The 253,127-nt window shown below is 47.6% G+C and overlaps 19 non-coding genes and 403 pseudogenes across 19 annotated transcripts; 276 read left to right on the top strand and 146 right to left on the bottom strand.

The window, feature by feature from the left end:
* Positions 1-49,734: 49,734 nt before the first annotated feature.
* LOC140299359 (5S ribosomal RNA) lies at positions 49,735-49,853 on the bottom strand (annotated as a pseudogene).
* A 269-nt stretch (positions 49,854-50,122) lies between these two features.
* Positions 50,123-50,241, bottom strand: LOC140291004 (5S ribosomal RNA; annotated as a pseudogene).
* A 269-nt stretch (positions 50,242-50,510) lies between these two features.
* On the bottom strand, positions 50,511-50,629 carry LOC140269383 (5S ribosomal RNA; annotated as a pseudogene).
* Positions 50,630-50,901: 272 nt separating this feature from the next.
* LOC140295119 (5S ribosomal RNA) lies at positions 50,902-51,020 on the bottom strand (annotated as a pseudogene).
* Positions 51,021-51,289: 269 nt separating this feature from the next.
* LOC140294841 (5S ribosomal RNA) lies at positions 51,290-51,408 on the bottom strand (annotated as a pseudogene).
* Positions 51,409-51,677: 269 nt separating this feature from the next.
* Positions 51,678-51,796, bottom strand: LOC140296904 (5S ribosomal RNA; annotated as a pseudogene).
* A 269-nt stretch (positions 51,797-52,065) lies between these two features.
* LOC140316709 (5S ribosomal RNA) lies at positions 52,066-52,184 on the bottom strand (annotated as a pseudogene).
* Positions 52,185-52,453: 269 nt separating this feature from the next.
* Positions 52,454-52,572, bottom strand: LOC140294979 (5S ribosomal RNA; annotated as a pseudogene).
* A 269-nt stretch (positions 52,573-52,841) lies between these two features.
* Positions 52,842-52,960, bottom strand: LOC140309495 (5S ribosomal RNA; annotated as a pseudogene).
* Positions 52,961-53,229: 269 nt separating this feature from the next.
* On the bottom strand, positions 53,230-53,348 carry LOC140291568 (5S ribosomal RNA; annotated as a pseudogene).
* A 269-nt stretch (positions 53,349-53,617) lies between these two features.
* LOC140292456 (5S ribosomal RNA) lies at positions 53,618-53,736 on the bottom strand (annotated as a pseudogene).
* A 269-nt stretch (positions 53,737-54,005) lies between these two features.
* On the bottom strand, positions 54,006-54,124 carry LOC140295684 (5S ribosomal RNA; annotated as a pseudogene).
* Positions 54,125-54,393: 269 nt separating this feature from the next.
* LOC140301128 (5S ribosomal RNA) lies at positions 54,394-54,512 on the bottom strand (annotated as a pseudogene).
* Positions 54,513-55,104: 592 nt separating this feature from the next.
* Positions 55,105-55,223, bottom strand: LOC140289726 (5S ribosomal RNA; annotated as a pseudogene).
* Positions 55,224-55,495: 272 nt separating this feature from the next.
* On the bottom strand, positions 55,496-55,614 carry LOC140292356 (5S ribosomal RNA; annotated as a pseudogene).
* A 269-nt stretch (positions 55,615-55,883) lies between these two features.
* On the bottom strand, positions 55,884-56,002 carry LOC140296382 (5S ribosomal RNA; annotated as a pseudogene).
* A 269-nt stretch (positions 56,003-56,271) lies between these two features.
* Positions 56,272-56,390, bottom strand: LOC140296098 (5S ribosomal RNA; annotated as a pseudogene).
* Positions 56,391-56,659: 269 nt separating this feature from the next.
* Positions 56,660-56,778, bottom strand: LOC140312264 (5S ribosomal RNA; annotated as a pseudogene).
* Positions 56,779-57,047: 269 nt separating this feature from the next.
* On the bottom strand, positions 57,048-57,166 carry LOC140297078 (5S ribosomal RNA; annotated as a pseudogene).
* A 269-nt stretch (positions 57,167-57,435) lies between these two features.
* On the bottom strand, positions 57,436-57,554 carry LOC140295683 (5S ribosomal RNA; annotated as a pseudogene).
* Positions 57,555-57,823: 269 nt separating this feature from the next.
* On the bottom strand, positions 57,824-57,942 carry LOC140297384 (5S ribosomal RNA; annotated as a pseudogene).
* Positions 57,943-58,211: 269 nt separating this feature from the next.
* LOC140295058 (5S ribosomal RNA) lies at positions 58,212-58,330 on the bottom strand (annotated as a pseudogene).
* Positions 58,331-58,602: 272 nt separating this feature from the next.
* LOC140294977 (5S ribosomal RNA) lies at positions 58,603-58,721 on the bottom strand (annotated as a pseudogene).
* Positions 58,722-58,990: 269 nt separating this feature from the next.
* On the bottom strand, positions 58,991-59,109 carry LOC140309487 (5S ribosomal RNA; annotated as a pseudogene).
* A 269-nt stretch (positions 59,110-59,378) lies between these two features.
* Positions 59,379-59,497, bottom strand: LOC140291567 (5S ribosomal RNA; annotated as a pseudogene).
* A 269-nt stretch (positions 59,498-59,766) lies between these two features.
* On the bottom strand, positions 59,767-59,885 carry LOC140282914 (5S ribosomal RNA; annotated as a pseudogene).
* A 269-nt stretch (positions 59,886-60,154) lies between these two features.
* LOC140275564 (5S ribosomal RNA) lies at positions 60,155-60,273 on the bottom strand (annotated as a pseudogene).
* Positions 60,274-60,542: 269 nt separating this feature from the next.
* On the bottom strand, positions 60,543-60,661 carry LOC140289725 (5S ribosomal RNA; annotated as a pseudogene).
* A 272-nt stretch (positions 60,662-60,933) lies between these two features.
* Positions 60,934-61,052, bottom strand: LOC140270428 (5S ribosomal RNA; annotated as a pseudogene).
* Positions 61,053-61,321: 269 nt separating this feature from the next.
* Positions 61,322-61,440, bottom strand: LOC140282909 (5S ribosomal RNA; annotated as a pseudogene).
* Positions 61,441-61,709: 269 nt separating this feature from the next.
* LOC140275558 (5S ribosomal RNA) lies at positions 61,710-61,828 on the bottom strand (annotated as a pseudogene).
* A 269-nt stretch (positions 61,829-62,097) lies between these two features.
* On the bottom strand, positions 62,098-62,216 carry LOC140289724 (5S ribosomal RNA; annotated as a pseudogene).
* Positions 62,217-62,488: 272 nt separating this feature from the next.
* Positions 62,489-62,607, bottom strand: LOC140292355 (5S ribosomal RNA; annotated as a pseudogene).
* Positions 62,608-62,876: 269 nt separating this feature from the next.
* LOC140291835 (5S ribosomal RNA) lies at positions 62,877-62,995 on the bottom strand (annotated as a pseudogene).
* Positions 62,996-63,264: 269 nt separating this feature from the next.
* Positions 63,265-63,383, bottom strand: LOC140296097 (5S ribosomal RNA; annotated as a pseudogene).
* A 269-nt stretch (positions 63,384-63,652) lies between these two features.
* LOC140291535 (5S ribosomal RNA) lies at positions 63,653-63,771 on the bottom strand (annotated as a pseudogene).
* Positions 63,772-64,040: 269 nt separating this feature from the next.
* LOC140297076 (5S ribosomal RNA) lies at positions 64,041-64,159 on the bottom strand (annotated as a pseudogene).
* Positions 64,160-64,428: 269 nt separating this feature from the next.
* Positions 64,429-64,547, bottom strand: LOC140295682 (5S ribosomal RNA; annotated as a pseudogene).
* A 269-nt stretch (positions 64,548-64,816) lies between these two features.
* LOC140301127 (5S ribosomal RNA) lies at positions 64,817-64,935 on the bottom strand (annotated as a pseudogene).
* Positions 64,936-65,204: 269 nt separating this feature from the next.
* LOC140285139 (5S ribosomal RNA) lies at positions 65,205-65,323 on the bottom strand (annotated as a pseudogene).
* A 272-nt stretch (positions 65,324-65,595) lies between these two features.
* On the bottom strand, positions 65,596-65,714 carry LOC140282246 (5S ribosomal RNA; annotated as a pseudogene).
* Positions 65,715-66,111: 397 nt separating this feature from the next.
* On the bottom strand, positions 66,112-66,230 carry LOC140292980 (5S ribosomal RNA; annotated as a pseudogene).
* A 269-nt stretch (positions 66,231-66,499) lies between these two features.
* On the bottom strand, positions 66,500-66,618 carry LOC140312024 (5S ribosomal RNA; annotated as a pseudogene).
* Positions 66,619-66,890: 272 nt separating this feature from the next.
* On the bottom strand, positions 66,891-67,009 carry LOC140266629 (5S ribosomal RNA; annotated as a pseudogene).
* A 269-nt stretch (positions 67,010-67,278) lies between these two features.
* Positions 67,279-67,398, bottom strand: LOC140297285 (5S ribosomal RNA; annotated as a pseudogene).
* A 397-nt stretch (positions 67,399-67,795) lies between these two features.
* Positions 67,796-67,914, bottom strand: LOC140295377 (5S ribosomal RNA; annotated as a pseudogene).
* Positions 67,915-68,959: 1,045 nt separating this feature from the next.
* LOC140291868 (5S ribosomal RNA) lies at positions 68,960-69,078 on the bottom strand (annotated as a pseudogene).
* Positions 69,079-69,347: 269 nt separating this feature from the next.
* LOC140288662 (5S ribosomal RNA) lies at positions 69,348-69,466 on the bottom strand (annotated as a pseudogene).
* A 269-nt stretch (positions 69,467-69,735) lies between these two features.
* LOC140292979 (5S ribosomal RNA) lies at positions 69,736-69,854 on the bottom strand (annotated as a pseudogene).
* A 269-nt stretch (positions 69,855-70,123) lies between these two features.
* LOC140295681 (5S ribosomal RNA) lies at positions 70,124-70,242 on the bottom strand (annotated as a pseudogene).
* A 269-nt stretch (positions 70,243-70,511) lies between these two features.
* Positions 70,512-70,630, bottom strand: LOC140285800 (5S ribosomal RNA; annotated as a pseudogene).
* Positions 70,631-70,899: 269 nt separating this feature from the next.
* Positions 70,900-71,018, bottom strand: LOC140299175 (5S ribosomal RNA; annotated as a pseudogene).
* Positions 71,019-71,287: 269 nt separating this feature from the next.
* On the bottom strand, positions 71,288-71,406 carry LOC140295055 (5S ribosomal RNA; annotated as a pseudogene).
* Positions 71,407-71,678: 272 nt separating this feature from the next.
* Positions 71,679-71,797, bottom strand: LOC140282236 (5S ribosomal RNA; annotated as a pseudogene).
* Positions 71,798-72,194: 397 nt separating this feature from the next.
* LOC140292978 (5S ribosomal RNA) lies at positions 72,195-72,313 on the bottom strand (annotated as a pseudogene).
* Positions 72,314-72,582: 269 nt separating this feature from the next.
* On the bottom strand, positions 72,583-72,701 carry LOC140292977 (5S ribosomal RNA; annotated as a pseudogene).
* A 269-nt stretch (positions 72,702-72,970) lies between these two features.
* On the bottom strand, positions 72,971-73,089 carry LOC140295679 (5S ribosomal RNA; annotated as a pseudogene).
* A 269-nt stretch (positions 73,090-73,358) lies between these two features.
* LOC140285789 (5S ribosomal RNA) lies at positions 73,359-73,477 on the bottom strand (annotated as a pseudogene).
* A 269-nt stretch (positions 73,478-73,746) lies between these two features.
* LOC140266623 (5S ribosomal RNA) lies at positions 73,747-73,865 on the bottom strand (annotated as a pseudogene).
* A 269-nt stretch (positions 73,866-74,134) lies between these two features.
* LOC140292212 (5S ribosomal RNA) lies at positions 74,135-74,253 on the bottom strand (annotated as a pseudogene).
* Positions 74,254-74,522: 269 nt separating this feature from the next.
* LOC140290017 (5S ribosomal RNA) lies at positions 74,523-74,641 on the bottom strand (annotated as a pseudogene).
* A 272-nt stretch (positions 74,642-74,913) lies between these two features.
* On the bottom strand, positions 74,914-75,032 carry LOC140292211 (5S ribosomal RNA; annotated as a pseudogene).
* A 269-nt stretch (positions 75,033-75,301) lies between these two features.
* Positions 75,302-75,420, bottom strand: LOC140291298 (5S ribosomal RNA; annotated as a pseudogene).
* A 272-nt stretch (positions 75,421-75,692) lies between these two features.
* On the bottom strand, positions 75,693-75,811 carry LOC140266614 (5S ribosomal RNA; annotated as a pseudogene).
* Positions 75,812-76,080: 269 nt separating this feature from the next.
* LOC140292210 (5S ribosomal RNA) lies at positions 76,081-76,199 on the bottom strand (annotated as a pseudogene).
* A 269-nt stretch (positions 76,200-76,468) lies between these two features.
* LOC140294456 (5S ribosomal RNA) lies at positions 76,469-76,587 on the bottom strand (annotated as a pseudogene).
* A 272-nt stretch (positions 76,588-76,859) lies between these two features.
* Positions 76,860-76,978, bottom strand: LOC140266603 (5S ribosomal RNA; annotated as a pseudogene).
* Positions 76,979-77,247: 269 nt separating this feature from the next.
* Positions 77,248-77,366, bottom strand: LOC140296887 (5S ribosomal RNA; annotated as a pseudogene).
* Positions 77,367-78,013: 647 nt separating this feature from the next.
* LOC140266592 (5S ribosomal RNA) lies at positions 78,014-78,132 on the bottom strand (annotated as a pseudogene).
* Positions 78,133-78,401: 269 nt separating this feature from the next.
* LOC140291111 (5S ribosomal RNA) lies at positions 78,402-78,520 on the bottom strand (annotated as a pseudogene).
* A 647-nt stretch (positions 78,521-79,167) lies between these two features.
* LOC140266581 (5S ribosomal RNA) lies at positions 79,168-79,286 on the bottom strand (annotated as a pseudogene).
* A 269-nt stretch (positions 79,287-79,555) lies between these two features.
* On the bottom strand, positions 79,556-79,674 carry LOC140274915 (5S ribosomal RNA; annotated as a pseudogene).
* Positions 79,675-79,943: 269 nt separating this feature from the next.
* On the bottom strand, positions 79,944-80,062 carry LOC140290016 (5S ribosomal RNA; annotated as a pseudogene).
* A 272-nt stretch (positions 80,063-80,334) lies between these two features.
* LOC140290264 (5S ribosomal RNA) lies at positions 80,335-80,453 on the bottom strand (annotated as a pseudogene).
* Positions 80,454-80,722: 269 nt separating this feature from the next.
* On the bottom strand, positions 80,723-80,841 carry LOC140292209 (5S ribosomal RNA; annotated as a pseudogene).
* A 269-nt stretch (positions 80,842-81,110) lies between these two features.
* Positions 81,111-81,229, bottom strand: LOC140290014 (5S ribosomal RNA; annotated as a pseudogene).
* Positions 81,230-81,501: 272 nt separating this feature from the next.
* On the bottom strand, positions 81,502-81,620 carry LOC140266570 (5S ribosomal RNA; annotated as a pseudogene).
* A 269-nt stretch (positions 81,621-81,889) lies between these two features.
* On the bottom strand, positions 81,890-82,008 carry LOC140294780 (5S ribosomal RNA; annotated as a pseudogene).
* A 269-nt stretch (positions 82,009-82,277) lies between these two features.
* Positions 82,278-82,396, bottom strand: LOC140290533 (5S ribosomal RNA; annotated as a pseudogene).
* Positions 82,397-82,633: 237 nt separating this feature from the next.
* LOC140293145 (5S ribosomal RNA) lies at positions 82,634-82,752 on the bottom strand (annotated as a pseudogene).
* A 269-nt stretch (positions 82,753-83,021) lies between these two features.
* LOC140296182 (5S ribosomal RNA) lies at positions 83,022-83,139 on the bottom strand (annotated as a pseudogene).
* A 1,045-nt stretch (positions 83,140-84,184) lies between these two features.
* Positions 84,185-84,303, bottom strand: LOC140290319 (5S ribosomal RNA; annotated as a pseudogene).
* A 269-nt stretch (positions 84,304-84,572) lies between these two features.
* Positions 84,573-84,691, bottom strand: LOC140288548 (5S ribosomal RNA; annotated as a pseudogene).
* Positions 84,692-84,960: 269 nt separating this feature from the next.
* On the bottom strand, positions 84,961-85,079 carry LOC140300674 (5S ribosomal RNA; annotated as a pseudogene).
* Positions 85,080-85,348: 269 nt separating this feature from the next.
* LOC140291719 (5S ribosomal RNA) lies at positions 85,349-85,467 on the bottom strand (annotated as a pseudogene).
* Positions 85,468-85,736: 269 nt separating this feature from the next.
* Positions 85,737-85,855, bottom strand: LOC140299101 (5S ribosomal RNA). Its single transcript, XR_011914682.1, has one exon. It is a non-coding gene; the product is annotated as a 5S ribosomal RNA (ribosomal RNA).
* Positions 85,856-86,124: 269 nt separating this feature from the next.
* On the bottom strand, positions 86,125-86,243 carry LOC140292208 (5S ribosomal RNA; annotated as a pseudogene).
* Positions 86,244-86,512: 269 nt separating this feature from the next.
* Positions 86,513-86,631, bottom strand: LOC140290013 (5S ribosomal RNA; annotated as a pseudogene).
* Positions 86,632-86,900: 269 nt separating this feature from the next.
* LOC140291718 (5S ribosomal RNA) lies at positions 86,901-87,019 on the bottom strand (annotated as a pseudogene).
* Positions 87,020-87,288: 269 nt separating this feature from the next.
* On the bottom strand, positions 87,289-87,407 carry LOC140299100 (5S ribosomal RNA). The gene has a single exon (XR_011914681.1). It is a non-coding gene; the product is annotated as a 5S ribosomal RNA (ribosomal RNA).
* Positions 87,408-87,676: 269 nt separating this feature from the next.
* Positions 87,677-87,795, bottom strand: LOC140292206 (5S ribosomal RNA; annotated as a pseudogene).
* A 269-nt stretch (positions 87,796-88,064) lies between these two features.
* On the bottom strand, positions 88,065-88,183 carry LOC140290012 (5S ribosomal RNA; annotated as a pseudogene).
* Positions 88,184-88,455: 272 nt separating this feature from the next.
* LOC140266559 (5S ribosomal RNA) lies at positions 88,456-88,574 on the bottom strand (annotated as a pseudogene).
* A 269-nt stretch (positions 88,575-88,843) lies between these two features.
* Positions 88,844-88,962, bottom strand: LOC140294778 (5S ribosomal RNA; annotated as a pseudogene).
* Positions 88,963-89,231: 269 nt separating this feature from the next.
* On the bottom strand, positions 89,232-89,350 carry LOC140290532 (5S ribosomal RNA; annotated as a pseudogene).
* Positions 89,351-89,587: 237 nt separating this feature from the next.
* Positions 89,588-89,706, bottom strand: LOC140293144 (5S ribosomal RNA; annotated as a pseudogene).
* Positions 89,707-89,975: 269 nt separating this feature from the next.
* LOC140296181 (5S ribosomal RNA) lies at positions 89,976-90,093 on the bottom strand (annotated as a pseudogene).
* A 1,045-nt stretch (positions 90,094-91,138) lies between these two features.
* On the bottom strand, positions 91,139-91,257 carry LOC140290318 (5S ribosomal RNA; annotated as a pseudogene).
* A 269-nt stretch (positions 91,258-91,526) lies between these two features.
* Positions 91,527-91,645, bottom strand: LOC140288547 (5S ribosomal RNA; annotated as a pseudogene).
* Positions 91,646-91,914: 269 nt separating this feature from the next.
* LOC140300673 (5S ribosomal RNA) lies at positions 91,915-92,033 on the bottom strand (annotated as a pseudogene).
* A 269-nt stretch (positions 92,034-92,302) lies between these two features.
* LOC140291717 (5S ribosomal RNA) lies at positions 92,303-92,421 on the bottom strand (annotated as a pseudogene).
* A 269-nt stretch (positions 92,422-92,690) lies between these two features.
* LOC140299098 (5S ribosomal RNA) lies at positions 92,691-92,809 on the bottom strand. Its single transcript, XR_011914680.1, has one exon. It is a non-coding gene; the product is annotated as a 5S ribosomal RNA (ribosomal RNA).
* A 269-nt stretch (positions 92,810-93,078) lies between these two features.
* LOC140292205 (5S ribosomal RNA) lies at positions 93,079-93,197 on the bottom strand (annotated as a pseudogene).
* Positions 93,198-93,466: 269 nt separating this feature from the next.
* Positions 93,467-93,585, bottom strand: LOC140290011 (5S ribosomal RNA; annotated as a pseudogene).
* A 269-nt stretch (positions 93,586-93,854) lies between these two features.
* Positions 93,855-93,973, bottom strand: LOC140291716 (5S ribosomal RNA; annotated as a pseudogene).
* Positions 93,974-94,242: 269 nt separating this feature from the next.
* Positions 94,243-94,361, bottom strand: LOC140299097 (5S ribosomal RNA). The gene has a single exon (XR_011914679.1). It is a non-coding gene; the product is annotated as a 5S ribosomal RNA (ribosomal RNA).
* A 269-nt stretch (positions 94,362-94,630) lies between these two features.
* LOC140292203 (5S ribosomal RNA) lies at positions 94,631-94,749 on the bottom strand (annotated as a pseudogene).
* Positions 94,750-95,018: 269 nt separating this feature from the next.
* Positions 95,019-95,137, bottom strand: LOC140290010 (5S ribosomal RNA; annotated as a pseudogene).
* A 272-nt stretch (positions 95,138-95,409) lies between these two features.
* On the bottom strand, positions 95,410-95,528 carry LOC140266537 (5S ribosomal RNA; annotated as a pseudogene).
* A 272-nt stretch (positions 95,529-95,800) lies between these two features.
* On the bottom strand, positions 95,801-95,919 carry LOC140292202 (5S ribosomal RNA; annotated as a pseudogene).
* Positions 95,920-96,188: 269 nt separating this feature from the next.
* Positions 96,189-96,307, bottom strand: LOC140277564 (5S ribosomal RNA; annotated as a pseudogene).
* A 272-nt stretch (positions 96,308-96,579) lies between these two features.
* Positions 96,580-96,698, bottom strand: LOC140311100 (5S ribosomal RNA; annotated as a pseudogene).
* A 269-nt stretch (positions 96,699-96,967) lies between these two features.
* LOC140293828 (5S ribosomal RNA) lies at positions 96,968-97,086 on the bottom strand (annotated as a pseudogene).
* Positions 97,087-97,355: 269 nt separating this feature from the next.
* Positions 97,356-97,474, bottom strand: LOC140290531 (5S ribosomal RNA; annotated as a pseudogene).
* Positions 97,475-97,743: 269 nt separating this feature from the next.
* On the bottom strand, positions 97,744-97,862 carry LOC140290088 (5S ribosomal RNA; annotated as a pseudogene).
* A 272-nt stretch (positions 97,863-98,134) lies between these two features.
* On the bottom strand, positions 98,135-98,253 carry LOC140266526 (5S ribosomal RNA; annotated as a pseudogene).
* Positions 98,254-98,525: 272 nt separating this feature from the next.
* On the bottom strand, positions 98,526-98,644 carry LOC140292201 (5S ribosomal RNA; annotated as a pseudogene).
* Positions 98,645-98,913: 269 nt separating this feature from the next.
* LOC140277558 (5S ribosomal RNA) lies at positions 98,914-99,032 on the bottom strand (annotated as a pseudogene).
* A 269-nt stretch (positions 99,033-99,301) lies between these two features.
* Positions 99,302-99,420, bottom strand: LOC140311078 (5S ribosomal RNA; annotated as a pseudogene).
* Positions 99,421-99,689: 269 nt separating this feature from the next.
* On the bottom strand, positions 99,690-99,808 carry LOC140293827 (5S ribosomal RNA; annotated as a pseudogene).
* A 269-nt stretch (positions 99,809-100,077) lies between these two features.
* LOC140290530 (5S ribosomal RNA) lies at positions 100,078-100,196 on the bottom strand (annotated as a pseudogene).
* A 269-nt stretch (positions 100,197-100,465) lies between these two features.
* On the bottom strand, positions 100,466-100,584 carry LOC140271418 (5S ribosomal RNA; annotated as a pseudogene).
* Positions 100,585-100,853: 269 nt separating this feature from the next.
* On the bottom strand, positions 100,854-100,971 carry LOC140294428 (5S ribosomal RNA; annotated as a pseudogene).
* Positions 100,972-102,016: 1,045 nt separating this feature from the next.
* Positions 102,017-102,135, bottom strand: LOC140292290 (5S ribosomal RNA; annotated as a pseudogene).
* Positions 102,136-102,404: 269 nt separating this feature from the next.
* Positions 102,405-102,523, bottom strand: LOC140293764 (5S ribosomal RNA; annotated as a pseudogene).
* Positions 102,524-102,792: 269 nt separating this feature from the next.
* Positions 102,793-102,911, bottom strand: LOC140300672 (5S ribosomal RNA; annotated as a pseudogene).
* Positions 102,912-103,558: 647 nt separating this feature from the next.
* Positions 103,559-103,677, bottom strand: LOC140266515 (5S ribosomal RNA; annotated as a pseudogene).
* A 269-nt stretch (positions 103,678-103,946) lies between these two features.
* LOC140274911 (5S ribosomal RNA) lies at positions 103,947-104,065 on the bottom strand (annotated as a pseudogene).
* A 269-nt stretch (positions 104,066-104,334) lies between these two features.
* Positions 104,335-104,453, bottom strand: LOC140288642 (5S ribosomal RNA; annotated as a pseudogene).
* A 647-nt stretch (positions 104,454-105,100) lies between these two features.
* Positions 105,101-105,219, bottom strand: LOC140266504 (5S ribosomal RNA; annotated as a pseudogene).
* A 269-nt stretch (positions 105,220-105,488) lies between these two features.
* Positions 105,489-105,607, bottom strand: LOC140274905 (5S ribosomal RNA; annotated as a pseudogene).
* A 269-nt stretch (positions 105,608-105,876) lies between these two features.
* LOC140291077 (5S ribosomal RNA) lies at positions 105,877-105,995 on the bottom strand (annotated as a pseudogene).
* Positions 105,996-106,264: 269 nt separating this feature from the next.
* On the bottom strand, positions 106,265-106,383 carry LOC140292755 (5S ribosomal RNA; annotated as a pseudogene).
* A 269-nt stretch (positions 106,384-106,652) lies between these two features.
* Positions 106,653-106,771, bottom strand: LOC140290937 (5S ribosomal RNA; annotated as a pseudogene).
* A 269-nt stretch (positions 106,772-107,040) lies between these two features.
* Positions 107,041-107,159, bottom strand: LOC140293762 (5S ribosomal RNA; annotated as a pseudogene).
* Positions 107,160-107,428: 269 nt separating this feature from the next.
* LOC140290284 (5S ribosomal RNA) lies at positions 107,429-107,547 on the bottom strand (annotated as a pseudogene).
* A 269-nt stretch (positions 107,548-107,816) lies between these two features.
* Positions 107,817-107,935, bottom strand: LOC140290529 (5S ribosomal RNA; annotated as a pseudogene).
* Positions 107,936-108,582: 647 nt separating this feature from the next.
* On the bottom strand, positions 108,583-108,701 carry LOC140266493 (5S ribosomal RNA; annotated as a pseudogene).
* A 269-nt stretch (positions 108,702-108,970) lies between these two features.
* On the bottom strand, positions 108,971-109,089 carry LOC140314522 (5S ribosomal RNA; annotated as a pseudogene).
* A 269-nt stretch (positions 109,090-109,358) lies between these two features.
* On the bottom strand, positions 109,359-109,477 carry LOC140280930 (5S ribosomal RNA; annotated as a pseudogene).
* Positions 109,478-109,749: 272 nt separating this feature from the next.
* Positions 109,750-109,868, bottom strand: LOC140289642 (5S ribosomal RNA; annotated as a pseudogene).
* Positions 109,869-110,137: 269 nt separating this feature from the next.
* On the bottom strand, positions 110,138-110,256 carry LOC140299832 (5S ribosomal RNA; annotated as a pseudogene).
* Positions 110,257-110,914: 658 nt separating this feature from the next.
* Positions 110,915-111,033, bottom strand: LOC140267916 (5S ribosomal RNA; annotated as a pseudogene).
* A 657-nt stretch (positions 111,034-111,690) lies between these two features.
* LOC140294395 (5S ribosomal RNA) lies at positions 111,691-111,809 on the bottom strand (annotated as a pseudogene).
* Positions 111,810-112,081: 272 nt separating this feature from the next.
* LOC140301830 (5S ribosomal RNA) lies at positions 112,082-112,200 on the bottom strand (annotated as a pseudogene).
* A 269-nt stretch (positions 112,201-112,469) lies between these two features.
* Positions 112,470-112,588, bottom strand: LOC140296776 (5S ribosomal RNA; annotated as a pseudogene).
* Positions 112,589-120,638: 8,050 nt separating this feature from the next.
* LOC140299611 (5S ribosomal RNA) lies at positions 120,639-120,757 on the top strand (annotated as a pseudogene).
* Positions 120,758-121,416: 659 nt separating this feature from the next.
* Positions 121,417-121,535, top strand: LOC140300369 (5S ribosomal RNA; annotated as a pseudogene).
* Positions 121,536-121,804: 269 nt separating this feature from the next.
* LOC140296492 (5S ribosomal RNA) lies at positions 121,805-121,923 on the top strand (annotated as a pseudogene).
* A 269-nt stretch (positions 121,924-122,192) lies between these two features.
* LOC140302157 (5S ribosomal RNA) lies at positions 122,193-122,311 on the top strand (annotated as a pseudogene).
* Positions 122,312-122,580: 269 nt separating this feature from the next.
* On the top strand, positions 122,581-122,699 carry LOC140270105 (5S ribosomal RNA; annotated as a pseudogene).
* Positions 122,700-122,968: 269 nt separating this feature from the next.
* LOC140306035 (5S ribosomal RNA) lies at positions 122,969-123,087 on the top strand (annotated as a pseudogene).
* A 269-nt stretch (positions 123,088-123,356) lies between these two features.
* LOC140288545 (5S ribosomal RNA) lies at positions 123,357-123,475 on the top strand (annotated as a pseudogene).
* Positions 123,476-123,744: 269 nt separating this feature from the next.
* On the top strand, positions 123,745-123,863 carry LOC140279952 (5S ribosomal RNA; annotated as a pseudogene).
* Positions 123,864-124,519: 656 nt separating this feature from the next.
* On the top strand, positions 124,520-124,638 carry LOC140300368 (5S ribosomal RNA; annotated as a pseudogene).
* A 269-nt stretch (positions 124,639-124,907) lies between these two features.
* Positions 124,908-125,026, top strand: LOC140295521 (5S ribosomal RNA; annotated as a pseudogene).
* Positions 125,027-125,295: 269 nt separating this feature from the next.
* On the top strand, positions 125,296-125,414 carry LOC140302151 (5S ribosomal RNA; annotated as a pseudogene).
* Positions 125,415-125,683: 269 nt separating this feature from the next.
* Positions 125,684-125,802, top strand: LOC140270099 (5S ribosomal RNA; annotated as a pseudogene).
* A 269-nt stretch (positions 125,803-126,071) lies between these two features.
* LOC140306028 (5S ribosomal RNA) lies at positions 126,072-126,190 on the top strand (annotated as a pseudogene).
* A 269-nt stretch (positions 126,191-126,459) lies between these two features.
* On the top strand, positions 126,460-126,578 carry LOC140296940 (5S ribosomal RNA; annotated as a pseudogene).
* A 269-nt stretch (positions 126,579-126,847) lies between these two features.
* LOC140279945 (5S ribosomal RNA) lies at positions 126,848-126,966 on the top strand (annotated as a pseudogene).
* Positions 126,967-127,622: 656 nt separating this feature from the next.
* On the top strand, positions 127,623-127,741 carry LOC140300367 (5S ribosomal RNA; annotated as a pseudogene).
* Positions 127,742-128,010: 269 nt separating this feature from the next.
* Positions 128,011-128,129, top strand: LOC140296491 (5S ribosomal RNA; annotated as a pseudogene).
* A 269-nt stretch (positions 128,130-128,398) lies between these two features.
* Positions 128,399-128,517, top strand: LOC140302145 (5S ribosomal RNA; annotated as a pseudogene).
* Positions 128,518-128,786: 269 nt separating this feature from the next.
* On the top strand, positions 128,787-128,905 carry LOC140270092 (5S ribosomal RNA; annotated as a pseudogene).
* Positions 128,906-129,174: 269 nt separating this feature from the next.
* LOC140306024 (5S ribosomal RNA) lies at positions 129,175-129,293 on the top strand (annotated as a pseudogene).
* A 269-nt stretch (positions 129,294-129,562) lies between these two features.
* On the top strand, positions 129,563-129,681 carry LOC140296939 (5S ribosomal RNA; annotated as a pseudogene).
* A 269-nt stretch (positions 129,682-129,950) lies between these two features.
* LOC140279930 (5S ribosomal RNA) lies at positions 129,951-130,069 on the top strand (annotated as a pseudogene).
* Positions 130,070-130,725: 656 nt separating this feature from the next.
* On the top strand, positions 130,726-130,844 carry LOC140300366 (5S ribosomal RNA; annotated as a pseudogene).
* Positions 130,845-131,113: 269 nt separating this feature from the next.
* LOC140296490 (5S ribosomal RNA) lies at positions 131,114-131,232 on the top strand (annotated as a pseudogene).
* Positions 131,233-131,501: 269 nt separating this feature from the next.
* On the top strand, positions 131,502-131,620 carry LOC140302131 (5S ribosomal RNA; annotated as a pseudogene).
* A 269-nt stretch (positions 131,621-131,889) lies between these two features.
* Positions 131,890-132,008, top strand: LOC140299468 (5S ribosomal RNA; annotated as a pseudogene).
* A 656-nt stretch (positions 132,009-132,664) lies between these two features.
* LOC140291435 (5S ribosomal RNA) lies at positions 132,665-132,783 on the top strand (annotated as a pseudogene).
* A 269-nt stretch (positions 132,784-133,052) lies between these two features.
* Positions 133,053-133,171, top strand: LOC140307041 (5S ribosomal RNA; annotated as a pseudogene).
* Positions 133,172-133,443: 272 nt separating this feature from the next.
* Positions 133,444-133,562, top strand: LOC140275551 (5S ribosomal RNA; annotated as a pseudogene).
* A 269-nt stretch (positions 133,563-133,831) lies between these two features.
* On the top strand, positions 133,832-133,950 carry LOC140299844 (5S ribosomal RNA; annotated as a pseudogene).
* A 269-nt stretch (positions 133,951-134,219) lies between these two features.
* LOC140289293 (5S ribosomal RNA) lies at positions 134,220-134,338 on the top strand. The gene has a single exon (XR_011912242.1). It is a non-coding gene; the product is annotated as a 5S ribosomal RNA (ribosomal RNA).
* Positions 134,339-134,607: 269 nt separating this feature from the next.
* LOC140293307 (5S ribosomal RNA) lies at positions 134,608-134,726 on the top strand (annotated as a pseudogene).
* A 269-nt stretch (positions 134,727-134,995) lies between these two features.
* On the top strand, positions 134,996-135,114 carry LOC140307040 (5S ribosomal RNA; annotated as a pseudogene).
* Positions 135,115-135,386: 272 nt separating this feature from the next.
* Positions 135,387-135,505, top strand: LOC140292084 (5S ribosomal RNA; annotated as a pseudogene).
* A 269-nt stretch (positions 135,506-135,774) lies between these two features.
* On the top strand, positions 135,775-135,893 carry LOC140299842 (5S ribosomal RNA; annotated as a pseudogene).
* Positions 135,894-136,162: 269 nt separating this feature from the next.
* Positions 136,163-136,280, top strand: LOC140278248 (5S ribosomal RNA; annotated as a pseudogene).
* Positions 136,281-136,549: 269 nt separating this feature from the next.
* LOC140293306 (5S ribosomal RNA) lies at positions 136,550-136,668 on the top strand (annotated as a pseudogene).
* A 269-nt stretch (positions 136,669-136,937) lies between these two features.
* Positions 136,938-137,055, top strand: LOC140296272 (5S ribosomal RNA; annotated as a pseudogene).
* Positions 137,056-137,711: 656 nt separating this feature from the next.
* Positions 137,712-137,830, top strand: LOC140291434 (5S ribosomal RNA; annotated as a pseudogene).
* Positions 137,831-138,099: 269 nt separating this feature from the next.
* Positions 138,100-138,218, top strand: LOC140289207 (5S ribosomal RNA; annotated as a pseudogene).
* Positions 138,219-138,487: 269 nt separating this feature from the next.
* LOC140307034 (5S ribosomal RNA) lies at positions 138,488-138,606 on the top strand (annotated as a pseudogene).
* A 272-nt stretch (positions 138,607-138,878) lies between these two features.
* Positions 138,879-138,997, top strand: LOC140275546 (5S ribosomal RNA; annotated as a pseudogene).
* Positions 138,998-139,266: 269 nt separating this feature from the next.
* On the top strand, positions 139,267-139,385 carry LOC140299841 (5S ribosomal RNA; annotated as a pseudogene).
* A 269-nt stretch (positions 139,386-139,654) lies between these two features.
* Positions 139,655-139,773, top strand: LOC140289282 (5S ribosomal RNA). Its single transcript, XR_011912241.1, has one exon. It is a non-coding gene; the product is annotated as a 5S ribosomal RNA (ribosomal RNA).
* A 269-nt stretch (positions 139,774-140,042) lies between these two features.
* LOC140293305 (5S ribosomal RNA) lies at positions 140,043-140,161 on the top strand (annotated as a pseudogene).
* A 269-nt stretch (positions 140,162-140,430) lies between these two features.
* On the top strand, positions 140,431-140,549 carry LOC140307025 (5S ribosomal RNA; annotated as a pseudogene).
* A 272-nt stretch (positions 140,550-140,821) lies between these two features.
* LOC140308998 (5S ribosomal RNA) lies at positions 140,822-140,940 on the top strand (annotated as a pseudogene).
* A 269-nt stretch (positions 140,941-141,209) lies between these two features.
* LOC140278238 (5S ribosomal RNA) lies at positions 141,210-141,327 on the top strand (annotated as a pseudogene).
* Positions 141,328-141,596: 269 nt separating this feature from the next.
* On the top strand, positions 141,597-141,715 carry LOC140296137 (5S ribosomal RNA; annotated as a pseudogene).
* Positions 141,716-141,984: 269 nt separating this feature from the next.
* Positions 141,985-142,102, top strand: LOC140290170 (5S ribosomal RNA; annotated as a pseudogene).
* Positions 142,103-142,371: 269 nt separating this feature from the next.
* Positions 142,372-142,489, top strand: LOC140290169 (5S ribosomal RNA; annotated as a pseudogene).
* Positions 142,490-142,758: 269 nt separating this feature from the next.
* LOC140289818 (5S ribosomal RNA) lies at positions 142,759-142,882 on the top strand (annotated as a pseudogene).
* Positions 142,883-143,151: 269 nt separating this feature from the next.
* LOC140290168 (5S ribosomal RNA) lies at positions 143,152-143,269 on the top strand (annotated as a pseudogene).
* A 269-nt stretch (positions 143,270-143,538) lies between these two features.
* LOC140291447 (5S ribosomal RNA) lies at positions 143,539-143,656 on the top strand (annotated as a pseudogene).
* A 269-nt stretch (positions 143,657-143,925) lies between these two features.
* On the top strand, positions 143,926-144,049 carry LOC140293696 (5S ribosomal RNA; annotated as a pseudogene).
* Positions 144,050-144,318: 269 nt separating this feature from the next.
* Positions 144,319-144,437, top strand: LOC140269728 (5S ribosomal RNA; annotated as a pseudogene).
* Positions 144,438-144,709: 272 nt separating this feature from the next.
* On the top strand, positions 144,710-144,828 carry LOC140280644 (5S ribosomal RNA; annotated as a pseudogene).
* Positions 144,829-145,097: 269 nt separating this feature from the next.
* Positions 145,098-145,206, top strand: LOC140295958 (5S ribosomal RNA; annotated as a pseudogene).
* Positions 145,207-145,478: 272 nt separating this feature from the next.
* LOC140290165 (5S ribosomal RNA) lies at positions 145,479-145,596 on the top strand (annotated as a pseudogene).
* A 269-nt stretch (positions 145,597-145,865) lies between these two features.
* Positions 145,866-145,989, top strand: LOC140289817 (5S ribosomal RNA; annotated as a pseudogene).
* A 269-nt stretch (positions 145,990-146,258) lies between these two features.
* Positions 146,259-146,376, top strand: LOC140290164 (5S ribosomal RNA; annotated as a pseudogene).
* A 269-nt stretch (positions 146,377-146,645) lies between these two features.
* Positions 146,646-146,763, top strand: LOC140291446 (5S ribosomal RNA; annotated as a pseudogene).
* Positions 146,764-147,032: 269 nt separating this feature from the next.
* On the top strand, positions 147,033-147,156 carry LOC140293695 (5S ribosomal RNA; annotated as a pseudogene).
* A 269-nt stretch (positions 147,157-147,425) lies between these two features.
* Positions 147,426-147,544, top strand: LOC140269725 (5S ribosomal RNA; annotated as a pseudogene).
* A 272-nt stretch (positions 147,545-147,816) lies between these two features.
* LOC140280633 (5S ribosomal RNA) lies at positions 147,817-147,935 on the top strand (annotated as a pseudogene).
* A 269-nt stretch (positions 147,936-148,204) lies between these two features.
* LOC140295957 (5S ribosomal RNA) lies at positions 148,205-148,313 on the top strand (annotated as a pseudogene).
* Positions 148,314-148,585: 272 nt separating this feature from the next.
* LOC140296398 (5S ribosomal RNA) lies at positions 148,586-148,704 on the top strand (annotated as a pseudogene).
* Positions 148,705-148,976: 272 nt separating this feature from the next.
* On the top strand, positions 148,977-149,095 carry LOC140288339 (5S ribosomal RNA; annotated as a pseudogene).
* A 269-nt stretch (positions 149,096-149,364) lies between these two features.
* LOC140309723 (5S ribosomal RNA) lies at positions 149,365-149,483 on the top strand (annotated as a pseudogene).
* A 272-nt stretch (positions 149,484-149,755) lies between these two features.
* On the top strand, positions 149,756-149,874 carry LOC140291946 (5S ribosomal RNA; annotated as a pseudogene).
* A 269-nt stretch (positions 149,875-150,143) lies between these two features.
* LOC140290163 (5S ribosomal RNA) lies at positions 150,144-150,261 on the top strand (annotated as a pseudogene).
* Positions 150,262-150,530: 269 nt separating this feature from the next.
* LOC140290162 (5S ribosomal RNA) lies at positions 150,531-150,648 on the top strand (annotated as a pseudogene).
* Positions 150,649-150,917: 269 nt separating this feature from the next.
* Positions 150,918-151,041, top strand: LOC140289816 (5S ribosomal RNA; annotated as a pseudogene).
* A 269-nt stretch (positions 151,042-151,310) lies between these two features.
* On the top strand, positions 151,311-151,428 carry LOC140290161 (5S ribosomal RNA; annotated as a pseudogene).
* Positions 151,429-151,697: 269 nt separating this feature from the next.
* Positions 151,698-151,815, top strand: LOC140290160 (5S ribosomal RNA; annotated as a pseudogene).
* A 269-nt stretch (positions 151,816-152,084) lies between these two features.
* Positions 152,085-152,208, top strand: LOC140289814 (5S ribosomal RNA; annotated as a pseudogene).
* Positions 152,209-152,477: 269 nt separating this feature from the next.
* Positions 152,478-152,596, top strand: LOC140269719 (5S ribosomal RNA; annotated as a pseudogene).
* A 272-nt stretch (positions 152,597-152,868) lies between these two features.
* LOC140280622 (5S ribosomal RNA) lies at positions 152,869-152,987 on the top strand (annotated as a pseudogene).
* Positions 152,988-153,256: 269 nt separating this feature from the next.
* On the top strand, positions 153,257-153,365 carry LOC140295256 (5S ribosomal RNA; annotated as a pseudogene).
* Positions 153,366-153,637: 272 nt separating this feature from the next.
* LOC140295245 (5S ribosomal RNA) lies at positions 153,638-153,756 on the top strand (annotated as a pseudogene).
* A 272-nt stretch (positions 153,757-154,028) lies between these two features.
* LOC140291885 (5S ribosomal RNA) lies at positions 154,029-154,147 on the top strand (annotated as a pseudogene).
* Positions 154,148-154,416: 269 nt separating this feature from the next.
* On the top strand, positions 154,417-154,535 carry LOC140284638 (5S ribosomal RNA; annotated as a pseudogene).
* Positions 154,536-154,804: 269 nt separating this feature from the next.
* Positions 154,805-154,923, top strand: LOC140300778 (5S ribosomal RNA; annotated as a pseudogene).
* A 272-nt stretch (positions 154,924-155,195) lies between these two features.
* LOC140293177 (5S ribosomal RNA) lies at positions 155,196-155,314 on the top strand (annotated as a pseudogene).
* A 657-nt stretch (positions 155,315-155,971) lies between these two features.
* LOC140307630 (5S ribosomal RNA) lies at positions 155,972-156,090 on the top strand (annotated as a pseudogene).
* Positions 156,091-156,359: 269 nt separating this feature from the next.
* On the top strand, positions 156,360-156,478 carry LOC140272128 (5S ribosomal RNA; annotated as a pseudogene).
* A 269-nt stretch (positions 156,479-156,747) lies between these two features.
* Positions 156,748-156,866, top strand: LOC140298987 (5S ribosomal RNA). Its single transcript, XR_011914579.1, has one exon. It is a non-coding gene; the product is annotated as a 5S ribosomal RNA (ribosomal RNA).
* A 269-nt stretch (positions 156,867-157,135) lies between these two features.
* Positions 157,136-157,254, top strand: LOC140273853 (5S ribosomal RNA; annotated as a pseudogene).
* A 269-nt stretch (positions 157,255-157,523) lies between these two features.
* On the top strand, positions 157,524-157,642 carry LOC140288780 (5S ribosomal RNA; annotated as a pseudogene).
* Positions 157,643-157,911: 269 nt separating this feature from the next.
* Positions 157,912-158,030, top strand: LOC140298859 (5S ribosomal RNA). Its single transcript, XR_011914460.1, has one exon. It is a non-coding gene; the product is annotated as a 5S ribosomal RNA (ribosomal RNA).
* A 272-nt stretch (positions 158,031-158,302) lies between these two features.
* LOC140289467 (5S ribosomal RNA) lies at positions 158,303-158,421 on the top strand (annotated as a pseudogene).
* Positions 158,422-158,690: 269 nt separating this feature from the next.
* LOC140276153 (5S ribosomal RNA) lies at positions 158,691-158,809 on the top strand (annotated as a pseudogene).
* A 269-nt stretch (positions 158,810-159,078) lies between these two features.
* Positions 159,079-159,197, top strand: LOC140268254 (5S ribosomal RNA; annotated as a pseudogene).
* Positions 159,198-159,469: 272 nt separating this feature from the next.
* LOC140311679 (5S ribosomal RNA) lies at positions 159,470-159,588 on the top strand (annotated as a pseudogene).
* Positions 159,589-159,857: 269 nt separating this feature from the next.
* LOC140307879 (5S ribosomal RNA) lies at positions 159,858-159,976 on the top strand (annotated as a pseudogene).
* Positions 159,977-160,248: 272 nt separating this feature from the next.
* LOC140295421 (5S ribosomal RNA) lies at positions 160,249-160,367 on the top strand (annotated as a pseudogene).
* Positions 160,368-160,639: 272 nt separating this feature from the next.
* On the top strand, positions 160,640-160,758 carry LOC140277093 (5S ribosomal RNA; annotated as a pseudogene).
* Positions 160,759-161,027: 269 nt separating this feature from the next.
* On the top strand, positions 161,028-161,151 carry LOC140268470 (5S ribosomal RNA; annotated as a pseudogene).
* A 269-nt stretch (positions 161,152-161,420) lies between these two features.
* LOC140313920 (5S ribosomal RNA) lies at positions 161,421-161,539 on the top strand (annotated as a pseudogene).
* A 269-nt stretch (positions 161,540-161,808) lies between these two features.
* Positions 161,809-161,927, top strand: LOC140303493 (5S ribosomal RNA; annotated as a pseudogene).
* A 272-nt stretch (positions 161,928-162,199) lies between these two features.
* LOC140293176 (5S ribosomal RNA) lies at positions 162,200-162,318 on the top strand (annotated as a pseudogene).
* A 657-nt stretch (positions 162,319-162,975) lies between these two features.
* LOC140307625 (5S ribosomal RNA) lies at positions 162,976-163,094 on the top strand (annotated as a pseudogene).
* A 269-nt stretch (positions 163,095-163,363) lies between these two features.
* Positions 163,364-163,482, top strand: LOC140293091 (5S ribosomal RNA; annotated as a pseudogene).
* A 269-nt stretch (positions 163,483-163,751) lies between these two features.
* Positions 163,752-163,870, top strand: LOC140317641 (5S ribosomal RNA; annotated as a pseudogene).
* A 269-nt stretch (positions 163,871-164,139) lies between these two features.
* Positions 164,140-164,258, top strand: LOC140288778 (5S ribosomal RNA; annotated as a pseudogene).
* Positions 164,259-164,527: 269 nt separating this feature from the next.
* LOC140298858 (5S ribosomal RNA) lies at positions 164,528-164,646 on the top strand. The gene has a single exon (XR_011914459.1). It is a non-coding gene; the product is annotated as a 5S ribosomal RNA (ribosomal RNA).
* A 270-nt stretch (positions 164,647-164,916) lies between these two features.
* Positions 164,917-165,035, top strand: LOC140290729 (5S ribosomal RNA; annotated as a pseudogene).
* Positions 165,036-165,304: 269 nt separating this feature from the next.
* LOC140294594 (5S ribosomal RNA) lies at positions 165,305-165,423 on the top strand (annotated as a pseudogene).
* Positions 165,424-165,692: 269 nt separating this feature from the next.
* Positions 165,693-165,811, top strand: LOC140274276 (5S ribosomal RNA; annotated as a pseudogene).
* Positions 165,812-166,080: 269 nt separating this feature from the next.
* Positions 166,081-166,199, top strand: LOC140273846 (5S ribosomal RNA; annotated as a pseudogene).
* A 269-nt stretch (positions 166,200-166,468) lies between these two features.
* Positions 166,469-166,587, top strand: LOC140288777 (5S ribosomal RNA; annotated as a pseudogene).
* A 269-nt stretch (positions 166,588-166,856) lies between these two features.
* On the top strand, positions 166,857-166,975 carry LOC140298857 (5S ribosomal RNA). The gene has a single exon (XR_011914458.1). It is a non-coding gene; the product is annotated as a 5S ribosomal RNA (ribosomal RNA).
* A 270-nt stretch (positions 166,976-167,245) lies between these two features.
* Positions 167,246-167,364, top strand: LOC140288329 (5S ribosomal RNA; annotated as a pseudogene).
* A 272-nt stretch (positions 167,365-167,636) lies between these two features.
* On the top strand, positions 167,637-167,755 carry LOC140289291 (5S ribosomal RNA; annotated as a pseudogene).
* Positions 167,756-168,412: 657 nt separating this feature from the next.
* LOC140272122 (5S ribosomal RNA) lies at positions 168,413-168,531 on the top strand (annotated as a pseudogene).
* A 269-nt stretch (positions 168,532-168,800) lies between these two features.
* LOC140298986 (5S ribosomal RNA) lies at positions 168,801-168,919 on the top strand. Its single transcript, XR_011914578.1, has one exon. It is a non-coding gene; the product is annotated as a 5S ribosomal RNA (ribosomal RNA).
* A 269-nt stretch (positions 168,920-169,188) lies between these two features.
* On the top strand, positions 169,189-169,307 carry LOC140273839 (5S ribosomal RNA; annotated as a pseudogene).
* Positions 169,308-169,576: 269 nt separating this feature from the next.
* On the top strand, positions 169,577-169,695 carry LOC140288775 (5S ribosomal RNA; annotated as a pseudogene).
* Positions 169,696-169,964: 269 nt separating this feature from the next.
* LOC140298855 (5S ribosomal RNA) lies at positions 169,965-170,083 on the top strand. The gene has a single exon (XR_011914457.1). It is a non-coding gene; the product is annotated as a 5S ribosomal RNA (ribosomal RNA).
* Positions 170,084-170,353: 270 nt separating this feature from the next.
* LOC140290728 (5S ribosomal RNA) lies at positions 170,354-170,472 on the top strand (annotated as a pseudogene).
* A 269-nt stretch (positions 170,473-170,741) lies between these two features.
* Positions 170,742-170,860, top strand: LOC140294592 (5S ribosomal RNA; annotated as a pseudogene).
* A 269-nt stretch (positions 170,861-171,129) lies between these two features.
* LOC140274265 (5S ribosomal RNA) lies at positions 171,130-171,248 on the top strand (annotated as a pseudogene).
* A 269-nt stretch (positions 171,249-171,517) lies between these two features.
* On the top strand, positions 171,518-171,636 carry LOC140290965 (5S ribosomal RNA; annotated as a pseudogene).
* A 269-nt stretch (positions 171,637-171,905) lies between these two features.
* On the top strand, positions 171,906-172,024 carry LOC140288774 (5S ribosomal RNA; annotated as a pseudogene).
* Positions 172,025-172,293: 269 nt separating this feature from the next.
* On the top strand, positions 172,294-172,412 carry LOC140298854 (5S ribosomal RNA). The gene has a single exon (XR_011914456.1). It is a non-coding gene; the product is annotated as a 5S ribosomal RNA (ribosomal RNA).
* A 270-nt stretch (positions 172,413-172,682) lies between these two features.
* LOC140290727 (5S ribosomal RNA) lies at positions 172,683-172,801 on the top strand (annotated as a pseudogene).
* A 269-nt stretch (positions 172,802-173,070) lies between these two features.
* LOC140292826 (5S ribosomal RNA) lies at positions 173,071-173,189 on the top strand (annotated as a pseudogene).
* Positions 173,190-173,461: 272 nt separating this feature from the next.
* On the top strand, positions 173,462-173,580 carry LOC140293562 (5S ribosomal RNA; annotated as a pseudogene).
* A 657-nt stretch (positions 173,581-174,237) lies between these two features.
* Positions 174,238-174,356, top strand: LOC140272115 (5S ribosomal RNA; annotated as a pseudogene).
* Positions 174,357-174,625: 269 nt separating this feature from the next.
* LOC140300055 (5S ribosomal RNA) lies at positions 174,626-174,744 on the top strand (annotated as a pseudogene).
* Positions 174,745-175,013: 269 nt separating this feature from the next.
* LOC140273834 (5S ribosomal RNA) lies at positions 175,014-175,132 on the top strand (annotated as a pseudogene).
* A 269-nt stretch (positions 175,133-175,401) lies between these two features.
* On the top strand, positions 175,402-175,520 carry LOC140288773 (5S ribosomal RNA; annotated as a pseudogene).
* A 269-nt stretch (positions 175,521-175,789) lies between these two features.
* LOC140300054 (5S ribosomal RNA) lies at positions 175,790-175,908 on the top strand (annotated as a pseudogene).
* A 269-nt stretch (positions 175,909-176,177) lies between these two features.
* LOC140273822 (5S ribosomal RNA) lies at positions 176,178-176,296 on the top strand (annotated as a pseudogene).
* Positions 176,297-176,565: 269 nt separating this feature from the next.
* Positions 176,566-176,684, top strand: LOC140288772 (5S ribosomal RNA; annotated as a pseudogene).
* A 269-nt stretch (positions 176,685-176,953) lies between these two features.
* Positions 176,954-177,072, top strand: LOC140298853 (5S ribosomal RNA). Its single transcript, XR_011914455.1, has one exon. It is a non-coding gene; the product is annotated as a 5S ribosomal RNA (ribosomal RNA).
* A 270-nt stretch (positions 177,073-177,342) lies between these two features.
* On the top strand, positions 177,343-177,461 carry LOC140290725 (5S ribosomal RNA; annotated as a pseudogene).
* Positions 177,462-177,730: 269 nt separating this feature from the next.
* Positions 177,731-177,849, top strand: LOC140294591 (5S ribosomal RNA; annotated as a pseudogene).
* Positions 177,850-178,118: 269 nt separating this feature from the next.
* LOC140274254 (5S ribosomal RNA) lies at positions 178,119-178,237 on the top strand (annotated as a pseudogene).
* A 269-nt stretch (positions 178,238-178,506) lies between these two features.
* Positions 178,507-178,625, top strand: LOC140311294 (5S ribosomal RNA; annotated as a pseudogene).
* A 269-nt stretch (positions 178,626-178,894) lies between these two features.
* LOC140288771 (5S ribosomal RNA) lies at positions 178,895-179,013 on the top strand (annotated as a pseudogene).
* Positions 179,014-179,282: 269 nt separating this feature from the next.
* Positions 179,283-179,401, top strand: LOC140298852 (5S ribosomal RNA). The gene has a single exon (XR_011914454.1). It is a non-coding gene; the product is annotated as a 5S ribosomal RNA (ribosomal RNA).
* Positions 179,402-179,671: 270 nt separating this feature from the next.
* On the top strand, positions 179,672-179,790 carry LOC140290724 (5S ribosomal RNA; annotated as a pseudogene).
* A 269-nt stretch (positions 179,791-180,059) lies between these two features.
* Positions 180,060-180,178, top strand: LOC140296396 (5S ribosomal RNA; annotated as a pseudogene).
* A 656-nt stretch (positions 180,179-180,834) lies between these two features.
* On the top strand, positions 180,835-180,953 carry LOC140296024 (5S ribosomal RNA; annotated as a pseudogene).
* Positions 180,954-181,222: 269 nt separating this feature from the next.
* Positions 181,223-181,341, top strand: LOC140302697 (5S ribosomal RNA; annotated as a pseudogene).
* A 272-nt stretch (positions 181,342-181,613) lies between these two features.
* LOC140289466 (5S ribosomal RNA) lies at positions 181,614-181,732 on the top strand (annotated as a pseudogene).
* Positions 181,733-182,004: 272 nt separating this feature from the next.
* Positions 182,005-182,123, top strand: LOC140311674 (5S ribosomal RNA; annotated as a pseudogene).
* Positions 182,124-182,392: 269 nt separating this feature from the next.
* Positions 182,393-182,511, top strand: LOC140273008 (5S ribosomal RNA; annotated as a pseudogene).
* Positions 182,512-182,780: 269 nt separating this feature from the next.
* LOC140296662 (5S ribosomal RNA) lies at positions 182,781-182,899 on the top strand (annotated as a pseudogene).
* Positions 182,900-183,171: 272 nt separating this feature from the next.
* On the top strand, positions 183,172-183,290 carry LOC140308177 (5S ribosomal RNA; annotated as a pseudogene).
* Positions 183,291-183,559: 269 nt separating this feature from the next.
* LOC140283685 (5S ribosomal RNA) lies at positions 183,560-183,683 on the top strand (annotated as a pseudogene).
* A 269-nt stretch (positions 183,684-183,952) lies between these two features.
* On the top strand, positions 183,953-184,071 carry LOC140284540 (5S ribosomal RNA; annotated as a pseudogene).
* A 269-nt stretch (positions 184,072-184,340) lies between these two features.
* Positions 184,341-184,449, top strand: LOC140288672 (5S ribosomal RNA; annotated as a pseudogene).
* Positions 184,450-184,721: 272 nt separating this feature from the next.
* LOC140271536 (5S ribosomal RNA) lies at positions 184,722-184,840 on the top strand (annotated as a pseudogene).
* A 269-nt stretch (positions 184,841-185,109) lies between these two features.
* On the top strand, positions 185,110-185,228 carry LOC140276141 (5S ribosomal RNA; annotated as a pseudogene).
* Positions 185,229-185,497: 269 nt separating this feature from the next.
* On the top strand, positions 185,498-185,616 carry LOC140296709 (5S ribosomal RNA; annotated as a pseudogene).
* A 272-nt stretch (positions 185,617-185,888) lies between these two features.
* On the top strand, positions 185,889-186,007 carry LOC140311670 (5S ribosomal RNA; annotated as a pseudogene).
* Positions 186,008-186,276: 269 nt separating this feature from the next.
* On the top strand, positions 186,277-186,395 carry LOC140272404 (5S ribosomal RNA; annotated as a pseudogene).
* Positions 186,396-187,052: 657 nt separating this feature from the next.
* Positions 187,053-187,171, top strand: LOC140307612 (5S ribosomal RNA; annotated as a pseudogene).
* Positions 187,172-187,440: 269 nt separating this feature from the next.
* LOC140298985 (5S ribosomal RNA) lies at positions 187,441-187,559 on the top strand. The gene has a single exon (XR_011914577.1). It is a non-coding gene; the product is annotated as a 5S ribosomal RNA (ribosomal RNA).
* Positions 187,560-187,828: 269 nt separating this feature from the next.
* LOC140299504 (5S ribosomal RNA) lies at positions 187,829-187,947 on the top strand (annotated as a pseudogene).
* A 272-nt stretch (positions 187,948-188,219) lies between these two features.
* On the top strand, positions 188,220-188,338 carry LOC140298059 (5S ribosomal RNA; annotated as a pseudogene).
* A 269-nt stretch (positions 188,339-188,607) lies between these two features.
* On the top strand, positions 188,608-188,726 carry LOC140294653 (5S ribosomal RNA; annotated as a pseudogene).
* Positions 188,727-188,995: 269 nt separating this feature from the next.
* On the top strand, positions 188,996-189,114 carry LOC140294711 (5S ribosomal RNA; annotated as a pseudogene).
* A 655-nt stretch (positions 189,115-189,769) lies between these two features.
* Positions 189,770-189,888, top strand: LOC140297171 (5S ribosomal RNA; annotated as a pseudogene).
* Positions 189,889-190,157: 269 nt separating this feature from the next.
* Positions 190,158-190,276, top strand: LOC140300205 (5S ribosomal RNA; annotated as a pseudogene).
* Positions 190,277-190,548: 272 nt separating this feature from the next.
* Positions 190,549-190,667, top strand: LOC140289465 (5S ribosomal RNA; annotated as a pseudogene).
* Positions 190,668-190,936: 269 nt separating this feature from the next.
* LOC140285047 (5S ribosomal RNA) lies at positions 190,937-191,055 on the top strand (annotated as a pseudogene).
* Positions 191,056-191,324: 269 nt separating this feature from the next.
* LOC140296697 (5S ribosomal RNA) lies at positions 191,325-191,443 on the top strand (annotated as a pseudogene).
* Positions 191,444-191,715: 272 nt separating this feature from the next.
* On the top strand, positions 191,716-191,834 carry LOC140311665 (5S ribosomal RNA; annotated as a pseudogene).
* A 269-nt stretch (positions 191,835-192,103) lies between these two features.
* Positions 192,104-192,222, top strand: LOC140319345 (5S ribosomal RNA; annotated as a pseudogene).
* Positions 192,223-192,491: 269 nt separating this feature from the next.
* Positions 192,492-192,610, top strand: LOC140295420 (5S ribosomal RNA; annotated as a pseudogene).
* A 269-nt stretch (positions 192,611-192,879) lies between these two features.
* Positions 192,880-192,998, top strand: LOC140297170 (5S ribosomal RNA; annotated as a pseudogene).
* A 269-nt stretch (positions 192,999-193,267) lies between these two features.
* On the top strand, positions 193,268-193,386 carry LOC140300194 (5S ribosomal RNA; annotated as a pseudogene).
* Positions 193,387-193,658: 272 nt separating this feature from the next.
* On the top strand, positions 193,659-193,777 carry LOC140289464 (5S ribosomal RNA; annotated as a pseudogene).
* A 269-nt stretch (positions 193,778-194,046) lies between these two features.
* LOC140285036 (5S ribosomal RNA) lies at positions 194,047-194,165 on the top strand (annotated as a pseudogene).
* Positions 194,166-194,434: 269 nt separating this feature from the next.
* LOC140296686 (5S ribosomal RNA) lies at positions 194,435-194,553 on the top strand (annotated as a pseudogene).
* Positions 194,554-194,825: 272 nt separating this feature from the next.
* Positions 194,826-194,944, top strand: LOC140311658 (5S ribosomal RNA; annotated as a pseudogene).
* A 269-nt stretch (positions 194,945-195,213) lies between these two features.
* LOC140312327 (5S ribosomal RNA) lies at positions 195,214-195,332 on the top strand (annotated as a pseudogene).
* Positions 195,333-195,601: 269 nt separating this feature from the next.
* Positions 195,602-195,720, top strand: LOC140296675 (5S ribosomal RNA; annotated as a pseudogene).
* Positions 195,721-195,992: 272 nt separating this feature from the next.
* Positions 195,993-196,111, top strand: LOC140311652 (5S ribosomal RNA; annotated as a pseudogene).
* A 269-nt stretch (positions 196,112-196,380) lies between these two features.
* On the top strand, positions 196,381-196,499 carry LOC140312320 (5S ribosomal RNA; annotated as a pseudogene).
* Positions 196,500-196,768: 269 nt separating this feature from the next.
* Positions 196,769-196,887, top strand: LOC140294635 (5S ribosomal RNA; annotated as a pseudogene).
* Positions 196,888-197,159: 272 nt separating this feature from the next.
* LOC140308166 (5S ribosomal RNA) lies at positions 197,160-197,278 on the top strand (annotated as a pseudogene).
* A 269-nt stretch (positions 197,279-197,547) lies between these two features.
* LOC140291063 (5S ribosomal RNA) lies at positions 197,548-197,671 on the top strand (annotated as a pseudogene).
* Positions 197,672-197,940: 269 nt separating this feature from the next.
* LOC140296627 (5S ribosomal RNA) lies at positions 197,941-198,059 on the top strand (annotated as a pseudogene).
* Positions 198,060-198,325: 266 nt separating this feature from the next.
* Positions 198,326-198,444, top strand: LOC140300738 (5S ribosomal RNA; annotated as a pseudogene).
* Positions 198,445-198,713: 269 nt separating this feature from the next.
* LOC140294082 (5S ribosomal RNA) lies at positions 198,714-198,832 on the top strand (annotated as a pseudogene).
* A 269-nt stretch (positions 198,833-199,101) lies between these two features.
* Positions 199,102-199,220, top strand: LOC140307019 (5S ribosomal RNA; annotated as a pseudogene).
* Positions 199,221-199,492: 272 nt separating this feature from the next.
* Positions 199,493-199,611, top strand: LOC140277367 (5S ribosomal RNA; annotated as a pseudogene).
* Positions 199,612-199,880: 269 nt separating this feature from the next.
* LOC140292421 (5S ribosomal RNA) lies at positions 199,881-199,999 on the top strand (annotated as a pseudogene).
* Positions 200,000-200,265: 266 nt separating this feature from the next.
* Positions 200,266-200,384, top strand: LOC140310111 (5S ribosomal RNA; annotated as a pseudogene).
* Positions 200,385-200,656: 272 nt separating this feature from the next.
* Positions 200,657-200,775, top strand: LOC140296829 (5S ribosomal RNA; annotated as a pseudogene).
* A 269-nt stretch (positions 200,776-201,044) lies between these two features.
* Positions 201,045-201,163, top strand: LOC140294632 (5S ribosomal RNA; annotated as a pseudogene).
* Positions 201,164-201,432: 269 nt separating this feature from the next.
* LOC140284094 (5S ribosomal RNA) lies at positions 201,433-201,551 on the top strand (annotated as a pseudogene).
* Positions 201,552-201,823: 272 nt separating this feature from the next.
* LOC140293265 (5S ribosomal RNA) lies at positions 201,824-201,942 on the top strand (annotated as a pseudogene).
* A 269-nt stretch (positions 201,943-202,211) lies between these two features.
* Positions 202,212-202,330, top strand: LOC140295539 (5S ribosomal RNA; annotated as a pseudogene).
* A 272-nt stretch (positions 202,331-202,602) lies between these two features.
* LOC140286508 (5S ribosomal RNA) lies at positions 202,603-202,721 on the top strand (annotated as a pseudogene).
* Positions 202,722-202,990: 269 nt separating this feature from the next.
* Positions 202,991-203,109, top strand: LOC140295538 (5S ribosomal RNA; annotated as a pseudogene).
* A 272-nt stretch (positions 203,110-203,381) lies between these two features.
* Positions 203,382-203,500, top strand: LOC140286486 (5S ribosomal RNA; annotated as a pseudogene).
* A 269-nt stretch (positions 203,501-203,769) lies between these two features.
* Positions 203,770-203,888, top strand: LOC140307015 (5S ribosomal RNA; annotated as a pseudogene).
* Positions 203,889-204,160: 272 nt separating this feature from the next.
* LOC140290989 (5S ribosomal RNA) lies at positions 204,161-204,279 on the top strand (annotated as a pseudogene).
* A 269-nt stretch (positions 204,280-204,548) lies between these two features.
* On the top strand, positions 204,549-204,667 carry LOC140307009 (5S ribosomal RNA; annotated as a pseudogene).
* Positions 204,668-204,939: 272 nt separating this feature from the next.
* Positions 204,940-205,058, top strand: LOC140277361 (5S ribosomal RNA; annotated as a pseudogene).
* A 269-nt stretch (positions 205,059-205,327) lies between these two features.
* LOC140292420 (5S ribosomal RNA) lies at positions 205,328-205,446 on the top strand (annotated as a pseudogene).
* Positions 205,447-205,712: 266 nt separating this feature from the next.
* Positions 205,713-205,831, top strand: LOC140272270 (5S ribosomal RNA; annotated as a pseudogene).
* A 269-nt stretch (positions 205,832-206,100) lies between these two features.
* On the top strand, positions 206,101-206,219 carry LOC140307006 (5S ribosomal RNA; annotated as a pseudogene).
* A 272-nt stretch (positions 206,220-206,491) lies between these two features.
* LOC140277356 (5S ribosomal RNA) lies at positions 206,492-206,610 on the top strand (annotated as a pseudogene).
* A 269-nt stretch (positions 206,611-206,879) lies between these two features.
* LOC140293304 (5S ribosomal RNA) lies at positions 206,880-206,998 on the top strand (annotated as a pseudogene).
* A 272-nt stretch (positions 206,999-207,270) lies between these two features.
* Positions 207,271-207,389, top strand: LOC140296392 (5S ribosomal RNA; annotated as a pseudogene).
* Positions 207,390-207,658: 269 nt separating this feature from the next.
* On the top strand, positions 207,659-207,777 carry LOC140296313 (5S ribosomal RNA; annotated as a pseudogene).
* Positions 207,778-208,049: 272 nt separating this feature from the next.
* On the top strand, positions 208,050-208,168 carry LOC140296391 (5S ribosomal RNA; annotated as a pseudogene).
* A 269-nt stretch (positions 208,169-208,437) lies between these two features.
* On the top strand, positions 208,438-208,556 carry LOC140318705 (5S ribosomal RNA; annotated as a pseudogene).
* Positions 208,557-208,825: 269 nt separating this feature from the next.
* On the top strand, positions 208,826-208,944 carry LOC140318694 (5S ribosomal RNA; annotated as a pseudogene).
* A 269-nt stretch (positions 208,945-209,213) lies between these two features.
* Positions 209,214-209,332, top strand: LOC140269170 (5S ribosomal RNA; annotated as a pseudogene).
* Positions 209,333-209,601: 269 nt separating this feature from the next.
* On the top strand, positions 209,602-209,720 carry LOC140277351 (5S ribosomal RNA; annotated as a pseudogene).
* A 269-nt stretch (positions 209,721-209,989) lies between these two features.
* LOC140293303 (5S ribosomal RNA) lies at positions 209,990-210,108 on the top strand (annotated as a pseudogene).
* A 272-nt stretch (positions 210,109-210,380) lies between these two features.
* LOC140286475 (5S ribosomal RNA) lies at positions 210,381-210,499 on the top strand (annotated as a pseudogene).
* Positions 210,500-210,768: 269 nt separating this feature from the next.
* On the top strand, positions 210,769-210,887 carry LOC140304890 (5S ribosomal RNA; annotated as a pseudogene).
* A 269-nt stretch (positions 210,888-211,156) lies between these two features.
* Positions 211,157-211,275, top strand: LOC140281969 (5S ribosomal RNA; annotated as a pseudogene).
* A 266-nt stretch (positions 211,276-211,541) lies between these two features.
* Positions 211,542-211,660, top strand: LOC140273969 (5S ribosomal RNA). Its single transcript, XR_011908070.1, has one exon. It is a non-coding gene; the product is annotated as a 5S ribosomal RNA (ribosomal RNA).
* Positions 211,661-211,929: 269 nt separating this feature from the next.
* On the top strand, positions 211,930-212,048 carry LOC140291909 (5S ribosomal RNA; annotated as a pseudogene).
* Positions 212,049-212,317: 269 nt separating this feature from the next.
* Positions 212,318-212,436, top strand: LOC140319523 (5S ribosomal RNA; annotated as a pseudogene).
* A 269-nt stretch (positions 212,437-212,705) lies between these two features.
* On the top strand, positions 212,706-212,824 carry LOC140292816 (5S ribosomal RNA; annotated as a pseudogene).
* Positions 212,825-213,093: 269 nt separating this feature from the next.
* On the top strand, positions 213,094-213,212 carry LOC140291908 (5S ribosomal RNA; annotated as a pseudogene).
* A 269-nt stretch (positions 213,213-213,481) lies between these two features.
* On the top strand, positions 213,482-213,600 carry LOC140318687 (5S ribosomal RNA; annotated as a pseudogene).
* Positions 213,601-213,869: 269 nt separating this feature from the next.
* Positions 213,870-213,988, top strand: LOC140318680 (5S ribosomal RNA; annotated as a pseudogene).
* Positions 213,989-214,257: 269 nt separating this feature from the next.
* LOC140319519 (5S ribosomal RNA) lies at positions 214,258-214,376 on the top strand (annotated as a pseudogene).
* A 269-nt stretch (positions 214,377-214,645) lies between these two features.
* On the top strand, positions 214,646-214,764 carry LOC140295741 (5S ribosomal RNA; annotated as a pseudogene).
* A 269-nt stretch (positions 214,765-215,033) lies between these two features.
* Positions 215,034-215,152, top strand: LOC140281118 (5S ribosomal RNA; annotated as a pseudogene).
* A 269-nt stretch (positions 215,153-215,421) lies between these two features.
* On the top strand, positions 215,422-215,540 carry LOC140300921 (5S ribosomal RNA; annotated as a pseudogene).
* A 269-nt stretch (positions 215,541-215,809) lies between these two features.
* LOC140284264 (5S ribosomal RNA) lies at positions 215,810-215,928 on the top strand (annotated as a pseudogene).
* A 269-nt stretch (positions 215,929-216,197) lies between these two features.
* LOC140312523 (5S ribosomal RNA) lies at positions 216,198-216,316 on the top strand (annotated as a pseudogene).
* A 266-nt stretch (positions 216,317-216,582) lies between these two features.
* On the top strand, positions 216,583-216,701 carry LOC140310704 (5S ribosomal RNA; annotated as a pseudogene).
* Positions 216,702-216,967: 266 nt separating this feature from the next.
* On the top strand, positions 216,968-217,086 carry LOC140297674 (5S ribosomal RNA). The gene has a single exon (XR_011913388.1). It is a non-coding gene; the product is annotated as a 5S ribosomal RNA (ribosomal RNA).
* A 269-nt stretch (positions 217,087-217,355) lies between these two features.
* Positions 217,356-217,474, top strand: LOC140292419 (5S ribosomal RNA; annotated as a pseudogene).
* A 266-nt stretch (positions 217,475-217,740) lies between these two features.
* On the top strand, positions 217,741-217,859 carry LOC140299906 (5S ribosomal RNA; annotated as a pseudogene).
* Positions 217,860-218,128: 269 nt separating this feature from the next.
* Positions 218,129-218,247, top strand: LOC140291517 (5S ribosomal RNA; annotated as a pseudogene).
* Positions 218,248-218,516: 269 nt separating this feature from the next.
* LOC140307000 (5S ribosomal RNA) lies at positions 218,517-218,635 on the top strand (annotated as a pseudogene).
* A 272-nt stretch (positions 218,636-218,907) lies between these two features.
* On the top strand, positions 218,908-219,026 carry LOC140277346 (5S ribosomal RNA; annotated as a pseudogene).
* A 269-nt stretch (positions 219,027-219,295) lies between these two features.
* LOC140296045 (5S ribosomal RNA) lies at positions 219,296-219,414 on the top strand (annotated as a pseudogene).
* Positions 219,415-219,683: 269 nt separating this feature from the next.
* LOC140295908 (5S ribosomal RNA) lies at positions 219,684-219,802 on the top strand (annotated as a pseudogene).
* Positions 219,803-220,071: 269 nt separating this feature from the next.
* On the top strand, positions 220,072-220,190 carry LOC140290527 (5S ribosomal RNA; annotated as a pseudogene).
* A 269-nt stretch (positions 220,191-220,459) lies between these two features.
* Positions 220,460-220,578, top strand: LOC140316276 (5S ribosomal RNA; annotated as a pseudogene).
* Positions 220,579-221,235: 657 nt separating this feature from the next.
* Positions 221,236-221,353, top strand: LOC140293437 (5S ribosomal RNA; annotated as a pseudogene).
* Positions 221,354-221,622: 269 nt separating this feature from the next.
* Positions 221,623-221,731, top strand: LOC140296730 (5S ribosomal RNA; annotated as a pseudogene).
* Positions 221,732-222,000: 269 nt separating this feature from the next.
* LOC140312518 (5S ribosomal RNA) lies at positions 222,001-222,119 on the top strand (annotated as a pseudogene).
* Positions 222,120-222,385: 266 nt separating this feature from the next.
* On the top strand, positions 222,386-222,504 carry LOC140297673 (5S ribosomal RNA). Its single transcript, XR_011913387.1, has one exon. It is a non-coding gene; the product is annotated as a 5S ribosomal RNA (ribosomal RNA).
* A 269-nt stretch (positions 222,505-222,773) lies between these two features.
* LOC140292418 (5S ribosomal RNA) lies at positions 222,774-222,892 on the top strand (annotated as a pseudogene).
* Positions 222,893-223,158: 266 nt separating this feature from the next.
* LOC140302575 (5S ribosomal RNA) lies at positions 223,159-223,277 on the top strand (annotated as a pseudogene).
* Positions 223,278-223,549: 272 nt separating this feature from the next.
* LOC140277339 (5S ribosomal RNA) lies at positions 223,550-223,668 on the top strand (annotated as a pseudogene).
* A 269-nt stretch (positions 223,669-223,937) lies between these two features.
* On the top strand, positions 223,938-224,056 carry LOC140296551 (5S ribosomal RNA; annotated as a pseudogene).
* Positions 224,057-224,325: 269 nt separating this feature from the next.
* Positions 224,326-224,444, top strand: LOC140295907 (5S ribosomal RNA; annotated as a pseudogene).
* Positions 224,445-224,713: 269 nt separating this feature from the next.
* On the top strand, positions 224,714-224,832 carry LOC140294500 (5S ribosomal RNA; annotated as a pseudogene).
* Positions 224,833-225,101: 269 nt separating this feature from the next.
* LOC140286055 (5S ribosomal RNA) lies at positions 225,102-225,220 on the top strand (annotated as a pseudogene).
* Positions 225,221-225,877: 657 nt separating this feature from the next.
* LOC140293436 (5S ribosomal RNA) lies at positions 225,878-225,995 on the top strand (annotated as a pseudogene).
* Positions 225,996-226,264: 269 nt separating this feature from the next.
* On the top strand, positions 226,265-226,382 carry LOC140289566 (5S ribosomal RNA; annotated as a pseudogene).
* A 269-nt stretch (positions 226,383-226,651) lies between these two features.
* On the top strand, positions 226,652-226,775 carry LOC140284742 (5S ribosomal RNA; annotated as a pseudogene).
* A 269-nt stretch (positions 226,776-227,044) lies between these two features.
* On the top strand, positions 227,045-227,153 carry LOC140296729 (5S ribosomal RNA; annotated as a pseudogene).
* Positions 227,154-227,422: 269 nt separating this feature from the next.
* Positions 227,423-227,540, top strand: LOC140293570 (5S ribosomal RNA; annotated as a pseudogene).
* Positions 227,541-227,809: 269 nt separating this feature from the next.
* LOC140300671 (5S ribosomal RNA) lies at positions 227,810-227,928 on the top strand (annotated as a pseudogene).
* Positions 227,929-228,197: 269 nt separating this feature from the next.
* LOC140294790 (5S ribosomal RNA) lies at positions 228,198-228,316 on the top strand (annotated as a pseudogene).
* A 269-nt stretch (positions 228,317-228,585) lies between these two features.
* Positions 228,586-228,704, top strand: LOC140295214 (5S ribosomal RNA; annotated as a pseudogene).
* Positions 228,705-228,973: 269 nt separating this feature from the next.
* Positions 228,974-229,092, top strand: LOC140305532 (5S ribosomal RNA; annotated as a pseudogene).
* A 269-nt stretch (positions 229,093-229,361) lies between these two features.
* LOC140300075 (5S ribosomal RNA) lies at positions 229,362-229,480 on the top strand (annotated as a pseudogene).
* Positions 229,481-229,752: 272 nt separating this feature from the next.
* Positions 229,753-229,871, top strand: LOC140309598 (5S ribosomal RNA; annotated as a pseudogene).
* Positions 229,872-230,140: 269 nt separating this feature from the next.
* LOC140297123 (5S ribosomal RNA) lies at positions 230,141-230,259 on the top strand (annotated as a pseudogene).
* Positions 230,260-230,528: 269 nt separating this feature from the next.
* LOC140312784 (5S ribosomal RNA) lies at positions 230,529-230,647 on the top strand (annotated as a pseudogene).
* Positions 230,648-230,916: 269 nt separating this feature from the next.
* Positions 230,917-231,034, top strand: LOC140296071 (5S ribosomal RNA; annotated as a pseudogene).
* Positions 231,035-231,303: 269 nt separating this feature from the next.
* Positions 231,304-231,421, top strand: LOC140293435 (5S ribosomal RNA; annotated as a pseudogene).
* Positions 231,422-231,690: 269 nt separating this feature from the next.
* On the top strand, positions 231,691-231,814 carry LOC140270999 (5S ribosomal RNA; annotated as a pseudogene).
* A 272-nt stretch (positions 231,815-232,086) lies between these two features.
* Positions 232,087-232,205, top strand: LOC140294135 (5S ribosomal RNA; annotated as a pseudogene).
* A 269-nt stretch (positions 232,206-232,474) lies between these two features.
* LOC140300245 (5S ribosomal RNA) lies at positions 232,475-232,593 on the top strand (annotated as a pseudogene).
* A 568-nt stretch (positions 232,594-233,161) lies between these two features.
* On the top strand, positions 233,162-233,280 carry LOC140292700 (5S ribosomal RNA; annotated as a pseudogene).
* Positions 233,281-233,555: 275 nt separating this feature from the next.
* On the top strand, positions 233,556-233,674 carry LOC140319663 (5S ribosomal RNA; annotated as a pseudogene).
* The last annotated feature ends 19,453 nt before the right edge of the window (positions 233,675-253,127 follow it).

Raw genomic sequence — 253,127 nt, 5'->3', positions numbered from 1 at the left:
CGCCCCAGACAGCCATGCAGTGGGTCAGCGCCTGCCTCAGTGCCCCTGGCCAAGAGCCCTGGCAGTCAAGACGTGCCCACAGGTGGGTGAAGTCGCGAGGAGTGGGGAGAGGCAACGCCGGCCCCCCATTGGGAGAAGCACAGGCAGGCCAGGCGACAGCAAGTCCCAGACCCAGGCCCAATCATCACCACACACACTTTCACGTCCCATACATCCACACGTCATCCCTCCCTTGACTCCGCTGGGGTCTAGCACAGTGGGCACACCATGGGGCCAGCAGCCCCCCAGCCACCACAGACCCTGAACCAGCAGAATAATTAATTCCTCCTGGCCACTCCTTCCCGAGCAGCAACCAGGAAGCAGGGGTGTGAGAAGACCCCTCCCCTCACCCTTCTGGCTCTTCAATATTTTCTAATAGTGAGCGATTAAAATTGAGGGGCAGCCAACCTTGTAGAACTGGGAGCGCGGCCCTCTGGGCAGCCTACATACCCAAAGAGCCCCGTCCACCAGATGCCACTCAGTGCAACCACCCCCCAAGACCTAATGTGTGTGTGTGTGTTTGATAAGTAGTGATGTCTAAGGTGTAATTAAAACAGGGGCGGGGAACTGCAGAGTGCAGCCAAGGGGACCACCTACGTGGCCCCATCCACTACACCCCACAGAACACACACGCCCCCCAAAACCCTTCATGTGTGAGTGTGTGCTGTGTACAGGAGCCAAAAGGGAGAGGGTATGAAGGCAGCCAGGGACTGGCTGCAATAGGCACCCCCGCTACCTGGGACCCAGCACAGGGCAGGAGGGCCTGATGTCCACCAGGCTCGGGGCTTGCAGCGACCATATTCCGGGAGCTACTGTACCCCCAGAAGGTACCCACCCCGCCCAACCCCATCCCACCCCGGAGGACCTCTACAAAAAAACAAACAAACCACCCGGTCACACCAGACGCAGCAGCCCGGGCCTGAGACCCACCATCACCCAGGCACCCCCCTCAACAGGGGAAAAGCACCCCCCCCACCGCACGCCCCAACACCCTAAAGAAAACAACCACCTGCGGACACCCTGGAGGTCCCAGAGCAACAAGCCTGGCACCAGGACCTGCACCAACCCACCCATACTGTGGCATGTCCAGGGCAACCCAGCCCCCCCGGGCGCAAGGCAGCGCCCAGCCACCAGGGCCCAGGCCCAGCACCACCACCCACGCCAGAGCGGCCCAGCCACCCGGTACAGAGCCAGCAGCCACCACCCCAAGGCCCCTAAGGGACCCCGCCCCACACAGCAAGACATCCCCACCCGCAAGCCCCCAAAACTGCCCTCCAAGCCCGACACACAGTCCCCCCCAGCAATGACCAACCCGGTCCCCACGACCCGAGAGACCACCAGACGCCCAAAGCCACACAGCCCCCCCCAGCACACACCCAACCGCCCAGAGCGACGGGACAGCAACCCACCACCACCACTATGTGATAAAGCTAATCAGCGGGGACCAGAGAGAATGAAATTCAGCCAATTGATGTTTTGAGGAGGCAGACATTGTTTCCATGCTAATATAATCTAAAATAACATTTCTAAACTGCTTAATACACAGACTGTTTTTCGCTTTCCAGGTCATGAGAATAGTTTTCTTTGCGATACATAACACTGCGAGGACCATGCAAACAAGCAGAGAAAAAACAAACACACAAACAAACAAAAACAAGCACAAGTAGTGGCAATCGCATACAACACAACTGTGCATATAGATGACCTGAGGCGACATGGTAATACATCAACTGCTACTGGACTAATGAATGTGTATTGTGTGTGTGAGAACATGCAACACCCATGGCACAGGACCTACATGATAACCGTGCTTAGTTATGAGTGTATAAGTGTACACGGCCACAATCCACAGCCCCCCCAAGCAATCAGAAACAGGCAGAGAGGCCCATAAGACCCAGGCCACCAGCAGCCCCCACGGAGCACAGAACCCAGGATGCCCACCGCAGGGACAACCACGCATCCACCCAGAAGACAGCAGTGGAAGCCCCCGGACAGAGCCCCCATAAGCATAGGGCAGAGGCGCCCGGGAGCCAGGGGCAACAGCCCACCGACCCCACCAGGCCCCAGCCGCCCAGACATGGGCCGTGCACCGGACCCGGCCCCAGGAGCCCGAGCGCCCCAAAACCCCCCGGCAGAGGCCCCACCCAATACCCGGGAGGGCCAAGCGCCCCAGACAGCCACGCAGTGGGTCAGCGCCTGCCCCAGTGCCCCTGGCCAAGAGCCCTGGCAGTCAAGACGTGCCCACAGGTGGGTGAAGTCGCGAGGAGTGGGGAGAGGCAACGCCGCCCCCCCATTGGGAGAAGCACAGGCAGGCCAGGCGACAGCAAGTCCCAGACCCAGGCCCAATCATCACCACACACACTTTCACGTCCCATACATCCACACGTCATCCCTCCCTTGACTCCGCTGGGGTCTAGCACAGTGGGCACACCATGGGGCCAGCAGCCCCCCAGCCACCACAGACCCTGAACCAGCAGAATAATTAATTCCTCCTGGCCACTCCTTCCCGAGCAGCAACCAGGAAGCAGGGGTGTGAGAAGACCCCTCCCCTCACCCTTCTGGCTCTTCAATATTTTCTAATAGTGAGCGATTAAAATTGAGGGGCAGCCAACCTTGTAGAACTGGGAGCGCAGCCCTCTGGGCAGCCTACATACCCAAAGAGCCCCGTCCACCAGATGCCACTCAGTGCAACCACCCCCCAAGACCTAATGTGTGTGTGTGTGTGTGTTTGATAAGTAGTGATGTCTAAGGTGTAATTAAAACAGGGGCGGGGAACTGCAGAGTGCAGCCAAGGGGACCACCTACGTGGCCCCATCCACTACACCCCACAGAACACACACGCCCCCCAAAACCCTTCATGTGTGAGTGTGTGCTGTGTACAGGAGCCAAAAGGGAGAGGGGTATGGGGATATACACCGGGAGAGCTAGTCTCCCCCAGAGAGGGCAGCCAGGGACTGGCTGCAATAGGCACCCCCGCTACCTGGGACCCAGCACAGGGCAGGAGGGCCTGATGTCCACCAGGCTCGGGGCTTGCAGCGACCATATTCCGGGAGCTACTGTACCCCCAGAAGGTACCCACCCCGCCCAACCCCACTCAACCCAACCCCATCCCACCCCGGAGGACCTCTACAAAAAAACAAACAAACCACCCGGTCACACCAGACGCAGCAGCCCGGGCCTGAGACCCACCATCACCCAGGCCCCCCCTTCAACAGGGGAAAAGCACCCCCCCCACCGCACGCCCCAACACCCTAAAGAAAACAACCACCTGCGGACACCCTGGAGGTCCCAGAGCAACAAGCCTGGCACCAGGACCTGCACCAACCCAGCCATACTGTGGCATGTCCAGGGCAACCCAGCCCCCCCGGGCGCAAGGCAGCGCCCAGCCACCAGGGCCCAGGCCCAGCACCACCACCCACGCCAGAGCGGCCCAGCCACCCGGTACAGAGCCAGCAGCCACCACCCCAAGGCCCCTAAGGGACCCCGCCCCACACAGCAAGACAGCCCCACCCGCAAGCCCCCAAAACTGCCCTCCAAGCCCGACACACAGTCCCCCCCAGCAATGACCAACCCGGTCCCCACGACCCGAGAGACCACCAGACGCCCAAAGCCACACAGCCCCCCCCCCCAGCACACACCCAACCGCCCAGAGCGATGGGACAGCAACCCACCACCACCACTATGTGATAAAGCTAATCAGCGGGGACCAGAGAGAATGAAATTCAGCCAATTGATGTTTTGAGGAGGCAGACATTGTTTCCATGCTAATATAACTCTCCCAGTGTATATCCCCATACCCCTCTCCCTTTTGGCTCCTGTACACAGCACGCTGTGTGCCCGCTGCGCTACACCCCAGCGGAGTCAAGGGAGGGAGGACGTGTGGATGTGTGGATGTATGGGACGTCAAAGTGTGTGTGGTGATGATTGGGCCTGGGTCTGGGACTTGCCGTCGCCTAGTCTGCCTGTGCTTCTCCCAATAGGGGGGCGGCGTTGCCTCTCCCCACTGCTCGCAACTTCACCCACCTGTGGGCACGTCGTGACTCCCAGTAACTTGGCCAGGGAAGCTGGGGCAGGCGCTTGACCCACTGCGTGGCTGTCTGTGGTGCTTGGCCCTCCCGGGTATTGGGTGGGGCCTCTGCCGGGGGGTTTTGGGGCGTTTTGGGTTCCTGGGGCCCGGGTCCGTGGCCTGGTGGGGTCGGTGGGCTGTTGTCCCTGGCTCCCGGGGGGCCTCTGCCCTATGCTTATGGGGGCTCTGTCCGGGGGCTTCCACTGCTGTCTACTGGGTGGATGCGTGGTTGTCCCTGCGGTGGGCATCCTGGGTTCTGTGCTCCGTGGGGGCTGCTGGTGGCCTGGGTCTTGTGGGCCTCTCTGCCTGCTTCTGATTGCTTGGGGGGGGCTGTGGATTGTGGCACTCATAACTAAGCACGGTTATCATGTAGGTCCTGTGCCATGGGTGTTGCATGTTCCCCCCACACACACACACACAACACACATTCATTAGTCCAGTAGCAGTTGATGTATTACCATGTCGCCTCAGGTCATCTATATCCACAGTTGTGTTGTATGCGATTGCCACTACTTGTGCTTGTTGTTGTTTGTTTGTGTGTTTGTTTGTTCTCTGCTTGTCTGCTTTCAGGTGCTCCTGGTGGCGCAAAGGCTGGATTCGCAACAGAGACCATGGATTATTGTCTGTTTTGTTTTTTTACAGGTGTAGCAGCTGGTTGTCTGGTTTTTGTTTCTTTTTTTGTTCTGTTTCCTCTTCTTTCCTTTTCCCCCGGTCCGGTTCAGTTCCATTACATGTTATATATAACAAGAAATAAATAAATGGGCATCAAGGGGAGCTTTACATTTATAAAACTTCCCTTGGCAAAGCAAATCAGTTTGGCATAAAAGGTATTCACAATTCTGCTGCCATAATGCTGAACAGAACAAGGGAAAAAAGTGAAGGAATTCATTTTACAGCTAAATCCTCATAAAGAGCGTATTGCTCAACCATAAGTGTGGTTCTTTCTCATACAAGGTTATACAAAGAAGTTTATGTTTGAAACCAGCTTAAACATGGACAAATATGAAGGACAAAGCAGTTTTAACTTGGTTTGAGTGAAGCAATTCATTTTATGGCAATATCTGAAATCTTGACTATCTCCTTAAAAGAAAGCGAATTTCGGATTCCAGAAGAACAAGTGTGGTTCTTTTTCATATAAGGTAATATAAAGAAGTTTATACTCGAAACCAGCTTAGACATGGATAAATAAGAAGGACAAAGCCGTTTTAACTTGGTTGAAGTGAAGGATTTCATTTTACAGCAAAATCCTGAAACGTGCATTACTCCTCATAAGGAGTGTATTGCTCAAACATGTGTTGTTTTTTTCTCATACAAGATTATAAAAAGAAATTTATGTTTGAAACCATCTTAGACATGGATAAATAAGAAGGACAAAGCAGTTTTAACTTGGTTGAAGTGAAGGATTTCATTTTACAGCAAAATCCTGAAACGTGCATTACTCCTCATAAGGAGTGTATTGCTCAAACATGTGTTGTTTTTTTCTCATACAAGATTATAAAAAGAAATTTATGTTTGAAACCATCTTAAACATGGATAAATATGAAGGACAAAGCAGTTTTAACTTGGTTTGAGTGAAGCAATTTATTTTATGGCAATATCTGAAATCTTGACTATCTACTTAAAAGAAAGCGAATTTCGGATTCCAGAAGAACAAGTGTGGTTCTTTCTCATATAAGGTAATATAAAGAAGTTTATACTCGAAACCAGCTTAGACATGGATAAATAAGAAGGACAAAGCAGTTTTAACTTGGTTGAAGTGAAGGATTTCATTTTACAGCAAAATCCTGAAACGTGCATTACTCCTCATAAGGAGTGTATTGCTCAAACATGTGTTTTTTTCTCATACAAGATTATAAAAAGAAATTTATGTTTGAAACCATCTTAAACATGGACAAATATGAAGGACAAAGCAGTTTTAACTTGGTTTGAGTGAAGCAATTCATTTTATGGCAATATCTGAAATCTTCACTATCTCCTTGAAAGAAAGCGAATTTCGGATTCTAGAAGAACAAGTGTGGTTCTTTCTCATATAAGGTAATATAAAGAAGTTTATACTCGAAACCAGCTTAGACATGGATAAATAAGAAGGACAAAGCAGTTTTAACTTGGTTGAAGTGAAGGATTTCATTTTACAGCAAAATCCTGAAACGTGCATTACTTCTCATAAGGAGTGTATTGCTCAAACATGTGTTTTTTTCTCATACAAGATTATAAAAAGAAATTTATGTTTGAAACCATCTTAAACATTGACAAATATGAAGGACAAAGCAGTTTTAACTTGGTTTGAGTGAAGCAATTCATTTTATGGCAATATCTGAAATCTTCACTATCTCCTTGAAAGAAAGCGAATTTCGGATTCTAGAAGAACAAGTGTGGTTCTTTCTCATATAAGGTAATATAAAGAAGTTTATACTCGAAACCAGCTTAGACATGGATAAATAAGAAGGACAAAGCAGTTTTAACTTGGTTGAAGTGAAGGATTTCATTTTACAGCAAAATCCTGAAACGTGCATTACTTCTCATAAGGAGTGTATTGCTCAAACATGTGTTTTTTTCTCATACAAGATTATAAAAAGAAATTTATGTTTGAAACCATCTTAAACATTGACAAAAATGAAGGACAAAGCAGTTTTAACTTGGTTTGAGTGAAGCAATTCATTTTATGGCAATATCTGAAATCTTCACTATCTCCTTGAAAGAAAGCGAATTTCGGATTCTAGAAGAACAAGTGTGGTTCTTTCTCATATAAGGTAATATAAAGAAGTTTATACTCGAAACCAGCTTAGACATGGATAAATAAGAAGGACAAACCAGTTTTAACTTGGTTGAAGTAAAGGATTTCATTTTACAGCAAAATCCTGAAACGTGCATTACTCCTCATAAGGAGTGTATTGCTCAAACATGTGTTTTTTTCTCATACAAGATTATAAAAAGAAATTTATGTTTGAAACCATCTTAAACATTGACAAATATGAAGGACAAAGCAGTTTTAACTTGGTTTGAGTGAAGCAATTCATTTTATGGCAATATCTGAAATCTTCACTATCTCCTTGAAAGAAAGCGAATTTCGGATTCTAGAAGAACAAGTGTGGTTCTTTCTCATATAAGGTAATATAAAGAAGTTTATACTCGAAACCAGCTTAGACATGGATAAATAAGAAGGACAAAGCAGTTTTAACTTGGTTGAAGTGAAGGATTTCATTTTACAGCAAAATCCTGAAACGTGCATTACTTCTCATAAGGAGTGTATTGCTCAAACATGTGTTTTTTTCTCATACAAGATTATAAAAAGAAATTTATGTTTGAAACCATCTTAAACATTGACAAATATGAAGGACAAAGCAGTTTTAACTTGGTTTGAGTGAAGCAATTCATTGTATGGCAATATCTGAAATCTTCACTATCTCCTTGAAAGAAAGCGAATTTCGGATTCTAGAAGAACAAGTGTGGTTCTTTCTCATATAAGGTAATATAAAGAAGTTTATACTCGAAACCAGCTTAGACATGGATAAATAAGAAGGACAAAGCAGTTTTAACTTGGTTGAAGTGAAGGATTTCATTTTACAGCAAAATCCTGAAACGTGCATTACTCCTCATAAGGAGTGTATTGCTCATACAAGAGTGTATTTTCTCATACAAGATTATAAAAAGAAATTTATGTTTGAAACCATCTTAAACATTGACAAATATGAAGGACAAAGCAGTTTTAACTTGGTTTGAGTGAAGCAATTCATTTTATGGCAATATCTGAAATCTTCACTATCTCCTTGAAAGAAAGCGAATTTCGGATTCTAGAAGAACAAGTGTGGTTCTTTCTCATATAAGGTAATATAAAGAAGTTTATCATTGAAACCAGCGTAGACGTGGATAAATATGAAGGACAAAGCAGTTTTAACTTGGTTTAAGTGAAGGAATTCATAGTTAGCAGTTCCTTGATGAGGGATATTTCAGATACCAAAATCCATTTTCTAAAGAGAAATAAAGAGAAAACAATCACTTCTGTTAAAGACTGAAAAAGAAATGTCACCCATGAAATCAACAATGCTTTTAGGGACTTCTATAAAACCTTATATTCATCACAAAATGATCCATCAGACAGTAACATAGATCAGTTTCTTAGTAATATCAACCTTCCAAAATTACAAACCGAACAGGCAATGGCTCTGGATTCACCTCTCTCAATAGGAGAACTCCATGAAGCCCTTCAACATATGCCTAGTAACAAAGCCCCGGGTGGCCACCAGATGGTTTTCCAGCAGAGTTCTACAAAGAATTGTGGACTGTTTTGGCACTGCATTTCACAAAATGGTATTACAAGTTAAGCAGAATGGCAGATTATCCCCACACATGAACTCTGCTAACATTATCCTGCTACAGAAACCAGGAAAAGACCCCATACTTCCATCCAGCTACCGCCCAATATCTCTAATAAATGCAGACCTCAAAATAATTTGTAAAGTCCTCGCCAAAAGAATAGAAAAAATAACTCCACTTATAATACATCCTGACCAGACAGGTTTCATAAAGGGTAGACGATCATCCACTAACACTCGCAGGCTAATTAATCTCATAGACTATTCTACCATCGACAACCTGGAAACCACAATAGTCTCTCTAGATGCAGAAAAAGCATTTGATCGAGTGAACTGGAAATTTTTATTCGCAGCATTAAAAAAATTCGGGTTTGGGTCACACTTCATCAACTGGATAAGGATATTATAAAGCTCCCCAAATGCAAGTGTCAGGACAAATGATCAAACTTCTCCAAGCTTCAGTCTGCAGAGAGGTACAAGACAGGGTTGCCCACTTTCTCCATCACTTTTTGCTATTTTCATCGAACCTTTTGCAGCTGCTATCAGACAAGATAGAAATATTAAAGGCATCCAACCCCAAAATATTGAGCATAAAATAAGTCTTTATGCTGATGATGTATTACTTTTCCTCCACAACTCACAGACATCTCTCACTCACACGATCACACTCATAAATAAATTCTCAGCACTTTCTGACTACTCTATCAATTGGTCTAAGACCACAGTTCTGCCCATTAACTGTAGGGTCCAGAATATACCTGCGATCACTTTACAGTCAGGAAATATTAGATATTTAGGCATAAACATTTCCTCCAGGCTCTCAGAGCTAACAAAGCTAAATTATGTGCAATTATTAAAGACAGTAGAGGACGATCTCTCTCGTTGGAAGTCCTTACCTATATCACTTATGGGGAGAGTTACAACCATTAAAATGATGATACTACCAAAAGTTAACTATTTGTTCTCAATGATCCCCATAAAACCATCTGCTATTTGGTTTAAGTCACTAGATTAATGCATCTCCAAATTTCTGTGGAAAAACAAACCACCACGTATTAGTTTAAAAACGCTACAGAAAACCAAGGAAAGTGGTTGATTAGATTTACCTCATTTTCAGCGCTATTCCTTAGCCAATAGGTTACAGTATATATCAAAATGGTTTAAACCTCCCCCCTGAGCTGTCACCTTATCGTGGTGGGGGAGTTTGCGTGCCCCAATGAGTCTGGGAGCTATGTTGCCCGGGGCTTTAAGCCCCTGGTAGGGTCACCCAAGGCAAACAGATCCTAGATGAGGGACCAGACAAAGAACAGCTCAAAAGACTCCTTATGATGAACAAAAAATTTGGACCTCGTGATCCCTTGCCCGGATATGGGACACCGGGGCCTCCCCTTGGAGCCAGGCCCGGGGGTGGGGCCCGGCAGCGGGCGCCTGGTGGCCGGGTCTGTGCCCATGGGGCTCGGTCGGGCATAGCCCGAAATGATTACGTGGGTCCCCCTTCCGACGGGCTCACCACCCGTGGGAGGGGCCAAGGGGGTCGGGTGCGATGTGAGCTGGGTAGCAGCCGAAGGCAGAGGCCTTGGCGGTCTGATCCTCGGCTACTGAAGCTAGCTCTTGGGACGTGGAATGTCACCTCTCTGTTGGGGAAGGAGCCGGAGCTGGTGCGCGAGGCTGAGCGGTTCCGGCTAGATATAGTCGGACTCGCCTCGACGCACGGCTTGGGCTCTGGAACCAGTCCTCTTGAGAGGGGTTGGACTCTCTTCCACTCTGGAGTTGCCCGTGGTGAGAGGCGCAGAGCAGGTGTGGGCATACTTATTGCCCCCCGGCTGTGTGCCAGTACATTGGGGTTTACCCCAGTGAACGAGAGGGTAGCCTCCCTCCGCCTTCGGGTGGGGGGACGAGTCCTGACTGTTGTTTGTGCCTATGCGCCAAACAGCAGTTCAGAGTACCCACCCTTTTTGGAGTCTCTGGGGGAGGCACTGGAGAATGCTCCTACCGGAGACTCCCTCGTTCTGCTGGGGGACTTCAATGCTCACGTGGGCAATGACAGTGAGACCTGGAGGGGTGTGATTGGGAGGAACGGCCCCCCCGATCTGAACCAGAGTGGTGTTATGTTGTTGGACTTCTGTGCTGGTCATGGACTGTCCATAACGAACACCATGTTCAGACATAAGGGTGTCCATATGTGCACTTGGCACCAGGACACCCTTGGCCGCAGTTCGATGATCGACTTTGTGGTTGTATCATCGGACTTGCGGCCGTATGTCCTGGACACTCGGGTGAAGAGAGGGGCGGAGCTGTCAACTGATCACCACCTGGTGGTGAGTTGGCTCCGCTGGTGGGGGAGGATGCCGATCAGACCTGGCAGGCCCAAACGTATTGTGAGGGTCTGCTGGGAGCGTTTGTCAGAATCCCCCGTCAGAAGGAGCTTTAACTCCCACCTCCGGAAGAGCTTCAACCATATCCCGGGGGAGGTGGGGGACATTGAGTCCGAATGGGCCATGTTCCGTGACTCCATTGCCGAGGCAGCTGATCGGAGTTGTGGCCGTAAGGTGGTCGGTGCCTGTCGTGGCGGCAACCCTCGAACCTGCTGGTGGACACCAGTGGTGAGGGAGGCCGTCAAGCTGAAGAAGGAGTCCTATCGGGCCTTTTTGGCCAGTGGGACCCTGGAAGCAGCTGATAGGTACCGACAGGCCAGACGGGCTGCGGCTTCGGCGGTTGCTGAGGCAAAAACTCGGGCCTGGGAGGAGTTCGGTGAGACCATGGAGAACGATTTCCGGACGGCCTCGAAGAGATTCTGGTCCACCATCCGGCGTCTCAGGGGGGGGAAGCGGCTCACAGTCAACACTGTTTACAGTGGGGACGGGGCTTTGCTGACCTCAACTAGGGATGTTGTGAGTCGGTGGGGGGAGTACTTCGAGGAACTCCTCAATCCTACCAACACGTGCTCGGAAGAGGCAGAGTCGGAGAGCTCGGAGACGGGGCCTCCCATTTCTGGGGCTGAGGTTGCCGAGGTGGTCAAAAAGCTCCTCGGTGGCAAGGCCCCGGGGGTGGATGAGGTCCGTCCTGAGTTTCTCAAGGCTCTGGATGTTGTAGGGCTGTCTTGGCTGACACGCCTCTGCAGCATCGCGTGGACATCGGGGACAGTGCCTCTGGACTGGCAGATTGGGGTGGTGGTCCCCCTCTTTAAAAAGGGGGACCGGAGGGTGTGTTCCAACTATAGGGGTATCACACTCCTCAGCCTCCCTGGTAAGGTCTATTCGGGGGTATTGGAGAGGAGGATCCGTCGGATAATCGAGCCTCGGATTCAGGAGATGCAGTGTGGCTTTCGTCCTGGCCGTGGAACAGTGGACCAGCTCTATACCCTCGGCAGGATCCTGGAGGGTGCATGGGAGTTCGCCCAACCAGTCTACATGTGTTTTGTGGACTTGGAGAAAGCGTTCGACCGTGTCCCTCGTGGAGTCCTGTGGGGGGTGCTCCGGGAATATGGAGTGCCGGACCCCTTGATAGGGGCCGTTCGGTCTCTGTATGACCGGTGCCAGAGTTTGGTCCGCATTGCCGGCAGTAAGTCGGATACGTTTCCGGTGAGAGTTGGACTCCGTCAGGGCTGCCCTTTGTCACCGATTCTGTTCCTAACTTTTATGGACAGAATTTCTAGGCGCAGCCAGGGTGTTGAGGGTGTCCGATTTGGCGACCTCAGAATCGGGTCTCTGCTTTTTGCAGATGATGTGGTTCTGTTAGCGTCGTCAGGCCGTGACCTTCAACTCTCACTGGAGCGATTCGCAGCCGAGTGTGAAGCGGCTGGGATGAGAATCAGCACCTCCAAATCCGAGACTATGGTTCTCAGCCGGAAAAGGGTGGAATGCTCTCTCCGGGTCGGGAATGAGATCCTTCCCCAAGTGGAGGAGTTCAAGTATCTCGGGGTCTTGTTCACGAGTGAGGGACGAATGGAGCGGGAGATTGACGGGCGGATCGGTGCGGCGTCTGCAGTGTTGCGGGCTCTGCACCGACCCGTCGTTGTGAAGAGGGAGCTGAGCCAGAAGGCAAAGCTCTCTACTTACTGGTCAATCTACGTTCCCATCCTCACCTATGGTCACGAGTTGTGGGTAGTGACCGAAAGAACAAGATCGCGAATACAAGCGGCCGAAATGGGTTTCCTCCGCAGGGTGTCTGGGCTCTCCCTTAGAGATAGGGTGAGAAGCTCAGTCATCCGGGAGGGGCTCGGAGTAGAACCGCTGCTCCTCCGCATTGAGAGGAGTCAGATGAGGTGGCTCGGGCATCTGGTTAGGATGCCCCCTGGGCGCCTCCCTGGGGAGGTGTTCCGGGCACGTCCCACTGGGAGGAGACCCCGGGGAAGACCCAGGACACGCTGGAGAGACTATGTCTCTCGGCTGGCCTGGGAACGCCTCGGGGTCCCCCCGGAAGAGCTGGAAGAAGTGGCCGGGGACAGAGACGTCTGGGTTTCTCTGCTCAAGCTGCTGCCCCCGCGACCCGACCCCCGGATAAGCGGCAGATGATGGATGGATGGATGGATGGTTTAAACCTAGCCCAATAGATGAACCACACAGCTTCTGGCCACAAATATGTTTGAACACCTTTAGAATGACTCGAAATCCTAATTTACAGCTCATACAATACAAAATTCTTCATAGAACACACTATACAGGACAAAGGATGTTCAGGATGGGTCTAACACACTCTAACATCTGCTCACATTGCACAGATAACACACCTGATGATTATGCACACGCTTTGTGGTTTTGTGCGCCTGTCCAGAAGTTCTGGTTTGAAGTGTGTACGGACCTATCAACATGGCTAAAGTGTAGCATTCCTGCATGCTGGGTGACTTAGACAACATCAACATGGAAATTAACTCAGCACACATGGTCCTCACAGTGTTATGTATCGCAAAGAAAACTATTGTCATGAACTGGAAAGTGAAGAATAATCTGTGTATTAACCTGTTTAGAAATGTTCTTTTAGATTATATTAGCATGGAAACAATGTCTGCCTCCTTAAAACATCAATTGGCTGAATTTCATTCTCTCTGGTCCCCGCTGATTAACTGTGTGGCTTCGGGCGTCTGGTGGTCTCTCGGGTCGTGGGGACCGGGTTGGTCATTGCTGGGGGGGACTGTGTGTCGGGCTTGGAGGGCAGTTTTGGGGGCTTGCGGGTGGGGCTGTCTTGCTGTGTGGGGCGGGGTCCCTTAGGGGCCTTGGGGTGGTGGCTGCTGGCTCTGTACCGGGTGGCCGGGCCGCTCTGGCGTGGGTGGTAGTGCTGGGCCTGGGCCCTGGTGGCTGGGCGCTGCCTTGCGCCCGGGGGGGCTGGGTTGCCCTGGACATGCCACAGTATGGGTGGGTTAGTGCAGGTCCTGGTGCCAGGCTTGTTGCTCTGGGACCTCCAGGGTGTCCGCAGGTGGTTGTTTTCTTTAGGGTGTTGGGGCCTGGGTGATGGTGGATCTCAGGCCCGGGCTGCTGCGTCTGGTGTGACCGGGTGGTTTGTTTGTTGTTGTTTGTTTGTTTTTTTGTAGAGGTCCTCCGGGGTGGGATGGGGTTGGTTGAGTGGGGTTGGACGGGGTGGGTACTTTCTGGGGGTACAGTAGCTCCCGGAATATGGTCGCTGCAAGGCCCGAGCCTGGTGGACATCAGGCCCTCTTGATGTCCTGATGTGTTGGGTCCGAGGTAGCGGGGTGCCTATTGCAGCCAGTCCCTGGCTGCCCTCTCTGGGGGAGACTAGCTCTCCCGGTGTATATCCCCATACCCCTCTCCCTTTTGGCTCCTGTACACAGCACACACTCACACATGAAGAGTTTTGGGGGCGTGTGTGTTCTGTGGGGTGTATTGGATGGGGCCACGTAGGTGGTCCCCTTGGCTGCACTCTGCAGTTCCCCGCCCCTGTTTTAATTACACCTTAGACATCACTACTTATCAAACACACACACACACACACATTAGGTCTTGGGGGGTGGTTGCACTGAGTGGCATCTGGTGGACGGGGCTCTTTGGGTATGTAGGCTGCCCAGAGGGCCGCGCTCCCAGTTCTACAAGGTTGGCTGCCCCTCAATTTTAATCGCTCACTATTAGAAAATATTGAAGAGCCAGAAGGGTGAGGGGAGGGGTCTTCTCACACCCCTGCTTCCTGGTTGCTGCTCGGGAAGGAGTGGCCAGGAGGAATTAATTATTCTGCTCGTTCAGGGTCTGTGGTGGCTGGGGGGCTGCTGGCCCCATGGTGTGCCCACTGTGCTAGACCCCAGCGGAGTCAAGGGAGGGATGACGTGTGGATGTATGGGACGTGAAAGTGTGTGTGGTGATGATTGGGCCTGGGTCTGGGACTTGCTGTCGCCTGGCCTGCCTGTGCTTCTCCCAATGGGGGGGCGGCGTTGCCTCTCCCCACTCCTCGCGACTTCACCCACCTGTGGGCACGTCTTGACTGCCAGGGCTCTTGGCCAGGGGCACTGGGACAGGCGCTGACCCACTGCGTGGCTGTCTGGGGCGCTTGGCCCTCCCGGGTATTGGGTGGGGCCTCTGCCGGGGGGTTTTGGGGCGCTCGGGCTCCTGGGGCCGGGTCCGGTGCACGGCCCATGTCTGGGCGGCTGGGGCCTGGTGGGGTCGGTGGGCTGTTGCCCCTGGCTCCCGGGCGCCTCTGCCCTATGCTTATGGGGGCTCTGTCCGGGGGCTTCCACTGCTGTCTTCTGGGTGGATGCATGGTTGTCCCTGCGGTGGGCATCCTGGGTTCTGTGCTCCGTGGGGGCTGCTGGTGGCCTGGGTCTTGTGGGCCTCTCTGCCTGTTTCTGATTGCTTGGGGGGGCTGTGGATTGTGGCCGTGTACACTTATACACTCATAAGTAAGAACGGTTATCATGTAGGTCCTGTGCCATGGGTGTTGCATGTTCTCACACACACACACACAATACACATTCATTAGTCCAGTAGCAGTTGATGTATTACCATGTCGCCTCAGGTCATCTATATGCACAGTTGTGATGTATGCGATTGCCACTACTTGTGCTTGTTTTTGTTTGTTTGTGTGTTTGTTTTTTCTCTGCTTGTTTGCATGGTCCTCGCAGTGTTATGTATCGCAAAGAAAACTATTCTCATGAACTGGAAAGCGAAAAACAGTCTGTGTATTAAGCAGTTTAGAAATGTTATTTTAGATCATATTAGCATGGAAACAATGTCTGCCTCCTCAAAACATCAATTGGCTGAATTTCATTCTCTCTGGTCCCCGCTGATTAGCTTTATCACATAGTGGTGGTGGTGGGTTGCTGTACCGTCGCTCTGGGCGGTTGGGTGTGTGCTGGGGGGGGGCTGTGTGGCTTTGGGCATCTGGTGGTCTCTCGGGTCGTGGGGACCGGGTTGGTCATTGCTGGGGGGGACTGTGTGTCGGGCTTGGAGGGCAGTTTTGGGGGCTTGCGGGTGGGGCTGTCTTGCTGTGTGGGGCGGGGTCCCTTAGGGGCCTTGGGGTGGTGGCTGCTGGCTCTGTACCGGGTGGCTGGGCCGCTCTGGCGTGGGTGGTGGTGCTGGGCCTGGGCCCTGGTGGCTGGGTTGCCCTGGACATGCCACAGTATGGGTGGGTTGGTGCAGGTCCTGGTGCCAGGCTTGTTGCTCTGGGACCTCCAGGGTGTCCGCAGGTGGTTGTTTTCTTTAGGGTGTTGGGGCGTGCGGTGGGGGGGGTGCTTTTCCCCTGTTGAGGGGGGGGCCTGGGTGATGGTGGGTCTCAGGCCCGGGCTGCTGCGTCTGGTGTGACCGGGTGGTTTGTTTGTTGTTGTTTGTTTGTTTTTTTGTAGAGGTCCTCCGGGCTGGGATGGGGTTGGGTTGAGTGGGGTTGGACGGGGTGGGTACTTTCTGGGGGTACAGTAGCTCCCGGAATATGGTCGCTGCAAGCCCCGAGCCTGGTGGACATCAGGCCCTCTTGATGTCTTGATGTGTTGGGTCCGAGGTAGCGGGTGCCTATTGCAGCCAGTCCCTGGCTGCCCTCTCTGGGGGAGACTAGCTCTCCCAGTGTATATCCCCATACCCCTCTCCCTTTTGGCTCCTGTACACAGCACACACTCACACATGAAGAGTTTTGGGGGCGTGTGTGTTCTGTGGGGTGTATTGGATGGGGCCACGTAGGTGGTCCCCTTGGCTGCACTCTGCAGTTCCCCGCCCCTGTTTTAATTACACCTTAGACATCACTACTTATCAAACACACACACACACACACATTAGGTCTTGGGGGGTGGTTGCACTGAGTGGCATCTGGTGGACGGGGCTCTTTGGGTATGTAGGCTGCCCAGAGGGCCGCGCTCCCAGTTCTACAAGGTTGGCTGCCCCTCAATTTTAATCGCTCACTATTAGAAAATATTGAAGAGCCAGAAGGGTGAGGGGAGGGGTCTTCTCACACCCCTGCTTCCTGGTTGCTGCTCGGGAAGGAGTGGCCAGGAGGAATTAATTATTCTGCTGGTTCAGGGTCTGTGGTGGCTGGGGGGCTGCTGGCCCCATGGTGTGCCCACTGTGCTAGACCCCAGCGGAGTCAAGGGAGGGATGACGTGTGGATGTGTGGATGTATGGGACGTGAAAGTGTGTGTGGTGATGATTGGGCCTGGGTCTGGGACTTGCTGTCGCCTGGCCTGCCTGTGCTTCTCCCAATGGGGGGGCGGCGTTGCCTCTCCCCACTCCTCGCGACTTCACCCACCTGTGGGCACGTCTTGACTGCCAGGGCTCTTGGCCAGGGGCACTGGGGCAGGCGCTGACCCACTGCGTGGCTGTCTGGGGCGCTTGGCCCTCCCGGGTATTGGGTGGGGCCTCTGCCGGGGGGTTTTGGGGCGCTCGGGCTCCTGGGGCCGGGTCCGGTGCACGGCCCATGTCTGGGCGGCTGGGGCCTGGTGGGGTCGGTGGGCTGTTGCCCCTGGCTCCCGGGCGCCTCTGCCCTATGCTTATGGGGGCTCTGTCCGGGGGCTTCCACTGCTGTCTTCTGGGTGGATGCGTGGTTGTCCCTGTGGTGGGCATCCTGGGTTCTGTGCTCCGTGGGGGCTGCTGGTGGCCTGGGTCTTGTGGGCCTCTCTGCCTGTTTCTGATTGCTTGGGGGGGCTGTGGATTGTGGCCGTGTACACTTATACACTCATAAGTAAGAACGGTTATCATGTAGGTCCTGTGCCATGGGTGTTGCATGTTCTCACACACACACACACAATACACATTCATTAGTCCAGTAGCAGTTGATGTATTACCATGTCGCCTCAGGTCATCTATATGCACAGTTGTGATGTATGCGATTGCCACTACTTGTGCTTGTTTTTGTTTGTTTGTGTGTTTGTTTTTTCTCTGCTTGTTTGCATGGTCCTCGCAGTGTTATGTATCGCAAAGAAAACTATTCTCATGAACTGGAAAGCGAAAAACAGTCTGTGTATTAAGCAGTTTAGAAATGTTATTTTAGATCATATTAGCATGGAAACAATGTCTGCCTCCTCAAAACATCAATTGGCTGAATTTCATTCTCTCTGGTCCCCGCTGATTAGCTTTATCACATAGTGGTGGTGGTGGGTTGCTGTCCCGTCGCTCTGGGCGGTTGGGTGTGTGCTGGGGGGGGGCTGTGTGGCTTTGGGCATCTGGTGGTCTCTCGGGTCGTGGGGACCGGGTTGGTCATTGCTGGGGGGGACTGTGTGTCGGGCTTGGAGGGCAGTTTTGGGGGCTTGCGGGTGGGGCTGTCTTGCTGTGTGGGGCGGGGTCCCTTAGGGGCCTTGGGGTGGTGGCTGCTGGCTCTGTACCGGGTGGCTGGGCCGCTCTGGCGTGGGTGGTGGTGCTGGGCCTGGGCCCTGGTGGCTGGGTTGCCCTGGACATGCCACAGTATGGGTGGGTTGGTGCAGGTCCTGGTGCCAGGCTTGTTGCTCTGGGACCTCCAGGGTGTCCGCAGGTGGTTGTTTTCTTTAGGGTGTTGGGGCGTGCGGTGGGGGGGGTGCTTTTCCCCTGTTGAGGGGGGGGCCTGGGTGATGGTGGGTCTCAGGCCCGGGCTGCTGCGTCTGGTGTGACCGGGTGGTTTGTTTGTTGTTGTTTGTTTGTTTTTTTGTAGAGGTCCTCCGGGCTGGGATGGGGTTGGGTTGAGTGGGGTTGGACGGGGTGGGTACTTTCTGGGGGTACAGTAGCTCCCGGAATATGGTCGCTGCAAGCCCCGAGCCTGGTGGACATCAGGCCCTCTTGATGTCTTGATGTGTTGGGTCCGAGGTAGCGGGTGCCTATTGCAGCCAGTCCCTGGCTGCCCTCTCTGGGGGAGACTAGCTCTCCCAGTGTATATCCCCATACCCCTCTCCCTTTTGGCTCCTGTACACAGCACACACTCACACATGAAGAGTTTTGGGGGCGTGTGTGTTCTGTGGGGTGTATTGGATGGGGCCACGTAGGTGGTCCCCTTGGCTGCACTCTGCAGTTCCCCGCCCCTGTTTTAATTACACCTTAGACATCACTACTTATCAAACACACACACACACACACATTAGGTCTTGGGGGGTGGTTGCACTGAGTGGCATCTGGTGGACGGGGCTCTTTGGGTATGTAGGCTGCCCAGAGGGCCGCGCTCCCAGTTCTACAAGGTTGGCTGCCCCTCAATTTTAATCGCTCACTATTAGAAAATATTGAAGAGCCAGAAGGGTGAGGGGAGGGGTCTTCTCACACCCCTGCTTCCTGGTTGCTGCTCGGGAAGGAGTGGCCAGGAGGAATTAATTATTCTGCTGGTTCAGGGTCTGTGGTGGCTGGGGGGCTGCTGGCCCCATGGTGTGCCCACTGTGCTAGACCCCAGCGGAGTCAAGGGAGGGATGACGTGTGGATGTGTGGATGTATGGGACGTGAAAGTGTGTGTGGTGATGATTGGGCCTGGGTCTGGGACTTGCTGTCGCCTGGCCTGCCTGTGCTTCTCCCAATGGGGGGGCGGCGTTGCCTCTCCCCACTCCTCGCGACTTCACCCACCTGTGGGCACGTCTTGACTGCCAGGGCTCTTGGCCGGGGGCACTGGGGCAGGCGCTGACCCACTGCGTGGCTGTCTGGGGCGCTTGGCCCTCCCGGGTATTGGGTGGGGCCTCTGCCGGGGGGTTTTGGGGCGCTCGGGCTCCTGGGGCCGGGTCCGGTGCACGGCCCATGTCTGGGCGGCTGGGGCCTGGTGGGGTCGGTGGGCTGTTGCCCCTGGCTCCCGGGCGCCTCTGCCCTATGCTTATGGGGGCTCTGTCCGGGGGCTTCCACTGCTGTCTTCTGGGTGGATGCGTGGTTGTCCCTGTGGTGGGCATCCTGGGTTCTGTGCTCCGTGGGGGCTGCTGGTGGCCTGGGTCTTGTGGGCCTCTCTGCCTGTTTCTGATTGCTTGGGGGGGCTGTGGATTGTGGCCGTGTACACTTATACACTCATAAGTAAGAACGGTTATCATGTAGGTCCTGTGCCATGGGTGTTGCATGTTCTCACACACACACACACAATACACATTCATTAGTCCAGTAGCAGTTGATGTATTACCATGTCGCCTCAGGTCATCTATATGCACAGTTGTGTTGTATGCGATTGCCACTACTTGTGCTTGTTTTTGTTTGTTTGTGTGTTTGTTTTTTCTCTGCTTGTTTGCATGGTCCTCGCAGTGTTATGTATCGCAAAGAAAACTATTCTCATGAACTGGAAAGCGAAAAACAGTCTGTGTATTAAGCAGTTTAGAAATGTTATTTTAGATTATATTAGCATGGAAACAATGTCTGCCTCCTCAAAACATCAATTGGCTGAATTTCATTCTCTCTGGTCCCCGCTGATTAGCTTTATCACATAGTGGTGGTGGTGGGTTGCTGTCCCGTCGCTCTGGGCGGTTGGGTGTGTGCTGGGGGGGGGGGCTGTGTGGCTTTGGGTGTCTGGTGGTCTCTCGGGTCGTGGGGACCGGGTTGGTCATTGCTGGGGGGGACTGTGTGTCGGGCTTGGAGGGCAGTTTTGGGGGCTTGCGGGTGGGGCTGTCTTGCTGTGTGGGGCGGGGTCCCTTAGGGGCCTTGGGGTGGTGGCTGCTGGCTCTGTACCGGGTGGCTGGGCCGCTCTGGCGTGGGTGGTGGTGCTGGGCCTGGGCCCTGGTGGCTGGGCGCTGCCTTGCGCCCGGGGGGGCTGGGTTGCCCTGGGCATGCCACAGTATGGGTGGGTTGGTGCAGGTCCTGGTGCCAGGCTTGTTGCTCTGGGACCTCCAGGGTATCCGCAGGTGGTTGTTTTCTTTAGGGTGTTGGGGCGTGCGGTGGGGGGGGGGTCCTTTTCCCCTGTTGAGGGGGGGGCCTGGGTGATGGTGGGTCTCAGGCCCGGGCTGCTGCGTCTGGTGTGACCGGGTGGTTTGTTTGTTGTTGTTTGTTTGTTTTTTTGTAAAGGTCCTCCGGGGTGGGATGGTGTTGGGTTGAGTGGGGTTGGACGGGGTGGGTACTTTCTGGGGGTACAGTAGCTCCCGGAATATGGTCGCTGCAAGCCCCGAGCCTGGTGGACATCAGGCCCTCTTGATGTCCTGATGTGTTGGGTCCGAGGTAGCGGGTGCCTATTGCAGCCAGTCCCTGGCTGCCCTCTCTGGGGGAGACTAGCTCTCCCAGTGTATATTCCCATACCCCTCTCCCTTTTGGCTCCTGTACACAGCACACACTCACACATGAAGGGTTTTGGGGGCGTGTGTGTTCTGTGGGGTGTAGTGGATGGGGCCACGTAGGCGGTCCCCTTGGCTGCACTCTGCAGTTCCCCACCCCTGTTTTAATTACACCTTAGACATCACTACTTATCAAACACACACACACATTAGGTCTTGGGGGGTGGTTGCACTGAGTGGCATCTGGTGGACGGGGCTCTTTGGGTATGTAGGCTGCCCAGAGGGCCGCGCTCCCAGTTCTACAAGGTTGGCTGCCCCTCAATTTTAATCGCTCACTATTAGAAAATATTGAAGAGCCAGAAGGGTGAGGGGAGGGGTCTTCTCACACCCCTGCTTCCTGGTTGCTGCTCGGGAAGGAGTGGCCAGGAGGAATTCATTATTCTGCTGGTTCAGGGTCTGTGGTGGCTGGGGGGCTGCTGGCCCCATGGTGTGCCCACTGTGCTAGACCCCAGCGGAGTCAAGGGAGGGATGACGTGTGGATGTGTGGATGTATGGGACGTGAAAGTGTGTGTGGTGATGATTGGGCCTGGGTCTGGGACTTGCTGTCGCCTGGCCTGCCTGTGCTTCTCCCAATGGGGGGGCGGCGTTGCCTCTCCCCACTCCTCGCGACTTCACCCACCTGTGGGCACGTCTTGACTGCCAGGGCTCTTGGCCAGGGGCACTGGGACAGGCGCTGACCCACTGCGTGGCTGTCTGGGGCGCTTGGCCCTCCCGGGTATTGGGTGGGGCCTCTGCCGGGGGGTTTTGGGGCGCTCGGGCTCCTGGGGCCGGGTCCGGTGCACGGCCCATGTCTGGGCGGCTGGGGCCTGGTGGGGTCGGTGGGCTGTTGCCCCTGGCTCCCGGGCGCCTCTGCCCTATGCTTATGGGGGCTCTGTCCGGGGGCTTCCACTGCTGTCTTCTGGGTGGATGCGTGGTTGTCCCTGCGGTGGGTATCCTGGGTTCTGTGCTCCGTGGGGGCTGCTGGTGGCCTGGGTCTTGTGGGCCTCTCTGCCTGTTTCTGATTGCTTGGGGGGGCTGTGGATTGTGGCCGTGTACACTTATACACTCATAAGTAAGAACGGTTATCATGTAGGTCCTGTGCCATGGGTGTTGCATGTTCTCACACACACACACACAATACACATTCATTAGTCCAGTAGCAGTTGATGTATTACCATGTCGCCTCAGGTCATCTATATGCACAGTTGTGATGTATGCGATTGCCACTACTTGTGCTTGTTTTTGTTTGTTTGTGTGTTTGTTTTTTCTCTGCTTGTTTGCATGGTCCTCGCAGTGTTATGTATCGCAAAGAAAACTATTCTCATGAACTGGAAAGCGAAAAACAGTCTGTGTATTAAGCAGTTTAGAAATGTTATTTTAGATCATATTAGCATGGAAACAATGTCTGCCTCCTCAAAACATCAATTGGCTGAATTTCATTCTCTCTGGTCCCCGCTGATTAGCTTTATCACATAGTGGTGGTGGTGGGTTGCTGTCCCGTCGCTCTGGGCGGTTGGGTGTGTGCTGGGGGGGGGCTGTGTGGCTTTGGGCATCTGGTGGTCTCTCGGGTCGTGGGGACCGGGTTGGTCATTGCTGGGGGGGACTGTGTGTCGGGCTTGGAGGGCAGTTTTGGGGGCTTGCGGGTGGGGCTGTCTTGCTGTGTGGGGCGGGGTCCCTTAGGGGCCTTGGGGTGGTGGCTGCTGGCTCTGTACCGGGTGGCTGGGCCGCTCTGGCGTGGGTGGTGGTGCTGGGCCTGGGCCCTGGTGGCTGGGTTGCCCTGGACATGCCACAGTATGGGTGGGTTGGTGCAGGTCCTGGTGCCAGGCTTGTTGCTCTGGGACCTCCAGGGTGTCCGCAGGTGGTTGTTTTCTTTAGGGTGTTGGGGCGTGCGGTGGGGGGGGTGCTTTTCCCCTGTTGAGGGGGGGGGCCTGGGTGATGGTGGGTCTCAGGCCCGGGCTGCTGCGTCTGGTGTGACCGGGTGGTTTGTTTGTTGTTGTTTGTTTGTTTTTTTGTAGAGGTCCTCCGGGCTGGGATGGGGTTGGGTTGAGTGGGGTTGGACGGGGTGGGTACTTTCTGGGGGTACAGTAGCTCCCGGAATATGGTCGCTGCAAGCCCCGAGCCTGGTGGACATCAGGCCCTCTTGATGTCTTGATGTGTTGGGTCCGAGGTAGCGGGTGCCTATTGCAGCCAGTCCCTGGCTGCCCTCTCTGGGGGAGACTAGCTCTCCCAGTGTATATCCCCATACCCCTCTCCCTTTTGGCTCCTGTACACAGCACACACTCACACATGAAGAGTTTTGGGGGCGTGTGTGTTCTGTGGGGTGTATTGGATGGGGCCACGTAGGTGGTCCCCTTGGCTGCACTCTGCAGTTCCCCGCCCCTGTTTTAATTACACCTTAGACATCACTACTTATCAAACACACACACACACACACATTAGGTCTTGGGGGGTGGTTGCACTGAGTGGCATCTGGTGGACGGGGCTCTTTGGGTATGTAGGCTGCCCAGAGGGCCGCGCTCCCAGTTCTACAAGGTTGGCTGCCCCTCAATTTTAATCGCTCACTATTAGAAAATATTGAAGAGCCAGAAGGGTGAGGGGAGGGGTCTTCTCACACCCCTGCTTCCTGGTTGCTGCTCGGGAAGGAGTGGCCAGGAGGAATTCATTATTCTGCTGGTTCAGGGTCTGTGGTGGCTGGGGGGCTGCTGGCCCCATGGTGTGCCCACTGTGCTAGACCCCAGCGGAGTCAAGGGAGGGATGACGTGTGGATGTGTGGATGTATGGGACGTGAAAGTGTGTGTGGTGATGATTGGGCCTGGGTCTGGGACTTGCTGTCGCCTGGCCTGCCTGTGCTTCTCCCAATGGGGGGGCGGCGTTGCCTCTCCCCACTCCTCGCGACTTCACCCACCTGTGGGCACGTCTTGACTGCCAGGGCTCTTGGCCAGGGGCACTGGGACAGGCGCTGACCCACTGCGTGGCTGTCTGGGGCGCTTGGCCCTCCCGGGTATTGGGTGGGGCCTCTGCCGGGGGGTTTTGGGGCGCTCGGGCTCCTGGGGCCGGGTCCGGTGCACGGCCCATGTCTGGGCGGCTGGGGCCTGGTGGGGTCGGTGGGCTGTTGCCCCTGGCTCCCGGGCGCCTCTGCCCTATGCTTATGGGGGCTCTGTCCGGGGGCTTCCACTGCTGTCTTCTGGGTGGATGCGTGGTTGTCCCTGCGGTGGGTATCCTGGGTTCTGTGCTCCGTGGGGGCTGCTGGTGGCCTGGGTCTTGTGGGCCTCTCTGCCTGTTTCTGATTGCTTGGGGGGGCTGTGGATTGTGGCCGTGTACACTTATACACTCATAAGTAAGAACGGTTATCATGTAGGTCCTGTGCCATGGGTGTTGCATGTTCTCACACACACACACACAATACACATTCATTAGTCCAGTAGCAGTTGATGTATTACCATGTCGCCTCAGGTCATCTATATGCACAGTTGTGATGTATGCGATTGCCACTACTTGTGCTTGTTTTTGTTTGTTTGTGTGTTTGTTTTTTCTCTGCTTGTTTGCATGGTCCTCGCAGTGTTATGTATCGCAAAGAAAACTATTCTCATGAACTGGAAAGCGAAAAACAGTCTGTGTATTAAGCAGTTTAGAAATGTTATTTTAGATCATATTAGCATGGAAACAATGTCTGCCTCCTCAAAACATCAATTGGCTGAATTTCATTCTCTCTGGTCCCCGCTGATTAGCTTTATCACATAGTGGTGGTGGTGGGTTGCTGTCCCGTCGCTCTGGGCGGTTGGGTGTGTGCTGGGGGGGGGCTGTGTGGCTTTGGGCATCTGGTGGTCTCTCGGGTCGTGGGGACCGGGTTGGTCATTGCTGGGGGGGACTGTGTGTCGGGCTTGGAGGGCAGTTTTGGGGGCTTGCGGGTGGGGCTGTCTTGCTGTGTGGGGCGGGGTCCCTTAGGGGCCTTGGGGTGGTGGCTGCTGGCTCTGTACCGGGTGGCTGGGCCGCTCTGGCGTGGGTGGTGGTGCTGGGCCTGGGCCCTGGTGGCTGGGTTGCCCTGGACATGCCACAGTATGGGTGGGTTGGTGCAGGTCCTGGTGCCAGGCTTGTTGCTCTGGGACCTCCAGGGTGTCCGCAGGTGGTTGTTTTCTTTAGGGTGTTGGGGCGTGCGGTGGGGGGGGTGCTTTTCCCCTGTTGAGGGGGGGGGCCTGGGTGATGGTGGGTCTCAGGCCCGGGCTGCTGCGTCTGGTGTGACCGGGTGGTTTGTTTGTTGTTGTTTGTTTGTTTTTTTGTAGAGGTCCTCCGGGCTGGGATGGGGTTGGGTTGAGTGGGGTTGGACGGGGTGGGTACTTTCTGGGGGTACAGTAGCTCCCGGAATATGGTCGCTGCAAGCCCCGAGCCTGGTGGACATCAGGCCCTCTTGATGTCTTGATGTGTTGGGTCCGAGGTAGCGGGTGCCTATTGCAGCCAGTCCCTGGCTGCCCTCTCTGGGGGAGACTAGCTCTCCCAGTGTATATCCCCATACCCCTCTCCCTTTTGGCTCCTGTACACAGCACACACTCACACATGAAGAGTTTTGGGGGCGTGTGTGTTCTGTGGGGTGTATTGGATGGGGCCACGTAGGTGGTCCCCTTGGCTGCACTCTGCAGTTCCCCGCCCCTGTTTTAATTACACCTTAGACATCACTACTTATCAAACACACACACACACACACATTAGGTCTTGGGGGGTGGTTGCACTGAGTGGCATCTGGTGGACGGGGCTCTTTGGGTATGTAGGCTGCCCAGAGGGCCGCGCTCCCAGTTCTACAAGGTTGGCTGCCCCTCAATTTTAATCGCTCACTATTAGAAAATATTGAAGAGCCAGAAGGGTGAGGGGAGGGGTCTTCTCACACCCCTGCTTCCTGGTTGCTGCTCGGGAAGGAGTGGCCAGGAGGAATTAATTATTCTGCTGGTTCAGGGTCTGTGGTGGCTGGGGGGCTGCTGGCCCCATGGTGTGCCCACTGTGCTAGACCCCAGCGGAGTCAAGGGAGGGATGACGTGTGGATGTGTGGATGTATGGGACGTGAAAGTGTGTGTGGTGATGATTGGGCCTGGGTCTGGGACTTGCTGTCGCCTGGCCTGCCTGTGCTTCTCCCAATGGGGGGGCGGCGTTGCCTCTCCCCACTCCTCGCGACTTCACCCACCTGTGGGCACGTCTTGACTGCCAGGGCTCTTGGCCAGGGGCACTGGGGCAGGCGCTGACCCACTGCGTGGCTGTCTGGGGCGCTTGGCCCTCCCGGGTATTGGGTGGGGCCTCTGCCGGGGGGTTTTGGGGCGCTCGGGCTCCTGGGGCCGGGTCCGGTGCACGGCCCATGTCTGGGCGGCTGGGGCCTGGTGGGGTCGGTGGGCTGTTGCCCCTGGCTCCCGGGCGCCTCTGCCCTATGCTTATGGGGGCTCTGTCCGGGGGCTTCCACTGCTGTCTTCTGGGTGGATGCGTGGTTGTCCCTGTGGTGGGCATCCTGGGTTCTGTGCTCCGTGGGGGCTGCTGGTGGCCTGGGTCTTGTGGGCCTCTCTGCCTGTTTCTGATTGCTTGGGGGGGCTGTGGATTGTGGCCGTGTACACTTATACACTCATAAGTAAGAACGGTTATCATGTAGGTCCTGTGCCATGGGTGTTGCATGTTCTCACACACACACACACAATACACATTCATTAGTCCAGTAGCAGTTGATGTATTACCATGTCGCCTCAGGTCATCTATATGCACAGTTGTGTTGTATGCGATTGCCACTACTTGTGCTTGTTTTTGTTTGTTTGTGTGTTTGTTTTTTCTCTGCTTGTTTGCATGGTCCTCGCAGTGTTATGTATCGCAAAGAAAACTATTCTCATGAACTGGAAAGCGAAAAACAGTCTGTGTATTAAGCAGTTTAGAAATGTTATTTTAGATTATATTAGCATGGAAACAATGTCTGCCTCCTCAAAACATCAATTGGCTGAATTTCATTCTCTCTGGTCCCCGTTGATTAGCTTTATCACATAGTGGTGGTGGTGGGTTGCTGTACCGTCGCTCTGGGCGGTTGGGTGTGTGCTGGGGGGGGGGGGCTGTGTGGCTTTGGGTGTCTGGTGGTCTCTCGGGTCGTGGGGACCGGGTTGGTCATTGCTGGGGGGGACTGTGTGTCGGGCTTGGAGGGCAGTTTTGGGGGCTTGCGGGTGGGGCTGTCTTGCTGTGTGGGGCGGGGTCCCTTAGGGGCCTTGGGGTGGTGGCTGCTGGCTCTGTACCGGGTGGCTGGGCCGCTCTGGCGTGGGTGGTGGTGCTGGGCCTGGGCCCTGGTGGCTGGGCGCTGCCTTGCGCCCGGGGGGGCTGGGTTGCCCTGGACATGCCACAGTATGGGTGGGTTGGTGCAGGTCCTGGTGCCAGGCTTGTTGCTCTGGGACCTCCAGGGTATCCGCAGGTGGTTGTTTTCTTTAGGGTGTTGGGGCGTGCGGTGGGGGGGGGTGCTTTTCCCCTGTTGAGGGGGGGGCCTGGGTGATGGTGGGTCTCAGGCCCGGGCTGCTGCGTCTGGTGTGACCGGGTGGTTTGTTTGTTGTTGTTTGTTTGTTTTTTTGTAGAGGTCCTCCGGGGTGGGATGGTGTTGGGTTGAGTGGGGTTGGACGGGGTGGGTACTTTCTGGGGGTACAGTAGCTCCCGGAATATGGTCGCTGCAAGCCCCGAGCCTGGTGGACATCAGGCCCTCTTGATGTCCTGATGTGTTGGGTCCGAGGTAGCGGGTGCCTATTGCAGCCAGTCCCTGGCTGCCCTCTCTGGGGGAGACTAGCTGTCCCAGTGTATATCCCCATACCCCTCTCCCTTTTGGCTCCTGTACACAGCACACACTCACACCTGAAGGGTTTTGGGGGCGTGTGTGTTCTGTGGGGTGTAGTGGATGGGGCCACGTAGGCGGTCCCCTTGGCTGCACTCTGCAGTTCCCCACCCCTGTTTTAATTACACCTTAGACATCACTACTTATCAAACACACACATACACATTAGGTCTTGCGGGGTGGTTGCACTGAGTTGCATCTGGTGGGCGGGGCTCTTTGGGTATGTAGGCTGCCCAGAGGGCCGTGCTCCCAGTTCTACCAGTTCGGGTTTGGGTCACACTTCATCAACTGGATAAGGATATTATATAGCTCCCCAAATGCAAGTGTCAGGACAAATGATCAAACTTCTCCAAGCTTCAGTCTGCAGAGAGGTACAAGACCGGGTTGCCCACTTTCTCCCTCACAATACTTTATATATTTTTGATAGTAGTTTTGGGGTGCAGATGCTTAGAAATTCTGCTACCCTAATCGGGAGTTGTAAGTCTGGTTGGTGGAGGATATATTTCTTTCTTATTATAGACTTAAGTTGTTGATATTCTAGGAATTTATTGCTGCCTATCTCATGTTGTGATATGAGCTCATCAAATGAAATAAAATTTCCATTTTGGATTATATGTTCCAGATGTTTGATTCCTTTGATCTTCCACAGAGTAAAGTTTAGCATTTTTTTGTTTTGCAGGATGTCAGGATTGTTCCAGATGGGTGTAAGCTTACACGGGACAAGTGAAGACTTTGTTATTTTTAGAAATTCCCACCAGGCTGTCAGAGAGGTGCTGATGTTAATGCTTTTAAAACATTTGTGATTTTTTTACGTTTTGACTAATAAGTGGCAGGTCAGAGATTTCCAGATTATCACACAATGCTTGTTCTATATTTATCCATGGTTCATCTATTGGGCTAGGTTTAAACCATTTTGATATATACTGTAACCTATTGGCTAAGGAATAGCGCTGAAAATGAGGTAAATCTAATCCACCACTTTCCTTGGTTTTCTGTAGCGTTTTTAAACTAATACGTGGTGGTTTGTTTTTCCACAGAAATTTGGAGATGCATGAATCTAGTGACTTAAACCAAGTAGCAGGTGGTTTTATGGGGATCATTGAGAACAAATAGTTAACTTTTGGTAGTATCATCATTTTAATGGTTGTAACTCTCCCCATAAGTGATATAGCTAAGAACTTCCAACAAGAGAGATCGTCCTCTACTGTCTTTAATAATTGCACATAATTTAGCTTTGTTAGCTCTGAGAGCCTGGAGGAAATGTTTATGCCTAAATATCTAATATTTCCTGACTGTAAAGTGATCGCATGTATATTCTGGACCCTACAGTTAATGGGCAGAACTGTGGTCTTAGACCAATTGATAGAGTAGTCAGAAAGTGCTGAGAATTTATTTATGAGTGTGATCGTGTGAGTGAGAGACGTCTGTGAGTTGTGGAGGAAAAGTAATACATCATCAGCATAAAGACTTATTTTATGCTCAATTATTTTGGGGTTGGATGCCTTTAATATTTCTATCTTGTCTGTTAGCAGCTGCTAAAGGTTCGATGAAAATAGCAAAAAGTGATGGAGAAAGTGGGCAACCCTGTCTTGTACCTCTCTGCAGACTGAAGCTTGGAGAAGTTTGATCATTTGTCCTGACACTTGCATTTGAGGAGCTATATAATATCCTTATCCAGTTGATGAAGTGTGACCCAAACCCGAATTTTTTTAATGCTGCGAATAAAAATTTCCAGTTCACTCGATCAAATGCTTTTTCTGCATCTAGAGAGACTATTGTGGTTTCCAGGTTGTCGATGGTAGAATCGTCTATGAGATTAATTAGCCTGTGAGTGTTAGTGGATGAGTGTCTACCCTTTATGAAACCTGTCTAGTCAGGATGTATTATAAGTGCAGTTATTTTTTCTATTCTTTTGGCGAGGGCTTTACAAATTATTTTGAGGTCTGCATTTATTAGAGTTATTGGGCGGTAGCTGGATGGAAGTATGGGGTCTTTTCCTAGTTTCTGTAGCAGGATAATGTTAGCAGAGTTCATGTGTGGGGATAATCTGCCATTCTGCTTAACTTGTAATACCATTTTGTGAAATGCAGGTGCCAAAACAGTCCAAAATTCTTTGTAGAACTCTGCTGGAAAACCATCTGGTGGCCACCCGGGGCTTTGTTACTAGGCATATGTTGAAGGGCTTCATGGAGTATGGGTGGGTTGGTGCAGGTCCTGGTGCCAGGCTTGTTGCTCTGGGACCTCCAGGGTGTCCGCAGGTGGTTGTTTTCTTTAGGGTGTTGGGGCGTGCGGTGGGCGTTGTGCTTTTCCCCTGTTGGGGGGGTGGCCTGGGTGATGGTGGATCTCAGGCCCGGGCTGCTGCGTCTGGTGTGACCGGGTGGTTTGTTTGTTGTTGTTTGTTTGTTTGTTTGTAGAGGTCCTCCGGAGTGGGGTGGGGTTGGGTTGAGTGGGGTGGGGTTGGGTGCGTACCTTCTGGGGATACAGTCGCTGCAGGCCCCGAGCCTGGTGGACATCAGGCCCTCCTGCCCTGTGTTGGGTCCCAGGTAGTGGGGGTGCATATTGCAGCCAGTCCCCCGGTGTATATCCCCATACCCCTCTCCCTTTTGGCTCCTGTACACAGCACGCTGTGTGCCCGCTGCGCTACACCCCAGCGGAGTCAAGGGAGGGAGGACGTGTGGATGTGTGGATGTATGGGACGTCAAAGTGTGTGTGGTGATGATTGGGCCTGGGTCTGGGACTTGCCATCGCCTAGCCTGCCTGTGCTTCTCCCAATAGGGGGGCGGCGTTGCCTCTCCCCACTGCTCGCAACTTCACCCACCTGTGGGCACGTCGTGACTCCCAGTAACTTGGCCAGGGAAGCTGGGGCAGGCGCTTGACCCACTGCGTGGCTGTCTGTGGTGCTTGGCCCTCCCGGGTATTGGGTGGGGCCTCTGCCGGGGGGTTTTGGGGCGTTTTGGGTTCCTGGGGCCCGGGTCCGTGGCCTGGTGGGGTCGGTGGGCTGTTGTCCCTGGTTCCCGGGGGGCCTCTGCCCTATGCTTATGGGGGCTCTGTCCGGGGGCTTCCACTGCTGTCTACTGGGTGGATCCGTGGTTGTCCCTGCGGTGGGCATCCTGGGTTCTGTGCTCCGTGGGGGCTGCTGGTGGCCTGGGTCTTGTGGGCCTCTCTGCCTGCTTCTGATTGCTTGGGGGGGGCTGTGGATTGTGGCACTCATAACTAAGCACGGTTATCATGTAGGTCCTGTGCCATGGGTGTTGCATGTTCCCCCCACACACACACACACAACACACATTCATTAGTCCAGTAGCAGTTGATGTATTACCATGTCGCCTCAGGTCATCTATATCCACAGTTGTGTTGTATGCGATTGCCACTACTTGTGCTTGTTGTTGTTTGTTCTCTGCTTGTCTGCTTTCAGGTGCTCCTGGTGGCGCAAAGGCTGGATTCGCAACAGAGACCATGGATTATTGTCTGTTTTGTTTTTTTACAGGTGTAGCAGCTGGTTGTCTGGTTTTTGTTTCTTTTTTTGTTCTGTTTCCTCTTCTTTCCTTTTCCCCCGGTCCGGTTCAGTTCCATTACATGTTATATATAACAAGAAATAAATAAATGGGCATCAAGGGGAGCTTTACATTTATAAAACTTCCCTTGGCAAAGCAAATCAGTTTGGCATAAAAGGTATTCACAATTCTGCTGCCATAATGCTGAACAGAACAAGGGAAAAAAGTGAAGGAATTCATTTTACAGCTAAATCCTCATAAAGAGCGTATTGCTCAACCATAAGTGTGGTTCTTTCTCATACAAGGTTATACAAAGAAGTTTATGTTTGAAACCAGCTTAAACATGGACAAATATGAAGGACAAAGCAGTTTTAACTTGGTTTGAGTGAAGCAATTAATTTTATGGCAATATCTGAAATCTTGACTATCTACTTAAAAGAAAGCGAATTTCGGATTCCAGAAGAACAAGTGTGGTTCTTTCTCATATAAGGTAATATAAAGAAGTTTATACTTGAAACCAGCTTAGACATGGATAAATAAGAAGGACAAAGCAGTTTTAACTTGGTTGAAGTGAAGGAATTCATTTTACAGCAAAATCCTGAATCGTGCATAACTCCTCATAAGGAGTGTATTGCTCAAACATGTGTTGTTTTTTTCTCATACAAGATTATAAAAAGAAATTTATGTTTGAAACCATCTTAAACATTGACAAATATGAAGGACAAAGCAGTTTTAACTTGGTTTGAGTGAAGCAATTCATTTTATGGCAATATCTGAAATCTTCACTATCTCCTTGAAAGAAAGCGAATTTCGGATTCTAGAAGAACAAGTGTGGTTCTTTCTCATATAAGGTAATATAAAGAAGTTTATACTCGAAACCAGCTTAGACATGGATAAATAAGAAGGACAAAGCAGTTTTAACTTGGTTGAAGTGAAGGATTTCATTTTACAGCAAAATCCTGAAACGTGCATTACTCCTCATAAGGAGTGTATTGCTCAAACATGTGTTTTTTTCTCATACAAGATTATAAAAAGAAATTTATGTTTGAAACCATCTTAAACATTGACAAATATGAAGGACAAAGCAGTTTTAACTTGGTTTGAGTGAAGCAATTCATTTTATGGCAATATCTGAAATCTTCACTATCTCCTTGAAAGAAAGCGAATTTCGGATTCTAGAAGAACAAGTGTGGTTCTTTCTCATATAAGGTAATATAAAGAAGTTTATCATTGAAACCAGCGTAGACGTGGATAAATATGAAGGACAAAGCAGTTTTAACTTGGTTTAAGTGAAGGAATTCATAGTTAGCAGTTCCTTGATGAGGGATATTTCAGACACCAAAATCCATTTTCTAAAGAGAAATAAAGAGAAAACAACAATCACTTCTGTTAAAGACTGAAAAAGAAATGTCACCCATGAAATCAACAATGCTTTTAGGGACTTCTATAAAACCTTATATTCATCACAAAATGATCCATCAGACAGTAACATAGATCAGTTTCTTAGTAATATCAACCTTCCAAAATTACAAACCGAACAGGCAATGGCTCTGGATTCACCTCTCTCAATAGGAGAACTCCATGAAGCCCTTCAACATATGCCTAGTAACAAAGCCCCGGGTGGCCACCAGATGGTTTTCCAGCAGAGTTCTACAAAGAATTGTGGACTGTTTTGGCACTGCATTTCACAAAATGGTATTACAAGTTAAGCAGAATGGCAGATTATCCCCACACATGAACTCTGCTAACATTATCCTGCTACAGAAACCAGGAAAAGACCCCATACTTCCATCCAGCTACCGCCCAATATCTCTAATAAATGCAGACCTCAAAATAATTTGTAAAGTCCTCGCCAAAAGAATAGAAAAAATAACTCCACTTATAATACATCCTGACCAGACAGGTTTCATAAAGGGTAGACGATCATCCACTAACACTCGCAGGCTAATTAATCTCATAGACTATTCTACCATCGACAACCTGGAAACCACAATAGTCTCTCTAGATGCAGAAAAAGCATTTGATCGAGTGAACTGGAAATTTTTATTCGCAGCATTAAAAAAATTCGGGTTTGGGTCACACTTCATCAACTGGATAAGGATATTATATAGCTCCCCAAATGCAAGTGTCAGGACAAATGATCAAACTTCTCCAAGCTTCAGTCTGCAGAGAGGTACAAGACAGGGTTGCCCACTTTCTCCATCACTTTTTGCTATTTTCATCGAACCTTTTGCAGCTGCTATCAGACAAGATAGAAATATTAAAGGCATCCAACCCCAAAATATTGAGCATAAAATAAGTCTTTATGCTGATGATGTATTACTTTTCCTCCACAACTCACAGACATCTCTCACTCACACGATCACACTCATAAATAAATTCTCAGCACTTTCTGACTACTCTATCAATTGGTCTAAGACCACAGTTCTGCCCATTAACTGTAGGGTCCAGAATATACCTGCGATCACTTTACAGTCAGGAAATATTAGATATTTAGGCATAAACATTTCCTCCAGGCTCTCAGAGCTAACAAAGCTAAATTATGTGCAATTATTAAAGACAGTAGAGGACGATCTCTCTCGTTGGAAGTCCTTACCTATATCACTTATGGGGAGAGTTACAACCATTAAAATGATGATACTACCAAAAGTTAACTATTTGTTCTCAATGATCCCCATAAAACCATCTGCTACTTGGTTTAAGTCACTAGATTAATGCATCTCCAAATTTCTGTGGAAAAACAAACCACCACGTATTAGTTTAAAAACGCTACAGAAAACCAAGGAAAGTGGTTGATTAGATTTACCTCATTTTCAGCGCTATTCCTTAGCCAATAGGTTACAGTATATATCAAAATGGTTTAAACCTAGCCCAATAGATGAACCACACAGCTTCTGGCCACAAATATGTTTGAACACCTTTAGAATGACTCGAAATCCTAATTTACAGCTCATACAATACAAAATTCTTCATAGAACACACTATACAGGACAAAGGATGTTCAGGATGGGTCTAACACACTCTAACATCTGCTCACATTGCACAGATAACACACCTGATGATTATGCACACGCTTTGTGGTTTTGTGCGCCTGTCCAGAAGTTCTGGTTTGAAGTGTGTACGGACCTATCAACGTGGCTAAAGTGTAGCATTCCTGCATGCTGGGTGACTTAGACAACATCAACATGGAAATTAACTCAGCACACATGGTCCTCACAGTGTTATGTATCGCAAAGAAAACTATTCTCATGAACTGGAAAGTGAAGAATAATCTGTGTATTAACCTGTTTAGAAATGTTCTTTTAGATTATATTAGCATGGAAACAATGTCTGCCTCCTTAAAACATCAATTGGCTGAATTTCATTCTCTCTGGTCCCCGCTGATTAACTGTGTGGCTTCGGGCGTCTGGTGGTCTCTCGGGTCGTGGGGACCGGGTTGGTCATTGCTGGGGGGGACTGTGTGTCGGGCTTGGAGGGCAGTTTTGGGGGCTTGCGGGTGGGGCTGTCTTGCTGTGTGGGGCGGGGTCCCTTAGGGGCCTTGGGGTGGTGGCTGCTGGCTCTATACCGGGTGGCTGGGCCGCTCTGGCGTGGGTGGTGGTGCTGGGCCTGGGCCCTGGTGGCTGGGCGCTGCCTTGCGCCCGGGGGGGCTGGGTTGCCCTGGACATGCCACAGTATGGGTGGGTTAGTGCAGGTCCTGGTGCCAGGCTTGTTGCTCTGGGACCTCCAGGGTGTCCGCAGGTGGTTGTTTTCTTTAGGGTGTTGGGGCGTGCGGTGGGGGGGTTGCTTTTCCCCTGATGGGGGGGGGCCAGGGTGATGGTGGGTCTCAGGCCCGGGCTGCTGCGTCTGGTGTGACCGGGTGGTTTGTTTGTTGTTGTTTGTGTGTTTGTTTGTAGAGGTCCTCCGGGGTGGGGTTGGGTTGAGTGGGGTGGGGCGGGGTGGGTACCTTCTGGGGGTACAGTAGCTCCCGGAATATGGTCGCTGCAGGCCCCGAGCCTGGTGGACATCAGGCCCTCCTGCCCTGTGCTGGGTCCCAGGTAGCGGGGGTGCCTATTGCTGCCAGTCCCTGGCTGCCCTCTCCGGGGGAGAGTAGCTCTCCCGGTGTATATCCCCATACCCTCTCCCTTTTGGCTCCTGTACACAGCACACACTCACACATGAAGGGTTTTGGGGGGCGTGTGTGTTCTGTGGGGTGTAGTGGATGGGGCCACGTAGGTGGTCCCCTTGGCTGCACTCTGCAGTTCCCCGCCCCTGTTTTAATTACACCTTAGACATCACTACTTATCAAACACACACACACACACACATTACGTCTTGGGGGGTGGTTGCACTGAGTGGCATCTGGTGGACGGGGCTCTTTGGGTATGTAGGCTGCCCAGAGGGCCGCCCTCCCAGTTCTACAAGGTTGGCTGCCCCTCAATTTTAATCGCTCACTATTAGAAAATATTGAAGAGCCAGAAGGGTGAGGGGAGGGGTCTTCTCACACCCCTGCTTCCTGGTTGCTGCTCGGGAAGGAGTGGCCAGGAGGAATTAATTATTCTGCTGGTTCAGGGTCTGTGGTGGCTGGGGGGCTGCTGGCCCCATGGTGTGCCCACTGTGCTAGACCCCAGCGGAGTCAAGGGAGGGATGACGTGTGGATGTATGGGACGTGAAAGTGTGTGTGGTGATGATTGGGCCTGGGTCTGGGACTTGCTGTCGCCTGGCCTGCCTGTGCTTCTCCCAATGGGGGGGCGGCGTTGCCTCTCCCCACTCCTCGCGACTTCACCCACCTGTGGGCACGTCCTGACTGCCAGGGCTCTTGGCCAGGGGCACTGGGGCAGGCGCTGACCCACTGCGTGGCTGTCTGGGGCGCTTGGCCCTCCCGGGTATTGGGTGGGGCCTCTGCCGGGGGGTTTTGGGGCGCTCGGGCTCCTGGGGCCGGGTCCGGTGCACGGCCCATGTCTGGGCGGCTGGGGCCTGGTGGGGTCGGTGGGCTGTTGCCCCTGGCTCCCGGGCGCCTCTGCCCTATGCTTATGGGGGCTCTGTCCGGGGGCTTCCACTGCTGTCTTCTGGGTGGATGCGTGGTTGTCCCTGCGGTGGGCATCCTGGGTTCTGTGCTCCGTGGGGGCTGCTGGTGGCCTGGGTCTTGTGGGCCTCTCTGCCTGTTTCTGATTGCTTGGGGGGGCTGTGGATTGTGGCCGTGTACACTTATACACTCATAAGTAAGAACGGTTATCATGTAGGTCCTGTGCCATGGGTGTTGCATGTTCTCACACACACACACACACACACACAATACACATTCATTAGTCCAGTAGCAGTTGATGTATTACCATGTCGCCTCAGGTCATCTATATGCACAGTTGTGTTGTATGCGATTGCCACTACTTGTGCTTGTTTTTGTTTGTTTGTGTGTTTGTTTTTTCTCTGCTTGTTTGCATGGTCCTCGCAGTGTTATGTATCGCAAAGAAAACTATTCTCATGAACTGGAAAGCGAAAAACAGTCTGTGTATTAAGCAGTTTAGAAATGTTGTTTTAGATTATATTAGCATGGAAACAATGTCTGCCTCCTCAAAACATCAATTGGCTGAATTTCATTCTCTCTGGTCCCCGCTGATTAGCTTTATCACATAGTGGTGGTGGTGGGTTGCTGTCCCGTCGCTCTGGGCGGTTGGGTGTGTGCTGGGGGGGGGCTGTGTGGCTTTGGGCGTCTGGTGGTCTCACGGGTCGTGGGGACCGGGTTGGTCATTGCTGGGGGGGACTGTGTGTCGGGCTTGGAGGGCAGTTTTGGGGGCTTGCGGGTGGGGCTGTCTTGCTGTGTGGGGCGGGGTCCCTTAGGGGCCTTGGGGTGGTGGCTGCTGGCTCTGTACCGGGTGGCTGGGCCGCTCTGGCATGGGTGGTGGTGCTGGGCCTGGGCCCTGGTGGCTGGGCGCTGCCTTGCGCCCGGGGGGGCTGGGTTGCCCTGGACATGCCACAGTATGGGTGGGTTGGTGCAGGTCCTGGTGCCAGGCTTGTTGCTCTGGGACCTCCAGGGTATCCCCAGGTGGTTGTTTTCTTTAGGGTGTTGGGGCGTGCGGTGGGGGGGGGTGCTTTTCCCCTGTTGAGGGGGGGGCCTGGGTGATGGTGGGTCTCAGGCCCGGGCTGCTGCGTCTGGTGTGACCGGGTGGTTTGTTTGTTGTTGTTTGTTTGTTTTTTTGTAGAGGTCCTCCGGGGTGGGATGGGGTTGGTTGAGTGGGGTTGGACGGGGTGGGTACTTTCTGGGGGTACAGTAGCTCCCGGAATATGGTCGCTGCAAGCCCCGAGCCTGGTGGACATCAGGCCCTCTTGATGTCCTGATGTGTTGGGTCCGAGGTAGCGGGTGCCTATTGCAGCCAGTCCCTGGCTGCCCTCTCTGGGGGAGACTAGCTCTCCCGGTGTATATCCCCATACCCCTCTCCCTTTTGGCTCCTGTACACAGCACACACTCACACATGAAGGGTTTTGGGGGCGTGTGTGTTCTGTGGGGTGTAGTGGATGGGGCCACGTAGGCGGTCCCCTTGGCTGCACTCTGCAGTTCCCCACCCCTTTTTTAATTACACCTTAGACATCACTACTTATCAAACACACACATACACACTAGGTGGTTGCACTGAGTGGCATCTGGTGGGCGGGGCTCTTTGGGTATGTAGGCTGCCCAGAGGGCCGTGCTCCCAGTTCTACCAGTTCGGGTTTGGGTCACACTTCATCAACTGGATAAGGATATTATATAGCTCCCCAAATGCAAGTGTCAGGACAAATGATCAAACTTCTCCAAGCTTCAGTCTGCAGAGAGGTACAAGACCGGGTTGCCCACTTTCTCCCTCACAATACTTTATATATTTTTGATAGTAGTTTTGGGGTGCAGATGCTTAGAAATTCTGCTACCCTAATCGGGAGTTGTAAGTCTGGTTGGTGGAGGATATATTTCTTTCTTATTATAGACTTAAGTTGTTGATATTCTAGGAATTTATTGCTGCCTATCTCATGTTGTGATATGAGCTCATCAAATGAAATAAAATTTCCATTTTGGATTATATGTTCCAGATGTTTGATTCCTTTGATCTTCCACAGAGTAAAGTTTAGCATTTTTTTGTTTTGCAGGATGTCAGGATTGTTCCAGATGGGTGTAAGCTTACACGGGACAAGTGAAGACTTTGTTATTTTTAGAAATTCCCACCAGGCTGTCAGAGAGGTGCTGATGTTAATGCTTTTAAAACATTTGTGATTTTTTTACGTTTTGACTAATAAGTGGCAGGTCAGAGATTTCCAGATTATCACACAATGCTTGTTCTATATTTATCCATGGTTCATCTATTGGGCTAGGTTTAAACCATTTTGATATATACTGTAACCTATTGGCTAAGGAATAGCGCTGAAAATGAGGTAAATCTAATCCACCACTTTCCTTGGTTTTCTGTAGCGTTTTTAAACTAATACGTGGTGGTTTGTTTTTCCACAGAAATTTGGAGATGCATGAATCTAGTGACTTAAACCAAGTAGCAGGTGGTTTTATGGGGATCATTGAGAACAAATAGTTAACTTTTGGTAGTATCATCATTTTAATGGTTGTAACTCTCCCCATAAGTGATATAGCTAAGAACTTCCAACAAGAGAGATCGTCCTCTACTGTCTTTAATAATTGCACATAATTTAGCTTTGTTAGCTCTGAGAGCCTGGAGGAAATGTTTATGCCTAAATATCTAATATTTCCTGACTGTAAAGTGATCGCATGTATATTCTGGACCCTACAGTTAATGGGCAGAACTGTGGTCTTAGACCAATTGATAGAGTAGTCAGAAAGTGCTGAGAATTTATTTATGAGTGTGATCGTGTGAGTGAGAGACGTCTGTGAGTTGTGGAGGAAAAGTAATACATCATCAGCATAAAGACTTATTTTATGCTCAATTATTTTGGGGTTGGATGCCTTTAATATTTCTATCTTGTCTGTTAGCAGCTGCTAAAGGTTCGATGAAAATAGCAAAAAGTGATGGAGAAAGTGGGCAACCCTGTCTTGTACCTCTCTGCAGACTGAAGCTTGGAGAAGTTTGATCATTTGTCCTGACACTTGCATTTGAGGAGCTATATAATATCCTTATCCAGTTGATGAAGTGTGACCCAAACCCGAATTTTTTTAATGCTGCGAATAAAAATTTCCAGTTCACTCGATCAAATGCTTTTTCTGCATCTAGAGAGACTATTGTGGTTTCCAGGTTGTCGATGGTAGAATCGTCTATGAGATTAATTAGCCTGTGAGTGTTAGTGGATGAGTGTCTACCCTTTATGAAACCTGTCTAGTCAGGATGTATTATAAGTGCAGTTATTTTTTCTATTCTTTTGGCGAGGGCTTTACAAATTATTTTGAGGTCTGCATTTATTAGAGTTATTGGGCGGTAGCTGGATGGAAGTATGGGGTCTTTTCCTAGTTTCTGTAGCAGGATAATGTTAGCAGAGTTCATGTGTGGGGATAATCTGCCATTCTGCTTAACTTGTAATACCATTTTGTGAAATGCAGGTGCCAAAACAGTCCAAAATTCTTTGTAGAACTCTGCTGGAAAACCATCTGGTGGCCACCCGGGGCTTTGTTACTAGGCATATGTTGAAGGGCTTCATGGAGTATGGGTGGGTTGGTGCAGGTCCTGGTGCCAGGCTTGTTGCTCTGGGACCTCCAGGGTGTCCGCAGGTGGTTGTTTTCTTTAGGGTGTTGGGGCGTGCGGTGGGCGTTGTGCTTTTCCCCTGTTGGGGGGGTGGCCTGGGTGATGGTGGGTCTCAGGCCCGGGCTGCTGCGACTGGTGTGACCGGGTGGTTTGTTTGTTGTTGTTTGTTTGTTTGTTTGTAGAGGTCCTCCGGAGTGGGGTGGGGTTGGGTTGAGTGGGGTGGGGTTGGGTGCGTACCTTCTGGGGATACAGTCGCTGCAGGCCCCGAGCCTGGTGGACATCAGGCCCTCCTGCCCTGTGTTGGGTCCCAGGTAGTGGGGGTGCATATTGCAGCCAGTCCCCCGGTGTATATCCCCATACCCCTCTCCCTTTTGGCTCCTGTACACAGCACGCTGTGTGCCCGCTGCGCTACACCCCAGCGGAGTCAAGGGAGGGAGGACGTGTGGATGTGTGGATGTATGGGACGTCAAAGTGTGTGTGGTGATGATTGGGCCTGGGTCTGGGACTTGCCATCGCCTAGCCTGCCTGTGCTTCTCCCAATAGGGGGGCGGCGTTGCCTCTCCCCACTGCTCGCAACTTCACCCACCTGTGGGCACGTCGTGACTCCCAGTAACTTGGCCAGGGAAGCTGGGGCAGGCGCTTGACCCACTGCGTGGCTGTCTGTGGTGCTTGGCCCTCCCGGGTATTGGGTGGGGCCTCTGCCGGGGGGTTTTGGGGCGTTTTGGGTTCCTGGGGCCCGGGTCCGTGGCCTGGTGGGGTCGGTGGGCTGTTGTCCCTGGTTCCCGGGGGGCCTCTGCCCTATGCTTATGGGGGCTCTGTCCGGGGGCTTCCACTGCTGTCTACTGGGTGGATCCGTGGTTGTCCCTGCGGTGGGCATCCTGGGTTCTGTGCTCCGTGGGGGCTGCTGGTGGCCTGGGTCTTGTGGGCCTCTCTGCCTGCTTCTGATTGCTTGGGGGGGGCTGTGGATTGTGGCACTCATAACTAAGCACGGTTATCATGTAGGTCCTGTGCCATGGGTGTTGCATGTTCCCCCCACACACACACACACAACACACATTCATTAGTCCAGTAGCAGTTGATGTATTACCATGTCGCCTCAGGTCATCTATATCCACAGTTGTGTTGTATGCGATTGCCACTACTTGTGCTTGTTGTTGTTTGTTCTCTGCTTGTCTGCTTTCAGGTGCTCCTGGTGGCGCAAAGGCTGGATTCGCAACAGAGACCATGGATTATTGTCTGTTTTGTTTTTTTACAGGTGTAGCAGCTGGTTGTCTGGTTTTTGTTTCTTTTTTTGTTCTGTTTCCTCTTCTTTCCTTTTCCCCCGGTCCGGTTCAGTTCCATTACATGTTATATATAACAAGAAATAAATAAATGGGCATCAAGGGGAGCTTTACATTTATAAAACTTCCCTTGGCAAAGCAAATCAGTTTGGCATAAAAGGTATTCACAATTCTGCTGCCATAATGCTGAACAGAACAAGGGAAAAAAGTGAAGGAATTCATTTTACAGCTAAATCCTCATAAAGAGCGTATTGCTCAACCATAAGTGTGGTTCTTTCTCATACAAGGTTATACAAAGAAGTTTATGTTTGAAACCAGCTTAAACATGGACAAATATGAAGGACAAAGCAGTTTTAACTTGGTTTGAGTGAAGCAATTAATTTTATGGCAATATCTGAAATCTTGACTATCTACTTAAAAGAAAGCGAATTTCGGATTCCAGAAGAACAAGTGTGGTTCTTTCTCATATAAGGTAATATAAAGAAGTTTATACTTGAAACCAGCTTAGACATGGATAAATAAGAAGGACAAAGCAGTTTTAACTTGGTTGAAGTGAAGGAATTCATTTTACAGCAAAATCCTGAATCGTGCATAACTCCTCATAAGGAGTGTATTGCTCAAACATGTGTTGTTTTTTTCTCATACAAGATTATAAAAAGAAATTTATGTTTGAAACCATCTTAAACATTGACAAATATGAAGGACAAAGCAGTTTTAACTTGGTTTGAGTGAAGCAATTCATTTTATGGCAATATCTGAAATCTTCACTATCTCCTTGAAAGAAAGCGAATTTCGGATTCTAGAAGAACAAGTGTGGTTCTTTCTCATATAAGGTAATATAAAGAAGTTTATACTCGAAACCAGCTTAGACATGGATAAATAAGAAGGACAAAGCAGTTTTAACTTGGTTGAAGTGAAGGATTTCATTTTACAGCAAAATCCTGAAACGTGCATTACTCCTCATAAGGAGTGTATTGCTCAAACATGTGTTTTTTTCTCATACAAGATTATAAAAAGAAATTTATGTTTGAAACCATCTTAAACATTGACAAATATGAAGGACAAAGCAGTTTTAACTTGGTTTGAGTGAAGCAATTCATTTTATGGCAATATCTGAAATCTTCACTATCTCCTTGAAAGAAAGCGAATTTCGGATTCTAGAAGAACAAGTGTGGTTCTTTCTCATATAAGGTAATATAAAGAAGTTTATCATTGAAACCAGCGTAGACGTGGATAAATATGAAGGACAAAGCAGTTTTAACTTGGTTTAAGTGAAGGAATTCATAGTTAGCAGTTCCTTGATGAGGGATATTTCAGACACCAAAATCCATTTTCTAAAGAGAAATAAAGAGAAAACAACAATCACTTCTGTTAAAGACTGAAAAAGAAATGTCACCCATGAAATCAACAATGCTTTTAGGGACTTCTATAAAACCTTATATTCATCACAAAATGATCCATCAGACAGTAACATAGATCAGTTTCTTAGTAATATCAACCTTCCAAAATTACAAACCGAACAGGCAATGGCTCTGGATTCACCTCTCTCAATAGGAGAACTCCATGAAGCCCTTCAACATATGCCTAGTAACAAAGCCCCGGGTGGCCACCAGATGGTTTTCCAGCAGAGTTCTACAAAGAATTGTGGACTGTTTTGGCACTGCATTTCACAAAATGGTATTACAAGTTAAGCAGAATGGCAGATTATCCCCACACATGAACTCTGCTAACATTATCCTGCTACAGAAACCAGGAAAAGACCCCATACTTCCATCCAGCTACCGCCCAATATCTCTAATAAATGCAGACCTCAAAATAATTTGTAAAGTCCTCGCCAAAAGAATAGAAAAAATAACTCCACTTATAATACATCCTGACCAGACAGGTTTCATAAAGGGTAGACGATCATCCACTAACACTCGCAGGCTAATTAATCTCATAGACTATTCTACCATCGACAACCTGGAAACCACAATAGTCTCTCTAGATGCAGAAAAAGCATTTGATCGAGTGAACTGGAAATTTTTATTCGCAGCATTAAAAAAATTCGGGTTTGGGTCACACTTCATCAACTGGATAAGGATATTATATAGCTCCCCAAATGCAAGTGTCAGGACAAATGATCAAACTTCTCCAAGCTTCAGTCTGCAGAGAGGTACAAGACAGGGTTGCCCACTTTCTCCATCACTTTTTGCTATTTTCATCGAACCTTTTGCAGCTGCTATCAGACAAGATAGAAATATTAAAGGCATCCAACCCCAAAATATTGAGCATAAAATAAGTCTTTATGCTGATGATGTATTACTTTTCCTCCACAACTCACAGACATCTCTCACTCACACGATCACACTCATAAATAAATTCTCAGCACTTTCTGACTACTCTATCAATTGGTCTAAGACCACAGTTCTGCCCATTAACTGTAGGGTCCAGAATATACCTGCGATCACTTTACAGTCAGGAAATATTAGATATTTAGGCATAAACATTTCCTCCAGGCTCTCAGAGCTAACAAAGCTAAATTATGTGCAATTATTAAAGACAGTAGAGGACGATCTCTCTCGTTGGAAGTCCTTACCTATATCACTTATGGGGAGAGTTACAACCATTAAAATGATGATACTACCAAAAGTTAACTATTTGTTCTCAATGATCCCCATAAAACCATCTGCTACTTGGTTTAAGTCACTAGATTAATGCATCTCCAAATTTCTGTGGAAAAACAAACCACCACGTATTAGTTTAAAAACGCTACAGAAAACCAAGGAAAGTGGTTGATTAGATTTACCTCATTTTCAGCGCTATTCCTTAGCCAATAGGTTACAGTATATATCAAAATGGTTTAAACCTAGCCCAATAGATGAACCACACAGCTTCTGGCCACAAATATGTTTGAACACCTTTAGAATGACTCGAAATCCTAATTTACAGCTCATACAATACAAAATTCTTCATAGAACACACTATACAGGACAAAGGATGTTCAGGATGGGTCTAACACACTCTAACATCTGCTCACATTGCACAGATAACACACCTGATGATTATGCACACGCTTTGTGGTTTTGTGCGCCTGTCCAGAAGTTCTGGTTTGAAGTGTGTACGGACCTATCAACGTGGCTAAAGTGTAGCATTCCTGCATGCTGGGTGACTTAGACAACATCAACATGGAAATTAACTCAGCACACATGGTCCTCACAGTGTTATGTATCGCAAAGAAAACTATTCTCATGAACTGGAAAGTGAAGAATAATCTGTGTATTAACCTGTTTAGAAATGTTCTTTTAGATTATATTAGCATGGAAACAATGTCTGCCTCCTTAAAACATCAATTGGCTGAATTTCATTCTCTCTGGTCCCCGCTGATTAACTGTGTGGCTTCGGGCGTCTGGTGGTCTCTCGGGTCGTGGGGACCGGGTTGGTCATTGCTGGGGGGGACTGTGTGTCGGGCTTGGAGGGCAGTTTTGGGGGCTTGCGGGTGGGGCTGTCTTGCTGTGTGGGGCGGGGTCCCTTAGGGGCCTTGGGGTGGTGGCTGCTGGCTCTATACCGGGTGGCTGGGCCGCTCTGGCGTGGGTGGTGGTGCTGGGCCTGGGCCCTGGTGGCTGGGCGCTGCCTTGCGCCCGGGGGGGCTGGGTTGCCCTGGACATGCCACAGTATGGGTGGGTTAGTGCAGGTCCTGGTGCCAGGCTTGTTGCTCTGGGACCTCCAGGGTGTCCGCAGGTGGTTGTTTTCTTTAGGGTGTTGGGGCGTGCGGTGGGGGGGTTGCTTTTCCCCTGATGGGGGGGGGCCAGGGTGATGGTGGGTCTCAGGCCCGGGCTGCTGCGTCTGGTGTGACCGGGTGGTTTGTTTGTTGTTGTTTGTGTGTTTGTTTGTAGAGGTCCTCCGGGGTGGGGTTGGGTTGAGTGGGGTGGGGCGGGGTGGGTACCTTCTGGGGGTACAGTAGCTCCCGGAATATGGTCGCTGCAGGCCCCGAGCCTGGTGGACATCAGGCCCTCCTGCCCTGTGCTGGGTCCCAGGTAGCGGGGGTGCCTATTGCTGCCAGTCCCTGGCTGCCCTCTCCGGGGGAGAGTAGCTCTCCCGGTGTATATCCCCATACCCTCTCCCTTTTGGCTCCTGTACACAGCACACACTCACACATGAAGGGTTTTGGGGGGCGTGTGTGTTCTGTGGGGTGTAGTGGATGGGGCCACGTAGGTGGTCCCCTTGGCTGCACTCTGCAGTTCCCCGCCCCTGTTTTAATTACACCTTAGACATCACTACTTATCAAACACACACACACACACACATTACGTCTTGGGGGGTGGTTGCACTGAGTGGCATCTGGTGGACGGGGCTCTTTGGGTATGTAGGCTGCCCAGAGGGCCGCCCTCCCAGTTCTACAAGGTTGGCTGCCCCTCAATTTTAATCGCTCACTATTAGAAAATATTGAAGAGCCAGAAGGGTGAGGGGAGGGGTCTTCTCACACCCCTGCTTCCTGGTTGCTGCTCGGGAAGGAGTGGCCAGGAGGAATTAATTATTCTGCTGGTTCAGGGTCTGTGGTGGCTGGGGGGCTGCTGGCCCCATGGTGTGCCCACTGTGCTAGACCCCAGCGGAGTCAAGGGAGGGATGACGTGTGGATGTATGGGACGTGAAAGTGTGTGTGGTGATGATTGGGCCTGGGTCTGGGACTTGCTGTCGCCTGGCCTGCCTGTGCTTCTCCCAATGGGGGGGCGGCGTTGCCTCTCCCCACTCCTCGCGACTTCACCCACCTGTGGGCACGTCCTGACTGCCAGGGCTCTTGGCCAGGGGCACTGGGGCAGGCGCTGACCCACTGCGTGGCTGTCTGGGGCGCTTGGCCCTCCCGGGTATTGGGTGGGGCCTCTGCCGGGGGGTTTTGGGGCGCTCGGGCTCCTGGGGCCGGGTCCGGTGCACGGCCCATGTCTGGGCGGCTGGGGCCTGGTGGGGTCGGTGGGCTGTTGCCCCTGGCTCCCGGGCGCCTCTGCCCTATGCTTATGGGGGCTCTGTCCGGGGGCTTCCACTGCTGTCTTCTGGGTGGATGCGTGGTTGTCCCTGCGGTGGGCATCCTGGGTTCTGTGCTCCGTGGGGGCTGCTGGTGGCCTGGGTCTTGTGGGCCTCTCTGCCTGTTTCTGATTGCTTGGGGGGGCTGTGGATTGTGGCCGTGTACACTTATACACTCATAAGTAAGAACGGTTATCATGTAGGTCCTGTGCCATGGGTGTTGCATGTTCTCACACACACACACACACACACACAATACACATTCATTAGTCCAGTAGCAGTTGATGTATTACCATGTCGCCTCAGGTCATCTATATGCACAGTTGTGTTGTATGCGATTGCCACTACTTGTGCTTGTTTTTGTTTGTTTGTGTGTTTGTTTTTTCTCTGCTTGTTTGCATGGTCCTCGCAGTGTTATGTATCGCAAAGAAAACTATTCTCATGAACTGGAAAGCGAAAAACAGTCTGTGTATTAAGCAGTTTAGAAATGTTGTTTTAGATTATATTAGCATGGAAACAATGTCTGCCTCCTCAAAACATCAATTGGCTGAATTTCATTCTCTCTGGTCCCCGCTGATTAGCTTTATCACATAGTGGTGGTGGTGGGTTGCTGTCCCGTCGCTCTGGGCGGTTGGGTGTGTGCTGGGGGGGGGCTGTGTGGCTTTGGGCGTCTGGTGGTCTCACGGGTCGTGGGGACCGGGTTGGTCATTGCTGGGGGGGACTGTGTGTCGGGCTTGGAGGGCAGTTTTGGGGGCTTGCGGGTGGGGCTGTCTTGCTGTGTGGGGCGGGGTCCCTTAGGGGCCTTGGGGTGGTGGCTGCTGGCTCTGTACCGGGTGGCTGGGCCGCTCTGGCATGGGTGGTGGTGCTGGGCCTGGGCCCTGGTGGCTGGGCGCTGCCTTGCGCCCGGGGGGGCTGGGTTGCCCTGGACATGCCACAGTATGGGTGGGTTGGTGCAGGTCCTGGTGCCAGGCTTGTTGCTCTGGGACCTCCAGGGTATCCGCAGGTGGTTGTTTTCTTTAGGGTGTTGGGGCGTGCGGTGGGGGGGGGTGCTTTTCCCCTGTTGAGGGGGGGGCCTGGGTGATGGTGGGTCTCAGGCCCGGGCTGCTGCGTCTGGTGTGACCGGGTGGTTTGTTTGTTGTTGTTTGTTTGTTTTTTTGTAGAGGTCCTCCGGGGTGGGATGGGGTTGGTTGAGTGGGGTTGGACGGGGTGGGTACTTTCTGGGGGTACAGTAGCTCCCGGAATATGGTCGCTGCAAGCCCCGAGCCTGGTGGACATCAGGCCCTCTTGATGTCCTGATGTGTTGGGTCCGAGGTAGCGGGTGCCTATTGCAGCCAGTCCCTGGCTGCCCTCTCTGGGGGAGACTAGCTCTCCCGGTGTATATCCCCATACCCCTCTCCCTTTTGGCTCCTGTACACAGCACACACTCACACATGAAGGGTTTTGGGGGCGTGTGTGTTCTGTGGGGTGTAGTGGATGGGGCCACGTAGGCGGTCCCCTTGGCTGCACTCTGCAGTTCCCCACCCCTTTTTTAATTACACCTTAGACATCACTACTTATCAAACACACACATACACACTAGGTGGTTGCACTGAGTGGCATCTGGTGGGCGGGGCTCTTTGGGTATGTAGGCTGCCCAGAGGGCCGTGCTCCCAGTTCTACCAGTTCGGGTTTGGGTCACACTTCATCAACTGGATAAGGATATTATATAGCTCCCCAAATGCAAGTGTCAGGACAAATGATCAAACTTCTCCAAGCTTCAGTCTGCAGAGAGGTACAAGACCGGGTTGCCCACTTTCTCCCTCACAATACTTTATATATTTTTGATAGTAGTTTTGGGGTGCAGATGCTTAGAAATTCTGCTACCCTAATCGGGAGTTGTAAGTCTGGTTGGTGGAGGATATATTTCTTTCTTATTATAGACTTAAGTTGTTGATATTCTAGGAATTTATTGCTGCCTATCTCATGTTGTGATATGAGCTCATCAAATGAAATAAAATTTCCATTTTGGATTATATGTTCCAGATGTTTGATTCCTTTGATCTTCCACAGAGTAAAGTTTAGCATTTTTTTGTTTTGCAGGATGTCAGGATTGTTCCAGATGGGTGTAAGCTTACACGGGACAAGTGAAGACTTTGTTATTTTTAGAAATTCCCACCAGGCTGTCAGAGAGGTGCTGATGTTAATGCTTTTAAAAAATTTGTGATTTTTTTACGTTTTGACTAATAAGTGGCAGGTCAGAGATTTCCAGATTATCACACAATGCTTGTTCTATATTCATCCATGGTTCATCTATTGGGCTAGGTTTAAACCATTTTGATATATACTGTAACCTATTGGCTTACAACTCCCGATTAGAGTAGCAGAATTTCTAAGCATCTGCATCCCAAAACTACTATCAAAAATACATAAATTATTGTCTAAGATAGATGACACAATGTCTTTACCATCCTAAAAATGGGAGGCAGATTTATCCATCAGTTCTAGTCATAGCTTCTGGCCACAAATATGTTTGAACACCTTCAGAATGACTCGAAATCCTAATTTACAGCTCATACAATACAAAATTCTTCATAGAACACACTATACAGGACAAAGGATGTTAAGGATGGGTCTAACACGCTCAAACATCTGCTCACATTGCACAGATAACACACCTGATGATTATGCACACGCTTTGTGGTTTTGTGCGCCTGTCCAGAAGGTCTGGTTTGAAGTCTGTACGGACCTATCAACATGGCTAAAGTGTAGCATTCCTGCATGCCCCACACTGTGCATACTGGGTGACTTAGACAACATCAACATGGAAATGAACTCAGCACACATGGTCATCACAGTGTTATGTATCGCAAAGAAAACTATTCTCATGAACTGGAAAGCGAAGAACAATCTGTGTATTAACCAGTTTAGAAATGTTCTTTTAGATTACATTAGCATGGAAACAATGTCTGCCTCTTTCAAACATCAATTGGCTGAATTTCATTCTCTCTGGTCCCCGCTGATTAGCTTTATCACATAGTGGTGGTGGTGGGTTGCTGTCCCGTCGCTCTGGGCGGTTGGGTGTGTGCTGGGGGGGGGCTGTGTGGCTTCGGGCATCTGGTGGTCTCTCGGGTCGTGGGGACTGGGTTGGTGATTGCTGGGGGGGACTGTGTGTCGGGCTTGGAGGGCAGTTTTGGGGGCTTGCAGGTGGGGCTGTCTTGCGGTGTGGGGCGGGGTCCCTTAGGGGCCTTGGGGTGGTGGCTGCTAAGTACTGGAATCATACACTTCCTCTATGTAACCAGATAATTGCCGAGAAAGGCTGACTTGTAGTGGGCACATCTTCCTCCCTGATGTGATTATTCTCTGCAGCTGAAACTGAGACTCTCAGATCACTTCGTGTCTGCCAACAAAGAAGCAGCAGCTGCTGAAGATGACCAACTTCCTCATGTGTCACAGGATGATCAGACGTTGCAACAAAAGACATGCAGGTGGTCGAGAGAAGAGAAGAAGCTTACAGCACCTGGTATTCCCAAGAGATCTCCCATCCAAGTACTAACCAGGCCCAACACTGCTTGGCTTCCGAGATCAGACGAGGTCAGGCATGTTCAGGGTGGTGTGGCCGTAAGCAACAATGTCTCTGACAAATGTGCATTATATAGGTACTGGAATCATACGGTTCCTCTATGCAACCAGATAATTGCCGAGAAAGGCTGATGTGTAGCGGGCATATCATCTTCTCTGATGTGGTCATTCTCTGCAACTGAAACTGAGACTCTCAGATCACTTCGTGTCTTCCAACAAAGCAGCAGCAGCTGAAGATGACCAACTTCCTCATGTGTCACAGGGTGATCAGACGTTGCAACAAAAGACATGCAGGTTGTAGAGAGAAGAGAAAACGCTTACAGCACCTGGTATTCCCAAGCAGTCTCCCATTAAAGTACTAACCAGGACCAACCCTCCTTGGCTTCCGAGATCAGACGAGGTCGGGCATATTCAGGGTGGTGTGGCCGTAAGGAACAATTTCTGTGACAAATGTGCATTATATAGGTACTGGAATCATACACTTCCTCTATGTAACCAGATAATTGCAGAGAAAGGCTGACTTGTTATGGGCACATCTTCTTCCCTGATGTGATTATTCTCTGCAGCTGAAACTGAGACTCTCAGATCACTTGGTGTCTGCCAACAAAGCAGCAGCAGCTGAAGATGACCAACTTCCTCATGTGTCACAGGGTGATCAGGCGTTGCAACAAAAGACATGCAGGTTGTAGAGAGAAGAGAAAACGCTTACAGCACCTGGTATTCCCAAGCAGTCTACCATCCAAGTACTAACCAGGCTCAAACCTGCTTGGCTTCCGAGATCAGACGAGGTCGGGTATATTCAGGGTGGTGTGGCCGTAAGCAACAATAACTGTGACAAATGTGCATTATATAAGTACTGGAATCATACACTTCCTCTATGTAACCAGATAATTTCCGAGAAAGGCTCACTTGTTATGGGCACATCTTCTTCCCTGATGTGATCATTCTCTGCAAATGAAACTGAGACTCTCAGATCACTTCGTGTCTGCCAACAAAGCAGCAGCAGCTGCTGAAGATGACCAACTTCCTCATGTGTCACAGGGTGATCAGACGTTGCAACAAAAGACATGCAGGTGGTAGAGAGAAGAGAAAAAGCTTACCATACCTGGCATTCCCAAGAGGTCTTCCATCCAAGTACTAACCAGGCCCAAACCTCCTTGGCTTCCGAGATCAGACGAGGTCGAGCATGTTCAGGGTGGTGTGGCCGTAAGCAACAGTGTCTCTGACAAATGTGCATTATATAGGTACTGGAATCATACGGTTCCTCTATGCAACCAGATCATTTCCGAGAAAGGCTGATGTGTAGTGGGCACATCTTCTTCCCTGACGTGATTATTCTCTGCAGCTGAAACTGAGACTCTCAGATCACTTTGTGTCTGCCAACAAAGCAGCAGCAGCTGAAGATGACCAACTTCCTCATGTGTCACAGGGTGATCAGACGTTGCAACAAAAGACATGCAGGTGGTAGAGAGAAGAGAAAAAGCTTACAGCACCTGGTATTCCCAGAGAGTCTATCATCCAAGTACTAACCAGGCCCAAACCTGCTTGGCTTCCGAGATCAGACGTGGTCAGGCATATTCAGGGTGGTGTGGCGGTAAGCAACCATAACTGTGACAAATGTGCATTATAAAGATATTGGAATCATACAGTTCCTCTATGTAACCAGATAATTGCCAAGAAAAGCTGATAAGTAGTGGGCACATCTTCTTCCCTGACGTGATTATTCTCTCGAGCTGAAACTGAGACTCTCAGATCACTTTGTGTCTGCCAACAAAGCAGCAGAAGCTGAAGATGACCAACTTCCTCATGTGTCACAGGGTGATCAGACGTTGCAACAAAAGACATGCAGGTGGTAGAGAGAAGAGAAAAAGCTTACAGCACCTCGTATTCCCAAGAGGTCTTCCATCCAAGTCCAAACCAGGCCCAACTGTGCTTGGCTTCCGAGATCAGACGAGGTCGGGCATGTTCAGGGTTGTGTGGCCGTAAGCAACAATGTCTCTGACAAATGTGCATTATATAGGTACTGGAATCATATGGTTCCTCTATGCAACCAGATAATTGCCGAGAAAGGCTGATGTGTAGCGGGCATATCATCTTCTCTGATGTGATCATTCTCTTCAGCTGAAACTGAGACTCTCAGATCACTTCGTGTCTGCCAACAAAGCAGCAGCAGCTGAAGATGACCACCTTCCTCATGTGTCACAGGGTGATCAGACGTTGCAACAAAAGACATGCAGGTGGTAGAGAGAAGAAAAAAAGCTTACAGCACCTGGTATTCCCAAGCGGTCTCCCATCAAAGTACTAACCAGGCCCAACCCTCCTTGGCTTCCGAGATCAGACGAGGTTGGACATATTCAGGGTGGTTTGGCCGTAAGCAACAATCTCTGTGACAAATGCGCATTATATAGGCAATCAAATCATATGGTTCCTCTATGTAACCAGATAATTGCAGAGAAAGGCTAACTTGTTGTGGGCACATCTTCTTCCCTGACGTGATAATTCTCTCCAGCTGAAAATGAGACTCTCAGATCACTTCGTGTCTGCCAACAAAGCAGCAGCAGCTGAAGATGACCAACTTCCTCATGTGTCACAGGGTGATCAGACATTGCAACAAAAGACATGCAGGTGGTTGAGAGAAGAGAAAAAGCTTAAAGCACCTGGTATTCCCAAAAGGTCTTCCATCCAAGTACAAACCAGGCCCAACTGTGCTTGGCTTCCGAGATCAGACGAGGGCGGGCATGTTCAGGGTGGTGTGGCCGTAAGCAACAATGTCTCTGAAAAATGTGCATTATATAGGTACTGGAATCATACGGTTCCTCTATGCAACCAGATAATTGCAGAGAAAGACTGATGTGTAGTGGGCACATCTTGTTCCCTGACGTGATCATTCTCTTCAGCTGAAACTGAGACTCTCAGATCACTTCGTGTTTGCCAACAAAGCAGCCGCAGCTGAAGATGACCAAATACCTCATGTGTCACAGGGTGATCAGACGTTGCAACAAAACACATGCAGGTGGTAGAGAGAAGAGAAAAACCTTACAGCACCTGGTATTCCCAAAAGGTCTCCCACCCAAGTACTAACCAGGCCCAACACTGCTTGGCTTCCGAGATCAGACGAGGTCAGGCAAATTCAGGGTGGTGTGGCCGTAAGTAACAATGTCTGTGACAAATGTGCATTATATAGGTACAGGAATCATACGGTTCCTCTATGTAACCAGATAATTGCTGAGAAAGGCTGATGTGTAGTGGGCACATCTTCTTCCCTGACGTGATTATTCTCTTCAGCTGAAACTGAGACTCTCAGATCACTTCGTGTCTTCCAACAAAGCAGCAGCAGCTGAAGATGGCCAACTTCCTCATGTGTCACAGGGTGATCAGACGTTGCAACAAAAGACATGCAGGTTGTAGAGAGAAGAGAAAACGCTTACAGCACCTGGTATTCCCAAGCAGTCTCCCATTAAAGTACTAACCAGGCCCAACCCTCCTTGGCTTCCGAGATCAGACGAGGTCAGGCTTATTCAGGGTGGTGTGGCCGTAAGGAACAATTTCTGTGACACATGTGCATTATATAGGTACTGGAATCATACACTTCCTCTATGAAACCAGATAATTGCCGAGAAAGGCTGACTTGTAGTGGGCACATATTCTTCCCTGATGTGATTATTCTCTGCAACTGAAACTGAGACTCTCAGATCACTCTGTGTCTGCCAACAAAGCAGCAGCAGCTGAAGATGACCAACTTCCTCATGTGTCACAGGGTGATCAGACGTTGCAAAAAAAGACATGCAGGTGGTAGAGAGAAGAGAAAAAGCTTACAGCACCTGGTATGTTCAAGCGGTCTCCCACCAAAGTACTAACCAGGCCCAACTCTTCTTGGCTTCCGAGATCAGACGAGGTCAGGCATATTGAGGGTGGTGTGGCCGTAAGCAACAATGTCTGTGACAAATGTGCATTATATAAGTACAGGAATCATACGGTTCCTCTATGTAACCAGATAATTGCTGAGAAAGGCTGATGTGTAGTGGGCACATCTTGTTCCCTGACGTGATCATTCTCTTCAGCTGAAACTGAGACTCTCAGATCACTTTGTGTTTGCCAACAAAGCAGCCGCAGCTGAAGATGACCAAATACCTCATGTGTCACAGGGTGATCAGACGTTGCAACAAAAGACATGTAGGTTGTAGAGAGAAGAGAAAACGCTTACAGCACCTGGTATTCCCAAGCAGTCTCCCATTAAAGTACTAACCAGGCCCAACCCTCCTCGGCTTCCGAGATCAGACGAGGTCAGGCTTATTCAGGGTGGTGTGGCCGTAAGGAACAATTTCTGTGACAAATGTGCATTATATAGGTACTGGAATCATACACTTCCTCTATGAAACCAGATAATTGCCGAGAAAGGCTGACTTGTAGTGGGCACATATTCTTCCCTGATGTGATTATTCTCTGCAACTGAAACTGAGACTCTCAGATCACTCTGTGTCTGCCAACAAAGCAGCAGCAGCTGAAGATGACCAACTTCCTCATGTGTCACAGGGTGATCAGACGTTGCAAAAAAAGACATGCAGGTGGTAGAGAGAAGAGAAAAAGCTTACAGCACCTGGTATTTTCAAGCGGTCTCCCACCCAAGTACTAACCAGGCCCAACTCTGCTTGGCTTCCGAGATCAGACGAGGTCAGGCATATTCAGGGTGGTGTGGCCGTAAGCAACAATGTCTGTGACAAATGTGCATTATATAAGTACAGGAATCATACGGTTCCTCTATGTAACCAGATAATTGCTGAGAAAGGCTGATGTGTAGTGGGCACATCTTCTTCCCTGACGTGATTATTCTCTTCAGCTGAAACTGAGACTCTCAGATCACTTCGTGTCTTCCAACAAAGCAGCAACAGCTGAAGATGACCAACTTCCTCATGTGTCACAGGGTGATTTTCAAGCGGTCTCCCACCAAAGTACTAACCAGGCCCAACTCTTCTTGGCTTCCGAGATCAGACGAGGTCGGGCATATTCAGGGTGGTGTGGCCGTAAGGAACAATTTCTGTGACAAATGTGCATTATATAGGTACTGGAATCATACACTTCCTCTATGTAACCAGATAATTGCAGAGAAAGGCTGACTTGTTATGGGCACATCTTCTTCCCTGATGTGATTATTCTCTGCAGCTGAAACTGAGACTCTCAGATCACTTGGTGTCTGCCAACAAAGCAGCAGCAGCTGAAGATCACCAACTTCCTCATGTGTCACAGGGTGATCAGACGTTGCAACAAAAGACATGCAGGTTGTAGAGAGAAGAGAAAACGCTTACAGCACCTGGTATTCCCAAGCAGTCTACCATCCAAGTACTAACCAGGCTCAAACGTGCTTGGCTTCCGAGATCAGACGAGGTCGGGTATATTCAGGGTGGTGTGGCCGTAAGCAACAATAACTGTGACAAATGTGCATTATATAAGTACTGGAATCATACACTTCCTCTATGTAACCAGATAATTTCCGAGAAAGGCTCACTTGTTATGGGCATATCTTCTTCCCTGATGTGATCATTCTCTGCAACTTAAACTGAGACTCTCAGATCACTTCGTGTCTGCCAACAAAGCAGCAGCAGCTGCTGAAGATGACCAACTTCCTCATGTGTCACAGGGTGATCAGACGTTGCAACAAAAGACATGCAGGTGGTAGAGAGAAGAGAAAAAGCTTACCACACCTGGTATTCCCAAGAGGTCTCCTATCCAAGTACTAACCAGGCCCAAACCTCCTTGGCTTCCGAGATCAGACGAGGTCGAGCATGTTCAGGGTGGTGTGGCCGTAAGCAACAATGTCTCTGACAAATGTGCATTATATAGGTACTGGAATCATACGGTTCCTCTATGCAACCAGATCATTTCCGAGAAAGGCTGATGTGTAGTGGGCACATCTTCTTCCCTGACGTGATTATTCTCTGCAGCTGAAACTGAGACTCTCAGATCACTTTGTGTCTGCCAACAAAGCAGCAGTAGCTGAAGATGACCAACTTCCTCATGTGTCACAGGGTGATCAGACGTTGCAACAAAAGACATGCAGGTGGTAGAGAGAAGAGAAAAAGCTTACAGCACCTGGCATTCCCAGAGAGTCTACCATCCAAGTACAAACCAGGCCGAAACCTGCTTGGCTTCCGAGATCAGACGTGGTCGGGCATATTCAGGGTGGTGTGGCGGTAAGCAACCATAACTGTGACAAATGTGCATTATAAAGGTACTGGAATCATACAGTTCCTCTATGTAACCAGATAATTGCCGAGAAAAGCTGATAAGTAGTGGGCACATCTTCTTCCCTGACGTGATTATTCTCTCGAGCTGAAACTGAGACTCTCAGATCACTTTGTGTCTGCCAACAAAGCAGCAGAAGCTGAAGATGACCAACTTCCTCATGTGTCACAGGGTGATCAGACGTTGCAACAAAAGACATGCAGGTGGTAGAGAGAAGAGAAAAAGCTTACAGCACCTCCTATTCCCAAGAGGTCTTCCATCCAAGTACAAACCAGGCCCAACTGTGCTTGGCTTCCGAGATCAGACGAGGTCGGGCATGTTCAGGGTTGTGTGGCCGTAAGCAACAATGTCTCTGACAAATGTGCATTATATAGGTACTGGAATCATACGGTTCTTCTATGCAACCAGATAATTGCCGAGAAAGGCTGATGTGTAGCGGGTAAATCATCTTCTCTGATGTGATCATTCTCTGCAACTGAAACTGAGACTCTCAGATCACTTCGTGTCTGCCAACAAAGCAGCAGAAGCTGAAGATGACCAACTTCCTCATGTGTCACAGGGTGATCAGACGTTGCAACAAAAGACATGCAGGTGGTAGAGAGAAGAGAAAAAGCTTACAGCACCTGGTATTCCCAAGCGGTCTCCCATCAAAGTACTAACCAGGCCCAACCCTCCTTGGCTTCCGAGATCAGACGAGGTTGGACACATTCAGGGTGGTTTGGCCGTAAGCAACAATCTCTGTGACAAATGCGCATTATATAGGTAATCAAATCATATGGTTCCTCTATGTAACCAGATATTTGCAGAGAAAGGCTGATATGTAGCGGGCATATCTTGTTCCCTGACGTGATAATTCTCTCCAGCTGAAAATGAGACTCTCAGATCACTTCGTGTCTGCCAACAAAGCAGCAGCAGCTGAAGATGACCAACTTCCTCATGTGTCACAGGGTGATCAGACATTGCAACAAAAGACATGCAGGTGGTTGAGAGAAGAGAAAAAGCTTAAAGCACCTGGTATTCCCAAGAGGTCTTCCATCCAAGTACAAACCAGGCCCAACTGTGCTTGGCTTCCGAGATCAGACGAGGAAGGGGATGTTCAGGGTGGTGTGGCCGTAAGCAACAATATCTCTGAAAAATGTGCATTATATAGGTACTGGAATCATACGGTTCCTCTATGCAACCAGATAATTGCAGAGAAAGGCTGATGTGTAGTGGGCACATCTTGTTCCCTGACGTGATCATTCTCTTCAGCTGAAACTGAGACTCTCAGATCACTTTGTGTTTGTCAACAAAGCAGCCGCAGCTGAAGATGACCAAATACCTCATGTGTCACAGGGTGATCAGACGTTGCAACAAAAGACATGTAGGTTGTAGAGAGAAGAGAAAACGCTTACAGCACCTGGTATTCCCAAGCAGTCTCCCATTAAAGTACTAACCAGGCCCAACCCTCCTCGGCTTCCGAGATCAGACGAGGTCAGGCTTATTCAGGGTGGTGTGGCCGTAAGGAACAATTTCTGTGACAAATGTGCATTATATAGGTACTGGAATCATACACTTCCTCTATGAAACCAGATAATTGCCGAGAAAGGCTGACTTGTAGTGGGCACATATTCTTCCCTGATGTGATTATTCTCTGCAGCTGAAACTGAGACTCTCAGATCACTCTGTGTCTGCCAACAAAGCAGCAGCAGCTGAAGATGACCAACTTCCTCATGTGTCACAGGGTGATCAGACGTTGCAAAAAAAGACATGCAGGTGGTAGAGAGAAGAGAAAAAGCTTACAGCACCTGGTATTTTCAAGCGGTCTCCCACCCAAGTACTAACCAGGCCCAACTCTGCTTGGCTTCCGAGATCAGACGAGGTCAGGAATATTCAGGGTGGTGTGGCCGTAAGCAACAATGTCTGTGACAAATGTGCATTATATAAGTACAGGAATCATACGGTTCCTCTATGTAACCAGATAATTGCTGAGAAAGGCTGATGTGTAGTGGGCACATCTTCTTCCCTGACGTGATTATTCTCTTCAGCTGAAACTGAGACTCTCAGATCACTTCGTGTCTTCCAACAAAGCAGCAACAGCTGAAGATGACCAACTTCCTCATGTGTCACAGGGTGATCAGACGTTGCAACAAAACACATGCAGGTGGTAGAGAGAAGAGAAAAAGCTTACAGCACCTGGTACTCCCAAGCTGTCTCCCATCCAAGTACTAACCAGGTACAACCCTGCTTGGCGTCCGAGATCAGACGAGGTCAGGCTTCTTCAGGGTGGTGTGGCCGTAAGCAACAATGTCTCTGACAAATGTGCATTATATAGGTACTGGAATCATACGGTTCCTCTATGCAACCAGATAATTGCCGAGAAAGGCTGATGTGTAGCGGGCAAATAATCTTCTCTGATGTGATCATTCTCTGCAACTGAAACTGAGACTCTCAGATCACTTCGTGTCTGCCAACAAAGCAGCAGCAGCTGCTGAAGATGACCAACTTCCTCATGTGTCATAGGGTGATCAGACGTTGCAACAAAAGACATGCAGGTGGTAGAGAGAAGAGAAAAAGCTTAAAGCACCTGGTATTCCCAAAAGGTCTTCCATCCAAGTACAAACCAGGCCCAACTGTGCTTGGCTTCCGAGATCAGACGAGGGCGGGCATGTTCAGGGTGGTGTGGCCGTAAGCAACAATATCTCTGAAAAATGTGCATTATATAGGTACTGGAATCATACGGTTCCTCTATGCAACCAGATAATTGCAGAGAAAGACTGATGTGTAGTGGGCACATCTTGTTCCCTGACGTGATCATTCTCTTCAGCTGAAACTGAGACTCTCAGATCACTTCGTGTTTGCCAACAAAGCAGCCGCAGCTGAAGATGACCAAATACCTCATGTGTCACAGGGTGATCAGACGTTGCAACAAAACACATGCAGGTGGTAGAGAGAAGAGAAAAACCTTACAGCACCTGGTATTCCCAAAAGGTCTCCCACCCAAGTACTAACCAGGCCCAACACTGCTTGGCTTCCGAGATCAGACGAGGTCAGGCAAATTCAGGGTGGTGTGGCCGTAAGTAACAATGTCTGTGACAAATGTGCATTATATAGGTACAGGAATCATACGGTTCCTCTATGTAACCAGATAATTGCTGAGAAAGGCTGATGTGTAGTGGGCACATCTTCTTCCCTGACGTGATTATTCTCTTCAGCTGAAACTGAGACTCTCAGATCACTTCGTGTCTTCCAACAAAGCAGCAGCAGCTGAAGATGGCCAACTTCCTCATGTGTCACAGGGTGATCAGACGTTGCAACAAAAGACATGCAGGTTGTAGAGAGAAGAGAAAACGCTTACAGCACCTGGTATTCCCAAGCAGTCTCCCATTAAAGTACTAACCAGGCCCAACCCTCCTTGGCTTCCGAGATCAGACGAGGTCAGGCTTATTCAGGGTGGTGTGGCCGTAAGGAACAATTTCTGTGACACATGTGCATTATATAGGTACTGGAATCATACACTTCCTCTATGAAACCAGATAATTGCCGAGAAAGGCTGACTTGTAGTGGGCACATATTCTTCCCTGATGTGATTATTCTCTGCAACTGAAACTGAGACTCTCAGATCACTCTGTGTCTGCCAACAAAGCAGCAGCAGCTGAAGATGACCAACTTCCTCATGTGTCACAGGGTGATCAGACGTTGCAAAAAAAGACATGCAGGTGGTAGAGAGAAGAGAAAAAGCTTACAGCACCTGGTATTTTCAAGCGGTCTCCCACCAAAGTACTAACCAGGCCCAACTCTTCTTGGCTTCCGAGATCAGACGAGGTCAGGCATATTGAGGGTGGTGTGGCCGTAAGCAACAATGTCTGTGACAAATGTGCATTATATAAGTACAGGAATCATACGGTTCCTCTATGTAACCAGATAATTGCTGAGAAAGGCTGATGTGTAGTGGGCACATCTTCTTCCCTGACGTGATTATTCTCTTCAGCTGAAACTGAGACTCTCAGATCACTTCGTGTCTGCCAACAAAGCAGCAGCAGCTGAAGATGACCAACTTCCTCATGTGTCACAGGGAGATCAGACGTTGCAACAAAAGACATGCAGGTTGTTGAGAGAAGAGAAAACGCTTACAGCACCTGGTATTCCCAAGCAGTCTCCCATTAAAGTACTAACCAGGCCCAACCCTCCTTGGCTTCCGAGATCAGACGAGGTCGGGCATATTCAGGGTGGTGTGGCCGTAAGGAACAATTTCTGTGACAAATGTGCATTATATAGGTACTGGAATCATACACTTCCTCTATGTAACCAGATAATTGCAGAGAAAGGCTGACTTGTTATGGGCACATCTTCTTCCCTGATGTGATTATTCTCTGCAGCTGAAACTGAGACTCTCAGATCACTTGGTGTCTGCCAACAAAGCAGTAGCAGCTGAAGATCACCAACTTCCTCATGTGTCACAGGGTGATCAGACGTTGCAACAAAAGACATGCAGGTTGTAGAGAGAAGAGAAAACGCTTACAGCACCTGGTATTCCCAAGCAGTCTACCATCCAAGTACTAACCAGGCTCAAACGTGCTTGGCTTCCGAGATCAGACGAGGTCGGGTATATTCAGGGTGGTGTGGCCGTAAGCAACAATAACTGTGACAAATGTGCATTATATAAGTACTGGAATCATACACTTCCTCTATGTAACCAGATAATTTCCGAGAAAGGCTCACTTGTTATGGGCATATCTTCTTCCCTGATGTGATCATTCTCTGCAACTTAAACTGAGACTCTCAGATCACTTCGTGTCTGCCAACAAAGCAGCAGCAGCTGCTGAAGATGACCAACTTCCTCATGTGTCACAGGGTGATCAGACGTTGCAACAAAAGACATGCAGGTGGTAGAGAGAAGAGAAAAAGCTTACAGCACCTGGTATTCCCAAGAGGTCTCCTATCCAAGTACTAACCAGGCCCAAACCTCCTTGGCTTCCGAGATCAGACGAGGTCGAGCATGTTCAGGGTGGTGTGGCCGTAAGCAACAATGTCTCTGACAAATGTGCATTATATAGGTACTGGAATCATACGGTTCCTCTATGCAACCAGATCATTTCCGAGAAAGGCTGATGTGTAGTGGGCACATCTTCTTCCCTGACGTGATTATTCTCTGCAGCTGAAACTGAGACTCTCAGATCACTTTGTGTCTGCCAACAAAGCAGCAGCAGCTGAAGATGACCAACTTCCTCATGTGTCACAGGGTGATCAGACGTTGCAAAAAAAGACATGCAGGTTGTAGAGAGAAGAGAAAAAGCTTACAGCACCTGGTATTTTCAAGCGGTCTCCCACCAAAGTACTAACCAGGCCCAACTCTTCTTGGCTTCCGAGATCAGACGAGGTCAGGCATATTGAGGGTGGTGTGGCCGTAAGCAACAATGTCTGTGACAAATGTGCATTATATAAGTACAGGAATCATACGGTTCCTCTATGTAACCAGATAATTGCTGAGAAAGGCTGATGTGTAGTGGGCACATCTTCTTCCCTGACGTGATTATTCTCTTCAGCTGAAACTGAGACTCTCAGATCACTTCGTGTCTGCCAACAAAGCAGCAGCAGCTGAAGATGACCAACTTCCTCATGTGTCACAGGGAGATCAGACGTTGCAACAAAAGACATGCAGGTTGTTGAGAGAAGAGAAAACGCTTACAGCACCTGGTATTCCCAAGCAGTCTCCCATTAAAGTACTAACCAGGCCCAACCCTCCTTGGCTTCCGAGATCAGACGAGGTCGGGCATATTCAGGGTGGTGTGGCCGTAAGGAACAATTTCTGTGACAAATGTGCATTATATAGGTACTGGAATCATACACTTCCTCTATGTAACCAGATAATTGCAGAGAAAGGCTGACTTGTTATGGGCACATCTTCTTCCCTGATGTGATTATTCTCTGCAGCTGAAACTGAGACTCTCAGATCACTTGGTGTCTGCCAACAAAGCAGCAGCAGCTGAAGATCACCAACTTCCTCATGTGTCACAGGGTGATCAGACGTTGCAACAAAAGACATGCAGGTTGTAGAGAGAAGAGAAAACGCTTACAGCACCTGGTATTCCCAAGCAGTCTACCATCCAAGTACTAACCAGGCTCAAACGTGCTTGGCTTCCGAGATCAGACGAGGTCGGGTATATTCAGGGTGGTGTGGCCGTAAGCAACAATAACTGTGACAAATGTGCATTATATAAGTACTGGAATCATACACTTCCTCTATGTAACCAGATCATTTCCGAGAAAGGCTCACTTGTTATGGGCATATCTTCTTCCCTGATGTGATCATTCTCTGCAACTTAAACTGAGACTCTCAGATCACTTCGTGTCTGCCAACAAAGCAGCAGCAGCTGCTGAAGATGACCAACTTCCTCATGTGTCACAGGGTGATCAGACGTTGCAACAAAAGACATGCAGGTGGTAGAGAGAAGAGAAAAAGCTTACCACACCTGGTATTCCCAAGAGGTCTCCTATCCAAGTACTAACCAGGCCCAAACCTCCTTGGCTTCCGAGATCAGACGAGGTCGAGCATGTTCAGGGTGGTGTGGCCGTAAGCAACAATGTCTCTGACAAATGTGCATTATATAGGTACTGGAATCATACGGTTCCTCTATGCAACCAGATCATTTCCGAGAAAGGCTGATGTGTAGTGGGCACATCTTCTTCCCTGACGTGATTATTCTCTGCAGCTGAAACTGAGACTCTCAGATCACTTTGTGTCTGCCAACAAAGCAGCAGTAGCTGAAGATGACCAACTTCCTCATGTGTCACAGGGTGATCAGACGTTGCAACAAAAGACATGCAGGTGGTAGAGAGAAGAGAAAAAGCTTACAGCACCTGGCATTCCCAGAGAGTCTACCATCCAAGTACAAACCAGGCCCAAACCTGCTTGGCTTCCGAGATCAGACGTGGTCGGGCATATTCAGGGTGGTGTGGCGGTAAGCAACCATAACTGTGACAAATGTGCATTATAAAGGTACTGGAATCATACAGTTCCTCTATGTAACCAGATAATTGCCGAGAAAAGCTGATAAGTAGTGGGCACATCTTCTTCCCTGACGTGATTATTCTCTCGAGCTGAAACTGAGACTCTCAGATCACTTTGTGTCTGCCAACAAAGCAGCAGAAGCTGAAGATGACCAACTTCCTCATGTGTCACAGGGTGATCAGACGTTGCAACAAAAGACATGCAGGTGGTAGAGAGAAGAGAAAAAGCTTACAGCACCTCCTATTCCCAAGAGGTCTTCCATCCAAGTACAAACCAGGCCCAACTGTGCTTGGCTTCCGAGATCAGACGAGGTCGGGCATGTTCAGGGTTGTGTGGCCGTAAGCAACAATGTCTCTGACAAATGTGCATTATATAGGTACTGGAATCATACGGTTCTTCTATGCAACCAGATAATTGCCGAGAAAGGCTGATGTGTAGCGGGTAAATCATCTTCTCTGATGTGATCATTCTCTGCAACTGAAACTGAGACTCTCAGATCACTTCGTGTCTGCCAACAAAGCAGCAGAAGCTGAAGATGACCAACTTCCTCATGTGTCACAGGGTGATCAGACGTTGCAACAAAAGACATGCAGGTGGTAGAGAGAAGAGAAAAAGCTTACAGCACCTGGTATTCCCAAGCGGTCTCCAATCAAAGTACTAACCAGGCCCAACCCTCCTTGGCTTCCGAGATCAGACGAGGTTGGACATATTCAGGGTGGTTTGGCCGTAAGCAACAATCTCTGTGACAAATGCGCATTATATAGGTAATCAAATCATATGGTTCCTCTATGTAACCAGATATTTGCAGAGAAAGGCTGATATGTAGCGGGCATATCTTGTTCCCTGACGTGATAATTCTCTCCAGCTGAAAATGAGACTCTCAGATCACTTCGTGTCTGCCAACAAAGCAGCAGCAGCTGAAGATGACCAACTTCCTCATGTGTCACAGGGTGATCAGACATTGCAACAAAAGACATGCAGGTGGTTGAGAGAAGAGAAAAAGCTTAAAGCACCTGGTATTCCCAAGAGGTCTTCCATCCAAGTACAAACCAGGCCCAACTGTGCTTGGCTTCCGAGATCAGACGAGGAAGGGGATGTTCAGGGTGGTGTGGCCGTAAGCAACAATATCTCTGAAAAATGTGCATTATATAGGTACTGGAATCATACGGTTCCTCTATGCAACCAGATAATTGCAGAGAAAGGCTGATGTGTAGTGGGCACATCTTGTTCCCTGACGTGATCATTCTCTTCAGCTGAAACTGAGACTCTCAGATCACTTTGTGTTTGCCAACAAAGCAGCCGCAGCTGAAGATGACCAAATACCTCATGTGTCACAGGGTGATCAGACGTTGCAACAAAAGACATGTAGGTTGTAGAGAGAAGAGAAAACGCTTACAGCACCTGGTATTCCCAAGCAGTCTCCCATTAAAGTACTAACCAGGCCCAACCCTCCTCGGCTTCCGAGATCAGACGAGGTCAGGCTTATTCAGGGTGGTGTGGCCGTAAGGAACAATTTCTGTGACAAATGTGCATTATATAGGTACTGGAATCATACACTTCCTCTATGAAACCAGATAATTGCCGAGAAAGGCTGACTTGTAGTGGGCACATATTCTTCCCTGATGTGATTATTCTCTGCAGCTGAAACTGAGACTCTCAGATCACTCTGTGTCTGCCAACAAAGCAGCAGCAGCTGAAGATGACCAACTTCCTCATGTGTCACAGGGTGATCAGACGTTGCAAAAAAAGACATGCAGGTGGTAGAGAGAAGAGAAAAAGCTTACAGCACCTGGTATTTTCAAGCGGTCTCCCACCCAAGTACTAACCAGGCCCAACTCTGCTTGGCTTCCGAGATCAGACGAGGTCAGGCATATTCAGGGTGGTGTGGCCGTAAGCAACAATGTCTGTGACAAATGTGCATTATATAAGTACAGGAATCATACGGTTCCTCTATGTAACCAGATAATTGCTGAGAAAGGCTGATGTGTAGTGGGCACATCTTCTTCCCTGACGTGATTATTCTCTTCAGCTGAAACTGAGACTCTCAGATCACTTCGTGTCTTCCAACAAAGCAGCAACAGCTGAAGATGACCAACTTCCTCATGTGTCACAGGGTGATCAGACGTTGCAACAAAACACATGCAGGTGGTAGAGAGAAGAGAAAAAGCTTACAGCACCTGGTATTCCCAAGCTGTCTCCCATCCAAGTACTAACCAGGTACAACCCTGCTTGGCGTCCGAGATCAGACGAGGTCGGGCATGTTCAGGGTGGTGTGGCCGTAAGCAACAATGTCTCTGACAAATGTGCATTATATAGGTACTGGAATCATACGGTTCCTCTATGCAACCAGATAATTGCCGAGAAAGGCTGATGTGTAGCGGGCAAATAATCTTCTCTGATGTGATCATTCTCTGCAACTGAAACTGAGACTCTCAGATCACTTCGTGTCTGCCAACAAAGCAGCAGCAGCTGCTGAAGATGACCAACTTCCTCATGTGTCATAGGGTGATCAGACGTTGCAACAAAAGACATGCAGGTGGTAGAGAGAAGAGAAAAAGCTTAAAGCACCTGGTATTCCCAAGAGGTCTTCCATCCAAGTACTAACTAGGCCCAACCCTCCTTGGCTTCCGAGATCAGACGAGGTCGGGCATGTTCAGGGTGGTGTGGCCGTAAGCAACAATGTCTCTGACAAATGTGCATTATATAGGTACTGGAATCATACGGTTCCTCTATGCAACCAGATCATTTCCGAGAAAGGCTGATGTGTAGTGGGCACATCTTCTTCCCTGACGTGATTATTCTCTGCAGCTGAAACTGAGACTCTCAGATCACTTCGTGTCTGCCAACTACGGTTCCTCTATGCAACCAGATAATTGCCGAGAAAGGCTGATGTGTAGCGGGCAAATCATCTTCTCTGATGTGATCATTCTCTGCAACTGAAACTGAGACTCTCAGATCACTTCGTGTCAGCCAACAAAGCAGCAGCAGCTGAAGATGACCAACTTCCTCATGTGTCACAGGGTGATCAGACGTTGCAACAAAAGACATGCAGGTGGTAGAGAGAAGAGAAAAAGCTTACAGCACCTGGTATTCCCAAGCTGTCTCCCATCCAAGTACTAAGGAGGCTCAACCCTGCTTGGCTTCCGAGATCAGACGAGGTCGGGCATGTTCAGGGTGGTGTGGCCGTAAGCAACAATGTGTCTGACAAATGTGCATTATATAAGTACAGGAATCATACGGTTCCTCTATGTAACCAGATAATTGCTGAGAAAGGCTGATCTGTAGTGGGCACATCTTCTTCCCTGAAGTGATTATTCTCTTTAGCTGAAACTGAGACTCTCAGATCACTTCGTGTCTTCCAACAAAGCAGCAGCAGCTGAAGATGGCCAACTTCCTCATGTGTCACAGGGTGATCAGACGTTGCAACAAAAGACATGCAGGTGGTAGAGAGAAGAGAAAAAGCTTAAGGCACCTGGTATTCCCAAGCGGTCTCCCATTCAAGTACTAACCAGGCCCAACCCTGCTTGGCTTCCGAGATCAGACGAGGTTGGGCTTATTCAGGGTGGTGTGGCCGTAAGCAACAACATCGGTGACAAATGTGCATTATATAGGTACTGGAATCATACGGTTCCTCTATGCAACCAGATAATTGCCGAGAAAGGCTGATGTGTAGCGGGCAAATAATCTTCTTCCCTGACGTGATAATTTTCTCCAGCTGAACATGAGACTCTCAGATCACTTCGTGTCTGCCAACAAAGCAGCAGAAGCTGAAGATGACCAACTTCCTCATGTGTCACAGGGTGATCAGACGTTGCAACAAAAGACATGCAGGTGGTAGAGAGAAGAGAAAAAGCTTAAGGTACCTGGTATTCCCAAGCGGTCTCCCATTCAAGTACTAACCAGGCCCAACCGTGCTTGGCTTCCGAGATCAGACGAGGTCGGGCTTATTCAGGGTGGTGTGGCCGTAAGCAACAATATCGGTGACAAATGTGCATTATATAGGTACTGGAATCATACACTTCCTCTGTATAACCAGATAATTGCCGAAAAAGGCTGACTTGTAGTGGGTTCATCTTCCTCCTTGATGTGATTATTCTCTGGAGCTGAAACTGAGACTCTCAGATCACCTCGTGTCTATCAACAAAGCAGCAGCAGCTGAAGATGACCAACTTCTTCACGTGTCACAGGGTGATCAGACGTTGCAACAAAAGACATGCAGGTGGTAGAGAGAAGAGAAAAAGCTTACAGCACCTGGTATTCCCAAGCTGTCTCCCATCCAAGTACTAACCAGGTACAACCCTGCTTGGCGTCCGAGATCAGACGAGGAAGGGGCTTATTCAGGGTGGTGTGGCCGTAAGCAACAACGTCTCTGACAAATGTGCATTATATAGGTACTGGAATCATACGGTTCCTCTATGTAACCAGATAATTGCTGAGAAAGGCTGATGTGTAGTGGGCACATCTTCTTCCCTGACGTGATTATTCTCTGCAGCTGAAACTGAGACTCTCAGATCACTTCGTGTCTGCCAACTACGGTTCCTCTATGCAACCAGATAATTGCCGAGAAAGGCTGATGTGTAGCGGGCAAATCATCTTCTCTGATGTGATCATTCTCTGCAACTTAAACTGAGACTCTCAGATCACTTCGTGTCAGCCAACAAAGCAGCCGCAGCTGAAGATGACCAACTTCCTCATGTGTCACAGGGTGATCAGACGTTGCAACAAAAGACGTGCAGGTGGTAGAGAGAAGAGAAAAAGCTTACAGCACCTGGTATTCCGAAGCTGTCTCCCATCCAAGTACTAAGGAGGCTCAACCCTGCTTGGCTTCCGAGATCAGACGAGGTCGGGCATGTTCAGGGTGGTGTGGCCGTAAGCAACAATGTGTCTGACAAATGTGCATTATATAAGTACAGGAATCATACGGTTCCTCTATGTAACCAGATAATTGCTGAGAAAGGCTGATCTGTAGTGGGCACATCTTCTTCTCTGATGTGATTATTCTCTCCAGCTGAAACTGAGACTCTCAGATTACCTCATGTCTGCCAACAAAGCAGCAGGAGCTGAAGATGACCAACTTCCTCATGTGTCACAGGGTGATCAGACGTTGCAACAAAAGACATGCAGGTGGTCAAGAGAAGACAAAAAGCTTACAGCACCTGGTAATCCCAAGCAGTCTCCCATCTAAGTACTAACCAGGCCCAACCCTACTTGGCTTCCGAGATAAGACAAGGTGGGGCTTATTCAGGGTGGTGTGGCGGTAAGCAAATATATTTGTTACAAATGTGAATTATATAGGTACTGGAATCATACACTTCCTCTATGAAACCAGATAATTGCCGAGAAAGGCTGATGTGTAGTGGGCATATCATCTTCTCTGATGTGATCATTCTCTTCAGCTGAAACTGAGACTCTCAGATCACTTCGTGTCTGCCAACAAAGCAGCAGCAGCTGAAGATGACCAACTTCCTCATGTGTCACAGGGTGATCAGACGTTGCAACAAAACACATGCAGGTGGTAGAGAGAAGAGAAACAGCTTACAGCACCTGGTATTCCCAAGCAGTCTCCCATTGAAGTACAAACCAGAACCAACCCTGCTTGGCTTCCGAGATAAGACAAGGTGGGGCTTATTCAGGGTGGTGTGGCGGTAAGCGACAATATCTGTTACAAATGTGAATTATATAGGTACTGGAATCATACACTTGCTCTATGAAACCAGATAATTGCCGAGAAAGGCTGACTTGTAGTGGGTTCATCTTCCTCCTTGATGTGATTATTCTCTGCAGCTGAAACTGAGACTCTCAGATCACTTCGTGTCTGCCAACAAAGCAGCAGCTGCTGAAGATGACCAACTTCCTCATGTGTCACAGGGTGATCAGACGTTGCAACAAAAGACATGCAGGTTGTAGAGAGAAGAGAAAACGCTTACAGCCCCTGGTATTCCCAAGCAGTCTCCCATTAAAGTACTAACCAGGCCCAACCCTCCTTGGCTTCCGAGATCAGACGAGGTCGGGCTTATTCAGGGTGGTGTGGCCGTAAGGAACAATTTCTGTGACAAATGTGCATTATATAGGTACTGGAATCATACACTTCCTCTATGTAACCAGATAATTGCAGAGAAAGGCTGACTTGTTATGGAAACATCTTCTTCCCTGATGTGATTATTCTCTACAGCTGAAACTGAGACTCTCAGATCACTTCGTGTCTGCCAACAAAGCAGCAGCTGCTGAAGATGACCAACTTCCTCATGTGTCACAGGGTGATCAGACGTTGCAACAAAAGACATGCAGGTTGTAGAGAGAAGAGAAAACGCTTACAGAACCTGGTATTCCCAAGCAGTCTCCCATTAAAGTACTAACCAGGCCCAACACTGCTTGGCTTCCGAGATCAGACGAGGTCGGGCTTATTCAGGGTGGTGTGGCCGTAAGCAACAATATTGGTGACAAATGTGCATTATATAGGTACTGGAATCATACACTTCCTCTGTATAACTAGATAATTGCCGAAAAAGGCTGACTTGTAGTGGGTTCATCTTCCTCCTTGATGTGATTATTCTCTGCAGCTGAAACTGAGACTCTCAGATCACCTCGTGTCTATCAACAAAGCAGCAGCAGCTGAAGATGACTAACTTCTTCACGTGTCACAGGGTGATCAGACGTTGCAACAAAAGACATGCAGGTGGTAGAGAGAAGAGAAAAAGCTTACAGCACCTGGTATTCCCAAGCTGTCTCCCATCCAAGTACTAAGGAGGCTCAACCCTGCTTGGCTTCCGAGATCAGACGAGGTCGGGCATGTTCAGGGTGGTGTGGCCGTAAGCAACAATGTGTCTGACAAATGTGCATTATATAAGTACAGGAATCATACGGTTCCTCTATGTAACCAGATAATTGCTGAGAAAGGCTGATGTGTAGTCGGCACATCTTCTTCCCTGACGTCATTATTCTCTTCAGTTGAAACTGAGACTCTCAGATCACTTCGTGTTTGCCAACAAAGCAGCCGCAGCTGAAGATGACCAAATACCTCATGTGTCACAGGGTGATCAGACGTTGCAACAAAAGACATGTAGGTTGTAGAGAGAAGAGAAAACGCTTACAGCACCTGGTATTCCCAAGCAGTCTCCCATTAAAGTACTAACCAGGCCCAACCCTCCTCGGCTTCCGAGATCAGACGAGGTCAGGCTTATTCAGGGTGGTGTGGCCGTAAGGAACAATTTCTGTGACAAATGTGCATTATATAGGTACTGGAATCATACACTTCCTCTATGAAACCAGATAATTGCCGAGAAAGGCTGACTTGTAGTGGGCACATATTCTTCCCTGATGTGATTATTCTCTGCAGCTGAAACTGAGACTCTCAGATCACTCTGTGTCTGCCAACAAAGCAGCAGCAGCTGAAGATGACCAACTTCCTCATGTGTCACAGGGTGATCAGACGTTGCAAAAAAAGACATGCAGGTGGTAGAGAGAAGAGAAAAAGCTTACAGCACCTGGTATTTTCAAGCGGTCTCCCACCCAAGTGCTAACCAGGCCCAACTCTGCTTGGCTTCCGAGATCAGACGAGGTCAGGCATATTCAGGGTGGTGTGGCCGTAAGCAACAATGTCTGTGACAAATGTGCATTATATAAGTACAGGAATCATACGGTTCCTCTATGTAACCAGATAATTGCTGAGAAAGGCTGATGTGTAGTGGGCACATCTTCTTCCCTGACGTGATTATTCTCTTCAGCTGAAACTGAGACTCTCAGATCACTTCGTGTCTTCCAACAAAGCAGCAACAGCTGAAGATGACCAACTTCCTCATGTGTCACAGGGTGATCAGACGTTGCAACAAAAGACATGCAGGTTGTAGAGAGAAGAGAAAACGCTTACAGCACCTGGTATTCCCAAGCAGTCTCCCATTAAAGTACTAACCAGGCCCAACCCTGCTTGGCTTCCGAGATCAGACGAGGTCGGGCTTATTCAGGGTGGTGTGGCCGTAAGCAACAATATCGGTGACAAATGTGCATTATATAGGTACTGGAATCATACACTTCCTCTGTGTAACCAGATAATTGCCGAAAAAGGCTGACTTGTAGTGGGCTCATCTTCCTCCTTGATGTGATTATTCTCTTCAGCTGAAACTGAGACTCTCAGATCACCTCGTGTCTATCAACAAAGCAGCAGCAGCTGAAGATGACCAACTTCTTCACGTGTCACAGGGTGATCAGACGTTGCAACAAAACACATGCAGGTGGTAGAGAGAAGAGAAAAAGCTTACAGCACCTGGTACTCCCAAGCTGTCTCCCATCCAAGTACTAACCAGGTACAACCCTGCTTGGCGTCCGAGATCAGACGAGGTCAGGCTTCTTCAGGGTGGTGTGGCCGTAAGCAACAATGTCTCTGACAAATGTGCATTATATAGGTACTGGAATCATACGGTTCCTCTATGCAACCAGATAATTGCCGAGAAAGGCTGATGTGTAGCGGGCAAATAATCTTCTCTGATGTGATCATTCTCTGCAACTGAAACTGAGACTCTCAGATCACTTCGTGTCTGCCAACAAAGCAGCAGCAGCTGCTGAAGATGACCAACTTCCTCATGTGTCATAGGCTGATCAGACGTTGCAACAAAAGACATGCAGGTGGTAGAGAGAAGAGAAAAAGCTTAAAGCACCTGGTATTCCCAAGAGGTCTTCCATCCAAGTACTAACTAGGCCCAACCCTCCTTGGCTTCCGAGATCAGACGAGGTCGGGCATGTTCAGGGTGGTGTGGCCGTAAGCAACAATGTCTCTGACAAATGTGCATTATATAGGTACTGGAATCATACGGTTCCTCTATGCAACCAGATCATTTCCGAGAAAGGCTGATGTGTAGTGGGCACATCTTCTTCCCTGACGTGATTATTCTCTGCAGCTGAAACTGAGACTCTCAGATCACTTCGTGTCTGCCAACTACGGTTCCTCTATGCAACCAGATAATTGCCGAGAAAGGCTGATGTGTAGCGGGCAAATCATCTTCTCTGATGTGATCATTCTCTGCAACTGAAACTGAGACTCTCAGATCACTTCGTGTCAGCCAACAAAGCAGCAGCAGCTGAAGATGACCAACTTCCTCATGTGTCACAGGGTGATCAGACGTTGCAACAAAAGACATGCAGGTGGTAGAGAGAAGAGAAAAAGCTTACAGCACCTGGTATTCCCAAGCTGTCTCCCATCCAAGTACTAAGGAGGCTCAACCCTGCTTGGCTTCCGAGATCAGACGAGGTCGGGCATGTTCAGGGTGGTGTGGCCGTAAGCAACAATGTGTCTGACAAATGTGCATTATATAAGTACAGGAATCATACGGTTCCTCTATGTAACCAGATAATTGCTGAGAAAGGCTGATCTGTAGTGGGCACATCTTCTTCCCTGAAGTGATTATTCTCTTTAGCTGAAACTGAGACTCTCAGATCACTTCGTGTCTTCCAACAAAGCAGCAGCAGCTGAAGATGGCCAACTTCCTCATGTGTCACAGGGTGATCAGACGTTGCAACAAAAGACATGCAGGTGGTAGAGAGAAGAGAAAAAGCTTACAGCACCTGGTATTCCCAAGCTGTCTCCCATCCAAGTACTAAGGAGGCTCAACCCTGCTTGGCTTCCGAGATCAGACGAGGTCGGGCATGTTCAGGGTGGTGTGGCCGTAAGCAACAATGTGTCTGACAAATGTGCATTATATAAGTACAGGAATCATACGGTTCCTCTATGTAACCAGATAATTGCTGAGAAAGGCTGATGTGTAGTCGGCACATCTTCTTCCCTGACGTCATTATTCTCTTCAGTTGAAACTGAGACTCTCAGATCACTTCGTGTTTGCCAACAAAGCAGCCGCAGCTGAAGATGACCAAATACCTCATGTGTCACAGGGTGATCAGACGTTGCAACAAAAGACATGTAGGTTGTAGAGAGAAGAGAAAACGCTTACAGCACCTGGTATTCCCAAGCAGTCTCCCATTAAAGTACTAACCAGGCCCAACCCTCCTCGGCTTCCGAGATCAGACGAGGTCAGGCTTATTCAGGGTGGTGTGGCCGTAAGGAACAATTTCTGTGACAAATGTGCATTATATAGGTACTGGAATCATACACTTCCTCTATGAAACCAGATAATTGCCGAGAAAGGCTGACTTGTAGTGGGCACATATTCTTCCCTGATGTGATTATTCTCTGCAGCTGAAACTGAGACTCTCAGATCACTCTGTGTCTGCCAACAAAGCAGCAGCAGCTGAAGATGACCAACTTCCTCATGTGTCACAGGGTGATCAGACGTTGCAAAAAAAGACATGCAGGTGGTAGAGAGAAGAGAAAAAGCTTACAGCACCTGGTATTTTCAAGCGGTCTCCCACCCAAGTGCTAACCAGGCCCAACTCTGCTTGGCTTCCGAGATCAGACGAGGTCAGGCATATTCAGGGTGGTGTGGCCGTAAGCAACAATGTCTGTGACAAATGTGCATTATATAAGTACAGGAATCATACGGTTCCTCTATGTAACCAGATAATTGCTGAGAAAGGCTGATGTGTAGTGGGCACATCTTCTTCCCTGACGTGATTATTCTCTTCAGCTGAAACTGAGACTCTCAGATCACTTCGTGTCTTCCAACAAAGCAGCAACAGCTGAAGATGACCAACTTCCTCATGTGTCACAGGGTGATCAGACGTTGCAACAAAAGACATGCAGGTGGTAGAGAGAAGAGAAAAAGCTTAAGGTACCTGGTATTCCCAAGCGGTCTCCCATTCAAGTACTAACCAGGCCCAACCGTGCTTGGCTTCCGAGATCAGACGAGGTCGGGCTTATTCAGGGTGGTGTGGCCGTAAGCAACAATATCGGTGACAAATGTGCATTATATAGGTACTGGAATCATACACTTCCTCTGTATAACCAGATAATTGCCGAAAAAGGCTGACTTGTAGTGGGTTCATCTTCCTCCTTGATGTGATTATTCTCTGGAGCTGAAACTGAGACTCTCAGATCACCTCGTGTCTATCAACAAAGCAGCAGCAGCTGAAGATGACCAACTTCTTCACGTGTCACAGGGTGATCAGACGTTGCAACAAAAGACATGCAGGTGGTAGAGAGAAGAGAAAAAGCTTACAGCACCTGGTATTCCCAAGCTGACTCCTATCCAAGTACTAACCAGGTACAACCCTGCTTGGCGTCCGAGATCAGACGAGGTCGGGCTTATTCAGGGTGGTGTGGCCGTAAGCAACAATGTCTCTGACAAATGTGCATTATATAGGTACTGGAATCATACGGTTCCTCTATGCAACCAGATAATTGCCGAGAAAGGCTGATGTGTAGCGGACAAATCATCTTCTCTGATGTGATCATTCTCTGCAACTGAAACTGAGACTCTCAGATCACCTCGTGTCTATCAACAAAGCAGCAGCAGCTGAAGATGACCAACTTCTTCACGTGTCACAGGGTGATCAGACGTTGCAACAAAAGACATGCAGGTGGTAGAGAGAAGAGAAAAAGCTTACAGCACCTGGTATTCCCAAGCTGTCTCCTATCCAAGTACTAACCAGGTACAACCCTGCTTGGCGTCCGAGATCAGACGAGGTCGGGCTTATTCAGGGTGGTGTGGCCGTAAGCAACAATGTCTCTGACAAATGTGCATTATATAGGTACTGGAATCATACGGTTCCTCTATGCAACCAGATAATTGCCGAGAAAGGCTGATGTGTAGCGGGCAAATCATCTTCTTCCCTGACGTGATAATTTTCTCCAGCTGAACATGAGACTCTCAGATCACTTCGTGTCTGCCAACAAAGCAGCAGAAGCTGAAGATGACCAACTTCCTCATGTGTCACAGGGTGATCAGACGTTGCAACAAAAGACATGCAGGTGGTAGAGAGAAGAGAAAAAGCTTACAGCACCTGGTATTCCCAAGCTGACTCCTATCCAAGTACTAACCAGGTACAACCCTGCTTGGCGTCCGAGATCAGACGAGGTCGGGCTTATTCAGGGTGGTGTGGCCGTAAGCAACAATGTCTCTGACAAATGTGCATTATATAGGTACTGGAATCATACGGTTCCTCTATGCAACCAGATAATTGCCGAGAAAGGCTGATGTGTAGCGGACAAATCATCTTCTCTGATGTGATCATTCTCTGCAACTGAAACTGAGACTCTCAGATCACCTCGTGTCTATCAACAAAGCAGCAGCAGCTGAAGATGACCAACTTCTTCACGTGTCACAGGGTGATCGGACGTTGCAACAAAAGACATGCAGGTGGTAGAGAGAAGAGAAAAAGCTTACAGCACCTGGTATTCCCAAACTGTCTCCTATCCAAGTACTAACCAGGTACAACCCTGCTTGGCGTCCGAGATCAGACGAGGTCGGGCTTATTCAGGGTGGTGTGGCCGTAAGCAACAATGTCTCTGACAAATGTGCATTATATAGGTACTGGAATCATACGGTTCCTCTATGCAACCAGATAATTGCCGAGAAAGGCTGATGTGTAGCGGGCAAATCATCTTCTTCCCTGACGTGATAATTTTCTCCAGCTGAACATGAGACTCTCAGATCACTTCGTGTCTGCCAACAAAGCAGCAGAAGCTGAAGATGACCAACTTCCTCATGTGTCACAGGGTGATCAGACGTTGCAACAAAAGACATGCAGGTGGTAGAGAGAAGAGAAAAAGCTTAAGGTACCTGGTATTCCCAAGCGGTCTCCCATTCAAGTACTAACCAGGCCCAACCGTGCTTGGCTTCCGAGATCAGACGAGGTCGGGCTTATTCAGGGTGGTGTGGCCGTAAGCAACAATATCGGTGACAAATGTGCATTATATAGGTACTGGAATCATACACTTCCTCTGTATAACCAGATAATTGCCGAAAAAGGCTGACTTGTAGTGGATTCATCTTCCTCCTTGATGTGATTATTCTCTGGAGCTGAAACTGAGACTCTCAGATCACCTTGTGTCTATCAACAAAGCAGCAGCAGCTGAAGATGACCAACTTCTTCACGTGTCACAGGGTGATCAGACGTTGCAACAAAAGACATGCAGGTGGTAGAGAGAAGAGAAAAAGCTTACAGCACCTGGTATTCCCAAGCTGACTCCTATCCAAGTACTAACCAGGTACAACCCTGCTTGGCGTCCGAGATCAGACGAGGTCGGGCTTATTCAGGGTGGTGTGGCCGTAAGCAACAATGTCTCTGACAAATGTGCATTATATAGGTACTGGAATCATACGGTTCCTCTATGCAACCAGATAATTGCCGAGAAAGGCTGATGTGTAGCGGGGAAATCATCTTCTCTGATGTGATCATTATCTGCAACTGAAACTGAGACTCTCAGATCACTTCGTGTCAGCCAACAAAGCAGCAGCAGCTGAAGATGACCAACTTCTTCACGTGTCACAGGGTGATCAGACGTTGCAACAAAAGACATGCAGGTGGTAGAGAGAAGAGAAAAAGCTTACAGCACCTGGTATTCCCAAGCTGTCTCCTATCCAAGTACTAACCAGGTACAACCCTGCTTGGCGTCCGAGATCAGACTAGGTCGGGCTTATTCAGGGTGGTGTGGCCGTAAGCAACAATGTCTCTGACAAATGTGCATTATATAGGTACTGGAATCATACGGTTCCTCTATGCAACCAGATAATTGCCGAGAAAGGCTGATGTGTAGCGGGCAAATCATCTTCTTCCCTGACGTGATAATTTTCTCCAGCTGAACATGAGACTCTCAGATCACTTCGTGTCTGCCAACAAAGCAGCAGAAGCTGAAGATGACCAACTTCCTCATGTGTCACAGGGTGATCAGACGTTGCAACAAAAGACATGCAGGTGGTAGAGAGAAGAGAAAAAGCTTAAGGTACCTGGTATTCCCAAGCGGTCTCCCATTCAAGTACTAACCAGGCCCAACCGTGCTTGGCTTCCGAGATCAGACGAGGTCGGGCTTATTCAGGGTGGTGTGGCCGTAAGCAACAATATCGGTGACAAATGTGCATTATATAGGTACTGGAATCATACACTTCATCTGTATAACCAGATAATTGCCGAAAAAGGCTGACTTGTAGTGGGTTCATCTTCCTCCTTGATGTGATTATTCTCTGGAGCTGAAACTGAGACTCTCAGATCACCTCGTGTCTATCAACAAAGCAGCAGCAGCTGAAGATGACCAACTTCTTCACGTGTCACAGGGTGATCAGACGTTGCAACAAAAGACATGCAGGTGGTAGAGAGAAGAGAAAAAGCTTAAAGCACCTGGTATTCCCAAGCTGTCTCCCATCCAAGTACTAACCAGGTACAACCCTGCTTGGCGTCCGAGATTAGACGAGGTCGGGCTTATTCAGGGTGGTGTGGCCGTAAGCAACAATGTCTCTGACAAATGTGCATTATATAGGTACTGGAATCATACGGTTCCTCTATGCAACCAGATAATTGCCGAGAAAGGCTGATGTGTAGCGGGCAAATCATCTTCTCTGATGTGATCATTCTCTGCAACTTAAACTGAGACTCTCAGATCACTTCGTGTCAGCCAACAAAGCAGCAGCAGCTGAAGATGACCAACTTCCTCATGTGTCACAGGGTGATCAGACGTTGCAACAAAAGACATGCAGGTGGTAGAGAGAAGAGAAAAAGCTTACAGCACCTGGTATTCCCAAGCAGTCTCCCATCCAAGTACTAAGGAGGCTCAACCCTGCTTGGCTTACGAGATCAGGCATGTTCAGGGTGGTGTGGCCGTAAGCAACAATGTGTCTGACAAATGTGCATTATATAAGTACAGGAATCATACGGTTCCTCTATGTAACCAGATAATTGCTGAGAAAGGCTGATCTGTAGTGGGCACATCTTCTTCCCTGACGTGATAATTTTCTCCAGCTGAACATGAGACTCTCAGATCACTTCGTGTCTGCCAACAAAGCAGCAGAAGCTGAAGATGACCATCTTCCTCATGTGTCACAGGGTGATCAGACGTTGCAACAAAAGACATGCAGGTGGTAGAGAGAAGAGAAAAAGCTTAAGGTACCTGGTATTCCCAAGCGGTCTCCCATTCAAGTACTAACCAGGCCCAACCGTGCTTGGCTTCCGAGATCAGACGAGGTCGGGCTTATTCAGGGTGGTGTGGCCGTAAGCAAAAATATCGGTGACAATTGTGCATTATATAGGTACTGGAATCATACACTTCCTCTGTATAACCAGATAATTGCCGAAAAAGGCTGACTTGTAGTGGGTTCATCTTCCTGCTTGATGTGATTATTCTCTGCAGCTGAAACTGAGACTCTCAGATCACCTCGTGTCTATCAACAAAGCAGCAGCAGCTGAAGATGACTAACTTCTTCACGTGTCACAGGGTGATCAGACGTTGCAACAAAAGACATGCAGGTGGTAGAGAGAAGAGAAAAAGCTTACAGCACCTGGTATTCCCAAGCTGTCTCCCATCCAAGTACTAACCAGGTACAACCCTGCTTGGCGTCCGAGATCAGACGAGGTCGGGCTTATTCAGGGTGGTCTGGCCGTAAGCAACAATGTCTCTGACAAATGTGCATTATATAGGTACTGGAATCATACGGTTCCTCTATGCAACCAGATAATTGCCGAGAAAGGCTGATGTGTAGCGGGCAAATCATCTTCTCTGATGTGATCATTCTCTGCAACTTAAACTGAGACTCTCAGATCACTTCGTGTCAGCCAACAAAGCAGCAGCAGCTGAAGATGACCAACTTCCTCATGTGTCACAGGGTGATCAGACGTTGCAACAAAAGACATGCAGGTGGTAGAGAGAAGAGAAAAAGCTTACAGCACCTGGTATTCCCAAGCAGTCTCCCATCCAAGTACTAAGGAGGCTCAACCCTGCTTGGCTTACGAGATCAGGCATGTTCAGGGTGGTGTGGCCGTAAGCAACAATGTGTCTGACAAATGTGCATTATATAAGTACAGGAATCATACGGTTCCTCTATGTAACCAGATAATTGCTGAGAAAGGCTGATCTGTAGTGGGCACATCTTCTTCCCTGACGTGATAATTTTCTCCAGCTGAACATGAGACTCTCAGATCACTTCGTGTCTGCCAACAAAGCAGCAGAAGCTGAAGATGACCAACTTCCTCATGTGTCACAGGGTGATCAGACGTTGCAACAAAAGACATGCAGGTGGTAGAGAGAAGAGAAAAAGCTTAAGGTACCTGGTATTCCCAAGCGGTCTCCCATTCAAGTACTAACCAGGCCCAACCGTGCTTGGCTTCCGAGATCAGACGAGGTCGGGCTTATTCAGGGTGGTGTGGCCGTAAGCAAAAATATCGGTGACAATTGTGCATTATATAGGTACTGGAATCATACACTTCCTCTGTGTAACCAGATAATTGCCGAAAAAGGCTGACTTGTAGTGGGTTCATCTTCCTCCTTGATGTGATTATTCTCTTCAGCTGAAACTGAGACTCTCAGATCACTTCGTGTCTGCCAACAAAGCAGCAGAAAATGAAGATGACCAACTTCCTCATGTGTCACAGGGTGATCAGACGTTGCAACAAAAGACATGCAGGTGGTAGAGAGAAGAGAAAAAGCTTAAGGCACCTGGTATTCCCAAGCAGTCTCCCATTCAAGTACTAACCAGGCCCAACCCTGCTTGGCTTCCGAGATCAGACGAGGTTGGGCTTATTCAGGGTGGTGTGGCCATAAGCAACAATTTTGGTGACAAATGTGCATTATATAGGTACTGGAATCATACACTTCCTCTGTATAACCAGATAATTGCCGAAAAAGGCTGACTTGTAGTGGGTTCATCTTCCTCCTTGATGTGATTATTCTCTGCAGCTGAAACTGAGACTCTCAGATCACCTCGTGTCTATCAACAAAGCAGCAGCAGCTGAAGATGACTAACTTCTTCAAGTGTCACAGGGTGATCAGACGTTGCAACAAAAGACATGCAGGTGGTAGAGAGAAGAGAGAAAGCTTACAGCACCTGGTATTCCCAAGCTGTCTCCTATCCAAGTACTAACCAGGTACAACCCTGCTTGGCGTCCGAGATCAGACGAGGTCGGGCTTATTCAGGGTGGTGTGGCCGTAAGCAACAATGTCTCTGACAAATGTGCATTATATAGGTACTGGAATCATACGGTTCCTCTATGCAACCAGATAATTGCAGAGAAAGGCTGATGTGTAGCGGGCAAATCATCTTCTTCCCTGACGTGATAATTTTCTCCAGCTGAACATGAGACTCTCAGATCACTTCGTGTCTGCCAACAAAGCAGCAGAAGCTGAAGATGACCAACTTCCTCATGTGTCACAGGGTGATCAGACGTTGCAACAAAAGACATGCAGGTGGTAGAGAGAAGAGAAAAAGCTTAAGGTACCTGGTATTCCCAAGCGGTCTCCCATTCAAGTACTAACCAGGCCCAACCGTGCTTGGCTTCTGAGATCAGACGAGGTCGGGCTTATTCAGGGTGGTGTGGCCGTAAGCAACAATATCGGTGACAAATGTGCATTATATAGGTACTGGAATCATACACTTCCTCTGTATAACCAGATAATTGCCGTAAAAGGCTGACTTGTAGTGGATTCATCTTCCTCCTTGATGTGATTATTCTCTGGAGCTGAAACTGAGACTCTCAGATCACCTTGTGTCTATCAACAAAGCAGCAGCAGCTGAAGATGACCAACTTCTTCACGTGTCACAGGGTGATCAGACGTTGCAACAAAAGACATGCAGGTGGTAGAGAGAAGAGAAAAAGCTTACAGCACCTGGTATTCCCAAGCTGACTCCTATCCAAGTACTAACCAGGTACAACCCTGCTTGGCGTCCGAGATCAGACGAGGTCGGGCTTATTCAGGGTGGTGTGGCCGTAAGCAACAATGTCTCTGACAAATGTGCATTATATAGGTACTGGAATCATACGGTTCCTCTATGCAACCAGATAATTGCCGAGAAAGGCTGATGTGTAGCGGACAAATCATCTTCTCTGATGTGATCATTCTCTGCAACTGAAACTGAGACTCTCAGATCACCTCGTGTCTATCAACAAAGCAGCAGCAGCTGAAGATGACCAACTTCTTCACGTGTCACAGGGTGATCAGACGTTGCAACAAAAGACATGCAGGTGGTAGAGAGAAGAGAAAAAGCTTACAGCACCTGGTATTCCCAAGCTGTCTCCTATCCAAGTACTAACCAGGTACAACCCTGCTTGGCGTCCGAGATCAGACGAGGTCGGGCTTATTCAGGGTGGTGTGGCCGTAAGCAACAATGTCTCTGACAAATGTGCATTATATAGGTACTGGAATCATACGGTTCCTCTATGCAACCAGATAATTGCCGAGAAAGGCTGATGTGTAGCGGGCAAATCATCTTCTTCCCTGACGTGATAATTTTCTCCAGCTGAACATGAGACTCTCAGATCACTTCGTGTCTGCCAACAAAGAAGCAGAAGCTGAAGATGACCAACTTCCTCATGTGTCACAGGGTGATCAGACGTTGCAACAAAAGACATGCAGGTGGTAGAGAGAAGAGAAAAAGCTTAAGGTACCTGGTATTCCCAAGCGGTCTCCCATTCAAGTACTAACCAGGCCCAACCGTGCTTGGCTTCCGAGATCAGACGAGGTCGGGCTTATTCAGGGTGGTGTGGCCGTAAGCAACAATATCGGTGACAAATGTGCATTATATAGGTACTGGAATCATACACTTCCTCTGTATAACCAGATAATTGCCGAAAAAGGCTGACTTGTAGTGGGTTCATCTTCCTCCTTGATGTGATTATTCTCTGGAGCTGAAACTGAGACTCTCAGATCACCTCGTGTCTATCAACAAAGCAGCAGCAGCTGAAGATGACCAACTTCTTCACGTGTCACAGGGTGATCAGACGTTGCAACAAAAGACATGCAGGTGGTAGAGAGAAGAGAAAAAGCTTACAGCACCTGGTATTCCCAAGCTGTCTCCCATCCAAGTACTAACCAGGTACAACCCTGCTTGGCGTCCGAGATTAGACGAGGTCGGGCTTATTCAGGGTGGTGTGGCCGTAAGCAACAATGTCTCTGACAAATGTGCATTATATAGGTACTGGAATCATACGGTTCCTCTATGCAACCAGATAATTGCCGAGAAAGGCTGATGTGTAGCGGGCAAATCATCTTCTCTGATGTGATCATTATCTGCAACTGAAACTGAGACTCTCAGATCACTTCGTGTCAGCCAACAAAGCAGCAGCAGCTGAAGATGACCAACTTCTTCACGTGTCACAGGGTGATCAGACGTTGCAACAAAAGACATGCAGGTGGTAGAGAGAAGAGAAAAAGCTTACAGCACCTGGTATTCCCAAGCTGTCTCCCATCCAAGTACTAACCAGGTACAACCCTGCTTGGCGTCCGAGATCAGACGAGGTCGGGCTTATTCAGGGTGGTGTGGCCGTAAGCAAAAATGTCTCTGACAAATGTGCATTATATAGGTACTGGAATCATACGGTTCCTCTATGCAACCAGATAATCATCTTCTCTGATGTGATCATTATCTGCAACTGAAACTGAGACTCTCAGATCACTTCGTGTCAGCCAACAAAGCAGCAGCAGCTGAAGATGACCAACTTCCTCATGTGTCACAGGGTGATCAGAAGTTGCAACAAAAGACATGCAGGTGGTAGAGAGAAGAGAAGAAGCTTACAGCACCTGGTATTCCCAAGCAGTCTCCCATCCAAGTACTAAGGAGGGCCAACCCTGCTTGGCTTCCAAGATCAGACGAGGTTGGGCTTATTCAGGGTGGTGTGGCCGTAAGCAACAATATCGGTGACAAATGTGCATTATATAGGTACTGGAATCATACACTTCCTCTGTATAACCAGATAATTGCCGAAAAAGGCTGACTTATAGTGGGTTCATCTTCCTCCTTGATGTGATTATTCTCTGGAGCTGAAACTGAGACTCTCAGATCACCTCGTGTCTATCAACAAAGCAGCAGCAGCTGAAGATGACCAGCTTCTTCACGTGTCACAGGGTGATCAGACGTTGCAACAAAAGACATGCAGGTGGTAGAGAGAAGAGAAAAAGCTTACAGCACCTGGTATTCCCAAGCAGTCTCCCATCAAATACTAAGCAGGCCTAAACCTGCTTGGCTTCCGAGATCAGACGAGGTCGGGCTTATTCAGGGTGGTGTGGCCGTAAGCGACAATGTCTGTGACAAATGTGCATTATATAGGTACTGGAATCATACGGTTCCTCTATGCAACCAAATAATTGCAGAGAAAAGCTGACTTGTAGTGGGCACATCTTCTTCTCTGATGTGATTATTCTCTCCAGCTGAAACTGAGACTCTCAGATTACCTCATGTCTGCCAACAAAGCAGCAGGAGCTGAAGATGACCAACTTCCTCATGTGTCACAGGGTGATCAGACGTTGCAACAAAAGACATGCAGGTGGTCGAGAGAAGACAAAAAGCTTACAGCACCTGGTAATCCCAAACAGACTCCCATCTAAGTACTAACCAGGCCCAACCCTACTTGGCTTCCGAGATAAGACAAGGTGGGGCTTATTCAGGGTGGTGTGGCGGTAAGCAAATATATTTGTTACAAATGTGAATTATATAGGTACTGGAATCATACACTTCCTCTATGAAACCAGATAATTGCCGAGAAAGGCTGATGTGTAGTGGGGATATCATCTTCTCTGATGTGATCATTCTCTTCAGCTGAAACTGAGACTCTTAGATCACTTCGTGTCTGCCAACAAAGCAGCAGCAGCTGAAGATGACCAACTTCCTCATGTGTCACAGGGTGATCAGACGTTGCAAAAAAACACATGCAGGTGGTAGAGAGAAGAGAAACAGCTTACAGCACCTGGTATTCCCAAGCAGTCTCCCATTGAAGTACAAACCAGACCCAACCCTGCTTGGCTTCCGAGATAAGACAAGGTGGGGCTTATTCAGGGTGGTGTGGCGGTAAGCGACAATATCTGTTACAAATGTGAATTATATAGGTACTGGAATCATACACTTGCTCTATGAAACCAGATAATTGCCGAGAAAGGCTGATGTGTAGTGGGCATATCATCTTCTCTGATGTGATCATTCTCTTCAGCTGAAACTGAGACTCTCAGATCACTTCGTGTCTGCCAACAAAGCAGCAGCTGCTGAAGATGACCAACTTCCTCATGTGTCACAGGGTGATCAGACGTTGCAACAAAAGACATGCAGGTTGTAGAGAGAAGAGAAAACGCTTACAGCACCTGGTATTCCCAAGCAGTCTCCCATTCAAGTACTAACCAGGACCAAACCTGCTTGGCTTCTGAGATCAGACGAGGTCGGGCATGTTCAGGGTGGTGTGGCCGTAAGCAGCAATGTATCTGACAAATGTGCATTATATAGGCACTGGAATCATACGGTTCCTCTATGCAACCAGATAATTGCCGAGAAAGGCTGATGTGTAGCGGGTGTATCATCTTCTCTGATGTGATCATTCTCTTCAGCTGAAACTGAGACTCTCAGATCACTTCGTGTCTGCCAACAAAGCAGCAGCTGCTGAAGATGACCAACTTCCTCATGTGTCACAGGGTGATCAGACGTTGCAACAAAAGACATGCAGGTTGTAGAGAGAAGAGAAAACGCTTACAGCACCTGGTATTCCCAAGCAGTCTCCCATTAAAGTACTAACCAGGCCCAACCCTCCTTGGCTTCCGAGATCAGACGAGGTCGGGCTTATTCAGGGTGGTGTGGCCGTAAGGAACAATTTCTGTGACAAATGTGCATTATATAGGTACTGGAATCATACACTTCCTCTATGTAACCAGATAATTGCAGAGAAAGGCTGACTTGTTATGGAAACATCTTCTTCCCTGATGTGATTATTCTCTGCAGCTGAAACTGAGACTCTCAGATCACTTCGTGTCTGCCAACAAAGCAGCAGCAGCTGAAGATGACCAACTTCCTCATGTGTCACAGGGTGATCAGACGTTGCAACAAAAGACATGCAGGTGGTCGAGAGAAGACAAAAAGCTTACAGCTCCTGGTATTCCCAAGCGGTCTCCCATTTAAGTACTAACCAGGCCCAACCCTCCTTGGCTTCCGAGATCAGACGAGGTCGGGCATGTTCAGGGTGGTGTGGCCGTAAGCAACAATGTCTCTGACAAATGTGCATTATATAGGTACTGGAATCATACGGTTCCTCTATGCAACCAGATAATTGCCGAGAAAGGCTGATGTGTAGCGGGCAAATCATCTTCTCTGATGTGATCATTCTCTGCAACTTAAACTGAGACTCTCAGATCACTTCGTGTCAGCCAACAAAGCAGCAGCAGCTGAAGATGACCAACTTCCTCATGTGTCACAGGGTGATCAGACGTTGCAACAAAAGACATGCAGGTGGTAGAGAGAAGAGAAGAAGCTTACAGCACCTGGTATTCCCAAGCAGTCTCCCATCCAAGTACTAAGGAGGTTCAACCCTGCTTGGCTTCCGAGATCAGACGAGGTCGGGCATGTTCAGGGTGGTGTGGCCGTAAGCAACAATGTGTCTGACAAATGTGCATTATATAAGTACAGGAATCATACGGTTCCTCTATGTAACCAGATAATTGCTGAGAAAGGCTGATCTGTAGTGGGCACATCTTCTTCCCTGAAGTGATTATTCTCTTTAGCTGAAACTGAGACTCTCAGATCACTTCGTGTCTTCCAACAAAGCAGCAGCAGCTGAAGATGGCCAACTTCCTCATGTGTCACAGGGTGATCAGACGTTGCAACAAAAGACATGCAGGTGGTAGAGAGAAGAGAAAAAGCTTACAGCACCTGGTATTCCCAAGCGGTCTCCCATTCAAGTACTAACCAGGCCCAACCCTGCTTGGCTTCCGAGATCAGACGAGGTTGGGCTTATTCAGGGTGGTGTGGCCGTAAGCAACAATATCGGTGACAAATGTGCATTATATAGGTACTGGAATCATACACTTCCTCTGTATAACCAGATAATTGCCGAAAAAGGCTGACTTGTAGTGGATTCATCTTCCTCCTTGATGTGATTATTCTCTGGAGCTGAAACTGAGACTCTCAGATCACCTCGTGTCTATCAACAAAGCAGTAGCAGCTGAAGATGACCAACTTCTTCACGTGTCACAGGGTGATCAGACGTTGCAACAAAAGACATGCAGGTGGTAGAGAGAAGAGAAAAAGCTTACAGCACCTGGTATTCCCAAGCTGACTCCTATCCAAGTACTAACCAGGTACAACCCTGCTTGGCGTCCGAGATCAGACGAGGTCGGGCTTATTCAGGGTGGTGTGGCCGTAAGCAACAATGTCTCTGACAAATGTGCATTATATAGGTACTGGAATCATACGGTTCCTCTATGCAACCAGATAATTGCCGAGAAAGGCTGATGTGTAGCGGACAAATCATCTTCTCTGATGTGATCATTCTCTGCAACTGAAACTGAGACTCTCAGATCACCTCGTGTCTATCAACAAAGCAGCAGCAGCTGAAGATGACCAACTTCTTCACGTGTCACAGGGTGATCAGACGTTGCAACAAAAGACATGCAGGTGGTAGAGAGAAGAGAAAAAGCTTACAGCACCTGGTATTCCCAAGCTGTCTCCTATCCAAGTACTAACCAGGTACAACCCTGCTTGGCGTCCGAGATCAGACGAGGTCGGGCTTATTCAGGGTGGTGTGGCCGTAAGCAACAATGTCTCTGACAAATGTGCATTATATAGGTACTGGAATCATACGGTTCCTCTATGCAACCAGATAATTGCCGAGAAAGGCTGATGTGTAGCGGGCAAATCATCTTCTCTGATGTGATCATTCTCTGCAACTTAAACTGAGACTCTCAGATCACTTCGTGTCAGCCAACAAAGCAGCAGCAGCTGAAGATGACCAACTTCCTCATGTGTCACAGGGTGATCAGACGTTGCAACAAAAGACATGCAGGTGGTAGAGAGAAGAGAAGAAGCTTACAGCACCTGGTATTCCCAAGCAGTCTCCCATCCAAGTACTAAGGAGGTTCAACCCTGCTTGGCTTCCGAGATCAGACGAGGTCGGGCATGTTCAGGGTGGTGTGGCCGTAAGCAACAATGTGTCTGACAAATGTGCATTATATAAGTACAGGAATCATACGGTTCCTCTATGTAACCAGATAATTGCTGAGAAAGGCTGATCTGTAGTGGGCACATCTTCTTCCCTGAAGTGATTATTCTCTTTAGCTGAAACTGAGACTCTCAGATCACTTCGTGTCTTCCAACAAAGCAGCAGCAGCTGAAGATGGCCAACTTCCTCATGTGTCACAGGGTGATCAGACGTTGCAACAAAAGACATGCAGGTGGTAGAGAGAAGAGAAAAAGCTTACAGCACCTGGTATTCCCAAGCGGTCTCCCATTCAAGTACTAACCAGGCCCAACCCTGCTTGGCTTCCGAGATCAGACGAGGTTGGGCTTATTCAGGGTGGTGTGGCCGTAAGCAACAATATCGGTGACAAATGTGCATTATATAGGTACTGGAATCATACACTTCCTCTGTATAACCAGATAATTGCCGAAAAAGGCTGACTTGTAGTGGATTCATCTTCCTCCTTGATGTGATTATTCTCTGGAGCTGAAACTGAGACTCTCAGATCACCTCGTGTCTATCAACAAAGCAGTAGCAGCTGAAGATGACCAACTTCTTCACGTGTCACAGGGTGATCAGACGTTGCAACAAAAGACATGCAGGTGGTAGAGAGAAGAGAAAAAGCTTACAGCACCTGGTATTCCCAAGCTGACTCCTATCCAAGTACTAACCAGGTACAACCCTGCTTGGCGTCCGAGATCAGACGAGGTCGGGCTTATTCAGGGTGGTGTGGCCGTAAGCAACAATGTCTCTGACAAATGTGCATTATATAGGTACTGGAATCATACGGTTCCTCTATGCAACCAGATAATTGCCGAGAAAGGCTGATGTGTAGCGGACAAATCATCTTCTCTGATGTGATCATTCTCTGCAACTGAAACTGAGACTCTCAGATCACCTCGTGTCTATCAACAAAGCAGCAGCAGCTGAAGATGACCAACTTCTTCACGTGTCACAGGGTGATCAGACGTTGCAACAAAAGACATGCAGGTGGTAGAGAGAAGAGAAAAAGCTTACAGCACCTGGTATTCCCAAGCTGTCTCCTATCCAAGTACTAACCAGGTACAACCCTGCTTGGCGTCCGAGATCAGACGAGGTCGGGCTTATTCAGGGTGGTGTGGCCGTAAGCAACAATGTCTCTGACAAATGTGCATTATATAGGTACTGGAATCATACGGTTCCTCTATGCAACCAGATAATTGCCGAGAAAGGCTGATGTGTAGCGGGCAAATCATCTTCTTCCCTGACGTGATAATTTTCTCCAGCTGAACATGAGACTCTCAGATCACTTCGTGTCTGCCAACAAAGAAGCAGAAGCTGAAGATGACCAACTTCCTCATGTGTCACAGGGTGATCAGACGTTGCAACAAAAGACATGCAGGTGGTAGAGAGAAGAGAAAAAGCTTAAGGTACCTGGTATTCCCAAGCGGTCTCCCATTCAAGTACTAACCAGGCCCAACCGTGCTTGGCTTCCGAGATCAGACGAGGTCGGGCTTATTCAGGGTGGTGTGGCCGTAAGCAACAATATCGGTGACAAATGTGCATTATATAGGTACTGGAATCATACACTTCCTCTGTATAACCAGATAATTGCCGAAAAAGGCTGACTTGTAGTGGGTTCATCTTCCTCCTTGATGTGATTATTCTCTGGAGCTGAAACTGAGACTCTCAGATCACCTCGTGTCTATCAACAAAGCAGCAGCAGCTGAAGATGACCAACTTCTTCACGTGTCACAGGGTGATCAGACGTTGCAACAAAAGACATGCAGGTGGTAGAGAGAAGAGAAAAAGCTTACAGCACCTGGTATTCCCAAGCTGTCTCCCATCCAAGTACTAACCAGGTACAACCCTGCTTGGCGTCCGAGATTAGACGAGGTCGGGCTTATTCAGGGTGGTGTGGCCGTAAGCAACAATGTCTCTGACAAATGTGCATTATATAGGTACTGGAATCATACGGTTCCTCTATGCAACCAGATAATTGCCGAGAAAGGCTGATGTGTAGCGGGCAAATCATCTTCTCTGATGTGATCATTATCTGCAACTGAAACTGAGACTCTCAGATCACTTCGTGTCAGCCAACAAAGCAGCAGCAGCTGAAGATGACCAACTTCTTCACGTGTCACAGGGTGATCAGACGTTGCAACAAAAGACATGCAGGTGGTAGAGAGAAGAGAAAAAGCTTACAGCACCTGGTATTCCCAAGCTGTCTCCCATCCAAGTACTAACCAGGTACAACCCTGCTTGGCGTCCGAGATCAGACGAGGTCGGGCTTATTCAGGGTGGTGTGGCCGTAAGCAAAAATGTCTCTGACAAATGTGCATTATATAGGTACTGGAATCATACGGTTCCTCTATGCAACCAGATAATCATCTTCTCTGATGTGATCATTATCTGCAACTGAAACTGAGACTCTCAGATCACTTCGTGTCAGCCAACAAAGCAGCAGCAGCTGAAGATGACCAACTTCCTCATGTGTCACAGGGTGATCAGAAGTTGCAACAAAAGACATGCAGGTGGTAGAGAGAAGAGAAGAAGCTTACAGCACCTGGTATTCCCAAGCAGTCTCCCATCCAAGTACTAAGGAGGGCCAACCCTGCTTGGCTTCCAAGATCAGACGAGGTTGGGCTTATTCAGGGTGGTGTGGCCGTAAGCAACAATATCGGTGACAAATGTGCATTATATAGGTACTGGAATCATACACTTCCTCTGTATAACCAGATAATTGCCGAAAAAGGCTGACTTATAGTGGGTTCATCTTCCTCCTTGATGTGATTATTCTCTGGAGCTGAAACTGAGACTCTCAGATCACCTCGTGTCTATCAACAAAGCAGCAGCAGCTGAAGATGACCAGCTTCTTCACGTGTCACAGGGTGATCAGACGTTGCAACAAAAGACATGCAGGTGGTAGAGAGAAGAGAAAAAGCTTACAGCACCTGGTATTCCCAAGCAGTCTCCCATCAAATACTAAGCAGGCCTAAACCTGCTTGGCTTCCGAGATCAGACGAGGTCGGGCTTATTCAGGGTGGTGTGGCCGTAAGCGACAATGTCTGTGACAAATGTGCATTATATAGGTACTGGAATCATACGGTTCCTCTATGCAACCAAATAATTGCAGAGAAAAGCTGACTTGTAGTGGGCACATCTTCTTCTCTGATGTGATTATTCTCTCCAGCTGAAACTGAGACTCTCAGATTACCTCATGTCTGCCAACAAAGCAGCAGGAGCTGAAGATGACCAACTTCCTCATGTGTCACAGGGTGATCAGACGTTGCAACAAAAGACATGCAGGTGGTCGAGAGAAGACAAAAAGCTTACAGCACCTGGTAATCCCAAACAGACTCCCATCTAAGTACTAACCAGGCCCAACCCTACTTGGCTTCCGAGATAAGACAAGGTGGGGCTTATTCAGGGTGGTGTGGCGGTAAGCAAATATATTTGTTACAAATGTGAATTATATAGGTACTGGAATCATACACTTCCTCTATGAAACCAGATAATTGCCGAGAAAGGCTGATGTGTAGTGGGGATATCATCTTCTCTGATGTGATCATTCTCTTCAGCTGAAACTGAGACTCTTAGATCACTTCGTGTCTGCCAACAAAGCAGCAGCAGCTGAAGATGACCAACTTCCTCATGTGTCACAGGGTGATCAGACGTTGCAAAAAAACACATGCAGGTGGTAGAGAGAAGAGAAACAGCTTACAGCACCTGGTATTCCCAAGCAGTCTCCCATTGAAGTACAAACCAGACCCAACCCTGCTTGGCTTCCGAGATAAGACAAGGTGGGGCTTATTCAGGGTGGTGTGGCGGTAAGCGACAATATCTGTTACAAATGTGAATTATATAGGTACTGGAATCATACACTTGCTCTATGAAACCAGATAATTGCCGAGAAAGGCTGATGTGTAGTGGGCATATCATCTTCTCTGATGTGATCATTCTCTTCAGCTGAAACTGAGACTCTCAGATCACTTCGTGTCTGCCAACAAAGCAGCAGCTGCTGAAGATGACCAACTTCCTCATGTGTCACAGGGTGATCAGACGTTGCAACAAAAGACATGCAGGTTGTAGAGAGAAGAGAAAACGCTTACAGCACCTGGTATTCCCAAGCAGTCTCCCATTCAAGTACTAACCAGGACCAAACCTGCTTGGCTTCTGAGATCAGACGAGGTCGGGCATGTTCAGGGTGGTGTGGCCGTAAGCAGCAATGTATCTGACAAATGTGCATTATATAGGCACTGGAATCATACGGTTCCTCTATGCAACCAGATAATTGCCGAGAAAGGCTGATGTGTAGCGGGTGTATCATCTTCTCTGATGTGATCATTCTCTTCAGCTGAAACTGAGACTCTCAGATCACTTCGTGTCTGCCAACAAAGCAGCAGCTGCTGAAGATGACCAACTTCCTCATGTGTCACAGGGTGATCAGACGTTGCAACAAAAGACATGCAGGTTGTAGAGAGAAGAGAAAACGCTTACAGCACCTGGTATTCCCAAGCAGTCTCCCATTAAAGTACTAACCAGGCCCAACCCTCCTTGGCTTCCGAGATCAGACGAGGTCGGGCTTATTCAGGGTGGTGTGGCCGTAAGGAACAATTTCTGTGACAAATGTGCATTATATAGGTACTGGAATCATACACTTCCTCTATGTAACCAGATAATTGCAGAGAAAGGCTGACTTGTTATGGAAACATCTTCTTCCCTGATGTGATTATTCTCTGCAGCTGAAACTGAGACTCTCAGATCACTTCGTGTCTGCCAACAAAGCAGCAGCAGCTGAAGATGACCAACTTCCTCATGTGTCACAGGGTGATCAGACGTTGCAACAAAAGACATGCAGGTGGTCGAGAGAAGACAAAAAGCTTACAGCTCCTGGTATTCCCAAGCGGTCTCCCATTTAAGTACTAACCAGGCCCAACCCTCCTTGGCTTCCGAGATCAGACGAGGTCGGGCATGTTCAGGGTGGTGTGGCCGTAAGCAACAATGTCTCTGACAAATGTGCATTATATAGGTACTGGAATCATACGGTTCCTCTATGCAACCAGATAATTGCCGAGAAAGGCTGATGTGTAGCGGGCAAATCATCTTCTCTGATGTGATCATTCTCTGCAACTTAAACTGAGACTCTCAGATCACTTCGTGTCAGCCAACAAAGCAGCAGCAGCTGAAGATGACCAACTTCCTCATGTGTCACAGGGTGATCAGACGTTGCAACAAAAGACATGCAGGTGGTAGAGAGAAGAGAAGAAGCTTACAGCACCTGGTATTCCCAAGCAGTCTCCCATCCAAGTACTAAGGAGGTTCAACCCTGCTTGGCTTCCGAGATCAGACGAGGTCGGGCATGTTCAGGGTGGTGTGGCCGTAAGCAACAATGTGTCTGACAAATGTGCATTATATAAGTACAGGAATCATACGGTTCCTCTATGTAACCAGATAATTGCTGAGAAAGGCTGATCTGTAGTGGGCACATCTTCTTCCCTGAAGTGATTATTCTCTTTAGCTGAAACTGAGACTCTCAGATCACTTCGTGTCTTCCAACAAAGCAGCAGCAGCTGAAGATGGCCAACTTCCTCATGTGTCACAGGGTGATCAGACGTTGCAACAAAAGACATGCAGGTGGTAGAGAGAAGAGAAAAAGCTTACAGCACCTGGTATTCCCAAGCGGTCTCCCATTCAAGTACTAACCAGGCCCAACCCTGCTTGGCTTCCGAGATCAGACGAGGTTGGGCTTATTCAGGGTGGTGTGGCCGTAAGCAACAATATCGGTGACAAATGTGCATTATATAGGTACTGGAATCATACACTTCCTCTGTATAACCAGATAATTGCCGAAAAAGGCTGACTTGTAGTGGATTCATCTTCCTCCTTGATGTGATTATTCTCTGGAGCTGAAACTGAGACTCTCAGATCACCTCGTGTCTATCAACAAAGCAGTAGCAGCTGAAGATGACCAACTTCTTCACGTGTCACAGGGTGATCAGACGTTGCAACAAAAGACATGCAGGTGGTAGAGAGAAGAGAAAAAGCTTACAGCACCTGGTATTCCCAAGCTGACTCCTATCCAAGTACTAACCAGGTACAACCCTGCTTGGCGTCCGAGATCAGACGAGGTCGGGCTTATTCAGGGTGGTGTGGCCGTAAGCAACAATGTCTCTGACAAATGTGCATTATATAGGTACTGGAATCATACGGTTCCTCTATGCAACCAGATAATTGCCGAGAAAGGCTGATGTGTAGCGGACAAATCATCTTCTCTGATGTGATCATTCTCTGCAACTGAAACTGAGACTCTCAGATCACCTCGTGTCTATCAACAAAGCAGCAGCAGCTGAAGATGACCAACTTCTTCACGTGTCACAGGGTGATCAGACGTTGCAACAAAAGACATGCAGGTGGTAGAGAGAAGAGAAAAAGCTTACAGCACCTGGTATTCCCAAGCTGTCTCCTATCCAAGTACTAACCAGGTACAACCCTGCTTGGCGTCCGAGATCAGACGAGGTCGGGCTTATTCAGGGTGGTGTGGCCGTAAGCAACAATGTCTCTGACAAATGTGCATTATATAGGTACTGGAATCATACGGTTCCTCTATGCAACCAGATAATTGCCGAGAAAGGCTGATGTGTAGCGGGCAAATCATCTTCTCTGATGTGATCATTCTCTGCAACTTAAACTGAGACTCTCAGATCACTTCGTGTCAGCCAACAAAGCAGCAGCAGCTGAAGATGACCAACTTCCTCATGTGTCACAGGGTGATCAGACGTTGCAACAAAAGACATGCAGGTGGTAGAGAGAAGAGAAGAAGCTTACAGCACCTGGTATTCCCAAGCAGTCTCCCATCCAAGTACTAAGGAGGTTCAACCCTGCTTGGCTTCCGAGATCAGACGAGGTCGGGCATGTTCAGGGTGGTGTGGCCGTAAGCAACAATGTGTCTGACAAATGTGCATTATATAAGTACAGGAATCATACGGTTCCTCTATGTAACCAGATAATTGCTGAGAAAGGCTGATCTGTAGTGGGCACATCTTCTTCCCTGAAGTGATTATTCTCTTTAGCTGAAACTGAGACTCTCAGATCACTTCGTGTCTTCCAACAAAGCAGCAGCAGCTGAAGATGGCCAACTTCCTCATGTGTCACAGGGTGATCAGACGTTGCAACAAAAGACATGCAGGTGGTAGAGAGAAGAGAAAAAGCTTACAGCACCTGGTATTCCCAAGCGGTCTCCCATTCAAGTACTAACCAGGCCCAACCCTGCTTGGCTTCCGAGATCAGACGAGGTTGGGCTTATTCAGGGTGGTGTGGCCGTAAGCAACAATATCGGTGACAAATGTGCATTATATAGGTACTGGAATCATACACTTCCTCTGTATAACCAGATAATTGCCGAAAAAGGCTGACTTGTAGTGGATTCATCTTCCTCCTTGATGTGATTATTCTCTGGAGCTGAAACTGAGACTCTCAGATCACCTCGTGTCTATCAACAAAGCAGTAGCAGCTGAAGATGACCAACTTCTTCACGTGTCACAGGGTGATCAGACGTTGCAACAAAAGACATGCAGGTGGTAGAGAGAAGAGAAAAAGCTTACAGCACCTGGTATTCCCAAGCTGACTCCTATCCAAGTACTAACCAGGTACAACCCTGCTTGGCGTCCGAGATCAGACGAGGTCGGGCTTATTCAGGGTGGTGTGGCCGTAAGCAACAATGTCTCTGACAAATGTGCATTATATAGGTACTGGAATCATACGGTTCCTCTATGCAACCAGATAATTGCCGAGAAAGGCTGATGTGTAGCGGACAAATCATCTTCTCTGATGTGATCATTCTCTGCAACTGAAACTGAGACTCTCAGATCACCTCGTGTCTATCAACAAAGCAGCAGCAGCTGAAGATGACCAACTTCTTCACGTGTCACAGGGTGATCAGACGTTGCAACAAAAGACATGCAGGTGGTAGAGAGAAGAGAAAAAGCTTACAGCACCTGGTATTCCCAAGCTGTCTCCTATCCAAGTACTAACCAGGTACAACCCTGCTTGGCGTCCGAGATCAGACGAGGTCGGGCTTATTCAGGGTGGTGTGGCCGTAAGCAACAATGTCTCTGACAAATGTGCATTATATAGGTACTGGAATCATACGGTTCCTCTATGCAACCAGATAATTGCAGAGAAAGGCTGATGTGTAGCGGGCAAATCATCTTCTTCCCTGACGTGATAATTTTCTCCAGCTGAACATGAGACTCTCAGATCACTTCGTGTCTGCCAACAAAGCAGCAGAAGCTGAAGATGACCAACTTCCTCATGTGTCACAGGGTGATCAGACGTTGCAACAAAAGACATGCAGGTGGTAGAGAGAAGAGAAAAAGCTTAAGGTACCTGGTATTCCCAAGCGGTCTCCCATTCAAGTACTAACCAGGCCCAACCGTGCTTGGCTTCCGAGATCAGACGAGGTCGGGCTTATTCAGGGTGGTGTGGCCGTAAGCAACAATATCGGTGACAAATGTGCATTATATAGGTACTGGAATCATACACTTCCTCTGTATAACCAGATAATTGCCGAAAAAGGCTGACTTGTAGTGGGTTCATCTTCCTCCTTGATGTGATTATTCTCTGGAGCTGAAACTGAGACTCTCAGATCACTTCATGTCTGCCAACAAAGCAGCAGCAGCAGCTGAAGATGACCAACTTCCTCATGTGTCACAGGGTGATCAGACGTTGCAACAAAAGACATGCAGGTGGTAGAGAGAAGAGAAAAAGCTTACAGCACCTGGTATTCCCAAGCTGACTCCTATCCAAGTACTAACCAGGTACAACCCTGCTTGGCGTCCGAGATCAGACGAGGTCGGGCTTATTCAGGGTGGTGTGGCCGTAAGCAACAATGTCTCTGACAAATGTGCATTATATAGGTACTGGAATCATACGGTTCCTCTATGCAACCAGATAATTGCCGAGAAAGGCTGATGTGTAGCGGACAAATCATCTTCTCTGATGTGATCATTCTCTGCAACTGAAACTGAGACTCTCAGATCACCTCGTGTCTATCAACAAAGCAGCAGCAGCTGAAGATGACCAACTTCTTCACGTGTCACAGGGTGATCAGACGTTGCAACAAAAGACATGCAGGTGGTAGAGAGAAGAGAAAAAGCTTACAGCACCTGGTATTCCCAAGCTGTCTCCTATCCAAGTACTAACCAGGTACAACCCTGCTTGGCTTCCGAGATCAGACGAGGTCGGGCTTATTCAGGGTGGTGTGGCCGTAAGCAACAATGTCTCTGACAAATGTGCATTATATAGGTACTGGAATCATACGGTTCCTCTATGCAACCAGATAATTGCCGAGAAAGGCTGATGTGTAGCGGGCAAATCATCTTCTTCCCTGACGTGATAATTTTCTCCAGCTGAACATGAGACTCTCAGATCACTTCGTGTCTGCCAACAAAGCAGCAGAAGCTGAAGATGACCAACTTCCTCATGTGTCACAGGGTGATCAGACGTTGCAACAAAAGACATGCAGGTGGTAGAGAGAAGAGAAAAAGCTTAAGGTACCTGGTATTCCCAAGCGGTCTCCCATTCAAGTACTAACCAGGCCCAACCGTGCTTGGCTTCCGAGTTCAGACGAGGTCGGGCTTATTCAGGGTGGTGTGGCCGTAAGCAACAATATCGGTGACAAATGTGCATTATATAGGTACTGGAATCATACACTTCCTCTGTATAACCAGATAATTGCCGAAAAAGGCTGACTTGTAGTGGGTTCATCTTCCTCCTTGATGTGATTATTCTCTGGAGCTGAAACTGAGACTCTCAGATCACCTCGTGTCTATCAACAAAGCAGCAGCAGCTGAAGATGACTAACTTCTTCACGTGTCACAGGGTGATCAGACGTTGCAACAAAAGACATGCAGGTGGTAGAGAGAAGAGAAAAAGCGTACAGCACCTGGTATTCCCAAGCTGTCTCCCATCCAAGTACTAACCAGGTACAACCCTGCTTGGCGTCCGAGATCAGACGAGGTCGGGCTTATTCAGGGTGGTGTGGCCGTAAGCAACAATGTCTCTGACAAATGTGCATTATATAGGTAATGGAATCATACGGTTCCTCTATGCAACCAGATAATTGCCGAGAAAGGCTGATGTGTAGCGGGCAAATCATCTTCTCTGATGTGATCATTATCTGCAACTGAAACTGAGACTCTCAGATCACTTCGTGTCAGCCAACAAAGCAGCAGCAGCTGAAGATGACCAACTTCTTCACGTGTCACAGGGTGATCAGACGTTGCAACAAAAGACATGCAGGTGGTAGAGAGAAGAGATAAAGCTTACAGCACCTGGTATTCCCAAGCTGTCTCCCATCCAAGTACTAACCAGGTACAACCCTGCTTGGCGTCCGAGATCAGACGAGGTCGGGCTTATTCAGGGTGGTGTGGCCGTAAGCAACAATGTCTCTGACAAATGTGCATTATATAGGTACTGGAATCATACGGTTCCTCTATGCAACCAGATAATTGCCGAGAAAGGCTGATGTGTAGCGGACAAATCATCTTCTCTGATGTGATCATTCTCTGCAACTGAAACTGAGACTCTCAGATCACCTCGTGTCTATCAACAAAGCAGCAGCAGCTGAAGATGACCAACTTCTTCACGTGTCACAGGGTGATCAGACGTTGCAACAAAAGACATGCAGGTGGTAGAGAGAAGAGAAAAAGCTTACAGCACCTGGTATTCCCAAGGTGTCTCCTATCCAAGTACTAACCAGGTACAACCCTGCTTGGCGTCCGAGATCAGACGAGGTCGGGCTTATTCAGGGTGGTGTGGCCGTAAGCAACAATGTCTCTGACAAATGTGCATTATATAGGTACTGGAATCATACGGTTCCTCTATGCAACCAGATAATTGCCGAGAAAGGCTGATGTGTAGCGGGCAAATCATCTTCTTCCCTGACGTGATAATTTTCTCCAGCTGAACATGAGACTCTCAGATCACTTCGTGTCTGCCAACAAAGCAGCAGAAGCTGAAGATGACCAACTTCCTCATGTGTCACAGGGTGATCAGACGTTGCAACAAAAGACATGCAGGTGGTAGAGAGAAGAGAAAAAGCTTAAGGTACCTGGTATTCCCAAGCGGTCTCCCATTCAAGTACTAACCAGGCCCAACCGTGCTTGGCTTCCGAGATCAGACGAGGTCGGGCTTATTCAGGGTGGTGTGGCCGTAAGCAACAATATCGGTGACAAATGTGCATTATATAGGTACTGGAATCATACACTTCCTCTGTATAACCAGATAATTGCCGAAAAAGGCTGACTTGTTGTGGGTTCATCTTCCTCCTTGATGTGATTATTCTCTGGAGCTGAAACTGAGACTCTCAGATCACTTCATGTCTGCCAACAAAGCAGCAGCAGCAGCTGAAGATGACCAACTTCCTCATGTGTCACAGGGTGATCAGACGTTGCAACAAAAGACATGCAGGTGGTAGAGAGAAGAGAAAAAGCTTACAGCACCTGGTATTCCCAAGCTGACTCCTATCCAAGTACTAACCAGGTACAACCCTGCTTGGCGTCCGAGATCAGACGAGGTCGGGCTTATTCAGGGTGGTGTGGCCGTAAGCAACAATGTCTCTGACAAATGTGCATTATATAGGTACTGGAATCATACGGTTCCTCTATGCAACCAGATAATTGCCGAGAAAGGCTGATGTGTAGCGGACAAATCATCTTCTCTGATGTGATCATTCTCTGCAACTGAAACTGAGACTCTCAGATCACCTCGTGTCTATCAACAAAGCAGCAGCAGCTGAAGATGACCAACTTCTTCACGTGTCACAGGGTGATCAGACGTTGCAACAAAAGACATGCAGGTGGTAGAGAGAAGAGAAAAAGCTTACAGCACCTGGTATTCCCAAGCTGTCTCCTATCCAAGTACTAACCAGGTACAACCCTGCTTGGCTTCCGAGATCAGACGAGGTCGGGCTTATTCAGGGTGGTGTGGCCGTAAGCAACAATGTCTCTGACAAATGTGCATTATATAGGTACTGGAATCATACGGTTCCTCTATGCAACCAGATAATTGCCGAGAAAGGCTGATGTGTAGTGGGCACATCTTCTTCCCTGACGTGATAATTTTCTCCAGCTGAACATGAGACTCTCAGATCACTTCGTGTCTGCCAACAAAGCAGCAGAAGCTGAAGATGACCAACTTCCTCATGTGTCACAGGGTGATCAGACGTTGCAACAAAAGACATGCAGGTGGTAGAGAGAAGAGAAAAAGCTTAAGGTACCTGGTATTCCCAAGCGGTCTCCCATTCAAGTACTAACCAGGCCCAACCGTGCTTGGCTTCCGAGTTCAGACGAGGTCGGGCTTATTCAGGGTGGTGTGGCCGTAAGCAACAATATCGGTGACAAATGTGCATTATATAGGTACTGGAATCATACACTTCCTCTGTATAACCAGATAATTGCCGAAAAAGGCTGACTTGTAGTGGGTTCATCTTCCTCCTTGATGTGATTATTCTCTGGAGCTGAAACTGAGACTCTCAGATCACCTCGTGTCTATCAACAAAGCAGCAGCAGCTGAAGATGACTAACTTCTTCACGTGTCACAGGGTGATCAGACGTTGCAACAAAAGACATGCAGGTGGTAGAGAGAAGAGAAAAAGCGTACAGCACCTGGTATTCCCAAGCTGTCTCCCATCCAAGTACTAACCAGGTACAACCCTGCTTGGCGTCCGAGATCAGACGAGGTCGGGCTTATTCAGGGTGGTGTGGCCGTAAGCAACAATGTCTCTGACAAATGTGCATTATATAGGTAATGGAATCATACGGTTCCTCTATGCAACCAGATAATTGCCGAGAAAGGCTGATGTGTAGCGGGCAAATCATCTTCTCTGATGTGATCATTATCTGCAACTGAAACTGAGACTCTCAGATCACTTCGTGTCAGCCAACAAAGCAGCAGCAGCTGAAGATGACCAACTTCTTCACGTGTCACAGGGTGATCAGACGTTGCAACAAAAGACATGCAGGTGGTAGAGAGAAGAGATAAAGCTTACAGCACCTGGTATTCCCAAGCTGTCTCCCATCCAAGTACTAACCAGGTACAACCCTGCTTGGCGTCCGAGATCAGACGAGGTCGGGCTTATTCAGGGTGGTGTGGCCGTAAGCAACAATGTCTCTGACAAATGTGCATTATATAGGTACTGGAATCATACGGTTCCTCTATGCAACCAGATAATTGCCGAGAAAGGCTGATGTGTAGCGGGCAAATCATCTTCTCTGATGTGATCATTATCTGCAACTGAAACTGAGACTCTCAGATCACTTCGTGTCAGCCAACAAAGCAGCAGCAGCTGAAGATGACCAACTTCCTCATGTGTCACAGGGTGATCAGAAGTTGCAACAAAAGACATGCAGGAGGTAGAGAGAAGAGAAGAAGCTTACAGCACCTGGTATTCCCAAGCAGTCTCCCATCCAAGTACTAAGGAGGCCCAACCCTGCTTGGCTTCCGAGATCAGACGAGGTCGGGCTTATTCAGGGTGGTGTGGCCGTAAGCAACAATATCGGTGACAAATGTGCATTATATAGGTACTGGAATCATACACTTCCTCTGTATAACCAGATAATTGCCGAAAAATGCTGACTTATAGTGGGTTCATCTTCCTCCTTGATGTGATTATTCTCTGGAGCTGAAACTGAGACTCTCAGATCACCTCGTGTCTATCAACAAAGCAGCAGCAGCTGAAGATGACCAGCTTCTTCACGTGTCACAGGGTGATCAGACGTTGCAACAAAAGACATGTAGGTGGTAGAGAGAAGAGAAAAAGCTTACAGCACCTGGTATTCCCAAGCAGTCTCCCATCAAGTACTAAGCAGGCCTAAACCTGCTTGGCTTCCGAGATCAGACGAGGTCGGGCTTATTCAGGGTGGTTTGGCCGTAAGCGACAATGTCTGTGACAAATGTGCATTATATAGGTACTGGAATCATACGGTTCCTCTATGCAACCAAATAATTGCAGAGAAAAGCTGACTTATAGTGGGTTCATCTTCCTCCTTGATGTGATTATTCTCTGGAGCTGAAACTGAGACTCTCAGATCACCTCGTGTCTATCAACAAAGCAGCAGGAGCTGAAGATGACCAACTTCCTCATGTGTCACAGGGTGATCAGACGTTGCAACAAAAGACATGCAGGTGGTCGAGAGAAGACAAAAAGCTTACAGCACCTGGTAATCCCAAGCAGTCTCCCATCTAAGTACTAACCAGGCCCAACCCTACTTGGCTTCCGAGATAAGACAAGGTGGGGCTTATTCAGGGTGGTGTGGCGGTAAGCAAATATATTTGTTACAAATGTGAATTATATAGGTACTGGAATCATACACTTCCTCTATGAAACCAGATAATTGCCGAGAAAGGCTGATGTGTAGTGGGCATATCATCTTCTCTGATGTGATCATTCTCTTCAGCTGAAACTGAGACTCTTAGATCACTTCGTGTCTGCCAACAAAGCAGCAGCAGCTGAAGATGACCAACTTCCTCATGTGTCACAGGGTGATCAGACGTTGCAACAAAACACATGCAGGTGGTAGAGAGAAGAGAAACAGCTTACAGCACCTGGTTTTCCCAAGCAGTCTCCCATTGAAGTACAAACCAGACCCAACCCTGCTTGGCTTCCGAGATAAGACAAGGTGGGGCTTATTCAGGGTGGTGTGGCGGTAAGCGACAATATCTGTTACAAATGTGAATTATATAGGTACTGGAATCATACACTTGCTCTATGAAACCAGATAATTGCCGAGAAAGGCTGATGTGTAGTGGGCATATCATCTTCTCTGATGTGATCATTCTGTTCAGCTGAAACTGAGACTCTCAGATCACTTCGTGTCTGCCAACAAAGCAGCAGCTGCTGAAGATGACCAACTTCCTCATGTGTCACAGGGTGATCAGACGTTGCAACAAAAGACATGCAGGTTGTAGAGAGAAGAGAAAACGCTTACAGCACCTGGTATTCCCAAGCAGTCTCCCATTAAAGTACTAACCAGGCCCAACCCTCCTTGGCTTCCAAGATCAGACGAGGTCGGGCTTATTCAGGGTGGTGTGGCCGTAAGGAACAATTTCTGTGACAAATGTGCATTATATAGGTACTGGAATCATACACTTCCTCTATGTAACCAGATAATTGCAGAGAAAGGCTGACTTGTTATGGAAACATCTTCTTCCCTGATGTGATTATTCTCTGCAGCTGAAACTGAGACTCTCAGATCACTTCGTGTCTGCCAACAAAGCAGCAGCAGCTGAAGATGACCAACTTCCTCATGTGTCACAGGGTGATCAGACGTTGCAACAAAAGACATGCAGGTTGTAGAGAGAAGAGAAAACGCTTACAGAACCTGGTATTCCCAAGCAGTCTCCCATTAAAGTACTAACCAGGCCCAACCCTCCTTGGCTTCCGAGATCAGACGAGGTCGGGCTTATTCAGGGTGGTGTGGCCGTAAGGAACAATTTCTGTGACAAATGTGCATTATATAGGTACTGGAATCATACAATTCCTCTATGTAACCAGATAATTGCAGAGAAAGGCTGACTTGTTATGGGCACATCTTCTTCCCTGATGTGATTATTCTCTGCAGCTGAAACTGAGACTCTCAGATCACTTCGTGTCTGCCAACAAAGCAGCAGCAGCTGAAGATGACCAACTTCGTCATGTGTCACAGGGTGATCAGACGTTGCAACAAAAGACATGCAGGTGGTCGAGAGAAGACAAAAAGCTTACAGCTCCTGGTATTCCCAAGCGGTCTCCCATTTAAGTACTAACCAGGCCCAACCCTCCTTGGCTTCCGAGATCAGACGAGGTCGGGCATGTTCAGGGTGGTGTGGCCGTAAGCAACAATGTCTCTGACAAATGTGCATTATATAGGTACAGGAATCATACGGTTCCTCTATGCAACCAGATAATTGCCGAGAAAGGCTGATGTGTAGCGGGCAAATCATCTTCTCTGATGTGATCATTCTCTGCAACTTAAACTGAGACTCTCAGATCACTTCGTGTCAGCCAACAAAGCAGCAGCAGCTGAAGATGACCAACTTCCTCATGTGTCACAGGGTGATCAGACGTTGCAACAAAAGACATGCAGGTGGTAGAGAGAAGAGAAAAAGCTTACAGCACCTGGTATTCCCAAGCAGTCTCCCATCCAAGTACTAAGGAGGCTCAACCCTGCTTGGCTTACGAGATCAGGCATGTTCAGGGTGGTGTGGCCGTAAGCAACAATGTGTCTGACAAATGTGCATTATATAAGTACAGGAATCATACGGTTCCTCTATGTAACCAGATAATTGCTGAGAAAGGCTGATCTGTAGTGGGCACATCTTCTTCCCTGACGTGATAATTTTCTCCAGCTGAACATGAGACTCTCAGATCACTTCGTGTCTGCCAACAAAGCAGCAGAAGCTGAAGATGACCAACTTCCTCATGTGTCACAGGGTGATCAGACGTTGCAACAAAAGACATGCAGGTGGTAGAGAGAAGAGAAAAAGCTTAAGGTACCTGGTATTCCCAAGCGGTCTCCCATTCAAGTACTAACCAGGCCCAACCGTGCTTGGCTTCCGAGATCAGACGAGGTCGGGCTTATTCAGGGTGGTGTGGCCGTAAGCAAAAATATCGGTGACAATTGTGCATTATATAGGTACTGGAATCATACACTTCCTCTGTGTAACCAGATAATTGCCGAAAAAGGCTGACTTGTAGTGGGTTCATCTTCCTCCTTGATGTGATTATTCTCTTCAGCTGAAACTGAGACTCTCAGATCACTTCGTGTCTGCCAACAAAGCAGCAGAAAATGAAGATGACCAACTTCCTCATGTGTCACAGGGTGATCAGACGTTGCAACAAAAGACATGCAGGTGGTAGAGAGAAGAGAAAAAGCTTAAGGCACCTGGTATTCCCAAGCAGTCTCCCATTCAAGTACTAACCAGGCCCAACCCTGCTTGGCTTCCGAGATCAGACGAGGTTGGGCTTATTCAGGGTGGTGTGGCCATAAGCAACAATATTGGTGACAAATGTGCATTATATAGGTACTGGAATCATACACTTCCTCTGTATAACCAGATAATTGCCGAAAAAGGCTGACTTGTAGTGGGTTCATCTTCCTCCTTGATGTGATTATTCTCTGCAGCTGAAACTGAGACTCTCAGATCACCTCGTGTCTATCAACAAAGCAGCAGCAGCTGAAGATGACTAACTTCTTCACGTGTCACAGGGTGATCAGACGTTGCAACAAAAGACATGCAGGTGGTAGAGAGAAGAGAAAAAGCTTACAGCACCTGGTATTCCCAAGCTGTCTCCCATCCAAGTACTAACCAGGTACAACCCTGCTTGGCGTCCGAGATCAGATGAGGTCGGGCTTATTCAGGGTGGTGTGGCCGTAAGCAACAATGTCTCTGACAAATGTGCATTATATAGGTACTGGAATCATACGGTTCCTCTATGCAACCAGATAATTGCCGAGAAAGGCTGATGTGTAGCGGGCAAATCATCTTCTCTGATGTGATCATTCTCTGCAACTTAAACTGAGACTCTCAGATCACTTCGTGTCAGCCAACAAAGCAGCAGCAGCTGAAGATGACCAACTTCCTCATGTGTCACAGGGTGATCAGACGTTGCAACAAAAGACATGCAGGTGGTAGAGAGAAGAGAAAAAGCTTACAGCACCTGGTATTCCCAAGCAGTCTCCCATCCAAGTACTAAGGAGGCTCAACCCTGCTTGGCTTACGAGATCAGGCATGTTCAGGGTGGTGTGGCCGTAAGCAACAATGTGTCTGACAAATGTGCATTATATAAGTACAGGAATCATACGGTTCCTCTATGTAACCAGATAATTGCTGAGAAAGGCTGATCTGTAGTGGGCACATCTTCTTCCCTGACGTGATAATTTTCTCCAGCTGAACATGAGACTCTCAGATCACTTCGTGTCTGCCAACAAAGCAGCAGAAGCTGAAGATGACCAACTTCCTCATGTGTCACAGGGTGATCAGACGTTGCAACAAAAGACATGCAGGTGGTAGAGAGAAGAGAAAAAGCTTAAGGTACCTGGTATTCCCAAGCGGTCTCCCATTCAAGTACTAACCAGGCCCAACCGTGCTTGGCTTCCGAGATCAGACGAGGTCGGGCTTATTCAGGGTGGTGTGGCCGTAAGCAAAAATATCGGTGACAATTGTGCATTATATAGGTACTGGAATCATACACTTCCTCTGTGTAACCAGATAATTGCCGAAAAAGGCTGACTTGTAGTGGGTTCATCTTCCTCCTTGATGTGATTATTCTCTTCAGCTGAAACTGAGACTCTCAGATCACTTCGTGTCTGCCAACAAAGCAGCAGAAAATGAAGATGACCAACTTCCTCATGTGTCACAGGGTGATCAGACGTTGCAACAAAAGACATGCAGGTGGTAGAGAGAAGAGAAAAAGCTTAAGGCACCTGGTATTCCCAAGCAGTCTCCCATTCAAGTACTAACCAGGCCCAACCCTGCTTGGCTTCCGAGATCAGACGAGGTTGGGCTTATTCAGGGTGGTGTGGCCATAAGCAACAATTTTGGTGACAAATGTGCATTATATAGGTACTGGAATCATACACTTCCTCTGTATAACCAGATAATTGCCGAAAAAGGCTGACTTGTAGTGGGTTCATCTTCCTCCTTGATGTGATTATTCTCTGCAGCTGAAACTGAGACTCTCAGATCACCTCGTGTCTATCAACAAAGCAGCAGCAGCTGAAGATGACTAACTTCTTCACGTGTCACAGGGTGATCAGACGTTGCAACAAAAGACATGCAGGTGGTAGAGAGAAGAGAGAAAGCTTACAGCACCTGGTATTCCCAAGCTGTCTCCCATCCAAGTACTAACCAGGTACAACCCTGCTTGGCATCCGAGATCAGACGAGGTCGGGCTTATTCAGGGTGGTGTGGCCGTAAGCAACAATGTCTCTGACAAATGTGCATTATATAGGTACTGGAATCATACGGTTCCTCTATGCAACCAGATAATTGCCGAGAAAGGCTGATGTGTAGCGGGCAAATCATCTTCTCTGATGTGATCATTATCTGCAACTGAAACTGAGACTCTCAGATCACTTCGTGTCAGCCAACAAAGCAGCAGCAGCTGAAGATGACCAACTTCCTCATGTGTCACAGGGTGATCAGGAGTTGCAACAAAAGACATGCAGGTGGTAGAGAGAAGAGAAGAAGCTTACAGCACCTGGTATTCCCAAGCAGTCTCCCATCCAAGTACTAAGGAGGTTCAGCCCTGCTTGGCTTCCGAGATCAGACGAGGTCGGGCATGTTCAGGGTGGTGTGGCCGTAAGCAACAATGTGTCTGACAAATGTGCATTATATAAGTACAGGAATCATACGGTTCCTCTATGTAACCAGATAATTGCTGAGAAAGGCTGATCTGTAGTGGGCACATCTTCTTCCCTGAAGTGATTATTCTCTTTAGCTGAAACTGAGACTCTCAGATCACTTCGTGTCTTCCAACAAAGCAGCAGCAGCTGAAGATGGCCAACTTCCTCATGTGTCACAGGGTGATCAGACGTTGCAACAAAAGACATGCAGGTTGTAGAGAGAAGAGAAAACGCTTACAGCACCTGGTATTCCCAAGCAGTCTCCCATTAAAGTACTAACCAGGCCCAACCCTCCTTGGCTTCCGAGATCAGACGAGGTCGGGCTTATTCAGGGTGGTGTGGCCATAAGGAACAATTTCTGTGACAAATGTGCATTATATAGGTACTGGAATCATACACTTCCTCTATGTAACCAGATAATTGCAGAGAAAGGCTGACGTGTTATGGGCACATCTTCTTCCCTGATGTGATTATTCTCTGCAGCTGAAACTGAGACTCTCAGATCACTTCGTGTCAGCCAACAAAGCAGCAGTAGCTGAAGATGACCAACTTCCTCATGTGTCACAGGGTGATCAGACGTTGCAACAAAAGACATGCAGGTTGTAGAGAGAAGAGAAAACGCTTACAGAACCTGGTATTCCCAAGCAGTCTCCCATTAAAGTACTAACCAGGCCCAACCCTCCTTGGCTTCCGAGATCAGACGAGGTCGGGCTTATTCAGGGTGGTGTGGCCGTAAGGAACAATTTCTGTGACAAATGTGCATTATATAGGTACTGGAATCATACGGTTCCTCTATGTAACCAGATAATTGCTGAGAAAGGCTGATCTGTAGTGGGCACATCTTCTTCCCTGACGTGATAATTTTCTCCAGCTGAACATGAGACTCTCAGATCACTTCGTGTCTGCCAACAAAGCAGCAGAAGCTGAAGATGACCATCTTCCTCATGTGTCACAGGGTGATCAGACGTTGCAACAAAAGACATGCAGGTGGTAGAGAGAAGAGAAAAAGCTTAAGGTACCTGGTATTCCCAAGCGGTCTCCCATTCAAGTACTAACCAGGCCCAACCGTGCTTGGCTTCCGAGATCAGACGAGGTTGGGCTTATTCAGGGTGGTGTGGCCATAAGCAAAAATTTTGGTGACAAATGTGCATTATATAGGTACTGGAATCATACACTTCCTCTGTATAACCAGATAATTGCCGAAAAAGGCTGACTTGTAGTGGGTTCATCTTCCTCCTTGATGTGATTATTCTCTGCAGCTGAAACTGAGACTCTCAGATCACCTCGTGTCTATCAACAAAGCAGCAGCAGCTGAAGATGACTAACTTCTTCACGTGTCACAGGGTGATCAGACGTTGCAACAAAAGACATGCAGGTGGTAGAGAGAAGAGAAAAAGCTTACAGCACCTGGTATTCCCAAGCTGTCTCCCATCCAAGTACTAACCAGGTACAACCCTGCTTGGCGTCCGAGATCAGACGAGGTCGGGCTTATTCAGGGTGGTGTGGCCGTAAGCAACAATGTCTCTGACAAATGTGCATTATATAGGTACTGGAATCATACGGTTCCTCTATGCAACCAGATAATTGCCGAGAAAGGCTGATGTGTAGCGGGCAAATCATCTTCTCTGATGTGATCATTCTCTGCAACTTAAACTGAGACTCTCAGATCACTTCGTGTCAGCCAACAAAGCAGCAGCAGCTGAAGATGACCAACTTCCTCATGTGTCACAGGGTGATCAGACGTTGCAACAAAAGACATGCAGGTGGTAGAGAGAAGAGAAAAAGCTTACAGCACCTGGTATTCCCAAGCAGTCTCCCATCCAAGTACTAAGGAGGCTCAACCCTGCTTGGCTTACGAGATCAGGCATGTTCAGGGTGGTGTGGCCGTAAGCAACAATGTGTCTGACAAATGTGCATTATATAAGTACAGGAATCATACGGTTCCTCTATGTAACCAGATAATTGCTGAGAAAGGCTGATCTGTAGTGGGCACATCTTCTTCCCTGACGTGATAATTTTCTCCAGCTGAACATGAGACTCTCAGATCACTTCGTGTCTGCCAACAAAGCAGCAGAAGCTGAAGATGACCAACTTCCTCATGTGTCACAGGGTGATCAGACGTTGCAACAAAAGACATGCAGGTGGTAGAGAGAAGAGAAAAAGCTTAAGGTACCTGGTATTCCCAAGCGGTCTCCCATTCAAGTACTAACCAGGCCCAACCGTGCTTGGCTTCCGAGATCAGACGAGGTCGGGCTTATTCAGGGTGGTGTGGCCGTAAGCAAAAATATCGGTGACAATTGTGCATTATATAGGTACTGGAATCATACACTTCCTCTGTGTAACCAGATAATTGCCGAAAAAGGCTGACTTGTAGTGGGTTCATCTTCCTCCTTGATGTGATTATTCTCTTCAGCTGAAACTGAGACTCTCAGATCACTTCGTGTCTGCCAACAAAGCAGCAGAAAATGAAGATGACCAACTTCCTCATGTGTCACAGGGTGCTCAGACGTTGCAACAAAAGACATGAAGGTGGTAGAGAGAAGAGAAAAAGCTTAAAGCACCTGGTATTCCCATGCAGTCTACCATCCAAGTACTAACCAGGCCCAAACCTGCTTGGCTTCCGAGATCAGACGAGGTCGGGTATATTCAGGGTGGTGTGGCCGTAAGCAACAATAACTGTGACAAATGTGCATTATATAGGTACTGGAATCATACAGTTCCTCTATGTAACCAGATTATTGCCGAGAAAAGCTGATAAGTAGTGGGCACATCTTCTTCCCTGACGTGATTATTCTCTCGAGCTGAAACTGAGACTCTCAGATCACTTCCTGTCTGCCAACAAAGCAGCAGCAGCTGAAGATGACCACCTTCCTCATGTGTCACAGGGTGATCAGACGTTGCAACAAAAGACATGCAGGTGGTAGAGAGAGGAGAAAAAGCTTACAGCACCTGGTATTCCCAAGAGGACTCCCATCCAAGTACTAACAAGGCCCAATCCTGCTTGGCTTCCAAGATCAGACGAGGTCGGGCTTATTCAGGGTGGTGTGGCCGTAAGCAACAATGTGTCTGACAAATGTGCATTATATAAGTACAGGAATCATACGGTTCCTCTATGTAACCAGATAATTGCAGAGAAAGGCTGACTTGTAGTGGGCACATCTTCTTCCCTGATGTGATTATTCTCTGCAGCTGAAACTGAGACTCTCAGATCACTTTGTGTCTGCCAACAAAGAAGCAGCAGCTGCTGAAGATGACCAACTTCCTCATGTGTCACAGGATGATCAGACGTTGCAACAAAAGACATGCAGGTGGTAGAGAGGAGAGAAGAAGCGTACAGCACCTGGTATTCCCAAGCAGTCTCCCATCCAAGTACTAAGCAGGCTCAACCCTGTTTGGCTTCCGAGATCAGACGAGGTCGGGCATGTTCAGGGTGGTGTGGCCGCAAGCGACAATGTCTCTGACAAATGTGCATTATATAGGTACTGGAATCATACGGTTCCTCTATGCAACCAGATAATTGCCGAGAAAGGCTGATGTGTAGCGGGCATATCATCTTCTCTGATGTGATCATTCTCTTCAGCTGAAACTGAGACTCTCAGATCACTTCGTGTCTGCCAACAAAGCAGCAGAAGCTGAAGATGACCAACTTCCTCATGTGTCTCAGGGTGATCAGACGTTGCAACAAAAGACATGTAGGTGGTAGAGAGAAGAGAAAAAGCTTACAGCACCTGGTATTCCCAAGCGGTCTCGCATTCAAGTACTAACCAGGCCCAACCCTGCTTGGCTTCCGAGATCAGACGAGGTCGGGCTTATTCAGGGTGGTGTGGCCGTAAGCAACAATATCGGTGACAAATGTGCATTATATAGGTACTGGAATCATACACTTCCTCTGTGTAACCAGATAATTGCCGAAAAAGGCTGACTTGTAGTGGGTTCATCTTCCTCCTTGATGTGATTATTCTCTCCAGCTGAAAATGAGACTCTCAGATCACCTCGTGTCTATCAACAAAGCAGCAGCAGCTGAAGATGACCAACTTCTTCACGTGTCACAGGGTGATCAGACATTGCAACAAAAGACATGCAGGTGGTAGAGAGAAGAGAAAAAGCTTACAGCACCTGGTTATTCACAAGCTGTCTCCCATCCAAGTAGTAACCAGTTACAACCCTGCTTGGCGTCCGAGATCAGACGAGGTGGGGCTTATTCAGGGTGGTGTGGCCGTAAGCAACAATGTCTCTGACAAATGTGCATTATATAGGTACTGGAATCATACGGTTCCTCTATGCAACCAGATAATTGCCGAGAAAGGCTGACTTGTAGTGGGCACAACTTGTTCCCTGACGTGATAATTCTCTCCAGCTGAAAATGAGACTCTCAGATCACTTTGTGTCTGCCAACAAAGCAGCAGAAGCTGAAGATGACCAACTTCCTCATGTGTCTCAGGGTGATCAGACGTTGCAACAAAAGACATGTAGGTGGTAGAGAGAAGAGAAAAAGCTTAAGGCACCTGGTATTCCCAAGCGGTCTCGCATTCAAGTACTAACCAGGCCCAACCCTGCTTGGCTTCCGAGATCAGACGAGGTCGGGCTTATTCAGGGTGGTGTGGCCGTAAGCAACAATATCGGTGACAAATGTGCATTATATAGGTACTGGAATCATACACTTCCTCTGTGTAACCAGATAATTGCCGAAAAAGGCTGACTTGTAGTGGGTTCATCTTCCTCCTTGATGTGATTATTCTCTCCAGCTGAAACTGAGACTCTCAGATCACCTCGTGTCTATCAACAAAGCAGCAGCAGCTGAAGATGACCAACTTCTTCACGTGTCACAGGGTGATCAGACGTTGCAACAAAAGACATGCAGGTGGTAGAGAGAAGAGAAAAAGCTTACAGCACCTGGTATTCCCAAGCTGTCTCCCATCCAAGTAGTAACCAGGTACAACCCGGCTTGGCGTCCGAGATCAGACGAGGTGGGGCTTATTCAGGGTGGTGTGGCCGTAAGCAACAATGTCTCTGACAAATGTGCATTATATAGGTACTGGAATCATACGGTTCCTCTATGCAACCAGATAATTGCCGAGAAAGGCTGACTTGTAGTGGGCACATCTTCTTCCCTGACGTGATAATTCTCTCCAGCTGAAAATGAGACTCTCAGATCACTTCGTGTCTGCCAACAAAGCAGCAGCAGCTGAAGATGACCAACTTCCTCATGTGTCACAAGGTGATCAGACGTTGCAACAAAAGACATGCAGGTGGTAGAGAGAAGAGAAAAAGCTTAAAGCACCTGGTATTCCCAAGCAGTCTCCCATCCAAGTACTAACCAGGCCCAAACCTGCTTGGCTTCGAAGATCAGACGAGGTCGGGCTTATTCAGGGTGGTGTGGCCGTAAGCAACAATATCTGTGACAAATGTGCATTATATAAGTACTGGAATCATACACTTCCTCTATGTAACCAGATAATTGCCGAGAAAGGCTGACTTGTAGTGGGCACATCTTCTTCCCCGATGTGATTATTTTCTGCAGCTGAAACTGAGACTCTCAGATCACTTCGTGTCTGCCAACAAAGAAGCAGCAGCTGCTGAAGATGACCAACTTCCTCATGTGTCACAGGATGATCAGACGTTGCAACAAAAGACATGCAGGTGGTAGAGAGAAGAGAAGAAGCTTACAGCACCTGGTATTCCCAAGAGGTCTCCCATCGAAGTACTAACCAGGCCCAAACCTGCTCTGCTTCCGAGATCAGACGAGGTCGGGCTTATTCAGGGTGGTGTGGCCGTAAGCAACAATGTCTCTGACAAATGTCCATTATATAGGTACTGGAATCATACGGTTCCTCTATGCAACCAGTTAATTGCAGAGAAAGGCTGATGTGTAGCGGGCACATCTTCTTCCCTGATGTGATTATTCTCTTCAGCTGAAACTGAGACTCTCAGATCACTTCGTGTCTGCCAACAAAGCAGCAGCAGCTGAAGATGACGAACTTCTTCACGTGTCACAGGGTGATCAGACGTTGCAACAAAAGACATGCAGGTGGTAGAGAGAAGAGAAAAAGCTTACATCACCTGGTATTCCCAAGCGGTCTCTCATCAAAGTACTAACCACGCCCAAACCTCCTTGGCTTCTGAGATCAGACGAGGTCAGACATATTCAGGGTGGTTTGGCCGTAAGCAACAATCTCTGTGACAAATGTGCATTATATAGGCAATGGAATCATATGGTTCCTCTATGTAACCAGATAATTGCCGAGAAAGGCTGATATGTAGTGGGCACATCTTGTTCCCTGACGTGATAATTTTCTCCAGCTGAAAATGAGACTCTCAGATCACTTCGTGTCTGCCAATAAAGCAGCAGCAGCTGAAGATGACCAACTTCCTCATGTGTCACAGGGTGATCAGACGTTGCAACAAAAGACATGCAGGTTGTAGAGAGAAAAGAAAAAACCTACAGCACCTGGTATTCCCAAGCAGTCTCCCATCCAAATACTAACAAGGCCCAACCCTGCTTGGCTTCCGAGATCAGACTTATTCAGGGTGGTGTGGCCGTAAGCAACAATAACTGTGACAAATGTGCATTATATAGGTACGATAGGTGCGACGTTTTAACTGCGGCGTTAAGTTTACGTTAAGTGTCTGTCTGTCTGTCTGTCTGTTCGCAGATGATTGCTCGTCTGTTACTGTGTGATTATTGTTACAATGTTAATAAAGTTTGATAATTTTACTTGAACCAAGAACAGCCTTCACATTTTTATTTAATTTCCCTTTGCAAAACAGGACGACAGTGAGTGTGAGTGACATCCATTTAATGCAATTGTCAAAAGTGAAGCCAGAATTACTTGGAGAATCATTTTACATTTATTAACAAAACCCAACACTCTTTGTCTCAACCAAAGATTTTTTAAAAATACTTTCTTTGCTCAATTTGGAATTTGTTTCATTCACTTGTGTTGCACAAATAGTGATACAGATAGATAGCTAGTCTCTCAAATAATTGAGTGTACCAAAAAAAGAGGGGAAAAATGATGGGAGACTTATTTACATTTACAGTTATACACATGTTGTGTGCTGCCCCCTACAGTAGGCTTTAGTAAAGTCCAAAGCACTGTGGTATGTTGGGGTGTTGCCACAATACAGGTTCGAATCCCACAAGAAACATGAAAATTAAACAGATGATAAACCTTGCAATAAGTGCAGAGGTGTGTGTAAACAATGTTGAGAAGATAAGAGAATAGAGAAAAGTGGATATAGTGTACGTTTTTTCTCCTTTTCTCCCCCCCCCCTTCCTCTTTTTTTCCTTTTCCCCCCTTTCGGGCAGTCCCTTTTGCCCCTTTTTTGGCCGAAAGGTCAGCACTCTGGACTTTGAATCCAGTGATCCGAGTTCAAATCTCGGTGGAACCTACAGGTGTGCTGTCATGTTTGTGTTCTGGAAAGAAAATGAGTGGATGAGGTTAGTCAGTTGTCAAGTCACACCAGAGTGTGTGATTGACCAATTCCAAAGAAAGGGCTTAAATTGTTTAATGTTGAAAAAGTGAAACATTCAGCTGAGAGGGTCTGTGCTATTTGCCTTCTCACCTCCGGGTGTCTCTAATTTAATCTATTTGATTTCTTCTTCCATATTAATTTGCAATGCATATATTTTTCCATGCTCTCCGTTTGGAATTTGGACACAGAAGCCAAAGGAGAAGGAAACAGGAAAAACAATCCCATGGTAACAATCAGCGACAAGGAGAACTACTCAAAAGCCTACATAATTAACCCGGTGCCCAACCATGGGCCAACCAATCATCCAATCAAGGAGCGGCAATTTCTGCCGGCCGGGATCTGAGCGCCAACTCCATGCGGTGCGCACAAGTTGGTACTGATTTAGGAAAAAGAGGATTGTACAATTTTACTCCTTGGTATGGATACTCTTTCAAAAAAGTCCAAAAAATAAAATATGTGGTTGACAAAACTGTGTGACTCAGTCCTTCAACACAAAAGGCAGGCAAAGGAAAATCAGCTGTCCTCTCTATCTAATCATAGGAGGATGGCCTGACTACGATCAGGGACCTGAGCAGCAAAGAATAGATAGACATGATAAATAGTTATATATATATATATATACATATATATATGTACATACTAGTCTCCAATACTACTATGATAAAAAGAGATCCAATGTACAGGTCTAAGTTGTACAGGAATGTGTTGTAGAAATTTGTTCTATATTTTTGTTGTAAATCCACAACAGGTTTCATCATCTGCTAATCCTGAAGGAGACACTAGTTGTAAAGGAATTTATTAATACATAAAAATGCTTATATTATAAGACTGAAACATTCTTGAACAGCAGATCACTGTAAAGACATACATATAATATTGTGATTATGTCAGTGGGTCAACAATTTTGTAAAGGCAACTTTACATAAAAAAATTTAAAATCTTGTAAAAATATAACAATGTAAACATAAAAACAGCAACCTCAAAACAAAACATAGCATGTTACCTGGATGGAAAACCATGCGTCTCTACAGCCTGAAGGAAGAAATCTTGGGCTGTTGATGCCTTGTTGTTATTGGTAGCATGTCGGTACATGATCTTTGTGAGCATTTGGAAAACATAAAAACCACAGAAACACATTAAACATTAACTACAATAATATAAGAATAATAAATGAATGAAATATTGTTCCATGTGTAATGTTAGACTTAAAGCTATACTTACCTTTCTGGCATGTAGCACGGCACTTATTAAAAATTTAAACTACTTGAACTGTCTCCTCATCTATGTGCTAACAACCAGAACCCACTGATGTGGACTCAGAAATAAAGTTTCCAATGTTTTCCAAACACAAATGAATACATTTCAGAAATGTACTGAGGCCAGATAGAAAAAGTGCACGTGCAGCCGCTTTAAACTGTCAAACAGGCAATGTAACGGCAGTTATATTTATGTTTCGCCACTAGATGCAGCTATGATTTTATGGCCATAGAGAATGTCCGTATAACACGTTTGTTTTAAGTGTTTTGATGTATATATTTAATATTTAGCAATGTTTAAAGGATATAGTTAATAACATTTGGTGTTAGGTAAAAGTTAAAAGTTAAAACTTGATAAGTTTAGTTTAAGGTGACGGTGATGTCACTTCCGGTTTAAAAAAGCGGTCCGGTAAACTGGTATCATTGATATGGATCCAATAAAGAAAGCAATCAACGAAGACCATAAGCGGTTTTAAGTTTACCGGTTTGTCCACTTGCAGGCCAAAGTGGTATGTAAGTTTGTGTTTGTAAATAATATATTTTCTTTTAGTTGAGGCATGTGTAATGTAATATTTGTACATCATTTGTGTTTTATCAGTTCTACGGTGTACTTGTGGTGAAAGCCGACGATGAAGACCACAGTAAAAATCAGTGAAAAGAACACAAGTCTCGTATCTGTGAACAAGCCAGCATATGTTTTTTTCCAAAGACCACGTCCAGCATTTGATTGAAATTGACCTCTCTGCCCCCTGTATTTCCACACTGCTGGTGTATCAGTGAGAACACTGAAACGCAGAATGCGACAGTGGGGCCTCTCAAAAAGGGAAGGCTACAGTAAAATGACAGATGATGAACTTGACAGCTTGGTCTCTGCCATCAAGCAAGACTCCCAGAATTTGGGTTGGTGCTTTTTACAGAAAGTTTTTATTTGAATTATATCATGCACTTGTCCATAGCATTATAAAAAGATTTGTGCCATAAAAGTAACATTTGAAATTGCCGGCCATATAGGCTCCACAACTAAGTCTAGCTGAGGGCCGGCTACTTTAATGACTGCTATTTTTATAGCCTAAAGGCTATCAATATTATTTTTTAAATTTTCTGTGCCTTAGTGGAGAGTCCTGGACATTATCATAGCAACGGTCATCATAGCATGTATACCTGAGAAAAAGTTAAATGCCTAAATTGTTTGTTTACATGATTATCAATCAATATATCTTAAATAAAAGTGGTTTTCACTTCTTTTCCTACAGGTCACAGAATGGTAAAAGGTCGTCTTAGGGCTTTAGGCCACAGAGTTCAGTGGACAGAGTGTGGGATTCGATGCACCGGGTTGATAGGGTAGGAATACTACAGAGAATGACAAGCCTCGGATGTGTTGTGAGAAGGACCTACAATGTCGCAGCTCCTCTGTCACTCGTACATATAGATACCAACCACAAGTTGATCAGGTAAGCTGACAGCAAAGGACATCACATGGACATTATATATTTATATATTGATTTAAAAAATGGTCTATGGCATACATTCTGCAGAGTTCTGGAATCTGGTGTAATGGACCACGATGTAGCTGCGTTAAACAATTGATACATTTTTATTGAACAGATATGGTGTGGTAATGTTTGGAATAGATGTCTCTTCAAGAAAGGTCAGTGTCCCCATGGAGATTATAGTGTGTGATATAATATTCAACTTAATTTATTTAAAGCTATACTTTTCTTTTGTAAGCTTAAAATGCTCCTAATAAGCTTATGGCGCACTAAAATGGAAAAGCAAGCCACCAGGTGTTGAAATTACACGCGAACTACAACGCAGGCCGTTGTAGATCACAAGTTGTTTATATTCGGACACGGCAAGCACAAGAATAGCCTTGATGGACGTGGTAACTGGACCGCTGATAACTTGACAACATTCTCCGCTCCGACATCCGGGGGAGATGGAACGCACCATCACTTTCTCACCTCACACGTCAGGGAGGAAGGGAGCGTCACAGGTCAGGCAGGGGGAAGAGGGTGAGACTTTGGAGGGAGGGGGAGTTTTTCATGTTTAAATTTTTAATAAGTGCCGTGCTACATGCCAGAAAGGTAAGTATAGCTTTAAGTCTAACATTACACATGGAACAATATTTCATTCATTTATTATTCTTATATTATTGTAGTTAATGTTTAATGTGTTTCTGTGGTTTTTATGTTTTCCAAATGCTCACAAAGATCATGTACCGACATGCTACCAATAACAACAAGTCATCAACAGCCCAAGATTTCTTCCTTCAGGCTGTAGAGACGCATGGTTTTCCATCCAGGTAACATGCTATGTTTTGTTTTGAGGTTGCTGTTTTTATGTTTACATTGTTATATTTTTACAAGATTTTAAATTTTTTTATGTAAAGTTGCCTTTACAAAATTGTTGACCCACTGACATAATCACAATATTATATGTATGTCTTTACAGTGATCTGCTGTTCAAGGATGTTTCAGTCTTATAATATAAGCATTTTTATGTATTAATAAATTCCTTTACAACTAGTGTCTCCTTCAGGATTAGCAGATGATGAAACCTGTTGTGGATTTACAACAAAAATGTAGAACAAATTTCTACAACACATTCCTGTACAACTTAGACCTGTACATTGGATCTCTTTTTATCATAGTAGTATTGGAGACTAGTATGTACATATATATATGTATATATATATATAACTATTTATCATGTCTATCTATTCTTTGCTGCTCAGGTCCCTGATCGTAGTCAGGCCATCCTCCTATGATTAGATAGAGAGGACAGCTGATTTTCCTTTGCCTGCCTTTTGTGTTGAAGGACTGAGTCACACAGTTTTGTCAACCACATATTTTATTTTTTGGACTTTTTTGAAAGAGTATCCATACCAAGGAGTAAAATTGTACAATCCTCTTTTTCCTAAATCAGTACCAACTTGTGCGCACCGCATGGAGTTGGCGCTCAGATCCCGGCCGGCAGAAATTGCCGCTCCTTGATTGGATGATTGGTTGGCCCATGGTTGGGCACCGGGTTAATTATGTAGGCTTTTGAGTAGTTCTCCTTGTCGCTGATTGTTACCATGGGATTGTTTTTCCTGTTTCCTTCTCCTTTGGCTTCTGTGTCCAAATTCCAAACGGAGAGCATGGAAAAATATATGCATTGCAAATTAATATGGAAGAAGAAATCAAATAGATTCAATTAGTGACACCCGGAGGTGAGAAGGCAAATAGCACAGACCCTCTCAGCTGAATGTTTCACTTTTTCAACATTAAACAATTTAAGCCCTCTCTTTGGAATTGGTCAATCACACACTCTGGTGTGACTTGACAACTGACTAACCTCATCCACTCATTTTCTTTCCAGAACACAAACATGACAGCACACCTGTAGGTTCCACCGAGATTTGAACTCGGATCACTGGATTCAAAGTCCAGAGTGCTAACCTTTCGGCCAAAAAAGGGGCAAAAGGGACTGCCCGAAAGGGGGGAAAAGGAAAAAAAGAGGAAGGAGGGGGGGGGAGAGAGAAAAAGAAAAGGAGAAAAAACGTACACTTTATCCACTTTTCTCTATTCTCTTATCTTCTCAACATTGTTTACACACACCTCTGCACTTATTGCAAGGTTTATCATCTGTTTAATTTTCATGTTTCTTGTGGGATTCGAACCTGTATTGTGGCAACACCCCAACATACCACAGTGCTTTGGACTTTACTAAAGCCTACTGTAGGGGGGAGCACACAACATGTGTATAACTGTAAATGTAAATAAGTCTCCCATCATTTTTCCCCTCTTTTTTTGGTACACTCAATTATTTGAGAGACTAGCTATCTATCTGTATCACTATTTGTGCAACACAAGTGAATGAAACAAATTCCAAATTGAGCAAAGAAAGTATTTTTAAAAAATCTTTGGTTGAGACAAAGAGTGTTGGGTTTTGTTAATAAATGTAAAATAATTCTCCAAGTAATTCTGGCTTCACTTTTGACAATTGCATTAAATGGATGTCACTCACACTCACTGTCGTCCTGTTTTGCAAAGGGAAATTAAATAAAAATGTGAAGGCTGTTCTTGGTTCAAGTAAAATTATCAAACTTTATTAACATTGTAACAATAATCACACAGTAACAGACGAGCAATCATCTGCGAACAGACAGACAGACAGACAGACACTTAACGTAAACTTAACGCCGCAGTTAAAACGTCGCATGAAATGGAAGCTGTCCAAGCGCACTGCAGACCTCCATGGGTGGAAGAGTTTGACCACTGAAGACACACCTGTGAAAAACAAAGTCAGCCGCTGCCCAATTGCCAGTACCACTCCTCCCACAAGTGGAGTGGTAACAGTGTGTGTGTGTGTGGCACACAGTTTTTCAAACGTATATTTGATAAAGAATTTTATCATTTTTACCCACCTGACTGGCTGCAGCAGTCCCGGTCAACATAGATGACCTCAGGTTCAGCTTGGCCCGCATTCTTGTATCGAGTGACGATGCCATGGCACAACTCTTCCAACCCTGCACCTTCACCCGTTGTCAGAACAGAGTTCAGAACCTGGCCAAACTCGTTGCCGATGTTTATCATCCATGCAGCACTGTCCCCAATAGCGCCAGCCAGCTTCTTGGTGATCTGTAAAAGAAACACTACTTTCAAACTGTTTGTTGTAATTATACACGTGTGCATGTGTCAAACCGACATTCAAGCACTTGCACCTGTAATCATATTCCTGCACATTTTTCATTTTCCCTCTTTTTTCCCCTCCTCTTTTTTTTTGGGGGGGGGGGGGGGGGGCAATAAATATAGCTTTCCCAGTGATAACTACTAATACAACCGATTCTCCGCAACAACCAAAAGATTCATCGCACACAAGGCCTTGAAATTGATTTTGGTCAAGAAAGAGGTTTCAGAATATGAAGATCAAATTCAGAGTCTGACAGTGACTTTTAGAAGAGGATGACATTAATCATCAGCTATCTCCTAAACGGGAATGAACCAGAGCTAGACAGCAGCAGGCCCCAGGACCAAGTAGTCAGCAGCCGAGCTGAGATTGAGATCTTACTTATGTTTTGTAAATGTTCAAAGTTCTAAAAAAGTTCAAATGAATAATACATGATAGTTATACCAAAAAACCTTGCTTCATTTGCACTTTTCTTGAATGTTTTCCATCCTTTTTATTTTTACTACTACTAGTACTTGGATGGTAGACTGCCTGGGAATACCAGGTGCTTTAAGCTTTTTCTCTTCTCTCTACCACCTTTTGTTGCAACGTCTGATCACCCTGTGACACATGAGGAAGGTGGTCATCTTCAGCTGCTGCTTTGTTGGCAGACACGAAGTGATCTGAGAGTCTCAGTTTCAGCTGCAGAGAATGATCACATCAGAGAAGATGATATGCCCGTTACACATCAGCCTTTCTCTGCAATTATCTAGTTGCATAGAGGAACCGTATGATTCCAGTACCTATATGATGCACATTTGTCAGTGACATTGTTGCTTACGGCCACACCACGTTGAACATGCCCGACCTCGTCTGATCTCGGAAGCCAAGCACGGTTGGGCCTGGTTAGTACTTGGATGGAAGACCTCTTGGGAATACCAGGTGCTGTAAGCTTTTTCTCTTCTTTCGACCACCTGCATGTCTTTTGTTGCAACGTCTGATCACCCTGTGACACATGAGGAAGTTGGTCATCTTCAGCAGCTGCTGCTGCTTTGTTGGCTGACACAAAGTGATCTGAGAGTCTCAGTTTCAGTTGCAGAGAATGATCACATCAGAGAAGATGATTTGCCCGCTACACATCAGCCTTTCTCGGCCATTATCTGGTTGCATAGAGGAACCGTATGATTCCAGTACCTATATAATGCACATTTGTCAGAGACATTGTTGCTTACGGCCACACCACCCTGAATAAGCCCGACCTCGTCTGATCTCGGACACCAAGAAGGTTGTACCTGGTTAGTACTTGGATGGGAGACAGCTTGGGAATACCAGGTGCTGTAAGCTTTTTCTCTTCTCTCTACCACCTGCATGTCTTTTGTTGCAACGTCTGATCACCCTGTGACACGTGAAGAAGTTGGTCATCTTCAGCTGCTGCTGCTTTGTTGATAGACACGAGGTGATCTGAGAGTCTCAGTTTCAGCTGAAGAGAATAATCACATCAAGGAGGAAGATGAACCAACTACAAGTCAGCCTTTTTCGGCAATTATCTGGTTACACAGAGGAAGTGTATGATTCCAGTACCTATATAATGCACATTTGTCACCGATATTGTTGCTTACGGCCGCACCACCCTGAATATACCTGACCTCGTCTGATCTTGGAAGAAAAGCAGGGTTGGGCCTGGTTAGTACTTGGATGGGAGACCACTTCGGAATACCAGGTGCTGTAAGCTTTTTCTCTTCTCTCTACCACCTGCATGTCTTTTGTTGCAACGTCTGATCACCCTGTGACACATGAGGAAGTTGGTCATCTTCAGCTGCTGCTGTTTTGTTGGCTGACACGAAGTGATCTGAGAGCCTCAGTTTCAGTTGCAGAGAATGATCACATCAGAGAAGATGATATGCCCGCTACACATCAGCCTTTCTCGGCAATTATCTGGTTGCATAGAGGAACCGTATGATTCCAGTACCTATATAATGCACATTTGTCAGAGACATTGTTGCTTACGGCCACACAACCCTGAACATGCCCGACCTAGTCTGATCTCGGAAGCCAAGCACAGTTGGGCCTGGTTTGTACTTGGATGGAAGACCTCTTGGGAATACGAGGTGCTGTAAGCTTTTTCTCTTCTCTGTACCACCTGCATGTCTTTTGTTGCAACGTCTGATCACCCTGTGACACATGAGGAAGTTGGTCATCTTCAGCTTCTGCTGCTTTGTTGGCAGACACAAAGTGATCTGAGAGTCTCAGTTTCAGCTCGAGAGAATAATCACGTCAGGGAAGAAGATGTGCCCACTACTTATCAGCTTTTCTCGGCAATTATCTGGTTACATAGAGGAACTGTATGATTCCAGTACCTATATAATGCACATTTTTCACAGTTATGGTTGCTTACGGCCACACCACCCTGAATATGCCCGACCACGTCTGATCTCGGAAGCCAAGCAGGTTTGGGCCTGGTTAGTACTTGGATGGTAGACTGTCTGGGAATACCAGGTGCTGTAAGCTTTTTCTCTTCTCTCTACCACCTGCATGTCTTTTGTTGCAACGTCTGATCACCCTGTGACACATGAGGAAGTTGGTCATCTTCAGCTGCTGCTGCTGTGTTGGCAGACACAAAGTGATCTGAGAGTCTCAGTTTCAGCTGCAGAGAATAATCACGTCAGGGAAGAAGATGTGCCCACTACACATCAGCCTTTCTCGGAAATGATCTGGTTGCATAGAGGAACCGTATGATTCCAGTACCTATATAATGCACATTTGTCAGAGACATTGTTGCTTACGGCCACACCACCCTGAACATACCCGACCTCGTCTGATCTCGGAAGCCAAGGAGGGTTGGGCGTGGTTAGTACTTGGATGGTAGACTGCTTGGGAACACCAGGTGCTGTAAGCTTTTTCTCTTCTCTCGACCACCTGCATGTCTTTTGTTGCAACGTCTGATCACCCTGTGACACATGAGGAAGGTGGTCATCTTCAGCTGCTGCTGCTTTGTTGGCAGACACGAAGTGATCTGAGAGTCTCAGTTTCAGCTGCAGAGAATGATCACATGAGGGAAGAAGATTTGCCCACTACAAGTCAGCCTTTCTCGGCAATTATCTGGTTACATAGAGGAACCGTATGAATCCAGTACCTATATAATGCACATTTGTCACAGACATTGTTGCTTACGGCCACACCACCCTGAACATGCCCGACCTCGTCTGATCTCGGTAGCCAAGGAGGGTTGGGCCTGGTTAGTACTTAAATGGGAGACCGCTTGGGAATACCAGGAGCTGTAAGCTTTTTGTCTTCTCTCGACCACCTGCATGTCTTTTGTTGCAACGTCTGATCACCCTGTGACACATGAGGAAGTTGGTCATCTTCAGCTGCTGCTGCTTTGTTGGCAGACACGAAGTGATCTGAGAGTCTCAGTTTCAGCTGCAGAGAATAATCACATCAGGGAAGAAGATGTGCCCATAACAAGTCAGCCTTTCTCTGCAATTATCTGGTTACATAGAGGAATTGTATGATTCCAGTACCTATATAATGCACATTTGTCACAGAAATTGTTCCTTACGGCCACACCACCCTGAATAAGCCCGACCTCGTCTGATCTCGGAAGCCAAGGAGGGTTGGGCCTGGTTAGTACTTTAATGGGAGACTGCTTGGGAATACCAGGTGCTGTAAGCGTTTTCTCTTCTCTCTACAACCTGCATGTCTTTTGTTGCAACGTCTGATCACCCTGTGACACATGAGGAAGTTGGCCATCTTCAGCTGCTGCTGCTTTGTTGGAAGACACGAAGTGATCTGAGAGTCTCAGTTTCAACTGAAGAGAATAATCACGTCAGGGAAGAAGATGTGCCGACTACACATCAGCCTTTCTCAGCAATTATCTGGTTACATAGAGGAACCGTATGATTCCTGTACTTATATAATGCACTTTTGTCAGACCCATTGTTGCTTACGGCCACACCACCCTGAACATACCCGACCTCGTCTGATCTTGGAAGCCAAGCAGGGTTGAACCTGCTTAGTACTTGGATGGGAGACTGCTTGGGAATACCAGGTGCTGTAAGCATTTTCTCTTCTCTCTACAACCTGCATGTCTTTTGTTGCAACGTCTGATCACCCTGTGACACATGAGGAAGTTGGTCATCTTCAGCTGCTGCTGCTTTGTTGGCTGACACAAAGTGATCTGAGAGTCTCAGTTTCAGTTGCAGAGAATGATCACATCAGAGAAGATGATTTGCCCGCTACACATCAGCCTTTCTCGGCCATTATCTGGTTGCATAGAGGAACCGTATGATTCCAGTACCTATATAATGCACATTTGTCAGAGACATTGTTGCTTACGGCCACACCACCCTGAATAAGCCCGACCTCGTCTGATCTCGGACACCAAGAAGGTTGTACCTGGTTAGTACTTGGATGGGAGACAGCTTGGGAATACCAGGTGCTGTAAGCTTTTTCTCTTCTCTCTACCACCTGCATGTCTTTTGTTGCAACGTCTGATCACCCTGTGACACGTGAAGAAGTTGGTCGTCTTCAGCTGCTGCTGCTTTGTTGATAGACACGAAGTGATCTGAGAGTCTCAGTTTCAGCTGAAGAGAATAATCACATCAAGGAGGAAGATGAACCAACTACAAGTCAGCCTTTTTCGGCAATTATCTGGTTACACAGAGGAAGTGTATGATTCCAGTACCTATATAATGCACATTTGTCACCGATATTGTTGCTTACGGCCGCACCACCCTGAATATACCTGACCTCGTCTGATCTTGGAAGAAAAGCAGGGTTGGGCCTGGTTAGTACTTGGATGGGAGACCACTTCGGAATACCAGGTGCTGTAAGCTTTTTCTCTTCTCTCTACCACCTGCATGTCTTTTGTTGCAACGTCTGATCACCCTGTGACACATGAGGAAGTTGGTCATCTTCAGCTGCTGCTGTTTTGTTGGCTGACACGAAGTGATCTGAGAGCCTCAGTTTCAGTTGCAGAGAATGATCACATCAGAGAAGATGATATGCCCGCTACACATCAGCCTTTCTCGGCAATTATCTGGTTGCATAGAGGAACCGTATGATTCCAGTACCTATATAATGCACATTTGTCAGAGACATTGTTGCTTACGGCCACACAACCCTGAACATGCCCGACCTAGTCTGATCTCGGAAGCCAAGCACAGTTGGGCCTGGTTAGTACTTGGATGGAAGACCTCTTGGGAATACGAGGTGCTGTAAGCTTTTTCTCTTCTCTGTACCACCTGCATGTCTTTTGTTGCAACGTCTGATCACCCTGTGACACATGAGGAAGTTGGTCATCTTCAGCTTCTGCTGCTTTGTTGGCAGACACAAAGTGATCTGAGAGTCTCAGTTTCAGCTCGAGAGAATAATCACGTCAGGGAAGAAGATGTGCCCACTACTTATCAGCTTTTCTCGGCAATTATCTGGTTACATAGAGGAACTGTATGATTCCAGTACCTATATAATGCACATTTTTCACAGTTATGGTTGCTTACGGCCACACCACCCTGAATATGCCCGACCACGTCTGATCTCGGAAGCCAAGCAGGTTTGGGCCTGGTTAGTACTTGGATGGTAGACTGTCTGGGAATACCAGGTGCTGTAAGCTTTTTCTCTTCTCTCTACCACCTGCATGTCTTTTGTTGCAACGTCTGATCACCCTGTGACACATGAGGAAGTTGGTCATCTTCAGCTGCTGCTGCTGTGTTGGCAGACACAAAGTGATCTGAGAGTCTCAGTTTCAGCTGCAGAGAATAATCACGTCAGGGAAGAAGATGTGCCCACTACACATCAGCCTTTCTCGGAAATGATCTGGTTGCATAGAGGAACCGTATGATTCCAGTACCTATATAATGCACATTTGTCAGAGACATTGTTGCTTACGGCCACACCACCCTGAACATACCCGACCTCGTCTGATCTCGGAAGCCAAGGAGGGTTGGGCGTGGTTAGTACTTGGATGGTAGACTGCTTGGGAACACCAGGTGCTGTAAGCTTTTTCTCTTCTCTCGACCACCTGCATGTCTTTTGTTGCAACGTCTGATCACCCTGTGACACATGAGGAAGGTGGTCATCTTCAGCTGCTGCTGCTTTGTTGGCAGACACGAAGTGATCTGAGAGTCTCAGTTTCAGCTGCAGAGAATGATCACATGAGGGAAGAAGATTTGCCCACTACAAGTCAGCCTTTCTCGGCAATTATCTGGTTACATAGAGGAACCGTATGAATCCAGTACCTATATAATGCACATTTGTCACAGACATTGTTGCTTACGGCCACACCACCCTGAACATGCCCGACCTCGTCTGATCTCGGTAGCCAAGGAGGGTTGGGCCTGGTTAGTACTTAAATGGGAGACCGCTTGGGAATACCAGGAGCTGTAAGCTTTTTGTCTTCTCTCGACCACCTGCATGTCTTTTGTTGCAACGTCTGATCACCCTGTGACACATGAGGAAGTTGGTCATCTTCAGCTGCTGCTGCTTTGTTGGCAGACACGAAGTGATCTGAGAGTCTCAGTTTCAGCTGCAGAGAATAATCACATCAGGGAAGAAGATGTGCCCATAACAAGTCAGCCTTTCTCTGCAATTATCTGGTTACATAGAGGAATTGTATGATTCCAGTACCTATATAATGCACATTTGTCACAGAAATTGTTCCTTACGGCCACACCACCCTGAATAAGCCCGACCTCGTCTGATCTCGGAAGCCACGGAGGGTTGGTTCTGGTTAGTACTTTAATGGGAGACTGCTTGGGAATACCAGGTGCTGTAAGCGTTTTCTCTTCTCTCTACAACCTGCATGTCTTTTGTTGCAACGTCTGATCACCCTGTGACACATGAGGAAGTTGGCCATCTTCAGCTGCTGCTGCTTTGTTGGAAGACACGAAGTGATCTGAGAGTCTCAGTTTCAACTGAAGAGAATAATCACGTCAGGGAAGAAGATGTGCCGACTACACATCAGCCTTTCTCAGCAATTATCTGGTTACATAGAGGAACCGTATGATTCCTGTACTTATATAATGCACTTTTGTCAGACCCATTGTTGCTTACGGCCACACCACCCTGAACATACCCGACCTCGTCTGATCTTGGAAGCCAAGCAGGGTTGAACCTGCTTAGTACTTGGATGGGAGACTGCTTGGGAATACCAGGTGCTGTAAGCATTTTCTCTTCTCTCTACAACCTGCATGTCTTTTGTTGCAACGTCTGATCACCCTGTGACACATGAGGAAGTTGGTCATCTTCAGCTGCTGCTGCTTTGTTGGCTGACACAAAGTGATCTGAGAGTCTCAGTTTCAGTTGCAGAGAATGATCACATCAGAGAAGATGATTTGCCCGCTACACATCAGCCTTTCTCGGCCATTATCTGGTTGCATAGAGGAACCGTATGATTCCAGTACCTATATAATGCACATTTGTCAGAGACATTGTTGCTTACGGCCACACCACCCTGAATAAGCCCGACCTCGTCTGATCTCGGACACCAAGAAGGTTGTACCTGGTTAGTACTTGGATGGGAGACAGCTTGGGAATACCAGGTGCTGTAAGCTTTTTCTCTTCTCTCTACCACCTGCATGTCTTTTGTTGCAACGTCTGATCACCCTGTGACACGTGAAGAAGTTGGTCATCTTCAGCTGCTGCTGCTTTGTTGATAGACACGAGGTGATCTGAGAGTCTCAGTTTCAGCTGAAGAGAATAATCACATCAAGGAGGAAGATGAACCAACTACAAGTCAGCCTTTTTCGGCAATTATCTGGTTACACAGAGGAAGTGTATGATTCCAGTACCTATATAATGCACATTTGTCACCGATATTGTTGCTTACGGCCGCACCACCCTGAATATACCTGACCTCGTCTGATCTTGGAAGAAAAGCAGGGTTGGGCCTGGTTAGTACTTGGATGGGAGACCACTTCGGAATACCAGGTGCTGTAAGCTTTTTCTCTTCTCTCTACCACCTGCATGTCTTTTGTTGCAACGTCTGATCACCCTGTGACACATGAGGAAGTTGGTCATCTTCAGCTGCTGCTGCTTTGTTGGCTGACACGAAGTGATCTGAGAGCCTCAGTTTCAGTTGCAGAGAATGATCACATCAGAGAAGATGATATGCCCGCTACACATCAGCCTTTCTCGGCAATTATCTGGTTGCATAGAGGAACCGTATGATTCCAGTACCTATATAATGCACATTTGTCAGAGACATTGTTGCTTACGGCCACACAACCCTGAACATGCCCGACCTAGTCTGATCTCGGAAGCCAAGCACAGTTGGGCCTGGTTTGTACTTGGATGGAAGACCTCTTGGGAATACGAGGTGCTGTAAGCTTTTTCTCTTCTCTGTACCACCTGCATGTCTTTTGTTGCAACGTCTGATCACCCTGTGACACATGAGGAAGTTGGTCATCTTCAGCTTCTGCTGCTTTGTTGGCAGACACAAAGTGATCTGAGAGTCTCAGTTTCAGCTCGAGAGAATAATCACGTCAGGGAAGAAGATGTGCCCACTACTTATCAGCTTTTCTCGGCAATTATCTGGTTACATAGAGGAACTGTATGATTCCAGTACCTATATAATGCACATTTGTCACAGTTATGGTTGCTTACGGCCACACCACCCTGAATATGCCCGACCACGTCTGATCTCGGAAGCCAAGCAGGTTTGGGCCTGGTTAGTACTTGGATGGTAGACTGTCTGGGAATACCAGGTGCTGTAAGCTTTTTCTCTTCTCTCTACCACCTGCATGTCTTTTGTTGCAACGTCTGATCACCCTGTGACACATGAGGAAGTTGGTCATCTTCAGCTGCTGCTGCTGTGTTGGCAGACACAAAGTGATCTGAGAGTCTCAGTTTCAGCTGCAGAGAATAATCACGTCAGGGAAGAAGATGTGCCCACTACACATCAGCCTTTCTCGGAAATGATCTGGTTGCATAGAGGAACCGTATGATTCCAGTACCTATATAATGCACATTTGTCAGAGACATTGTTGCTTACGGCCACACCACCCTGAACATACCCGACCTCGTCTGATCTCGGAAGCCAAGGAGGGTTGGGCGTGGTTAGTACTTGGATGGTAGACTGCTTGGGAACACCAGGTGCTGTAAGCTTTTTCTCTTCTCTCGACCACCTGCATGTCTTTTGTTGCAACGTCTGATCACCCTGTGACACATGAGGAAGGTGGTCATCTTCAGCTGCTGCTGCTTTGTTGGCAGACACGAAGTGATCTGAGAGTCTCAGTTTCAGCTGCAGAGAATGATCACATGAGGGAAGAAGATTTGCCCACTACAAGTCAGCCTTTCTCGGCAATTATCTGGTTACATAGAGGAACCGTATGAATCCAGTACCTATATAATGCACATTTGTCACAGACATTGTTGCTTACGGCCACACCACCCTGAACATGCCCGACCTCGTCTGATCTCGGTAGCCAAGGAGGGTTGGGCCTGGTTAGTACTTAAATGGGAGACCGCTTGGGAATACCAGGAGCTGTAAGCTTTTTGTCTTCTCTCGACCACCTGCATGTCTTTTGTTGCAACGTCTGATCACCCTGTGACACATGAGGAAGTTGGTCATCTTCAGCTGCTGCTGCTTTGTTGGCAGACACGAAGTGATCTGAGAGTCTCAGTTTCAGCTGCAGAGAATAATCACATCAGGGAAGAAGATGTGCCCATAACAAGTCAGCCTTTCTCTGCAATTATCTGGTTACATAGAGGAATTGTATGATTCCAGTACCTATATAATGCACATTTGTCACAGAAATTGTTCCTTACGGCCACACCACCCTGAATAAGCCCGACCTCGTCTGATCTCGGAAGCCACGGAGGGTTGGTTCTGGTTAGTACTTTAATGGGAGACTGCTTGGGAATACCAGGTGCTGTAAGCGTTTTCTCTTCTCTCTACAACCTGCATGTCTTTTGTTGCAACGTCTGATCACCCTGTGACACATGAGGAAGTTGGCCATCTTCAGCTGCTGCTGCTTTGTTGGAAGACACGAAGTGATCTGAGAGTCTCAGTTTCAACTGAAGAGAATAATCACGTCAGGGAAGAAGATGTGCCGACTACACATCAGCCTTTCTCAGCAATTATCTGGTTACATAGAGGAACCGTATGATTCCTGTACTTATATAATGCACTTTTGTCAGACCCATTGTTGCTTACGGCCACACCACCCTGAACATACCCGACCTCGTCTGATCTTGGAAGCCAAGCAGGGTTGAACCTGCTTAGTACTTGGATGGGAGACTGCTTGGGAATACCAGGTGCTGTAAGCATTTTCTCTTCTCTCTACAACCTGCATGTCTTTTGTTGCAACGTCTGATCACCCTGTGACACATGAGGAAGTTGGTCATCTTCAGCTGCTGCTGCTTTGTTGGCTGACACAAAGTGATCTGAGAGTCTCAGTTTCAGTTGCAGAGAATGATCACATCAGAGAAGATGATTTGCCCGCTACACATCAGCCTTTCTCGGCCATTATCTGGTTGCATAGAGGAACCGTATGATTCCAGTACCTATATAATGCACATTTGTCAGAGACATTGTTGCTTACGGCCACACCACCCTGAATAAGCCCGACCTCGTCTGATCTCGGACACCAAGAAGGTTGTACCTGGTTAGTACTTGGATGGGAGACAGCTTGGGAATACCAGGTGCTGTAAGCTTTTTCTCTTCTCTCTACCACCTGCATGTCTTTTGTTGCAACGTCTGATCACCCTGTGACACGTGAAGAAGTTGGTCATCTTCAGCTGCTGCTGCTTTGTTGATAGACACGAGGTGATCTGAGAGTCTCAGTTTCAGCTGAAGAGAATAATCACATCAAGGAGGAAGATGAACCAACTACAAGTCAGCCTTTTTCGGCAATTATCTGGTTACACAGAGGAAGTGTATGATTCCAGTACCTATATAATGCACATTTGTCACCGATATTGTTGCTTACGGCCGCACCACCCTGAATATACCTGACCTCGTCTGATCTTGGAAGAAAAGCAGGGTTGGGCCTGGTTAGTACTTGGATGGGAGACCACTTCGGAATACCAGGTGCTGTAAGCTTTTTCTCTTCTCTCTACCACCTGCATGTCTTTTGTTGCAACGTCTGATCACCCTGTGACACATGAGGAAGTTGGTCATCTTCAGCTGCTGCTGCTTTGTTGGCTGACACGAAGTGATCTGAGAGCCTCAGTTTCAGTTGCAGAGAATGATCACATCAGAGAAGATGATATGCCCGCTACACATCAGCCTTTCTCGGCAATTATCTGGTTGCATAGAGGAACCGTATGATTCCAGTACCTATATAATGCACATTTGTCAGAGACATTGTTGCTTACGGCCACACAACCCTGAACATGCCCGACCTAGTCTGATCTCGGAAGCCAAGCACAGTTGGGCCTGGTTTGTACTTGGATGGAAGACCTCTTGGGAATACGAGGTGCTGTAAGCTTTTTCTCTTCTCTGTACCACCTGCATGTCTTTTGTTGCAACGTCTGATCACCCTGTGACACATGAGGAAGTTGGTCATCTTCAGCTTCTGCTGCTTTGTTGGCAGACACAAAGTGATCTGAGAGTCTCAGTTTCAGCTCGAGAGAATAATCACGTCAGGGAAGAAGATGTGCCCACTACTTATCAGCTTTTCTCGGCAATTATCTGGTTACATAGAGGAACTGTATGATTCCAGTACCTATATAATGCACATTTGTCACAGTTATGGTTGCTTACGGCCACACCACCCTGAATATGCCCGACCACGTCTGATCTCGGAAGCCAAGCAGGTTTGGGCCTGGTTAGTACTTGGATGGTAGACTGTCTGGGAATACCAGGTGCTGTAAGCTTTTTCTCTTCTCTCTACCACCTGCATGTCTTTTGTTGCAACGTCTGATCACCCTGTGACACATGAGGAAGTTGGTCATCTTCAGCTGCTGCTGCTGTGTTGGCAGACACAAAGTGATCTGAGAGTCTCAGTTTCAGCTGCAGAGAATAATCACGTCAGGGAAGAAGATGTGCCCACTACACATCAGCCTTTCTCGGAAATGATCTGGTTGCATAGAGGAACCGTATGATTCCAGTACCTATATAATGCACATTTGTCAGAGACATTGTTGCTTACGGCCACACCACCCTGAACATACCCGACCTCGTCTGATCTCGGAAGCCAAGGAGGGTTGGGCGTGGTTAGTACTTGGATGGAAGACCTCTTGGGAATACCATGTGCTGTAAGCGTTTTCTCTTCTCTCTACAACCTGCATGTCTTTTGTTGCAACATCTGATCACCCTGTGACACATGAGGAAGTTGGTCATCTTCAGCTGCTGCTGCTTTGTTGGCTGACACAAAGTGATCTGAGAGTCTCAGTTTCAGTTGCAGAGAATGATCACATCAGAGAAGATGATTTGCCCACTACACATCAGCCTTTCTCGGCAATTATCTGGTTGCATAGAGGAACCAGATGATTCCAGTACCTATATAATGCACATTTGTCAGAGACATTGTTGCTTACGGCCACACCACCCTGAATAAGCCCGACCTCGTCTGATCTCGGACACCAAGAAGGTTTTACCTGGTTAGTACTTGGATGGGAGACAGCTTGGGAATACCAGGTGCTGTAAGCTTTTTCTCTTCTCTCTACCACCTGCATGTCTTTTGTTGCAACATCTGATCACCCTGTGACACATGAGGAAGTTGGTCATCTTCAGCTGCTGCTGCTTTGTTGGCTGACACGAAGTGATCTGAGAGTCTCAGTTTCAGTTGCAGAGAATGATCACATCAGAGAAGATGATATGCCCGCTACACATCAGCCTTTCTCTGCAATTATCTGGGTGCATAGAGGAACCGTATGATTCCAGTACCTATATAATGCACATTTGTCAGAGACATTGTTGCTTACGGCCACACAACCCTGAACATGCCCGACCTCGTCTGATCTCGGAAACCAAGCAGGGTTGGGCATGGTTTGTACTTGGATGGAAGACCTCTTGGGAATACCAGGTGCTTTAAGCTTTTTCTCTTCTCTCTACCACCTGCATGTCTTTTGTTGCAATGTCTGATCACCCTGTGACACATGAGGAAGTTGGTCATCTTCAGCTTCTGCTGCTTTGTTGGCAGACACAAAGTGATCTGAGAGTCTCAGTTTCAGCTCGAGAGAATAATCACGTCAGGGAAGAAGATGTGCCCAGTACACATCAGCCTTTCTCGGAAATTAACTGGTTGCATAGAGGAACCGTATGATTCCAGTACCTATATAATGCACATTTGTCAGAGACATTGTTGCTTACGGCCACACCACCCTGAACATGCCCGACCTCGTCTGATCTCGGAAGCCAAGGAGGGTTGGGCCTGGTTAGTACTTGGATGGAAGACCTCTTGGGAATACCAGGTGCTTTAAGCTTTTTCTCTTCTCTCTACCACCTGCATGTCTTTTGTTGCAACGTCTGATCACCCTGTGACACATGAGGAAGTTGGTCATCTTCAGCAGCTGCTGCTGCTTTGTTGGCAGACACGAAGTGATCTGAGAGTCTCAGTTTCAGCTGCAGAGAATGATCACATGAGGGAAGAAGAAGTGCCCATAACAAGTGAGCCTTTCTCGGAAATTATCTGGTTACATAGAGGAAGTGTATGATTCCAGTACTTATATAATGCACATTTGTCACAGAAATTGTTCCTTACGGCCACACCACCCTGAATATGCCCGACCTCGTCTGATCTCGGAAGCCAAGGAGGGTTGGGCCTGGTTAGTACTTTAATGGGAGACTGCTTGGGAATACCAGGTGCTGTAAGCGTTTTCTCTTCTCTCTACAACCTGCATGTCTTTTGTTGCAACGTCTGATCACCCTGTGACACATGAGGAAGTTGGTCATCTTCAGCTGCTGCTGCTTTGTTGGAAGACACGAAGTGATCTGAGAGTCTCAGTTTCAGCTGAAGAGAATAATCACGTCAGGGAAGAAGATGTGCCCACTACACATCAGCCTTTCTCAGCAATTATCTGGTTACATAGAGGAACCGTATGATTCCTGTACTTATATAATGCACATTTGTCAGACACATTGTTGCTTACGGCCACACCACCCTGAACATACCCGACCTCGTCTGATCTCGGAAGCCAAGCAGGGTTGAGCCTGCTTAGTACTTGGATGGGAGACTGCTTGGGAATACCAGGTGCTGTAAGCTTTTTCTCTTCTCTCTACAACCTGCATGTCTTTTGTTGCAACGTCTGATCACCCTGTGACACATGAGGAAGTTGGTCATCTTCAGCTGCTGCTGCTTTGTTGGCTGACACAAAGTGATCTGAGAGTCTCAGTTTCAGTTGCAGAGAATGATCACATCAGAGAAGATGATTTGCCCGCTACACATCAGCCTTTCTCGGCAATTATCTGGTTACATAGAGGAACCGTATGATTCCAGTACCTATATAATGCACATTTGTCAGAGACATTGTTGCTTACGGCCACACCACCCTGAACATGCCCGACCTCGTCTGATCTCGGAAGCCAAGCAGGGTTGGGCCTGGTTAGTACTTGGGTGGGAGACTGCTTGGGAATACCAGGTGCTGTAAGCTTTATCTCTTCTCTGGACCACCTGAATGTCTTTTGTTGCAACGTCTGATCACCCTGTGACACATGAGGAAGTTGGTCATCTTCAGCTGCTGCTGCTTTGTTGGCAGACACAAAGTGATCTGAGAGTCTCAGTTTCAGCTGCAGAGAATAATCACATCAGGGAAGAAGATGTGCCCACTACAAGTTAGCCTTTCTCATCAATTATCTGGTTACATAGAGGAACTGTATTATTCCAGTACCTATATAATGCACATTTGTCACAGACATTGTTGCTTACGGCCACACCACCCTCAATATGCCTGACCTCGTCTGATCTCGGAAGCCAAGCAGGGTTGGGCCTGGTTAGTACTTGGGTGGGAGACCGCTTGAAAATACCATTTGCTGTAAGCTTTTTCTCTTCTCTCTACCACCTGCATGTCTTTTGTTGCAACGTCTGATCACCCTGTGACACATGAGGAAGTTGGTCATCTTCAGCTAATGCTGCTTTGTTGGCAGACACAAAGTGATCTGAGAGTCTCAGTTTCAGCTGCAGAGAATAATCACGTCAGGGAAGAAGATGTGCCCAGTACACATCAGCCTTTCTCGGAAATTAACTGGTTGCATAGAGGAACCGTATGATTCCAGTACCTATATAATGCACATTTGTCAGAGACATTGTTGCTTACGGCCACACCACCCTGAACATGCCCGACCTCGTCTGATCTCGGAAGCCAAGGAGGGTTGGGCCTGGTTAGTACTTGGATGGAAGACCTCTTGGGAATACCAGGTGCTTTAAGCTTTTTCTCTTCTCTCTACCACCTGCATGTCTTTTGTTGCAACGTCTGATCACCCTGTGACACATGAGGAAGTTGGTCATCTTCAGCAGCTGCTGCTGCTTTGTTGGCAGACACGAAGTGATCTGAGAGTCTCAGTTTCAGCTGCAGAGAATGATCACATGAGGGAAGAAGAAGTGCCCATAACAAGTGAGCCTTTCTCGGAAATTATCTGGTTACATAGAGGAAGTGTATGATTCCAGTACTTATATAATGCACATTTGTCACAGAAATTGTTCCTTAAGGCCACACCACCCTGAATATGCCCGACCTCGTCTGATCTCGGAAGCCAAGGAGGGTTGGGCCTGGTTAGTACTTTAATGGGAGACTGCTTGGGAATACCAGGTGCTGTAAGCGTTTTCTCTTCTCTCTACAACCTGCATGTCTTTTGTTGCAACGTCTGATCACCCTGTGACACATGAGGAAGTTGGTCATCTTCAGCTGCTGCTGCTTTGTTGGAAGACACGAAGTGATCTGAGAGTCTCAGTTTCAGCTGAAGAGAATAATCACGTCAGGGAAGAAGATGTGCCCACTACACATCAGCCTTTCTCAGCAATTATCTGGTTACATAGAGGAACCGTATGATTCCTGTACTTATATAATGCACATTTGTCAGACACATTGTTGCTTACGGCCACACCACCCTGAACATACCCGACCTCGTCTGATCTCGGAAGCCAAGCAGGGTTGAGCCTGCTTAGTACTTGGATGGGAGACTGCTTGGGAATACCAGGTGCTGTAAGCTTTTTCTCTTCTCTCTACAACCTGCATGTCTTTTGTTGCAACGTCTGATCACCCTGTGACACATGAGGAAGTTGGTCATCTTCAGCTGCTGCTGCTTTGTTGGCTGACACAAAGTGATCTGAGAGTCTCAGTTTCAGTTGCAGAGAATGATCACATCAGAGAAGATGATTTGCCCGCTACACATCAGCCTTTCTCGGCAATTATCTGGTTGCATAGAGGAACCGTATGATTCCAGTACCTATATAATGCACATTTGTCAGAGACATTGTTGCTTACGGCCACACCACCCTGAACATGCCCGACCTCGTCTGATCTCGGAAGCCAAGCACGGTTGGCCTGGTTAGTACTTGGGTGGGAGACTGCTTGGGAATACCAGGTGCTGTAAGCTTTATCTCTTCTCTGGACCACCTGAATGTCTTTTGTTGCAACGTCTGATCACCCTGTGACACATGAGGAAGTTGGTCATCTTCAGCTGCTGCTGCTTTGTTGGCAGACACAAAGTGATCTGAGAGTCTCAGTTTCAGCTGCAGAGAATAATCACATCAGGGAAGAAGATGTGCCCACTACAAGTTAGCCTTTCTCATCAATTATCTGGTTACATAGAGGAACTGTATTATTCCAGTACCTATATAATGCACATTTGTCACAGACATTGTTGCTTACGGCCACACCACCCTCAATATGCCTGACCTCGTCTGATCTCGGAAGCCAAGCAGGGTTGGGCCTGGTTAGTACTTGGGTGGGAGACCGCTTGAAAATACCATTTGCTGTAAGCTTTTTCTCTTCTCTCTACAACCTGCATGTCTTTTGTTGCAACGTCTGATCACCCTGTGACACATGAGGAAGTTGGTCATCTTCAGCTGCTGCTGCTTTGTTGGCAGACACAAAGTGATCTGAGAGTCTCAGTTTCAGCTGCAGAGAATAATCACATCAGGGAAGAATATGTGCCCACTACACATCAGCCTTTCTTGGCAATTATCTGGTTACATAGAGGAACCGTATGATTCCAGTACCTATATAATGCACATTTGTCACAGAGATTATTACTTACGGCCACACCACCCTGAACATGCCCGACCTCGTCTGATCTCGGAAGCCAAGCACGGTTGGCCTGGTTAGTACTTGGATGGGAGACCGCTTGGGATTATCAGGTGATGTAAGCTTTTTCTCTTCTCTCTACAACCTGCATGTCTTTTGTTGCAACATCTGATCACCCTGTGACACATGAGGAAGTTGGTCATCTTCAGCTGCTGCTGCTTTGTTGGCTGACACAAAGTGATCTGAGAGTCTCAGTTTCAGTTGCAGAGAATGATCACATCAGAGAAGATGATTTGCCCACTACACATCAGCCTTTCTCGGCAATTATCTGGTTGCATAGAGGAACCAGATGATTCCAGTACCTATATAATGCACATTTGTCACAGACATTGTTGCTTACGGCCACACCACCCTGAATAAGCCCGACCTCGTCTGATCTCGGACACCAAGAAGGTTTTACCTGGTTAGTACTTGGATGGGAGACAGCTTGGGAATACCAGGTGCTGTAAGCTTTTTCTCTTCTCTCTACCACCTGCATGTCTTTTGTTGCAACATCTGATCACCCTGTGACACATGAGGAAGTTGGTCATCTTCAGCTGCTGCTGCTTTGTTGGCTGACACGAAGTGATCTGAGAGTCTCAGTTTCAGTTGCAGAGAATGATCACATCAGAGAAGATGATATGCCCGCTACACATCAGCCTTTCTCTGCAATTATCTGGGTGCATAGAGGAACCGTATGATTCCAGTACCTATATAATGCACATTTGTCAGAGACATTGTTGCTTACGGCCACACAACCCTGAACATGCCCGACCTCGTCTGATCTCGGAAACCAAGCAGGGTTGGGCATGGTTTGTACTTGGATGGAAGACCTCTTGGGAATACCAGGTGCTTTAAGCTTTTTCTCTTCTCTCTACCACCTGCATGTCTTTTGTTGCAATGTCTGATCACCCTGTGACACATGAGGAAGTTGGTCATCTTCAGCTTCTGCTGCTTTGTTGGCAGACACAAAGTGATCTGAGAGTCTCAGTTTCAGCTCGAGAGAATAATCACGTCAGGGAAGAAGATGTGCCCACTACTTATCAGCTTTTCTCTGCAATTATCTGGTTACATAGAGGAACTGTATGATTCCAGTACCTATATAATGCACATTTGTCACAGTTATGGTTGCTTACGGCCACACCACCCTGAATATGCCCGACCTCGTCTGATCTCAGAAGCCAAGCAGGTTTGGGCCTGGTTAGTATTTGGATGGTAGACTGTCTGGGAATACCAGGTGCTGTAAGCTTTTTCTCTTCTCTCTACCACCTGCATGTCTTTTGTTGCAACGTCTGATCACCCTGTGACACATGAGGAAGTTGGTCATCTTCAGCTGCTGCTGCTTTGTTGGCAGACACAAAGTGATCTGAGAGTCTCAGTTTCAGCTGCAGAGAATAATCACGTCAGGGAAGAAGATTTGCCCAGTACACATCAGCCTTTCTCGGAAATTAACTGGTTGCATAGAGGAACCGTATGATTCCAGTACCTATATAATGCACATTTGTCAGAGACATTGTTGCTTACGGCCACACCACCCTGAACATGCCCGACCTCGTCTGATCTCGGAAGCCAAGGAGGGTTGGGCCTGGTTAGTACTTGGATGGAAGACCTCTTGGGAATACCAGGTGCTTTAAGCTTTTTCTCTTCTCTCTACCACCTGCATGTCTTTTGTTGCAACGTCTGATCACCCTGTGACACATGAGGAAGTTGGTCATCTTCAGCAGCTGCTGCTGCTTTGTTGGCAGACACGAAGTGATCTGAGAGTCTCAGTTTCAGCTGCAGAGAATGATCACATGAGGGAAGAAGAAGTGCCCATAACAAGTGAGCCTTTCTCGGAAATTATCTGGTTACATAGAGGAAGTGTATGATTCCAGTACTTATATAATGCACATTTGTCACAGAAATTGTTCCTTACGGCCACACCACCCTGAATATGCCCGACCTCGTCTGATCTCGGAAGCCAAGGAGGGTTGGGCCTGGTTAGTACTTTAATGGGAGACTGCTTGGGAATACCAGGTGCTGTAAGCGTTTTCTCTTCTCTCTACAACCTGCATGTCTTTTGTTGCAACGTCTGATCACCCTGTGACACATGAGGAATTTGGTCATCTTCAGCTGCTGCTGCTTTGTTGGAAGACACGAAGTGATCTGAGAGTCTCAGTTTCAGCTGAAGAGAATAATCACGTCAGGGAAGAAGATGTGCCCACTACACATCAGCCTTTCTCAGCAATTATCTGGTTACATAGAGGAACCGTATGATTCCTGTACTTATATAATGCACATTTGTCAGACACATTGTTGCTTACGGCCACACCACCCTGAACATACCCGACCTCGTCTGATCTCGGAAGCCAAGCAGGGTTGAGCCTGCTTAGTACTTGGATGGGAGACTGCTTGGGAATACCAGGTGCTGTAAGCTTTTTCTCTTCTCTCTACAACCTGCATGTCTTTTGTTGCAACGTCTGATCACCCTGTGACACATGAGGAAGTTGGTCATCTTCAGCTGCTGCTGCTTTGTTGGCTGACACAAAGTGATCTGAGAGTCTCAGTTTCAGTTGCAGAGAATGATCACATCAGAGAAGATGATTTGCCCGCTACACATCAGCCTTTCTCGGCAATTATCTGGTTACATAGAGGAACCGTATGATTCCAGTACCTATATAATGCACATTTGTCAGAGACATTGTTGCTTACGGCCACACCACCCTGAACATGCCCGACCTCGTCTGATCTCGGAAGCCAAGCAGGGTTGGGCCTGGTTAGTACTTGGGTGGGAGACTGCTTGGGAATACCAGGTGCTGTAAGCTTTATCTCTTCTCTGGACCACCTGAATGTCTTTTGTTGCAACGTCTGATCACCCTGTGACACATGAGGAAGTTGGTCATCTTCAGCTGCTGCTGCTTTGTTGGCAGACACAAAGTGATCTGAGAGTCTCAGTTTCAGCTGCAGAGAATAATCACATCAGGGAAGAAGATGTGCCCACTACAAGTTAGCCTTTCTCATCAATTATCTGGTTACATAGAGGAACTGTATTATTCCAGTACCTATATAATGCACATTTGTCACAGACATTGTTGCTTACGGCCACACCACCCTCAATATGCCTGACCTCGTCTGATCTCGGAAGCCAAGCAGGGTTGGGCCTGGTTAGTACTTGGGTGGGAGACCGCTTGAAAATACCATTTGCTGTAAGCTTTTTCTCTTCTCTCTACCACCTGCATGTCTTTTGTTGCAACGTCTGATCACCCTGTGACACATGAGGAAGTTGGTCATCTTCAGCTGCTGCTGCTTTGTTGGCAGACACAAAGTGATCTGAGAGTCTCAGTTTCAGCTGCAGAGAATAATCACGTCAGGGAAGAAGATGTGCCCAGTACACATCAGCCTTTCTCGGAAATTAACTGGTTGCATAGAGGAACCGTATGATTCCAGTACCTATATAATGCACATTTGTCAGAGACATTGTTGCTTACGGCCACACCACCCTGAACATGCCCGACCTCGTCTGATCTCGGAAGCCAAGGAGGGTTGGGCCTGGTTAGTACTTGGATGGAAGACCTCTTGGGAATACCAGGTGCTTTAAGCTTTTTCTCTTCTCTCTACCACCTGCATGTCTTTTGTTGCAACGTCTGATCACCCTGTGACACATGAGGAAGTTGGTCATCTTCAGCAGCTGCTGCTGCTTTGTTGGCAGACACGAAGTGATCTGAGAGTCTCAGTTTCAGCTGCAGAGAATAATCACATCAGGGAAGAAGATGTGCCCACTACACATCAGCCTTTCTCAGCAATTATCTGGTTACATAGAGGAACCGTATGATTCCTGTACTTATATAATGCACATTTGTCAGACACATTGTTGCTTACGGCCACACCACCCTGAACATACCCGACCTCGTCTGATCTCGGAAGCCAAGCAGGGTTGAGCCTGCTTAGTACTTGGAAGGGAGACTGCTTGGGAATACCAGGTGCTGTAAGCTTTTTCTCTTCTCTCTACAACCTGCATGTCTTTTGTTGCAACGTCTGATCACCCTGTGACACATGAGGAAGTTGGTCATCTTCAGCTGCTGCTGCTTTGTTGGCTGACACAAAGTGATCTGAGAGTCTCAGTTTCAGTTGCAGAGAATGATCACATCAGAGAAGATGATTTGCCCGCTACACATCAGCCTTTCTCGGCAATTATCTGGTTGCATAGAGGAACCGTATGATTCCAGTACCTATATAATGCACATTTGTCAGAGACATTGTTGCTTACGGCCACACCACCCTGAACATGCCCGACCTCGTCTGATCTCGGAAGCCAAGCACGGTTGGCCTGGTTAGTACTTGGGTGGGAGACTGCTTGGGAATACCAGGTGCTGTAAGCTTTATCTCTTCTCTGGACCACCTGAATGTCTTTTGTTGCAACGTCTGATCACCCTGTGACACATGAGGAAGTTGGTCATCTTCAGCTGCTGCTGCTTTGTTGGCAGACACAAAGTGATCTGAGAGTCTCAGTTTCAGCTGCAGAGAATAATCACATCAGGGAAGAAGATGTGCCCACTACAAGTTAGCCTTTCTCATCAATTATCTGGTTACATAGAGGAACTGTATTATTCCAGTACCTATATAATGCACATTTGTCACAGACATTGTTGCTTACGGCCACACCACCCTCAATATGACTGACCTCGTCTGATCTCGGAAGCCAAGCAGGGTTGGGCCTGGTTAGTACTTGGGTGGGAGACCGCTTGAAAATACCATTTGCTGTAAGCTTTTTCTCTTCTCTCTACAACCTGCATGTCTTTTGTTGCAACGTCTGATCACCCTGTGACACATGAGGAAGTTGGTCATCTTCAGCTGCTGCTGCTTTGTTGGCAGACACAAAGTGATCTGAGAGTCTCAGTTTCAGCTGCAGAGAATAATCACATCAGGGAAGAATATGTGCCCACTACACATCAGCCTTTCTTGGCAATTATCTGGTTACATAGAGGAACCGTATGATTCCAGTACCTATATAATGCACATTTGTCACAGAGATTATTACTTACGGCCACACCACCCTGAACATGCCCGACCTCGTCTGATCTCGGAAGCCAAGCACGGTTGGCCTGGTTAGTACTTGGGTGGGAGACTGCTTGGGAATACCAGGTGCTGTAAGCTTTATCTCTTCTCTGGACCACCTGAATGTCTTTTGTTGCAACGTCTGATCACCCTGTGACACATGAGGAAGTTGGTCATCTTCAGCTGCTGCTGCTTTGTTGGCAGACACAAAGTGATCTGAGAGTCTCAGTTTCAGCTGCAGAGAATAATCACATCAGGGAAGAATATGTGCCCACTACACATCAGCCTTTCTTGGCAATTATCTGGTTACATAGAGGAACCGTATGATTCTAGTACCTATATAATGCACATTTGTCACAGAGATTAATACTTACGGCCACACCACCCTGAACATGCCCGACCTCGTCTGATCTCGGAAGCCAAGCACGGTTGGCCTGGTTAGTACTTGGGTGGGAGACTGCTTGGGAATACCAGGTGCTGTAAGCTTTATCTCTTCTCTGGACCACCTGAATGTCTTTTGTTGCAACGTCTGATCACCCTGTGACACATGAGGAAGTTGGTCATCTTCAGCTTCTGCTGCTTTGTTGGGAGACACGAAGTGATCTGAGAGTCTCAGTTTCAGCTGCAGAGAATAATCACGTCAGGGAAGAAGATGTGCCCACTACACATAAGCCTTTCTCTGCAATTATCTGGTTACATAGAGGAACCATATGATTCCAGTACCTATATAATGCACATTTGTCACAGAGATTGTCGCTTACGGCCACACCACCCTGAATATAATATGCCCGACCTCGTCTGATCTCGGAAGCCAAGCAGGATTGTGCCTGGTTAGTACTTGGGTGGGAGACTGCTTGGGAATACCAGGTGCTGTAAGCTTTTTCTCTTCTCCCTACCACCTGCATGTCTTTTGTTGCAACGTCTGATCACCCTGTGACACATGAGGAAGTTGGTCATCTTCAGCTGCTGCTGCTTTGTTGGCAGACACAAAGTGATCTGAGAGTCTCAGTTTCAGCTGCAGAGAATAATCACATCAGGGAAGAATATGTGCCCACTACACATCAGCCTTTCTTGGCAATTATCTGGTTACATAGAGGAACCGTATGATTCCAGTACCTATATAATGCACATTTGTCACAGAGATTATTACTTACGGCCACACCACCCTGAACATGCCCGACCTCGTCTGATCTCGGAAGCCAAGCACGGTTGGCCTGGTTAGTACTTGGGTGGGAGACTGCTTGGGAATACCAGGTGCTGTAAGCTTTATCTCTTCTCTGGACCACCTGAATGTCTTTTGTTGCAACGTCTGATCACCCTGTGACACATGAGGAAGTTGGTCATCTTCAGCTGCTGCTGCTTTGTTGGCAGACACAAAGTGATCTGAGAGTCTCAGTTTCAGCTGCAGAGAATAATCACATCAGGGAAGAATATGTGCCCACTACACATCAGCCTTTCTTGGCAATTATCTGGTTACATAGAGGAACCGTATGATTCTAGTACCTATATAATGCACATTTGTCACAGAGATTATTACTTACGGCCACATCACCCTGAACATGCCCGACCTCGTCTGATCTCGGAAGCCAAGCACGGTTGGCCTGGTTAGTACTTGGGTGGGAGACTGCTTGGGAATACCAGGTGCTGTAAGCTTTATCTCTTCTCTGGACCACCTGAATGTCTTTTGTTGCAACGTCTGATCACCCTGTGACACATGAGGAAGTTGGTCATCTTCAGCTTCTGCTGCTTTGTTGGGAGACACGAAGTGATCTGAGAGTCTCAGTTTCAGCTGCAGAGAATAATCACGTCAGGGAAGAAGATGTGCCCACTACACATAAGCCTTTCTCTGCAATTATCTGGTTACATAGAGGAACCGTATGATTCCAGTACCTATATAATGCACATTTGTCACAGAGATTGTCGCTTACGGCCACACCACCCTGAATATAATATGCCCGACCTCGCCTGATCTCGGAAGCCAAGCAGGATTGTGCCTGGTTAGTACTTGGGTGGGAGACTGCTTGGGAATACCAGGTGCTGTAAGCTTTTTCTCTTCTCTCTACCACCTGCATGTCTTTTGTTGCAACATCTGATCACCCTGTGACACATGAGGAAGTTGGTCATCTTCAGCTGCTGCTGCTTTGTTGGCAGACACGAAGTGATCTGAGAGTCTCAGTTTCAGCTGCAGAGAATGATCACATCAGAGAAGATGATATGCCAGCTACACATCAGCCTTTCTCTGCAATTATCTAGTTGCATAGAGGAACCGTATGATTCCAGTACCTATATGATGCACATTTGTCAGTGACATTGTTGCTTACGGCCACACCACGTTGAACATGCCCGACCTCGTCTGATCTCGGAAGCCAAGCACGGTTGGGCCTGGTTAGTACTTGGATGGAAGACCTCTTGGGAATACCAGGTGCTTTAAGCTTTTTCTCTTCTTTCGACCACCTGCATGTCTTTTGTTGCAACGTCTGATCACCCTGTGACACATGAGGAAGTTGGTCATCTTCAGCAGCTGCTGCTGCTTTGTTGGCAGACACGAAGTGATCTGAGAGTCTCAGTTTCAGCTGCAGAGAATGATCACATGAGGGAAGAAGATTTGCCCACTACAAGTCAGCCTTTCTCGGCAATTATCTGGTTACATAGAGGAACCGTATGATTCCATTACCTATATAATGCACATTTGTCAAAGACATTGTCGCTTACGGCCACACCACCCTGAATATGCCCGACCTCGTCTGATCTCGGAAGCCAAGCAGTGTTGGGCCTGGTTAGTACTTTGATGGTATACAGCTTGGGAATACCAGGTGCTGTAAGCTTTTTCTCTTATCTCAACCACCTGCATGTCTTTTGTTGCAACGTCTGATCACCCTGTGACACATGAGGAAGTTGGTCATCTTCAGCTGCTGCTGCTTTGTTGGCAGACACGAAGTGATCTGAGAGTCTCATTTTCAGCTAGAGAGAATTATCACGTCAGGGAACAAGATGTGCCCACTACATATCAGCCTTTCTCGGCAATTATCTGGTTACATAGAGGAACCATATGATTCCATTGCCTATATAATGCACATTTGTCACAGAGACTGTTGCTTACGGCCAAACCACCCTGATTATGTCTGATCTCGGAAGCCAAGGAGGGTTGGGCCTGATTAGTACTCGGATGGGAGACCGCTTGGGAATACCAGGTGCTGTAAGCTTCTTCTCTTCTCTCTACCACCTGCATGTCTTTTGTTGCAACATCTGATCATCCTGTGACACATGAGGAAGTTGGTCATCTTCAGCAGCTGCTGCTTCTTTGTTGGCAGACAGGAAGTGATCTGAGAGTCTCAGTTTCAGCTGCAGAGAAAAATCAAATCAGGAAAGAAGATGTCCCCACTACAAGTCAGCCTTTCTCGGCAATTATCTAGTTGCATAGAGGAACCGTATGATTCCAGTACCTATATAATGCACATTTGTCACAGAGATTAATACTTACGGCCACACCACCCTGAACATGCCCGACCTCGTCTGATCTCGGAAGCCAAGCACGGTTGGCCTGGTTAGTACTTGGGTGGGAGACTGCTTGGGAATACCAGGTGCTGTAAGCTTTATCTCTTCTCTGGACCACCTGAATGTCTTTTGTTGCAACGTCTGATCACCCTGTGACACATGAGGAAGTTGGTCATCTTCAGCTTCTGCTGCTTTGTTGGGAGACACGAAGTGATCTGAGAGTCTCAGTTTCAGCTGCAGAGAATAATCACGTCAGGGAAGAAGATGTGCCCACTACACATAAGCCTTTCTCTGCAATTATCTGGTTACATAGAGGAACCATATGATTCCAGTACCTATATAATGCACATTTGTCACAGAGATTGTCGCTTACGGCCACACCACCCTGAATATAATATGCCCGACCTCGTCTGATCTCGGAAGCCAAGCAGGATTGTGCCTGGTTAGTACTTGGGTGGGAGACTGCTTGGGAATACCAGGTGCTGTAAGCTTTTTCTCTTCTCCCTACCACCTGCATGTCTTTTGTTGCAACGTCTGATCACCCTGTGACACATGAGGAAGTTGGTCATCTTCAGCTGCTGCTGCTTTGTTGGCAGACACAAAGTGATCTGAGAGTCTCAGTTTCAGCTGCAGAGAATAATCACATCAGGGAAGAATATGTGCCCACTACACATCAGCCTTTCTTGGCAATTATCTGGTTACATAGAGGAACCGTATGATTCCAGTACCTATATAATGCACATTTGTCACAGAGATTATTACTTACGGCCACACCACCCTGAACATGCCCGACCTCGTCTGATCTCGGAAGCCAAGCACGGTTGGCCTGGTTAGTACTTGGGTGGGAGACTGCTTGGGAATACCAGGTGCTGTAAGCTTTATCTCTTCTCTGGACCACCTGAATGTCTTTTGTTGCAACGTCTGATCACCCTGTGACACATGAGGAAGTTGGTCATCTTCAGCTGCTGCTGCTTTGTTGGCAGACACAAAGTGATCTGAGAGTCTCAGTTTCAGCTGCAGAGAATAATCACATCAGGGAAGAATATGTGCCCACTACACATCAGCCTTTCTTGGCAATTATCTGGTTACATAGAGGAACCGTATGATTCTAGTACCTATATAATGCACATTTGTCACAGAGATTATTACTTACGGCCACATCACCCTGAACATGCCCGACCTCGTCTGATCTCGGAAGCCAAGCACGGTTGGCCTGGTTAGTACTTGGGTGGGAGACTGCTTGGGAATACCAGGTGCTGTAAGCTTTATCTCTTCTCTGGACCACCTGAATGTCTTTTGTTGCAACGTCTGATCACCCTGTGACACATGAGGAAGTTGGTCATCTTCAGCTTCTGCTGCTTTGTTGGGAGACACGAAGTGATCTGAGAGTCTCAGTTTCAGCTGCAGAGAATAATCACGTCAGGGAAGAAGATGTGCCCACTACACATAAGCCTTTCTCTGCAATTATCTGGTTACATAGAGGAACCGTATGATTCCAGTACCTATATAATGCACATTTGTCACAGAGATTGTCGCTTACGGCCACACCACCCTGAATATAATATGCCCGACCTCGCCTGATCTCGGAAGCCAAGCAGGATTGTGCCTGGTTAGTACTTGGGTGGGAGACTGCTTGGGAATACCAGGTGCTGTAAGCTTTTTCTCTTCTCTCTACCACCTGCATGTCTTTTGTTGCAACATCTGATCACCCTGTGACACATGAGGAAGTTGGTCATCTTCAGCTGCTGCTGCTTTGTTGGCAGACACGAAGTGATCTGAGAGTCTCAGTTTCAGCTGCAGAGAATGATCACATCAGAGAAGATGATATGCCAGCTACACATCAGCCTTTCTCTGCAATTATCTAGTTGCATAGAGGAACCGTATGATTCCAGTACCTATATGATGCACATTTGTCAGTGACATTGTTGCTTACGGCCACACCACGTTGAACATGCCCGACCTCGTCTGATCTCGGAAGCCAAGCACGGTTGGGCCTGGTTAGTACTTGGATGGAAGACCTCTTGGGAATACCAGGTGCTTTAAGCTTTTTCTCTTCTTTCGACCACCTGCATGTCTTTTGTTGCAACGTCTGATCACCCTGTGACACATGAGGAAGTTGGTCATCTTCAGCAGCTGCTGCTGCTTTGTTGGCAGACACGAAGTGATCTGAGAGTCTCAGTTTCAGCTGCAGAGAATGATCACATGAGGGAAGAAGATTTGCCCACTACAAGTCAGCCTTTCTCGGCAATTATCTGGTTACATAGAGGAACCGTATGATTCCATTACCTATATAATGCACATTTGTCAAAGACATTGTCGCTTACGGCCACACCACCCTGAATATGCCCGACCTCGTCTGATCTCGGAAGCCAAGCAGTGTTGGGCCTGGTTAGTACTTTGATGGTATACAGCTTGGGAATACCAGGTGCTGTAAGCTTTTTCTCTTATCTCAACCACCTGCATGTCTTTTGTTGCAACGTCTGATCACCCTGTGACACATGAGGAAGTTGGTCATCTTCAGCTGCTGCTGCTTTGTTGGCAGACACGAAGTGATCTGAGAGTCTCATTTTCAGCTAGAGAGAATTATCACGTCAGGGAACAAGATGTGCCCACTACATATCAGCCTTTCTCGGCAATTATCTGGTTACATAGAGGAACCATATGATTCCATTGCCTATATAATGCACATTTGTCACAGAGACTGTTGCTTACGGCCAAACCACCCTGATTATGTCTGATCTCGGAAGCCAAGGAGGGTTGGGCCTGATTAGTACTCGGATGGGAGACCGCTTGGGAATACCAGGTGCTGTAAGCTTCTTCTCTTCTCTCTACCACCTGCATGTCTTTTGTTGCAACATCTGATCATCCTGTGACACATGAGGAAGTTGGTCATCTTCAGCAGCTGCTGCTTCTTTGTTGGCAGACAGGAAGTGATCTGAGAGTCTCAGTTTCAGCTGCAGAGAAAAATCAAATCAGGAAAGAAGATGTCCCCACTACAAGTCAGCCTTTCTCGGCAATTATCTGGTTACATAGAGGAAGTGTATGATTCCAGTACTTATATAATGCACATTTGTCACAGATATTGTTGCTTACGGCCACACCACCCTGAATAAGTCTTATCTCGTCTAATCTCGGAAGCCAAGCAGGTTTGGGCCTGGTTAGTACTTGGATGGAAGACCTCTTGGGAATACGAGGTGCTGTAAGCTTTTTCTCTTCTCTCTACCACCTGCATGTCTTTTGTTGCAACATCTGATCACCCTGTGACACATGAGGAAGTTGGTCATCTTCAGCTGCTGCTGCTGCTTTGTTGGCAGACATGAAGTGATCTGAGAGTCTCAGTTTCAGCTCCAGAGAATAATCACATCAAGGAGGAAGATGTGCCCACTAAGAGTCAGCCTTTCTTGGCAATTATCTGGTTACATAGAGGAAGTGTATGATTCCAGTACCTATATAATACACATTTGTACCAGATATTGTTGCTTACCGCCACACCGCCCTGAATAAGCTCGACCTCGTCTGATCTCGGAAGCCAAGCAGGGTTGGGCCTGGTTAGTTCTTGAATGGGAGACCGCTTGCGAATACCAGGTGCTGTAAGCTTTTTCTCTTCTCTCTACCACCTGCATGTCTTTTGTTGCAACGTCTGATCACCCTGTGACACATGAGGAAGTTGGTCATCTTCAGCTGCTACTGCTTTGTTGGCAGACATGAAGTGATCTGAGAGTCTCAGTTTCAGTTGCAGAGAATGATCACATCAGAGAAGATGATTTACCCGCTACACATCAGCCTTTCTCGGCAATTATCTGGTTGCATAGAGGAACCGTATGATTCCAGTACCTATATAATGCACATTTGTCAGAGACATTGCTGCTTACGGCCACACCACCCGGAACATGCCTGACCTCGTCTGATCTCGGAAGCCAAGCAGGGTTGGGCCTGGTTAGTACTTGGATGGGAGACCACTTAGGGATACCAGGTGCTGTAAGCTTCTTCTCTACTCTCTACCACCTTCGTGTCTTTTGTGGCAACGTCTGATCCTCCTGTGACACATGAGGAAGTTGGTCATCTTCAGCTGCTGCTGCTGCTTTGTTGGAAGACACGAAGTGATCTGAGAGTCTCAGTTTCAGCTGAAGAGAATAATCACATCAGGGAAGAAGATGTGCCCACTACACATCAGCCTTTCTCAGCAATCATCTGGTTACATAGAGGAACCGTATGATTCCTGTACTTATATAATGCACATTTGTCACAGACATTGTTGCTTACGGCCACACCACCCTCAATATGCCTGACCTCATCTGATCTCGGAAGCCAAGCAGGGTTGGGCCTGGTTAGTACTTGGGTGGGAGACCGCTTGAAAATACCATTTGCTGTAAGCTTTTTCTCTTCTCTCTACCACCTGCATGTCTTTTGTTGCAACGTCTGATCACCCTGTGACACATGAGGAAGTTGGTCATCTTCAGCTGCTGCTGCTTTGTTGGCAGACACAAAGTGATCTGAGTGTCTCAGTTTCAGCTGCAGAGAATAATCACATCAGGGAAGAATATGTGCCCACTACACATCAGCCTTTCTTGGCAATTATCTGGTTACATAGAGGAACCGTATGATTCCAGTACCTATATAATGCACATTTGTCACAGAGATTATTACTTACGGCCACACCACCCTGAACATGCCCGACCTCGTCTGATCTCGGAAGCCAAGCACGGTTGGCCTGGTTAGTACTTGGGTGGGAGACTGCTTGGGAATACCAGGTGCTGTAAGCTTTATCTCTTCTCTGGACCACCTGAATGTCTTTTGTTGCAACGTCTGATCACCCTGTGACACATGAGGAAGTTGGTCATCTTCAGCTGCTGCTGCTTTGTTGGCAGACACAAAGTGATCTGAGAGTCTCAGTTTCAGCTGCAGAGAATAATCACATCAGGGAAGAATATGTGCCCACTACACATCAGCCTTTCTTGGCAATTATCTGGTTACATAGAGGAACCGTATGATTCTAGTACCTATATAATGCACATTTGTCACAGAGATTATTACTTACGGCCACACCACCCTGAACATGCCCGACCTCGTCTGATCTCGGAAGCCAAGCACGGTTGGCCTGGTTAGTACTTGGGTGGGAGACTGCTTGGGAATACCAGGTGCTGTAAGCTTTATCTCTTCTCTGGACCACCTGAATGTCTTTTGTTGCAACGTCTGATCACCCTGTGACACATGAGGAAGTTGGTAATCTTCAGCTTCTGCTGCTTTGTTGGGAGACACGAAGTGATCTGAGAGTCTCAGTTTCAGCTGCAGAGAATAATCACGTCAGCGAAGAAGATGTGCCCACTACACATAAGCCTTTCTCTGCAATTATCTGGTTACATAGAGGAACCGTATGATTCCAGTACCTATATAATGCACATTTGTCACAGAGATTGTCGCTTACGGCCACACCACCCTGAATATAATATGCCCGACCTCGTCTGATCTCGGAAGCCAAGCAGGATTGTGCCTGGTTAGTACTTGGGTGGGAGACTGCTTGGGAATACCAGGTGCTGTAAGCTTTTTCTCTTCTCTCTACCACCTGCATGTCTTTTGTTGCAACGTCTGATCACCCTGTGACACATGAGGAAGTTGGTCATCTTCAGCTGCTGCTGCTTTGTTGGCAGACACAAAGTGATCTGAGAGTCTCAGTTTCAGCTGCAGAGAATAATCACATCAGGGAAGAATATGTGCCCACTACACATCAGCCTTTCTTGGCAATTATCTGGTTACATAGAGGAACCGTATGATTCCAGTACCTATATAATGCACATTTGTCACAGAGATTATTACTTACGGCCACACCACCCTGAACATGCCCGACCTCGTCTGATCTCGGAAGCCAAGCACGGTTGGCCTGGTTAGTACTTGGGTGGGAGACTGCTTGGGAATACCAGGTGCTGTAAGCTTTATCTCTTCTCTGGACCACCTGAATGTCTTTTGTTGCAACGTCTGATCACCCTGTGACACATGAGGAAGTTGGTCATCTTCAGCTGCTGCTGCTTTGTTGGCAGACACAAAGTGATCTGAGAGTCTCAGTTTCAGCTGCAGAGAATAATCACATCAGGGAAGAAGATGTGCCCACTACACATCAGCCTTTCTTGGCAATTATCTGGTTACATAGAGGAACCGTATGATTCTAGTACCTATATAATGCACATTTGTCACAGAGATTATTACTTACGGCCACACCACCCTGAACATGCCCGACCTCGTCTGATCTCGGAAGCCAAGCACGGTTGGCCTGGTTAGTACTTGGGTGGGAGACTGCTTGGGAATACCAGGTGCTGTAAGCTTTATCTCTTCTCTGGACCACCTGAATGTCTTTTGTTGCAACGTCTGATCACCCTGTGACACATGAGGAAGTTGGTCATCTTCAGCTTCTGCTGCTTTGTTGGGAGACACGAAGTGATCTGAGAGTCTCAGTTTCAGCTGCAGAGAATAATCACGTCAGGGAAGAAGATGTGCCCACTACACATAAGCCTTTCTCTGCAATTATCTGGTTACATAGAGGAACCGTATGATTCCAGTACCTATATAATGCACATTTGTCACAGAGATTGTCGCTTACGGCCACACCACCCTGAATATAATATGCCCGACCTCGTCTGATCTCGGAAGCCAAGCAGGATTGTGCCTGGTTAGTACTTGGGTGGGAGACTGCTTGGGAATACCAGGTGCTGTAAGCTTTTTCTCTTCTCTCTACCACCTGCATGTCTTTTGTTGCAACATCTGATCACCCTGTGACACATGAGGAAGTTGGTCATCTTCAGCTGCTGCTGCTTTGTTGGCAGACACGAAGTGATCTGAGAGTCTCAGTTTCAGCTGCAGAGAATGATCACATCAGAGAAGATGATATGCCAGCTACACATCAGCCTTTCTCTGCAATTATCTAGTTGCATAGAGGAACCGTATGATTCCAGTACCTATATGATGCACATTTGTCAGTGACATTGTTGCTTACGGCCACACCACGTTGAACATGCCCGACCTCGTCTGATCTCGGAAGCCAAGCACGGTTGGGCCTGGTTAGTACTTGGATGGAAGACCTCTTGGGAATACCAGGTGCTTTAAGCTTTTTCTCTTCTTTCGACCACCTGCATGTCTTTTGTTGCAACGTCTGATCACCCTGTGACACATGAGGAAGTTGGTCATCTTCAGCAGCTGCTGCTGCTTTGTTGGCAGACACGAAGTGATCTGAGAGTCTCAGTTTCAGCTGCAGAGAATGATCACATGAGGGAAGAAGATTTGCCCACTACAAGTCAGCCTTTCTCGGCAATTATCTGGTTACATAGAGGAACCGTATGATTCCATTACCTATATAATGCACATTTGTCAAAGACATTGTCGCTTACGGCCACACCACCCTGAATATGCCCGACCTCGTCTGATCTCGGAAGCCAAGCAGTGTTGGGCCTGGTTAGTACTTTGATGGTATACAGCTTGGGAATACCAGGTGCTGTAAGCTTTTTCTCTTATCTCAACCACCTGCATGTCTTTTGTTGCAACGTCTGATCACCCTGTGACACATGAGGAAGTTGGTCATCTTCAGCTGCTGCTGCTTTGTTGGCAGATACGAAGTGATCTGAGAGTCTCATTTTCAGCTAGAGAGAATTATCACGTCAGGGAACAAGATGTGCCCACTACATATCAGCCTTTCTCGGCAATTATCTGGTTACATAGAGAAACCATATGATTCCATTGCCTATATAATGCACATATGTCACAGAGACTGTTGCTTACGGCCAAACCACCCTGATTATGTCTGATCTCGGAAGCCAAGGAGGGTTGGGCCTGATTAGTACTTGGATGGGAGACCGCTTGGGAATACCAGGTGCTGTAAGCTTCTTCTCTTCTCTCTACCACCTGCATGTCTTTTGTTGCAACGTCTGATCATCCTGTGACACATGAGGAAGTTGGTCATCTTCAGCAGCTGCTGCTTCTTTGTTGGCAGACAGGAAGTGATCTGAGAGTCTCAGTTTCAGCTGCAGAGAAAAATCAAATCAGGAAAGAAGATGTGCCCACTACAAGTCAGCCTTTCTCGGCAATTATCTGGTTACATAGAGGAAGTGTATGATTCCAGTACTTATATAATGCACATTTGTCACAGATATTGTTGCTTACGGCCACACCACCCTGAATAAGTCTTATCTCGTCTGATCTCGGAAGCCAAGCAGGTTTGGGCCTGGTTAGTACTTGGATGGGAGACTGCTTGGGAATACCAGGTGATGTAATCTTTTTCTCTTCTCTCTACCACCTGCATGTCTTTTGTTGCAATGTCTGATCGCCCTGTGACACATGAGGAAGTTGGTCATCTTCAGCTGCTGCTGCTGCTTTGTTGGCAGACATGAAGTGATCTGAGAGTCTCAGTTTCAGCTCCAGAGAATAATCACATCAAGGAGGAAGATGTGCCCACTAAGAGTCAGCCTTTCTTGGCAATTATCTGGTTACATAGAGGAAGTGTATGATTCCAGTACCTATATAATACACATTTGTACCAGATATTGTTGCTTACCGCCACACCGCCCCGAATAAGCTCGACCTCGTCTGATCTCGGAAGCCAAGCAGGGTTGGGCCTGGTTAGTTCTTGAATGGGAGACCGCTTGCGAATACCAGGTGCTGTAAGCTTTTTCTCTTCTCTCTACCACCTGCATGTCTTTTGTTGCAACGTCTGATCACCCTGTGACACATGAGGAAGTTGGTCATCTTCAGCTGCTACTGCTTTGTTGGCAGACATGAAGTGATCTGAGAGTCTCAGTTTCAGTTGCAGAGAATGATCACATCAGAGAAGATGATTTACCCGCTACACATCAGCCTTTCTCGGCAATTATCTGGTTGCATAGAGGAACCGTATGATTCCAGTACCTATATAATGCACATTTGTCAGAGACATTGCTGCTTACGGCCACACCACCCGGAACATGCCTGACCTCGTCTGATCTCGGAAGCCAAGCAGGGTTGGGCCTTGTTAGTACTTCAATTGGAGACAACTTGGGAATACCAGGTGCTGTAAGCTTTTTCTCTTCTCTCAACCACCTGCATGTCTTTTGTTGCAACGTCTGACCACCCTGTGACACATGAGGAAGTTGGTCATCTTCAGCTGCTGCTGCTTTGTTGGCAGACATGAAGTGATCTGAGAGTCTCAGTTTCAGTTGCAGAGAATGATCACATCAGAGAAGATGATTTACCCGCTACACATCAGCCTTTCTCGGCAATTATCTGGTTGCATAGAGGAACCGTATGATTCCAGTACCTATATAATGCACATTTGTCAGAGACATTGCTGCTTACGGCCACACCACCCGGAACATGCCTGACCTCATCTGATCTTGGAAGCCAAGCAGGGTTGGGCCTGGTTAGTACTTGCATGGGAGACCACTTGGGAATACCAGGTGCTGTAAGCTTCTTCTCTACTCTCTACCACCTTCATGTCTTTTGTGGCAACGTCTGATCCTCCTGTGACACATGAGGAAGTTGGTCATCTTCAGCTGCTGCTGCGTCTTTGTTGGCAGACACGAAGTGATCTGAGAGTGTCAATTTCAGCTGCAGAGAATAATCACATCAGGGAAGAAGATGTGCCCACTACAAGTCAGCCTTTCTCGGCAATTATCTGGTTACATAGAGGAAGTGTATGATTCCAGTACCTATATAATGCACATTTGTCACAGATATTGTTGCTTACGGCCACACCACCCTGAATAAGCCCGACCTTGTCTGATCTTGGAAGTCAAGCAGGTTTGGGCCTCGTTAGTACTTGGATGGGAGACTGCTTGGGAATACCAGGTGCTGTAAGCTTTTTCTCTTCTCTCTACCACCTGCATGTCTTTTGTTGCAACGTCTGATCACCCTGTGACACATGAGGAAGTTGGTCATCTTCAGCTGCTGCTGCTTTGTTGGCAGACACAAAGTGATCTGAGAGTCTCATTTTCAGCTGGAGAGAATTATCACGTCAGGGAAGAAGATGTGCCCACTACATATCAGCCTTTCTCGGCAATTATCTGGTTACATAGAGGAAGTGTATGATTCCATTGCCTATATAGTGCACATTTGTCACAGAGATTGTTACTTACGGACAAACCACCCTGAATATGTCTGACCTTGTCTGATCTCGGAAGCCAAGGAGGGCTGGTTCTGGTTAGTACTTTGATGGGACACCGCTTGGGAATACCAGGTGCTGTAAGCTTTTTCTCTTCTCTCTACCACCTACATGTCTTTTGTTGCAATGTCTGATCGCCCTGTGACACATGAGGAAGTTGGTCATCTTCAGCTGCTGCTGCTTTGTTAGCAGACACGAAGTGATCTGAGAGTCTCAGTTTCAGCTGCAGAGAATAATCACATCAAGGAAGAAGATGTGCCCACAACAAGTTAGCCTTTCTCTGCAATTATCTGGTTACATAGAGGAACTGTATTATTCCAGTACCTATATAATGCACATTTTTCACAGACATTGTTACTTACGGCCACACCACCCTGAATATGCCCGACCTCGACTGATCTCGGAACCCAAGCAGGGTTGGGCCTGGTTAGTACTTGAATGGGAGACCCCTTGGGAATGCCAGGTGCTGTAAGCTTTTTCTCTTCTCTCTACCACCTGCATGTATTTTGTTGCAAGGTCTGATCGCCCTGTGACACATGAGGAAGTTGGTCATCTTCAGCTGCTGCTGCTTTGTTGGCAGACACGAAGTGATCTGAGAGTCTCATTTTCAGCTGGAGAGAATAATCACGTCAGGGAAGAAGATGTGTCCACTATTTATCAGCCTTTCTCTGCAATTATCTGGTTATATAGAGGAAACGTATGATTCCAGTACCTATACAATTTACATTTGTCAGAGACATTGTTGCTTACGGCCACACCACCCTGAATATGCCCGACCTCGTCTGATCTCGAAAGCCAAGCAGGGTTGTGCCTGGTTAGTACTTGGATGGGAGACCGCTTGGGATTATCAGGTGCTGTAAGCTTTTTCTCTTCTCTCAACCACCTGCATGTCTTTTGTTGCAACGTCTGATCACCCTGTGACACATGAGGAAGTTGGTCATCTTCATTTTCTGCTGCTTTGTTGGCAGACACGAAGTTATCTTAAAGTCTCATTTTCAGCTGGAGAAAATTATCACGTCAGGGAACAAGATGTGCCCACTACATATCAGCCTTTCTTGGCAATTATATGGTTGCATAGAGGAACCGTATGATTCCAGTACCTATATAATGCACATTTGTCACAAACGTTGTTACTTACGGCCACACCACCCGGAATATGCCCAACCTCGTCTGATCTTGGAAGCCAAGCAGGGTTGGGCCTGGTTAGTACTTGGATGGGAGACCGCTTGGGAATACCAGGTGCTGTAAGCTTTTTCTCTTCTCTCAACCACCTGCATGTCTTTTGTTGCAACGTCTGATCACCCTGTGACACATGAGGAAGTTGGTCATCTTCAGCTGCTGCTGCTTTGTTGGCAGACACGAAGTGATCTTAGAGTCTCATTTTCAGCTGGAGAAAATTATCACGTCAGGGAACAAGATGTGCCCACTATATATCAGCCTTTTTCGGCAATTATCTTATTACATAGAGGAACCATATGATTCCATTGCCTATATAATGCACATTTGTCACAGAGATTGTTGCTTACGGCCAAACCACCCTGAATATGTCTGACCTCGTTTGATCTCAGAAGCCAAGGAGGGTTGGGCCTGGTTAGTACTTTGATGAGAGACCGCTTGGGAATACCAGGTGCTGTAAGCTTTTTCTCTTCTCTCTACCACCTGCATGTCTTTTGTTGCAACGTCTGATCGCCCTGTGACACATGAGGAAGTTGGTCATCTTCAGCTGCTGCTGCTTTGTTGGCAGACACAAAGTGATCTGAGAGTCTCAGTTTCAGTTGCAGAGAATGATCACATCAGAGAAGATGATTTACCCGCTACACATCAGCTTTTCTCGGCAATTATCTGGTTGCATAGAGGAACCGTATGATTCCAGTACCTATATAATGCACATTTGTCAGAGACATTGCTGCTTACGGCCACACCACCCGGAACATGCCTGACCTCGTCTGATCTCGGAAGCCAAGCAGGGTTGGGCCTGGTTAGTACTTGGATGGGAGACCGCTTGGGATTATCAGGTGATGTAAGCTTTTTCTCTTCTCTCAACCACCTGCATGTCTTTTGTTGCAACGTGTGATCACCCTGTGACACATGAGGAAGTTGGTCATCTTCATTTTTTGCTGCTTTGTTGGCAGACACGAAGTGATCTTAGAGTCTCATTTTCAGCTGGAGAAAATGATCACGTCAGGGAACAAGATGTGCCCACTACATATCAGCCTTTCTTGGCAATTATATGGTTGCATAGAGGAACCGTATGATTCCAGTACCTATATAATGCACATTTGTCACAGACATTGTTACTTACGGCCACACCACCCTGAATATGCCCAACCTCGTCTGATCTTGGAAGCCAAGCACGGTTGGGCCTGGTTAGTACTTGGATGGGAGACCGCTTGGGAATACCAGGTGCTGTAAGCTTTTTCTCTTCTCTCTACCACCTGCATGTCTTTTGTTGCAACGTCTGATCACCCTGTGACACATGAGGAAGTTGGTCATCTTCAGCTGCTGCTGCTTCTTTGTTGGCAGACACGAAGTGATCTGAGAGTCTCAGTTTCAGCTGCAGAGAATAATCACATCAGGGAAGAAGATGTGCCCACTACAAGTCAGCCTTTCTCTGCAATTATCTGGTTACATTGAAGAAGTGTATGATTCCAGTACCTATATAATGCACATTTGTCACAGCTATTGTTGCTTACGGCCGCACCACCCTGAATATGCCCGACCTCGTCTGATCTTGGAAGCCAAGGAGGGTTGGGCGTGGTTAGTACTTGGATGGAAGACCTCTTGGGAATACCAGGTGCTGTAAGCTTTTTCTCTTCTCTCTACCACCTGCATGTCTTTTGTTGCAACGTCTGATCACCCTGTGACACATGAGGAAGTTGGTCATCTTCAGCTGCTGCTGCTTTGTTGGCTGACACGAAGTGATCTGAGAGTCTCAGTTTCAGTTGCAGAGAATGATCACATCAGAGAAGATGATATGCCCGCTACACATCAGCCTTTCTCTGCAATTATCTGGGTGCATAGAGGAACCGTATGATTCCAGTACCTATATAATGCACATTTGTCAGAGACATTGTTGCTTACGGCCACACAACCCTGAACATGCCCGACCTCGTCTGATCTCGGAAGCCAAGCAGGGTTGGGCCTGGTTTGTACTTGGATGGAAGACCTCTTCGGAATACCAGGTGTTGTAAGCTTTTTCTCTTCTCTCTACCACCTGCATGTCTTTTGTTGCAATGTCTGATCACCCTGTGACACATGAGGAAGTTGGTCATCTTCAGCTTCTGCTGCTTTGTTGGCAGACACAAAGTGATCTGAGAGTCTCAGTTTCAGTTGCAGAGAATGATCACATCAGAGAAGATGATATGCCCGCTACACATCAGCCTTTCTTGGCAATTATATGGTTGCATAGAGGAACCGTATGATTCCAGTACCTATATAATGCACATTTGTCAGAGACATTGTTGCTTACTGCCACACCACCCTGAACATGCCCGACCTCGTCTGATCTCGGAAGCCAAGCAGGGTTGAGCCTGCTTAGTACTTGGATGGGAGACTACTTGGGAATACCAGGTGCTGTAAGCTTCTTCTCTTCTCTCTACCACCTGCATGTCTTTTGTTGCAACGTCTGATCATCCTGTGACACATGAGGAAGTTGGTCATCTTCAGCAGCTGCTGCTTCTTTGTTGTTAGACACGAAGTGATCTGAGAGTCTCAGTTTCAGCTGCAGAGAATAATCAGATCAGGGAAGAAGATGTGCCCACTACAAGTCAGCCTTTCTCTGCAATTATCTGGTTACATAGAAGAAGTGTATGATTCCAGTACCTATATAATGCACATTTGTCACAGCTATTGTTGCTTACGGCCGCACCACCCTGAATATGCCCGACCTCGTCTGATCTTGGAAGCCAAGGAGGGTTGGGCCTGGTTAGTACTTGGATGGAAGACCTCTTGGGAATACCAGGTGCTGTAAGCTTTTTCTCTTCTCTCTACCACCTGCATGTCTTTTTTTGCAACGTCTGATCACCCTGTGACACATGAGGAAGTTGGTCATCTTCAGCTGCTGCTGCTTTGTTGGCAGACACGAAGTGATCTGAGAGTCTCAGTTTCAGCTGCAGAGAATGATCACATCAGGGAAGAAGATGTGCCCATAACAAGTGAGCCTTTCTCGGAAATTATCTGGTTACATAGAGGAAGTGTATGATTCCAGTACTTATATAATGCACATTTGTCACAGAAATTGTTCCTTACGGCCACACCACCCTGAATATGCCCGACCTCGTCTGATCTCGGAAGCTAAGAAGGGTTGGGCCTGGTTAGTACTTCAATGGGAGACTGCTTGGGAATACCAGGTGCTGTAAGCGTTTTCTCTTCTCTCTACAACCTGCATGTCTTTTGTTGCAACGTCTGATCACCCTGTGACACATGAGGAAGTTGGTCATCTTCAGCAGCTGCTGCTGCTTTGTTGGAAGACACGAAGTGATCTGAGAGTCTCAGTTTCAGCTGAAGAGAATAATCACGTCAGGGAAGATGATGTGCCCACTACACATCAGCCTTTCTCAGCAATTATCTGGTTACATAGAGGAACCGTATGATTCCTGTACTTATATAATGCACATTTGTCACAGACATTGTTGCTTACGGCCACACCACCCTCAATATGCCTGACCTCGTCTGATCTCGGAAGCCAAGCAGGGTTGGTTCTGGTTAGTACTTGGGTGGGAGACCGCTTGAAAATACCATTTGCTGTAAGCTTTTTCTCTTCTCTCTACAACCTGCATGTCTTTTGTTGCAACGTCTGATCACCCTGTGACACATGAGGAAGTTGATCATCTTCAGCTGCTGCTGCTGCTTTGTTGGCAGACATGAAGTGATCTGAGAGTCTCAGTTTCAGCTCCAGAGAATAATCACATCAAGGAGGAAGATGTGCCCACTAAGAGTCAGCCTTTCTCGGCAATTATCTGGTTACATAGAGGAAGTGTATGATTCCAGTACCTATATAATACACATTTGTACCAGATATTGTTGCTTACAGCCACACCACCCTGAATAAGCTCGACCTCGTCTGATCTCGGAAGCCAAGCAGGGTTGGGCCTGGTTAGTTCTTGAATGGGAGACTGCTTGCGAATACCAGGTGCTGTAAGCTTTTTCTCTTCTCTCTACAACCTGCATGTCTTTTGTTGCAATGTCTGATCACCCTGTGACACATGAGGAAGTTGGTCATCTTCAGCTTCTGCCGCTTTGTTGGCAGACACGAAGTGATCTGAGAGTCTCAGTTTCAGCTGAAGAGAATGATCACATCAAGAAGGAAGATGTGCCCACTAAGAGTCAGCCTTTCTCGGCAATTATCTGGTTACATAGAGGAAGTGTATGATTCCAGTACCTATATAATACACATTTGTCACAGAGATTGTCGCTTACGGCCACACCACCCTGAATATAATATGCCCGACCTCGTCTGATCTCGGAAGCCAAGCAGGGTTGTGCCTGGTTAGTACTTGGGTGGGAGACTGCTTGGGAATACCAGGTGCTGTAAGCTTTTTCTCTTCTCTCTACCACCTGCATGTCTTTTGTTGTAACATCTGATCACCCTGTGACACATGAGGAAGTTGGTCATCTTCAGCTGCTGCTGCTTTGTTGGCAGACACAAAGTGATCTGAGAGTCTCAGTTTCAGCTGCAGAGAATAATCACATCAGGGAAGAAGATGTGCCCATAACAAGTCAGCCTTTCTCGGCAATTATCTGGTTGCATAGAGGAACCGTATGATTCCAGTACCTATATAATGCACATTTGTCACAGACATTGTTGCTTACGGCCACACCACCCTGAACATGCCCGAGCTCGTCTGATCTTGGAAGCCAAGCAGGGTTGGGCCTTGTTAGTACTTGAATTGGAGACAACTTGGGAATACCAGGTGCTGTAAGCTTTTTCTCTTCTCTCAACCACCTGCATGTCTTTTGTTGCAACGTCTGACCACCCTGTGACACATGAGGAAGTTGGTCATCTTCAGCTGCTGCTGCTTTGTTGGCAGACATGAAGTGATCTGAGAGTCTCAGTTTCAGTTGCAGAGAATGATCACATCAGAGAAGATGATTTACCCGCTACACATCAGCCTTTCTCGGCAATTATCTGGTTGCATAGAGGAACCGTATGATTCCAGTACCTATATAATGCACATTTGTCAGAGACATTGCTGCTTACGGCCACACCACCCGGAACATGCCTGACCTCGTCTGATCTTGGAAGCCAAGCAGGGTTGGGCCTGGTTAGTACTTGCATGGGAGACCACTTGGGAATACCAGGTGCTGTAAGCTTCTTCTCTACTCTCTACCACCTTCATGTCTTTTGTGGCAACGTCTGATCCTCCTGTGACACATGAGGAAGTTGGTCATCTTCAGCTGCTGCTGCGTCTTTGTTGGCAGACACGAAGTGATCTGAGAGTGTCAATTTCAGCTGCAGAGAATAATCACATCAGGGAAGAAGATGTGCCCACTACAAGTCAGCCTTTCTCGGCAATTATCTGGTTACATAGAGGAAGTGTATGATTCCAGTACCTATATAATGCACATTTGTCACAGATATTGTTGCTTACGGCCACACCACCCTGAATAAGCCCGACCTTGTCTGATCTTGGAAGTCAAGCAGGTTTGGGCCTCGTTAGTACTTGGATGGGAGACTGCTTGGGAATACCAGGTGCTGTAAGCTTTTTCTCTTCTCTCTACCACCTGCATGTCTTTTGTTGCAACGTCTGATCACCCTGTGACACATGAGGAAGTTGGTCATCTTCAGCTGCTGCTGCTTTGTTGGCAGACACAAAGTGATCTGAGAGTCTCATTTTCAGCTGGAGAGAATTATCACGTCAGGGAAGAAGATGTGCCCACTACATATCAGCCTTTCTCGGCAATTATCTGGTTACATAGAGGAAGTGTATGATTCCATTGCCTATATAGTGCACATTTGTCACAGAGATTGTTACTTACGGACAAACCACCCTGAATATGTCTGACCTTGTCTGATCTCGGAAGCCAAGGAGGGCTGGTTCTGGTTAGTACTTTGATGGGACACCGCTTGGGAATACCAGGTGCTGTAAGCTTTTTCTCTTCTCTCTACCACCTACATGTCTTTTGTTGCAATGTCTGATCGCCCTGTGACACATGAGGAAGTTGGTCATCTTCAGCTGCTGCTGCTTTGTTAGCAGACACGAAGTGATCTGAGAGTCTCAGTTTCAGCTGCAGAGAATAATCACATCAAGGAAGAAGATGTGCCCACAACAAGTTAGCCTTTCTCTGCAATTATCTGGTTACATAGAGGAACTGTATTATTCCAGTACCTATATAATGCACATTTTTCACAGACATTGTTACTTACGGCCACACCACCCTGAATATGCCCGACCTCGACTGATCTCGGAACCCAAGCAGGGTTGGGCCTGGTTAGTACTTGAATGGGAGACCCCTTGGGAATGCCAGGTGCTGTAAGCTTTTTCTCTTCTCTCTACCACCTGCATGTATTTTGTTGCAAGGTCTGATCGCCCTGTGACACATGAGGAAGTTGGTCATCTTCAGCTGCTGCTGCTTTGTTGGCAGACACGAAGTGATCTGAGAGTCTCATTTTCAGCTGGAGAGAATAATCACGTCAGGGAAGAAGATGTGTCCACTATTTATCAGCCTTTCTCTGCAATTATCTGGTTATATAGAGGAAACGTATGATTCCAGTACCTATACAATTTACATTTGTCAGAGACATTGTTGCTTACGGCCACACCACCCTGAATATGCCCGACCTCGTCTGATCTTGAAAGCCAAGCAGGGTTGTGCCTGGTTAGTACTTGGATGGGAGACTGCTTGGGATTATCAGGTGCTGTAAGCTTTTTCTCTTCTCTCAACCACCTGCATGTCTTTTGTTGCAACGTCTGATCACCCTGTGACACATGAGGAAGTTGGTCATCTTCATTTTCTGCTGCTTTGTTGGCAGACACGAAGTGATCTTAAAGTCTCATTTTCAGCTGGAGAAAATTATCACGTCAGGGAACAAGATGTGCCCACTATATATCAGCCTTTTTCGGCAATTATCTTGTTACATAGAGGAACCATATGATTCCATTGCCTATATAATGCACATTTGTCACAGAGATTGTTGCTTACGGCCAAACCACCCTGAATATGTCTGACCTCATTTGATCTCAGAAGCCAAGGAGGGTTGGGCCTGGTTAGTACTTTGATGAGAGACCGCTTGGGAATACCAGGTGCTGTAAGCTTTTTCTCTTCTCTCTACCACCTGCATGTCTTTTGTTGCAACGTCTGATCGCCCTGTGACACATGAGGAAGTTGGTCATCTTCAGCTGCTGCTGCTTTGTTGGCAGACACAAAGTGATCTGAGAGTCTCAGTTTCAGTTGCAGAGAATGATCACATCAGAGAAGATGATTTACCCGCTACACATCAGCTTTTCTCGGCAATTATCTGGTTGCATAGAGGAACCGTATGATTCCAGTACCTATATAATGGACATTTGTCAGAGACATTGCTGCTTACGGCCACACCACCCGGAACATGCCTGACCTCGTCTGATCTCGGAAGCCAAGCAGGGTTGGGCCTGGTTAGTACTTGGATGGGAGACCGCTTGGGATTATCAGGTGATGTAAGCTTTTTCTCTTCTCTCAACCACCTGCATGTCTTTTGTTGCAACGTCTGATCACCCTGTGACACATGAGGAAGTTGGTCATCTTCATTTTCTGCTGCTTTGTTGGCAGACACGAAGTGATCTTAGAGTCTCATTTTCAGCTGGAGAAAATGATCACGTCAGGGAACAAGATGTGCCCACTACATATCAGCCTTTCTTGGCAATTATATGGTTGCATAGAGGAACCGTATGATTCCAGTACCTATATAATGCACATTTGTCACAGACATTGTTACTTACGGCCACACCACCCTGAATATGCCCAACCTCGTCTGATCTTGGAAGCCAAGCACGGTTGGGCCTGGTTAGTACTTGGATGGGAGACCGCTTGGGAATACCAGGTGCTGTAAGCTTTTTCTCTTCTCTCAACCACCTGCATGTCTTTTGTTGCAACGTCTGATCACCCTGTGACACATGAGGAAGTTGGTCATCTTCAGCTGCTGCTGCTTTGTTGGCAGACACGAAGTGATCTTAGAGTCTCATTTTCAGCTGGAGAAAATTATCACGTCAGGGAACAAGATGTGCCCACTATATATCAGCCTTTTTTTGGCAATTATCTTGTTACATAGAGGAACCATATGATTCCATTGCCTATATAATGCACATTTGTCACAGAGATTGTTGCTTACGGCCAAACCACCCTGAATATGTCTGACCTCGTCTGATCTCAGAAGCCAAGGAGGGTTGGGCCTGGTTAGTACTTTGATGAGAGACTGCTTGGGAATACCAGGTGCTGTAAGCGTTTTCTCTTCTCTCTACAACCTGCATGTCTTTTGTTGCAACGTCTGATCACCCTGTGACACATGAGGAAGTTGGTCATCTTCAGCTGCTGCTGCTTTGTTGGAAGACACGAAGTGATCTGAGAGTCTCAGTTTCAGCTGAAGAGAATAATCACGTCAGGGAAGAAGATGTGCCCACTACACATCAGCCTTTCTCAGCAATTATCTGGTTACATAGAGGAACCGTATGATTCCTGTACTAATATAATGCACTTTTGTCAGACACATTGTTGCTTACGGCCACACCACCCTGAACATACCCGCCCTCGTCTGATCTCGGAAGCCAAGCAGCGTTGAGCCTGCTTAGTACTTGGATGGGAGACTGCTTGGGAATACCAGGTGCTGTAAGTGTTTTCTCTTCTCTCTACAACCTGCATGTCTTTTGTTGCAACATCTGATCACCCTGTGACACATGAGGAAGTTGGTCATCTTCAGCTGCTCCTGCTTTGTTGGCTGACACAAAGTGATCTGAGAGTCTCAGTTTCAGTGTCAGAGAATGATCACATCAGAGAAGATGATTTGCCCGCTACACATCAGCCTTTCTCGGCAATTATCTGGTTGCATAGAGGAACCGTATGATTCCAGTACCTATATAATGCACATTTGTCACAGACATTGTTACTTACGGCCACACCACCCTGAATATGCCCGACCTCGTCTGATCTCAGAACCCAAGCAGGGTTGGGCCTTGTTAGTACTTGGATGGGAGACCGCTTGGGAATACCAGGTGCTGTAAGCTTTTTCTCTTCTCTCAACCACCTGCATGTCTTTTGTTGCAACGTCTGATCACCCTGTGACACATGAGGAAGTTGGTCATCTTCAGCTGCTGCTGCTTTGTTGGCAGACACGAAGTGATCTTAGAGTCTCATTTTCAGCTGGAGAAAATTATCACGTCAGGGAACAAGATGTGCCCACTATATATCAGCCTTTTTCGGCAATTATCTTGTTACATAGAGGAACCATATGATTCCATTGCCTATATAATGCACATTTGTCACAGAGATTGTTGCTTACGGCCAAACCACCCTGAATATGTCTGACCTCGTTTGATCTCAGAAGCCAAGGAGGGTTGGGCCTGGTTAGTACTTTGATGAGAGACCGCTTGGGAATACCAGGTGCTGTAAGCTTTTTCTCTTCTCTCTACCACCTGCATGTCTTTTGTTGCAACGTCTGATCGCCCTGTGACACATGAGGAAGTTGGTCATCTTCAGCTGCTGCTGCTTTGTTGGCAGACACAAAGTGATCTGAGAGTCTCAGTTTCAGTTGCAGAGAATGATCACATCAGAGAAGATGATTTACCCGCTACACATCAGCTTTTCTCGGCAATTATCTGGTTGCATAGAGGAACCGTATGATTCCAGTACCTATATAATGCACATTTGTCAGAGACATTGCTGCTTACGGCCACACCACCCGGAACATGCCTGACCTCGTCTGATCTCGGAAGCCAAGCAGGGTTGGGCCTGGTTAGTACTTGGATGGGAGACCGCTTGGGATTATCAGGTGATGTAAGCTTTTTCTCTTCTCTCAACCACCTGCATGTCTTTTGTTGCAACGTCTGATCACCCTGTGACACATGAGGAAGTTGGTCATCTTCATTTTCTGCTGCTTTGTTGGCAGACACGAAGTGATCTTAGAGTCTCATTTTCAGCTGGAGAAAATGATCACGTCAGGGAACAAGATGTGCCCACTACATATCAGCCTTTCTTGGCAATTATATGGTTGCATAGAGGAACCGTATGATTCCAGTACCTATATAATGCACATTTGTCACAGACATTGTTACTTACGGCCACACCACCCTGAATATGCCCAACCTCGTCTGATCTTGGAAGCCAAGCACGGTTGGGCCTGGTTAGTACTTGGATGGGAGACCGCTTGGGAATACCAGGTGCTGTAAGCTTTTTCTCTTCTCTCAACCACCTGCATGTCTTTTGTTGCAACGTCTGATCACCCTGTGACACATGAGGAAGTTGGTCATCTTCAGCTGCTGCTGCTTTGTTGGCAGACACGAAGTGATCTTAGAGTCTCATTTTCAGCTGGAGAAAATTATCACGTCAGGGAACAAGATGTGCCCACTATATATCAGCCTTTTTTTGGCAATTATCTTGTTACATAGAGGAACCATATGATTCCATTGCCTATATAATGCACATTTGTCACAGAGATTGTTGCTTACGGCCAAACCACCCTGAATATGTCTGACCTCGTCTGATCTCAGAAGCCAAGGAGGGTTGGGCCTGGTTAGTACTTTGATGAGAGACTGCTTGGGAATACCAGGTGCTGTAAGCTTTTTCTCTACTCTCTACCACCTTCATGTCTTTTGTGGCAACGTCTGATCCTCCTGTGACACATGAGGAAGTTGGTCATCTTCAGCTGCTTTTGCGTCTTTGTTGGCAGACACGAAGTGATCTGAGAGTGTCAATTTCAGCTGCAGAGAATAATCACATCAGGGAAGAAGATGTGCCCGCTACACATCAGCCTTTCTGGGCAATTATCTGGTTACATAGAGGAAGTGTATGATTCCAGTACCTATATAATGCACATTTGTCACAGATATTGTTGCTTACGGCCACACCACCCTGAATAAGCCCGACCTTGTCTGATCTTGGAAGTCAAGCAGGTTTGGGCCTGGTTAGTACTTGGATGGAAGACTGCTTGGGAATACCAGGTGCTGTAAGCTTTTTCTCTTCTCTCTACCACCTGCATGTCTTTTGTTGCAACGTCTGATCACCCTGTGACACATGAGGAAGTTGGTCATCTTCAGCTGCTGCTGCTTTGTTGGCAGACACAAAGTGATCTGAGAGTCTCATTTTCAGCTGGAGAGAATTATCACGTCAGGGAAGAAGATGTGCCCACTACATATCAGCCTTTCTCGGCAATTATCTGGTTACATAGAGGAAGTGTATGATTCCATTGCCTATATAATGCACATTTGTCACAGAGATTGTTACTTACGGACAAACCACCCTGAATATGTCTGACCTTGTCTGATCTCGGAAGCCAAGGAGGGCTGGTTCTGGTTAGTACTTTGATGGGACACCGCTTGGGAATACCAGGTGATGTAATCTTTTTCTCTTCTCTCTACCACCTGCATGTATTTTGTTGCAACGTCTGATCGCCCTGTGACACATGAGGAAGTTGGTCATCTTCAGCTGCTGCTGCTTTGTTGGCAGACACGAAGTGATCTGAGAGTCTCATTTTCAGCTGGAGAGAATAATCACGTCAGGGAAGAAGATGTGTCCACTATTTATCAGCCTTTCTCTGCAATTATCTGGTTATATAGAGGAAACGTATGATTCCAGTACCTATACAATTTACATTTGTCAGAGACATTGTTGCTTACGGCCACACCACCCTGAATATGCCCGACCTCGTCTGATCTCGAAAGCCAAGCAGGGTTGTGCCTGGTTAGTACTTGGATGGGAGACCGCTTGGGATTATCAGGTGCTGTAAGCTTTTTCTCTTCTCTCAACCACCTGCATGTCTTTTGTTGCAACGTCTGATCACCCTGTGACACATGAGGAAGTTGGTCATCTTCATTTTCTGCTGCTTTGTTGGCAGACACGAAGTGATCTTAAAGTCTCATTTTCAGCTGGAGAAAATTATCACGTCAGGGAACAAGATGTGCCCACTACATATCAGCCTTTCTTGGCAATTATATGGTTGCATAGAGGAACCGTATGATTCCAGTACCTATATAATGCACATTTGTCACAAACATTGTTACTTACGGCCACACCACCCGGAATATGCCCAACCTCGTCTGATCTTGGAAGCCAAGCAGGGTTGGGCCTGGTTAGTACTTGGATGGGAGACCGCTTGGGAATACCAGGTGCTGTAAGCTTTTTCTCTTCTCTCAACCACCTGCATGTCTTTTGTTGCAACGTCTGATCACCCTGTGACACATGAGGAAGTTGGTCATCTTCAGCTGCTGCTGCTTTGTTGGCAGACACGAAGTGATCTTAGAGTCTCATTTTCAGCTGGAGAAAATTATCACGTCAGGGAACAAGATGTGCCCACTATATATCAGCCTTTTTCGGCAATTATCTTGTTACATAGAGGAACCATATGATTCCATTGCCTATATAATGCACATTTGTCACAGAGATTGTTGCTTACGGCCAAACCACCCTGAATATGTCTGACCTCGTTTGATCTCAGAAGCCAAGGAGGGTTGGGCCTGGTTAGTACTTTGATGAGAGACCGCTTGGGAATACCAGGTGCTGTAAGCTTTTTCTCTTCTCTCTACCACCTGCATGTCTTTTGTTGCAACGTCTGATCGCCCTGTGACACATGAGGAAGTTGGTCATCTTCAGCTGCTGCTGCTTTGTTGGCAGACACAAAGTGATCTGAGAGTCTCAGTTTCAGTTGCAGAGAATGATCACATCAGAGAAGATGATTTACCCGCTACACATCAGCTTTTCTCGGCAATTATCTGGTTGCATAGAGGAACCGTATGATTCCAGTACCTATATAATGGACATTTGTCAGAGACATTGCTGCTTACGGCCACACCACCCGGAACATGCCTGACCTCGTCTGATCTCGGAAGCCAAGCAGGGTTGGGCCTGGTTAGTACTTGGATGGGAGACCGCTTGGGATTATCAGGTGATGTAAGCTTTTTCTCTTCTCTCAACCACCTGCATGTCTTTTGTTGCAACGTCTGATCACCCTGTGACACATGAGGAAGTTGGTCATCTTCATTTTCTGCTGCTTTGTTGGCAGACACGAAGTGATCTTAGAGTCTCATTTTCAGCTGGAGAAAATGATCACGTCAGGGAACAAGATGTGCCCACTACATATCAGCCTTTCTTGGCAATTATATGGTTGCATAGAGGAACCGTATGATTCCAGTACCTATATAATGCACATTTGTCACAGACATTGTTACTTACGGCCACACCACCCTGAATATGCCCAACCTCGTCTGATCTTGGAAGCCAAGCACGGTTGGGCCTGGTTAGTACTTGGATGGGAGACCGCTTGGGAATACCAGGTGCTGTAAGCTTTTTCTCTTCTCTCAACCACCTGCATGTCTTTTGTTGCAACGTCTGATCACCCTGTGACACATGAGGAAGTTGGTCATCTTCAGCTGCTGCTGCTTTGTTGGCAGACACGAAGTGATCTTAGAGTCTCATTTTCAGCTGGAGAAAATTATCACGTCAGGGAACAAGATGTGCCCACTATATATCAGCCTTTTTTTGGCAATTATCTTGTTACATAGAGGAACCATATGATTCCATTGCCTATATAATGCACATTTGTCACAGAGATTGTTGCTTACGGCCAAACCACCCTGAATATGTCTGACCTCGTCTGATCTCAGAAGCCAAGGAGGGTTGGGCCTGGTTAGTACTTTGATGAGAGACTGCTTGGGAATACCAGGTGCTGTAAGCGTTTTCTCTTCTCTCTACAACCTGCATGTCTTTTGTTGCAACGTCTGATCACCCTGTGACACATGAGGAAGTTGGTCATCTTCAGCTGCTGCTGCTTTGTTGGAAGACACGAAGTGATCTGAGAGTCTCAGTTTCAGCTGAAGAGAATAATCACGTCAGGGAAGAAGATGTGCCCACTACACATCAGCCTTTCTCAGCAATTATCTGGTTACATAGAGGAACCGTATGATTCCTGTACTAATATAATGCACTTTTGTCAGACACATTGTTGCTTACGGCCACACCACCCTGAACATACCCGCCCTCGTCTGATCTCGGAAGCCAAGCAGCGTTGAGCCTGCTTAGTACTTGGATGGGAGACTGCTTGGGAATACCAGGTGCTGTAAGTGTTTTCTCTTCTCTCTACAACCTGCATGTCTTTTGTTGCAACATCTGATCACCCTGTGACACATGAGGAAGTTGGTCATCTTCAGCTGCTCCTGCTTTGTTGGCTGACACAAAGTGATCTGAGAGTCTCAGTTTCAGTTGCAGAGAATGATCACATCAGAGAAGATGATTTGCCCGCTACACATCAGCCTTTCTCGGCAATTATCTGGTTGCATAGAGGAACCGTATGATTCCAGTACCTATATAATGCACATTTGTCACAGACATTGTTACTTACGGCCACACCACCCTGAATATGCCCGACCTCGTCTGATCTCAGAACCCAAGCAGGGTTGGGCCTTGTTAGTACTTGGATGGGAGACCGCTTGGGAATACCAGGTGCTGTAAGCTTTTTCTCTTCTCTCAACCACCTGCATGTCTTTTGTTGCAACGTCTGATCACCCTGTGACACATGAGGAAGTTGGTCATCTTCAGCTGCTGCTGCTTTGTTGGCAGACACGAAGTGATCTTAGAGTCTCATTTTCAGCTGGAGAAAATTATCACGTCAGGGAACAAGATGTGCCCACTATATATCAGCCTTTTTCGGCAATTATCTTGTTACATAGAGGAACCATATGATTCCATTGCCTATATAATGCACATTTGTCACAGAGATTGTTGCTTACGGCCAAACCACCCTGAATATGTCTGACCTCGTTTGATCTCAGAAGCCAAGGAGAGTTGGGCCTGGTTAGTACTTTGATGAGAGACCGCTTGGGAATACCAGGTGCTGTAAGCTTTTTCTCTTCTCTCTACCACCTGCATGTCTTTTGTTGCAACGTCTGATCGCCCTGTGACACATGAGGAAGTTGGTCATCTTCAGCTGCTGCTGCTTTGTTGGCAGACACAAAGTGATCTGAGAGTCTCAGTTTCAGTTGCAGAGAATGATCACATCAGAGAAGATGATTTACCCGCTACACATCAGCTTTTCTCGGCAATTATCTGGTTGCATAGAGGAACCGTATGATTCCAGTACCTATATAATGCACATTTGTCAGAGACATTGCTGCTTACGGCCACACCACCCGGAACATGCCTGACCTCGTCTGATCTCGGAAGCCAAGCAGGGTTGGGCCTGGTTAGTACTTGGATGGGAGACCGCTTGGGATTATCAGGTGATGTAAGCTTTTTCTCTTCTCTCAACCACCTGCATGTCTTTTGTTGCAACGTCTGATCACCCTGTGACACATGAGGAAGTTGGTCATCTTCATTTTCTGCTGCTTTGTTGGCAGACACGAAGTGATCTTAGAGTCTCATTTTCAGCTGGAGAAAATGATCACGTCAGGGAACAAGATGTGCCCACTACATATCAGCCTTTCTTGGCAATTATATGGTTGCATAGAGGAACCGTATGATTCCAGTACCTATATAATGCACATTTGTCACAGACATTGTTACTTACGGCCACACCACCCTGAATATGCCCAACCTCGTCTGATCTTGGAAGCCAAGCACGGTTGGGCCTGGTTAGTACTTGGATGGGAGACCGCTTGGGAATACCAGGTGCTGTAAGCTTTTTCTCTTCTCTCAACCACCTGCATGTCTTTTGTTGCAACGTCTGATCACCCTGTGACACATGAGGAAGTTGGTCATCTTCAGCTGCTGCTGCTTTGTTGGCAGACACGAAGTGATCTTAGAGTCTCATTTTCAGCTGGAGAAAATTATCACGTCAGGGAACAAGATGTGCCCACTATATATCAGCCTTTTTTTGGCAATTATCTTGTTACATAGAGGAACCATATGATTCCATTGCCTATATAATGCACATTTGTCACAGAGATTGTTGCTTACGGCCAAACCACCCTGAATATGTCTGACCTCGTCTGATCTCAGAAGCCAAGGAGGGTTGGGCCTGGTTAGTACTTTGATGAGAGACTGCTTGGGAATACCAGGTGCTGTAAGCGTTTTCTCTTCTCTCTACAACCTGCATGTCTTTTGTTGCAACGTCTGATCACCCTGTGACACATGAGGAAGTTGGTCATCTTCAGCTGCTGCTGCTTTGTTGGAAGACACGAAGTGATCTGAGAGTCTCAGTTTCAGCTGAAGAGAATAATCACGTCAGGGAAGAAGATGTGCCCACTACACATCAGCCTTTCTCAGCAATTATCTGGTTACATAGAGGAACCGTATGATTCCTGTACTAATATAATGCACTTTTGTCAGAGACATTGCTGCTTACGGCCACACCACCCGGAACATGCCTGACCTTGTCTGATCTTGGAAGCCAAGCAGGGTTTGGCCTGGTTAGTACTTGCATGGGAGACCACTTGGGAATACCAGGTGCTGTAAGCTTTTTCTCTACTCTCTACCACCTTCATGTCTTTTGTGGCAACGTCTGATCCTCCTGTGACACATGAGGAAGTTGGTCATCTTCAGCTGCTTTTGCGTCTTTGTTGGCAGACACGAAGTGATCTGAGAGTGTCAATTTCAGCTGCAGAGAATAATCACATCAGGGAAGAAGATGTGCCCACTACAAGTCAGCCTTTCTGGGCAATTATCTGGTTACATAGAGGAAGTGTATGATTCCAGTACCTATATAATGCACATTTGTCACAGAAATTGTTCCTTACGGCCACACCACCCTGAATAAGCCCGACCTTGTCTGATCTTGGAAGTCAAGCAGGTTTGGGCCTGGTTAGTACTTGGATGGAAGACTGCTTGGGAATACCAGGTGCTGTAAGCTTTTTCTCTTCTCTCTACCACCTGCATGTCTTTTGTTGCAACGTCTGATCACCCTGTGACACATGAGGAAGTTGGTCATCTTCAGCTGCTGCTGCTTTGTTGGCAGACACAAAGTGATCTGAGAGTCTCATTTTCAGCTGGAGAGAATTATCACGTCAGGGAAGAAGATGTGCCCACTACATATCAGCCTTTCTCGGCAATTATCTGGTTACATAGAGGAAGTGTATGATTCCATTGCCTATATAATGCACATTTGTCACAGAGATTGTTACTTACGGACAAACCACCCTGAATATGTCTGACCTTGTCTGATCTCGGAAGCCAAGGAGGGCTGGTTCTGGTTAGTACTTTGATGGGACACCGCTTGGGAATACCAGGTGATGTAATCTTTTTCTCTTCTCTCTACCACCTGCATGTATTTTGTTGCAACGTCTGATCGCCCTGTGACACATGAGGAAGTTGGTCATCTTCAGCTGCTGCTGCTTTGTTGGCAGACACGAAGTGATCTGAGAGTCTCATTTTCAGCTGGAGAGAATAATCACGTCAGGGAAGAAGATGTGTCCACTATTTATCAGCCTTTCTCTGCAATTATCTGGTTATATAGAGGAAACGTATGATTCCAGTACCTATACAATTTACATTTGTCAGAGACATTGTTGCTTACGGCCACACCACCCTGAATATGCCCGACCTCGTCTGATCTCGAAAGCCAAGCAGGGTTGTGCCTGGTTAGTACTTGGATGGGAGACCGCTTGGGATTATCAGGTGCTGTAAGCTTTTTCTCTTCTCTCAACCACCTGCATGTCTTTTGTTGCAACGTCTGATCACCCTGTGACACATGAGGAAGTTGGTCATCTTCATTTTCTGCTGCTTTGTTGGCAGACACGAAGTGATCTTAAAGTCTCATTTTCAGCTGGAGAAAATTATCACGTCAGGGAACAAGATGTGCCCACTACATATCAGCCTTTCTTGGCAATTATATGGTTGCATAGAGGAACCGTATGATTCCAGTACCTATATAATGCACATTTGTCACAAACATTGTTACTTACGGCCACACCACCCGGAATATGCCCAACCTCGTCTGATCTTGGAAGCCAAGCAGGGTGGGGCCTGGTTAGTACTTGGATGGGAGACCGCTTGGGAATACCAGGTGCTGTAAGCTTTTTCTCTTCTCTCAACCACCTGCATGTCTTTTGTTGCAACGTCTGATCACCCTGTGACACATGAGGAAGTTGGTCATCTTCAGCTGCTGCTGCTTTGTTGGCAGACACGAAGTGATCTTAGAGTCTCATTTTCAGCAGGAGAAAATGATCACGTCAGGGAACAAGATGTGCCCACTATATATCAGCCTTTTTCGGCAATTATCTTGTTACATAGAGGAACCATATGATTCCATTGCCTATATAATGCACATTTGTCACAGAGATTGTTGCTTACGGCCAAACCACCCTGAATATGTCTGACCTCGTTTGATCTCAGAAGCCAAGGAGGGTTGGGCCTGGTTAGTACTTTGATGAGAGACCGCTTGGGAATACCAGGTGCTGTAAGCTTTTTCTCTTCTCTCTACCACCTGCATGTCTTTTGTTGCAACGTCTGATCGCCCTGTGACACATGAGGAAGTTGGTCATCTTCAGCTGCTGCTGCTTTGTTGGCAGACACAAAGTGATCTGAGAGTCTCAGTTTCAGTTGCAGAGAATGATCACATCAGAGAAGATGATTTACCCGCTACACATCAGCTTTTCTCGGCAATTATCTGGTTGCATAGAGGAACCGTATGATTCCAGTACCTATATAATGCACATTTGTCAGAGACATTGCTGCTTACGGCCACACCACCCGGAACATGCCTGACCTCGTCTGATCTCGGAAGCCAAGCAGGGTTGGGCCTGGTTAGTACTTGGATGGGAGACCGCTTGGGATTATCAGGTGATGTAAGCTTTTTCTCTTCTCTCAACCACCTGCATGTCTTTTGTTGCAACGTCTGATCACCCTGTGACACATGAGGAAGTTGGTCATCTTCATTTTCTGCTACTTTGTTGGCAGACACGAAGTGATCTTAGAGTCTCATTTTCAGCTGGAGAAAATGATCACGTCAGGGAACAAGATGTGCCCACTACATATCAGCCTTTCTTGGCAATTATATGGTTGCATAGAGGAACCGTATGATTCCAGTACCTATATAATGCACATTTGTCACAAACATTGTTACTTACGGCCACACCACCCGGAATATGCCCAACCTCGTCTGATCTTGGAAGCCAAGCAGGGTGGGGCCTGGTTAGTACTTGGATGGGAGACCGCTTGGGAATACCAGGTGCTGTAAGCTTTTTCTCTTCTCTCAACCACCTGCATGTCTTTTGTTGCAACGTCTGATCACCCTGTGACACATGAGGAAGTTGGTCATCTTCAGCTGCTGCTGCTTTGTTGGCAGACACGAAGTGATCTTAGAGTCTCATTTTCAGCTGGAGAAAATTATCACGTCAGGGAACAAGATGTGCCCACTATATATCAGCCTTTTTCGGCAATTATCTTGTTACATAGAGGAACCATATGATTCCATTGCCTATATAATGCACATTTGTCACAGAGATTGTTGCTTACGGCCAAACCACCCTGAATATGTCTGACCTCGTTTGATCTCAGAAGCCAAGGAGGGTTGGGCCTGGTTAGTACTTTGATGAGAGACCGCTTGGGAATACCAGGTGCTGTAAGCTTTTTCTCTTCTCTCTACCACCTGCATGTCTTTTGTTGCAACGTCTGATCGCCCTGTGACACATGAGGAAGTTGGTCATCTTCAGCTGCTGCTGCTTTGTTGGCAGACACAAAGTGATCTGAGAGTCTCAGTTTCAGTTGCAGAGAATGATCACATCAGAGAAGATGATTTACCCGCTACACATCAGCTTTTCTCGGCAATTATCTGGTTGCATAGAGGAACCGTATGATTCCAGTACCTATATAATGCACATTTGTCAGAGACATTGCTGCTTACGGCCACACCACCCGGAACATGCCTGACCTCGTCTGATCTCGGAAGCCAAGCAGGGTTGGGCCTGGTTAGTACTTGGATGGGAGACCGCTTGGGATTATCAGGTGATGTAAGCTTTTTCTCTTCTCTCAACCACCTGCATGTCTTTTGTTGCAACGTCTGATCACCCTGTGACACATGAGGAAGTTGGTCATCTTCATTTTCTGCTACTTTGTTGGCAGACACGAAGTGATCTTAGAGTCTCATTTTCAGCTGGAGAAAATGATCACGTCAGGGAACAAGATGTGCCCACTACATATCAGCCTTTCTTGGCAATTATATGGTTGCATAGAGGAACCGTATGATTCCAGTACCTATATAATGCACATTTGTCACAGACATTGTTACTTACGGCCACACCACCCTGAATATGCCCAACCTCGTCTGATCTTGGAAGCCAAGCACGGTTGGGCCTGGTTAGTACTTGGATGGGAGACCGCTTGGGAATACCAGGTGCTGTAAGCTTTTTCTCTTCTCTCAACCACCTGCATGTCTTTTGTTGCAACGTCTGATCACCCTGTGACACATGAGGAAGTTGGTCATCTTCAGCTGCTGCTGCTTTGTTGGCAGACACGAAGTGATCTTAGAGTCTCATTTTCAGCTGGAGAAAATTATCACGTCAGGGAACAAGATGTGCCCACTATATATCAGCCTTTTTTTGGCAATTATCTTGTTACATAGAGGAACCATATGATTCCATTGCCTATATAATGCACATTTGTCACAGAGATTGTTGCTTACGGCCAAACCACCCTGAATATGTCTGACCTCGTCTGATCTCAGAAGCCAAGGAGGGTTGGGCCTGGTTAGTACTTTGATGAGAGACTGCTTGGGAATACCAGGTGCTGTAAGCGTTTTCTCTTCTCTCTACAACCTGCATGTCTTTTGTTGCAACGTCTGATCACCCTGTGACACATGAGGAAGTTGGTCATCTTCAGCTGCTGCTGCTTTGTTGGAAGACACGAAGTGATCTGAGAGTCTCAGTTTCAGCTGAAGAGAATAATCACGTCAGGGAAGAAGATGTGCCCACTACACATCAGCCTTTCTCAGCAATTATCTGGTTACATAGAGGAACCGTATGATTCCTGTACTAATATAATGCACTTTTGTCAGACACATTGTTGCTTACGGCCACACCACCCTGAACATACCCGCCCTCGTCTGATCTCGGAAGCCAAGCAGCGTTGAGCCTGCTTAGTACTTGGATGGGAGACTGCTTGGGAATACCAGGTGCTGTAAGTGTTTTCTCTTCTCTCTACAACCTGCATGTCTTTTGTTGCAACATCTGATCACCCTGTGACACATGAGGAAGTTGGTCATCTTCAGCTGCTCCTGCTTTGTTGGCTGACACAAAGTGATCTGAGAGTCTCAGTTTCAGTTGCAGAGAATGATCACATCAGAGAAGATGATTTGCCCGCTACACATCAGCCTTTCTCGGCAATTATCTGGTTGCATAGAGGAACCGTATGATTCCAGTACCTATATAATGCACATTTGTCACAGACATTGTTACTTACGGCCACACCACCCTGAATATGCCCGACCTCGTCTGATCTCAGAACCCAAGCAGGGTTGGGCCTTGTTAGTACTTGGATGGGAGACCGCTTGGGAATACCAGGTGCTGTAAGCTTTTTCTCTTCTCTCAACCACCTGCATGTCTTTTGTTGCAACGTCTGATCACCCTGTGACACATGAGGAAGTTGGTCATCTTCAGCTGCTGCTGCTTTGTTGGCAGACACGAAGTGATCTTAGAGTCTCATTTTCAGCTGGAGAAAATTATCACGTCAGGGAACAAGATGTGCCCACTATATATCAGCCTTTTTCGGCAATTATCTTGTTACATAGAGGAACCATATGATTCCATTGCCTATATAATGCACATTTGTCACAGAGATTGTTGCTTACGGCCAAACCACCCTTAATATGTCTGACCTCGTTTGATCTCAGAAGCCAAGGAGGGTTGGGCCTGGTTAGTACTTTGATGAGAGACCGCTTGGGAATACCAGGTGCTGTAAGCTTTTTCTCTTCTCTCTACCACCTGCATGTCTTTTGTTGCAACGTCTGATCGCCCTGTGACACATGAGGAAGTTGGTCATCTTCAGCTGCTGCTGCTTTGTTGGCAGACACAAAGTGATCTGAGAGTCTCAGTTTCAGTTGCAGAGAATGATCACATCAGAGAAGATGATTTACCCGCTACACATCAGCTTTTCTCGGCAATTATCTGGTTGCATAGAGGAACCGTATGATTCCAGTACCTATATAATGCACATTTGTCAGAGACATTGCTGCTTACGGCCACACCACCCGGAACATGCCTGACCTCGTCTGATCTCGGAAGCCAAGCAGGGTTGGGCCTGGTTAGTACTTGGATGGGAGACCGCTTGGGATTATCAGGTGATGTAAGCTTTTTCTCTTCTCTCAACCACCTGCATGTCTTTTGTTGCAACGTCTGATCACCCTGTGACACATGAGGAAGTTGGTCATCTTCATTTTCTGCTGCTTTGTTGGCAGACACGAAGTGATCTTAGAGTCTCATTTTCAGCTGGAGAAAATGATCACGTCAGGGAACAAGATGTGCCCACTACATATCAGCCTTTCTTGGCAATTATATGGTTGCATAGAGGAACCGTATGATTCCAGTACCTATATAATGCACATTTGTCACAGACATTGTTACTTACGGCCACACCACCCTGAATATGCCCAACCTCGTCTGATCTTGGAAGCCAAGCACGGTTGGGCCTGGTTAGTACTTGGATGGGAGACCGCTTGGGAATACCAGGTGCTGTAAGCTTTTTCTCTTCTCTCAACCACCTGCATGTCTTTTGTTGCAACGTCTGATCACCCTGTGACACATGAGGAAGTTGGTCATCTTCAGCTGCTGCTGCTTTGTTGGCAGACACGAAGTGATCTTAGAGTCTCATTTTCAGCTGGAGAAAATTATCACGTCAGGGAACAAGATGTGCCCACTATATATCAGCCTTTTTTTGGCAATTATCTTGTTACATAGAGGAACCATATGATTCCATTGCCTATATAATGCACATTTGTCACAGAGATTGTTGCTTACGGCCAAACCACCCTGAATATGTCTGACCTCGTCTGATCTCAGAAGCCAAGGAGGGTTGGGCCTGGTTAGTACTTTGATGAGAGACTGCTTGGGAATACCAGGTGCTGTAAGCGTTTTCTCTTCTCTCTACAACCTGCATGTCTTTTGTTGCAACGTCTGATCACCCTGTGACACATGAGGAAGTTGGTCATCTTCAGCTGCTGCTGCTTTGTTGGAAGACACGAAGTGATCTGAGAGTCTCAGTTTCAGCTGAAGAGAATAATCACGTCAGGGAAGAAGATGTGCCCACTACACATCAGCCTTTCTCAGCAATTATCTGGTTACATAGAGGAACCGTATGATTCCTGTACTAATATAATGCACTTTTGTCAGACACATTGTTGCTTACGGCCACACCACCCTGAACATACCCGCCCTCGTCTGATCTTGGAAGCCAAGCAGCGTTGAGCCTGCTTAGTACTTGGATGGGAGACTGCTTGGGAATACCAGGTGCTGTAAGTGTTTTCTCTTCTCTCTACAACCTGCATGTCTTTTGTTGCAACATCTGATCACCCTGTGACACATGAGGAAGTTGGTCATCTTCAGCTGCTCCTGCTTTGTTGGCTGACACAAAGTGATCTGAGAGTCTCAGTTTCAGTTGCAGAGAATGATCACATCAGAGAAGATGATTTGCCCGCTACACATCAGCCTTTCTCGGCAATTATCTGGTTGCATAGAGGAACCGTATGATTCCAGTACCTATATAATGCACATTTGTCAGAGACATTGTTGCTTACGGCCACACCACCCTGAATAAGCCAGACCTCGTCTGATCTCGGACACCAAGAAGGTTGTACCTGGTTAGTACTTGGATGGGAGACAGCTTGGGAATACCAGGTGCTGTAAGCTTTTTCTCTTCTCTCTACCACCTGCATGTCTTTTGTTGCAACGTCTGATCACCCTGTGACACGTGAAGAAGTTGGTCATCTTCAGCTGCTGCTGCTTTGTTGATAGACACAAGGTGATCTGAGAGTCTCAGTTTCAGCTGAAGAGAATAATCACATCAAGGAGTAAGATGAACCCACTACAAGTCAGCCTTTTTCGGCAATTATCTGGTTACACAGAGGAAGTGTATGATTCCAGTACCTATATAATGCACATTTGTCACCGATATAGTTGCTTACGGCCACACCACCCTGAATAAGCCCGACCTCGTCTGATCTCGGAAGCCAAGCAGGGTTGCGCCTGGTTAGTGCTTGAATAGTAGACCGCTTGGGAATACCAGGTGCCTTAAGCTTTTTATCTTCTCTCTACCACCTGCATGTCTTTTGTTGCAACGTCTGATCACCCTGTGACACATGAGGAAGTTGGTCATCTTCAGCTTCTGCTGCTTTGTTGGCAGACACGAAGTGATCTGAGAGTCTCAGTTTCAGCTGAAGAGAATGATCACATCAGAGAAGATGATATGCCCGCTACACATCAGCCTTTCTCGGCAATTATCTGGTTGCATAGAGGAACCGTATGATTCCAGTACCTATATAATGCACATTTGTCAGAGACATTGTTGCTTATGGCCACACCACCCTGAACATGCCCGACCTCATCTGATCTCGGAAGCCAAGCAGGGTTGAGCCTGCTTAGTACTTGGATGGGAGACTGCTTGGGAATACCAGGTGCTGTAAGCTTCTTCTCTTCTCTCTACCACCTGCATGTCTTTTCTTGCAACGTCTGATCATCCTGTGACACATGAGGAAGTTGGTCATCTTCAGCAGCTGCTGCTTCTTTGTTGTTAGACACGAAGTGATCTGAGAGTCTCAGTTTCAGCTGCAGAGAATAATCACATCAGGGAAGAAGATGTGCCCACTACAAGTCAGCCTTTCTCTGCAATTATCTGGTTACATAGAAGAAGTGTATGATTCCAGTACCTATATAATGCACATTTGTCACAGCTATTGTTGCTTACGGCCGCACCACCCTGAATATGCCCGACCTCGTCTGATCTTGGAAGCCAAGGAGGGTTGGGCGTGGTTAGTACTTGGATGGAAGACCTCTTGGGAATACCAGGTGCTGTAAGCTTTTTCTCTTCTCTCTACCACCTGCATGTCTTTTGTTGCAACGTCTGATCATCCTGTGACACATGAGGAAGTTGGTCATCTTCAGCAGCTGCTGCTTCTTTGTTGTTAGACACGAAGTGATCTGAGAGTCTCAGTTTCAGCTGCAGAGAATAATCACATCAGGGAAGAAGATGTGCCCACTACAAGTCAGCCTTTCTCTGCAATTATCTGGTTACATAGAAGAAGTGTATGATTCCAGTACCTATATAATGCACATTTGTCACAGCTATTGTTGCTTACGGCCGCACCACCCTGAATATGCCCGACCTCGTCTGATCTTGGAAGCCAAGGAGGGTTGGGCCTGGTTAGTACTTGGATGGAAGACCTCTTGGGAATACCAGGTGCTGTAAGCTTTTTCTCTTCTCTCTACCACCTGCATGTCTTTTGTTGCAACGTCTGATCACCCTGTGACACATGAGGAAGTTGGTCATCTTCAGCTGCTGCTGCTTTGTTGGCAGACACGAAGTGATCTGAGAGTCTCAGTTTCAGCTGCAGAGAATGATCACATCAGGGAAGAAGATGTGCCCATAACAAGTGAGCCTTTCTCGGAAATTATCTGGTTACATAGAGGAAGTGTATGATTCCAGTACTTATATAATGCACATTTGTCACAGACATTGTTACTTTCGGCCACACCACCCTGAATATGCCCGACCTCGTCTGATCTCGGAAGCTAAGGAGGGTTGGGCCTGGTTAGTACTTCAATGGGAGACTGCTTGGGAATACCAGGTGCTGTAAGCGTTTTCTCTTCTCTCTACAACCTGCATGTCTTTTGTTGCAACGTCTGATCACCCTGTGACACATGAGGAAGTTGGTCATCTTCAGCTGCTGCTGCTTTGTTGGAAGACACGAAGTGATCTGAGAGTCTCAGTTTCAGCTGAAGAGAATAATCACGTCAGGGAAGATGATGTGCCCACTACACATCAGCCTTTCTCAGCAATTATCTGGTTACATAGAGGAACCGTATGATTCCTGTACTTATATAATGCACATTTGTCACAGACATTGTTGCTTACGGCCACACCACCCTCAATATGCCTGACCTCGTCTGATCTCGGAAGCCAAGCAGGGTTGGTTCTGGTTAGTACTTGGGTGGGAGACTGCTTGAAAATACCATTTGCTGTAAGCTTTTTCTCTTCTCTCTACAACCTGCATGTCTTTTGTTGCAACGTCTGATCACCCTGTGACACATGAGGAAGTTGATCATCTTCAGCTGCTGCTGCTGCTTTGTTGGCAGACATGAAGTGATCTGAGAGTCTCAGTTTCAGCTCCAGAGAATAATCACATCAAGGAGGAAGATGTGCCCACTAAGAGTCAGCCTTTCTCGGCAATTATCTGGTTACATAGAGGAAGTGTATGATTCCAGTACCTATATAATACACATTTGTACCAGATATTGTTGCTTACAGCCACACCACCCTGAATAAGCTCGACCTCGTCTGATCTCGGAAGCCAAGCAGGGTTGGGCCTGGTTAGTTCTTGAATGGGAGACCGCTTGCGAATACCAGGTGCTGTAAGCTTTTTCTCTTCTCTCTACAACCTGCATGTCTTTTGTTGCAATGTCTGATCACCCTGTGACACATGAGGAAGTTGGTCATCTTCAGCTTCTGCTGCTTTGTTGGCAGACACGAAGTGATCTGAGAGTCTCAGTTTCAGCTGAAGAGAATGATCACATCAAGAAGGAAGATGTGCCCACTAAGAGTCAGCCTTTCTCGGCAATTATCTGGTTACATAGAGGAAGTGTATGATTCCAGTACCTATATAATACACATTTGTCACAGAGATTGTCGCTTACGGCCACACCACCCTGAATATAATATGCCCGACCTCGTCTGATCTCGGAAGCCAAGCAGGGTTGTGCTTGGTTAGTACTTGGGTGGGAGACTGCTTGGGAATACCAGGTGCTGTAAGCTTTTTCTCTTCTCTCTACCACCTGCATGTCTTTTGTTGAAACGTCTGATCACCCTGTGACACATGACGAAGTTGGTCATCTTCAGCTGCTGCTGCTTTGTTGGCAGACACAAAGTGATCTGAGAGTCTCAGTTTCAGCTGCAGAGAATAATCACATCAGGGAAGAAGATGTGCCCACTACAAGTTAGCCTTTCTCGGCAATTATCTGGTTACATAGAGGAACTGTATTATTCCAGTACCTATATAATGCACATTTGTCACAGACATTGTTGCTTACGGCCACACCACCCTGAACATGCCCGACCTCGTCTGATCTTGGAAGCCAAGCAGGGTTGGGCCTTGTTAGTACTTGAATGGGAGACAGCTTGGGAATACCAGGTGCTGTAAGCTTTTTCTCTTCTCTCAACCACCTGCATGTCTTTTGTTGCAACGTCTGATCACCCTGTGACACATGAGGAAGTTGGTCATCTTCAGCTGCTGCTGCTTTGTTGGCAGACATGAAGTGATCTGAGAGTCTCAGTTTCAGTGCTAGAGAATGATCACATCAGAGAAGATGATTTACCCGCTACACATCAGCCTTTCTCGGCAATTATCTGGTTCTATAGAGGAACCGTATGATTCCAGTACCTATATAATGCACATTTGTCAGAGACATTGCTGCTTACGGCCACACCACCCGGAACATGCCTGATCTCGGAAGCCAAGCAGGGTTGGGCCTGGTTAGTACTTGGATGGGAGACCACTTGGGAATACCAGGTGCTGTAAGCTTCTTCTCTACTCTCTACCACCTTCATGTCTTTTGTGGCAACGTCTGATCCTCCTGTGACACATGAGGAAGTTGGTCATCTTCAGCTGCTGCTGCTTCTTTGTTGGCAGACACGAAGTGATCTGAGAGTCTCAATTTCAGCTGCAGAGAATGATCACATCAGGTAAGAAGATGTGCCCACTACAAGTCAGCCTTTCTCGGCAATTATCTGGTTACGTAGAGGAAGTGTATGATTCCAGTACCTATATAATGCACATTTGTCACATATATTGTTGCTTACGGCCACACCACCCTGAATAAGCCCGACCTCGTCTGATCTTGGAAGTCAAGCAGGTTTGGGCCTGGTTAGTACTTGGATGGGAGACTGCTTGGGAATACCAGGTGCTATAAGCTTTTTCTCTTCTCTCTACCACCTGCATGTCTTTTGTTGCAACGTCTGATCACCCTGTGACACATGAGGAAGTTGGTCATCTTCAGCTGCTGCTGCTTCGTTGGCAGACACAAAGTGATCTGAGAGTCTCAGTTTCAGCTGGAGAGAATTATCACGTCAGGGAAGAAGATGTGCCCACTACATATCAGCCTTTCTCGGCAATTATCTGGTTACATAGAGGAAGTGTATGATTCCATTGCCTATATAATGCACATTTGTCACCGAGATTGTTGCTTACGGCCACACAACCCTGAACATGCCCGACCTCGTCTGATCTCGGAAGCCAAGCAGGGTTGGGCCTGGTTTGTACTTGGATGGAAGACCTCTTCGGAATACCAGGTGTTGTAAGCTTTTTCTCTTCTCTCTACCACCTGCATGTCTTTTGTTGCAATGTCTGATCACCCTGTGACACATGAGGAAGTTGGTCATCTTCAGCTTCTGCTGCTTTGTTGGCAGACACAAAGTGATCTGAGAGTCTCAGTTTCAGCTCGAGAGAATAATCACGTCAGGGAAGAAGATGTGCCCACTACTTATCAGCCTTTCTCGGCAATTATCTGGTTGCATAGAGGAACCGTATGATTCCAGTACCTATATAATGCACATTTGTCAGAGACATTGTTGCTTACGGCCACACCACCCTGAACATGCCCGACCTCGTCTGATCTCGGAAGCCAAGCAGGGTTGAGCCTGCTTAGTACTTGGATGGGAGACTACTTGGGAATACCAGGTGCTGTAAGCTTCTTCTCTTCTCTCTACCACCTGCATGTCTTTTGTTGCAACGTCTGATCATCCTGTGACACATGAGGAAGTTGGTCATCTTCAGCAGCTGCTGCTTCTTTGTTGTTAGACACGAAGTGATCTGAGAGTCTCAGTTTCAGCTGCAGAGAATAATCACATCAGGGAAGAAGATGTGCCCACTACAAGTCAGCCTTTCTCTGCAATTATCTGGTTACATAGAAGAAGTGTATGATTCCAGTACCTATATAATGCACATTTGTCACAGCTATTGTTGCTTACGGCCGCACCACCCTGAATATGCCCGACCTCGTCTGATCTTGGAAGCCAAGGAGGGTTGGGCCTGGTTAGTACTTGGATGGAAGACCTCTTGGGAATACCAGGTGCTGTAAGCTTTTTCTCTTCTCTCTACCACCTGCATGTCTTTTGTTGCAACGTCTGATCACCCTGTGACACATGAGGAAGTTGGTCATCTTCAGCTGCTGCTGCTTTGTTGGCAGACACAAAGTGATCTGAGAGTCTCAGTTTCAGCTGCAGAGAATAATCACATCAGGGAAGAAGATGTGCCCACTACAAGTCAGCCTTTCTCGGCAATTATCTGGTTACATAGAGGAAGTGTATGATTCCAGTACCTATATAATGCACATTTGTCACAGATATTGTTGCTTACGGCCACACCACCCTGAATAAGCCCGACCTTGTCTGATCTTGGAAGTCAAGCAGGTTTGGGCCTGGTTAGTACTTGGATGGGAGACTGCTTGGGAATACCAGGTGCTGTAAGCTTTTTCTCTTCTCTCTACCACCTGCATGTCTTTTGTTGCAACGTCTGATCACCCTGTGACACATGAGGAAGTTGGTCATCTTCAGCTGCTGCTGCTTTGTTGGCAGACACAAAGTGATCTGAGAGTCTCATTTTCAGCTGGAGAGAATTATCACGTCAGGGAAGAAGATGTGCCCACTACATATCAGCCTTTCTCGGCAATTATCTGGTTACATAGAGGAAGTGTATGATTCCATTGCCTATATAATGCACATTTGTCACAGAGATTGTTACTTACGGACAAACCACCCTGAATATGTCTGACCTTGTCTGATCTCGGAAGCCAAGGAGGGCTGGTTCTGGTTAGTACTTTGATGGGACACCGCTTGGGAATACCAGGTGCTGTAAGCTTTTTCTCTTCTCTCTACCACCTACATGTCTTTTGTTGCAATGTCTGATCGCCCTGTGACACATGAGGAAGTTGGTCATCTTCAGCTGCTGCTGCTTTGTTAGCAGACACGAAGTGATCTGAGAGTCTCAGTTTCAGCTGCAGAGAATAATCACATCAAGGAAGAAGATGTGCCCACAACAAGTTAGCCTTTCTCTGCAATTATCTGGTTACATAGAGGAACTGTATTATTCCAGTACCTATATAATGCACATTTTTCACAGACATTGTTACTTACGGCCACACCACCCTGAATATGCCCGACCTCGACTGATCTCGGAACCCAAGCAGGGTTGGGCCTGGTTAGTACTTGAATGGGAGACCCCTTGGGAATGCCAGGTGCTGTAAGCTTTTTCTCTTCTCTCTACCACCTGCATGTATTTTGTTGCAAGGTCTGATCGCCCTGTGACACATGAGGAAGTTGGTCATCTTCAGCTGCTGCTGCTTTGTTGGCAGACACGAAGTGATCTGAGAGTCTCATTTTCAGCTGGAGAGAATAATCACGTCAGGGAAGAAGATGTGTCCACTATTTATCAGCCTTTCTCTGCAATTATCTGGTTATATAGAGGAAACGTATGATTCCAGTACCTATATAATGCACATTTGTCACAAACATTGTTACTTACGGCCACACCACCCGGAATATGCCCAACCTCGTCTGATCTTGGAAGCCAAGCAGGGTTGGGCCTGGTTAGTACTTGGATGGGAGACCGCTTGGGAATACCAGGTGCTGTAAGCTTTTTCTCTTCTCTCAACCACCTGCATGTCTTTTGTTGCAACGTCTGACCACCCTGTGACACATGAGGAAGTTGGTCATCTTCAGCTGCTGCTGCTTTGTTGGCAGACATGAAGTGATCTGAGAGTCTCAGTTTCAGTTGCAGAGAATAATCACATCAGAGAAGATGATTTACCCGCTACACATCAGCCTTTCTCGGCAATTATCTGGTTGCATAGAGGAACCGTATGATTCCAGTACCTATATAATGCACATTTGTCAGAGACATTGCTGCTTACGGCCACACCACCCGGAACATGCCTGACCTCGTCTGATCTTGGAAGCCAAGCAGGGTTGGGCCTGGTTAGTACTTGGATGGGAGACCACTTGGGAATACCAGGTGCTGTAAGCTTCTTCTCTACTCTCTACCACCTTCATGTCTTATGTGGCAACGTCTGATCCTCCTGTGACACATGAGGAAGTTGGTCATCTTCAGCTGCTGCTGCTTCTTTGTTGGCAGACACGAAGTGATCTGAGAGTCTCAGTTTCAGCTGCAGAGAATAATCACATCAGGGAAGAAGATGTGCCCACTACAAGTCAGCCTTTCTCAGCAATTATCTGGTTACATAGAGGAAGTGTATGATTCCAGTACCTATATAATGCACATTTGTCACAGATATTGTTGCTTACGGCCACACCACCCTGAATAAGCCCGACCTCGTCTGATCTTGGAAGTCAAGCAGGTTTGGGCCTGGTTAGTACTTGGATGGGAGACTGCTTGGGAATACCAGGTGCTGTAAGCTTTTTCTCTTCTCTCTACCACCTGCATGTCTTTTGTTGCAACGTCTGATCACCCTGTGACACATGAGGAAGTTGGTCATCTTCAGCTGCTGCTGCTTTGTTGGCAGACACAAAGTGATCTGAGAGTCTCATTTTCAGCTGCAGAGAATAATCACGTCAGGGAAGAAGATGTGCCCAGTACACATCAGCCTTTCTCGGAAATTAACTGGTTGCATAGAGGAACCGTATGATTCCAGTACCTATATAATGCACATTTGTCAGAGACATTGTTGCTTACGGCCACACCACCCTGAACATGCCCGACCTTGTCTGATCTCGGAAGCCAAGGAGGGTTGGTTCTGGTTAGTACTTGGATGGAAGACCTCTTGGGAATACCAGGTGCTTTAAGCTTTTTCTCTTCTCTCTACCACCTGCATGTCTTTTGTTGCAACGTCTGATCACCCTGTGACACATGAGGAAGTTGGTCATCTTCAGCTGCTGCTGCTTTGTTGGAAGACACGAAGTGATCTGAGAGTCTCAGTTTCAGCTGAAGAGAATAATCACGTCAGGGAAGAAGATGTGCCCACTACACATCAGCCTTTCTCAGCAATTATCTGGTTACATAGAGGAACCGTATGATTCCTGTACTAATATAATGCACTTTTGTCAGACACATTGTTGCTTACGGCCACACCACCCTGAACATACCCGCCCTCGTCTGATCTCGGAAGCCAAGCAGCGTTGAGCCTGCTTAGTACTTGGATGGGAGACTGCTTGGGAATACCAGGTGCTGTAATCGTTTTCTCTTCTCTCTACAACCTGCATGTCTTTTGTTGCAACATCTGATCACCCTGTGACACATGAGGAAGTTGGTCATCTTCAGCTGCTCCTGCTTTGTTGGCTGACACAAAGTGATCTGAGAGTCTCAGTTTCAGTTGCAGAGAATGATCACATCAGAGAAGATGATTTGCCCGCTACACATCAGCCTTTCTCGGCAATTATCTGGTTGCATAGAGGAACCGTATGATTCCAGTACCTATATAATGCACATTTTCAGAGACATTGTTGCTTACGGCCACACCACCCTGAATAAGCCAGACCTCGTCTGATCTCGGACACCAAGAAGGTTGTACCTGGTTAGTACTTGGATGGGAGACAGCTTGGGAATACCAGGTGCTGTAAGCTTTTTCTCTTCTCTCTACCACCTGCATGTCTTTTGTTGCAACGTCTGATCACCCTGTGACACGTGAAGAAGTTGGTCATCTTCAGCTGCTGCTGCTTTGTTGATAGACACAAGGTGATCTGAGAGTCTCAGTTTCAGCTGAAGAGAATAATCACATCAAGGAGGAAGATGAACCCACTACAAGTCAGCCTTTTTCGGCAATTATCTGGTTACACAGAGGAAGTGTATGATTCCAGTACCTATATAATGCACATTTGTCACCGATATAGTTGCTTACGGCCACACCACCCTGAATAAGCCCGACCTCGTCTGATCTCAGAAGCCAAGCAGGGTTGCGCCTGGTTAGTGCTTGAATAGTAGACCGCTTGGGAATACCAGGTGCCTTAAGCTTTTTATCTTCTCTCTACCACCTGCATGTCTTTTGTTGCAACGTCTGATCACCCTGTGACACATGAGGAAGTTGGTCATCTTCAGCTTCTGCTGCTTTGTTGGCAGACACGAAGTGATCTGAGAGTCTCAGTTTCAGCTGAAGAGAATGATCACATCAGAGAAGATGATATGCCCGCTACACATCAGCCTTTCTCGGCAATTATCTGGTTGCATAGAGGAACCGTATGATTCCAGTACCTATATAATGCACATTTGTCAGAGACATTGTTGCTTACGGCCACACCACCCTGAACATGCCCGACCTCGTCTGATCTCGGAAGCCAAGCAGGGTTGAGCCTGCTTAGTACTTGGATGGGAGACTGCTTGGGAATACCAGGTGCTGTAAGCTTCTTCTCTTCTCTCTACCACCTGCATGTCTTTTCTTGCAACGTCTGATCATCCTGTGACACATGAGGAAGTTGGTCATCTTCAGCAGCTGCTGCTTCTTTGTTGGCAGACACGAAGTGATCTGAGAGTCTCAGTTTCAGCTGCAGAGAATAATCACATCAGGGAAGAAGATGTGCCCACTACAAGTCAGCCTTTCTCTGCAATTATCTGGTTACATAGAAGAAGTGTATGATTCCAGTACCTATATAATGCACATTTGTCACAGCTATTGTTGCTTACGGCCGCACCACCCTGAATATGCCCGACCTCGTCTGATCTTGGAAGCCAAGGAGGGTTGGGCGTGGTTAGTACTTGGATGGAAGACCTCTTGGGAATACCAGGTGCTGTAAGCTTTTTCTCTTCTCTCTACCACCTGCATGTCTTTTGTTGCAACGTCTGATCACCCTGTGACACATGAGGAAGTTGGTCATCTTCAGCTGCTGCTGCTTTGTTGGCTGACACGAAGTGATCTGAGAGTCTCAGTTTCAGTTGCAGAGAATGATCACATCAGAGAAGATGATATGCCCGCTACACATCAGCCTTTCTATGCAATTATCTGGGTGCATAGAGGAACCGTATGATTCCAGTACCTATATAATGCACATTTGTCAGAGACATTGTTGTTTACGGCCACACAACCCTGAACATGCCCGACCTCGTCTGATCTCGGAAGCCAAGCAGGGTTGGGCCTGGTTTGTACTTGGATGGAAGACCTCTTCGGAATACCAGGTGTTGTAAGCTTTTTCTCTTCTCTCTACCACCTGCATGTCTTTTGTTGCAATGTCTGATCACCCTGTGACACATGAGGAAGTTGGTCATCTTCAGCTTCTGCTGCTTTGTTGGCAGACACAAAGTGATCTGAGAGTCTCAGTTTCAGCTCGAGAGAATAATCACGTCAGGGAAGAAGATGTGCCCACTACTTATCAGCCTTTCTCGGCAATTATCTGGTTGCATAGAGGAACCGTATGATTCCAGTACCTATATAATGCACATTTGTCAGAGACATTGTTGCTTACGGCCACACCACCCTGAACATGCCCGACCTCGTCTGATCTCGGAAGCCAAGCAGGGTTGAGCCTGCTTAGTACTTGGATGGGAGACTACTTGGGAATACCAGGTGCTGTAAGCTTCTTCTCTTCTCTCTACCACCTGCATGTCTTTTGTTGCAACGTCTGATCATCCTGTGACACATGAGGAAGTTGGTCATCTTCAGCAGCTGCTGCTTCTTTGTTGTTAGACACGAAGTGATCTGAGAGTCTCAGTTTCAGCTGCAGAGAATAATCACATCAGGGAAGAAGATGTGCCCACTACAAGTCAGCCTTTCTCTGCAATTATCTGGTTACATAGAAGAAGTGTATGATTCCAGTACCTATATAATGCACATTTGTCACAGCTATTGTTGCTTACGGCCGCACCACCCTGAATATGCCCGACCTCGTCTGATCTTGGAAGCCAAGGAGGGTTGGGCCTGGTTAGTACTTGGATGGAAGACCTCTTGGGAATACCAGGTGCTGTAAGCTTTTTCTCTTCTCTCTACCACCTGCATGTCTTTTGTTGCAACGTCTGATCACCCTGTGACACATGAGGAAGTTGGTCGTCTTCAGCTTCTGCTGCTTTGTTGGCAGACACGAAGTGATCTGAGAGTCTCAGTTTCAGCTGCAGAGAATGATCACATCAGGGAAGAAGATGTGCCCATAACAAGTGAGCCTTTCTCGGAAATTATCTGGTTACATAGAGGAAGTGTATGATTCCAGTACTTATATAATGCACATTTGTCACAGAAATTGTTCCTTACGGCCACACCACCCTGAATATGCCCGACCTCGTCTGATCTCGGAAGATAAGGAGGGTTGGGCCTGGTTAGTACTTCAATGGGAGACTGCTTGGGAATACCAGGTGCTGTAAGCGTTTTCTCTTCTCTCTACAACCTGCATGTCTTTTGTTGCAACGTCTGATCACCCTGTGACACATGAGGAAGTTGGTCATCTTCAGCTGCTGCTGCTTTGTTGGAAGACACGAAGTGATCTGAGAGTCTCAGTTTCAGCTGAAGAGAATAATCACGTCAGGGAAGAAGATGTGCCCACTACACATCAGCCTTTCTCAGCAATTATCTGGTTACATAGAGGAACCGTATGATTCCTGTACTTATATAATGCACATGTGTCACAGACATTGTTGCTTACGGCCACACCACCCTCAATATGCCTGACCTCGTCTGATCTCGGAAGCCAAGCAGGGTTGGTTCTGGTTAGTACTTGGGTGGGAGACCGCTTGAAAATACCATTTGCTGTAAGCTTTTTCTCTTCTCTCTACAACCTGCATGTCTTTTGTTGCAACGTCTGATCACCCTGTGACACGTGAAGAAGTTGGTCATCTTCAGCTGCTGCTGCTTTGTTGATAGACACAAGGTGATCTGAGAGTCTCAGTTTCAGCTGAAGAGAATAATCACATCAAGGAGGAAGATGAACCCACTACAAGTCAGCCTTTTTCGGCAATTATCTGGTTACACAGAGGAAGTGTATGATTCCAGTACCTATATAATGCACATTTGTCACCGATATAGTTGCTTACGGCCACACCACCCTGAATAAGCCCGACCTCGTCTGATCTCAGAAGCCAAGCAGGGTTGCGCCTGGTTAGTGCTTGAATAGTAGACCGCTTGGGAATACCAGGTGCCTTAAGCTTTTTATCTTCTCTCTACCACCTGCATGTCTTTTGTTCCAACGTCTGATCACCCTGTGACACATGAGGAAGTTGGTCATCTTCAGCTTCTGCTGCTTTGTTGGCAGACACGAAGTGATCTGAGAGTCTCAGTTTCAGCTGAAGAGAATGATCACATCAGAGAAGATGATATGCCCGCTACACATCAGCCTTTCTCGGCAATTATCTGGTTGCATAGAGGAACCGTATGATTCCAGTACCTATATAATGCACATTTGTCAGAGACATTGTTGCTTACGGCCACACCACCCTGAACATGCCCGACCTCGTCTGATCTCGGAAGCCAAGCAGGGTTGAGCCTGCTTAGTACTTGGATGGGAGACTGCTTGGGAATACCAGGTGCTGTAAGCTTCTTCTCTTCTCTCTACCACCTGCATGTCTTTTCTTGCAACGTCTGATCATCCTGTGACACATGAGGAAGTTGGTCATCTTCAGCAGCTGCTGCTTCTTTGTTGGCAGACACGAAGTGATCTGAGAGTCTCAGTTTCAGCTGCAGAGAATAATCACATCAGTGAAGAAGATGTGCCCACTACAAGTCAGCCTTTCTCTGCAATTATCTGGTTACATAGAAGAAGTGTATGATTCCAGTACCTATATAATGCACATTTGTCACAGCTATTGTTGCTTACGGCCGCACCACCCTGAATATGCCCGACCTCGTCTGATCTTGGAAGCCAAGGAGGGTTGGGCGTGGTTAGTACTTGGATGGAAGACCTCTTGGGAATACCAGGTGCTGTAAGCTTTTTCTCTTCTCTCTACCACCTGCATGTCTTTTGTTGCAACGTCTGATCACCCTGTGACACATGAGGAAGTTGGTCATCTTCAGCTGCTGCTGCTTTGTTGGCTGACACGAAGTGATCTGAGAGTCTCAGTTTCAGTTGCAGAGAATGATCACATCAGAGAAGATGATATGCCCGCTACACATCAGCCTTTCTCTGCAATTATCTGGGTGCATAGAGGAACCGTATGATTCCAGTACCTATATAATGCACATTTGTCAGAGACATTGTTGTTTACGGCCACACAACCCTGAACATGCCCGACCTCGTCTGATCTCGGAAGCCAAGCAGGGTTGGGCCTGGTTTGTACTTGGATGGAAGACCTCTTCGGAATACCAGGTGTTGTAAGCTTTTTCTCTTCTCTCTACCACCTGCATGTCTTTTGTTGCAATGTCTGATCACCCTGTGACACATGAGGAAGTTGGTCATCTTCAGCTTCTGCTGCTTTGTTGGCAGACACAAAGTGATCTGAGAGTCTCAGTTTCAGCTCGAGAGAATAATCACATCAGGGAAGAAGATGTGCCCACTACTTATCAGCCTTTCTCGGCAATTATCTGGTTGCATAGAGGAACCGTATGATTCCAGTACCTATATAATGCACATTTGTCAGAGACATTGTTGCTTACGGCCACACCACCCTGAACATGCCCGACCTCGTCTGATCTCGGAAGCCAAGCAGGGTTGAGCCTGCTTAGTACTTGGATGGGAGACTACTTGGGAATACCAGGTGCTGTAAGCTTCTTCTCTTCTCTCTACCACCTGCATGTCTTTTGTTGCAACGTCTGATCATCCTGTGACACATGAGGAAGTTGGTCATCTTCAGCAGCTGCTGCTTCTTTGTTGTTAGACACGAAGTGATCTGAGAGTCTCAGTTTCAGCTGCAGAGAATGATCACATCAGGGAAGAAGATGTGCCCATAACAAGTGAGCCTTTCTCGGAAATTATCTGGTTACATAGAGGAAGTGTATGATTCCAGTACTTATATAATGCACATTTGTCACAGCTATTGTTGCTTACGGCCGCACCACCCTGAATATGCCCGACCTCGTCTGATCTTGGAAGCCAAGGAGGGTTGGGCCTGGTTAGTACTTGGATGGAAGACCTCTTGGGAATACCAGGTGCTGTAAGCTTTTTCTCTTCTCTCTACCACCTGCATGTCTTTTGTTGCAACGTCTGATCACCCTGTGACACATGAGGAAGTTGGTCATCTTCAGCTTCTGCTGCTTTGTTGGCAGACACGAAGTGATCTGAGAGTCTCAGTTTCAGCTGCAGAGAATGATCACATCAGGGAAGAAGATGTGCCCATAACAAGTGAGCCTTTCTCGGAAATTATCTGGTTACATAGAGGAAGTGTATGATTCCAGTACTTATATAATGCACATTTGTCACAGAAATTGTTCCTTACGGCCACACCACCCTGAATATGCCCGACCTCGTCTGATCTCGGAAGATAAGGAGGGTTGGGCCTGGTTAGTACTTGAATGGGAGACTGCTTGGGAATACCAGGTGCTGTAAGCGTTTTCTCTTCTCTCTACAACCTGCATGTCTTTTGTTGCAACGTCTGATCACCCTGTGACACATGAGGAAGTTGGTCATCTTCAGCTGCTGCTGCTTTGTTGGAAGACACGAAGTGATCTGAGAGTCTCAGTTTCAGCTGAAGAGAATAATCACGTCAGGGAAGAAGATGTGCCCACTACACATCAGCCTTTCTCAGCAATTATCTGGTTACATAGAGGAACCGTATGATTCCTGTACTTATATAATGCACATTTGTCAGAGACATTGTTGCTTACGGCCACACCACCCTGAACATGCCCGACCTCGTCTGATCTCGGAAGCCAAGCAGGGTTGAGCCTGCTTAGTACTTGGATGGGAGACTACTTGGGAATACCAGGTGCTGTAAGCTTCTTCTCTTCTCTCTACCACCTGCATGTCTTTTGTTGCAACGTCTGATCATCCTGTGACACATGAGGAAGTTGGTCATCTTCAGCAGCTGCTGCTTCTTTGTTGTTAGACACGAAGTGATCTGAGAGTCTCAGTTTCAGCTGCAGAGAATGATCACATCAGGGAAGAAGATGTGCCCATAACAAGTGAGCCTTTCTCGGAAATTATCTGGTTACATAGAGGAAGTGTATGATTCCAGTACTTATATAATGCACATTTGTCACAGCTATTGTTGCTTACGGCCGCACCACCCTGAATATGCCCGACCTCGTCTGATCTTGGAAGCCAAGGAGGGTTGGGCCTGGTTAGTACTTGGATGGAAGACCTCTTGGGAATACCAGGTGCTGTAAGCTTTTTCTCTTCTCTCTACCACCTGCATGTCTTTTGTTGCAACGTCTGATCACCCTGTGACACATGAGGAAGTTGGTCATCTTCAGCTTCTGCTGCTTTGTTGGCAGACACGAAGTGATCTGAGAGTCTCAGTTTCAGCTGCAGAGAATGATCACATCAGGGAAGAAGATGTGCCCATAACAAGTGAGCCTTTCTCGGAAATTATCTGGTTACATAGAGGAAGTGTATGATTCCAGTACTTATATAATGCACATTTGTCACAGAAATTGTTCCTTACGGCCACACCACCCTGAATATGCCCGACCTCGTCTGATCTCGGAAGATAAGGAGGGTTGGGCCTGGTTAGTACTTGAATGGGAGACTGCTTGGGAATACCAGGTGCTGTAAGCGTTTTCTCTTCTCTCTACAACCTGCATGTCTTTTGTTGCAACGTCTGATCACCCTGTGACACATGAGGAAGTTGGTCATCTTCAGCTGCTGCTGCTTTGTTGGAAGACACGAAGTGATCTGAGAGTCTCAGTTTCAGCTGAAGAGAATAATCACGTCAGGGAAGAAGATGTGCCCACTACACATCAGCCTTTCTCAGCAATTATCTGGTTACATAGAGGAACCGTATGATTCCTGTACTTATATAATGCACATTTGTCACAGACATTGTTGCTTACGGCCACACCACCCTCAATATGCCTGACCTCATCTGATCTCGGAAGCCAAGCAGGGTTGGTTCTGGTTAGTACTTGGGTGGGAGACCGCTTGAAAATACCATTTGCTGTAAGCTTTTTCTCTTCTCTCTACAACCTGCATGTCTTTTGTTGCAACGTCTGATCACCCTCTGACACATGAGGAAGTTGATCATCTTCAGCTGCTGCTGCTGCTTTGTTGGCAGACATGAAGTGATCTGAGAGTCTCAGTTTCAGCTCCAGAGAATAATCACATCAGGGAAGAAGATGTGCCCACTAAGAGTCAGCCTTTCTCGGCAATTATCTGGTTACATAGAGGAAGTGTATGATTCCAGTACCTATATAATACACATTTGTACCAGATATTGTTGCTTACAGCCACACCACCCTGAATAAGCTCGACCTCGTCTGATCTCGGAAGCCAAGCAGGGTTGGGCCTGGTTAGTTCTTGAATGGGAGACCGCTTGCGAATACCAGGTGCTGTAAGCTTTTTCTCTTCTCTCTACAACCTGCATGTCTTTTGTTGCAATGTCTGATCACCCTGTGACACATGAGGAAGTTGGTCATCTTCAGCTTCTGCTGCTTTGTTGGCAGACACGAAGTGATCTGAGAGTCTCAGTTTCAGCTGAAGAGAATGATCACATCAAGAAGGAAGATGTGCCCACTAAGAGTCAGCCTTTCTCGGCAATTATCTGGTTACATAGAGGAAGTGTATGATTCCAGTACCTATATAATACACATTTGTCACAGAGATTGTCGCTTACCGCCACACCACCCTGAATATAATATGCCCGACCTCGTCTGATCTCGGAAGCCAAGCAGGGTTGTGCCTGGTTAGTACTTGGGTGGGAGACTGCTTGGGAATACCAGGTGCTGTAAGCTTTTTCTCTTCTCTCTACCACCTGCATGTCTTTTGTTGTAACATCTGATCACCCTGTGACACATGAGGAAGTTGGTCATCTTCAGCTGCTGCTGCTTTGTTGGCAGACACAAAGTGATCTGAGAGTCTCAGTTTCAGCTGCAGAGAATAATCACATCAGGGAAGAAGATGTGCCCACTACAAGTTAGCCTTTCTTGGCAATTATCTGGTTGCATAGAGGAACCGTATGATTCCAGTACCTATATAATGTACATTTGTCACAGACATTGTTACTTACGGCCACACCACCCTGAATATGTCCGACCTCGTCTGATCTCAGATCCCAAGCAGGGTTGGGCCTTGTTAGTACTTGAATGGGAGACTGCTTGGGAATACCAGGTGCTGTAAATTTTTTCTCTTCTCTCTACCACCTGCATGTCTTTTGTTGCAATGTCTGATCGCCCTGTGACACATGAGGAAGTTGGTCATCTTCAGCTGCTGCTGCTTTGTTGGCAGACACGAAGTGATATGAGAGTCTCAGTTTCAGCTGGAGAGAATAATCACGTCAGGGAAGATGTTTCCACTACTTATCAGCCTTTCTTGGCAATTATCTGGTTGCATAGATGAACCGTATGATTCCAGTACCTATACAGTTTATATTTGTCACAGACATTGTTGCTTACGGCCACACCACCCTGAATATGCCCGACCTCGTCTGATCTTGGAAGCCAAGCAGGGTTGGGCCTGGTTAGTACTTGGATGGAAGACCTCTTGGGAATACCAGGTGCTTTAAGCTTTTTCTCTTCTCTCTACCACCTGCATGTCTTTTGTTGCAACGTCTGATCACCCTGTGACACATGAGGAAGGTGGTCATCTTCAGCTGCTGCTGCTTTGTTGGCAGACACGAAGTGATCTGAGAGTCTCATTTTCAGCTGGAGAAAATTATCACGTCAGGGAACAAGATGTGCCCACTACATATCAGCCTTTCTCGGCAATTATCTTGTTACATAGAGGAACCATATGATTCCATTACCTATATAATGCACATTTGTCACAGAGATTGTTGCTTACGGCCAAGCCACCCTGAATATGTCTGACCTCGTCTGCTCTCAGAAGCCAAGGAGGGTTGGGCCTGGTTAGTACTTGGATGAGAGACCGCTTGGGAATACCAGATGCTGTAAGCTTTTTCTCTTCTCTCTACCACCTGCATGTCTTTTGTTGCAACGTCTGATCACCCTGTGACACATGAGGAAGTTGGTCATCTTCAGCTGCTGCTGCTTTGGTAGCAGACACAAAGTGATCTGAGAGTCTCAGTTTCAGCTGCAGAGAATAATCACGTCAGGGAAGAAGATGTGCCCAGTACACATCAGCCTTTCTCGGAAATTAACTGGTTGCATAGAGGAACCGTATGATTCCAGTACCTATATAATGCACATTTGTCAGAGACATTGTTGCTTACGGCCACACCACCCTGAACATGCCCGACCTCGTCTGATCTCGGAAGCCAAGGAGGGTTGGGCCTGGTTAGTACTTGGATGGAAGACCTCTTGGGAATACCAGGTGCTTTAAGCTTTTTCTCTTCTCTCTACCACCTGCATATCTTTTGTTGCAACGTCTGATCACCCTGTGACACATGAGGAAGTTGGTCATCTTCAGCAGCTGCTGCTGCTTTGTTGGCAGACACGAAGTGATCTGAGAGTCTCAGTTTCAGCTGCAGAGAATGATCACATCAGGGAAGAAGATGTGCCCATAACAAGTGAGCCTTTCTCGGAAATTATCTGGTTACATAGAGGAAGTGTATGATTCCAGTTCTTATATAATGCACATTTGTCACTGAAATTGTTCCTTACGGCCACACCACCCTGAATATGCCCGACCTCGTCTGATCTCGGAAGCCAAGGAGGGTTGGGCCTGGTTAGTACTTCAATGGGAGACTGCTTGGGAATACCAGGTGCTGTAAGCGTTTTCTCTTCTCTCTACCACCTGCATGTCTTTTGTTGCAACTTCTGATCACCCTGTGACACATGAGGAAGTTGGTCATCTTCAGCTGCTGCTGCTTTGTTGGCAGACACGAAGTGATCTGAGAGTCTCAGTTTCAGCTGCAGAGAATAATCACATCAGGGAAGAAGATGTGCCCACTACAAGTTAGCCTTTCTTGGCAATTATCTGGTTGCATAGAGGAACCGTATGATTCCAGTACCTATATAATGCACATTTGTCACAGACATTGTTACTTACGGCCACACCACCCTGAATATGCCCGACCTCGTCTGATCTCAGAACCCAAGCAGGGTTGGGCCTTGTTAGTACTTGAATGGGAGACTGCTTGGGAATACCAGGTGCTGTAAATTTTTTCTCTTCTCTCTACCACCTGCATGTCTTTTGTTGCAATGTCTGATCGCCCTGTGACACATGAGGAAGTTGATCATCTTCAGCTGCTGCTGCTTTGTTGGCAGACACGAAGTGATATGAGAGTCTCAGTTTCAGCTGGAGAGAATAATCACGTCAGGGAAGATGTTTCCACTACTTATCAGCCTTTCTTGGCAATTATCTGGTTGCATAGAGGAACCGTATGATTCCAGTACCTATACAGTTTATATTTGTCACAGACATTGTTGCTTACGGCCACACCACTCTGAATATGCCCGACCTCTTCTGATCTTGGAAGCCAAGCAGGGTTGGGCCTGGTTAGTACTTGGATGGGAGACAGCTTGGGAATACCAGGTGCTGTAAGCTTTTTCTCTTCTCTCAACCACCTGCATGTCTTTTGTTGCAACGTCTGATCACCCTGTGACACATGAGGAAGTTGGTCATCTTCAGCAGCTGCTGCTGCTTTGTTGGCAGACACGAAGTGATCTTAGAGTCTCATTTTCAGCTGGAGAAAATTATCACGTCAGGGAACAAGATGTGCCCACTACATATCAGCCTTTCTCGGCAATTATCTTGTTACATAGAGGAACCATATGATTCCATTGCCTATATAATGCACATTTGTCACAGAGATTGTTGCTTACGGCCAAACCACCCTGAATATGTCTGACCTCGTCTGCTCTCAGAAGCCAAGGTGGGTGCGGCCTGGTTAGTACTTGGATGGAAGACCTCTTGGGAATACCAGGTGCTTTAAGCTTTTTCTCTTCTCTCTACCACCTGCATGTCTTTTGTTGCAACGTCTGATCACCCTGTGACACATGAGGAAGGTGGTCATCTTCAGCTGCTGCTGCTTTGTTGGCAGACACGAAGTGATCTGAGAGTCTCATTTTCAGCTGGAGAAAATTATCACGTCAGGGAACAAGATGTGCCCACTACATATCAGCCTTTCTCGGCAATTATCTTGTTACATAGAGGAACCATATGATTCCATTGCCTATATAATGCACATTTGTCACAGAGATTGTTGCTTACGGCCAAACCACCCTGAATATGTCTGACCTCGTCTGCTTTCAGAAGCCAAGGAGGGTTGGGCCTGGTTAGTACTTGGATGAGAGACCGCTTGGGAATACCAGATGCTGTAAGCTTTTTCTCTTCTCTCTACCACCTGCATGTCTTTTGTTGCAACGTCTGATCACCCTGTGACACATGAGGAAGTTGGTCATCTTCAGCTGCTGCTGCTTTGTTGGCAGACACAAAGTGATCTGAGAGTCTCAGTTTCAGCTGCAGAGAATAATCACGTCAGGGAAGAAGATGTGCCCAGTACACATCAGCCTTTCTCGGAAATTAACTGGTTGCATAGAGGAACCGTATGATTCCAGTACCTATATAATGCACATTTGTCAGAGACATTGTTGCTTACGGCCACACCACCCTGAACATGCCCGACCTCGTCTGATCTCGGAAGCCAAGGAGTGTTGGGCCTGGTTAGTACTTGGATGGAAGACCTCTTGGGAATACCAGGTGCTTTAAGCTTTTTCTCTTCTCTCTACCACCTGCATGTCTTTTGTTGCAACGTCTGATCACCCTATGACACATGAGGAAGTTGGTCATCTTCAGCAGCTGCTGCTGCTTTGTTGGCAGACACGAAGTGATCTGAGAGTCTCAGTTTCATCTGCAGAGAATGATCACATCAGGGAAGAAGATGTGCCCATAACAAGTGAGCCTTTCTCGGAAATTATCTGGTTACATAGAGGAAGTGTATGATTCCAGTACTTATATAATGCACATTTGTCACAGAAATTGTTCCTTACGGCCACACCACCCTGAATATGCCCGACCTCGTCTGATCTCGGAAGCCAAGGAGGGTTGGGCCTGGTTAGTACTTCAATGCGAGACTGCTTGGGAATACCAGGTGCTGTAAGTGTTTTCTCTTCTCTCTACAACCTGCATGTCTTTTGTTGCAACGTCTGATCACCCTGTGACACATGAGGAAGTTGGTCATCTTCAGCTGCTGCTGCTTTGTTTGAAGACACGAAGTGATCTGAGAGTCTCAGTTTCAGCTGAAGAGAATAATCACGTCAGGGAAGAAGATGTGCCCACTACACATCAGCCTTTCTCAGCAATTATCTGGTTACATAGACGAACCGTATGATTCCTGTACTTATATAATGCACATTTGTCACAGACATTGTTGCTTACGGCCACACCACCCTCAATATGCCTGACCTCGTCTGATCTCGGAAGCCAAGCAGGGTTGGGCCTGGTTAGTACCTGGGTGGGAGACCGCTTGAAAATACCATTTGCTGTAAGCTTTTTCTCTTCTCTCTACAACCTGCATGTCTTTTGTTGCAACGTCTGATCACCCTGTGACACATGAGGAAGTTGGTCATCTTCAGCTGCTGCTGCTGCTTTGTTGGCAGACATGAAGTGATCTGAGAGTCTCAGTTTCAGCTCCAGAGAATAATCACATCAAGGTGGAAGATGTGTCCACTAAGAGTCAGCCTTTCTCGGCAATTATCTGGTTACATAGAGGAAGTGTATGATTCCAGTACCTATATAATACACATTTGTACCAGATATTGTTGCTTACCGCCACACCACCCTGAATAAGCTCGACCTCGTCTGATCTCGGAAGCCAAGCAGGGTTGGGCCTGGTTAGTTCTTGAATGGGAGACCGCTTGCGAATACCAGGTGCTGTAAGCTTTTTCTCTTCTCTCTACCACCTGCATGTCTTTTGTTGCAACGTCTGATCACCCTGTGACACATGAGGAAGTTGGTCATCTTCAGCTGCTGCTGCTTTGTTTGAAGACACGAAGTGATCTGAGAGTCTCAGTTTCAGCTGAAGAGAATAATCACGTCAGGGAAGAAGATGTGCCCACTACACATCAGCCTTTCTCAGCAATTATCTGGTTACATAGACGAACCGTATGATTCCTGTACTTATATAATGCACATTTGTCACAGACATTGTTGCTTACGGCCACACCACCCTCAATATGCCTGACCTCGTCTGATCTCGGAAGCCAAGCAGGGTTGGGCCTGGTTAGTACCTGGGTGGGAGACCGCTTGAAAATACCATTTGCTGTAAGCTTTTTCTCTTCTCTCTACAACCTGCATGTCTTTTGTTGCAACGTCTGATCACCCTGTGACACATGAGGAAGTTGGTCATCTTCAGCTGCTGCTGCTGCTTTGTTGGCAGACATGAAGTGATCTGAGAGTCTCAGTTTCAGCTCCAGAGAATAATCACATCAAGGTGGAAGATGTGTCCACTAAGAGTCAGCCTTTCTCGGCAATTATCTGGTTACATAGAGGAAGTGTATGATTCCAGTACCTATATAATACACATTTGTACCAGATATTGTTGCTTACCGCCACACCACCCTGAATAAGCTCGACCTCGTCTGATCTCGGAAGCCAAGCAGGGTTGGGCCTGGTTAGTTCTTGAATGGGAGACCGCTTGCGAATACCAGGTGCTGTAAGCTTTTTCTCTTCTCTCTACCACCTGCATGTCTTTTGTTGCAACGTCTGATCACCCTGTGACACATGAGGAAGTTGGTCATCTTCAGCTTCTGCTGCTTTGTTGGCAGACACGAAGTGATCTGAGAGTCTCAGTTTCAGCTGAAGAGAATGATCACATCAAGAAGGAAGATGTGCCCACTAAGAGTCAGCCTTTCTCGGCAATTATCTGGTTACATAGAGGAAGTGTATGATTCCAGTACCTATATAATGCACATTTGTCAGAGACATTGTTGCTTACGGCCACACCACCCTGAACATGCCCGACCTCGTCTGATCTCGGAAGCCAAGGAGGGTTGGGCCTGGTTAGTACTTGGATGGAAGACCTCTTGGGAATACCAGGTGCTTTAAGCTTTTTCTCTTCTCTCTACCACCTGCATATCTTTTGTTGCAACGTCTGATCACCCTGTGACACATGAGGAAGTTGGTCATCTTCAGCAGCTGCTGCTGCTTTGTTGGCAGACACGAAGTGATCTGAGAGTCTCAGTTTCAGCTGAAGAGAATAATCACGTCAGGGAACAAGATGTGCCCACTACATATCAGCCTTTCTCGGCAATTATCTTGTTACATAGAGGAACCATATGATTCCATTGCCTATATAATGCACATTTGTCACAGAGATTGTTGCTTACGGCCAAACCACCCTGAATATGTCTGAACTCGTCTGCTCTCAGAAGCCAAGGAGGGTTGGGCCTGGTTAGTACTTGGATGAGAGACCGCTTGGGAATACCAGATGCTGTAAGCTTTTTCTCTTCTCTCTACCACCTGCATGTCTTTTGTTGCAACGTCTGATCACCCTGTGACACATGAGGAAGTTGGTCATCTTCAGCTGCTGCTGCTTTGTTGGCAGACACAAAGTGATCTGAGAGTCTCAGTTTCAGCTGCAGAGAATAATCACGTCAGGGAAGAAGATGTGCCCAGTACACATCAGCCTTTCTCGGAAATTAACTGGTTGCATAGAGGAACCGTATGATTCCAGTACCTATATAATGCACATTTGTCAGAGACATTGTTGCTTACGGCCACACCACCCTGAACATGCCCGACCTCGTCTGATCTCGGAAGCCAAGGAGGGTTGGGCCTGGTTAGTACTTGGATGGAAGACCTCTTGGGAATACCAGGTGCTTTAAGCTTTTTCTCTTCTCTCTACCACCTGCATATCTTTTGTTGCAACGTCTGATCACCCTGTGACACATGAGGAAGTTGGTCATCTTCAGCAGCTGCTGCTGCTTTGTTGGCAGACACGAAGTGATCTGAGAGTCTCAGTTTCAGCTGCAGAGAATGATCACATCAGGGAAGAAAATGTGCCCATAACAAGTGAGCCTTTCTCGGAAATTATCTGGTTACATAGAGGAAGTGTATGATTCCAGTTCTTATATAATGCACATTTGTCACTGAAATTGTTCCTTACGGCCACACCACCCTGAATATGCCCGACCTCGTCTGATCTCGGAAGCCAAGGAGGGTTGGGCCTGGTTAGTACTTCAATGGGAGACTGCTTGGGAATACCAGGTGCTGTAAGCGTTTTCTCTTCTCTCTACCACCTGCATGTCTTTTGTTGCAACGTCTGATCACCCTGTGACACATGAGGAAGTTGGTCATCTTCAGCTGCTGCTGCTTTGTTGGCAGACACGAAGTGATCTGAGAGTCTCAGTTTCAGCTGCAGAGAATAATCACATCAGGGAAGAAGATGTGCCCACTACAAGTTAGCCTTTCTTGGCAATTATCTGGTTGCATAGAGGAACCGTATGATTCCAGTACCTATATAATGCACATTTGTCACAGACATTGTTACTTACGGCCACACCACCCTGAATATGCCCGACCTCGTCTGATCTCAGAACCCAAGCAGGGTTGGGCCTTGTTAGTACTTGAATGGGAGACTGCTTGGGAATACCAGGTGCTGTAAATTTTTTCTCTTCTCTCTACCACCTGCATGTCTTTTGTTGCAATGTCTGATCGCCCTGTGACACATGAGGAAGTTGATCATCTTCAGCTGCTGCTGCTTTGTTGGCAGACACGAAGTGATATGAGAGTCTCAGTTTCAGCTGGAGAGAATAATCACGTCAGGGAAGATGTTTCCACTACTTATCAGCCTTTCTTGGCAATTATCTGGTTGCATAGAGGAACCGTATGATTCCAGTACCTATACAGTTTATATTTGTCACAGACATTGTTGCTTACGGCCACACCACTCTGAATATGCCCGACCTCTTCTGATATTGGAAGCCAAGCAGGGTTGGGCCTGGTTAGTACTTGGATGGGAGACTGCTTGGGAATACCAGGTGCTGTAAGCGTTTTCTCTTCTCTCTACAACCTGCATGTCTTTTGTTGCAACGTCTGATCACCCTGTGACACATGAGGAAGTTGGTCATCTTCAGCTGCTGCTGCTTTGTTGGCAGACATGAAGTGATCTGAGAGTCTCAGTTTCAGCTGCAGAGAATAATCACGTCAGGGAAGAAGATGTGCCCAGTACACATCAGCCTTTCTCGGAAATTAACTGGTTGCATAGAGGAACCGTATGATTCCAGTACCTATATAATGCACATTTGTCAGAGACATTGTTGCTTACGGCCACACCACCCTGAACATGCCCGACCTCGTCTGATCTCGGAAGCCAAGGAGGGTTGGGCCTGGTTAGTACTTGGATGGAAGACCTCTTGGGAATACCAGGTGCTTTAAGCTTTTTCTCTTCTCTCTACCACCTGCATGTCTTTTGTTGCAACGTCTGATCACCCTATGACACATGAGGAAGTTGGTCATCTTCAGCAGCTGCTGCTGCTTTGTTGGCAGACACGAAGTGATCTGAGAGTCTCAGTTTCAGCTGAAGAGAATGATCACATCAAGAAGGAAGATGTGCCCACTAAGAGTCAGCCTTTCTTGGAAATTATCTGGTTACATAGAGGAAGTGTATGATTCCAGTACTTATATAATGCACATTTGTCACAGAAATTGTTCCTTACGGCCACACCACCCTGAATATGCCCGACCTCGTCTGATCTCGGAAGCCAAGGAGGGTTGGGCCTGGTTAGTACTTCAATGGGAGACTGCTTGGGAATACCAGGTGCTGTAAGCGTTTTCTCTTCTCTCTACAACCTGCATGTCTTTTGTTGCAACGTCTGATCACCCTGTGACACATGAGGAAGTTGGTCATCTTCAGCTGCTGCTGCTTTGTTTGAAGACACGAAGTGATCTGAGAGTCTCAGTTTCAGCTGAAGAGAATAATCACGTCAGGGAAGAAGATGTGCCCACTACACATCAGCCTTTCTCAGCAATTATCTGGTTACATAGAGGAACCGTATGATTCCTGTACTTATATAATGCACATTTGTCACTGACATTGTTGCTTACGGCCACACCACCCTCAATATGCCTGACCTCGTCTGATCTCGGAAGCCAAGCAGGGTTGGGCCTGGTTAGTACTTGGGTGGGAGACCGCTTGAAAATACCATTTGCTGTAAGCTTTTTCTCTTCTCTCTACAACCTGCATGTCTTTTGTTGCAACGTCTGATCACCCTGTGACACATGAGGAAGTTGGTCATCTTCAGCTGCTGCTGCTGCTTTGTTGGCAGACATGAAGTGATCTGAGAGTCTCAGTTTCAGCTCCAGAGAATAATCACATCAAGGTGGAAGATGTGCCCACTAAGAGTCAGCCTTTCTCGGCAATTATCTGGTTACATAGAGGAAGTGTATGATTCCAGTACCTATATAATACACATTTGTACCAGATATTGTTGCTTACCGCCACACAACCCTGAATAAGCTCGACCTCGTCTGATCTCGGAAGCCAAGCAGGATTGGGCCTGGTTAGTTCTTGAATGGGAGACCGCTTGCGAATACCAGGTGCTGTAAGCTTTTTCTCTTCTCTCTACCACCTGCATGTCTTTTGTTGCAACGTCTGATCACCCTGTGACACATGAGGAAGTTGGTCATCTTCAGCTTCTGCTGCTTTGTTGGCAGACACGAAGTGATCTGAGAGTCTCAGTTTCAGCTGAAGAGAATGATCACATCAAGAAGGAAGATGTGCCCACTAAGAGTCAGCCTTTCTCGGCAATTATCTGGTTACATAGAGGAAGTGTATGATTCCAGTACCTATATAATACACATTTGTCAAAGACTTTGTTGCTTACGGCCACACCACCCTGAACATATCCGACCTTGTCCGATCTCGGAAGCCAAGCACGGTTGGGCCTGGTTAGTACTTGGATGGGAGACTGCTTGAAAATACCATTTGCTGTAAGCTTTTTCTCTTCTCTCTACAACCTGCATGTCTTTTGTTGCAACGTCTGATCACCCTGTGACACATGAGGAAGTTGGTCATCTTCAGCTGCTGCTGCTGCTTTGTTGGCAGACATGAAGTGATCTGAGAGTCTCAGTTTCAGCTCCAGAGAATAATCACATCAAGGTGGAAGATGTGCCCACTAAGAGTCAGCCTTTCTCGGCAATTATCTGGTTACATAGAGGAAGTGTATGATTCCAGTACCTATATAATACACATTTGTACCAGATATTGTTGCTTACCGCCACACAACCCTGAATAAGCTCGACCTCGTCTGATCTCGGAAGCCAAGCAGGATTGGGCCTGGTTAGTTCTTGAATGGGAGACCGCTTGCGAATACCAGGTGCTGTAAGCTTTTTCTCTTCTCTCTACCACCTGCATGTCTTTTGTTGCAACGTCTGATCACCCTGTGACACATGAGGAAGTTGGTCATCTTCAGCTTCTGCTGCTTTGTTGGCAGACACGAAGTGATCTGAGAGTCTCAGTTTCAGCTGAAGAGAATGATCACATCAAGAAGGAAGATGTGCCCACTAAGAGTCAGCCTTTCTCGGCAATTATCTGGTTACATAGAGGAAGTGTATGATTCCAGTACCTATATAATACACATTTGTCAAAGACTTTGTTGCTTACGGCCACACCACCCTGAACATATCCGACCTTGTCCGATCTCGGAAGCCAAGCACGGTTGGGCCTGGTTAGTACTTGGATGGGAGACTGCTTTGGAATACCAGGTGCTGTAAGCTTTTTCTCTTCTCTCTACCACCTGCATGTCTTTTGTTGCAACGTCTGATCACCCTGTGACACATGAGGAAGTTGGTCATCTTCAGCTTCTGCTTCTTTGTTGGCAGACACGAAGTGATCTGAGAGTCTCAGTTTCAGCTGCAGAGAATAATCACATCAGGGAAGAATATATGCCCACTACACATCAGCCTTTCTCGGCAATTATCTGGTTACATAGAGGAACTGTATGATTCCAGTACCTATATAATGCACATTTGTCAAAGACTTTGTTGCTTACGGCCACACCACCCTGAACATATCCGACCTTGTCCGATCTCGGAAGCCAAGCACGGTTGGGCCTGGTTAGTACTTGGATGGGAGACTGCTTTGGAATACCAGGTGCTGTAAGCTTTTTCTCTTCTCTCGACCACCTGCATGTCTTTTGTTGTAACATCTGATCACCCTGTGACACATGAGGAAGTTGGTCATCTTCAGCTGCTGCTGCTTTGTTGGCAGACACGAAGTGATCTGAGAGTCTCAGTTTCAGCTGCAGAGAATTATCACATCAGGGAAGAAGATGTGCCCACTACAAGTCAGCCTTTCTCTGCAATTATCTGGTTACATAGAGGAACTGTATGATTCCAGTACCTATATAATGCACATTTGTCACAGTTATGGTTGCTTACGGCCACACCACCCTGAACATGCCCGACCTCGTCTGATCTCGGAAGCCAAGGAGGGTTGGGCCTGGTTAGTACTTGGATGGAAGACCTCTTGGGAATACCAGGTGCTTTAAGTTTTTTCTCTTCTCTCTACCACCTGCATGTCTTTTGTTGCAACGTCTGATCACCCTGTGACACATGAGGAAGGTGGTCATCTTCAGCTGCTGCTGCTTTGTTGGCAGACACGAAGTGATCTGAGAGTCTCAGTTTCAGCTGCAGAGAATGATCACATCAGGGAAGAAGATGTGCCCATAACAAGTGAGCCTTTCTCGGAAATTATCTGGTTACATAGAGGAAGTGTATGATTCCAGTACTTATATAATGCACATTTGTCACAGAAATTGTTCCTTACGGCCACACCACCCTGAATATGCCCGACCTCGTCTGATCTCGGAAGCCAAGGAGGGTTGGGCCTGGTTAGTACTTCAATGGGAGACTGCTTGGGAATACCAGGTGCTGTAAGCGTTTTCTCTTCTCTCTACAACCTGCATGTCTTTTGTTGCAACGTCTGATCACCCTGTGACACATGAGGAAGTTGGTCATCTTCAGCTGCTGCTGCTTTGTTTGAAGACACGAAGTGATCTGAGAGTCTCAGTTTCAGCTGAAGAGAATAATCACGTCAGGGAAGAAGATGTGCCCACTACACATCAGCCTTTCTCAGCAATTATCTGGTTACATAGAGGAACCGTATGATTCCTGTACTTATATAATGCACATTTGTCACAGACATTGTTGCTTACGGCCACACCACCCTCAATATGCCTGACCTCGTCTGATCTCGGAAGCCAAGCAGGGTTGGGCCTGGTTAGTACTTGGGTGGGAGACCGCTTGAAAATACCATTTGCTGTAAGCTTTTTCTCTTCTCTCTACAACCTGCATGTCTTTTGTTGCAACGTCTGATCACCCTGTGACACATGAGGAAGTTGGTCATCTTCAGCTGCTGCTGCTGCTTTGTTGGCAGACATGAAGTGATCTGAGAGTCTCAGTTTCAGCTCCAGAGAATAATCACATCAAGGAGGAAGATGTGCCCACTAAGAGTCAGCCTTTCTCGGCAATTATCTGGTTACATAGAGGAAGTGTATGATCCCAGTACCTATATAATACACATTTGCACCAGATATTGTTGCTTACCGCCACACCACCCTGAATAAGCTCGACCTCGTCTGATCTCGGAAGCCAAGCAGGGTTGGGCCTGGTTAGTTCTTGAATGGGAGACCGCTTGCGAATACCAGGTGCTGTAAGCTTTTTCTCTTCTCTCTACCACCTGCATGTCTTTTGTTGCAACGTCTGATCACCCTGTGACACATGAGGAAGTTGGTCATCTTCAGCTTCTGCTGCTTTGTTGGCAGACATGAAGTGATCTGAGAGTCTCAGTTTCAGTTGCAGAGAATGATCACATCAGAGAAGATGATTTACCCGCTACACATCAGCCTTTCTCGGCAATTATCTGGTTGCATAGAGGAACCGTATGATTCCAGTACCTATATAATGCACATTTGTCAGAGCCATTGCTGCTTACGGCCACACCACCCGGAACATCCCTGACCTCGTCTGATCTCGGAAGCCAAGCAGGGTTGGGCCTGGTTAGTACTTGGATGGGAGACCACTTGGGAATACCAGGTGCTGTAAATTTTTTCTCTTCTCTCTACCACCTGCATGTCTTTTGTTGCAACGTCTGATCACCCTGTGACACATGAGGAAGTTGGTCATCTTCAGCTGCTGCTGCTTTGTTGGCAGACATGAAGTGATCTGAGAGTCTCAGTTTCAGTTGCAGAGAATGATCACATCAGAGAAGATGATTTACCCGCTACACATCAGCCTTTCTCGGCAATTATCTGGTTACATAGAGGAACCGTATGATTCCAGTACCTATATAATGCACATTTGTCAGAGACATTGCTGCTTACGGCCACACCACCCGGAACATGCCTGACCTCGCCTGATCTCGGAAGCCAAGCAGGGTTGGGCCTGGTTAGTACTTGAATGGGAGACCACTTGGGAATACCAGGTGCTGTAAATTTTTTCTCTTCTCTCTACCACCTACATGTCTTTTGTTGCAATGTCTGATCGCCCTGTGACACATGAGGAAGTTGGTCATCTTCAGCTGCTGCTGCTTTGTTGGCAGACACGAAGTGATATGAGAGTCTCAGTTTCAGCTGGAGAGAATAATCACGTCAGGGAAGATGTTTCCACTACTTATCAGCCTTTCTTGGCAATTATCTGGTTGCATAGAGGAACCGTATGATTCCAGTACCTATACAGTTTATATTTGTCACAGACATTGTTGCTTACGGCCACACCACCCTGAATATGCCCGACCTCGTCTGATCTTGGAAGCCAAGCAGGGTTGGGCCTGGTTAGTACTTGGATGGGAGACCGCTTGGGAATACCAGGTGCTGTAAGCTTTTTCTCTTCTCTCAACCACCTGCATGTCTTTTGTTGCAACGTCTGATCACCCTGTGACACATGAGGAAGTTGGTCATCTTCAGCTGCTGCTGCTTTGTTGGCAGACACGAAGTGATCTTAGAGTCTCATTTTCAGCTGGAGAAAATTATCACGTCAGGGAACAAGATGTGCCCACTACATATCAGCCTTTCTCGGCAATTATCTTGTTACATAGAGGAACCATATGATTCCATTGCCTATATAATGCACATTTGTCACAGAGATTGTTGCTTACGGCCAAACCACCCTGAATATGTCTGACCTCGTCTGCTCACAGAAGCCAAGGAGGGTTGGGCCTGGTTAGTACTTGGATGAGAGACCGCTTGGGAATACCAGGTGCTGTAAGCTTTTTCTCTTCTCTCGACCACCTGCATGTCTTTTGTTGCAAAGTCTGATCACCCTGTGACACATGAGGAAGTTGGTCATCTTCAGCTGCTGCTGCTTTGTTGGCAGACACGAAGTGATCTGAGAGTCTCAGTTTCAGCTGCAGAGAATTATCACATCAGGGAAGAAGATGTGCCCACTACAAGTCAGCCTTTCTCTGCAATTATCTGGTTACATAGAGGAACTGTATGATTCCAGTACCTATATAATGCACATTTGTCACAGTTATGGTTACTTACGGCCACACCACCCTGAATATGCCCGACCTCATCTGATCTCGGAAGCCAAGCAGGTTTGGACCTGGTTAGTACTTGGATGGTAGACTGTCTGGGAATACCAGGTGCTGTAAGCTTTTTCTCTTCTCTCTACCACCTGCATGTCTTTTGTTGAAACGTCTGATCACCCTGTGACACATGAGGAAGTTGGTCATCTTCAGCTGCTGCTGCTTTGTTGGCAGACACAAAGTGATCTGAGAGTCTCAGTTTCAGCTGCAGAGAATAATCACATCAGGTAAGAAGATGTGCCCACTACAAGTTAGCCTTTCTCGGCAATTATCTGGTTACATAGAGGAACTGTATTATTCCAGTACCTATATAATGCACATTTGTCACAGACATTGTTGCTTACGGACACACCACCCTGAACATGCCCGACCTCGTCTGATCTTGGAAGCCAAGCAGGGTTGGGCCTTGTTAGTACTTGAATGGGAGACAGCTTGGGAATACCAGGTGCTGTAAGCTTTTTCTCTTCTCTCAACCACCTGCATGTCTTTTGTTGCAACGTCTGATCACCCTGTGACACATGAGGAAGTTGGTCATCTTCAGCTGCTGCTGCTTTGTTGGCAGACACGAAGTGATCTTAGAGTCTCATTTTCAGCTGGAGAAAATTATCACGTCAGGGAACAAGATGTGCCCACTACATATCAGCCTTTCTCGGCAATTATCTTGTTACATAGAGGAACCATATGATTCCATTGCCTATATAATGCACATTTGTCACAGAGATTGTTGCTTACGGCCAAACCACCCTGAATATGTCTGACCTCGTCTGCTCACAGAAGCCAAGGAGGGTTGGGCCTGGTTAGTACTTGGATGAGAGACCGCTTGGGAATACCAGGTGCTGTAAGCTTTTTCTCTTCTCTCTACCACCTGCATGTCTTTTGTTGCAACGTCTGATCACCCTGTGACACATGAGGAAGTTGGTCATCTTCAGCTAATGCTGCTTTGTTGGCAGACACAAAGTGATCTGAGAGTCTCAGTTTCAGCTGCAGAGAATAATCACATCAGGGAAGAAGATATGCCCACTACAAGTCAGCCTTTCTCGGCAATTATCTGGTTACATAGAGGAACTGTATGATTCCAGTACCTATATAATGCACATTTGTCAAAGACTTTGTTGCTTACGGCCACACCACCCTGAACATATCCGACCTTGTCCGATCTCGGAAGCCAAGCACGGTTGGGCCTGGTTAGTACTTGGATGGGAGACTGCTTTGGAATACCAGGTGCTGTAAGCTTTTTCTCTTCTCTCTACCACCTGCATGTCTTTTGTTGTAACATCTGATCACCCTGTGACACATGAGGAAGTTGGTCATCTTCAGCTGCTGCTGCTTTGTTGGCAGACACAAAGTGATCTGAGAGTCTCAGTTTCAGCTGCAGAGAATAATCACATCAGGGAAGAATATATGCCCACTACACATCAGCCTTTCTCGGCAATTATCTGGTTACATAGAGGAACTGTATGATTCCAGTACCTATATAATGCACATTTGTCAAAGACTTTGTTGCTTACGGCCACACCACCCTGAACATATCCGACCTTGTCCGATCTCGGAAGCCAAGCACGGTTGGGCCTGGTTAGTACTTGGATGGGAGACTGCTTTGGAATACCAGGTGCTGTAAGCTTTTTCTCTTCTCTCGACCACCTGCGTGTCTTTTGTTGCAAAGTCTGATCACCCTGTGACACATGAGGAAGTTGGTCATCTTCAGCTGCTGCTGCTTTGTTGGCAGACACGAAGTGATCTGAGAGTCTCAGTTTCAGCTGCAGAGAATTATCACATCAGGGAAGAAGATGTGCCCACTACAAGTCAGCCTTTCTCTGCAATTATCTGGTTACATAGAGGAACTGTATGATTCCAGTACCTATATAATGCACATTTGTCACAGTTATGGTTACTTACGGCCACACCACCCTGAATATGCCCGACCTCATCTGATCTCGGAAGCCAAGCAGGTTTGGACCTGGTTAGTACTTGGATGGTAGACTGTCTGGGAATACCAGGTGCTGTAAGCTTTTTCTCTTCTCTCTACCACCTGCATGTCTTTTGTTGAAACGTCTGATCACCCTGTGACACATGAGGAAGTTGGTCATCTTCAGCTGCTGCTGCTTTGTTGGCAGACACAAAGTGATCTGAGAGTCTCAGTTTCAGCTGCAGAGAATAATCACATCAGGGAAGAAGATGTGCCCACTACAAGTTAGCCTTTCTCGGCAATTATCTGGTTACATAGAGGAACTGTATTATTCCAGTACCTATATAATGCACATTTGTCACAGACATTGTTGCTTACGGACACACCACCCTGAACATGCCCGACCTCGTCTGATCTTGGAAGCCAAGCAGGGTTGGTCCTTGTTAGTACTTGAATGGGAGACAGCTTGGGAATACCAGGTGCTGTAAGCTTTTTCTCTTCTCTCAACCACCTGCATGTCTTTTGTTGCAACGTCTGATCACCCTGTGACACATGAGGAAGTTGGTCATCTTCAGCTGCTGCTGCTTTGTTGGCAGACATGAAGTGATCTGAGAGTCTCAGTTTCAGCTGCAGAGAATTATCACATCAGGGAAGAAGATGTGCCCACTACAAGTCAGCCTTTCTCTGCAATTATCTGGTTACATAGAGGAACTGTATGATTCCAGTACCTATATAATGCACATTTGTCACAGTTATGGTTACTTACGGCCACACCACCCTGAATATGCCCGACCTCATCTGATCTCGGAAGCCAAGCAGGTTTGGACCTGGTTAGTACTTGAATGGGAGACAGCTTGGGAATACCAGGTGCTGTAAGCTTTTTCTCTTCTCTCAACCACCTGCATGTCTTTTGTTGCAACGTCTGATCACCCTGTGACACATGAGGAAGTTGGTCATCTTCAGCTGCTGCTGCTTTGTTGGCAGACATGAAGTGATCTGAGAGTCTCAGTTTCAGTTGCAGAGAATGATCACATCAGAGAAGATGATTTACCCGCTACACATCAGCCTTTCTCGGCAATTATCTGGTTGCATAGAGGAACCGTATGATTCCAGTACCTATATAATGCACATTTGTCAGAGACATTGCTGCTTACGGCCACACCACCCGGAACATGCCTGACCTCGTCTGATCTCGGAAGCCAAGCAGGGTTGGGCCTGGTTAGTACTTGGATGGGAGACCACTTGGGAATACCAGGTGCTGTAAATTTTTTCTCTTCTCTCTACCACCTGCATGTCTTTTGTTGCAACGTCTGATCACCCTGTGACACATGAGGAAGTTGGTCATCTTCAGCTGCTGCTGCTTTGTTGGCAGACATGAAGTGATCTGAGAGTCTCAGTTTCAGTTGCAGAGAATGATCACATCAGAGAAGATGATTTACCCGCTACACATCAGCCTTTCTCGGCAATTATCTGGTTGCATAGAGGAACCGTATGATTCCAGTACCTATATAATGCACATTTGTCAGAGACATTGCTGCTTACGGCCACACCACCCGGAACATGCCTGACCTCGTCTGATCTCGGAAGCCAAGCAGGGTTGGGCCTGGTTAGTACTTGGATGGGAGAGCACTTGGGAATACCAGGTGCTGTAAATTTTTTCTCTTCTCTCTACCACCTGCTTGTCTTTTGTTGCAACGTCTGATCACCCTGTGACACATGAGGAAGTTGGTCATCTTCAGCTGCTGCTGCTTTGTTGGCAGACATGAAGTGATCTGAGAGTCTCAGTTTCAGCTGCAGAGAATAATCACATCAGGGAAGAAGATGTGCCCACTACAAGTTAGCCTTTCTTGGCAATTATCTGGTTGCATAGAGGAACCGTATGATTCCAGTACCTATATAATGCACATTTGTCACAGACATTGTTACTTACGGCCACACCACCCTGAATATGCCCGACCTCGTCTGATCTCAGAACCCAAGCAGGGTTGGGCCTGGTTAGTACTTGGATGGGAGACCACTTTGGAATACCAGGTGCTGTAAATTTTTTCTCTTCTCTCTACCACCTGCATGTCTTTTGTTGCAATGTCTGATCGCCCTGTGACACATGAGGAAGTTGGTCATCTTCAGCTGCTGCTGCTTTGTTGGCAGACACGAAGTGATATGAGAGTCTCAGTTTCAGCTGGAGAGAATAATCACGTCAGGGAAGATGTTTCCACTACTTATCAGCCTTTCTCGGCAATTATCTGGTTGCATAGAGGAACCGTATTATTCCAGTACCTATACAGTTTATATTTGTCACAGACATTGTTGCTTACGGCCACACCACCCTGAATATGCCCGACCTCGTCTGATCTTGGAAGCCAAGGAGGGTTGGGCCTGGTTAGTACTTGGATGGGAGACCGCTTGGGAATACCAGGTGCTGTAAATTTTTTCTCTTCTCTCTACCACCTGCATGTCTTTTGTTGCAATGTCTGATCGCCCTGTGACACATGAGGAAGTTGGTCATCTTCAGCTGCTGCTGCTTTGTTGGCAGACACGAAGTGATATGAGAGTCTCAGTTTCAGCTGGAGAGAATAATCACGTCAGGGAAGATGTTTCCACTACTTATCAGCCTTTCTTGGCAATTATCTGGTTGCATAGAGGAACCGTATGATTCCAGTACCTATACAGTTTATATTTGTCACAGACATTGTTGCTTACGGCCACACCACCCTGAATATGCCCGACCTCGTCTGATCTTGGAAGCCAAGCAGGGTTGGGCCTGGTTAGTACTTGGATGGGAGACTGCTTGGGAATACCAGGTGCTGTAAGCTTTTTCTCTTCTCTCAACCACCTGCATGTCTTTTGTTGCAACGTCTGATCACCCTGTGACACATGAGGAAGTTGGTCATCTTCAGCTGCTGCTGCTTTGTTGGCAGACACGAAGTGATCTGAGAGTCTCAGTTTCAGCTGCAGAGAATAATCACATCAGGGAAGAAGATGTGCCCACTACAAGTTAGCCTTTCTTGGCAATTATCTGGTTGCATAGAGGAACCGTATGATTCCAGTACCTATATAATGCACATTTGTCACGGACATTGTTACTTACGGCCACACCACCCTGAATATGCCCGACCTCGTCTGATCTCAGAACCCAAGCAGGGTTGGGCCTTGTTAGTACTTGAATGGGAGACTGCTTGGGAATACCAGGTGCTGTAAATTTTTTCTCTTCTCTCTACCACCTGCATGTCTTTTGTTGCAATGTCTGATCGCCCTGTGACACATGAGGAAGTTGGTCATCTTCAGCTGCTGCTGCTTTGTTGGCAGACACGAAGTGATATGAGAGTCTCAGTTTCAGCTGGAGAGAATAATCACGTCAGGGAAGATGTTTCCACTACTTATCAGCCTGTCTTGGCAATTATCTGGTTGCATAGAGGAACCGTATGATTCCAGTACCTATACAGTTTATATTTGTCACAGACATTGTTGCTTATGGCCACACCACCCTGAATATGCCCGACCTCGTCTGATCTTGGAAGCCAAGCAGGGTTTGGCCTGGTTAGTACTTGGATGGGAGACCGCTTGGGAATACCAGGTGCTGTAAGCTTTTTCTCTTCTCTCAACCACCTGCATGTCTTTTGTTGCAACGTCTGATCACCCTGTGACACATGAGGAAGTTGGTCATCTTCAGCTGCTGCTGCTTTGTTGGCAGACACGAAGTGATCTTAGAGTCTCATTTTCAGCTGGAGAAAATTATCACGTCAGGGAACAAGATGTGCCCACTACATATCAGCCTTTCTCGGCAATTATCTTGTTACATAGAGGAACCATATGATTCCATTGCCTATATAATGCACATTTGTCACAGAGATTGTTGCTTACGGCCAAACCACCCTGAATATGTCTGACCTCGTCTGCTCTCAGAAGCCAAGGAGGGTTGGGCCTGGTTAGTACTTGGATGAGAGACCGCTTGGGAATACCAGATGCTGTAAGCTTTTTCTCTTCTCTCTACCACCTGCATGTCTTTTGTTGCAACGTCTGATCACCCTGTGACACATGAGGAAGTTGGTCATCTTCAGCTGCTGCTGCTTTGTTGGCAGACACAAAGTGATCTGAGAGTCTCAGTTTCAGCTGCAGAGAATAATCACGTCAGGGAAGAAGATGTGCCCAGTACACATCAGCCTTTCTCGGAAATTAACTGGTTGCATAGAGGAACCGTATGATTCCAGTACCTATATAATGCACATTTGTCAGAGACATTGTTGCTTACGGCCACACCACCCTGAACATGCCCGACCTCGTCTGATCTCGGAAGCCAAGGAGGGTTGGGCCTGGTTAGTACTTGGATGGAAGACCTCTTGGGAATACCAGGTGCTTTAAGCTTTTTCTCTTCTCTCTACCACCTGTATGTCTTTTGTTGCAACGTCTGATCACCCTATGACACATGAGGAAGTTGGTCATCTTCAGCAGCTGCTGCTGCTTTGTTGGCAGACACGAAGTGATCTGAGAGTCTCAGTTTAAGCTGCAGAGAATGATCACATCAGGGAAGAAGATGTGCCCATAACAAGTGAGCCTTTCTCGGAAATTATCTGGTTACATAGAGGAAGTGTATGATTACAGTACTTATATAATGCACATTTGTCACAGAAATTGTTCCTTACGGCCACACCACCCTGAATATGCCCGACCTCGTCTGATCTCGGAAGCCAAGGAGGGTTGGGCCTGGTTAGTACTTCAATGGGAGACTGCTTGGGAATACCAGGTGCTGTAAGCGTTTTCTCTTCTCTCTACAACCTGCATGTCTTTTGTTGCAACGTCTGATCACCCTGTGACACATGAGGAAGTTGGTCATCTTCAGCTGCTGCTGCTTTGTTGGAAGACACGAAGTGATCTGAGAGTCTCAGTTTCAGCTGTAGAGAATAATCACATCAGGGAAGAAGATGTGCCCACTACAAGTTAGCCTTTCTTGGCAATTATCTGGTTGCATAGAGGAACCGTATGATTCCAGTACTTCTATAATGCACATTTGTCACAGACATTGTTACTTACGGCCACACCACCCTGAATATGCCCAACCTCGTGTGATCTCGGAAGCCAAACAGGGTTGAACCTGCTTAGTACTTGGATGGGAGACTGCTTGGGAATACCAGGTGCTGTAAGCTTCTTCTCTTCTCTCTACCACCTGCATGTCTTTTGTTGCAACGTCTGATCACCCTGTGACACATGAGGAAGTTGGTCATCTTCAGCAGCTGCTGCTTTTTTGGCAGACACAAAGTGATCTGAGAGTCTCAGTTTCAGCTGTAGACAATAATCACATCAGGGAAGAAGATGTGCCCACTACAAGTTAGCCTTTCTTGGCAATTATCTGGTTGCATAGAGGAACCGTATGATTCCAGTACCTATATAATGCACATTTGTCACAGACATTGTTACTTACGGCCACACCACCCTGAATTTGCCCAACCTCGTGTGATCTCGGAAGCCAAACAGGGTTGAGCCTGCTTAGTACTTGGATGGGAGACTGCTTGGGAATACCAGGTGCTGTAAGCTTCTTCTCTTCTCTCTACCACCTGCATGTCTTTTGTTGCAACGTCTGATCACCCTGTGACACATGAGGAAGTTGGTCATCTTCAGCTGCTGCTGCTTTGTTGGCAGACACGAAGTGATCTGAGAGTCTCAGTTTCAGTTGCAGAGAATGATCACATCAGAGAAGATGATTTGCCCGCTACACATAACCCTTTCTCGGCAATTATCTGGTTGCATAGAGGAACCGTATGATTCCAGTACCTATATAATGCACATTTGTCAGAGACATTGTTGCTTACGGCCACACCACCCTGAATAAGCCCGACCTCGTCTGATCTCGGACGCCAAGCAGGGTTGTACCTGGTTAGTACTTGGATGGGAGACAGCTTGGGAATACCAGGTGCTGTAAGCTTTTTCTCTTCTCTCTACCACCTGCATGTCTTTTGTTGCAACGTCTGATCACCCTGTGACACGTGAAGAAGTTGGTCATCTTCAGCTGCTGCTGCTTTGTTGGAAGACACGAAGTGATCTGAGAGTCTCAGTTTCAGCTGAAGAGAATAATCACGTCAGGGAAGAAGATGTGCCCACTACACATCAGCCGTTCTCATCAATTATCTGGTTACATAGAGGAACCGTATGATTCCTGTACTTATATAATGCACATTTGTCACAGACATTGTTACTTACGGCCACACCACCCTGAATTTGCCTGACCTCGTCTGATCTCGGAAGCCAAGCAGTGTTGGGCCTGTTTAGTACTTGGGTGGGAGACCGCTTGGGAATACCAGGTGCTGTAAGCTTTTTCTCTTCTCTCTACCACCTGCATGTCTTTTGTTGTAACATCTGATCACCCTGTGACACATGAGGAAGTTGGTCATCTTCAGCTGCTGCTGCTTTGTTGGCAGACACAAAGTGATCTGAGAGTCTCAGTTTCAGCTGCAGAGAATAATCACATCAGGGAAGAAGATGTGCCCACTACACATCAGCCTTTCTCGGCAATTCTCTGGTTACATAGAGGAACTGTATGATTCCAGTACCTATATAATTCACATTTGTAACAAATATTGTTGCTTACCGCCACACCACCCTGAATAAGCCCCACCTTGTCTTAACCTGGAAGCCAAGCAGGGTTGGGACTGGTTTGTACTTCAATGGGAGACTGCTTGGGAATACCAGGTGCTGTAAGCTTTTTCTCTTCTCTCTACCACCTGCATGTCTTTTGTTGCAACATCTGATCACCCTGTGACACATGAGGAAGTTTGTCATCTTCAGCTTCTGCTACTTTGTTGGCAGACACGAAGTGATCTGAGAGTCTCAGTTTCAACTGAAGAGAATAATAACGTCAGGGAACAAGATGTGCCCACTACACATCAGCCTTTCTCGGCAATTATCTGGTTACATAGAGGAACTGTATGATTCCAGTACCTATATAATGCACATTTGTCACAGACATTGTTGCTTACGGCCACACCACCCTCAATATGCCTGACCTCGTCTGATCTCGGAAGCCAAGCACGGTTGGCCTGGTTAGTACTTGGGTGGGAGACTGCTTGGGAATACCAGGTGCTGTAAGCTTTATCTCTTCTCTGGACCACCTGAATGTCTTTTGTTGCAACGTCTGATCACCCTGTGACACATGAGGAAGTTGGTCATCTTCAGCTGCTGCTGCTTTGTTGGCAGACACGAAGTGATCTGAGAGTCTCAGTTTCAGCTGCAGAGAATAATCACATCAGGGAAGAAGATGTGCCCACTACAAGTCAGCCTTTCTCGGCAATTATCTGGTTACATAGAGGAACCGTATGATTCCAGTACCTATATAATGCACATTTGTCACAGACCATGTTGCTTACGGCCACACCACCCTGAACATGTCTGATCTCGGAAGCCAAGGAGGGTTGGGCCTGGTTAGTACTTAAATGGGAGACCGCTTGGGAATACCAGGAGCTGTAAGCTTTTTGTCTTCTCTCGACCACCTGCATGTCTTTTGTTGCAACGTCTGATCCCCCTGTGACACATGAGGAAGTTGGTCATCTTCAGCTGCTGCTGCTTTGTTGGCAGACACGAAGTGATCTGAGAGTCTCAGTTTAAGCTGCAGAGAATAATCACATCAGGGAAGAAGATGTGCCCATAACAAGTGAGCCTTTCTCATCAATTATCTGGTTACATAGAGGAACCGTATGATTCCAGTACCTATATAATGCACATTTGTCACAGACATTGTTACTTACGGCCACACCACCCTGAATATGCCCGACCTCGTCTGATCTCAGAACCCAAGCAGGGTTGGGCCTGGTTAGTACTTGGATGGGAGACCACTTTGGAATACCAGGTGCTGTAAATTTTTTCTCTTCTCTCTACCACCTGCATGTCTTTTGTTGCAATGTCTGATCGCCCTGTGACACATGAGGAAGTTGGTCATCTTCAGCTGCTGCTGCTTTGTTGGCAGACACGAAGTGATATGAGAGTCTCAGTTTCAGCTGGAGAGAATAATCACGTCAGGGAAGATGTTTCCACTACTTATCAGCCTTTCTTGGCAATTATCTGGTTGCATAGAGGAACCGTATGATTCCAGTACCTATACAGTTTATATTTGTCACAGACATTGTTGCTTACGGCCACACCACCCTGAATATGCCCGACCTCGTCTGATCTTGGAAGCCAAGCAGGGTTGGGCCTGGTTAGTACTTGGATGGGAGACTGCTTGGGAATACCAGGTGCTGTAAGCTTTTTCTCTTCTCTCAACCACCTGCATGTCTTTTGTTGCAACGTCTGATCACCCTGTGACACATGAGGAAGTTGGTCATCTTCAGCTGCTGCTGCTTTGTTGGCAGACACGAAGTGATCTGAGAGTCTCAGTTTCAGCTGCAGAGAATTATCACATCAGGGAAGAAGATGTGCCCACTACAAGTTAGCCTTTCTTGGCAATTATCTGGTTGCATAGAGGAACCGTATGATTCCAGTACCTATATAATGCACATTTGTCACGGACATTGTTACTTACGGCCACACCACCCTGAATATGCCCGACCTCGTCTGATCTCAGAACCCAAGCAGGGTTGGGCCTTGTTAGTACTTGAATGGGAGACTGCTTGGGAATACCAGGTGCTGTAAATTTTTTCTCTTCTCTCTACCACCTGCATGTCTTTTGTTGCAATGTCTGATCGCCCTGTGACACATGAGGAAGTTGGTCATCTTCAGCTGCTGCTGCTTTGTTGGCAGACACGAAGTGATATGAGAGTCTCAGTTTCAGCTGGAGAGAATAATCACGTCAGGGAAGATGTTTCCACTACTTATCAGCCTTTCTTGGCAATTATCTGGTTGCATAGAGGAACCGTATGATTCCAGTACCTATACAGTTTATATTTGTCACAGACATTGTTGCTTATGGCCACACCACCCTGAACATGCCCGACCTCGTCTGATCTCGGAAGCCAAGGAGGGTTGGGCCTGGTTAGTACTTGGATGGAAGACCTCTTGGGAATACCAGGTGCTTTAAGCTTTTTCTCTTCTCTCTACCACCTGTATGTCTTTTGTTGCAACGTCTGATCACCCTATGACACATGAGGAAGTTGGTCATCTTCAGCAGCTGCTGCTGCTTTGTTGGCAGACACGAAGTTATCTGAGAGTCTCAGTTTAAGCTGCAGAGAATGATCACATCAGGGAAGAAGATGTGCCCATAACAAGTGAGCCTTTCTCGGAAATTATCTGGTTACATAGAGGAAGTGTATGATTACAGTACTTATATAATGCACATTTGTCACAGAAATTGTTCCTTACGGCCACACCACCCTGAATATGCCCGACCTCGTCTGATCTCGGAAGCCAAGGAGGGTTGGGCCTGGTTAGTACTTCAATGGGAGACTGCTTGGGAATACCAGGTGCTGTAAGCGTTTTCTCTTCTCTCTACAACCTGCATGTCTTTTGTTGCAACGTCTGATCACCCTGTGACACATGAGGAAGTTGGTCATCTTCAGCTGCTGCTGCTTTGTTGGAAGACACGAAGTGATCTGAGAGTCTCAGTTTCAGCTGTAGAGAATAATCACATCAGGGAAGAAGATGTGCCCACTACAAGTTAGCCTTTCTTGGCAATTATCTGGTTGCATAGAGGAACCGTATGATTCCAGTACCTCTATAATGCACATTTGTCACAGACATTGTTACTTACGGCCACACCACCCTGAATATGCCCAACCTCTTGTGATCTCGGAAGCCAAACAGGGTTGAACCTGCTTAGTACTTGGATGGGAGACTGCTTGGGAATACCAGGTGCTGTAAGCTTCTTCTCTTCTCTCTACCACCTGCATGTCTTTTGTTGCAACGTCTGATCACCCTGTGACACATGAGGAAGTTGGTCATCTTCAGCAGCTGCTGCTTTTTTGGCAGACACGAAGTGATCTGAGAGTCTCAGTTTCAGCTGTAGACAATAATCACATCAGGGAAGAAGATGTGCCCACTACAAGTTAGCCTTTCTTGGCAATTATCTGGTTGCATAGAGGAACCGTATGATTCCAGTACCTATATAATGCACATTTGTCACAGACATTGTTACTTACGGCCACACCACCCTGAATTTGCCCAACCTCGTGTGATCTCGGAAGCCAAACAGGGTTGAGCCTGCTTAGTACTTGGATGGGAGACTGCTTGGGAATACCAGGTGCTGTAAGCTTCTTCTCTTCTCTCTACCACCTGCATGTCTTTTGTTGCAACGTCTGATCACCCTGTGACACATGAGGAAGATGGTCATCTTCAGCTGCTGCTGCTTTGTTGGCAGACACGAAGTGATCTGAGAGTCTCAGTTTCAGTTGCAGAGAATGATCACATCAGAGAAGATGATTTGCCCGCTACACATAACCCTTTCTCGGCAATTGTCTGGTTGCATAGAGGAACCGTATGATTCCAGTACCTATATAATGCACATTTGTCAGAGACATTGTTGCTTACGGCCACACCACCCTGAATAAGCCCGACCTCGTCTGATCTCGGACGCCAAGCAGCGTTGTACCTGGTTAGTACTTGGATGGGAGACAGCTTGGGAATACCAGGTGCTGTAAGCTTTTTCTCTTCTCTCTACCACCTGCATGTCTTTTGTTGCAACGTCTGATCACCCTGTGACACGTGAAGAAGTTGGTCATCTTCAGCTGCTGCTGCTTTGTTGGAAGACACGAAGTGATCTGAGAGTCTCAGTTTCAGCTGAAGAGAATAATCACGTCAGGGAAGAAGATGTGCCCACTACACATCAGCCGTTCTCATCAATTATCTGGTTACATAGAGGAACCGTATGATTCCTGTACTTATATAATGCACATTTGTCACAGACATTGTTACTTACGGCCACACCACCCTGAATTTGCCTGACCTCGTCTGATCTCGGAAGCCAAGCAGTGTTGGGCCTGTTTAGTAGTTGGGTGGGAGACCGCTTGGGAATACCAGGTGCTGTAAGCTTTTTCTCTTCTCTCTACCACCTGCATGTGTTTTGTTGCAACGTCTGATCACCCTGTGACACATGAGGAAGTTGGTCATCTTCAGCTGCTGCTGCTTTGTTGGCAGACACGAAGTGATCTGAGAGTCTCAGTTTCAGCTGAAGAGAATGATCACATCAGAGAAGATGATATGCCCACTACACATCAGCCTTTCTCGGCAATTATCTGGTTTCATAGAGGAAGTGTATGATTCCAGTACCTATATAATTCACATTTGTAACAAATATTGTTGCTTACCGCCACACCACCCTGAATAAGCCCCACCTTGTCTTAACCTGGAAGCCAAGCAGGGTTGGGACTGGTTTGTACTTCAATGGGAGACTGCTTGGGAATACCAGGTGCTGTAAGCTTTTTCTCTTCTCTCTACCACCTGCATGTCTTTTGTTGCAACATCTGATCACCCTGTGACACATGAGGAAGTTTGTCATCTTCAGCTTCTGCTACTTTGTTGGCAGACACGAAGTGATCTGAGAGTCTCAGTTTCAACTGAAGAGAATAATAACGTCAGGGAACAAGATGTGCCCACTACACATCAGCCTTTCTCGGCAATTATCTGGTTACATAGAGGAACTGTATGATTCCAGTACCTATATAATGCACATTTGTCACAGACATTGTTGCTTACGGCCACACCACCCTCAATATGCCTGACCTCGTCTGATCTCGGAAGCCAAGCACGGTTGGCCTGGTTAGTACTTGGGTGGGAGACTGCTTGGGAATACCAGGTGCTGTAAGCTTTATCTCTTCTCTGGACCACCTGAATGTCTTTTGTTGCAACGTCTGATCACCCTGTGACACATGAGGAAGTTAGTCATCTTCAGCTTCTGCTGCTTTGTTGGCAGACACGAATTGATCTGAGAGTCTCAGTTTCAGCTGCAGAGAATAATCACGTCAGGGAAGAAGATGTGCCCACTACACATAAGCCTTTCTCTGCAATTATCTGGTTACATAGAGGAACCGTATGATTCCAGTACCTATATAATGCACATTTGTCACAGACATTGTCGCTTACGGCCACACCACCCTGAACATGCCTGACCTCGTCTGATCTCGGAAGCCAAGCACGGTTGGCCTGGTTAGTACTTGGGTGGGAGACTGCTTGGGAATACCAGGTGCTGTAAGCTTTATCTCTTCTCTGGACCACCCGAATGTCTTTTGTTGCAACGTCTGATCACCCTGTGACACATGAGGAAGTTGGTCATCTTCAGCTTCTGCTGCTTTGTTGGCAGACACGAAGTGATCTGAGAGTCTCAGTTTCAGCTGCAGAGAATAATCACGTCAGGGAAGAAGATGTGCCCACTACACATAAGCCTTTCTCTGCAATTATCTGGTTACATAGAGGAACCGTATGATTCCAGTACCTATATAATGCACATTTGTCACAGAGATTGTCGCTTACGGCCACACCACCCTGAATATAATATGCCCGACCTCATCCGATCTCGGAAGCCAAGCGGGGTTGTGCCTGGTTAGTATTTGGGTGGGAGACTGCTTGGGAATACCAGGTGCTGTAAGCTTTTTCTCTTCTCTCTACCACCTGCATGTCTTTTGTTGCAACTTCTGATCACCCTGTGACACATGAGGAAGTTGGTCATCTTCAGCTGCTGCTGCTTTGTTGGCAGACACGAAGTGATCTGAGAGTCTCAGTTTCAGCTGCAGAGAATAATCACATCAGGGAAGAAGATGTGCCCACTACAAGTCAGCCTTTCTCGGCAATTATCTGGTTACATAGAGGAACCGTATGATTCCAGTACCTATATAATGCACATTTGTCACAGACCATGTTGCTTACGGCCACACCACCCTGAACATGTCTGATCTCGGAAGCCAAGGAGGGTTGGGCCTGGTTAGTACTTAAATGGGAGACCGCTTGGGAATACCAGGAGCTGTAAGCTTTTTGTCTTCTCTCGACCACCTGCATGTCTTTTGTTGCAACGTCTGATCCCCCTGTGACACATGAGGAAGTTGGTCATCTTCAGCTGCTGCTGCTTTGTTGGCAGACACGAAGTGATCTGAGAGTCTCAGTTTAAGCTGCAGAGAATAATCACATCAGGGAAGAAGATGTGCCCATAACAAGTCAGCCTTTCTCATCAATTATCTGGTTACATAGAGGAACCGTATGATTCCAGTACCTATATAATGCACATTTGTCACAGAGATTGTCGCTTACGGCCACACCACCCTGAACATGCCTGACCTCGTCTGATCTCGGAAGCCAAGCACGGTTGGCCTGGTTAGTACTTGGGTCGGAGACTGCTTGGGAATACCAGGTGCTGTAAGCTTTATCTCTTCTCTGGACCACCTGAATGTCTTTTGTTGCAACGTCTGATCACCCTGTGACACATGAGGAAGTTGGTCATCTTCAGCTTCTGCTGCTTTGTTGGCAGACACGAAGTGATCTGAGAGTCTCAGTTTCAGCTGCAGAGAATAATCACGTCAGGGAAGAAGATGTGCCCACTACACATAAGCCTTTCTCTGCAATTATCTGGTTACATAGAGGAACCGTATGATTCCAGTACCTATATAATGCACATTTGTCACAGACCATGTTGCTTACGGCCACACCACCCTGAACATGCCCGACCTCGTCTGATCTCGGAAGCCAAGGAGGGTTGGGCCTGGTTAGTACTTAAATGGGAGACCGCTTGGGAATACCAGGAGCTGTAAGCTTTTTGTCTTCTCTCGACCACCTGCATGTCTTTTGTTGCAACGTCTGATCCCCCTGTGACACATGAGGAAGTTGGTCATCTTCAGCTTCTGCTGCTTTGTTGGAAGACACGAAGTGATCTGAGAGTCTCAATTTCAGCTGCAGAGAATAATCACATCAGGGAAGAAGATGTGCCCATAACAAGTCAGCCTTTCTCATCAATTATCTGGTTACATAGAGGAATTGTATGATTCCAGTACCTATATAATGCACATTTGTCACAGAAATTGTTCCTTACGGCTACACCACCCTGAATAAGCCCGACCTCGTCTGATCGCGGAAGCCAAGGAGGGTTGGGCCTGGTTAGTACTTTAATGGGAGACTGCTTGGGAATACCAGGTGCTGTAAGCATATTCTCTTCTCTCTACAACCTGCGTGTCTTTTGTTGCAACGTCTGATCACCCTGTGACACATGAGAAAGTTGGCCATCTTCAGCTGCTGCTGCTTTGTTGGAAGACACGAAGTGATCTGAGAGTCTCAGTTTCAGCTGAAGAGAATAATCACGTCAGGGAAGAAGATGTGCCCACTACTTATCAGCTTTTCTCGGCAATTATCTGGTTACATAGAGGAACTGTATGATTCCAGTACCTTTATAATGCACATTTGTCACAGTTGTGGTTAATTACGGCCACACCACCCTGAAAATGCCTGACCACGTCTGATCTCGGAAGCCAAGCAGGTTTTGGCCTGGTTAGTACTTGGATGGTAGACTCTCTGGGAATACCAGGTGCTGTAAGCTTTTTCTCTTCTCTCTACCACCTGCATGTCTTTTGTTGCAACGTCTGATCACCCTGTGACACATGAGGAAGTTGGTCATCTTCAGCTACTGCTGCTTTGTTGGCAGACACAAAGTGATCTGAGAGTCTCAGTTTCAGCTGCAGAGAATAATCACGTCAGGGAAGAAGATGTGCCCACTACAAGTCAGCCTTTCTCGGAAATGATCTGGTTGCATAGAGGAACCGTATGATTCCAGTACCTATATAATGCACATTTGTCAGAGACATTGTTGCTTACGGCCACACCACCCTGAACATGCCCGACCTCGTCTGATCTCGGAAGCCAAGGAGGGTTGGGCGTGGTTAGTACTTGGATGGAAGACCTCTTGGGAATACCAGGTGCTGTAAGCTTTTTCTCTTCTCTCGACCACCTGCATGTCTTTTGTTGCAACGTCTGATCACCCTGTGACACATGAGGAAGTTGGTCATTTTCAGCTGCTGCTGCTTTGTTGGCAGACACGAAGTGATCTGAGAGTCTCAGTTTCAGCTGCAGAGAATGATCACATGAGGGAAGAAGATTTGCCCACTACAAGTCTGCCTTTCTCGGCAATTATCTGGTTACATAGAGGAACCGTATGATTCCAGTACCTATATAATGCACATTTGTCACAGACATTGTTGCTTACGGCCACACCACCCTGAACATGCCCGACCTCGTCTGATCTCGGTAGCTAAGGAGGGTTGGGCCTGGTTAGTACTTAAATGGGAGACCGCTTGGGAATACCAGGAGCTGTAAGCTTTTTGTCTTCTCTCGACCACCTGCATGTCTTTTGTTGCAACGTCTGATCACCCTGTGACACATGAGGAAGTTGGTCATCTTCAGCTGCTGCTGCTTCTTTGTTGGCAGACACGAAGTGATCTGAGAGTCTCAATTTCAGCTGCAGAGAATAATCACATCAGGGAAGAAGATGTGCCCACTACAAGTCAGCCTTTCTCGGCAATTATCTGGTTACATAGAGGAAGTGTATGATTCCAGTACCTATATAATGCACATTTGTCACAGATATTGTTGCTTACGGCCACACCACCCTGAATAAGCTCGACCTCATCTGATCTTGGAAGTCAAGCAGGTTTGGGCCTGGTTAGTACTTGGGTGGGAGACTGCTTGGGAATACCAGGTGCTGTAAGCTTTTTCTCTTCTCTCTACCACCTGCATGTCTTTTGTTGCAACGTCTGATCACCCTTTGACACATGAGGAAGTTGGTCATCTTCAGCTGCTGCTGCTTTGTTGGCAGACACAAAGTGATCTGAGAGTCTAATTTTCAGCTGGAGAGAATTATCACGTCAGGGAAGAAGATGTGCCCACTACATATCAGCCTTTCTCGGCAATTATCTGGTTACATAGAGGAAGTGTATGATTCCATTGCCTATATAATGCACATTTGTCACGGAGATTGTTACTTACGGCCAAACCACCCTGAATATGTCTGACCTTGTCTGATCTTGGAACCCAAGCAGGGTTGGACCTGGTTAGTACTTGAATGGGAGACCCCTTGGGAATGCCAGGTGCTTTAAGCTTTTTCTCTTCTCTCTACCACCTGCATGTATTTTGTTGCAAGGTCTGATCGCCCTGTGACACATGAGGAAGTTGGTCATCTTCAGCTGCTGCTGCTTTGTTGGCAGACACGAAGTGATCTGAGAGTCTCAATTTCAGCTGCAGAGAATAATCACGTCAGGGAAGAAGATGTGCCCACTACAAGTCAGCCTTTCTCGGCAATTATCTGGTTACATAGAGGAAGTGTATGATTCCAGTACCTATATAATGCACATTTGTCACAGTTATGGTTGCTTACGGCCACACCACCCTGAACATGCCCGACCTCGTCTGATCTCGGAAGCCAAGGAGGGTTGGGCCTGGTTAGTACTTAAATGGGAGACGGCTTGGGAATACCAGGTGCTGTAAGCTTTTTCTCTTCTCTCTACCACCTGCATGTGTTTTGTTGCAACGTCTGATCACCCTGTGACACATGAGGAAGTTTGTCATCTTCAGCTGCTGCTGCTTTGTTGGCAGACACGAAGTGATCTGAGAGTCTCAGTTTCAACTGAAGAGAATAATAACGTCAGGGAAGAAGATGTGCCCACTACACATCAGCCTTTCTCGGCAATTATCTGGTTACATAGAGGAACTGTATGATTCCAGTACCTATATAATGCACATTTGTCACAGACATTGTTGCTTACGGCCACACCACCCTCAATATGCCTGACCTCGTCTGATCTCGGAAGCCAAGCACGGTTGGCCTGGTTAGTACTTGGGTGGGAGACTGCTTGGAAATACCAGGTGCTGTAAGCTTTATCTCTTCTCTGGACCACCTGAATGTTTTTTGTTGCAACGTCTGATCACCCTGTGACACATGAGGAAGTTGGTCATCTTCAGCTTCTGCTGCTTTGTTGGCAGACACGAAGTGATCTGAGAGTCTCAGTTTCAGCTGCACAGAATAATAACGTCAGGGAAGAAGATGTGCCCACTACACATCAGCCTTTCTCGGCAATTATCTGGTTACATAGAAGAAGTGTATTTTTCCAGTACCTATATAATGCACATTTGTCACAGACATTGTTGCTTACGGCCACACCACCCTCAATATGCCTGACCTCGTCTGATCTCGGAAGCCAAGCACGGTTGGCCTGGTTAGTACTTGGGTGGGAGACTGCTTGGGAATACCAGGTGCTGTAAGCTTTATCTCTTCTCTGGACCACCTGAATGTCTTTTGTTGCAACGTCTGATCACCCTGTGACACATGAGGAAGTTGGTCATCTTCAGCTTCTGCTGCTTTGTTGGCAGACACGAAGTGATCTGAGAGTCTCAGTTTCAGCTGCAGAGAATAATCACGTCAGGGAAGAAGATGTGCCCACTACACATAAGCCTTTCTCTGCAATTATCTGGTTACATAGAGGAACCATATGATTCCAGTACCTATATAATGCACATTTGTCACAGACATTGTCGCTTACGGCCACACCACCCTGAATATAATATGCCCGACCTCGTCCGATCTCGGAAGCCAAGCGGGGTTGTGCCTGGTTAGTACTTGGGTGGGAGACTGCTTGGGAATACCAGGTGCTGTAAGCTTTTTCTCTTCTCTCTACCACCTGCATGTCTTTTGTTGCAACGTCTGATCACCCTGTGACACATGAGGAAGTTGGTCATCTTCAGCTGCTGCTGCTTCTTTGTTGGCAGACACAAAGTGATCTGAGAGTCTCAGTTTCAGCTGGAGAGAATAATCACATCACGGAAGAAGATATGCCCACTACACATCAGCCTTTCTCGGCAATTATCTGGTTACATAGAGGAACTGTATGATTCCAGTACCTATATAATGCACATTTGTCACAGACTTTGTTGCTTACGGCCACACCACCCTGAACATATCCAACCTTGTCCGATCTCGGAAGCCAAGCACGGTTGGGCCATGTTAGTACTTAGATGGGAGACTGCTTGGGAATACCAGGTGCTGTAAGCTTTTTGTCTTCTCTCTACCACCTGCATGTCTTTTGTTGCAACGTCTGATCACCCTGTGACACATGAGGAAGTTGGTCATCTTCAGCTCCTGCTGCTTTGTTGGCAGACATGAGGTAATCTGAGAGTCTCAGTTTCAGCTGCAGAGAATAATCACGTCAGGGAAGAAGATGTGCCCACTACAAGTCAGCTTTTCTCTGCAATTATCTGGTTACATAGAGGAACCGTATGATTCCAGTACCTATATAATGCACATTTGTCACAGACATTGTTACTTACGGCCACACCACCCTGAATTTGCCTGACCTCGTCTGATCTCGGAAGCCAAGCAGGGTTGGGCCTGGTTAGTACTTGGGTGGGAGACTGCTTGGGAATACCAGGTGCTGTAAGCTTTTTCTCTTCTCTCTACCACCTGCATGTCTTTTGTTGCAACGTCTGATCACCCTGTGACACATGAGGAAGTTGGTCATCTTCAGCTGCTGCTGCTTTGTTGGCAGACACGAAGTGATCTGAGAGTCTCAGTTTCAGCTGCAGAGAATAATCACATCAGCGAAGAATGGTAAATGGTAAATGGACTTGTACTTGTATAGCGCTTTTCTAGTCTAGCTGACCACTCAAAGCGCTTCACTACATGCCGCATTCACCCCACTCACACACATTCATACAGCACGTCTTAGGATATAACTACGTGCTTTCTAAGCATTCACACACATTCATACCCCCAATGATACACTGGGGGAGCAACGTGGGGTTCAGTGTCTTGCCCAAGGACGCTTCGACATGTATCCTGGGGATGCCAGAGTCGAACCACCGACCTTCCGATTGGTGGGTGACTGCTCTTCCTCCTGAGCTACAAGATGTGCCCACTACAAGTCAGCCTTTCTCTGCAATTATCTGGTTACATAGAGGAACTGTATGATTCCAGTACCTATATAATGCACATTTGTCACAGTTATGGTTGCTTACGGCCACACCACCCTGAATATGCCCAACCTCGTCTGATCTCGGAAGCCAAGCAGGTTTTGGCCTGGTTAGTACTTGGATGGTAGACTGTCTGGGAATACCAGGTGCTGTAAGCTTTTTCTCTTCTCTCTACCACCTGCATGTCTTTTGTTGCAACGTCTGATCACCCTGTGACACATGAGGAAGTTGGTCATCTTCAGCTGCTGCTGCTGCTGCTTTGTTGGCAGACACGAAGTGATCTGAGAGTCTCAGTTTCAGCTGCAGAGAATAATCACGTCAGGGAAGAAGATGTGCCCACTACAAGTCAGCTTTTTTCTGCAATTATCTGGTTACATAGAGGGACCGTATGATTCCAGTACCTATATAATGCACATTTGTCACAGAGATTGTTGCTTACGGCCAAACCACCCTGAATATGTCTGACCTCGTCTGATCTCAGAAGCCAAGCAGTGTTGGGCCTGGTTAGTACTTAAATGGGAGACCGCTTGGGAATACCAGGTGCTATAAGCTTTTTGTCTTCTCTTGACCACCTGCATGTCTTTTGTTGCAACGTCTGATCACCCTGTGACACATGAGGAAGTTGGTCATCTTCAGCTGCTGCTGCTTTGTTGGCAGACACGAAGTGATCTGAGAGTCTCAGTTTCAGCTGGAGAGAATGATCACATCAGAGAAGATGATATGCCCACTACACATCAGCCTTTCTCTGCAATTATCTGGTTACATAGAGGAAGTGTATGATTCCAGTACTTAGCAGCCACCACCCCAAGGCCCCTAAGGGACCCCGCCCCACACCGCAAGACAGCCCCACCTGCAAGCCCCCAAAACTGCCCTCCAAGCCCGACACACAGTCCCCCCCAGCAATGACCAACCCGGTCCCCACGACCCGAGAGACCACCAGACGCCCGAAGCCACACAGTTAATCAGCGGGGACCAGAGAGAATGAAATTCAGCCAATTGATGTTTTAAGGAGGCAGACATTGTTCCCATGCTAATATAATCTAAAAGAACATTTCTAAACAGGTTAATACACAGACTGTTTTTCGCTTTCCAGTTCATGAGAATAGTTTTCTTTGCGATACATAACACTGCGAGGACCATGCAAACAAGCAGAGAAAAAACAAACACACAAACAAACAAAAACAAGCACAAGTAGTGGCAATCGCATACAACACAACTGTGCATATAGATGACCTGAGGCGACATGGTAATACATCAACTGCTACTGGACTAATGAATGTGTATTGTGTGTGTGTGTGTGTGTGTGTGTGAGAACATGCAACACCCATGGCACAGGACCTACATGATAACCGTTCTTACTTACAACCACGCATCCACCCAGAAGACAGCAGTGGAAGCCCCCGGACAGAGCCCCCATAAGCATAGGGCAGAGGCGCCCGGGAGCCAGGGGCAACAGCCCACCGACCCCACCAGGCCCCAGCCGCCCAGACATGGGCCGTGCACCGGACCCGGCCCCAGGAGCCCGAGCGCCCCAAAACCCCCCGGCAGAGGCCCCACCCAATACCCGGGAGGGCCAAGCGCCCCAGACAGCCACGCAGTGGGTCAGCGCCTGCCCCAGTGCCCCTGGCCAAGAGCCCTGGCAGTCAAGACGTGCCCACAGGTGGGTGAAGTCGCGAGGAGTGGGGAGAGGCAACGCCGCCCCCCCATTGGGAGAAGCACAGGCAGGCCAGGCGACAGCAAGTCCCAGACCCAGGCCCAATCATCACCACACACACTTTCACGTCCCATACATCCACACATCCACACGTCATCCCTCCCTTGACTCCGCTGGGGTCTAGCACAGTGGGCACACCATGGGGCCAGCAGCCCCCCAGCCACCACAGACCCTGAACCAGCAGAATAATTAATTCCTCCTGGCCACTCCTTCCCGAGCAGCAACCAGGAAGTAGGGGTGTGAGAAGACCCCTCCCCTCACCCTTCTGGCTCTTCAATATTTTCTAATAGTGAGCGATTAAAATTGAGGGGCAGCCAACCTTGTAGAACTGGGAGCGCGGCCCTCTGGGCAGCCTACATACCCAAAGAGCCCCGTCCACCAGATGCCACTCAGTGCAACCACCCCCCAAGACCTAATGTGTGTGTGTGTGTTTGATAAGTAGTGATGTCTAAGGTGTAATTAAAACAGGGGCGGGGAACTGCAGAGTGCAGCCAAGGGGACCACCTACGTGGTCCCATCCACTACACCCCACAGAACACACACGCCCCCCAAAACCCTTCATGTGTGAGTGTGTGCTGTGTACAGGAGCCAAAAGGGAGAGGGTATGGGGATATACACCGGGGGAGCTACTCTCCCCCGGAGAGGGCTGCCAGGGCCTTGCTGCAATAGGCACCCCCGCTACCTGGGACCCAGCACAGGGCAGGAGGGCCTGATGTCCACCAGGCTCGGGGCTTGCAGCGACCATATTCCGGGAGCTACTGTACCCCCAGAAGGTACCCACCCCGCCCAACCCCACTCAACCCAACCCCATCCCACCCCGGAGGACCTCTACAAAAAAACAAACAAACCACCCGGTCACACCAGACGCAGCAGCCCGGGCCTGAGACCCACCATCACCCAGGCCCCCCCCTCAACAGAGGAAAAGCACCCCCCCACCGCACGCCCCAACAGCCTAAAGAAAACAACCACCTGCGGATACCCTGGAGGTCCCAGAGCAACAAGCCTGGCACCAGGACCTGCACCAACCCACCCATACTGTGGCATGTCCAGGGCAACCCAGCCCCCCCGGGCGCAAGGCAGCGCCCAGCCACCAGGGCCCAGGCCCAGCACCACCACCCACGCCAGAGCGGCCCAGCCACCCGGTACAGAGCCAGCAGCCACCACCCCAAGGCCCCTAAGGGACCCCGCCCCACACAGCAAGACATCCCCACCCGCAAGCCCCCAAAACTGCCCTCCAAGCCCGACACACAGTCCCCCCCAGCAATGACCAACCCGGTCCCCACGACCCGAGAGACCACCAGACGCCCAAAGCCACACAGCCCCCCCCAGCACACACCCAACCGCCCAGAGCGACGGGACAGCAACCCACCACCACCACTATGTGATAAAGCTAATCAGCGGGGACCAGAGAGAATGAAATTCAGCCAATTGATGTTTTGAGGAGGCAGACATTGTTTCCATGCTAATATAATCTAAAATAACATTTCTAAACTGCTTAATACACAGACTGTTTTTCGCTTTCCAGGTCATGAGAATAGTTTTCTTTGCGATACATAACACTGCGAGGACCATGCAAACAAGCAGAGAAAAAACAAACACACAAACAAACAAAAACAAGCACAAGTAGTGGCAATCGCATACAACACAACTGTGCATATAGATGACCTGAGGCGACATGGTAATACATCAACTGCTACTGGACTAATGAATGTGTATTGTGTGTGTGTGTGTGAGAACATGCAACACCCATGGCACAGGACCTACATGATAACCGTTCTTACTTATGAGTGTATAAGTGTACACGGCCACAATCCACAGCCCCCCCAAGCAATCAGAAACAGGCAGAGAGGCCCACAAGACCCAGGCCACCAGCAGCCCCCACGGAGCACAGAACCCAGGATACCCACCGCAGGGACAACCACGCATCCACCCAGAAGACAGCAGTGGAAGCCCCCGGACAGAGCCCCCATAAGCATAGGGCAGAGGCGCCCGGGAGCCAGGGGCAACAGCCCACCGACCCCACCAGGCCCCAGCAGCCCAGACATGGGCCGTGCACCGGACCCGGCCCCAGGAGCCCGAGCGCCCCAAAACCCCCCGGCAGAGGCCCCACCCAATACCCGGGAGGGCCAAGCGCCCCAGACAGCCATGCAGTGGGTCAGCGCCTGCCTCAGTGCCCCTGGCCAAGAGCCCTGGCAGTCAAGACGTGCCCACAGGTGGGTGAAGTCGCGAGGAGTGGGGAGAGGCAACGCCGCCCCCCCAATGGGAGAAGCACAGGCAGGCCAGGCGACAGCAAGACCCAGACCCAGGCCCAATCATCACCACACACACTTTCACGTCCCATACATCCACACATCATCCCTCCCTTGACTCCGCTGGGGTCTAGCACAGTGGGCACACCATGGGGCCAGCAGCCCCCCAGCCACCACAGACCCTGAACCAGCAGAATAATTAATTCCTGCTGGCCACTCCTTCCCGAGCAGCAACCAGGAAGCAGGGGTGTGAGAAGACCCCTCCCCTCACCCTTCTGGCTCTTCAATATTTTCTAATAGTGAGCGATTAAAATTGAGGGGCAGCCAACCTTGTAGAACTGGGAGCGCGGCCCTCTGGGCAGCCTACATACCCAAAGAGCCCCGTCCACCAGATGCCACTCAGTGCAACCACCCCCCAAGACCTAATGTGTGTGTGTGTGTTTGATAAGTAGTGATGTCTAAGGTGTAATTAAAACAGGGGCGGGGAACTGCAGAGTGCAGCCAAGGGGACCACCTACGTGGCCCCATCCACTACACCCCACAGAACACACACGCCCCCCAAAACCTTTCATGGGTGAGTGTGTGCTGTGTACAGGAGCCAAAAGGGAGAGGGTATGGGGATATACACCGGGAGAGCTACTCTCCCCCGGAGAGGGCAGCCAGGGACTGGCAGCAATAGGCACCCCCGCTACCTGGGACCCAGCACAGGGCAGGAGGGCCTGATGTCCACCAGGCTCGGGGCTTGCAGCGACCATATTCCGGGAGCTACTGTACCCCCAGAAGGTACCCACCCCGCCCAACCCCACTCAACCCAACCCCATCCCACCCCGGAGGACCTCTACAAAAAAACAAACAAACCACCCGGTCACACCAGACGCAGCAGCCCGGGCCTGAGACCCACCATCACCCAGGCCCCCCCCTCAACAGAGGAAAAGCACCCCCCCCACCCTAAAGAAAACAACCACCTGCGGATACCCTGGAGGTCCCAGAGCAACAAGCCTGGCACCAGGACCTGCACCAACCCACCCATACTGTGGCATGTCCAGGGCAACCCAGCCCCCCCGGGCGCAAGGCAGCGCCCAGCCACCAGGGCCCAGGCCCAGCACCACCACCCACGCCAGAGCGGCCCAGCCACCCGGTACAGAGCCAGCAGCCACCACCCCAAGGCCCCTAAGGGACCCCGCCCCACACAGCAAGACATCCCCACCCGCAAGCCCCCAAAACTGCCCTCCAAGCCCGACACACAGTCCCCCCCAGCAATGACCAACCCGGTCCCCACGACCCGAGAGACCACCAGACGCCCAAAGCCACACAGCCCCCCCCAGCACACACCCAACCGCCCAGAGCGACGGGACAGCAACCCACCACCACCACTATGTGATAAAGCTAATCAGCGGGGACCAGAGAGAATGAAATTCAGCCAATTGATGTTTTGAGGAGGCAGACATTGTTTCCATGCTAATATAATCTAAAATAACATTTCTAAACTGCTTAATACACAGACTGTTTTTCGCTTTCCAGGTCATGAGAATAGTTTTCTTTGCGATACATAACACTGCGAGGACCATGCAAACAAGCAGAGAAAAAACAAACACACAAACAAACAAAAACAAGCACAAGTAGTGGCAATCGCATACAACACAACTGTGCATATAGATGACCTGAGGCGACATGGTAATACATCAACTGCTACTGGACTAATGAATGTGTATTGTGTGTGTGTGTGTGAGAACATGCAACACCCATGGCACAGGACCTACATGATAACCGTTCTTACTTATGAGTGTATAAGTGTACACGGCCACAATCCACAGCCCCCCCAAGCAATCAGAAACAGGCAGAGAGGCCCACAAGACCCAGGCCACCAGCAGCCCCCACGGAGCACAGAACCCAGGATACCCACCGCAGGGACAACCACGCATCCACCCAGAAGACAGCAGTGGAAGCCCCCGGACAGAGCCCCCATAAGCATAGGGCAGAGGCGCCCGGGAGCCAGGGGCAACAGCCCACCGACCCCACCAGGCCCCAGCCGCCCAGACATGGGCCGTGCACCGGACCCGGCCCCAGGAGCCCGAGCGCCCCAAAACCCCCCGGCAGAGGCCCCACCCAATACCCGGGAGGGCCAAGCGCCCCAGACAGCCATGCAGTGGGTCAGCGCCTGCCTCAGTGCCCCTGGCCAAGAGCCCTGGCAGTCAAGACGTGCCCACAGGTGGGTGAAGTCGCGAGGAGTGGGGAGAGGCAACGCCGCCCCCCCATTGGGAGAAGCACAGGCAGGCCAGGCGACAGCAAGTCCCAGACCCAGGCCCAATCATCACCACACACACTTTCACGTCCCATACATCCACACGTCATCCCTCCCTTGACTCCGCTGGGGTCTAGCACAGTGGGCACACCATGGGGCCAGCAGCCCCCCAGCCACCACAGACCCTGAACCAGCAGAATAATTAATTCCTCCTGGCCACTCCTTCCCGAGCAGCAACCAGGAAGCAGGGGTGTGAGAAGACCCCTCCCCTCACACTTCTGGCTCTTCAATATTTTCTAATAGTGAGCGATTAAAATTGAGGGGCAGCCAACCTTGTAGAACTGGGAGCGCAGCCCTCTGGGCAGCCTACATACCCAAAGAGCCCCGTCCACCAGATGCCACTCAGTGCAACCACCCCCCAAGACCTAATGTGTGTGTGTGTGTTTGATAAGTAGTGATGTCTAAGGTGTAATTAAAACAGGGGCGGGGAACTGCAGAGTGCAGCCAAAGGGACCACCTACGTGGCCCCATCCACTACACCCCACAGAACACACACGCCCCCCAAAACCCTTCATGTGTGAGTGTGTGCTGTGTACAGGAGCCAAAAGGGAGAGGGTATGAAGGCAGCCAGGGACTGGCTGCAATAGGCACCCCCGCTACCTGGGACCCAGCACAGGGCAGGAGGGCCTGATGTCCACCAGGCTCGGGGCTTGCAGCGACCATATTCCGGGAGCTACTGTACCCCCAGAAGGTACCCACCCCGCCCAACCCCATCCCACCCCGGAGGACCTCTACAAAAAAACAAACAAACCACCCGGTCACACCAGACGCAGCAGCCCGGGCCTGAGACCCACCATCACCCAGGCACCCCCCTCAACAGGGGAAAAGCACCCCCCCCACCGCACGCCCCAACACCCTAAAGAAAACAACCACCTGCGGACACCCTGGAGGTCCCAGAGCAACAAGCCTGGCACCAGGACCTGCACCAACCCACCCATACTGTGGCATGTCCAGGGCAACCCAGCCCCCCCGGGCGCAAGGCAGCGCCCAGCCACCAGGGCCCAGGCCCAGCACCACCACCCACGCCAGAGCGGCCCAGCCACCCGGTACAGAGCCAGCAGCCACCACCCCAAGGCCCCTAAGGGACCCCGCCCCACACAGCAAGACAGCCCCACCCGCAAGCCCCCAAAACTGCCCTCCAAGCCCGACACACAGTCCCCCCCAGCAATGACCAACCCGGTCCCCACGACCCGAGAGACCACCAGACGCCCAAAGCCACACAGCCCCCCCCCAGCACACACCCAACCGCCCAGAGCGACGGGACAGCAACCCACCACCACCACTATGTGATAAAGCTAATCAGCGGGGACCAGAGAGAATGAAATTCAGCCAATTGATGTTTTGAGGAGGCAGACATTGTTTCCATGCTAATATAATCTAAAATAACATTTCTAAACTGCTTAATACACAGACTGTTTTTCGCTTTCCAGTTCATGAGAATAGTTTTCTTTGCGATACATAACACTGCGAGGACCATGCAAACAAGCAGAGAAAAAACAAACACACAAACAAACAAAAACAAGCACAAGTAGTGGCAATCGCATACAACACAACTGTGCATATAGATGACCTGAGGCGACATGGTAATACATTAACTGCTACTGGACTAATGAATGTGTATTGTGTGTGTGTGTGTGTGTGAGAACATGCAACACCCATGGCACAGGACCTACATGATAACCGTGCTTAGTTATGAGTGTATAAGTGTACACGGCCACAATCCACAGCCCCCCCAAGCAATCAGAAACAGGCAGAGAGGCCCATAAGACCCAGGCCACCAGCAGCCCCCACGGAGCACAGAACCCAGGATGCCCACCGCAGGGACAACCACGCATCCACCCAGAAGACAGCAGTGGAAGCCCCCGGACTGAGCCCCCATAAGCATAGGGCAGAGGCGCCCGGGAGCCAAGGGCAACAGCCCACCGACCGCACCAGGCCCCAGCCGCCCAGACATGGGCCGTGCACCGGACCCGGCCCCAGGAGCCCGAGCGCCCCAAAACCCCCCGGCAGAGGCCCCACCCAATACCCGGGAGGGCCAAGCGCCCCAGACAGCCACGCAGTGGGTCAGCGCCTGCCCCAGTGCCCCTGGCCAAGAGCCCTGGCAGTCAAGACGTGCCCACAGGTGGGTGAAGTCGCGAGGAGTGGGGAGAGGCAACGCCGCCCCCCCATTGGGAGAAGCACAGGCAGGCCAGGCGACAGCAAGTCCCAGACCCAGGCCCAATCATCACCACACACACTTTCACGTCCCATACATCCACACATCCACACGTCATCCCTCCCTTGACTCTGCTGGGGTCTAGCACAGTGGGCACACCATGGGGCCAGCAGCCCCCCAGCCACCACAGACCCTGAACCAGCAGAATAATTAATTCCTCCTGGCCACTCCTTCCCGAGCAGCAACCAGGAAGCAGGGGTGTGAGAAGACCCCTCCCCTCACACTTCTGGCTCTTCAATATTTTCTAATAGTGAGCGATTAAAATTGAGGGGCAGCCAACCTTGTAGAACTGGGAGCGCAGCCCTCTGGGCAGCCTACATACCCAAAGAGCCCCGTCCACCAGATGCCACTCAGTGCAACCACCCCCCAAGACCTAATGTGTGTGTGTGTGTGTTTGATAAGTAGTGATGTCTAAGGTGTAATTAAAACAGGGGCGGGGAACTGCAGAGTGCAGCCAAGGGGACCACCTACGTGGCCCCATCCACTACACCCCACAGAACACACACGCCCCCCAAAACCCTTCATGTGTGAGTGTGTGCTGTGTACAGGAGCCAAAAGGGAGAGGGGTATGGGGATATACACCGGGAGAGCTAGTCTCCCCCAGAGAGGGCAGCCAGGGACTGGCTGCAATAGGCACCCCCGCTACCTGGGACCCAGCACAGGGCAGGAGGGCCTGATGTCCACCAGGCTCGGGGCTTGCAGCGACCATATTCCGGGAGCTACTGTACCCCCAGAAGGTACCCACCCCGCCCAACCCCACTCAACCCAACCCCATCCCACCCCGGAGGACCTCTACAAAAAAACAAACAAACCACCCGGTCACACCAGACGCAGCAGCCCGGGCCTGAGACCCACCATCACCCAGGCCCCCCCCTCAACAGGGGAAAAGCACCCCCCCCACCGCACGCCCCAACACCCTAAAGAAAACAACCACCTGCGGACACCCTGGAGGTCCCAGAGCAACAAGCCTGGCACCAGGACCTGCACCAACCCACCCATACTGTGGCATGTCCAGGGCAACCCAGCCCCCCCGGGCGCAAGGCAGCGCCCAGCCACCAGGGCCCAGGCCCAGCACCACCACCCACGCCAGAGCGGCCCAGCCACCCGGTACAGAGCCAGCAGCCACCACCCCAAGGCCCCTAAGGGACCCCGCCCCACACAGCAAGACAGCCCCACCCGCAAGCCCCCAAAACTGCCCTCCAAGCCCGACACACAGTCCCCCCCAGCAATGACCAACCCGGTCCCCACGACCCGAGAGACCACCAGACGCCCAAAGCCACACAGCCCCCCCCCCCAGCACACACCCAACCGCCCAGAGCGATGGGACAGCAACCCACCACCACCACTATGTGATAAAGCTAATCAGCGGGGACCAGAGAGAATGAAATTCAGCCAATTGATGTTTTGAGGAGGCAGACATTGTTTCCATGCTAATATAACTCTCCCAGTGTATATCCCCATACCCCTCTCCCTTTTGGCTCCTGTACACAGCACGCTGTGTGCCCGCTGCGCTACACCCCAGCGGAGTCAAGGGAGGGAGGACGTGTGGATGTGTGGATGTATGGGACGTCAAAGTGTGTGTGGTGATGATTGGGCCTGGGTCTGGGACTTGCCGTCGCCTAGTCTGCCTGTGCTTCTCCCAATAGGGGGGCGGCGTTGCCTCTCCCCACTGCTCGCAACTTCACCCACCTGTGGGCACGTCGTGACTCCCAGTAACTTGGCCAGGGAAGCTGGGGCAGGCGCTTGACCCACTGCGTGGCTGTCTGTGGTGCTTGGCCCTCCCGGGTATTGGGTGGGGCCTCTGCCGGGGGGTTTTGGGGCGTTTTGGGTTCCTGGGGCCCGGGTCCGTGGCCTGGTGGGGTCGGTGGGCTGTTGTCCCTGGCTCCCGGGGGGCCTCTGCCCTATGCTTATGGGGGCTCTGTCCGGGGGCTTCCACTGCTGTCTACTGGGTGGATGCGTGGTTGTCCCTGCGGTGGGCATCCTGGGTTCTGTGCTCCGTGGGGGCTGCTGGTGGCCTGGGTCTTGTGGGCCTCTCTGCCTGCTTCTGATTGCTTGGGGGGGGCTGTGGATTGTGGCACTCATAACTAAGCACGGTTATCATGTAGGTCCTGTGCCATGGGTGTTGCATGTTCCCCCCACACACACACACACAACACACATTCATTAGTCCAGTAGCAGTTGATGTATTACCATGTCGCCTCAGGTCATCTATATCCACAGTTGTGTTGTATGCGATTGCCACTACTTGTGCTTGTTGTTGTTTGTTCTCTGCTTGTCTGCTTTCAGGTGCTCCTGGTGGCGCAAAGGCTGGATTCGCAACAGAGACCATGGATTATTGTCTGTTTTGTTTTTTTACAGGTGTAGCAGCTGGTTGTCTGGTTTTTGTTTCTTTTTTTGTTCTGTTTCCTCTTCTTTCCTTTTCCCCCGGTCCGGTTCAGTTCCATTACATGTTATATATAACAATAAATAAATAAATGGGCATCAAGGGGAGCTTTACATTTATAAAACTTCCCTTGGCAAAGCAAATCAGTTTGGCATAAAAGGTATTCACAATTCTGCTGCCATAATGCTGAACAGAACAAGGGAAAAAAGTGAAGGAATTCATTTTACAGCTAAATCCTCATAAAGAGCGTATTGCTCAACCATAAGTGTGGTTCTTTCTCATACAAGGTTATACAAAGAAGTTTATGTTTGAAACCAGCTTAAACATGGACAAATATGAAGGACAAAGCAGTTTTAACTTGGTTTGAGTGAAGCAATTAATTTTATGGCAATATCTGAAATCTTCACTATCTCCTTGAAAGAAAGCGAATTTCGGATTCTAGAAGAACAAGTGTGGTTCTTTCTCATATAAGGTAATATAAAGAAGTTTATACTCGAAACCAGCTTAGACATGGATAAATAAGAAGGACAAAGCAGTTTTAACTTGGTTGAAGTGAAGGATTTCATTTTACAGCAAAATCCTGAAACGTGCATTACTCCTCATAAGGAGTGTATTGCTCAAACGTGTTTTTTTCTCATACAAGATTATAAAAAGAAATTTATGTTTGAAACCATCTTAAACATTGACAAATATGAAGGACAAAGCAGTTTTAACTTGGTTTGAGTGAAGCAATTCATTTTATGGCAATATCTGAAATCTTCACTATCTCCTTGAAAGAAAGCGAATTTCGGATTCTAGAAGAACAAGTGTGGTTCTTTCTCATATAAGGTAATATAAAGAAGTTTATACTCGAAACCAGCTTAGACATGGATAAATAAGAAGGACAAAGCAGTTTTAACTTGGTTGAAGTAAAGGATTTCATTTTACAGCAAAATCCTGAAACGTGCATTACTCCTCATAAGGAGTGTATTGCTCAAACATGTTTTTTTCTCATACAAGATTATAAAAAGAAATTTATGTTTGAAACCATCTTAAACATTGACAAATATGAAGGACAAAGCAGTTTTAACTTGGTTTGAGTGAAGCAATTCATTTTATGGCAATATCTGAAATCTTCACTATCTCCTTGAAAGAAAGCGAATTTCGGATTCTAGAAGAACAAGTGTGGTTCTTTCTCATATAAGGTAATATAAAGAAGTTTATACTCGAAACCAGCTTAGACATGGATAAATAAGAAGGACAAAGCAGTTTTAACTTGGTTGAAGTGAAGGATTTCATTTTACAGCAAAATCCTGAAACGTGCATTACTCCTCATAAGGAGTGTATTGCTCATACAAGAGTGTATTTTCTCATACAAGATTATAAAAAGAAATTTATGTTTGAAACCATCTTAAACATTGACAAATATGAAGGACAAAGCAGTTTTAACTTGGTTTGAGTGAAGCAATTCATTTTATGGCAATATCTGAAATCTTCACTATCTCCTTGAAAGAAAGCGAATTTCGGATTCTAGAAGAACAAGTGTGGTTCTTTCTCATATAAGGTAATATAAAGAAGTTTATACTCGAAACCAGCTTAGACATGGATAAATAAGAAGGACAAAGCAGTTTTAACTTGGTTGAAGTGAAGGATTTCATTTTACAGCAAAATCCTGAAACGTGCATTACTCCTCATAAAGAGCGTATTGCTCAACCATAAGTGTGGTTCTTTCTCATACAAGGTTATACAAAGAAGTTTATGTTTGAAACCAGCTTAAACATGGACAAATATGAAGGACAAAGCAGTTTTAACTTGGTTTGAGTGAAGCAATTCATTTTATGGCAATATCTGAAATCTTCACTATCTCCTTGAAAGAAAGCGAATTTCGGATTCTAGAAGAACAAGTGTGGTTCTTTCTCATATAAGGTAATATAAAGAAGTTTATACTCGAAACCAGCTTAGACATGGATAAATAAGAAGGACAAAGCAGTTTTAACTTGGTTGAAGTGAAGGATTTCATTTTACAGCAAAATCCTGAAACGTGCATTACTCCTCATAAGGAGTGTATTGCTCAAACATGTTTTGTTTTTTTCTCATACAAGATTATAAAAAGAAATTTATGTTTGAAACCATCTTAAACATTGACAAATATGAAGGACAAAGCAGTTTTAACTTGGTTTGAGTGAAGCAATTCATTTTATGGCAATATCTGAAATCTTCACTATCTCCTTGAAAGAAAGCGAATTTCGGATTCTAGAAGAACAAGTGTGGTTCTTTCTCATATAAGGTAATATAAAGAAGTTTATACTCGAAACCAGCTTAGACATGGATAAATAAGAAGGACAAAGCAGTTTTAACTTGGTTGAAGTGAAGGATTTCATTTTACAGCAAAATCCTGAAACGTGCATTACTCCTCATAAGGAGTGTATTGCTCATACAAGAGTGTATTTTCTCATACAAGATTATAAAAAGAAATTTATGTTTGAAACCATCTTAAACATTGACAAATATGAAGGACAAAGCAGTTTTAACTTGGTTTGAGTGAAGCAATTCATTTTATGGCAATATCTGAAATCTTCACTATCTCCTTGAAAGAAAGCGAATTTCGGATTCTAGAAGAACAAGTGTGGTTCTTTCTCATATAAGGTAATATAAAGAAGTTTATCATTGAAACCAGCGTAGACGTGGATAAATATGAAGGACAAAGCAGTTTTAACTTGGTTTAAGTGAAGGAATTCATAGTTAGCAGTTCCTTGATGAGGGATATTTCAGACACCAAAATCCATTTTCTAAAGAGAAATAAAGAGAAAACAACAATCACTTCTGTTAAAGACTGAAAAAGAAATGTCACCCATGAAATCAACAATGCTTTTAGGGACTTCTATAAAACCTTATATTCATCACAAAATGATCCATCAGACAGTAACATAGATCAGTTTCTTAGTAATATCAACCTTCCAAAATTACAAACCGAACAGGCAATGGCTCTGGATTCACCTCTCTCAATAGGAGAACTCCATGAAGCCCTTCAACATATGCCTAGTAACAAAGCCCCGGGTGGCCACCAGATGGTTTTCCAGCAGAGTTCTACAAAGAATTGTGGACTGTTTTGGCACTGCATTTCACAAAATGGTATTACAAGTTAAGCAGAATGGCAGATTATCCCCACACATGAACTCTGCTAACATTATCCTGCTACAGAAACCAGGAAAAGACCCCATACTTCCATCCAGCTACCGCCCAATATCTCTAATAAATGCAGACCTCAAAATAATTTGTAAAGTCCTCGCCAAAAGAATAGAAAAAATAACTCCACTTATAATACATCCTGACCAGACAGGTTTCATAAAGGGTAGACGATCATCCACTAACACTCGCAGGCTAATTAATCTCATAGACTATTCTACCATCGACAACCTGGAAACCACAATAGTCTCTCTAGATGCAGAAAAAGCATTTGATCGAGTGAACTGGAAATTTTTATTCGCAGCATTAAAAAAATTCGGGTTTGGGTCACACTTCATCAACTGGATAAGGATATTATAAAGCTCCCCAAATGCAAGTGTCAGGACAAATGATCAAACTTCTCCAAGCTTCAGTCTGCAGAGAGGTACAAGACAGGGTTGCCCACTTTCTCCATCACTTTTTGCTATTTTCATCGAACCTTTTGCAGCTGCTATCAGACAAGATAGAAATATTAAAGGCATCCAACCCCAAAATATTGAGCATAAAATAAGTCTTTATGCTGATGATGTATTACTTTTCCTCCACAACTCACAGACGTCTCTCACTCACACGATCACACTCATAAATAAATTCTCAGCACTTTCTGACTACTCTATCAATTGGTCTAAGACCACAGTTCTGCCCATTAACTGTAGGGTCCAGAATATACCTGCGATCACTTTACAGTCAGGAAATATTAGATATTTAGGCATAAACATTTCCTCCAGGCTCTCAGAGCTAACAAAGCTAAATTATGTGCAATTATTAAAGACAGTAGAGGACGATCTCTCTCGTTGGAAGTCCTTACCTATATCACTTATGGGGAGAGTTACAACCATTAAAATGATGATACTACCAAAAGTTAACTATTTGTTCTCAATGATCCCCATAAAACCATCTGCTACTTGGTTTAAGTCACTAGATTAATGCATCTCCAAATTTCTGTGGAAAAACAAACCACCACGTATTAGTTTAAAAACGCTACAGAAAACCAAGGAAAGTGGTTGATTAGATTTACCTCATTTTCAGCGCTATTCCTTAGCCAATAGGTTACAGTATATATCAAAATGGTTTAAATCTAGCCCAATAGATGAACCACACAGCTTCTGGCCACAAATATGTTTGAACACCTTTAGAATGACTCGAAATCCTAATTTACAGCTCATACAATACAAAATTCTTCATAGAACACACTATACAGGACAAAGGATGTTCAGGATGGGTCTAACACACTCTAACATCTGCTCACATTGCACAGATAACACACCTGATGATTATGCACACGCTTTGTGGTTTTGTGCGCCTGTCCAGAAGTTCTGGTTTGAAGTGTGTACGGACCTATCAACATGGCTAAAGTGTAGCATTCCTGCATGCTGGGTGACTTAGACAACATCAACATGGAAATTAACTCAGCACACATGGTCCTCACAGTGTTATGTATCGCAAAGAAAACTATTCTCATGAACTGGAAAGTGAAGAATAATCTGTGTATTAACCTGTTTAGAAATGTTCTTTTAGATTATATTAGCATGGAAACAATGTCTGCCTCCTTAAAACATCAACTGGCTGAATTTCATTCTCTCTGGTCCCCGCTGATTAACTGTGTGGCTTCGGGCGTCTGGTGGTCTCTCGGGTCGTGGGGACCGGGTTGGTCATTGCTGGGGGGGACTGTGTGTCGGGCTTGGAGGGCAGTTTTGGGGGCTTGCGGGTGGGGCTGTCTTGCTGTGTGGGGCGGGGTCCCTTAGGGGCCTTGGGGTGGTGGCTGCTGGCTCTGTACCGGGTGGCCGGGCCGCTCTGGCGTGGGTGGTAGTGCTGGGCCTGGGCCCTGGTGGCTGGGCGCTGCCTTGCGCCCGGGGGGGCTGGGTTGCCCTGGACATGCCACAGTATGGGTGGGTTAGTGCAGGTCCTGGTGCCAGGCTTGTTGCTCTGGGACCTCCAGGGTGTCCGCAGGTGGTTGTTTTCTTTAGGGTGTTGGGGCCTGGGTGATGGTGGATCTCAGGCCCGGGCTGCTGCGTCTGGTGTGACCGGGTGGTTTGTTTGTTGTTGTTTGTTTGTTTTTTTGTAGAGGTCCTCCGGGGTGGGATGGGGTTGGTTGAGTGGGGTTGGACGGGGTGGGTACTTTCTGGGGGTACAGTAGCTCCCGGAATATGGTCGCTGCAAGGCCCGAGCCTGGTGGACATCAGGCCCTCTTGATGTCCTGATGTGTTGGGTCCGAGGTAGCGGGGTGCCTATTGCAGCCAGTCCCTGGCTGCCCTCTCTGGGGGAGACTAGCTCTCCCGGTGTATATCCCCATACCCCTCTCCCTTTTGGCTCCTGTACACAGCACACACTCACACATGAAGGGTTTTGGGGGCGTGTGTGTTCTGTGGGGTGTAGTGGATGGGGCCACGTAGGCGGTCCCCTTGGCTGCACTCTGCAGTTCCCCACCCCTGTTTTAATTACACCTTAGACATCACTACTTATCAAACACACACACACACACACATTAGGTCTTGGGGGGTGGTTGCACTGAGTGGCATCTGGTGGACGGGGCTCTTTGGGTATGTAGGCTGCCCAGAGGGCCGCGCTCCCAGTTCTACAAGGTTGGCTGCCCCTCAATTTTAATCGCTCACTATTAGAAAATATTGAAGAGCCAGAAGGGTGAGGGGAGGGGTCTTCTCACACCCCTGCTTCCTGGTTGCTGCTCGGGAAGGAGTGGCCAGGAGGAATTAATTATTCTGCTGGTTCAGGGTCTGTGGTGGCTGGGGGGCTGCTGGCCCCATGGTGTGCCCACTGTGCTAGACCCCAGCGGAGTCAAGGGAGGGATGACGTGTGGATGTATGGGACGTGAAAGTGTGTGTGGTGATGATTGGGCCTGGGTCTGGGACTTGCTGTCGCCTGGCCTGCCTGTGCTTCTCCCAATGGGGGGGCGGCGTTGCCTCTCCCCACTCCTCGCGACTTCACCCACCTGTATGCACGTCTTGACTGCCAGGGCTCTTGGCCAGGGGCACTGGGACAGGCGCTGACCCACTGCGTGGCTGTCTGGGGCGCTTGGCCCTCCCGGGTATTGGGTGGGGCCTCTGCCGGGGGGTTTTGGGGCGCTCGGGCTCCTGGGGCCGGGTCCGGTGCACGGCCCATGTCTGGGCGGCTGGGGCCTGGTGGGGTCGGTGGGCTGTTGCCCCTGGCTCCCGGGCGCCTCTGCCCTATGCTTATGGGGGCTCTGTCCGGGGGCTTCCACTGCTGTCTTCTGGGTGGATGCATGGTTGTCCCTGCGGTGGGCATCCTGGGTTCTGTGCTCCGTGGGGGCTGCTGGTGGCCTGGGTCTTGTGGGCCTCTCTGCCTGTTTCTGATTGCTTGGGGGGGCTGTGGATTGTGGCCGTGTACACTTATACACTCATAAGTAAGAACGGTTATCATGTAGGTCCTGTGCCATGGGTGTTGCATGTTCTCACACACACACACACAATACACATTCATTAGTCCAGTAGCAGTTGATGTATTACCATGTCGCCTCAGGTCATCTATATGCACAGTTGTGATGTATGCGATTGCCACTACTTGTGCTTGTTTTTGTTTGTTTGTGTGTTTGTTTTTTCTCTGCTTGTTTGCATGGTCCTCGCAGTGTTATGTATCGCAAAGAAAACTATTCTCATGAACTGGAAAGCGAAAAACAGTCTGTGTATTAAGCAGTTTAGAAATGTTATTTTAGATCATATTAGCATGGAAACAATGTCTGCCTCCTCAAAACATCAATTGGCTGAATTTCATTCTCTCTGGTCCCCGCTGATTAGCTTTATCACATAGTGGTGGTGGTGGGTTGCTGTCCCGTCGCTCTGGGCGGTTGGGTGTGTGCTGGGGGGGGGGCTGTGTGGCTTTGGGCATCTGGTGGTCTCTCGGGTCGTGGGGACCGGGTTGGTCATTGCTGGGGGGGACTGTGTGTCGGGCTTGGAGGGCAGTTTTGGGGGCTTGCGGGTGGGGCTGTCTTGCTGTGTGGGGCGGGGTCCCTTAGGGGCCTTGGGGTGGTGGCTGCTGGCTCTGTACCGGGTGGCTGGGCCGCTCTGGCGTGGGTGGTGGTGCTGGGCCTGGGCCCTGGTGGCTGGGTTGCCCTGGACATGCCACAGTATGGGTGGGTTGGTGCAGGTCCTGGTGCCAGGCTTGTTGCTCTGGGACCTCCAGGGTGTCCGCAGGTGGTTGTTTTCTTTAGGGTGTTGGGGCGTGCGGTGGGGGGGGTGCTTTTCCCCTGTTGAGGGGGGGGCCTGGGTGATGGTGGGTCTCAGGCCTGGGCTGCTGCGTCTGGTGTGACCGGGTGGTTTGTTTGTTGTTGTTTGTTTGTTTTTTTGTAGAGGTCCTCCGGGCTGGGATGGGGTTGGGTTGAGTGGGGTTGGACGGGGTGGGTACTTTCTGGGGGTACAGTAGCTCCCGGAATATGGTCGCTGCAAGCCCCGAGCCTGGTGGACATCAGGCCCTCTTGATGTCTTGATGTGTTGGGTCCGAGGTAGCGGGTGCCTATTGCAGCCAGTCCCTGGCTGCCCTCTCTGGGGGAGACTAGCTCTCCCAGTGTATATCCCCATACCCCTCTCCCTTTTGGCTCCTGTACACAGCACACACTCACACATGAAGAGTTTTGGGGGCGTGTGTGTTCTGTGGGGTGTATTGGATGGGGCCACGTAGGTGGTCCCCTTGGCTGCACTCTGCAGTTCCCCGCCCCTGTTTTAATTACACCTTAGACATCACTACTTATCAAACACACACACACACACACATTAGGTCTTGGGGGGTGGTTGCACTGAGTGGCATCTGGTGGACGGGGCTCTTTGGGTATGTAGGCTGCCCAGAGGGCCGCGCTCCCAGTTCTACAAGGTTGGCTGCCCCTCAATTTTAATCGCTCACTATTAGAAAATATTGAAGAGCCAGAAGGGTGAGGGGAGGGGTCTTCTCACACCCCTGCTTCCTGGTTGCTGCTCGGGAAGGAGTGGCCAGGAGGAATTAATTATTCTGCTGGTTCAGGGTCTGTGGTGGCTGGGGGGCTGCTGGCCCCATGGTGTGCCCACTGTGCTAGACCCCAGCGGAGTCAAGGGAGGGATGACGTGTGGATGTGTGGATGTATGGGACGTGAAAGTGTGTGTGGTGATGATTGGGCCTGGGTCTGGGACTTGCTGTCGCCTGGCCTGCCTGTGCTTCTCCCAATGGGGGGGCGGCGTTGCCTCTCCCCACTCCTCGCGACTTCACCCACCTGTGGGCACGTCTTGACTGCCAGGGCTCTTGGCCAGGGGCACTGGGGCAGGCGCTGACCCACTGCGTGGCTGTCTGGGGCGCTTGGCCCTCCCGGGTATTGGGTGGGGCCTCTGCCGGGGGGTTTTGGGGCGCTCGGGCTCCTGGGGCCGGGTCCGGTGCACGGCCCATGTCTGGGCGGCTGGGGCCTGGTGGGGTCGGTGGGCTGTTGCCCCTGGCTCCCGGGCGCCTCTGCCCTATGCTTATGGGGGCTCTGTCCGGGGGCTTCCACTGCTGTCTTCTGGGTGGATGCGTGGTTGTCCCTGTGGTGGGCATCCTGGGTTCTGTGCTCCGTGGGGGCTGCTGGTGGCCTGGGTCTTGTGGGCCTCTCTGCCTGTTTCTGATTGCTTGGGGGGGCTGTGGATTGTGGCCGTGTACACTTATACACTCATAAGTAAGAACGGTTATCATGTAGGTCCTGTGCCATGGGTGTTGCATGTTCTCACACACACACACACAATACACATTCATTAGTCCAGTAGCAGTTGATGTATTACCATGTCGCCTCAGGTCATCTATATGCACAGTTGTGATGTATGCGATTGCCACTACTTGTGCTTGTTTTTGTTTGTTTGTGTGTTTGTTTTTTCTCTGCTTGTTTGCATGGTCCTCGCAGTGTTATGTATCGCAAAATAAACTATTCTCATGAACTGGAAAGCGAAAAACAGTCTGTGTATTAAGCAGTTTA

Source organism: Leuresthes tenuis, unplaced genomic scaffold (assembly GCF_036924035.1).
Source record: "Leuresthes tenuis unplaced genomic scaffold, fLeuTen1.0.hap1 SCAF_1, whole genome shotgun sequence".
Lineage (NCBI taxonomy): Eukaryota > Metazoa > Chordata > Actinopteri > Atheriniformes > Atherinopsidae > Leuresthes > Leuresthes tenuis.
Note: the sequence above shows the minus strand (reverse complement) of the source record. Positions and strands in the feature narration are given on the sequence as shown.